At 39.2% G+C, this 210,332-nt stretch overlaps 1 protein-coding gene and 1 pseudogene across 1 annotated transcript; both read right to left on the bottom strand.

Annotated features, from left to right (window-relative positions):
* Positions 1–2,770: 2,770 nt before the first annotated feature.
* Positions 2,771–128,946, bottom strand: ARHGEF38 (Rho guanine nucleotide exchange factor 38). The gene is made up of 14 exons (XM_020974757.2): positions 128,560–128,946; positions 106,190–106,377; positions 84,156–84,279; positions 70,811–70,958; positions 59,301–59,318; positions 39,879–40,078; positions 38,082–38,215; positions 32,652–32,756; positions 30,895–31,017; positions 24,750–25,061; positions 18,132–18,275; positions 16,932–17,130; positions 16,382–16,641; positions 2,771–4,216 (listed from the first exon to the last, which is right to left on the bottom strand). The coding sequence occupies exons 1-14, from the start codon at positions 128,759–128,761 to the stop codon at positions 4,031–4,033; spliced, it is 2,343 nt and encodes a 780-aa protein (XP_020830416.1). The 5' UTR covers positions 128,762–128,946; the 3' UTR covers positions 2,771–4,030.
* On the bottom strand, positions 54,821–57,531 carry LOC144455311 (E3 SUMO-protein ligase KIAA1586 pseudogene; annotated as a pseudogene).
* Positions 128,947–210,332: the final 81,386 nt, after the last annotated feature.

The following is a 210,332-nucleotide window of genomic DNA, read 5'->3' as shown; positions in this document are numbered from 1 at the left end:
ACATTCTGTTTAATTTTTTAAACCCTCATGCAGGTGAATTAAAAAAAAAGTTTTTTTATTACTGGTATATTTTCCATTTGTTGAGAATGTTAATTGTGGAAATTTAATTTGAGATATATATGCAGTTTTAATTTGCAAGTTTGTAATTTTACCATGATAATCACTAAATATTAACATTAGATAGATCGCGTTACTTTTTTGGTTATTTGTTATGAAAAAGAGTTGTGTAACATCAATTTCAGAGGATCCTTTCTCAAGCATTGAAGTCATTTAAAGGAGATGTTTATTACAGAGTTTAAAAAGAAACATAAACCTTCATATTAGGATTATATAAGTCTTTTCCTAAATGTTGTCAGTTATAGTTTTAAGCCTCATGGAACTTTATTTAGAAAAAATATCTGTGTACCTTAAAAACATCAAAGGATCTTCTTCCCTTATCAGTCAAGCAAACCAATGACTGGCCTAGATTAAAATCAGAAGTAGAAGGACCACCCCCCTATCTCCTTCCTATCACCTCAGGTTACCTTACCTTTGTTTTATGTACGCTTTCTATATATCCGTATAGATGACTATTGTCTCCCCTATTTGAATGTGAGCTCTTTGATGGCAGGAGCTGTTTCCATTTTATTTTTCTGTCTACCTAGTGTAGTGCCTGGCCTTCATTAGCATGTAAGCTAACGTGCGAGCTAATGTTCCAGACCCTCACAACAACCCTGGAGGTAGATGCCTATTTATCCCCATTTTACAGATGAGAAAACTGAGGCAAACAGAGGTTAATCACACTGCTACTAAGTGTCTGAGGTCGAATTTGAACTCAGGACTTTCTGACTCCAGGACCAGTATTCTGTGCATTATGGCTCCACCTAGCTGCCTTATTTGCTGGTTGACTTTTAAGACTATGAAGAGAAAATTGGGGTATTCTTTGAAATACAACTAAAACTAGTTAACTATTGAAACCCAAATCTTGTAAAGACTTGTTTTTGTTTATATCAAGGATTCATGCTTCAAGTAAGAGTTGAATCACATGACCTCTAATCCTAGCATGCTAGGATTCTATCAATGGTTTAATAAATGTATGTGTTGGTGAGGATAGTGGAAAACGTGACATCCATGGCTTCATTCAAGTATTTGATCAGCCATACTCTGCCGCTTGGATGCTTTACCTGTGAGACTTCCAAGGGTCTGCAATAAGCTTCAATCCTTGGACCACGTGAATAGGCAAAGCTATTTTCTTATTCCAGACATTTGCAAAAATGCTCCTCCTCACACAACAATTCATTCATTTGTAGGTCTAAATTCACAACTAACTTTTAAAGGGATAGAACACAAGGAAACTCATATCTTACAAACATACACTCACACAACATATATATGTATGTGTACGTATATATGTATATGTATATACATTTACACATATATAGGTGAATATCTTCAGGATTTGCTTGGATATTAGGATCCTAACTCTGGAGCTCAAAGGGGACCCCAGATAACATCTAATCCAGTTCCCTCCCTTTACAGATGAGGAAACTGAGGCCTAGAGAGGTTAAGTGATTTGCCCAAGGTCACACAATTATTAACTGGCAGAATTGGGATTTGGAACTCGAGTCATCTGACTCCAAGTTCAGCACTTTCCCCACAGCACCATGCTGCACCCCAAGTTAGAATGAAGTGGCAATTACTGAAATGTTCACCATACCTTTTTTCTCAGGCATTCCCGAATTTAAATAACCTTGAAAGTCAAGGAGAAATCATATTTATTCAATCATGTGGTAGTGCAAAAGGCTTGCTTTCACTTCAAGAAGACTATCTCTTTTTGGTACTTAATCTCAATTTAAAAAAAAAATAGATACTATTATATAATATACAAGTGACCTCAAGCAAATAGCAAAATATTCTAATAATATAACCCTCTAAAATTGTATGAATATAAACATTAGATTGAGATGTTCAATGCACACCAAGAAATTCCAGGATTTTCATGATAACTAACTGTGGTTACAACTAATCTTGGAATAACAGCATTTTTCATTTTGCTTTGTGGATCTTTACGTTTGCACCTCAACCAAATTAGCCCACGATGCCTTATTGTGTCATGAATGTGACCCAGGCTTCTCAAAGGCCATGCTAATAGAGCATAAGTTCAGTCAAGTCCTACCAAGCTTGAAAGACTCCAGATGCAGTTGTCATCTGAAGGCCAATGTAACTGAGTTCAAAAAGACTCAGGGCTGGGCTGATTGCAAGAAGATGAGTTTTACGATCACAGCTGCTCTCAGAGGTCCATTTTGGGTCAATGGAATGAGGACCCATGTTGACAAAATTACAGACCCTTGAAACATGTTAGCATATATGTGATAAAGTAGATTTTGTGGTCCCAGTGAATCTCACTAAAAAATTTTGAGCTAGCATCATCCAAATCTTGAAAATTAACATTCACTTAGTAAATTTTTGGTGCCAATGCAACTTCTTATTGTATGTCAAATAAAGGCATTAAATAAATGGCCAAATTTAAATTGATTTTGAAATTGTGTATTTTCCAAAAGCCTACATTAGTACTTCTATGAAATACCTTGGTCAAATAGGGATGAAATCCCAAGGAACAGACCTATTTATCATATGATTATAGACCTAGAGTTGGAAGTGATCTGAGCCTATTTAGACTAACCTCTTCATTTTATACATGAGGAAACTGAGGCCTGGGAAAGTTGAGTGACCACCCCAAGGTCATACAGGTAGTAAGCAAGCTAGAGAGGTAATATTTGAACCCCCCTCCTCTAACTCCAGAGCTAATGTTCTTTCAACTGTACTGGATAAGATCCAATGACCAAGCGTATTGTTTATAGTAAAAACAATCTACAAAACCAACTATGTACAAGAACAAATGGGCAAATAATGATATTTAAGGCTTTGTTCAGACCAGTTAATACCAATTTTGTTTTCTTGCTCAATTAAGTTTTTTTCCAAATTCTCTAGTGCTTTTTACTGAGGTTTCATCAGTTAAGTTTAAAGTTTTAAAGCCATCATATTCTAAATAGTTATAGGAAAGAATATGATGAAAATGCTTTTACAAAGTAATTAGGAAAAAAATGTTCAATGAAACCAACTTAAGAACTATTACTTTCTCTCAGTTAATGTTATGAAAGGTTGGGTCCTAATAGTATTTTATTTTGAAAAAAAAAGTGTGTGTGTGTTTGTGTGTGTGTGTGTGCATATTTGTATATAGGTAATATATTTGTGTGTATATGTGTGTACATATAGAGTAAATGTTAGTTCTTTTTCACTAGGTATGGTAATTCACAAGACATCAAGCATCCTTTGACTACATTTGCTTTGTATGGGCAGTGTTTTAATGCTTCATCCTTTTCCCTCAAATCTTTTATACTAAGATGTTTTATTGATTGTTGACAGGTCTATTTTACCCTAATTTTTTTAATAGCCTAACTATGCCCAATAGCCCTGAGGAGATAAACGTGTTTTAGGTTTGATAAACAATATGGTACAGTGGACCAGGTCTCAAATCTTGACTGGAGTTTCGAACATCTGTGATTTTGAACAACTTACTTCTCTGGGTCTCAGTTTTCTCATCTGTCAAATGAGGCAGATTGGACTATGAGCTTTCTAGGCTCTTTTATAGCTAGAAATCTAGTTTGGGGAAAAGCTTACTTCATGTAGATTCAGCCTTTCAAAATTACAATAGGACATATTGATCCTTTCTTAAGATTATTCTATGAAGTCTGTTTGGTTAAAAAAAAAAGTTCCTGAAGAAGTTGAATACAAAGAGTTGGTGGGTCCATTCATTTTTTCCATTAAATTTTGGTTTAGAATTTGCTTTAACACAGATACACCTCCAGACACACTAATGAGCCAATCTTGCCTCCTTAGTAACTGGCAAGGCACCAGTCTTGGTAGCTGGGTGATTACTCCTTCGGTGTCGGCTGCACCTTCCTGGCCAGGTAACTTCATGTCCGATATGTAAGAGGTAGCTGGTCGATCACTTGACTTGACAGAAAACTGAAGCAGTTCTCTTGTCTTTTTAAGCATATGTCATCTTTCCCAGATAGTTGGCGGGCACATATCCCTTCTGCCCTTGAGCTTCGGCTAGCCACCACTCCTTATTGCCACTCAGATCACAAAATCGGAGAATGTGAACCCGCTGGTATTCCTGGAGGCTGAGCTCGTGTTCGCTTCGGGCTTGAAATGCATGAACTGCGTAGAATATCTAGACAGGAAAACAAAAGACATTTTGAAAAGCAGAATCTAAAAACCTCTCATGTGAAATAGGCAAAATGGGAAAACTTCCTAAGCTTTCGCAGTACCACTTCATACTGCCCATTTTTTCCTAAAAAATACATTTTACTGATGCCATTTAAATAACATCACTTAGTTTAACACCCCCCACCCCCGCCTTTACCACATTGAACTTTCTTTTGTGACAAAGAAAAAATAAATGGAACTTCATCTAACAATAATAGTAACTGGTTTTTATATAGCGCTTGTAAAGCACTACACGTTACCTCATTCAAGCTTGTGAAGTAAGTGCTATTATGATCCTTTTTTTTACCTATGAGAAAACTGAGGCAAGAGAAGAGGTTAAGTGACTTGCCCAGGGTCACACAGCTTGTAAATGTCTGATGTAGCATTTGAACTCAAGTCTTCCAGACTCCAAGCCCAATGCTCTTACCCACTGCACCACCTAGTCGCTAATGTGTACAAACGTTTATAACAGTAAGCCCCTTCCCCACCTCCAACCTGCAACCAAGACTTTCTGTTCTCTAGCACCTTGACTCATTTTTCAGGGGCTCAGTTTGGCTTCCCTTTAGAATGCTTTACATTTACACTCTTGTTGTCATTGTATTTATGTTACCTTTAATCTGCTTATTTTGCTCTGTATTAGGTCATACGGAATCTTCCCAAATTTCTCTGCTTTTCTCATTTTTTGTCACTTCTTACTGTATAATAGCATTTTATTACAGTTCTATACCACCAGTTCTTCAGTTACGTCCCCCTGGAAGGGTGCTGCCATTAACATTTTGGTAAGTTCTGGACCTTTGCTTTTGTCTTTGATTTTCTTGGGGTATATGCTCACGAACTGGACCTTTGATTCCTTCTCTGACCCTCTTGGGGTATATAAGCTCAAGAGCTGGATCAGTGATTCAAAGTATATAGACAGTCATTTCTTGTTTAGTTCTAAATTGACATCCAGAATTGCTGGACCTTTTCACAGCTCTAATCAGGTGCTTCCCACAGCCCCTCCAACGATGACTATTGTATATCTTTTCACAGCTCATTTCACATGATCGTTTTGTCATTTTATTTATTTTTTGCTAAAGATGAAACAAAAACTTACAACAAATTTCTATCAGAAGTACTTCTAGCCAGACTCCAAGAGAGAAAAGGTAACTAACTTGGTGGAGTGCTAGATAGAGCATTAGATCTGGAGTAGATCTGGGTTTGAATCTTACCCTCAGACATCTATAAGCTGTGTGACCATGGGAAATCACTCAACTGCTCTGTGCCTCAGTTTCCCCATCTATAAAATAGGGCTAATAATAGCACCTACTCCTAAGGATTCTTGTGAGGCTAAAATGAGATAGTGTTTGCTTTGCATATCTTAAGGCATTATTATAAATGCTAGCTATAACTTGATAATTTAAGCTACATAGGTGACATCCAGTCTTCATATCATGTTAAGACTCGTTGCCCTCTAACAAACATCATTTCCTTCTCCAGTGGATCCATCTTGTCAGGCAATCAGAGGTTAAGTGACTTGCCCAGGGTCACACAGCTAGGATGTGTGTGGGGCTTAATTTGAATTCAGATCTTCCTGACTCCTGGCCCAGTCCTCTATTTACTGAGCTATGTCCTGTGTTATTAATTTTACTTAATTGCTTTACTTTAGTATGAGACTTCTCATGAAGTCAAATAATATGTACAGGTATATAACATAAAAACAAAATACATCAATACAATGGAAAATGACCCAAAAAGAATCTACTACACTTTTTTCTAATTTAAAAGCTTTTTCTAATTCTTTGTTGACTCTATGAGGTGAAACTTGCATAAACACCAAAGAACATGGTATACTATATATAGTTGTTACGGACTGGGAGTTGTATTACCAAGTGTCTTCTCTGTATCAAAGACAATCTCTTCTGATAACAATTGGTCCCTGGCCCCCCTTGATATTTATTCTGTATATATTTTGCTTATACATTAGACTGTGAACTCCTGGAGGCCAGGGCCTGTTTCTGCCTTTCTTTGTATCCCTGGTGCTTGGCACATCTCAGGTGCTTAATAAATGTTTATTGACATCACTAGTGCAGATAAAACTTTTTGTTTTCTTCCATCAACAGTTCTACTTGGTCTCAACTCCAGGAACATCAAGGCTGCCCTAGGATAAGCTTATCACTTGAAATCTCATCATCACACTGAGTGACTCAGACAACATCTAAGAAAGGAACCCTTTAAATCTGATGGTTTCATATGTACAAATATACAAGATATAGGTAACAAGGGAGATGAATTATAAAGCCTAACCCAAAGAGACAAATTTCAGCTCATTAGTATCCCAGAGACTTGGTGGAATGAGACCTGTAGCTGAAATGTGATTCAGGAAGGGTTGTCTCTGGGCAGTTGTTACAGTTCTGTCTGACTTTGTGACCCCATTTGGGGTGTTCTTGGCAGTGATAATGAAGTAGTTTGCCATTTCCTTCTCCAGCTCATTTTACAGAAGAGGAAACTGAGGCAAACTTGACTTTAAGTGACTTGCTCAGGATCATACAGCTAGTAAGTGTCTGAGGTCAGATTTGAACTTAGGTCTTCCTGACTCCACACCTAGCATTCTATCCAATACCCCACCCAACTGCGCTCAAGAAAGGTATATCTTTTTTTAAAAAAAAATAGGAATGGTAAAGGAGAGGGATTTGCATTGCAGATTAAGAATATATATTCATGTCAAGAAATCTAGGAACCAAGTAAGTATGGTGGAGTACATGTAGGTGAATATCATTTGTGTCTCCCCTCCTCTCATTTTCCCCTACTCTTCTTTCTTTCTATCTTTCTTTTTTTCTTTCTGGCTAGGCAATAGGGTTAAGTGACTTGCCCAGGGTCACACAGCTAGTAAGTGTTATGTGTCTGAGGCCAAATTTGAACTCAGGTCCTCCAGAATCCAGGGCTGGTGCTCTATCCACTGTGCCACCTAACCCCTACTCCTAAAAGCAGAATAGCTAGTCAATTCTTGACTTGCTTTACTCATCCTTTCATCATTCAAAAGGTAGCTGTATCAACAAGGAGATATTCTATTCTAAATATGTTTCTTACCACCAAGGAGGAACTGACCGCTGGATGGAAGTGATGAGACTCTTGGGGAGATAGGGAGACCGTTTTATCTTGCAATTTGTGATAGAGAAAATAAAGACAAACATGCATCCTACCTTTGGGGAGAACAAATTTCAAGGGGGATCCCATGGACTAAAATCCATAGGGCAAGTCGACCCAGGAGAAGCTCTGAAGACACAAGGAGAAACAACTCCAGTGGAAAAAAAGGGGGGGGAGCTGCTTACAGAGACAAATTCCACAGGGAGCTCACAAAACAACTTAGGGTTTCTTTTTAAGAAAATAATTTTATAATTATGGGCTTAGCAGAGGATGAACTCAAAACTTTGCCATAGTTCAAAACAGAAGCAATTGAATAAGAATTGAAGGACGTTGTCTTTTTCCTGATGTCAGAAATAACATCCCATCCACTTTGAGCAATGGTCTCATTCCTTCAACCTTCTCCTTTCCCCAATGTAACTCTAAAAACTATTTGGGGTTGTCCTTTATTTTCTTTGCCAGCCTCAGTTCATTCTGAGGCTTAACACCCCTTATATGGGTCTTCCAGGACTCTATGAAGCTATTGTATTTATCCCTGTTACATGGCCTGGCTTCTGTCTTCTATACACGTATCTTTTAAAAATCTAAGCTGATGGATTAGTTTGCTGTGCATCCCCATCTTTAGGTAACTCCCCCCTTTTTTTGTCCTCAATGGAGTTGTTTCCTTGTACTAGAAAAGATAAATTTTTTTTAAAATGATGAATAGCAAGTTGTATCCAGGATAAGTGAGGACATAGAAAGAGAATATCTTGATGACTTTTGATGACTTCAAGTTACCAAGCTCAGATAAGTCATATCTTACATACTGAGGGAATTTACAATGGTGTTTGCTGAGCCTGGGTCAGTGATCTTTGAAAGATCATGAAAAATGAGAAAGGTGCTGCAGGAGTGCAGAAGGGCAAATGTCCTGATTTTCAGTAAGAGGAAGAAAATAGAGTTGACAAACTATAAGCCAGTGATCTCATTTTGATTCTTGACCAAATTCTAGAACATATTATTGAAGGGATGGTTAGTGACTATCTAGAAAGGAAAGCTGATCACAAAGAGCCAGCATGACTTCATAAAAGCCCATCATGCCATACTCACCTCATCTTTTTGACAGGGTTACCAGACTGGAAAATCAAGGATACCTACTACAGTTTACCTAGGTTTTAACAAAGTGCTTGACAAATCTCTCACACTGTTCTTGTGGAAAATATAGAAGTAAACTTAGCAAGCAAATTTGCAATTGGTTGCATACCCAGGTCCAAAGAATAGTCATTAATTAGTCAGTGTCAAGCAGAAAGGATGTCACCAATTTATTTTCACAGAATTCTGAACTTGCCCTGCACTATGTAACCTATTTAAAAGTGTATAGATTAGAGAAATGGATGGAGTGTTTATCTGATTGATAGAAGACACAAAGCTAAGAGGGATAGTTAATATGCAGAATGATGGTCAAGATTCAAAAAGATTTTGACAGGATGGAACATAGAACCATCTTGAACAAGATGGAACTTCATAGCGATAAGCACTTCTATTTGGGTTTTAAAAAGTCAAGTTCTGAAGTCTAAGATAGATGCATCTGAAAAGAATCATGGAGTTTTAGTGGGTGTTAAGCTCAGTATGTGTCAACAGTGACATGGTGACTGAGTGATATGGCAAAACGTGGTACAGCAACACAATACTACACTGGATTTGGTGAGACATGATACTCAGGACTAGGGAGTTAATACTCCCTCTGTCCTCTTTCAGATTCTACTTGGAGTTTTGTGTTCAATTCTAGAGGCCACATTTGGGAAGAACATTGATAAGCTGTAGAGCAGCCAGATGAGGGCAGTTGGGATGGTGACAGGCCTCAAACTTCTGCCAGATGAGGATCAGTGTAAAGAAATGAGACCCAGGGAAGAGAAGACTTAGGGAAAACATTATATCTCTCTGTGAGTTTTTGGAGGGCTGACACATGATAGGACTTGTTCTACTTGGCCCTAGCAGATAGAACTGGGAGAAATCAATGGAAGTTGCAAAGAAGCAGACTTAGGCTTAATGTAAATAAAATCTTCATTATTGTTGTTGGTGGTGGTGATGGTGGTAGTGGTCATGATCGTGGTGGTAGTGCCAAGTTTACAGAACAAATCCTTTTATTAAGGGGATTTGTTCTGCGAAGTTTGGATTTAGTCAAAGGGCCGCACTTGAGGACCTAAAGAGCCACATGTGGCCTCGAGGTCACAGGTTCCCCACCCCTGCTCTAGACTCTGAAAGGTTAGACTTGATACGTCCTTAGTATTCCCTCAGCTCAGAATGTATTTATCTGTTCACATATTATAAAACTCAATAAAATGTAAGTTCTAGCAGCAACTGATTCATTTCCATCTTTGTATTGCCAGCACCTAGAGCTTGGTCCTTAATATATATTGTCTGTTGCTGCTGAATTGAAGGATCCTAGAATAGACTGAAGCCTCGTGGCTTCTTGAGAGGGAATTTTACATTTTCGCTAACCTCCTCTTCCCAACTATCTCGTGTTCTGTTCTTCCATCTTCCTGGTGAGCATTTGTGTGCCTCCCCAGGTCTGGGAATGATGGTCCACAGGTGTGGTAAGTTGGCTCAGTTCTGTTCCTGAGACAAGGGTACCTTGATGTGAAACCTCATTTGTCTGTCTCATGGGTAATGGAGGAGGTAGAGGGCTGGGTAGGAATGACTTTAGAAGAACAACATCTTTCATTATCTCATTAGTGGAGCCAGTGAGGCAGGGAGACACTGTGGAAGGAACATTAGACTCAACTGGACTCTCAATTCCAACACTTATTAGCTGTGCAACAATGGACAATTGACTCAAGCTTCCCATCTTTCAAATGGGGGAGAATAATAGTTGTCTTCCCAATTTCCTAGGGTCCTTGTAAGAACGCCTTTTGGAAATTGCAAAGGAAGGTCCACAAAAATGCCGCTAGGTATAGGATACCAAACCTAAATTGGCCTTTTTGCTCTTTCCACCCATTTCTTGTGGCTCTAACCTCTGAAGCCAAGCAGAACAAGCTTAGTCCCTTTTGCACATGACAGCCCTTCAAATACTCAAAGACATCTTGTACACCCTGAAGGTACAAGTCCTTTTCTTTAGGCTAAGCATCCCAAGTTCCTTCAACCAATCTTCATGAAACATAGACTCTTTGAGTTTGGCCATTGAGCTGGTTGCTAATTTATCTAACCAGATTATCCACAAGAATAATATGAAATACCACATCAAAAGCATTATAAAAATCAAGGTAAAGTATATTGACAACATTTCCTTAACTTACTAATTTATTAACTCTATTTAAAAAAAAAAGGAAATAAAGTTACTCTAACATGCTCTGTGGGCAGCTAGGTGGCTCAGTGGATAAAGTGCTGGGCCTACAGTCAGGAATGAGTTCAAATCTGGCCTGAGACACTTGACACCTATGTGACCCTGGTCGAGTCACTTAACCCTCTTTGCCTCAGTTTCTTCATCTGTAAAATGAGCTGGAGAAGGAAATGACAAACTACTCCAGTATCTTTGCCGAGAAAGCTGCAAATGGAGTCACGAAGAGTTGGACATGACTGAAACAACTGAATAACCACAACTACAACAAATGTGATGTGACTTTTATGAAGCCATTCTGCCTCTCTAATTGCTGCTTCCTTTTACAGATGCTTATTGTCCATACAGTTTACGATCCATTCTAGAGTTTTTGCAGGAATCAAAGTCTAGCTCATTGGTTTGTGGTTCTTAGACTCTAGTCTCTTCCTTTTTTAATCTATTTTCTCTTTTTCTAATTTTTTTTTGTTTTTGTTTGTTTTTAGGCAATTGGGGTTAAGTGACTTGCCCAGGGTCACACAGCTAGTAAGTGTTATATGTCTGAGGCCAGATTTGAACTCAGGTCCTCCTGACTCCAAGGCCAGAGCTCTATCTAGTATGCCACCTAGCTGCCCCAAAAACATTTATCTTTCTTCAATCTCGAGGAACCTTCCCTATTTTACACAATCTTTAAAATATCACGGTCACTTGAGTAATTCAACCATCACATCTGTCAATCCCTGTTTCCTGAACATGTAGTTAATCTGAGTCAGATATCTTGAATTTATCAGCGGCAGCAAGGTGATCCCCTACTATCTGAGAATGACTGCCACATTAATAATGAGTTAATATGTCAAGTCATTAAGCATTTATTAAGCATTATTATATGATGTGCCCAGTATGGTTCTAAGCATTTGTGATAGAAAGGCAATAAAACCAGTCCTTGTTCTTAAGGGGCTTGTAGCCTAGTGAAATCAGTTCCTGTTAATTAAAATAAAATCAGTTTCATTTTTTGTTTTGTTATCTGTGCTCCCCAACTCTAGAATCTCTCAAATCTTTTAATGAATCAAATATTCATGATGCATTTTGCTATTGTTCAGTTTTTCCAGTTATCTTTGACTCTTCCTGACCCCATTTAGGATTTTCTTGGCAAACTACTAGAGTAGTTTGCCATTTCCTCCTCCAGCTCATTTTACAGATGAAAAAACTGAGGCAAACAGGGTGAGGTAACTTGCCCAGGGTCACACAGCTAGTAAGTGTCTGAGACCAAATTTGAGCTCATGTCCTCCTGACTCTAAGCCCTGCACTCTATCCATTGCACCACTAACTTCTCATTCACGAAACATAGACGGGGCTTTTCTAGACTTTGAACTCTTATTTTTTATTCTTGAACCACATCTTCCAGTGCATTCCCCCCCCCACCCCCATCTTCCTCTATATCTGCCATTGCGTTAAAGTCACAGAGTGGATTTAATTTGAAGAGCTTTTTTTCAGATTTCTCCATGGAATTTTCCTACCTCTTCATCCTCTCAACAAATGTGGATGCATGCATAGGCTATGATCATTTTCATGGGGACAGTTTTGCAAATAGCTATCACGAGCACTGAAATATAAGGTGAACAAATGTCCCATGAAATTATGTTTCTTTATTTCTTGGAATGCATGACCAAACCAATTCTACCACCTCCTTTTTTTTTTTTTTACTTTCCATAGAGAAACTGTGAGCTACACTTCCATTTAACTGTGACCTTCTTGGGTGCTATAGTTTTCTTTATAAAAAGAGTGTCAAGACCGATACGATTCAGTTCCTCCAGTAGGATACCTGTTTGTTGGCCCCTGGACAATTTAATCCCTGCCCTCTGAGGCTTCCTTTCATTTAGTCTCTCTCTCTCTCTCTCTCTCTCTCTCTCTCTCTCTCTCTCTCTCTCTCTCTCTTTCTCTCTCTCTCTCTCTCTCTCTCTCTATTTCTCTCTGTCTCTGTCTGTGTCTCTCCATATACACATATATATATATAAATACATACACACACACACATATATGTATATATATATATATGTATATATATGTATGTATATAGTGCTTTTGCAATTCTTGCTTTTCCTAGCACTTAGCATGTTTGAATAATCAATGCTTGTTGACTGACTGACCGAAATACTGATGGCGTTAGGACCTAGTTCTATTATTTCGTTGGTGTGGAAAACACTCAGATGAGAAAATTCCTACCAAAGCAAGTCAACTCCTCTGCAATACATAGTCTTAGGGAGTCTTCTAGAACATTGAGAAGTTGTGCCTCTTGCCCGTGGGTGATGTAGGCAGTATTTTTAAGTAATAGGATTTGCGGACTCAGGTGTTCCTGAGTCAAGGCTAGCTCCTCTCCACTGCACTGCACTACCTCTAAAGGACCAATGGCCAGGTTAATATTAATAGACAGTAAAAATTTGTGTGATTCTTTGCAGATTCTGCTCTTTTTCACTATGATGACATGCTGTCCCTTCAGAAGTGGAAAAGGGACATTTAGGACTGAGGGTCATCTTCTATTTTTCTTCATTTCATGGGTTTCATAGAAAAGGAATTCATCCTCTTCGAGTGGTCAGCCTATAATTGAATGAGCCTCTCCATACTTAGCTAGGCTAAGTAAATATAGTCTGTTTCCAGAACTATACTTGGAGCCTGCCAGATGTTTCCCACCAATGACCTTCAACAGCCTAGTTTCACATCTGTACTACAACTAGTACTTTGGGAAGATGATGCTTAATAAGTACTTTTTGATGTTACAACTGGGGGCAGCTAGGTGGCGCCACAGTGCATAGTCAGGAAGACTCATCTTCATGAGTTCAAATCTGGCCTCAGACATTTTCTAGCTGTGTGTCTAGCTAAGTTACTTAACCCTGTTTGTCAAGGTTTTCTCATCCATATAAGGAGCCAGAAAGGAAATGGCAAACCACTGCAATAGCTTTACCAAGAAAACCCCAAGTGGGGTCACAAAGAGTCGGACCCAACTGAAACAACTAAAGTATAACATAATGTTACAATTAGTCCAGATAAGGGGTGTACTAGACAGAATGCTGAACAGTCACAAAGACCTGAGTTCAAATCTTGCCCAAGATACTAACTACATGTCCCTGGACAACTTAATTAGCCTCTATCAGCTTTCCCATCTGCAAAATAAGCATAATATTAGCACCTACCACACAGGGTTGTTATGAGATCAAATGAGGTAACACATGTAATGCATGCTATAAACCTTAAAGTGCTATCTATTGCTTTCAATGATCATTATGGTCATAAAATAATTTTGAATGAATCAATGTGATACTATAGTAAACCTAGACAGGTGGTAGAGTGGCAGAAGTTCTAGACTTGGAGTCAAGAAGACCTGAGTTAAAATCCTTTCTCAAATATTTGCTAGCTATCTATGCCTCGGAAAATCTCTTAATTCCCTTAGCCGTAGTTTTTTCACCATAAAATGAGGTTAATAATCATGCCTACTTACTTCAAAGAGTTGTTGTTAGGATTAGATGAAAAAAATATATGGACAGTGCTTTACTAACTGTAAAGGGCTATATAAATGCTAATTGTTGTGATTGTAATCGTTGTTATTGTTTTGTCCACTTTCAAAATCTGAAATCTCATAGAATATCTATTTGCTAATAACGGTAAACTGTGCATTTCATGTTATGAACAAAGGAGAAAAAAAATTGTAACTTAATTCAAATGGTATATATGTGTGTGTATATATATATTTTATTTAATCTTCATTTTTAACTTTTTTTTTTTGGTGAGGCAGTTGGGGTTAAGTGACTTGCCCAGAGTCATACAGCTAGTAAGTGTTATATGTCTGAGGTTGCATTTGAACTCAGGTCCTCCTGATCAAATGGTATATATTGACAAGACTACTCAGGAGGGAACTATTTTCATTGCCCCAAAGATCTCAACATGAAAGAGTTTAGACATGTTCTTTGACCTGGGGGTACCATCCAGAACCAGATCTCTGTCTGGCTTTAACAGAAGCTCTGTAGAATGAACCCTGACCCCTCCATGGTCACGTCTGGAATTTCACAGTGGGGTTAAGTGAATGCATATTTGCATATTGTCTCAGAAATACGTGCCTCGTCTTTTAATAGCTGTAAAATTAGCTCACTCCATAATTCGACACTGCTTTCTAGTATCTCTGACCAAAACTAAGAGAGCAAAAGATGGTGTAAAAGAGACAGTCAGCTGAAGATCATGCATTTTAATCAGCCAGGCTGGTTAAGAAGCAAGCTTGATCAAACTTGAAAAGACTTGAGAACTCTGATCAATGCAATAACCAACCAATGTTTCCAGAGGACTCGTGATAAAGCATGCTGATAGAGAGCTGATGGACTCAGGGTGCAGAATAAGACATATATTTTTTTGGACCTGGTCAATGAGGGAATTTGTTTTGCCTGGCTATGCATATTTATCTCGTCTTTCTGGGATTGACTTCCATTTACCATATATATGTAACATATATGTTTTATATACATACATATGTAATATGTGTTTATATATCATATATAAAAACAAGGATTTTGTTTTTTATTTTTCTTCTTCAATAGGAGAAGGTAGGAATAAAAGAAAGTTGATTTTTCTTAATTGAAAAAAAACCATCCTTGATTTGTCAATAATCAGACAAGGTCATGTGGTACAGTCTCAGGACAGAGCAGAGAGACAGATCAGCCACTTGCTAGCTATGTGACTTTAACCTCTCTGTACTTCAAAGTTCATCTGACTATTGGCCAATCAAGGATGATTTCTGTGATCTAGAAGGAGAGTGTTAGACAGGTGGATCTCTCAGGCCTCTTCCAGATCTAAGATCTAAGTCTAATGTCCATCATCTGGACATCTGTCTTACATCCAGTTCTTTGCCAAGAGGTAACAGAAGGTCACAGCCTAAAGTCTGACTTGTTCTTCTGCACGGGGGTTTAGACCACAGTCTCTTTGCTGTCATGTCAGGGAGTTTCATTTTTACAGTAGGCTTCAAGACTGGCCGCTGCCAGTGACATTAACGAAGATGTTGTTCTTTTGGGAATTAGGTTATATTCCCTAGTGTCTGGGGGCAATCTGTTCAGAACTAGATCGCTTGTATCGGGTGGAGAGGACAGGACATGTGGTACTAAAAATGAAAAAAGCTAAGAACCAAAAGATGACAAAATCGTAGAAATGTTCGTGACTGTAGCCAGGTGGTGCAATGGGTGGATTGCTGTGTCAGGAAAACCTGAGTTCAAATCCAGCCTCAGACATTTATTAGCTATGTGACCCTGGGCAAGTCACTTAACCTCTGTCTGCCTCTGTTTCCTCAACTGCAGAATGAGGACAATAATAGCACCTACCTCACAGGGCTATTGTGAGGATAAAGTGAGATCATATTTGTAAAGTAGCTAGGGCTTCCTTCCTTGCTTTTGGAAGGCTGTATCACCCTGGATGGATTGTAGCAGAAGGTCAATGGAGGGCAATAGCTTTCATATTCCGAATAGCCTGCTGATGGTTTTGTTTGTTTGTTTTCTTTTTCGAGGCAATAGGGTGAAGTGACTCTCACAGGGTCACACAGCTAGTAAGTGTCAAGCGTCTGAGGCCAAATTTGAACTCAGGTCTTCCTGAATCCAGGGCCAGTGCTCTATCCCCTGCGCCATCCAGCTACACCCCACTACCACCCCCCCCCCCCCCCGCTGCCGGTGGTTTAAAGGGACAAATTCTTACCTGCTCATCTCCATCCTGGATAGAGTCAGTGTCAGCCTCATTGGCTTCAGGTTTTCCACATACGCCGTTGAGAGAGGAGCTGCTGTCACTCACGCTCTCTTCCCGGGTTTGTGGGATGCTGTGGCTGGCAGGCCACGAAGACACAAAAAGGCTGATGTTATCAAAGTCCTCCTCACAGAACCTGTGCTCCCCATCTGCCTGGTGCAGCTTGGCTGGATTGTAGGGCTTCAGGAAGGACGAGTAGACATAGCCTTTTGCGACTAGACAGAAAGGAAAGAAAAGAAAAAGGACATTTTGAAAGGGCTCCTCCTTCCCCAAACATATGCCCTGAGAAAGACCTCAGCTTTAAAGAATCCTGGATCAATAACTGGAAGCAGACCTCAGAAGCCGTCTAGTTCAATTCCCTCATTTCACAAATGAGGAAACTAAGGCTCACACAGGTTAAATGACTTGTTCAAGGTCGCTCAGAGAGTAAGCATCAGAGATAAGATTTACAACTTAGTTCTTTTTCCACTGTCCTTTTGGGGGGCATCTCCTGTATGATACTCACTTCCAGTGTCAACCAGCCACCTGCTTGTGCTGCCCAAGGGATCCTTCTGCTCAATGGCAGCCACCAGGTCGCCTTCCAGAAGGTCAATGTCATGTTCCTGTGTAGCATTACACCTGCGCTTTGCTTGGTAGAGAGCCTCCAGGCTGTAAGATGCTAGAAGCTGGGAGCGGTGGTTTTCCGTCTGACGGGGCATCTCCGACTGGGAAGAAGGGAGTAGAGAAATGCATCTTTGTGGGAAACCATGGAAATGGATGCTGGGTAGATGGTTTACACCTCTCATCCAATAGACTTTAGGTCTATAATAGGTCTATAGACTTTAGGTGTGAGATGTCCATGGTCAAGCATGGCTTTTATTTTGCTACTCCATACTTGGCTGTTGCAAAGGAAGGTTCTATTGGTTGGGATGGGGAGAGTCATTTGAAAGTGAAAGCAGTAGTTTTTGGAATGCATTAATAAAGCATTATCAAAAATAGTGCATGCTTCTTTCCCTCTTTTGTAGGTAGGGGGCCATACAGTCAGAGTAGGTTGATGTGTTATTTAGCTTTGTTAAATTGCTTTCCCCGCCTTTGTTTTTATCCTTTGTTGTAAAGGATGCCTTATGGGGCAGAAAGGAAGGATATAGTTTGGGGAAAAGGCGATAAGAAAATAAAATATATAGATAAATTTTTAAAAAGTCAAAATTTAAAAAAAACTAAATTATTGAATGGGATGTCTCACTGGAGATCTTCAAGCCAAGGATGGATAACGACTTGTCATATATAACAGAGGGAGAGTTTTTGTTCCGGTTTAGCTTGGATTAGATGATCTCTGAGATTCCTTACAACTCTGGACTTTTGATTCTGTAAATCTTTTTTGGAGATCTGGGAGAAGATGTAAACCATCATTCTCTGCCTGGAGGTGGGTTGGGGTAAGGTCGAGTGGTGTGGACACGTGATTTCTGAGGCCCCTTCCAGCCCTAAGATTTTATAGCATTCATTAAGCACCTACTATGTGCCAGGCATTGTGCCTAGTGCTAGGACCACACAAAGAGGCAAAAGACAGTTCCTGGCCTCAAGGAGCACACAAGCTACTGGGCTGGACAACATGCAAACACCTACATATGAACATGTATAAATACTGGCCCCAAAGCTTTGTGCTTCGAAGAAGACATGAATTCTGGGAAGTCCTGCCAGCAGTCATCACTGGCCATGCCAAACTCACCAGAGTGGGCACAGGTTTCTTCTTTTCAAAGCTTAGCTTCCGTTCGATAAAAGTCGCACTGTTGTCCTTCACAAAATTCAGGCTATGAACCTCTTCTATTACCCGATTTTGAGCTTCGCTGATGCTGGCTGGGAGCAATGATAACTGTAGAATAAAGCAAGAATCCCAGAGCCCTGGTAAGTGCAGATGACATAACACAGGCTATAAACAGTGGCATTGCCCATGCCGACTGAATCACTTGCAGCCAGGCTGTGATGAACAAATACTATGAGGATAACATTTTTAAACCCAAAGAAAGCAATGAAGAAATGCAGTTCCTGCAAAGCAGAAATTCTTTTTTTTTTAAATTTTTAAAGAAATTTTATTAATTTTTTTTGATTTATCAACAATCACTTCCATATGCTTTTAGGTTGAAAATTTTTCTCCCCCTTCCTCCCCCCCACCCTCCCCAAGGCAGCGCACAATCTGATATAGGCTTTACATTTACATACACATTAAACATATTTTCACATTAGTGAAGTTGTAGGTAAAAATTAAAACCAATAGGAGGAACCATCAGAAAGATGAAACAAAACTCAACAGAAGGTAAAAATAAGTGATAGCAATTCGACTTCCATAGTTCTTTCTTTGGATGTGGACAGCATTTTCCATCCCGAGACCTCTGGAGATGTCTTAGATCCTCGTAATGCTGAGAAGGGTTCAGTTTAACAATCTTAGTCATTGCATAACATGGCTGTTATTGTGTACAAAGTCCTCTTGGTTCTGCTCACTTCACTCAGCATCAGACCATATAAGTCTTTCCAGGTTTTTCTGAAGTCAGCCTGTTCATCATTTCTTATAGCACAATAGTATTCCATTACATTCATATACCACAACTTGCTCGGCCATTCCCCAATATGATGGGCATCCTCTCAATTTCCAATTCTTTTCCACCACACAAAAAGAGCTGCTATGAATATTTTTGTACATGTGGGTCCTTTTCCCATTTGTTTGGTCTCTTTGGGATATAGCCCTAGAAGTGCTATTGCTGGATCAAAGGGTATGCACATTTTTGTAGCCCTTTGGGCATAGTTCCAAATTTTTCTCCAAAACGGTTGGATCAGTTCACAACTCCACCAACAATGTATTGCTGTTCCAATTTTCCCACATCTTCTCCAACATTTATCATTTTCCTGTTTTGTCATGTTGGCCAATCTGATAGGTGTGATGTGGTACCTCAGAGTTGTTTTGATTTGCATTTCTCTAATCAATAACCATTTAGAGCATTTTTTCATATGACTATAGATGGCTTTAATTTCTTCATCTGAGAACTGTCTGTTCATATCCTTTGACCATTTATCAATTGGGGAATGGCTTGTGTTCTTATAAATTTGTCTTAATTCTCTATATATTTTAGAAATGAGGCCTTTATCAGAGAGACTGGTTGTAAAAATTCTTTCCCAATTTTCTACCTTCCTTCTAATCTTAGTTGCATTGGCTTTGTTTGTGCAAAAACTTTTCAATTTAATGTAATCAAAATTATCCATTTTGCTTTTCATAATGTTCTCTATCTCCTGTTTGGTCATGAATTCTTCTGTTCTCCATAGATCTGATAGGTAAACTATTCCTTGTTCTCCCAGTTTACTTATGGTATCAGCCTTTATATCTAAGTCATGAACCCATTTTGACTTTATTTTGGTATATGGTGTGAGATTTGGGTCTATGCCTAGTTTCTGCCATACTCTTTTCCAGTTTTCCCAGCAGTTTTTTTCAAAGAGTGGGTTCTTATCCCAGAAGCTGGGGTCTTTGGGTTTATCAAATAATAGATTACTATAGTCATTGACTACTGTGTCTTGCATATTTAACCTATTCCACTGATCCACCTCCCTATTTCTTAGCCAGTACCAAGCAGTTTTGATGATTGCTGCTTTATAATACAATTTAAGATCTGGAATTGCTAGGCCACCTTCCCCTGCATTTCTTTTCATTAGTTCCTTTGATATTCTGGACCTTTTGTTTTTCCAAATGAATCTTGTTATTATTTTTTCTAACTCTATAAAATAATTTTTGGTAGTTTGATTGGTATGGCACTGAATAAGTAAATTAGCTTAGGTAGGATTGTCATTTTTATTATATTAGCTCTGCGCCTACCCATGAGCAACTGATTTTTTCCAATTATTTAGATCTGATTTTATTTGTGTGAAAAGTGTTTTGTAATTGTGTTCATAGAGTTCCTGGGTTTTTTGGGAGGTAGACTCCTAAATATTTTATAATGTCTACAGTAAGTTTAAATGGGATTTCTCTTTCTATCTCTTGCTGTTGGGCTTTGTTGGTAATATATAGAAATGCTGATGATTTATGTGGGTTTATTTTATAGCCTGCAACTTTGCTAAAGTTGTTTATTATTTCAAGTAGTTTTTTACTTGATTCTCTAGGATTCTCTAAGTATATCATCATGTCATCTGCAAAGAGTGATAGCTTTGTTTCTTCTTTGCCTATTCTAATGCCTTCAATTTCTTTTTCTTCTCTTATTGCTAAAGCTAAGGTTTCCAGTACAATATTGAATAACAGTGGTGATAATGGACATCCTTGTTTCACCCCGATCTTATTGGAAATGCTTCTAGCCTGTCCCCATTACATATAATGCTTGCTGAAGGTTTTAGATAATGCTATTTATTATTTTAAGGAAGACTCCATTTATACCTATGCTTTCTAGTGTTTTTAATAGGAATGGGTGTTGTATTTTATCAAAAGCTTTTTCTGCATCTATTGAGATGATCATGTGGTTTCTGTTGGTTTTGTTGTTGATATGCTCAATGATGCTGATAGTTTTCCTAATATTGAACCAACCCTGCATTCCTGGTATAAATCCTACCTGGTCATAGTGTATTATTCTTGTGATAAGTTGCTGCAATCTACTTGCTAGTATTTTGTTTAAAATTTTTGCATCTATATTCATTAGAGAAATTGGTCTATAATTTTCTTTCTCTATTTTGACTCTTCCTGGTTTAGGTATCAACACCATATTTGTATCATAAAAAGAATTTGGTAAGACTCCTTCTTCACCTATTTTCCCAAATAGTCTATATAGTATTGGAATTAATTGTTCTTTAAATGTTTGATAGAATTCACATGTAAATCCATCTGGCCCTGGAGATTTTTTCCTAGGGAGTTCATCAATGGCTTGTTCAATTTTTTTTCTGAGATGGGGTTATTTAAGTATTTTACTTCCTCTTGTTAATCTGGGCAATTTATATTTTTGTAAATATGTATCCATTTCACTAAGATTGTCAAATTTGTTGGCATATAGTTGGGCAAAATAATTCCTAATTATTGTTTTAATTTCCTCTTCCTTGGTGGTAGCTTCGCCCTTTTCATTCTTGATACTAGTAATTTGGTTTTCTTCTTTCTTTTTTTAATTTAAATTAACCAAAGGCTTATCTATTTTATTGTTTTTTCATAAAACCAGCTCTTAGTTTTATTTATTAGTTCAATAGTTTTCTTAATTTCAATTTTATTAATTTTTCCTTTGGTTTTCAATATTTCTAATTTGGTGTTTAGTTGAGGATTTTTAATTTGTTCTTTTTCTAGTTTTTTTAGTTGTATGCCCAATTCATTAATCTCCTCTTTTTCTATTTTATTTATGTAAGCATTTAGAGATATAAAACTTCCCCTAAGAACTGCTTTCACTGCATCCCATAGGTTTTGGTATGTTGTCTCATTATTGTCATTCTCTTGAATGAAATTATTGATTGTTTCTATGATTTGTTGTTTGACCCAATCATTTTTTAGGATTAGATTATTTAGTTTCCAATTATTTTTTAGTCTATCTTTCCATGGCCCTTTATTACATATAATTTTTATTGCATCATGATCTGAAAAGGATGCGTTTAATATTTCTGCCTTTCTGCATTGGATTGTGAGGTTTTTATGCCCTAGTACATGGTCAATTTTTGTGTATGTGCCATGTACTGCTGAGAAAAAAGTATATTCCTTTCTATCCCCATTCAGTTTTCTCCTATCATACCTAACTTTTCTAATGTTCTATTCACCTCCTTAACTTCTTTCTTGTTTATTTTGTGGTTAGACTTATCTAGTGCCAAGAGGGGGAGGTTCAGGTCCCCCACTAGTATAGTTTTGCTGTCTATTTCTTACTATAACTCCCTGAACTTCTCCTGTAAGAATTTGGATGCTATACCATTTGGTGCATATATGTTTAGTAATGATATTACTTCATTGTCTGTGGTGCCTTTTAGCAGGATGTAGTTTCTTTCCTTATCTCTTTTAATTAGATCTATTTTTGCCTTTGCTTTGTCTGAGATCAGGAATGCTACCCCTGCTTTTTTCACTTCAGCTGACGCATAATATATTCTGCAAAGCAGAAATTCGTAACCTTTTCTGTGTGTCATGGACCCCTCTGAGAGGCTGGTGAAGCCTATAGACCCTGCACCGAATAATGGTTACGTACATCCTAATAGAAGGAAATGCTAGATTTCAGTTAGAAGCCAGTGAAAACAATGATCATCCACCCCCTATCACTGAAATCTCCAAGAAAATGGGTGGTGCATGGATGCCTTCCATTTCTCATCCGAAGGTTTAAGACCCTTGTCATAAAGCATTCAACTCACTCGTTTTGTCAAAACTGTGTCCTTGTTTTCTGTTTGACTTTGAATTGCTCAGCTGTGTAAGTTAGGGTAGGGACAGGATTTTCTGCATTTTCATTGATATAGGGAACTCCCAGAGAAGCAAACTCCCTTTACTAATAAAGTTAGCACCTCCTATACAACTTAGAGAGTTGCTTAGAGGTTAAAGAACTTGCACATTCACCCAGCCAGAATGTATTATAGGTGGGAAAGAATACGAAGTGAATTTTAAATATAAAATAAAGGAGTAGGTGTTAGGGAGATTTTAATCATAGACTGCCATGGTCTCCTGCTTCCTCTGTTTTTGGGGGTCAAGACCTGTGATGTCACTGATATAAGGAAGTGCCAGAAAGGAAACTCTGTGTGCCAATGTAAATTATCCACTATTCTGTAATGTATTGTCTTAGAGAATTGCCTGAGGCAGTGAAAAGTTAAGTGACCTGCACAGCCAGGATGCATGCAAAACAAAACTTGAACTCTCGTCTTCTGGTACATGCTACATCATACTGACTTTACTCCTGCCTTTACTTAACTTTCACTTGGCGTGCTGGGCCTGGAGTCAGGAAGACCTGAGTTCAAGTCCAGTCTTAGAAAATTGCTAGCTGTGTGACCAAGTCACTTAACCTCTGTTTGCCTCGATTTTCTCAACTGTAAAATGGGGATAATAATAGTGCCTATCTCAGAGTGTTATTCTGAGGATGAATTGAGATAACACTTGTAAAGTACTCAGCACAGTGTCAGGCACATGTTAGGTGCTTAATAAATGTCTGTTTCCTTCCTTCTTTCCTTTCTTCCTTCCTTCTTCTCCTCCTTCCTTCATTCTTTCCTTCTTTCCCTCCTTCCTTCTTTCCTTCCTCCCTCCCTCCGTTCCTATACCTGTCCCCTACATAGAAGGCAGCTAGCATACACCGATTCAGTTTTCCTAAAGTCCACAAATGTGATTATCTAAAAAAACAGAGTGAAATTAGTTTTAGGTAGGAAAAATTTCTAAGAAAAGCTCAAGTCAAAATAATGGATGTGAAGCTTTAGCCCCTTTCTGAATATTTTGGGTTCATTTCTAATCTGGGTCTTTTGCTTCCTGGTGGGGGGGGACCAGAAGTACAGCTGAGTGAGAAATGCTTGCCCCCGCCCCTGGAAAACATGGATTGATTTATAACGACCGAGATCATTAAGGAAAAGTGAGGTCTTACTCTCAGTCTTTTGGAAATAGATTCCAAGATCTTGTAATCGTGAAGATCTATCTAATGGACCACAGAGATCCTGTCCTCTTTAAGTTTTGTATCTCTCCCACCGCCCCCCACCAAGAGAGTAGGGCAATTATCCCTGTTTAATAGATAAGGAAATGAAGGCTCAGAGAGTTTGAGTTACTTGCCCCTAGTTACACAGCTAAGTGTCAGAGCCAGGGTTTGAACTCAGATCTCTCTTGACCCCACTCTCATATCTTTCTAATGGGATAAAGAACTGAGAATTAATTCCACCAAAGAGAAAAAAAACCACCCCAATATAGACTGTACCTTACCCCCACTTCCACCCCCCAATTTCAGGCTCTTCTCCTTGGGGGAAGGACAAAAGCCTAACAAAGAGTGGTTGGACATTCATCTGGCCTCTGTTATTGCACTGAGATAGTATTTTTGGATGTATAGCTTAATAGTTATGATTTAACATTTAGGCCTTGCCATGCATGAACAGAATACAAAAGATAAATTGAAAATACTGATCGCGTCAGGCAGTTAGGTAGGGTGTCTTTGTGGCTGGGTTGGGCAATGCCCTTGCTATCTGGAGAAAAGATTTACAAGGGAAATACTAATGGGAGTCACAGCAAATATGAACTAGGAAGCTCTCTTTTAGCTGCCTGTAGGGAAGGGAGATAAGGTTAAAAAAAAAACCCTTAGGCTCTTGGTAGGGGCGGGGATAAGGGAACAAACAGCCGGCTTTATTTCACAGGTGCATGCTTCCTAATCGCTGCTTCCAGCCCAAGCAGAAAGAATGTGCTTACTGGCATGCCTGTGGAATAAGGCTTCAGGCCCATGAGCATCAGATCCCTGAGGAGGGTGATGAAACAGCAGAGACAGTTCAGCAGCACCTGCCGACCAGCTTGGTTGAACACCTGGAGCTCCTCCACGAGCTGGGCGTTAAGAGCTTCGTAGTCCTTCCTGGCCAGGTCTGAGTCGTCACCCGCAGCCCGCTGCAGGTGGCCGTTGTAGTCCAGCAGCTTGTCAAAGCGCTTCTGGATGAGTTTCTGGGGTCCCGGGAATAAGGACTGCAGGGCCGACAGTGGGGTCAGGACCAGCCGGTGTAAGTGAGCCACCTGCCAAAGGGGAAATAGGCCCGTTACAGAGAGAATAAGAACCAGTTACTGTGCCCAGCTACGCTCTCAGTGGATTTGCCTGATCCCTAGAGGCTCCTAGGGAGTCAGCAAACACGAAAAAGGGGTGGGGTGGGACAGGATAGCACTGATAATGAGAAGATTGACAGCCTCTCATGTAGGGCTTGACGTGAGATGAGATGTGAGATAAAGGTAATTGGAACGATGAGTTCCCATACCAATACAAACCATTCCCAATACCCTAAACCCCTAGAAAAGGGGGGAAAGGGGGGAGTTGAAGGAAAAAATAGGAAGAGAGAGAAATGGGAGGAAATGCTACTCCATTGAACCTCACCCCTCTCCCTTCTTTCCTTCACCTCTTCTCAATTTCTTCATGAGCTGTGATTTTGGTCTTTGAAATTCTCTCTTCCCACACTTCCAATCTTCTCCTGCAGAGCTTTTCCTTTTTTCTTCCCCCTCCCCCTCACACAGCTATTTCTGCACCTGCAGCTTAATTTCTGCACCTTCCCAAACTCCTCTTCTCTTCCATACTGTTGCTCAGTCTCCATAAATACCACTTCCCTCTTTTGTCCTCTCAATGCTACTAGCTGAGGAGTAATGAGTGAGTCATAAAGTAAGCCTCTTGCTTCTTTCTCTATACCCTGGTGACACTGGGAAACACTTCAGAGTCATGAAACTGCCCATACATCCTCTCTCCCATAAGACTACAGCATCCCTGGGAAGATCTTGACATAGGTGTTTTCCTTTTTTTTTTTTTGTCATATCTGATAATGTTTGTAATAGAAACTGACCACAAAATAAGTGCCTATTAAGACCCTCCGGCTTTTCCTACTCCTTTTTGGCTCCATAGCAAGATCATGTTAATGTTAAGAGCATTTATCCTGAGGCCATTTTACATCACGTTCCATGATGCACAGTCAAACATTATTGCTGACTTGCTGCTCTAAGATTGGCTATATTCTCCCACCCCCTTTCTTCTACTTGTGTTCTGAAGGGCATCTGGGATTTGGCATGCTGCCTCCCTCACTCTGCTTTTATTCACTTTGGCTCTTTCATGGCAGAGGTTGCCCCCAAGTACATATGTATAAAGAGGCAATGTGATCTGATGGAAAGAAACTGGAGTTAGAGGTTCTCAGGTCAGATCTCACCTTCCTCTTTTACTGTCTGTGACATCTAGGCAAATCATTCAGTTCTCCTTGATCTGGCTGTCCTTATCAGTAAAATGAAAAGGTGAGACTTGATGGTGTCAGAGGTCCCTTCCACCTCTGAACTTTGAACCTAGGTTCATCACCATCTAATCATAACCTGTGACCTGGTATCTCTTTTTAATCCAGAAGACAACCCAGGGAAACAGCAGCTGCCACAGCTGGCCGCATTAATGATCTCTAATGGCTCCTGCTAGCTTTGTCTGATACTCTCAGAAAATCTGTGGGAAAGGGGGAAACCAATCTCTTATTGGCATCAAGCAACATGGGCAAGGTTGATTAAGATTTGATTACTAGCATGAGAAATAATCAATATGTATCTCCATGGAGTGGAATGCGTCCTTTGGCCAAGGGAAAATTTTATGTAATTTGTCTGAGATAAATTACTGTGTTCGTGTATCGTCTGGAGCTTACAGATAATGTAATTATAGTAGCATTTCTTATCTCTTCCAAGTGACCTATAGACATGAACATCTGATACACTAGGAAATAGGGAAATGGCCTACTGTTGGAACTAATTGGGATCAAATCAATGATGGTACCCTAGACACCTCCTTTGCTGCATTATAGTCATCACCTAATAATCACAGAGAGGCACCAGGGACAAAGAAAGAATCCGAAGGCCTTATCTGTAGGAAAGCAGAGTCCATACTATTTACTAGATGCACTTTCATTTCATCCATCTGTTCATCTACACACACATACATCCCTATATATAATATATAAAATTATTATTCTTATACAGTGAGGTAGTTGTATATTATTGGACTTTAGGTTCACTGATGACCATGCAGGGCAGGGAGAAAGCATCTAATCTTGCTGTTGGTAGCATGGATCTTTCCAGTGGACAGGTTTGAAGCCGTGCAGAAGAGAAGTGAAAACGTGAACCTGTGGGCAATTCTGCAGAATGTGATGGTGCCTATTGGCCTATGCATAAAAAGCCTTGTAGAGCTTTTGCTATTGAAGGTGTGACCAAAAATAGTGCCTCAAACATCCTTCAAGGAAGTGGTGTCAAACTCAAGTAAAAATGATCCCCACAGATCACAGGTTGACTTAGAAAACCACAAATTAACATTATCTGTTCTGTATTGTATTGTTACATATTTTGTTAAACATTTCCCAATTCTATTTTAATCTGGTTCAGAGGCCCTTGGGAGCTTTGCTGCTCTTTGCTTCTGCTTCACATTTTTGTTCTAAGATAATAAATTGTGTGCTTGTATATAGAGCATTACAATCCCAAATACTGATTATCTCATTCAATTCTTCCCCTATGTGGTAGGAAATAAAGCAAACATTGCTTTCCTCATTTATAGATGAAGAAATGGAGGTTTACAATTGAGGAAAGAGAAGAAAACTGAACGTCCAAGGTCACACAGCTAGGAAATGGAAGAGCAAACATATGAGCTCATGTTTTCCTGTGCCAAGCCTAGGGTTCTCTTTATTCTACATGGCAGCCTCCTGGCCCATCCTAGAGAATCTGAGCTCGAGAATGACAGTGACCTTTTCTTCCTACCTTCAAGCCCAAGACAGTGTGATCCTCATTTTTCCCCCAGTGGGGAGAATAGAGGATAAAATAATATTACTTTTTTAAAAATTACACACCTCCCACTAATATCTGATTCATAGGATCATAGATCCAAGCTGAAAGACACCTCAGATGCCATCTGGTCCAACCTTATTTTACAACTGAGGAAACTCAGGCAGTTAAAGTGTGATGCCCAAGTAGAGAGCATCAGAAACGGGATTTGAATCTATATCCTGTGACTCTGTAGCCAGTATTTTTTTCATGTTTTATCAAGGTGTATTGGGGACCTTGGGCTCTTGTAAGCTATGCCAGTGACACTATGGTAGGTCTTATCAAGCTGGTCAGGCTTCACATACAGGTTATTAATGAATTGTATGTTTGTCATATAAGGACCAATCTCAGGAGATTCAGAGGGACTCATTGCCAGGAGATTGGGCATAGGCTGATTAAATTTATTTGTGAAATATAAAAGGGGTACGATCTATGACAGAGAAGGAGATGTCCACATACACCAATGCAATTATGCTCTTTTAAAGTAGCAAGGTATATAATCTAAATACGAGACAGGAAGCATGGCAGAATGGATAGAAATCTGGTCTTCAAGTCAGAGCAAACTGCATTACTCAAGTCCTGCCTCTGACCTTGTCCTACCTGTGACCTGGAGAAAGTAACATGGCCTCTCAATTTCTCAAGCAATACTCTAAGGTTATTGGGGCAGCTAGGTAGCACAGTGGATAGAGCACCGGCCCTGGAGTCAGGAGGACCTGAGTTCAAATCTAGCCTCAGATACTTGGCACTTACTAGCTATGTGACCCATTACCTAGCAAAAAACAAAAACAATACTGTAAGGTTATTAACCTTCTTGTATGTTATGGACCCCCTTTGGAAATCTAGTAAAACCTATGGACTTTTTGTAAAAATAATGTCTTTTAAATGCATAAAATAAAATTCATAAAATTATGAAAGGAACCAATTATATTGAACTACAGTTATCAAAATAGTTTATTAAAAAACCAAGCACATAGATTCCCATGTTAAGAACTCCATATTCTTTTTTTTTCTTTTGGTTAGGCAATGGGGTTAAGTGACTTGCCCAGGGTCACACCGCTACTAAGTGTTATGTGTTGGAGGTCGGATTTGAACTCAGGTCCTCCTGAATCCAGGGCTGGTGCTCTATCCACCACACCACCTAACTGCCCCAAGAACTCCCTGTTCTAAGACTGTAAGTTTTAGAATAGTTGACTCTGGGGCAGCTAGGTGGTGCGGTACATAGAGCACTGGCCCTGAAATCAGAAGGACCTGAGTTCAAATGTGGCCTCAGACCAAACATGTGATACTTACTAGTTGTGTGACCCTGGGTAAGTCACTTAACCCCAATTGCCTAAAAATTAAAAAAAAAATTTAAAAAAAGAACAGTTGACTCCATCAAAAAAATAAATCCAACAAACAGTAAACAAAATTACTCACAGAACTACATGAAATTAAATCAAAATTAAATGTAGCTAAAACTTGGATTAAATTAAAATTATTATTTTATCTTAAATTAAAATATATATTCAGCATAAATTTAAAAAGTAAATTAAAATCTAAATTCAGTTCATGACCTAAATATTTTCTCAACTTAGCAAAATTGCTAAGGTATCCAAGGTAACACAGGTTTTTGTGTTGGGAAAGGCATCTGGACTTGAAGTCAGGAGATACTTGGGTTGGAATCACACCTCTGACTCTCACTAAATGTGTGAGCCAGGATAAGTCACTTCAGCTCTTTCAATCTCCACTTCCTCATCTGTAAAATGGGAGTAATTATAGCTCCTCCCTCACAATATTGTTGTGAGAATTGAATGAAATAATGCAAATAAATGTTTTGCAAACGTTAATATAATTTATGAATGTCAACTATTATGTACTGATTTCACCATCACCACCCCCCCACATCCCACTCAAACTAGTCTGTTTTATGTTCGCAATACTCCACATTCCATCTTCAGTTTCTGTTCCTTTGCATAGGTTATTCTCCCCTATTTTATCCCTCCTTACCTCTGTCTCTTGGTACATCCTCTTACAAGTGGCCTTTTCTGATTCCCCCAATTGCTGGGCTCTCATTCCCCCCACACACACACCCTCACCACCATGTTACTCCATTCTTGGTTTTTTAAGTATGTTTTGTCTTTTTTTATCTGTCTGTTATTCCCTCCCACCTCCAGCAGTCTGTATAACCTTCTCAAGGGCAAGGACAGCATTACTTTTCTCTTTGTTTTTATAATACCTGTCACAGAAGGTGCTTAATAATCCTTGAATCTAATTAAATTCATATATACTAATGTAAACAATTACCAACTTCTTTTTTTTAACTGGGTCTCTATTTTGCTCACGTTTGCCCATAGGTCCAATCCCATTGCTGTTAAGCATGGAAGCTCTGACCTGCTCTGTTTCTGACCTTTCTCAGGCAGCATGGTGGTGGTCCCCTGCTCCCAAGGGCTTTCCATATTGTGGTGGACTTAGTATGGACACCTAATCAGTTTCAGACCTACTGTAGCTCACTGGTCTTGAGCTTTAGTATTCTACTGGCCTCAGTGCCCCCCCAACCCCCCAGTAACAGGGATTATAGTCATATGTCACCATGACAGTCCACCATTAACCGCTGTTAAAAGAGTATACCATAAAAGATTATGTGATTTTCTTCTATTTTAATGTAAACTCAATGTGAGTACTATCTATAAACTCTTCTAGAAGAGTCATGGAAATAATAAATCCTTGTAAGGCTGCTTTGAAACAAATCTTTGCAAGATGGAGAAAAAAGCCAAATTTTGACTTAAGTCAGGAGACCTCTGCCAAGAACACAGTCTGGGTTTCTCCTGAATTCACATTACAGTTAAAAAAAAAACCTCACTAATCCACTTCTAAAACTTTGATGATTTAACTGGGTCCTTCAGAAAATCTCCTGATATCTTGACTTCTATATTTTCCCTAACCCACAGTTTTGATGTGAATTACAGTTGAAAGGTTCACGCTTAAGTAATAAAGAAATATACTCTTTTAACCTGACACCATAACTTTCATTTATCCATGGGTTTGAAGAACTTACAAAGTCTTCACAGGGGTTTGGGCCCTTGCTCAGGGTAGCTGAATAGTCACTGCCCTTAGCATCTTTGTCATATGAAATAACATGCAGCTCTGTCACAGTCTGGGCAGCTAAGGGCATGGCATCCTAAAACACAAAGAAGAAAAGCTGACAATGTGTTAAGTCCTCCAGTCATTATCATTCAATGTTTCACAAAGACAGATTTCATTGTAACCCAAGCAAAATGCCTCCATAACTACTGAGAACCAATTCTACCCACACCTATATTCCATATGCCAAATGTCTTATGGCTGTCATTTCTATGTTTTCTTAACTTCCTGTCCCCTCTCACTATCTTTCTTCCATCCAATATTTTCTCATTCATTTTTCCCAATCACAATTTCATATCAGCTTTGTACCAGCTGTCCCCAACACCTGGAATGCATTCCCTCCTCATCTTCACATCTAGGAATCTCTAGTTTCCTTTGACTCATCTCCAGAGGTATATAGAGAGAAACCCCCAGGGTTGTTGTGAGAATCAAATGAGATAATAATTGTAAATAAATTGTAAATTGTACCAGTGCCTGACATATATAAATGTTAAAAATTAACATGTGTGTGTATCATACATATATACACATATATGTTCAAAGCCCGTGGCTTAGTGAGAAAATAAAGGTGTCAGATAAACTTCATGCCAGGATGTCTGCAGTCACTGTTGGCCAGGAGACCCTTAAGGATTCTCAAGCCACACATGAAGCAGATGTGGCTGACTATTTCAGGCTGATGCATCCTTCATGATCTCCAGACAGTGTTAGAGGTGACGTTGAGCCCTTGCCAGTCTCAGCCTCTTCCAACACCGGCAACTAAAATCCCAGCAACCTCTCCTTTGATTTTCAGAGGGTGGCCAAGGTAGAGATGTTTATAGCAATATAGTATACAGTACAATGACCTCACACTGCCATCTGACACAGTGGGTGGTAAGATTCAGGTTAAAAAATGTTTTCATTTTAAGAATTTTATTTGCTATTCAGTATTTATGGTACTGTAGGTGGCCTGTGTTATAAAAGTGAATATTCTCTGAAATCAGTTTTGTTCATTTTTATCGAGATGTTAGCACAAAACAAAATTCTAAGGAATTGCCAGCAAGAAAAAATGTTTTGTATGTTACCAATGTTATTTTGTGTATTGCATTTTATGGGTTATTTCATGGTTACTATATTGGGAAAAGTGCTTATTATCAGAATTAATGCTTTGTTATAAAGAATTGTATGCAGAAAAGTGTATTTTCAGCAATCTGTAGCAAAAGATTGAAATTTTGGTGGTTGTGGTAACCTAACTCCCTATTTCCCATAGATTCAATGTATGAACATTGGTGTTTATGACTTTTGTGCCATTTTCTAGGAACATTGCCCCTGTGAAAGTTAAGGATTGACTCTATGTATGTATGACTATATATAAGGTATTATACAAATTTTTAATCAGCTTTTTACTGATTGATATCACTGAAATTATATGAATTTTCTATGTACATTCCTAATTACTCTCAGTGATATTGTAGATTTTCAGCATCCTTTAGAATGTCCACCATCATAAAAAAGGCATTTTTTTCAGACTGGCAATCCCATAGCTGAAAGTCTTAGATAATTAGTCTGTTCCTCAGATCTCACAGGGTCAATGGCATCACATAGGTGACCATACAGCCAACACTGTCATATGATGCCAACCAAAGGGGAAGGGCACCATCATGGAAACATTGGAAATAACTGTGAAGTACCCACCTGGATGTGTTGAAGGCAGAATGAAATGTTCTTCACACAATTCCTCACAGTCTTTTCTAAATGTCTAAACAGTTTTTCTTCTCTGTTAAAAGTGCTGTCTTTCACCTAAAATATATTTTCATTATTTTGACTTTTTCTGGCATAAAAGAAATCTCCTGGTGATGTTAACCAGTGTGGACAGAGTGATGACTGGGAATGTGGGTCCCCGGGGTAAGTTGAGTTGAACAGGAGCGAGGCAGGGCATAGAGACAGTTCACCCAGGACAGGTGCTATCATGACAAGAAACCCTCAGTATGAGGGTAGGGGTTAAGGGCTGTAGTGGCTGGGTGAGAAAAGGATGCCATGCAACATGGTTTGCGGAAGACTGCTATGTGTGGGATCAGAAGACTGAAAAGGACCACAAAAAGAAGCATATGCCACTCTTGCTAGTGGACTTTCAGATCTGTGGCAAGGTTCAAGGCACTCCACCATAGTCACAGCTCTGAGTGTCTAGAGACACTGCTATCACTGTCACCAAAATATGATTGATGTTCAATTACCATATGTGCAATTGCCCCAGTGGTAAAACATGTGCTGAACTAATCTTTAAATAGGCACATGCTATTCGTCACTTTTCTTATTTTCTGTTAATTTGGTCCAGAGCTGTCTAATAGTTTAGCCTGCCCTGCTCAAAAGTTTGCCAGTGGGCACATTATTGGTTGGGATTTATTGATCTGTCACTCTATTCTAGTAGAGCATGCAAAGGTTTTTTCCAGAACATCCCTGGGTTTGTACTTATAGAGCTAAGTGTTAATTCCTTTAGCAGCTCATTTTGCAGGACTGGTAGATCACCTAAGGAAAGTGAGTTTGGCTGTTGGCTCAACCCTATCATCATAGGCTCAGATATTTTGTTGCCATGTTTTAGATGTGCCTAGGAACAACTGTATTTTTCTTCATTATATATTTGTGATCTACTGATTCCAAATCCAGAATTGTTTCTCACTACACCATAGCTGCCTCTGTGAGGCCAGTAATGAACTATATTGGCCATCTGTCATCCGGGCAGCTGGGTAGAGCACCGGGCCTGGAGTCAGCAAGATAAATATTCAGATCCAGTCTCAGACACTTACTAATACATGACCTTGGGTAAGTCACTTAACCATTGTCTGTCTCAGTTTCCTCATGTGTAAAATGGAGATAATGACAGCATCTACCTTCCAGGGTTATTGTGAGGATAAAGTGAGAAATCTGTAAAGTGCTTTGCAAACTTTAACATATGAGTTTTTATTATTAATATTGTTCCAGAACCAGCCTAGCTAAGTCTGGAGGGGCTTATCTCTGGATTGGCCATAAGGTGATGAGTTTTTTGGCCACAGCAACTCACAAGGACTTTCTAAGTTATAAACAGGTTGTTTCGTGAGTTGACGGGGATAACACACACACTGATGATATCATGGATTCTTGGAGTCTGCAGGAACATAGGTTTAGAACTAGAAGGACTTTAAGAGTTATCTAGTTTAACATAGTAATTTTTAGTACCAATCATTTGTTATTATTATGAATAAAGAGAAGTATTTCTTGGGTACCTACAAAATGCTAAGGGTTTTTTTTGGGAGGGGGGAGGAAGGAGTAAATCAGGAGTTAAATTTGTATTTTCAGTGGTGTAGGGGATCTCCCAGTGTGAAAACTTCCTAAACTAATGTAGAGCAACAATTTGTCTATAACCTACAGTTTTAAGAAGGGTAGCCCGGGATACTAAGAGGCTAAGTAATTTCTTCCTGGTTGCATATCCAGTCTATGTCAGAGGGTAGGCTTTTTAGCTCTGAGGCTAACCCTTCACACAGAGTGGTTGCATAGATAAAGAATCTGCCTAAGAGGCAGGAAGTACTGAGTTCTAATCCCACCACTGTCACATTCTGGCTGGGGCATGGGCAGGTGAAATATAGCCCATGTTCTCACTGTAGGTGATGGCTTCGACTAATAGCCTTTTTGTGAGAGCTGCTGATTGGAGCCTCGTCTCCTTTCCTGATGTCTTGCCCACTTTGTGGGAGCAGCAAAATCTGGCCTCAGATACATACCAGCTGTGTGACCCTGAGCAAGTCACACTGTTTGCCTCAGTTTCCTCATTCATAAAATGAGTTAGAGAAGGAAATGGTAAACCACTCCAGTATCTTTGCCAAGAAAACCCCCAAATGGGGTCATAAAGAGTCGGACACGAAAGGATTGAACACCATACCAATGCTGCAAGGTTGGTGGTTCATACCAAAGAAAAGCAAATGGAATTATGTTATCTCCTTAATCATTGGTTAACTGAATAAACAGGGCTGCTCCCAGGAGAAACCACCCCAAGAGCCTCCCTTTTCTCCCTAAATCTTTTTATACTGATGAAATTGCTCTAAAATTGTGGCTTCACAGACTCAATGTTGGAAGGAACCCAAGAGTCCAGCCTATAACTAACAAGGGACCCCTTTATAACATCCCCAACAAGTAAGTGGTCGTCTAGACTTGGCTTGGAGACCTCTAATGCAGGTGAATCATCTCCTTATCAAGGAAACCCATTCCACCTAGGGGTATCTCTAATGGGAAAATTTTCTTTACCTCCTGTGAGAAACCTCTCCTGATTCCTCTAATGCTAGTGCCTTCCCTCTGAGATTGGCTCCAATTGAGCTAGTACCTATCTTGGATTTAGAAAGGTGTTTGCATGTTGCCTCCTCCCATTAGAACGTGAGCTTTTCCAGAGTAGGGACAATTTTTGCCTTGCTTTTCTTTGTATTTATAGCCAGTGTTGAGCAAAATGCCTGGCACATAGTTGGAGCTTAATAATTACTTGTCTACTTCTTGACTTGATTTGACCTAAATTTTTCACTTGACAGCTTTCAATGTCTTATTTCTTCTACCTTCTTGGCCAAAAACAACAAATGAAAATCTCTCCTGAATGAGACAACCTTTCAGCATAACTGAAGACCACTATCATGATCTGATGCCATCCCTTCTCTTTTGTAGACTAAAAATCTCCAGTTCCTTCAACTGATCTTTGCGGGACATGACCCTGAGGTCTTTCCCTGTCCTGGGCACTTCCTATGCACAATCTCCAGCTTATCAATGTTCCTCTTTAAATATGGCAACTAGAATACAGTGTCTTATTCTAGATCAGGAGTGGAGAACCTGCGGCCTTCTAGGTCTTTGGGTGCAGCCTTTTGACTGAGTCTATGTTTTACAGAGCAAATCCTTTTATTAAGGGGATTTGTTCTATGAGGTTTGGATTCAGTCAAAGGGCTGCACTTGAGGACCTAGAGGGTCACACCTCAAGGCCACAGGTTCCCCACTCCTATTCTAGATGGTCCCTGACCACAGCAGAACGCATGTGGACAATCTATCACCTCCCAAGTCCAGGACACCAAGACACTAGGTTTTTCTTAATGCAACTTAAAACACATTAGCTTTTTTTGTCTCCTACAAGAAAAATAACAGACTGATAGCCCGTGTGCTTTTTTTGCTCAAAGCCAAGAGAGCTAAAAGAAGGCCCTTAGTTCTTTGGGGACCCCATTCAGGATTTGTGGGAGGATGTAGATAAGTATCACACAGGATGGAATATCAAATATAGCTTTGAGCTGGGAAAAGAAGCCCCCACAGGGTAAACACATAGTCTGAGTAAGGAATATGGGAAGGAAAGGAGGATTCACTTTGGCAAAGAACAGATATATGGCAGCCACAAGTTCTATATTTGTTAGGATGGTCCCAGTTTCAAGAAAAACAGGAGAGAAGGGGCAGTATAAAGATTACTGAATTGGTAGCTAGAGGACCTGAATTCATTCAAATCCTCTGTCAGCCTCATATCTTCACTGACTGTGGGAAGGAAACAAGCATATATTAAGCACCTAATCTGTGTTAGGCATTTTACAAATATCTCATTTTATCCTTATAAAAAACCTGTGAAGTAGATGCTATTATTAACCCCATTTTATAGTTGAGAAAATTAAGGCAGACAGACCAAGGTTAAATGACTGGCTCAGGGTCACACAGCTAAGTGTCTGAGTCTGGATATGAACTCAGGTCTTCCTGACCTAACTGTCTGTGGGTTACTGTTTACATCTCTATAAAATGAGAGGATTGGACTAAATGACCCTAAGACTATTTCTAGCTCTAAATCTATGGGGGAATAAAGGAGTATCCTTTGTCAGATCACAAGTCCCAATTTTTTGGTTCAAGGAATGCATTAATGTGGACATCATCAACATGTGTACCTTGGGACATTTTTGCTACCAACTGGTAGAGTTACTGTCTTTTCTAGTTCTCATCCTTCATCCTCACCATTCCTTTATGGACTGAAAGTGGATAATTTTTCATTATTTAGAGCTAGAAGGGAACTTAGAAGTCATTTAGTCTAAACCCTTCATTTTACAGATGAGGAAACTGAGGCTTAGGTGACTCACCTAGTCTGAGACATACAATGCAATACAATAAACATTTATCAACTACTTACTGTATCCAGAGCACTCTGCTAAGTGTTGGGAGAGCTACAAAGTTTACATAAGGCAATTCCTAAAGAAAGTTACTATCTAGTAGAAAGATAAGATACCAATATAGATAGTAATAATCATAACACATATCAAATGAGATAAAATGTATAAAGCACATGGCCAATCTTGGAACACTATATAACTGTTACATTATCATCATCATCATCATCATCATCATTATTAATTTGATAGGCAGCATAACATAGTGGATGGAGAGTGGTCCTTGGAGGCCTTCTTGAAGGAAGACATGGATTTAAGTCCTGTCTCTGACACATACTGGCTATTGGAACCTTGGACAAGTCAATTAACCTCTTGGTCTAGGCTACTTTCTAAGACTCTAAGTTGCTGGGAAAGTGATGACCTACACTGGTACAGAAAGTTTACTCATCATTTAGCTCCCTTTACCAAAGACGTCCAGTCTCTACCCCATGCCTATTATTACTATGAATTATTATCGTATTTCTTTGGACACGCTTTCCTTACAATAATCATGTACATTAAGGCAGCAAGGTCAAATTCAAATACAAATGGGGACCATTAAACCATACATAAAGATCACCAGGGCCACATATTGACTTAGAAAACCATATATTAACATTGTCTATATTTTTTGTATTTTCATTTATTTTGTTAAACATTTTAATCTGCTTCCAGCAGCACTCAGGAGTGTTGGGGGCAGGCTGGGATTGTTGGACACCTCTGCATTAAAGGGTTACCAAATGAAATGCTAAGTGAGGTCTAAAAGGGAAGGTTATTACCAAATGGGGTGTATGTGGGTGTGTGCGTGCAATGCCAGCACTTTAGGGCCTCTGAAAATATGAGGCCGCTTGGGTAACATATCACATTCATTCCCAGTACGGTAGGGACGGATCTGATTAATAAGAACCAACTCAGGAAGGGAAAACTTCTCTAACATAAGAAAAATGACTACCTGAGATTCTCCTCTGGTCAAAATCTTCAGATGATTAGTCACCCTTTTGGATTTCTTGCTAATTGAATGGATATTCAGTTTGGAAAACTTGTCTTTGAGGGATTCGTCTTCATCATTCTTCTTGTATTTCAGAACTGCAAGAGAAGAACCCACTGAGATGTTCAGATGCACATAAGGAATGCGTGTGCCCACTCTCCATTGAGGTTTCAAAAGAGAATTAGGTAAAATAACATGAAAATAAAGGAATCACAGACTCTCTGAATTGAAAGGGACCTCAGAGGCCCTCTAGTTCAGGCTATACACATAGCCATGTGGTTCAAAGAAGGCCCAGACCTCAGCAAGATGGTAAACTGAGCTACTTACTGCTCCCCCATGAGACATTTCACCCCGCTGTCTCCTCTACTCTGCCCCCTCAAAATCCCTAGCTAACTTCAAGACTCAAGTGCCACCACCTCCAAGAGGCCTTTCCTGATTTCCCCAAGTTGTTAGCACTCTTGTGTCCCAACTGAAACCACTTTACATTTCCTTTGTGTGTATTCCTCATTTACTTGTCATGTACATGTTGTTTTCCCTAATGAAATATAAGCTTCTTGAGAGGAGGGACTATTTTGTTCTGCTCTGTATTCTGTATCATCTAGCCCAGTGCCTGGCAACATGAACGCTTGTTGAATCAATGCATGAGTGGTAACATGGGAAACCTTTCTCTTTTGAGTCTCTTCTCTTCCCAACTTTGTTCCTTGGAACCCATCCTAGTTCCTCACCCACCCATCCTTCCATGTGCCTCCATACTGGCCCCACCCAACCCAGGACTTTCCATCCTCTTGTGCCTTTCCTTTAAATTTCAAAACGCACTTCTTCAGTGCTGAAGATCAACTAGCAATTCTGGTCAACTAATTGATGTCAATGTTGAAAGGCCAAATAGAACTTTTGGCACCCCTCAAATCATACCAGGGAGGTGGTTACATATTGTGCCTATGCTTAAGGTTAGATATGATTCTTAGATGCTGTGATCTATGGAACTCATATAGAACTCTATGATTATTTCTCTTACTTTGTAGCCTGCACTATTATAGTTGATCCCTTCAATGTAATATTTCTTGTTTAAAAAAATTCAATCAGCTGTACTTGAGGGAGTCTCCCTTCCCCCATGATCCAGCTTCCTTTATTCTCCTGACTGTCCTGGGCTCCCACTGCTGCAAATGATCTGGCCATAACCATTCGTTTCTTTCACTTCCTCCCATTTCTCTACCCTCTATGCTTCTTTCATCCTTCTTCTTCCCCTCTCTTCCCCCTTCCCCCTTTTCCTTACTCTTTTTTCCCATATTTCCTCTTTCTCTCTTTTTGTTTCTCTGTTTCTGACTCTCTGTGTCTGTCTCTATCTCTCTGTTTTTCTCTGACTCTGTGTCTGTGTCTGTGTCTGTCTGTGTCTGTCTGTCTGTCTGTCTGTCTCTCTCTCTCTCTCTCTCACACACACACACACACACACACACACACACCCTCTACAAGTTTTTAGTGACATGGTCACCATGAGTTAATAGGCTTCATGATATCAAGGGAAAATTGTTTCATAGTGTGGCAGCACAGCCCAGGAAGAGGCCCTCACGGTGTCACTCACCTGGGTACCCCCTGCCCTTGCTGTCCATTGGTGAGCATGACAAAAACCATCCCTTCTCTCCGGTCCCACGACTTTACACTGGCTTCCAACAATGGTGCCCATAGGATTTGAGCCACAGAGCATGGTAGCCTAAGATAATAGCGACTGTGCTACAATCAAGAGAAAATAACTCTCTTTCCTACCCAAATCTTTCCTCCTCTTAAGTTCGTTGATGTTCACATTAATGTCTTTCACGGCAGCTAAGGCATCCTCTAGTTCTCTGTAATCTGGGTGTGAAGGAGGAGTGGCGTTCCGCAGTTCACAGAGCAGTAAAGGATACTTCATCACCCGCTGAACAGGCTTGATGAGCAGGGATCCCATATCCAGCAGATTGGGTTTGCCTCTGAAATAGAAACAGCTACCATAAGACAGCAGCCTCAAGAAGGGGTGATTTTACTTACTCATCCTGCCTTTCTTATTCCTGGCTGCAGAAAAATTAAAACCAGAATATGAGCAAAGAGAAGTAAAGAGATCAAGAGGAAATTGTTTCTGTTAAGTCACACCTTACTGATGGCAAAATTGAATAGTAACTTCCAACTCCACTTTACCATCTGTTCTTCACAACCCTGGTGTTATTCCTGTTAGGAAACGAAGGTCTAGAGGTATAAAGAGCCTTGCCCAAGGTCATAGGGTAGGAAAGAAGCATTTAGTAAGCACCTACTATGTGCCAGGTCCTTTACAAATAAATATTTACCACCTAGCTGCCCCCTGATTCAGTCACTCTTAGGACTAAGTTGGAAAAAAAAAAGGAAAAAAGAAAATAGGGGCAGCTACATGGTACAGTAGATAGAGCATTGGCCCTGGAGTCAGGAGGACCTGAGTTCAAATCCAGCCTCAGACACACGATACTCACTAGCTGTGTGACCCTGGGCAAGTCACTTAACCCTGATTGCCTCACACCCACACACAAAAAATGACTAAATTGAAAAAAAGGTGCTGAACCGTACTAGTAAAGGGAGGTGATTTACCAGAGGTCAAACAGGTATTAAGTAATAGAGTCAGTATTTAACTCAGATCCTTTAACTCCAAAGCTTTCCACTACACCACTTGGAAGAGCGAGGCTCTCGTCCAGCTTCGTGATCTTGGCCAAGTCAACCACTCCAAGTCTCTTTCCTAATTATAAAGTGAGGATAATAATATTCACACTATTTATCCAACATGGTTGCTATGAGAAAAACATTTTGCTAACCTTTAATTAACATATAAATGCTTGTTATTTAGTCTCTCCAACTTTGTTATAGATGGCAAAAGTTTCAAAATCTTCAGTCCAAATTAGGTTCATTGGTTAACTGTGGCTCTAAAACTAATAGCTTTTGCAACAGCCATTTCACAAAGTAATTTTCCTTAATAACTAAGGAAAAAAATCACATTTCACAAAAGTGCTTTTTGTGATTAGGCAAATTGGCATCACTTCTGAGAGAGAGAACAGGTGGTTTGTAAGGGTCAGTGAAAAATATGGTCACAGAAAAAAAGTCAAAGCAGGGGACATAATGTTTTAGAGGTTTAACTAGAGGCACCATGGGGCTTTACAATGAAAGTAACTCAATTCTTGAGTTAATATTATTATTATCACCACTATCACTGATCTTTGCCATTCTGACAGTGATTCAATGCCTTCCTGTCTCAGAGGGTGGCCTTCATCCAGCTCTCAGTTGACAGGCCTCCACATGGCTACAAAATAAAGCAAAGATTTCTTGAAGCAGACATTAATTCCAGACTCTTCCATCAAAAGCCCCTGCGAAGAGGCTGCAGTCCACACATGGTCTTCTTCCAAATGGAAGTCCAAGCAAATCAGGAGTGAAGGAAATTGACCATAGAACCTCACACCTGTGCAGTCCAAAAGGTTGTTGTTGTTTGTCCTTCGTTCTCAAAGAGGCCCATGACGTCAGGGAGGTGATGCCATGATGTGCAAACGAGTTGGATTTAAGTGAGGGAGGGCTGGGCAAAGTCACCAGCCTTACTTTCTCCAGAGTATCACAATACAGTCTCTACAGGAAGGCTAGCTCTGATATTATTTGTGTGGCCTAATCATCCTGGACTTAAAGGCCCTGATCCATAAAATAAGAAAAAATATCATTTTCAGGGCCCCTACCAACTCTGTATTGCCTTCTTCCTCCTTAAATATTCCCGGAACCCTTTGACTGATCTTTCCATCATCCCCATTCACTGCCCACCTTGCATTATACTTATTTGGGAACCCGCTGATCTCCCTAGGCCTCCGATTGGAATGCAATGTTTTTGAGGGTAGGTCTTTTGAAAAAAAAATTGTCTTTGTATCCCAAGCATCTCATACAGTGCCTGAAACAGAGTAAGCATTTTTAAATTGTTGAATTGAATTGGAATTGAGTTGACTAGGTAACCTCTAAGGTCCTTACAAGCTATAAAATTCTAAAAAGCAAGCAGGTGGGATTGGGACTCCAAATTGCTAAGAAAATTATCTTCATATATCAGAGAGCTCATATAAGAGAACAGTCAGATTTAAATTGTAGGCTGAGATCAGTTTATGAGAAGTCTTAAGCCAAGTTAAGGCTACTGGAATGAGGTATAATTTGGAACAAGACAAGCAATTGCTAACTAGGACTTCCCAGGCTGCCTCTTGGTAGCTTTAGAATCCAGAAATTCTAAAAGAAGAAGAAATATCCTGAAACTACACCTGAGTTCAGCACTTATCATAGTACCTAGAACTTAATAAGTACTTCTGGAATTGAGGAGTGAGCATAGTGATATAATGAGTAGAGGAATCACTGTATATGAATGACCACAATACAACTAAATTCATTGTTTCAGAAAGTGAGATTCAAACCAAAAGAAACACCACTAATTCATTCCTTCATTCAACAACTGCTTATTAGTCACCTACAATGTCTGAAGTTGTCATTGAAGCACTGGGAAAGAGAGATAATTGAGAGTTCCTGCTCTTTTGGCATATATAATCTTACAGAAATGATGTGATATACACAAATATGTAATATTTCATAATATGCAATAGAATGTAAGCTTCTTGAAGGCAAGAAGGGTTTCTTTCTTGTGTTTGCTTATTTGCAATTAACAGAGGACCAGAATACGGCTCAGAATAAGCTACAGTAACAGAGGTACAGATTGCTATGGGAAATCAGAGGGCCGTCAATTTAGAGGTACCTATTCCAACTCTCTATTTTTAAAAGTGAGGAAACAGAAGTCCAGAGAGCTTTGGTGACTTGAAGGTGACACAGGTAATTAGTGGCAGAGCTGGAATTGGAACCCTGATACTCTGACTCTACATTTAGCACAACCTGCCACTATGCCAGACCATCATGACAATTCAGAGGGAGGATGGATCATCATGGAGTTCCTTGATTTAAAAAAAAAAAAACCATAAGAAATGGAGGCATTAAAAAAGAGAGTGGTAAGGGGCAGCTAGGTGGTACAGTGGATAGAGCACTGGCCCTGGAACCAAGGGGACCTGGGTTCAAATCCGGCCTCAGACACTTGACATTTATTAGCTGTGTGACCCTGGGCAAGTCACTTAACCTCATTGCCTAGCCAAAAACAAAAAAGAGAGAGACCCTAAGGAAACTTGAAGATTGTTTTCAAACCACTTCTTGGAAGGCCAAGAAAAATGCAGACCACAGATTCAAAACCAAAACAAATACTTGAGAAGCGTATGTGTATATGAGGGAAGGGAAATCATCAAAATCCTTTCTAAGAAATTTATAGACTCGTAATATTGTGTTTAGATTTTTTTGTATTTAATATATTCTGATTTCTATTATTATTATTAATACCAGTGCTATCAATAATAATAACAGTAGCTAGCACTTATATAATGTTTTAAGGTTTGCAAAGTACTTTACAAACATTATTTCACTTGATTCTCACATCCTTGAGAGGTAGGTGCTATTATTATCCCCATTGTATAGATGAGGAAACTGAAGCAGACAGAGGCTGTGACTTGCCCTAAGTCTACAGCTATTAAGTATCAGAGGCAGGATTTGAACTCAGGTCTTCCTGACTACAGATCCAACCTTTACAGTTATTTGCATAGTTATACATGTGCATATATATGTGTACATACATTTGTATGTATCTCATACTAGACTGAGTTCCTTGAGATCAGGGATCGTTTCATTTTATTCTTGTACTCCTAACACCTAGTGTTGTACCGAGAAATCAGCGAGTGAAACCCAGACATAATTTAAGATGTGGATTTATTAGTGCTCGGCTGCCAGGGGTATGCACATCCAAATCAAGCAGCCCTGATCAGAGGTCGAGCTAGGGTTTATATGGAAAAGAACATGGGAAAGAGATGCCAGGAACACTGATGGTGCAGGTGTCTTTGGGGGCTATGGATGGGAAAGTACAGGGAGTATACCGGACAGGGAGGGGGATGGATCTTTGGAGTCTGGTAGGAGGAAGAGTCCTTGGGCTGGCCAAGGACACCCCTCTCCCTCTGTCTTGATGAAAGAATGCTCTGCAACAAGGGAAAGCTTTCTCACAACACAGGAACTTACTGAGGAATTGGGAGGCTTCCAGAGACATGATCTGAGGGCTGGGGCCTGAGCAGCCCAGCTCTGTGTAGCTGTACCAGGGAGAGAGATAAGAGTCATGCTGAGGCCCATGCATGAATAACTGCTAGGCACAGTGTCCTTGGGCTGGGGAGTGGTTGTTAGAGACAGTGTTTCTGAGACTAGGGAGAAATTGGGGCACAAGTACAAGTACAAGCACCCAAGCACCCCATTATTACGGGTCAGAGATCACACAAAGCAGACCAGGTGTCCTGGTCTCTGGTATAAACATAATTATCTAACGCAATTACATTGCAAGCTTTATTATCCATATGTGTTGGAGGTACAGGCTGTGCTGAGCTATGCAAGAGTACGTTTCACTATTGTTTAGATTTAGGAGGAAAGAGGTCTGGGGCAAGATGAAGCACCAACTTTTGCTTTCCATGGCTTAAAGGGCCCTACTACCTAAATGGCAAAATAATGTTCTGCATTACACTAGGACAGTTCCATGTAAGTTTGTTGACTAAATAAATTAGTAAACAATTAATAAATGTTTTTTAACAGCTCTTAAAAATTAAAAAATTGCCAAACCAAAGAGAATTAGGAAGTTTCCAAAATGTGGCAGGTGAGGCAAAAGCTAGAACTTCTGCTAAAAATTAATTTGTATAAGTCATCATATAAAACATCAAAACTGAATTTTGTATGTAAACTAAATGAGCAGATGCTTTAAGTGTCCAGATGATTTGGATCACTTCCAGTAAGTGTGGAATGACTGACGGTATATAGGTGGAAGACGCCATGCTAAAGAGAAAAGGATAAATTGTCTCTGATCTTACAGTGGGCATGCAAATGCACCCAAATAAGTACACATATGTAATTTAAGGAGGCAGAAAGCATTGAGGGTTCTCTGGGAATGACCAGAAGAGAGATGAAAAAAGGATTCCTGGAAAGTGTCATAGGAGAGGAGCCTTGAAGGCTGTGTAAGGAAATACATACATTAGAGTCGTTTGGAGTCCAGAAGGTGGAGTCAGATGACCTGGGTTTGAATAATGAAGTAAGAGGAGCTGATTTCAAATTCTGCCTCTGACACTACCTTTATGATCTTGGGTAAGTCACTTAACTTCTTTGGGCCTTTGTTTCCTCATCCATCAAATGAAGCACTTTGAGTAGATGGCTTTTGAGGTTCCTGCCAGCCCTCAATCTATGAGCCTGCTGTCCTATGCCTACTAGCGGTGGTACCTTAAAACAAGTGATTTAACCTCTTACAGCATTGGCTTCCTCATATTTAAAAAATGAAGTAGCTTGGAATAGATGACCCACCAAGGCTCCTTCCGGATCTAAATCTATGATCCTGAAAACCCTACAGTGGAGGGAACAGTGAGTGGGCCGGTTTCACTTTTATATCAGGAAAGGTTCCTTTAATAGGAGACAGATCAAGTACATGCTAGTCATTGACTTGAATCGGGAAAATCTGATTAGCGGAATGAGCGTGATTAGAATTTGAGTTCCTTCTTAACTCTGCTTTAACCACCGCGGAATGCTGGTTTATTTAGCCTTGGAGAATGTCCCTGAAAATACAACCGAGGAAAATAGTTCTGTTTCCATCCTGTTATATACAAGATTAGTATTCTCTACATGCACAAAACAAACAAAAACAGGTATGTGGAAGAATTCCTTTGCATCTTCTTTGAGGTCAACATCCCAAAGTCCTCTCTGTCAAGACTGACAATAAACTTATAATCTCTCAGTAGTTGCAGACCTTAATATTACTTCTTCTTCTCACCCCTTCTCTGCATCAAAGACATATTTTCTCTTTTTTCCGGTTCTCAAAGTAGAAAGGACAATTCTAAATTGTTATTGTTTCCCTTAAAAGCTTCACAAATGCAAATCTGTTCAAAAGCTCTCTCCTCCACAGAAAATCGCCTGAGTGACTTTTCTCCCTTGATTTGCACTTTGGCCAGCTGTGAAAGTGATAAGCAGCCCCTCTCTCCTAATATCTGCCTGACGCAGTATTGCAATCTGTCTAGAAAGATAGAGGATTTGTTATAAGATAATGACGCCCTAGGGCACTCTATGCCACAAAGTTCAACTCATCTAATTCCACTCCCTAAGATTAACTCCTGATAACCATGCCTCCCATATTAGTCCTGTTTCTCAGATGTCCCTGTCCCTCTTCAGAGGGAGCTGATGGACAATTGACAAATGTCTGGACCGTATAACACAAAAGGATGGGGAACAGTCCCCATCCCTGGCCAAGGCTGGGCTGCACATTGAGGTTGGTAATTAATATATCATTCTCTTCCCCTTTATCCACATCTTCCTGAGAATTTAGCAGGCATTTCATGGCCCCAAGTAGCTACAATAATCTTGTTACAAATCATTATTGACACTGCCAAGTCAAGTAAACACAGCTGGCTCCATTTTAGCACTATCCCCACCCCCACCCCCAGCTTACTGGAAAAGTGCTTCACACCAAATACAATGAAATAAATACACTCGCTGAAAAATAATAGCGTTTAAACAATGTGAAAATTAGGGTAGAAAGCATAGGGGGAGGAGAGGGAGGGAAAAAGAAAGAGGAGGAAAGGAGGGAGAGGAGAGAAGAAGTGTGAAAGAAAGGAAGAAGATGAAGAAGAAAAAGGAGGAAGAGGAGGAGGAGGAGGGGGAAGGAATTTGCTGCTTTTTTCTTTTTCTTTTCTTTTCTTTTTTTTTTTTTTGGTACTGCATAACTCCAGGAGAAAAAGAAACAAAGAAAACCTAGTGAGTCTGGATTATGTTAACTGATTTTCCTGGACTTTATTCTGACATGTGTCATAATTTTAATGTCACTGAAATCTTTTTTTTTTTTTAATGTGAGACATCTTTTCTAAGAGATATTTGAGGTGAAGGAACTGTACAATGTCAAGGAATGAGCACTTGGACTTGGTGTCAGATCTGGGTTCAAGTCTTGCCTCTGGTACTTTATTAGCCACATGACCGTGGCAAATCAATTTATTCCTCTGAGCCTCAGTCCCTTCATTTACAAAATGGAGTAATTTAAGTCAATAAGCATTATTGAATGCCTGTTATGTTCTAAGCACCATACTAGGCATTGTGCTAGGTAATGGAGTTGCAAAGTCAAATTAAACAATCCCTATCTTGGAAGAACATACATTCTATTGGGGGGGGGCGGGAAACAATATGTAACCATACAAAATAATTTCATTGTGGTAGAGGGGACACTGGGGAGGACACAGGTCTAACATGAAGGGCAATTTGTTAACAATAGAACAGGGATTCCAGAGGGCACAGTGAAAGGGTGGGACAGTGATGGGGATAAAACACTTGTGCTACTTCGCAAGGCTGTTGAGAAAAAAGTGTTTTCTAAACTTTGAAGTATTATCTAAATGTGACCTTTTTTTGTTGTTGTTCAATTGTTTTATTCATATCCAACTCTTTGTGATCCCATTTGGGATTTTCTTGGCAAAGATACTGGAGTGGTTTGCCATTTTCTTCTCTAGCTCATTTTACAGATGAGGAAATTGAGGCAAACAGGGTTTGTATAACCAGAGTCATATAGCTGGTAAGTATCTGAGGCCAGATTTGAACTTAGGAAGATGAGTTTTCTTGACTCCTGGCCCAGCACTCCATCTGCTGTTCCACCCAACTGCCCCTAAATGTGAATTATTACTATTACATTTTTTAACCTTACTGTGATTTCAGCTATATATAGATCTCCTAGTAAGAAAAACTACTTTACTAATTGTACCTTACACTTTTAATTTCAGCAGTTTCCCCAGTCACACAGCTCATATGCATACAACGTGGGATTCCTGTCTCCAAGGTTAGCTCTCTATCCAAATCTGCTACCACCAAGCTATCTATCCCATAAACTAAAGAAAGAAATAACAGCAGCTGCCACATGATAGAAAGAAAAGGTTTTTTGTTGTTGTTAGGCAATGAGGGTTAAGTGACTCGTCCAGGGTCACACAGCTAGCAAGTGTTATATGTTGTGTATCTGAGATCACATTTGAACTCAGGTCCTCCTGACTCGAAGGCTGGAGCGCTATCCACTGTGCAACCTAACCACCCCTCAAAAGAACATGGTTTATTCCAATTTACCATGACTATATTATGCTTTGGCTTGTTTTTATCCTAATCAACAACAAACAGCATGATTATTGACCCTTCACGAAGGTTCAGAAATGGAGGTACGGTAGAGGCATTTGGAGGGAGGATTTTAAAGTTTTCTCTGAAAAGAAATTATTCTGTTTGGGAGCAATGTGCTCTGAGGCACAAGCTGCTCTCGGTGCTTAGAATGGACTCCCTTCTCACCTCCGCCTCCTAGAATCCTGCAAGTTTTAGATCAAGTTTCATCTTCTACATGAAACTTTTCCTTACCCCACCAGCTCCCAGTGCCTACTTTCCCTTAAATATCTTGCGTTCATTTTTCATGTATTCTAGAGAAACACATCAAAGTACAAGTCATCTCCCTGGAAAGGAGGCAACCTTCTTAAGCACAGGAGCCATTTCATTTTTCTCTGGGTGTACCCAGTGCCCAGCACAGGACCTGGCACACAAGACAGGCTTGTTGCTTGACAGACCTAAGTACAACACACATTTAACCAGACCCCCCTGTCCTTTATAGAAGTCCATTCCCCCAGAAATGCCTGCTCAGAGACCAGAGTTTTAGTGATATCAGAATTAAATCCTATGAACGTAAGGAAAAAAACCCTCCTTTCTCCTGTTCTTCCCACCCCAGCATCCTTTTTCTCATCCCTGACACTGATGTGACTAGAGACACTTTGCTGAGGTTTTAGAAGGTTGAATGAGTGAATTATCTATATAATATGCAATATGTATAATTATATATAATATAATAATCTTCCATGGTGAAAAATCTAGATGTTTTACTGCTCTAGGTTATAGTTTGGGTTGGAAAATATTATTTCAGGGGGCTATTTTAAACTCTTTGCTCAAATCCTGGGAGGTAGGACACACTCAAATAACTGAATGGCTCTTAGAGCTGTTTAGGATTGCTTGTAATCCCAGTGCTATAGGGTAGAGTAATGAACTTTTCCCAAAGCCTCCCCTTATAGAAGGCTTTGAACTTTCAGAACTTCCCAGTTAACTATGTATTTATTTATTTAGTTTTAGTTTATGGAATAAACAAGCATTTCTATAGCATAGAATAATTTTTTAAAAAGATGATTGCACATGAAATTGAAAATCTATTATGCCTAACTTGCTATTACTTTTTAATATATAATAAAGTTATATAAATTTCTTTTTTTCCTTTTTTCTTTCCTCCCCCCCACATACACACACACACACACACACACACACACACACACACAATCATTCTGTACATACTTCTATTTATCAATTCTTTCTCTGAATGCAGATAGCATCTTCCTTCATATCTCCTTTGTAGTTAATTTGGGTATTTATAATTGTTCAAAGGACTTATTCACTCAAAGTCGTTCTTAAAACAATATTGATATTACTAGATACACCATTCTCTTGGTTCTGTTCATTTTGCTCTTCATTATTAAGTGCAAGTCTATCCATGTTTTTCTAAGACCACTGAGCTCATCATTTCTTATAGCACAGTAGTATTCCATCACAATCACATACCACAACTTGTTCAGCCATTCCCTAATTGAGGGACATCCTCACAATTTCCAGTTCTTTGCCACCACAAAGAGAGCTGCTATGAACATTTTAGAACATATAGGTTCTTTTTCTTTTCCCCTAATTATCTTTGGAAATAGACCTAGTAGTGGTATTGCTGGGTCAACTATCTATTTTTTTCATCAGCATCTCTGCTTGGTTTCATCTCCATGAACATCATACCCTCTGGTGGCCTCCTCCTTTTCAGCTTCCTTTCATGTGTTGTCTTCCCCTATTAGATTTTAAGCTCCTTGAGAGCAAGGATTATCTTTCTTTTTCTTATTTCTATCCCCAACACTTAGCACAGTGCCTGGCACATAGTAGGTGCTTAATAAATATTTACTGAAGTGAACTGAATAAAAATGGTGCCAGAGACCACTCAGGCCAGTCCTTCTTTAATTTATTATAGTATTGTCCATTTTGCTGGACTTTTAGATGGAATGAGCGAGCATGGTGAAGCTCTTTATAACCAGCAACTTTCATTTCTAACTAACTTCACCTGTAAGTGTGCTTAGGTAAGTCAAAGGCACAGTTAAGTAATCATTCATGGCTGGTAACTCCACTATGATTCTTTCCAAATGCCTCATGTTCTAGTGCAGGGCTTCTTAAACATTTTCCACTCAAAACACCTTTTCACTTTCAGCAGCGTTAGTTGTCATTGCATGGCCTGAGGCATGCACAGTGCAAAGTGCACGTGCTTTGTGTTTAGAACCAAGGCTACAGTGAAGTTGCACAATGCAACATGGGCAAGTGCTGCCAGAAACACCTCAGATTCATTGCAAGTTTAATTTTTAAGTAATTTTTGGTCATCGTGTTCAGAAACCTATTACTGTTGCCAAATTTTTTGTGGCCCTATAAGAAGCACTGTTCTAGTGGAGGTAGCTTGGATTCTTGGAGGCTACACCACACAAGTGTGAGATCTGGTAAGTCCTCCTGGTGTGGAGAGCCTTTGAATATAGAGCTGGTGATGGGCTCTATGTCTTTTGTTAGAGGATGTGTTAGTTAAGAACCAACTTGAAACCTGAAAGAGTTTTAGAAAGAATTTTAAGTCATCTGGCAAAGGAGAGAGCCAGAAAAAGGCATAACTCCCCTCTCAAATTTCCGTTATGTCTCACATTATATAGAGTCCAAGAAGGGCATAAGAACAAGCAGTGAGGTGGCCAACAATTAGGCAGTTTCCACAAAAGGACAACTTCCATTTAAGGTTGCTTGAGATGTGTATCAGCAGGTAAGTACAAACATTTAATAAAACTTGGGCAAAGTCAAAACACAAGTGTTTTGGGTGGACCTAGGACAAGAGCTAAGCGGGATATAAGTATTCCTTACATTGGTCTCCAGCTTACTTGGAAGGTTTCTGAGGTCAACATGACCTATGGTTTCAAGTTAGATAGTTTTCTAGCCACAGAAAGCTAGGTTCAAATGATATTAATAAATAATAAATAATCAAGTTTTTCCCTCACAGATGAGGCTGATTAAGTTGGAGAAGCTCAATAACAGCTTAGCAACAAAGCAATAACTTTTCTTTTTTTTTAAGCCACAGCAACTCCTTTTTAAAAAATTTTATTAATTTATTTTGATTTATCAACAATCACTTCCATGTGCTTTTGAGTTTAAAATTTTTCTCCCCCTTCCTCCCCACCCCCTCCCCAAGATGGTGCACAATCTGATATAGGTGATACATTTACATTCCTATTAAACATATTTTCACATTAGTGAAGTTGTAAGTAAAAATTAAAACCAATAGGAGGAACCATCAGAAAGAGGAAACAAAACTCAACAGAAGAGAAAAAAAATAGCAATTCAACTTTCATAGTTCTTTCTTTGGATGTGGATAGCATTTTCCATTATGAGGCCTCTGGAGATGTCTTAGATCCTTGTATTGCTGGGAAGGGTTAAGTTTATCAATATTAGTCATTGCACAGCATAAGCCACAGCAACTCTTAAAGCTCATTTGGTAGATTGTAGAAGTGTGGTGGGAATACCACAAAGAGAAGATTGTTAATCCTTTCAGTACTGAAGAGTAAAGTGGTAAAGTCTCACATCCTTATTTCAACTATTTATAATATGTAATGAATTTCTCCATTTTTTATTATTATGGAATCATAGAAAGTAGGGATTAGAAAAGTTATTAAGAGGGGCAGTTAGGTGTTGCAGTAAATAGAACTCTGGCCTTGGAACTAGGAGGACCTGAGTTCAAATCCAGCCTCAGACACTTAACATTTACTAGCAGTGTGACCCTGGGCAAGTCACTTTACCCCAACTGCCTCACCAAAAAGCAAAGAAAAAACCAGAAAAGTTCTTAAGGACCATTTAGTTTATTACCTCACCTAGGTTTGTTTCATGAATGTCTAATATACATGTCAAATAATAATGTACATTACAAAACAGAGCCTTGACTACGAATTTTTGTGTCTAGGAGAAAGGGAAGATTAGGTTGGAAGGAGCTCATCTGGGATTGTAACTGTGATAGAAGACAGAAGAGGAAGTGTGCTCCCATTCCTTGCTACTAGGACCCTCAAATTTCAGCAAAGTTCTGGTCACCCTGCCTTAGTTGAAACTCTAATTATAGCTCGTTACCTCTAAGTTCCATGATCATGTATTTTACCTAAACTTTCCTTTGCTCCTAGCACCTAGCACAATGCTCTGCACATAGTAAATGTTTGTTGAATCATTGTGGAATAAGCTAATAAACCATCATTATGAGAATGATGCCTTTTTTTCCTCAAAACCAGTTATTTTCCTCTAAGTAGGAAGTAATTGGCTAAAATTGCAGGGAACTAGAGTTAGACAATAATTTCTTTCTGTTTCTCAGTCTCTGTCTCTCCTTTTAGGATGACTGAACACTAGAATATATGATCAAAAAAAGTTTATAATCTTCACTACTGGAGCTTTTTAGCAATAGAGGAGACAGTTCGAGTGACTTAAGCATGACTTTTAAAAAAGGTACTGTACCAGATGCCCTCTCCAGGTCAATCAATCATTCAATAGACAGTTATTAAGCACCTACAATTCTCCAGGCACTATATTAGGTGCCAAGGATACAAAGACAAAAATGAAATAGTATGCGCCCTCAAGGAGCTTAAATTCTATTAGGCAAAATGATATGTATGTATGTATGTGCATATATTTAGCTGTATATATAACATATGTGTATATACACATGCACACATATATGTCGTGTGTGTACATATATGTATTGTATATATACGCACATAAACATATACACACACCAAATAAATGCAAGGTAACTGGTGGAGGGAGGTATTAGCAAGTAGGGAGATTGGGACAACCTAGATATAGAAAGGGAAGCTTTAGCTGAGTTTTGAAGGAAACAAGGAATTCTAAGGGAATGAATGAATGAATGAAGCATGTATTAAGCACTTAAGCAATGTACAAAGTGCTAAGTGCTAGGAATACGAATAGAAAAGTAAGACAGTTCCTGTTCTCAAGGAGCTCACATTCTAATCCGGGAGACTACAGATGTGGTGAACTATAAGACTTATGAAAAGAGCCCACAGTCCTTAGGGTGCATCAGCAAAGCAGAGAGTAATGCATCTTCTTCATTATCATTTCTAGTGAAAAAAATAGTATTTGTTTCTGATGTTAGACCATTTGGCAATGCCAAGGACTTTGGGGACCAGAACTTTCTTTTCTGGGTCTTCCATAGATGTGGCTGTTAACAGCTGTAGTGTCAATTGCCAGATTTCTTCCCAGGAGGATGACTGTAACCACTGGGCTGGAAGCTTTGCTATTCCCAAGGCTCTTGGGTTCAATCTAAGGGAAGATAGTGGTCAAACTAGTCATAGTGGTTTGTTTTGCCTGGTACATGCTACCTCCCATCTCTCCCTCAGGCAGCCCTGAGTGTTACTATTGTTTCGAAGTTGTGGGACTGGCTGGTCTCTTCTTTTCAGAAGCTACCTGACTCTGGACAAAGGCTGTGAGGGCCCGGCTACTGGTCTGGGGAATGATGCCACCACCAAGGCTCCTATTCCTATCTCCCTGTGGAGGTAGCTGGTCAGCATCTGGGGGGGTGATGGTGGTGATGAAGAAGATGGGTCCCTTCTCCACACAACCTATTCTCCTCAGTGTTAGCTGGAGGGCCAGTGCTGGAAGCAGGTCTTGAGGTTTGGGGAACACTGCTAATTTTCTTTTGAGAATATAGCTTTTGAGTTCGGGGTCCTGGATTATCTCCATCAAGGTCAGAGTGGACAGAGTAGTCAAGGTGGTGGTGGTGGTGGTTTGACTTGTCTGGCACTTGCTCTGTCCCATATCTCCCCAGAGGTGTCCCGTTGCTTCAGCTAGTTTGGCTTGCCTACTCTGTAACACCTAACACCCTGAGATAAACATTAAGTCCATTCCTTGTCATGCAAGAGCTGGCCTGGCATATTTGCACAGCATGAAAATGCTTAACAGGCATTTTGGAGTTGGGAACATTTCTAGAACTCTTTCCTCATCTGTTCTAAAAGGGAGAAAAACGTCCATTATCATCTGTGAGGGACTTTAGGAAAGACCTTTTTGCTTCTATGTTTGTCAAATGTGCCCCTGGTTGCTGCACTGAAGAGCCTCAGCTGCTAAAGAGCCTCACAGACACACAGTGCCTGGCATTTTTCATTCACCCTTTTCATAGATGAACAAGAGGCAATATAGCAGCATGTGTGCTGCTGACAAAGGAGTAGAGTAAAGGAGAAAAATAATGCCTAGGAAATGAAGCCAGGATTTCTCATATAGATACACACTGAAAGTTCTTTAATCCTCTTTCAATTCTTAGGGTATAGAAGAGGTACATACAAGCTTGTTGCTTACCACATCAGCTTCCCTCCCCTCCCCCCTCAACCTTCATAGCCTTTACCAGACTGCCAGAGGGATCCATGACACAAATAATGGTAAGAATCCCTGGGAATAGAGCATTGGGCCCAGAAATGATATTTAATAACCAACTCTCTGCCCCCCCAAAAAATGTGTGCATCTATATATATAGATGCATATGTGTACGTAAGTTTGTTTAAATTACTGACATAAAGGATGTGTAACCCACAACATACAAATAATAATAAAATATGCAATATTCTTTACTATAAATTCCATATAGCCAATTGATTCTCATAGAATGTTTTTGTTGATTTTTGTTGAACTCTTGTAGCCAATAGCCAACCTATGGTTGCAATTCAACCATGATTTGATAAATGGAGTTGCAGCCCAATCCTCCAACTCTTTTCCCAATAAACTGATTATCATTAAATTTGATATGTGATCTAATGTTAAATTATTTCTTAGCCTCATGAAAATTATATTTGTCATACTGAAAACTCAGCAATAGTGCTATCTTTTTTAGCTTTTTGAATAGTTGCAGGGGATTGGAACATTATTTAACTGTATATTATTATCTACAAAATCCTGAAAATTGCTCAAATCAATTTCTTGTTTTAAAATTTCACTTAAATAATGCATTTTTTTCCACCAGCTACCCATGGTGAAGTTAGTTCTTTATAGGGCCAAGAAGATAGTTCTAATAACTCAAGATTATTAAAAATGCTCTCATCCTTGTTTCTATACAATAAAAGATATAAGTTCATGTGTTGAATTAAATTTTCTAGCAACATATTCCTAGGCAGAGCATTATATTTATTATTTTCAATAAATGCAATATGTTTAAACTTATCTGACTTAATCAAATCTTCAACTTGAGATTCATGCTTTCCAGTACTAATCTTTAAATTTTCCGAAGCTCTTATGGTGAGTTTGATTAATTTTTGCTCTTTCTGAACGTTAGTAGATCTTGACTGCAATGCAGTTGAAAGTAATGAAAATTCTTCAAGAATGTCAATCTTTAAAGCAAGGTCTTGCAAGAAATTAATGTTAGCTAATCTCTTTGCGAGACTAGAATAGGAAGAATGAGAAAAATGTGTATGTAATACAGGATATATGTGTCACATAGCTGTAGCAGCTCATAAACTATATGCTACCCATCTTTGTTCTAGTACTCAACCAATTTTAGTCATTTCATCTTCATGTTCTTTAGCTACAATCTCTTACTTGGTTTGATTTTTATTAGATTCATGTTAAAGAGAATACACTCTATCTAGAAATACTTTAAAATAATTAATTTGTTTTATTTCTGATATTGAATCATTAAGTGATAATCATAATCAATCATTTAAATGGTGCTAACTGTGATTTTAGATTTTTCTAACAAATTTTTTTACACCTTCATAGCTACTCTAGACTTTCTTCCCAGCATTGCATTAGCATCATCAGAACAAAATGCAATTAATTTTGCTTTTCATATTCTTTATTAAAGCCACAATTCTTTAAAGTAGGCAACATATTGAAAATGCAGTGCTGTGGTTGAAAAAAAAATTCTTTTAAAGCAATAATATTACCAGTGAAGGAAATGATTAAACTGTGTCCTGCTATGCTTAATAACTGGCTTGCAAAATTCCTGAAAATTTAATAATTAACTGCTGAGAGCCAGTATGAGCTGGCTCTAGCACACCACTGATTAGGGTGAATCTAATAAGATGAAATGTAAAAGGAACCTTATACTTTGGTTCAAAAAATTAACTTCACAAGCCCAAAATGGAAGAAATATGGTTAAAAAGCAATTTGTCTTCTAAAGATCTGAGATTCAAGTCACCCTCTAAGCATGGCATTAGTACGTATTGGGAGTATAACAGCCAAAAAGAGATGATGTTATTTTAGGCTTCATTGAGAGGTATAATTCCCAGGAGCAAAGAGTTGATAATCCCACTGCACTCTGCCCTGGTCAGTACATATGAGGAGTATTGCGTTCCATTTAGGAATGGTGTTGTTAAGTTGGAAGGTGTCCAGGGAAGTGGACTTGCGCTGGGATGGTGAAGGACTTCTTATGAAGATCTGCTGAAGGAAGTAGGGCTGTTTAGCAGAGAAAGAGAGAATTAGGGGGCACAGAAAAGTATTTGAAGGGTTGTCACATGGAAGAGGAACTGGACTTTTTCTATTTGATTGCAGAGGGCAGAACTCGGAGCTAGGAGTGGAAGTTGGAAAGAGGCTAATTGAGGCTTGATATCAGGGGAGGAAATTTGCTGTGGATTAGAGCTATTGGAAAGCTGAACTGGTGGGTTCCCCTTCACTGGAGGTCTTCAAGCAGAAATTGGATGACCACTTGCTGGGTATATTATATGGGGAATACTTTTGGGGGACATGAGTAAGAGCACATGGCCACTGAAGTCTCTTCCAATTCTAGAATTCTATAATTCTGTATAGACCCTGAAGCCACTTACAAAACCTGAAATTCCACTGTTGATTATTTCACACTGCTTGTATTTGTTCAGATCTGCTTTGCTCCTGAGATAAACAGCCTAGAGTGGTGCTATATTTGTGAAGTGTGGAGAGAAGGGTGAAGGCAGGCTGTAGGAAGAACAATCAGGGATGCGAAAGGAAGAAATCATTTGGTTGAAGGAGAGTTTTGTCCTCCCAGCTTTTAATTTCTGACCCATGCTGACATCTTGGTTTTTAAATATTGTCCTATGATCCTGCACTTTTAAAAATGGGATTATATATAAGATTTGCAAAGCATCTTGCATTTATTATCTCCTTCCTCATTTGATAGGTACTATGAGAATTATTATCCCTATTTTATAAATAAGGAAACTGAGGCCCAAAGAGTTACCTGTGGTCCCATAGCAAGTAAGAGTCTGAAGTGGAACCTAGGTGTCCTCAAGCTTCAAGTCATGAACTTTTAGCACTTCTCACACATTATAATAACAATAACAACAACAATAAGCATTTTTACTTTTAGGTTTGTAAAGCACTATACAAATATTATCTTATTGGATCTTCACAGCAAAAAGTGGTGCTAATTTTATTTCCATTTGACAGATAATGAAACTGAGGCATACAAAAGTTTTAAACTGCTTGCCCAGGGACACAGCTAGTAAGTGTCTGAAGCCAGATTTCAATTCAGATCTCCCTTTGACTCCAGTACTCTATCCCGTGTGCCACCTGACCTCACAAAGGTAAGTCTTCCTGACTGCAGGCCTGGTACTCTGTCCACTGTGCCACTTAGCTTCCCTTTGGCATCAGAGGACTTGGGTTAAAATTCAGGCTCTGCTAATGTGGCTATGGACAAGTCACCTAAGAGCACAGATTTAGAACTTGATGGAATCCCTCAATCATTCAATAGACATTTATTAAATGTCTACTTCGTGACTTGCCCACAGTCACACAGCTGGTAAAGTATCTAAGGCAGAATTTGAATTCAGGTCTGCCTGACTCCAAACCTAGCCATCTATCTGCCTATTTTAAAATATCATACCCCCTAAAGGAAATAAAGGAAACCTCAGGTATTAAAAAATAGTACTAACAACAAAAATTTGACCCAGGGGTTAGAATTCCCACTTCAGATGTCAATAACTCTGTTAACCCAACTCATTAAAGGCCTGAAAATGATCAGTCAAACAATGTTTAAGACAGATTTTGTCATATTCATCCTTTCAGTGTCTTTTTCTGTCAAGAGAAAGCTAAGTGTGTGTCTTTGTGTAAGGTACCAGGGCTGCCTTTTTCACATTGACATTGTGTTCCAGTGTTAGCCTTAATTTTTGCCACTGTCATGAGCCATATCCAACTGAAGACATAGAAAAGCTGATAATTAAGGTAGCTCATAGGGAATTGTTTCTCCCATGCCTGGCATTAGAAAGTCTTCCAGAACACTGTACCACTGCCTGGAGATTTCTAAGACTAATATTATTTTTTGGAAGGTATGTTTTTGAACATGAAAGATCCCTAAATCTTTACAAAGTGAGCAAAGAGTAATCTCAGGAATTGTAAACTTGTGATTAAGCTCTTCAGAGAATAGGAAAATTCAAAAAATAGTAGCTTACATTCATATAACCCTTTAAGATTTAAAAAGTATTTTCCAGGTATTATTTCATCTGGTTCTCATAATAACCCTAGGACATAAGTGCTATTATTTATCCTCATTTTAGAAATGAAGAAACTGAGGCTAGGAGAGGTTAAGTGACCTGCCCAGGGTTATACAGCTAGTAAGTGGCTGAAGCAGAATTTGGACCCATATTTTACTGGCTCTAAGTCCAGCACTGTATCTGCTATATCACTAACAGCCTTTATTATTTATAACAAAGTGGTATACATTTATATTTTAAATATTATAAATATAAATTTAATATTATAAATTGGCTACATTAATTTTGAAATAAGTAATAATTTTTTAACATGGTAAGGCACTTCATTTCAGGCAAAAATAGAAACTAAATGACAGTGGAGATCATATACCAATGATATCCAGGAAAATAGGAATCCATACTTATTTATGAAAACAATGCTATGACTTCTAATATGTATAAATTCAGAAAATAAAAATGATAACCTTGCAAAATTTATTAATATATTTTCCTGTAAGACTAGATAATTAAAAATATCAAAAGTACTTACTCTTCCAGGTATATTTTCCTATAAAATAAAAGAAAAAAAACATTAGTTCACATAATATTAAGGGAAAGGGAAGTCACATACATTAGTCTGATAATATTCATTTTGAAAGGCATATAGTATAATGGCATATATAATGAAGCAGGATAAATAATAATCCTGATTTATTGGATAACATGTTATCTGTCTTAACACTTCAGCTTTGAAATAAATATAAAATAAAACTCATTAATTCATACTTTTTTTGTTTTATTTTTTGTTTTTGTTTTGCTTTTTGGTGAGGCAGTTGGGGTTAAGTGACTTGCCCGGTATCACACAGCTAGTAATTCACACTTTAATAAATTAATTTTTTGTTTGATTTTTAGGCAATTGGGATTAAGCGACTTGCCCAGGGTCACATAGCTAGTACGCGTCAAGCTTTTGGACTGGTGCTCTATCCACTGCACCACCTCGCTGCCCCAATAAATTGATTTTTTAAAAAATAAATTGAAGACAGGTTGAAATTTTCATCAGTACTATGAACATAGGGGATTTCTCAAAGAAAAAGATTGTGGTATAAAGATTGCAAAGACAATATTTAACTCCTTTCAGTGCTGAAACTTTAAGGGCTTTAGCAACTTTGCATTTACATTCAAATAACTCAAATGCTTTTTTAAATCAATGTTTTAAACTCATTAGAACATTTCCCCAAACCCTTTATTTGGTAATGCTTAGCTTAATATGAATTATATTTTTGACTTAAAATGAACAAAATAGCATATCTTTTAAAAACACACTATACCTTAGACTTTTCACTAATTAAACCAACAAGTCTGCTTTCCAGTTTGGGCCCATTGATGAGGTTCCACTTTCCTTTATTTTATTATGCAAAGTCCTTAATAGCAGCCCACAGCAGTGAAGATTGGGGCTAGATGGAAGGACTCAAAGGAACCAGTCTAGTAGGCTATCTCCTGAAGGCCATCTAAGCTTCTGGGAGCTACCCTCTTATAATTTTATCAATAACCATGATGAGACAATCTAGTTTTCAGGCACCTGGCATATCCAGTGCAGTCTACAGAATCATAGCACCTGGTTAAAGCAAATTCTGTCATTAACTGTTGCCCAACTTGGCTTCTGTTGAGATGATACTTTTTTCACGGAAAGAAAGAAACAGTAACAGCAGATCAGATTTGTTTCTGGTTTTTTTTTTTCCTTACTTGTTTCTTTCTTGTCTTTTCTTTCTTTCCTTTTTCTTTCTCCTTCCTTCTTTCCTTCCCTCCTTCCTTCTTTCTTTCATTCCTTCCTTCCTGTTCCATCCATTTCCTTCTTTCTCCTTCCTTCTCCTTCTTTCCTCCCTTTTCATTCCTTCCTTTTTTCTTCCCTTCCATTTCCTTCCTTCCTTTCTTCTCCTTCCTCCCTCCCTCTTATTTTTCTCCTTTCTCCTTCTGTTCTTCCCCTTCTTTCCTCCCTTTTCATTCCTTCTTTCTTTTTCTTTCCTTCCATTTCCTTTCTTCCTCTTCCTTCCTTCCTTTCCTAAAGGAATAAGGATGTCCTTGTTAATTGCACTAGTCCCTCTCTTTCATCCCCAGTTTTTTTACTCTTCCTTTCCATTTGCCAAAGACTCTTCATGGATTACAATTCAGCTGATTTATTTAGAAGGTAAACATGTTGTCGCCTATGGAACAAGGGGATGAATGGGGTATTCACTGAGAAACCAAGAACTAAACCCATTTCAGAGTGTGAATGAAAAGGCCATTCTTTTTACTCTCCAAAAAGAAATAAAAGTGTCTACCTATTTTGTACTTCAGGCATTTCACACAGGTATTGATGTAAAAATGAAACTTGATCATCAATAAAATATGTAAAAAATCTCACATGAGATACCAGAAGATTTCTCTGAAGCAGAGGCCACAGTTAATGTAATAATAGTGTTGGCGTAATGATGCCTTCTTTCCTCCTGATCTTATGTTTTAGAAAAAGTTACATTTAAAACTAAAACTTGTTCTAACAGCCAGAGCCAGGGGAAAATGTTGGAGGGAGGATAGGATTTGGACAAAGTTGTTCTATCCTTTTTTTTTTTTGCATTAAGGGATTAAATAAAACTTTTATCACTGTGGGCATTTAAAAAATCTTTAGCATGTCTCACAACTGACCAATGTTTTACGAGCAATTCCTTCTTGGGAATAATTACTTGCTCTTATTTGAGAATCTGGAAAGAGGAATGAAAACAGTACTGAACAAGGACTTTAAATATTGGTTGGTGCAGTAAAACCTTCTCTAGATTGTCAGCTGCATTAATGAATACAATACGGGAGAGGCGCAGTGAAATGTACTTACTTCCCAGCTCCTTATTATAAACTACCTTTCTACTGTGAGGGAAAAGATACGGTAAAATGTGACTGTAGCAAAAGTGCCTGGAAGACGGAGACAGGAAAAGCGTTTCCTCAGAAGAGCTGGTGATGGAGAATGCATGGGCAGTAATGTAGCTTTTGAAAAGGTAGGTAGGAGCCTACCCCACAATTTTAAAAAGAACCTCTAATTTTTAGAAGTTTCTTGAATGCAGAAGCAGCTTGGATGGTTTTTTTAAAACCCTACAACTCTAAGTAATGGGGATGGAGCCCCATTCCATCAAACTCTAGGCACCTTTTCTTCCCTCCTATAACTGTGCAGTCCCTTTTCTCATATCCTCTCAAAATTTTGTCCTGCCAAGCTTCAACCTTGGATTACTCCCACCTTCTTCTGTCTTCACTACTACTCAAATGCTGCTAAATGAAAACCATGAAACCATGCTGCCTGGGTCCAGAACAAATTTATACTTAATAATCTCAACTGGGCCCTCACTGTGGCAAGTTAATTCTTTCAGATCTCCCTAATTAATTCCTTCAAACCTGGCCTCACACACTTACTAGCTGTGTGACTCTGGGCAAGTCACTTAACCTGGTTTGCCTCACTTTCCTCATCTGTAAAATGAGCTGGAGAAGAAGATGGCAAACCACTCCAGTATCTTTGCCAAGAAAACCCAAAATGGGGTCATAAAGAGTCAGACACAACTAATACTACTCAACAACAATAACAACACATTAATTCCTTATCCCCTCCTCAGTGGTTTTTCCAATTTTTCATTGCTTAAACCTTCTGTGGTCTCCTCTCCCTCTACATTCTCAACTAAAAACCTTGTTTTATATTTCACTGAAGAAACATGAGACTATTTGCCTTTATATGCTCAAGTGTATTACATGACTTCTTAGCTTAGTATCCATGAATTACATACACACATACACACACACACACACACACACACACACACACACACACATACACACACACACACACAATTGGTTCCCTTTGTAAGCCTATGCATTTTATTTTATGCACTTAAGTAAAATATTCTGAAAAGGGGTCCAAAGGTTTCCTCAGATTGCCAAAGGGATTCACAGCACAAAAAAGGTTAAGAATGTCCTCTCTTGAGAAATTCCCCACTACATCCTTAAGCTCAATATGGCAAGAGAGAGCCTGAGCAAAGTAAAAGAAGATATCTGGTAGATTGTAATCATATTTAATTTCCTATGCCCTTTTCCATTATTACCTGGGAAACCACATTTGTATAAGACCAAGGACTAAGGGAATCACAGTGTAAGAAAAGACAAAAAAATAGAGCTGAGTTTTGAGAGGTAACACAGCCTGACAAAGACTATGGAAGTGAGCTGGTTCTTGGGTAATAATGGCCAGCTTCTGGAAGCTAAAGAAGATTGTAGAGACTGTACCTACAAGAATCACGGTAGAGAAGGGACAATGAAAAGGAACATTCAAGGTTGACAGAGACCATGCGTCAACTGCTTGGAGCTCAGAAAAGCTGCCAGAAGCATGAGCAGCCAAGCATGATGGTAAAGGAGGTTTGTTATGGGCATGTTTGCTGAAAACAAATTGAGTTGAGCATTGCAGGAAAAGTAGTGCACATAGAAAGCCAGGGGTAGCACTGATGTGGAGAAGCAACATCTACGTTCTAGAATCCCATTCAAATTAGTACTGTAAATGAAGGGCTGAGTGAAGAAAAGGGATGTGTGCTGGTAGGTACTGTTATTTTACTGGGTTTCCAATATTATTCCCATTTCTTTCCTGTAACCTCTAAATAAACATGTTCATGTTTGAACCTTGTGAGCCATTGTGCTTGTAAGGGGAATAGGTAAATACAGCCCTCTCCTATTCCCAAGGGTGTTGGATACTAAAATTCTAATATTATCTGCATGGGTAGGAAGCCAGAGAACTGAGAAATTTCCCCACAGTATACTTGGACCCTATATGGCAAGAAAGAGCTTGAACAAAATAAGGGAAGACATCTGGTAGAGACTCTAATAGTAGTTTAATTTCCTATGCCCTTTCTACTTTGCCCATAGAGAATAGAACCACGTAGGCAATTAACCCTTAAAAAGCTGACTAACTTGATCCACAGCAGGTAAAGTAACTTCTGTGAATTGCAAAGACATAGAATAGGGACATTCTTTATATTTGTTGAATTAAGCAAAGCTTTTAGTTATTTCAAATCTGGCCTCAGACACTTACTAGCTATGTGACCCTGGAGAAGTCACCTCTGCCTGTCTCAATTTCGTCATCTGTAAACTGAGCTGGAGAAGGAAATGGCAAACCACTCCAGTTTGCCAAGAAAACCCCCCAAATGAGGTCACGAAGAGTCATACGAGACAGAAAAATGACTGAACAAAACCCAGGGTTGCTGTGAGAGAAAAGTGAAAAACTGTTTGTAAAGAACTTAGCAGAGTGCCTCACAAATGCTTCATAAAGCCATGTTTCCTTCCCCTTCCATATAGCTGCATGTAGTACAATGACTGCTGGCTTGTTTTCTTGAGGATCTCTTCATCTTCCCATGCCTTAAAGGGGACAGCTTGGGAAATATCTAAATTTGTGAAAGGAATTTATTTTGCTTAGTATTGCGACTTAAATGTTTTGGAAAAGGAGTTGGTGAGAACTACATGCTTGCATTCTTCCCTAAAGTTTCAGGGTACTTTGAAGTTATTTTTCTAGGAGCATATATTTGGAGCTGGATGCATAGGCATGCACAGATTATGGGCTAGGTATGCCTGGGGATGTGTGTATACTCTAGTGTGAGCACTGTCCTTAGGCCTTTACCTTCCTTCAGGAGAATAGAAAATCTCAGTTTCTCTGAAGGGGGATAGTTAATTGTAACGCTCTTCCCAGGTTGTGCTGATCTGTCTAGGTTTTAGATACATTTATGACTGGAAGAGACCTTCCAGGTCAAGTCCAACCCCCTCATTTTATAGATGAGGAAATTGTGACCTAGGGAAATCAAATAACTTGTCCAGGGTCACATAGCAAGTATCTGAGAGAGGATTCAAACCCAGGTCTTTCTGATTTTAAATTCAGTGTTCTATTTATAACACCACACTTCCCCTGTTGAAAGTAGGAGATAGACATAGTGACTTTATAGGTTTTTGGGTTTGTTTGGGTTGTTTGGTTTTTTTTGAGACTGAGTCTCCTATCTTACCCGGGCCATAAGTCCAGTGGCCACTCACAATCTCATCCCAATATTGATCAGTATGGAAGTTTTAACTGACCTTGGCCAATTCACCCCTTCTTATGTAGCCTGGTGGTTCTTAGCTCCCCTGGACTCTGAATATTGGCACCAGACTTAATAACAAACATTTATGTAGTGCTTACCCAGTTACTGGGCTAAGTGTTTTACAAATTTTAGCTCATTTAATCCTCACAGCAACCCTGGGAAGTATGTGTTATTATTATCCCTATTTTGCAGATAAGGAAACTGAGGCAAATAGAGGCTAAGTGATTTGCCCAGGGACACAGAGTTAGTAAGTGTCTGAGGCTAGATTTGAACTCAAGTCTTCCTGACTCAAGGCCCAGTGTTCTATCCACTATGCCACCTGGTTGCCCCTAGTGGTCCACTTAGGTCAGAACTCCCAAACTCAAGTGGTCCACCACCTCTGCCTCTACCAGTAACAGGAGTAATAGGAGTGAGCCACCATACAAGTCAATAGCGACTCTTAAGATGGTACATTCCCTTCCTACCCCCTTATAACAATGCAGAGGACGATGAGATGAGAAATCACCAAGAGTAGGAGGAAAAGGCCAAACACAAGAAGTCCCAGCTATCTACGTTTTAGAATATGATCACAGGCTCATACATCAAGAGCTTGATGGGTCCTTAGAGGTCGCTGAGTCCAAACCTATCATTTTACAGAGGAGGAAACTACAGCCCAGAGAGTGATTTGCCTGAAGTTACACAGATCATAAGAGAGAGAGTAGGGATTCAAACCCAGCTCCTCTAACTCCAAATAAATATGCTTTCTAAGAAGTCTCCCAAAATTTCACAGACTGAATGAGGGCTACATTATGAGTCAGCTCCAAAGTCAAAGGAATTTCTACAGGTGGCACTGTGGATAGTGTGCAGGGCCTAGAGTCACAAGTCTCATCTTCCTGAGTTCAAATCTGGCCTCAGACGCTTACTGGCTGGGTGACCCTGGGCAAGTCTCTTAACATTACTGCCTCAGTTTCCTCATCTGTAAAATGAGCTGGAGAAGGGAATGGCAAACCCCTCCAGTATCTTTGCTAAGAAAACCACAAACAGGGTCACAAAAGGTCGGGCATGACTGAAAATAAATGAACAACAAAAAAATGCCACTCACTTATTAATTTAACACGATTCCTTAGTCAGTGTTTTTGAACTTTTCACCAGTTTGTGCTTGGTTTTCCCAAGCAGATTATCAGCTTATGTCTTATGTCTTCTCTATCTTCAAATTCCCATTGTTATTGGGCCTTACAGATAGGACATATTCAAGAAATATTTGATTGATGGGAACGGGCCTGGGTTTCTTGAAACTCCAGCACTAAACTCCTTCCTGCACATCACTTTAATTCACATTGTTTCACCTATCTTGGTGCAGTACTGAACACTAAGGCTGGACCTAACACTGATTAGCAATTGGCAATAGTGACCTCTGCTTTATTTAGCTGTTAGGAAAAGCCAGAAGGATGTAACAGCTGTGGCTGATTAGCTGGCATCCCCTTGGGCTACACCAGGCTTGTTGCTTCCCATAAACCTGTTTGTAAAACCAGTTTCTCAAAACTTAAGAGTTCAGCTTAATCAAGGTCAGTGTTTGTAATGACAAAAGGCACCTTGCACTCAGCCTTTAGACAGGCTAGTATCACTTATCAAGAGCTCTATTTTCATCTGAAGAATGCTTTGGGAAAAAAATATCTTTCATGCACATTGCTTTGTTTTGAAAGCATTTTCCTTCCCAATAAACTTTTTTGCTGATTTTGAAGATGTAGAATGGCCCTCTTCCCACATTAGAAATCATTGCTTGTAATCAGAAATGATGCTAGCTAGATATCTGAGATTCTTGGCAATCTCTAGAGCAATCATTTTTTTCATGCTCCCTGAAAATGACCTTAAAAGTCGTTAGGTCTGAATGTAATCTTCAGTGACATACAGACTCAAAGGGGTCTTATGGTCAACAAAAATGTAACTGCCACCAAGGTCAAGATATTGGACTGTATTGTCTAATGTTCTGGTCTAGCAGGATAGTCTCTTCAGAGTCAAAAATACTGGTTTATATACCCAATTGAGCTATTTTCTTTTTCTCTCCAAAAAATAGTCCATGAAGGCAGCTAGGTGTGTTACTCTTGGCAACTCACTTAATATCTATCTGTCTCAGTTTCCTCATCTGCAAAATGAGGGTAATAATGGCACCTACCTCCCAGGATTGTTGCAAGGGTAAAATGAAATATTTTTAAAGTATTTAGTGCAGTTTATGATACAGAGCAAGGGCTTAATAAATGTTTGTTCCCTTCCCCCATTTCTAAGTCAACCCTAGAAACACAAATAGAGCAGACTCACTATCCTACTTCTAGTCTAAAAATGGGGTAGGTAGTCTACTCTCTTAATTGTCCTGCCGCAATAATGATTAGCAGGGATGAGGTTGCAAGGTACTAGTCACCCTGTTCACTTTGTGAATTCCCTCTCTTAGAGTAGCTGATTAAAGAAAGGGTGGTAAAAAAGAATAATTATCTCATACAAATGAGGTGAGAGGAAGAACCGACACAGAAGAATTAGATGGAGGAGGCTGGTAGTTCTGGGACTCTACTCTCATCAGGAATGGGTGAAAGAGGGAATGATACATACATACATATATAGAAGGGTATAAAAGTCTTCTAAATTCAGAAAGAAAGAAAAGCTAAGGGGATGGGGAGGGGGCATGGATTGTTAGAGGGAACTCTACTCACATCAGATTTGGGTTAAAAAGAGAACAACATATACACTTAGAAAGAGAAAAATCTAAATTTATAAGGAAATAAGGGCGGGAGTGAATAGGATGATAGGAGATATAGAAGAATGTCTAAATTGATGGGAATGGGATGAAGAGGGAACAACACACACACAAACACACACACACACACATATATGTATATATATTTGGAAGGCTATAAAAGTCTTTTAAATTCAGATAGAAACTAGAGGATAAGGGCAAAGAGTAAGAGGGAGAAGATGAGGGAGGGATCATTGTGGGGGGGGTTAAGTAATATGAGAGCAAGGTAGTGGGTAGAAGTAAAGTTGAGGAGTCAGGAAGGATAGGAAATAAGAGATATACACAAACATAAAATAAAGACCAAGAGTAGAATTTATTAGGTGAAGAATTAGGAGTAGTAATCATGATCTGATACAAAGTTAAAGCTAAAATAGATTTGATCAAAAGAGGAAAATAGGGAAACTACACTATACATCAGCTGTATTAATCAATATTGTTTTAGACTGTTTAAATAAAAGTATAAGGTCGAAATATTGTTGTGGTGTAGGAAATGATGAGTTGGTGGATTTAGAAAAATGTTTTCACCTTCAGCGAAACAAAGCACCAACAAGTATAGTATGGTCTTACATAAATGCATGTGAACATTTATGTGTATGATTATAGATATGTATGTATATATATGTTATGTAAGTATATGTATGTATGTCTATATGTTTGTGTGTATATGTATGAATGTACATATATATGAATGTGTGAATGTGTGTATATACATGCACACTCACACACACACACACACACACACATATATATATATAGATAGATAGATAGATAGATAGATATCTATATATATCTGTGCTTAATTGTAGCCTTCTTAGGGGAGGGAGGAGGAAGGGGAAAAAAAGAACAAAGTAAAAAGTACACAGGGAGAACAAAATAAAACCTACATGGAAATAAAGAAAAGATGGATCGTTCTGAACACAATGTGTAGTATTTATTATATAGGCTTTCTCAAAATGGAAACTTATGTTCTGCTGTGCACATGGTAATGCTTTTTTTCTTTCTTTTCTTATTTTGTATTTGAGTTTTAGTATTTACGTTTGTTTCTTTTCTTTCTTTTTTTGTATTTAAGTTTAAAATTAAAAAAATACAAAAAAGGGTGGTGGTGGTGATAGGACTTAAAACCACGCCTTGTGAGTTGAAAGTACTGGGGTTATTTAGTCTGAAGAAGAGAACACTCAGGAAGGAAGTGGAAGGAAGAAAAGGCATAATAATGTCTTGATGTATTTGAGTGGAGGGGCTGTCATAACCTCTAGAGCCTGGGAGCTGATAATCCTACTGTATGATTCCCTGATTAGAACACCTTTAGTGAGGGGCGCTGTTTTTAGGAAAGATATTGACAAAACAGAAGCATGTTTAGAAAAAGATGACCAGAATAATGAGAACATTAAAAACCATCTGAGAACCAGCTGAAGGTACTGGGAATGTTTAACTTGGAGAAGATGTAAGACATGGAAGGGGTTCCTTCTTTCAGTATGGATTGGGCTACATGATCTCTGAATTCCCGTCCACAGACTTATCATTAGAATTTACAGCATTCTATGAATCTATATAAAAGAGGGCTGAGGTTTGTCCATTCAATTGCAAAGGACAAAACTAAGATCAATGGGTGAAAATTATAAGGAGGCAGGTTTCACAACAACAACAATAATAATCATAATAATAATAATATCTTATGCAGTACTTTAATATTTACCAACTTCTTTCCTCAAGAGTCTATGAGATAGGTAAAGTATTATTACCCCCATTTTACAGATGGAAATACTTGCTCATGGTCACAAATTTATATGTCAGAGGCAGGACTTGAACCTAGCAGGATCTTTTGAGCATAAATGTCTTCTTCTAAGTTCCACCTTAACAATTAGAGCTGTTTAAAAACAGATACCTTGCAAAGTTAGTGAATTAGCCTTTTCCAGCTCTGGATATTTCATCCTCTGATTCAGTAGTCCCATGAATTGTCTACCCCAAGGGCATTCAGGATGAAGCTGGATAACATGTCGGGGGGGGGAGAGGGGGTGATAGGGAGGCATTGGAGTTTGTTGAAAAGGGGGATGAAATAGTCAGTCCTATGCTCTAGGGTGATCAGTTTGACAGCTGAGCAGAAGATGGACTAGAGTAGAGAGGGACAGATAAATATAACTGCAGTAACAAATTAGTTGTGAGCATCAAGTGGAATTCTGGGTTTCTTAAGTGTTTTTTAATCCATTCTGATAGGGAACTGAAGAGATTAATAGATTGCAATGTTGTTTGATGGAAGAAATAACTCAATAAAATGATAACTAATGCTAAAAAAAATGACTATCATTGTTTGAGTGATAAGTAGGGGAAAATGTAAGCACTTAATGATCAAGAGGAGGAGCATTTGACGTCTGCTATATCTTGACCGGGAGGATCAGACTAGGTCTAGAAGAGAGCTTTTAAAAGTAGTTCATCAGTAGCGTAGGGGACAGCTAGATGGGGCAGTGGGTAGAGCACCAGGCTTGGAGTCAGGAACACCTAAGTTTAAATCTGGCCTCAGAAACCATACTGGGTGTGTGACCCTGGAGAAGTCATTTCACCCCTTTTGCTTCAGTTTCCTCATCCATAAAAATAAGCTGGAGAAGAAAATAGCAAACCACTCTAGTATCTTTGCCAAGAAAACCCCAAATGGGGCCACAAGGAGTCAGATGTGACTGAACCAAGTGAACAACAACAAGAACACTAGGGATAAATTCTGGCTGGTCTGTAGGAGATATTTCTCATACCAGCCATATGCTGGGATATTAAGTGTGATAAGCATGTAGAAAGAAGGGAGGTGTCCCAGCACCCAAGAGTTATCACATAGAAATAACGTGCTTTATACTAAAAAAAAAAAAAGTAAGAAGCAAAGGCTGTAAGGAAGGGAGTAGTTACTACATTTTGTTTTTTGATATCGCATTTTTTCCATCTCCACAGGACCCTGAAAACAAGAGAGGATCTTTTTTGTGTGTTATTTTTAGCTCCCCTTGAACCGAAAAAGAAAAAAAAAAGTAATCAGGGCCCCTGGCTTGTCAGCTTTTCATAAAAGGAACGCAAAGCAGAGCTCCCAGCAAGCTTCATAAAACACAGGATTTATGGGAAACCTTTCATCTACATCCATTTAAAATGTTCCCTGCCAGGCAACTGACGGTGGACGGAAATCACCATTTGAAAAGGACTTACTTTAAGGACTGGATACAGTGTCTCATATGCTGTTTCAGTTCTTCATCCTTTTCATAGGACTCGAGCATAGTGTGGGCTTCGTCATGGTGATAGCAGTAGATTTTATAGATGTCTTCAAGCGGACTCTTAATCTGCAAGAAGACTCCCCCTTTAAAGGCAAGACCAAACCAAAAGGATATTAGGCTAAATCCAAGCACCACATAACAGTTTTATTATTATTATTATTTCACAGTGTTAGAAAAGTGTGAAAAGGTTGCTTGCTCCCCATCTCGCTTCCAATAACAGAGAGAAAGTACTTTGAAAAAGGAAGGAGAAGGAAAGAAAAAGATAGGAAAGGGAGGAAAAAGAAGAAGAGGGGAGAGAAAGAGAAGAGACAGAAGGGAGCAGAAGAGAGGATAAAGAAGGGAAAGAAAGAGAAAAGGAGATGAGAAAAGGAGAGGCAAGAAAGAGAAAAGAGGAAAGGAAAAAAGAAAGGAGGAAGTAGAGAAAAAGAGGAGGAAGGGAGAGAAAAAGAAGAGGAAAGAGAAAGAAAGAACTATGTTTGGATTAATAATAAGGATTGGATAATGGAATTCTGGGTTTCCTAGCTGTGCCTGTATCTATTCTATAAGGAATAAAAGAGAAAGATGGGAGCAAAAATTGGGGGCTTGGTGGGCATATGATCATATCAGGGTTCATGCTCCTATCCATGCTACCTTAACTGCTTTGGAAGATGATCTTGTAATATCAATAAAACTCCTGACCACCTCTAATCTTATTTGGAAGTAGGAGAGTCTATGAATGCTAAATATTATTTTTAAAATGGATTTAGAAAATGTTCCCATACACAAGTGACAGTAAGGTTAAACCTGTGAAAACAAATTTGATTGAATGGATTGGCTTCATATAGCTCTCTTCTTAGACACCTGAGCACCTACTCAATCCTATTTTGCAATGTGATCATTGGATTTAAAATAGAAAAGGAACTTTAGAGATCATCTAATTCAATCCTCTCATTTCACAAGAGAGGAAACTGAGGTCCATAAAAACATTGACTTGCCCAGTTACAAAGGAAATAGCTAGTAAGCAGCAGTATTAGAATTCAAACATAAGTCATTGTCCTTTGGAAGAGGATCAGTGATGTCATGGGGTAATGTCTTGGTTCATATGTAAATTGGATTTAAATGAAGCAGAATTGCATAAATTCATTGGCTTTACTCTCTTCCAGAGTCAAAAGTCCAATGGCAAGACACAAATCAGGACAACTGGTGAAGGCCCAGGATGCAGTGGGTGGCCTTGATGTCTTTGATGTGTGACCAAGCTCTAGGCACTCTTCAGCTGCCTTCATGGACATTGGAACAAGTTGTCATCATATGCCCATTCTGCCAGGGGAAGTCATCACATGCTTGGGGTAAACATCCCCCTAACTCACCAATGTGGCCCACTGGTTACTCTCAACCTGGTTTAGCCCTATCTGCTGAGATGGTCTGACTAGAGTGTGGCTGCTGCACTGTGCATGCTACAGCTGTAGTTGTAGGTCTTCTACTACCTGTGTGATGGAGAGCAAGTCATTTCATCTGTGTGGGCCTAAGTTTCCTCATCTGTAAAACAAAAGTGTTGGACTAGAAGAATTCCGAGGTCACTGCCTGATCTTATTCAATAATCCTATAATTCCTGTACTCTTTTTAAAAATATTATTTTTCCTGGAAAAACTTGTATGGACTGATGCTGAGTGAAATGAGCAGAACCAGGAGAACATTGAACACAGTAACAACCACGTTGTGCAATGAGTAACGTTGACAGACTTAGCTCTTCTCAGCAATGCAAGGATGTAAGACATCTCCAAAGGTCTCATGATGGAAAATGCTGTCCACATGCAAAGAAAGAACTGTGGGGTTTGAATGCGGATCGAAGCATATTGTTTGCTATTTTTTTCTTCTGTTTTGTTTTGTTTCTTCTTTCTTGTGGTTCCTCCTATTGGTTCTAATTCTTCCTTACAACATCACTAATGTGAAAATGTGTTTAATAGGAATGTATATGTATAGCCTATATCAGATTGCAGGCTGTCTTGGGGAGGGAGGAGGGGAATGAGGGGGAGAAAAATTTTAAATTCAAAAGCTTATGAAAGTAATCGTTGATAAATCAAAATAAATTAATAAAAAAAGAAAAAAATAATTTTTTTAATACATTTTGGTTTTACATCATATTTTTAAAAAAATTATCCTTCCTCCCTCCCCTATCCAGCAAGCCATTGCTTGTAACAAATATCTTAAAAGAAAGAGAAAAAAGCAGTACAGGGAAGTGAATCAGCAATATTGAGCATTCACTTTTTCCTTTCCTCCCACCTCACCCACCCCCCCATTCAGTGGAGAAAAAAAAGATAGAAAGAAAGAATTCTAGAACTCCTTGATCACATAGGCAAAATAAATCTCTACATTGGTCATGTCTAAAAAGGCATTTCTCATTCTGAATATTAGTCCATTATCTATTTTTCAAGAGGGCAGCACCATTTTCTTCATCAGTCCTCTGAAATTATGGTTGATCATTGAGTAGATCGGAGTTTTTATAAGTTTTAAAGAACTGTTCATTTTTACAATACTGATGTTAAAATTATTCTGATTCTGTTCACTCTGCATCAATTCATTCAAATCTTTACATGACTCTGAAAACATGTCTTTCCTCATGTCTTAAAGCACAATAGAATTCCATCAAATTCAAACACACAATTCATTCATCCATTGCCCAGTTGAGAGGTACCCCTTTAGTTTCCAGGTCTTTACCACACACCCATACAAAAAAGCTGCTATTTTTGTATGTATAGAAACCTTTCCTCTTCTTTAATCTCTATACTTTTTCCACTTCATCATGTGACTGTGCCCATAGGTAGGGTGTAAACTGATCTTTTAAAAATGATGTGTGATTCAATCAACCATTCACTGAAACATTTGGTCAATCAAAGAGCACTGAAGGAGCTAAGGTGAATGCAAGGAAAGTATAGGAGATGATTTGTGCCCTTAGAATGCTTGCAATCCAATTGATTGATGCAAATTAAAACCACTTGAAGATTTCACTTCATTCCCATTAAATTGGCAAAGATAAGGGTTTCAATCTGCAATATAAAATACCTACATCAATGAGGATCCAATTAAATATTATTTAAGGTATAGATGGGACATTGATCTGGAAACATGCCCATTGTGGAAGAAACTCAGAGACTTGGGGACTCAGAGATCAAGGGAAGAGCACAAGAGGAAGAAAAATCCATAATGTCTTGCAATTTCCTCCCTGCAAAGTCATGATACATATATTCTAACTCAGATTCACCCTGGTCAGGACCTGTGATTTCATTGGTAAGGAACATCTACCAAAGAAGATTTCCAACTATTTTAGCATATGTAGTCTTAGAAAGTTGCCTTGTCCACTGCGAGATTAAGTGACTAGGTGAGGGTCACACAATCAGTTTATGTCAGAGCCAAGATTTCAGTCCTGGTTTTCCTGACTCAACAGTTCTCTAGCCATTCACCCATGATGCCACTGACCCCTGGCTCACCACTTTAGTAGTCTTGTCAAAAAAATAATATAAGATTAGTCTGTTATGATTTTTTTACACCTACACTTATGATGAGAAACATTAAAAATGGCAAAGATGCTTTAAAAACCCCCTAAAGCAGTCAGTATTGGAAGAAACATATTAACTACGTTAATAGCACAACAATTACTATTGGTAAACCTCTGAGTTGTTCCAACCACCCTGGAAAACAATTTTATTTGACTCAGAAATCCCATTACTGGACATATGCCCCAAGGAAGTAACTGACAGAAAATTCCCATCTATACCTAAGTATCAACAGCAGTACACTTTGTGATAACAAAGAAAGGGAAACCAAATGGATGTCCTTCAATTGGGGAATGTCGAAATAGAATATTTTTTGTACTATAAGAAATTATGATCATGAGAAATTAGAAGAAATATGGGAAGATTTCTAGAATGATTCAGAGTGAAGAAAGCAAAGTCAAAAGAACAATGTATACAATGACCACAATAATGCAAATGATAACAGTGGACAAAAAAAAAGTAATCTAACTGATGAATTGTAATGACATTGGCCTTGAAGAAATGATGGGGAAGCAGATTTTCTTCCTCCTTAGCAAGGTGAGGACTACAGATGTGGTTGGTTTGTTAGCTTTGCTCAAATCCACTTCTATGTTACAGGGAAAGGTTTAATCAGAGTGGGAGGTGGGGTGTGTTTTAGGGGATATGTTATAAAAACAAAAGGCAAATACTTTTTCAAAAAGAAAAAAATTAAAATCTTTTAAGATACGCTTGTAGTTATTTTTTTAAAGTCTTCATCAAAATCCTGACTTCTACAAATTCTGTGGCTAAACAGTGCACGATGATCTGAATAGAAGATGCCTGTGATGTGACTATTCCAGTATCTCAGTATCATCAGACTGCTTTATTCATATTGACTAATTAACATGTATAATATTTTTGAGATAAGGTATTATTACCATCTTTTCAACAATGGAACATTGAGGTGGATAATAATAATAACAGTAATAATGGCTAGCATTTATGTAGCAGTTTAAGATTTGCAAAGAGCTTAATATATTATCTTATTTGATCTTCTGCAAGAAGTAGAGGATGGAGTGCTGAACACAGTCAAAAAGTTGTTATTCAGTCACGTCTGATTCTTCATAAACCCATGGAGTATAATACACTAAAGCTGACCATGGAGTTTTCTTGGCAAAGATACTGGAGTGGTTTCCCATTTCCTTCTCCAGTGGGTTAAGGCAAACAGAGGTTAAATGACTTGCCCAGGGTCACACAGCTAGTAAGTGTCTAAGGCTGGATTTGAACTCAGGTCTTCCTGACTCCAGGCCCAGCTCTCTGTCCACTGAGCTACCTAGCTGGGTTCATATCCCGTCTGGAACAATTACTGTGTGATCCTGGGCAAATTCCTTAAGCTTTCTTGTTCTCAGTTACCTCCCTTGTAAAAGGAGGACGGATTGGACTTGATTTGATGATCTCCAAAGTCCCATGTAACTCACAAATCTATGATGCTATCACTCAAATTCACATCCCAAAGTGATACAGCCCAGAATAGCATCCCCATTTTCTTCTGAGCCTGTTAAAACTCAAGCTTTCACTCTTAGTGCATCATTCACCTCAATTAACATTCAAAATACTATGTTAATGTCACCAGAATTCAAACACTAACATTCTAAAAAGATTCCATGTCTTTTCTGCTTTCTATCTAGCCCAAATAGACAGCGATCTCACTTCCAACCCCCTCCCCGTGGTTATATTTGTTTGTTGTCCTGAAATATTAAAGAACTCACAAAATTTGCCTAGAATCCATAAAAGGGATCAGTGCTTGTGAGCCCCTTTGTGTGTGTGCCCCTGAGATATGCCTCTAAGTACGATGTACTAGTATACCATCTCTGCCACTCATTTAGGCAGCCATAGCACAAGAGACAGGAAGAACAGAGCCACTAAGGGAGGAAGACAAATGAGGGAGAATAATGACAGTGAGTATCACACAGAGGTCAGTGGAGAGATGCATGGTCGATGGGAGCAGGCTGCAATATGTAATGAATGAGAAACACTAAAGAACACAAGTAAAAGGTGCCATCAAAGAAATGCATGATAGAAAACAAAGATGGGTGAATGAGGTTGCATGATGACAAGGAGACAGCCTCAGGGCTCTGTTGACACCCTTTCAATGTCAGCAGAAACAGAGGAAGGCCTCCAGAACATTGAATGTTTGGACACCCTGTGGCAAACCTATGAGAGAGCCTGGACATGGTGGGCAGAAAGACATGCAGACAGGCAGCAATATATAACATTAGAGGGAACAAGTAAATCAGAGGTTCACAAACTTATTTGGCCTACTGCCCCCTTTTTAAAAAAATTACTCAGTGCTACCCAGAAAATCTATTCTCTTTAACCCTTTAATGTTTTTTTTTAAATTTGCAGCATTTAAAAAAATATATGATTTTTTAAAAAAATGATACATCTTAAACTTAATAATTTATTGCAAATGTGTGGGTTTTTCCCGCAATGAAATTTTGATGATACAATATTTCATCATGTGACCATATAGTGTTGTATTATAAACAAATCATTACACCCACATATCCCTGCCAATGCATGCTGGACTTCCTAACAATGTGCAATATGCTCACCTGCCAACACTTGTTTGTTAAGACCTGTTGGTGAACTTGACCACTGATTGGTTATAACTTGCATTTTGTGTGTTTATTTGGAAAATAATGTGATCACTATGATTTTAACTCTGTTACACAACAGATGAAACACGTACTAACAGTTTTTCAAAATTTTCTTCTTTTCTTTCCTTATGCATGCCTCCCAATAGCACCTGGGGCTACTATTGCCCCTTGGATCATTCCAGCACCCCCCAGGGATGGTATCACCCACTTTGGGAACTTATTAAAATTTGGGAACCTTTTAAATTTAAATCTATTGATTTAAATTAAATCAATGACATTATGTGAGTATTTGAGATTTCATGGGTTAGAGAGAAAAGTAGAGATAGAGTAAGAGCTAGACCTCTTGGGACGGAAGGGGTGGTGGTTGGGGGACATAAGGAGGGAGGATTTGGTCACATACCCTGCCTAGAGCCTTAAGTAGGGACAGGGCTAGGCAGAAAAGAGACAAATGGACCCATGTTCTAGGCAACCTAAATAGATAAAGGGTATAAAAGGACATGAAAATGCAGATAAGAACAGAAGGGGATTCAACTCAAGTCCCAATTTCTAATATGAAACCTTTCCTCGTTCCTTTTGTTGTTACTACTATCTTCCCATTCAAGGTTACATTATGTCTCTTTGCATATGTCTTCTTGTTGTTCAGTTTTTTTCCAGTAGTGTTTGACTCTTTGTGATTCCATTTGGGGTTTTCTTGGCAAAGATACTGGAGTGGTTTGCCATTTCCTTCTCCAGCTCATTTTACAGATAAGGAAACTGAGACAAATGGGGTTAAGTGACTTGCCCAGGGGCATACTTCTAGTAAGGCAGGCCACATTTCAATGTACATATTAGGGATGAGGACTGGACCTAGTATTTCATTGGTGTAAGGAACCCCTAAAATTCTCTACAAAGGCAGGTTGGTACCTTTTCTTCAATTTGTAGTCTTAAGTAGATTCCTGGGGGCACTGAGAAGTTGTGACTTGCCCAAGGTCTCAGAGCAAGAACATATCAGAGGTAAGACTCCAACCCAGGGCTTCTGGTATAGGTGATATATGAATAGAGTTTTAGACTTCAAGTCAGGAAGATTTAAGTTCAAATCTGCACTCAGACACTTATTAGCTCTGTGACCCTAGGCAAGCCATTTAACAACTGTCTGCCTCAGTTTCCTCAACCGTAAAATGGAGACATGAACAGCATGAATCTCCCAGTGCTGTTGTGAGGATAAAATGAGATATTTGTGGAGAGCTTCATAAAGCTTGAAGAGCTAAAATTGGTGATTTGTTTGCCCAGTGGTCAAGCACGACATTGTCAGGGAGGATATTTGACTCCTCTGCAAGACCTACCAATGTATTCAGCTTCAGAATATCATAGATGAACCAAAGCATCTTGCAATAAAAAGTGATTCCGTTTCCACGGTAACATAACTCCGGGCCTCTTTTCTTTAGTAGTGAAGGATGACTGCTCTGTCTGATACATGTTGGTTGGAAGGCAGGATTAGAGCAAGATACATGAATAAATCCAAGGCCAATCAGGTTAATTTCACTTGGGGCTGCCTGCATGTCAATATCATTGTAGGACACTTGCTAATTTCACCACCAGCAGTACTCATACACAGGCTTCTTCATCCCAGCCCCTAAACACTGTCCACCAAAGCAAGAAACTAGAAGGGGTCCTCTATTTTCTGAATTAGTGTGTGTGTGTGTGTGAATATATACATGTGTGTGTATATGTGTGTATACATGTATACATATAAAAGACTGAAATAATAGCAAGAAAAATACATCATGCTTTTTTCTATTTACAAATAAAAAACTCCAGTCCATCCTTAAAATTAAAATTTTTTTGACAATACAGAATCAAACTGAAATGCATTCATATTTCATTCTTATATTTCAATACTAAAATAGAAAAAATTATTAGTTCCTCTCTATTTTATTCCCCTAATTTATTATTTTATATATTATATTATATATAATTACATATTATATATAGTATAATTTATTATTTTATTTCCCTATTTATTCCCCTAATTCTTTATGTTCCCAAAGTGGGTGATACCGCCCCCTAGGGGAGTATCTTTTTCTTTTCTTTTCTTTTGTTTGTTTGTTTGTTTGTTTGTGTTTCTTTCTTTCTTTCTTTCTTTTCTTTCTTTCTTTCTTTGGCACTTGGGGTTAAGTGACTTGGCCAGGATCACACAGCTAGTAAGTGTCAAGTGTTTGGTCTCAAGTCACATTTGAATTCAGGTCCTCTTGACTTCAGGGCCGGTGCTCTATCCACTGTGCCACCTAGCTGCCACTCTTTTTTTTTTTTAAGAGGCAGTTGGGGGCAGCTAGGTGGGACAGTGGATAGAACACGGGCCCTGAAGTCAGGAGGACATGAGTTCAAATCCAGCCTCAGACACATAACACTCACTAGCCGTGTGATTCTGGGCAAGCCACTTAACCCCAATTGCCTCACAAAAAAAAAAGAGGTGGTATGCCAAATAAGTTTGGGAACCTCTGCTTGAACAGGGAGAAGCAAACTTAATTTGGATCTCAGTGTTCATGGCTAGTTAGAGAAGGGAATTAAAATACTAGCATTTAACAAATTGTGAATGAAAAGTTTGGATAGAAACTGAAAATTTAACAACTATTTTAAACCTGAAATCACAGACTAAAATTTAGAAACTAAACAGATAGATCATGAATGGAGAACAGCAAAAGGTTTGGGACGAATCTTCATTTCTCTAGCTGTTTCCCTGGTCACTCATCTCCAAGGAAAGTTTGACAGTGATTGGTTATTGCTACTTTAAAATGCTTTGAGGATTCCAAGTTTTATCCCCCACATTGTGGACAGAGAAATCAACTTTTCCTCCACTACTACAAACACTAGATGATTACAACTGATGGGGTTAATAGCTGCTGGCCTCTTCTGGCAATGACCCAAGTCCTGTCTTTCTACCAATATACTGATGGTCTCCCTAGTGATACCTTTGGCTTCCTGGATACCTTTGTTCTGGGTGGGAATTTTTATAACCAATAAAATGGTTTGGCAACAAGAGCTCTCTGCTGTTTGGCAACATGTGACTGGTGGAGGTGGGGTAGTTATAGTAACCTTTCCTTTCTTAAGTCTGTTCCTAAGGTGATAATTTCATCAGCACACTGTCTCTCTGAGAGGAAGAGTACATAGTAGATAGAGAAGCAGCCAAGAAGACAATAATAGCTGGGTTCAAGTCCCACCCCTGATACATACAAGCTGTGTGACCCTGAACAAGTCAGAGGCAACTTGGTGGTACAATGGACAGAGCCCTAGACTTGGAGTCATGAAGATTTGAGTTTGAATCCTGACTTAGGTACTAGCTGTATGATCCTGGACATCACTTAAAACTCTCTCATCCTCAGCTTCCTAATCTGTAAAATGGGGATGATAATAATAGCACCTGCCTCACAGGGATGTTTGAGAATCAGATGAATAGCATGTGTAAAGTACATTCCAAATATTAAGGAGCTATATAAATGCTACTTATTATTATTATTAGTTCTTAATGTCTCCATGCTCAAGGCAGCTAAGACTGTAAGTTGTAAAGCAACAACTTTCATTCTGCTGACAGAGATGAAAGTCACTGTGATGTGGTGGATAAAGAAGTAACCTCATAACCAGGAAGATCCAGGTTCAAATCATACCTCTGACATATCTTGGCAACGTGATCTTGGGCAAGTAACTCAAATGCCCCGGGTCCCAGGCAACTATCTAAGACTACAGGTTACAGAGCAAGTTCTGATCTGCATTGGTAGGAGGAGTTTTCACAAAGGGATTTCCTTATACTATTGAAATAAGAAAAAAAAATGGCTCATTAACCATGCCTTCTTTGGCCAATATATGCTAGAACTGCAGAATCTCACAGTTGGACCTTAGAAGCCTTTGAGCAAAACCATACTTTACCAAGAATCCCTCTCAGGTTGCTGATTGCTTTGAGTACTTAACTCCCCTCCTCCATAACAGTTACCATTCGCATAGAACTTTAAAGTTTGCAGAATCAACCATGCCACCTGGTTACCTTGGTCTTGAATCTCTCTGTGTTCTTGTCTGGCCTATCCTCTTTCCCTCAAGATCTGAAGGAGGTGGTGGCCTTCTTCCTTGCTAAAGCTAATCCACCTATACTCTCACTCCCATCTTTTCCCACCCCTCTGTGACCTTGTTCTATTACTCATCTCCTTTTTCTCTTTCAGCCTCTTTCTAGCAAGTAGGACTCTACAAAAATTGCATGGGCTTCCTTGACAGAGTGAATTCTTTCTAGTGATTTTTGAGTGAAAACTAGGGATCATTTATTGAGAATGTCCATTCTGGAGGATAACTAGTTCCCACCAAAAAAAACCAGACCACCCACAGCTGCTCAAAAGCCTAGAAAACTCTATCAAATTTTTATTATATTTTATTTTTATATTTTAAATTATATGGTTCCATGAATTCCCCAAGTATTAGGAACTTCAGGGGCAGCTAGATGGCACAGTGGATAGACTGCTAGGCCTAGAGTCAGGAAGATTTTTCATTTTGAGTTCAAATTCGGCCTCAGACACTTACTAGCTGTGTGACTCTAGGCAAGTCAGTTAACTCTGTTTTGCCCCAGTTTCCTCATCTGTAACATGAGCTGGAGAAGGAAATGGCACACTGCTCCAGGATTTTTGGCGAGAAAACTCCAGATGGAGTCACAAAGAGTTGGGCATGATTGAGACAACCAAACAACTCTTAGGAATTTCAGGTGATCTGCTGGAGAAATATGTCAGCGCCACATAGGCTTTTTACTCCTTTTAGCATCATTTAGAGCACACTACAAATTAGGTAGCCATCTATTCCATCTGCGAGGCCAGGCCTATGAAGCATATAACGAGAACTCGATAAATACTAAGTAAAATCTTGGTCATTTCATTCAGTTCAACAAGCTTTTATTAAGCCTCTGCTATATTCAAGGCCTTGCTCTCAGGGCCCAGGATAGAAAGACAAAACGAAAAATCAGCCCTCAGTCCTCCAGATGCTTACGTAGGGCTGGGGATGTAAACTTTTCTTAAGGAATAAGTGCACTGTAATTTGAGGCAGAAGGAAGTACTAACAAGTAGGGGGGCCAGAAAGCTTCCCATAGAGAGTGAGACCCAAGATGAGCTCTGAAGGAAGCTAAAGGATTTTATTTTTAATCTATGGAATAAAACAAGCATTTCATTAACATAGTACAATTAAAAAATGCTGATTTTACATGAAACTGCAAATCTGCTATGCACAACTTGCAACAAATACACAACAAAATTATCATGTAAATTTTTTTTCTTCCCCCCTCCCTCCACACCCTAGAGGTGGTTATCATTCGACACAAATATATATATGTATGTATGTATATGTTATGTGTGTATGTGTGTGTGTGTGTGTGTGTGTGTGTGTAAAATTATTCTACACATACTTCTATTTATCAATTCTTTCTCTGGATACAGACAATGTCTTTCTTCATATGTCCTTTATAGTTAATTTGGGTATTTATAATAGTCAAAAGGACTTGGTTGCTCAAAGTTGTTCTTAAAACAATGTTGATGGTGCTATATACAATGTTCTCTTGGTTCTGCTCATTTCACTCCTCATTATTTTGTGCAAGTCTTTCCATGTTTTTCTAAGATCACCGAGCTCATCATTTCTTATAGCACAGTGGTATTCCACCACAACCATACACTACAGCTTGTACAGCTGTTCCCCAATTGATGGGCATCCTTGAAATTTCCAGTCCTTTATCACCACAAAGAGAGCTGCTATAAGCATTTTAGAACATGTAGGTTCTTTTCTTGTTTTCCCTAATCATCTTTGCAAATAGACTAAATAGCGGTGTTGCTGGGTTAAAGGGTATAGGTAGTTTAATAACTCTTTGGATTATTGGAAAATTATTCAGTAATTCTTTGGAAGCTAAGGATTTTAAGAGTTGGGGATTAAGGAGAAGGGCATCCCAGACCTGGACACCCAGGATGGCCTATGCGAAACAAAGAGATGGCCGATTGAAGGATGATTTCAGGGAAAAGCAACTGAGCGAATTGGGCTGGATTGTAGAATAATCTGAAATGTCAGGAAAGGCAGGCTGGAGCCAGATGGGAAGGGCTCAGACCACCAACCTAGGATTGCTTAAAAAAAAAACAAACCGCTATGCTCTCTGTCTCCTGGTGCTATCAATAATCAAAGCTCATAGCCTCTTTGGCATTGTATAGAATATAAAATAGAGGTTACTGTCTTCAAGGGCTTTATGGCACTGAGCTATCTTTGTAGCAACATTGATGGACAGGACTTGCAAGGAATACAGAAAATAAGACTTGGTCTCAGTGTTTCTCACACAGCAATCTTTAGAATTATTTTTAACTCTGCTATTTTTAGGTGTAGTTTTAGTTTAGTTTAACTCTAGTTATTTTTAACATGAGTGGAGAAAAAAAATCTGAGACTGTCTGTGAGCATCAAATCACAGACAGAAAAAGGGAAATCAGGAAATAACCTAAAAGGAAGCATGAAAAGTTCTAGTGGCCAAAAATCTATAGTGTTAATAAAGATTTTAAGTGTAAATTTAGAAAAAAAATTGTGAGCTACAAAGTCATAGATATTTCCAGAGGCACATAACCTAAAAAGAGTTACCAAATTCAGTAAAGCTATTTGCTGATTTAAATTTTTAACTCTTGGCCATTAAAAAAGAGGGGAGAAGAAGGGAAAGAGAGAGACAGACAGACAGAGACAGACAGAGATAAAGATACAGAAAAAGAGACACAGAGAAAAGGGGAGTCGGAGGGGAAGAGAGACAGAGAGAGACAAAAGATAGAGAGGGAGGGATAAAGAGAGAGAGAGAGAGAGAGAGAGAGAGAGAGAGAGAGAGAGAGAGAGAGAGAGAGAGAGAGACTAGAAGGGAAAGAGTCTAGGTAGCAGCAAATTAGAAAGATGATGGAATGCTTAGTGCTACTGAGGGACTTTTGGAAACCCATTTGGAAACACAGATTTTATGTAATTACAGTGAGACTGGAGATGGACTTTGCAATTCTAGGTCTCCTGGGAAACTTGGGGAGTATGGAAGGAATGCAAAATTAAGGCTAATATGGGGAATGGGGCGGGTATTAAAATATTATTTCTTCCTGCTCTGGAGAACTCAAGAAGAGTATAAACATACCGATTACTTGCATGGCTGGTTCCACGTCTGTTGTGGCTTCTTCCAGCAATGACAGGAGCTTGGCTGATATCTGATGCACCGATTGGATGTTGCTAAACAAGCCATCCGCATCAAACCTATCAATCTGACGAAACACAAACACTGAGTTTGGGCTGACAGAAGGTGCAATGTATGTTTTTCGCTTTCTCTTGCTAAGCTGTAAACTGCTCACACACCAGCTCATGACACTTTAGCAACAGTTTGTGTAAACACCCCTATTTGTGATTTCCAGAGCACAGACACATTTTTCCACCAATCCCAAAACAAAGCTGGGTTGGTGCCCTGATTATCTGCCTTTATTTCGAAGTTGTGTCCGTGGGATAAATCAAGCCTCCCATCCCATAATCCCCACTGGCATCATCTTGAGAATAAAAGTAAAATGTCTGAAGAACACAGAATGTTTGCTTTTACCCATCTGCCCTTCTCAGGGGAAATAAATTCAGAACAAGTGAACTCAGAAGTCTTTACTGCTCAGTCAGCATAAATTGTAACTTGTCCTGGATAGATGCCTTTTTACAAAGTGCTGACAAGTCTATGTTCAAGGATTGTCGTAGTTTAATCCTATCCAAAGTCTCAAGTTAAAATCAAGATTAAGAATTAAGCATTGTTTTTACCTGTAAATTGAAATGTGACTTCATCTCATTGAATTTTCTAAAATGAGTCTAAAATAAAGTTTTAAAAGATTCTGAAAAGCCAGTCTTTGTGAGATGAATTGGCTTGCCTCAGGTGACCCAGTAGCCTAGCTGGCATGGGAGCAAAGGCCTTCTCGCTCTTCACTTGACTACTACCTTTCTGTTATACCATACTGGCTCTTAAGAAAGATTTCCATTAAAATGGTTACATTTTTCAATTTTACCCTTGAAGAGTTAAGTTTCAGTTATCTGGAAAATTAATTGTGTGAAACATAGAATCTCCTTGTAATGATGAGGCCCATGAAGCATTGCTATAGTTGTGGTACTATTTAACAATCACCTTTGGACTTTCCCCCACATGGCACAGGCAACGTACCAAGGCTTTCCTAATGAATTGAAGAGGAAATGCGACTCCTTTAAGCACTAACTTAATGACATTCAGATTGGCTGCCTTGGGTGGTTGTGGGTTCTTTTTTTATTCCCAGACTACAATTTGTGGCTTCTCAATAATTTTAACTTCTATAGTAGAAGTTAATAATGAGGAATTCTGGCCTTTGGAGCAAGCTCGTCTGGCAGAGATGAAAGCAGGCATGGACCACAGCTTGGGGACCCCTTCCAAGTTCCCTTCTCATGCCCAGATTGCCCAAAAGCTGTTGTCCCACTCTCAGGCTAAATGTGTCTCAGAGAAGTACACTCCCTGCCCCAGACCAGTATTACCCCTGGCACCTCAAGGTAGCCCCCATTCCTGGACAGAAAACACTGATGGGCCCATAAAAAGACCTCTCTTCCTAGGTAAAATATGGTCAAGCTAGTGTTTATACCAGGTTGCTTAAAAGGGCAGCATCTTTCCAAAAGCCCTATCCCATTGGATCTATCCTAGGATCAATCCACTAGAGTTGTGGAATATTCTCCTTTCATCCCCTACATGCAGAACCAAAAGCAGGAAGGAAGCATATGCTCCACCAGGGTAAGATCCTAGTCACCCCACCCTAGTTATAGCTCTGATTAAACTATTTGGTTTGCTGTACTACACAGTTCATAGAAGTGATGTGGCCCTTTTTATTTATGCTGATTGCAAACAGAGGTCCAGAGCTACATAACTGTGAATACCCTAAAAGAGAAATGAGTTGTCCACAATAGGGGTATATACTGCAATATCATCTGTTTTGTGTAATGGGCACATTCCAAAAAGATGTGTATGAATCAACTTTTTGTTATTTGAATTTATTTTAGATATAGTAGAGGCAATCTCCAACAAACTGTTTTGTCAAGCAAAAAGATTCTTTCAAAATATGTGTGCATGTGTGGAGGAGAAGCAAATTTTTTAATGTTTCTGTTTTTTTTTTTAATTCAGATTTTCATAAACATGAGGTGCCACTCATATTAGTATGAAGTATTTATCCAGTGATTTTATTCTGAAAAGCTTGGAGAGGTTTAGATGTATTATTGTATGTATCATAACAATGTTCTTGTTAATGGGTCAGCTGTATTTACCGTGTTGTAGGTAGTAAAGCAAGATGACATCTGATTGATTGTTCAAGGTCATACAATAAGTTAATGATAAAGCACAGACAGACAAAATCCTGTATCTTGGTCCTGTTCTTTACTCCCTAATGTTGAATAAATGAATGAATGAGGAAATAAGTGTAACTTTTATTAAGAGCTTACTATGCGTTAGGTACTGTGCTAAGGTCAAGGACATAGCTTCTGCCTTCAAGGCGCTCACATTCTAATGACTGGGAGATAGCACATAGAAGGGAGGTACGGTCAGGGAACAGTGTTTTGGTCTGGGAAGTCATAGGTATGACTAGCGGGAAAATAAGGCACTGCATTGACTTGCCCTTTCCATAGGCAATGTTAGTTGGTTTTTTTACCCCCCCATCTTTTTTTTTTTCTGGTGATGGGGGTTAAGCAACTTGCTTAAAGTCATACAGCTATTAAGTATCTGAGGCTGAATTTGAACTCAGGTCCTCTCAACTCCAGGGCTGGTGCTTTATCCACTGCACCACCTAGCTGCCCCAGCAGTATTAGTTTTGATGTGATTGCAGTAGTGAGGTTAGAGGGTGGGGTTGGGGGAGAAGGACAGGTTTAATACATACTTTATTGCTTGACAGAATATTGAATACAGTGCTCAGTGGCTTAGCTCATTCATTTAAATAAACATTTCTCAAGAACCTACTGTGTTCTAGGAACTGGGGAGAAAAATAAAAAAGCAAAACTCCTTTACCATAGAAGGGAAAATTTCTTACCTGAAATTTAAGGTTCTTCTTTGCATGGTCTTGAGTTTTACATCAAACACTTATTTCCCCCACTCTATTCCTTAGGTTGGGTTACCTGCCTGCCCAATTAAAAATGCAAATCAATTTAACAAAGGGACTATCTCATTCTGTATTCTGTCTATAATCTTGCCTCACTGCAAATGCTTAAAAATATTAAACCTACATCCCAGGGTTGTTGTGAGAATAAAATGAGATGACAATAGCCATATACATGCCAGACATCATTATTATTATTTTATGACTGTGTCACCTAGCTGCCCCTATTTCTTCCTTATCTATAAAACAAAGGATTTAGGGGCAGCTAGGTGGCACAGTGGATAAAGCTCTGGCCTTGGAGTTGGGAGGACCTGAGTTCAAATCTGAGCTCAGACACTTGACGCTTACTAGCTGTGTGACCCTGGGCAAGTCACTTAACCCCAATTGCCTCACCAAAAAAAAAGAAAAATGATTCGGACTATCAGGGATGGGGAGCCTGGCCTTCCAGGTCCTTGGGTGAGGCCTTTTGACTAAGTCCAAGTTTTACAGAACAAATCCTTTTATTAAGGTGATTTGTTCTGTGGAATGTGGATTCAGTCAAAGGGCTGCACTTGAGGATTTAGAGGGCCATATGTGGCTTCAAAGCCACCGGTTTCCTACCCCTGGATTTGGTACCTAAGATCTCTTCCAATTTTAGGGCTATGAGGCTATGAAATTTGTTCAGCAGTTTTAGCAGGTTTAGCAGTCACTGCAAATTCCATCAATGTCAGGAGATGGACTTGTTATGTTAGCAATGCAGATACATTACATGTAATTGGCTACATCGTTTCAGAGTACAGTTCCCTGGATGGAGCTTTTAGGGTCATGTGATTAGTGAGCAAGTGGGCATTTATGACTTATTTAACATGAGGTGCAGAGCTCTATCTTTTATGTTTAACATTAGAGAGAGAACCTCAGTGGCTTTAATGACAATGGCCTTCACTGCCAGAGAAGAACTACTCTGTCTGGTTTGCTTAACAAGGATATGTTCAATCCAGAGACAGCATTCACATAAGGCAAGTTTACCATGCAGAATAATCTGAGGGAGTCTGATATCTGAGTACACCAAAGACCTTGGTTCAAGTTGGTCTTATAGCCCCCAGACGTCTTATAGTGAGGCTGTAGTGTATTTTCCCCAAGTGGAGATCTGGGTCCTTAGTCAATGCTGAAATATTGTAGAACCTAAGAGTTAGATGAGAGAGCGGATAGAAGGTCAGGCCTGGAGTCAGGAAGATTCAGCTTTCTGAATTCAAGTCTGGCCTCAGCTGTGTGACCCTGGGCACTTATGTCACTTAACCCTGTTTGCCTCAGTTTCCTGATCTGTAAAATGAGCTGGAGAAGGAAATGGCAAACCCCTTCAGGATCTTTGCCAAGAAAACCCCAAATGGGGTCACAAAGAGTCGGACATGACTGAAAACGAGTAGGGAAGTAGTGGAAGGATGAATGACTGGGGCCTTAGTAGGGAGTTGGTAGTAAATGTTTAACAACCCCAAAAATGTACACACAATATACTTTTAAGTTTGATCTGCATGATTAATATTTTCTCCATCATTTGGGGTCAAACTCAAACAGAAATGGAGGTCAGTAAACTATAAGGATAGTGCACTTAGTGGACTTAGAAAACTACATCTTGACATTATGTGTGTTTTATTGTATCTTCATTTATTTTGTTGAACATTCCCAATCACATTCTAATCTAGTTCAGTCGCCCTGGGGAATGTTGTGGACTGTGCCCAGCAGGGGGCTCATGAGTTTGACATCTGTTGTCTAGATAATCAACAAAATAATAAGTCTTGGTCTGTAGCATTTGCCAATTTTCCAACATGTAAAGGCTCACATTAAATTTCACGTTGGATCTTGCGAGCTTTCTGAGCTTACCGCAGCACACTTCTGGTAGGGGACCATAAGGAAGAGAGACAGAGTAGAATGTGTTGAGAAGAAAAGGCCAAAGATTGCTTTTTTTTTTTCAGGCTTCTTAAAATTAAAATGGAAGGAAAAAAAGCAGAAAGAAAGGTGAAGGAAATAAAAACTGCTCATTGAGCGTGAAGAAAATTTAATGGCAGCAGGGGAGGTTGGCAAGAAACATTTGGCAACCAGTGGGCTAGGATAATTATCCAATTAATATGGCATTTATTTAGACAGTTGGCTTACAGATTACAAAGCTGTGCAGACTGAACTAGTGCTTATTCCACCAGGTTTCTTACAAGAGCTCATTTATATGTGTGAAATTCCTGCAGTGAAGCCGGAATCCATATTAGCTAATTGAGTCAGACTGCAGGTTGAATTTGGGTCCCTGCTAGCCAACGGTTCCTGTGAGTTAATCTTCCAGTTAAATGCACAAATTACTAGCTAATTGCCCTGATATATTCTAGGTCAGAAGCCATTAGTGTGGATAGACCAAAATCAGTGAAGATTTCAATTGAACCGAACCAGAGAGCTGAACTGTTTGGCTTCTGTGAGGCATTGACTCCACATGGAGGTCCATGAGATTGAAGCAGCCCAATGAAGCTGACTTGTGACCCAGGTTGAGTCAGCTCTAACTATACATCCATAGACCTTGAGTTCATGGGGGATGATTCTCGTGGTGATAGGGTTGATAAAGTCATCAAAAGATTTCATTTGTGCCTAATGTTGGAAATATCCTCCACTACAGAACTGCTCTGAAGCCTCATTGTGTGATGGCAGTCACTTTAAGTTCTTGAAGGTTGTGGTTTTAGAGTTTTTGACAGGTCACTGAATTGCAGAATCTCAGTGTTACAAGGGATCTCCAAGGCCATCAATCCAACCTATTCCTGATCAAGAATTCCTTCTACAACATAGTCAATGATTCTAGCCACTGCTTGAAAAGCACCAAATAGGCTCAAATTGTTAGGAAACTTTTCTTTATATCCATCTTAAATCTAAATTCCTGCATTTTCTAATCTACATCATTGTTCCCTGTGTTGGCCTGAACTGAAGCCAGCAAAAAACAAACCCAATCCCTAGTATATGTCCCTCACAAGACTTCCCTTTTTTTTTAGACTCAGCATCCCTAGTTCCTTAAACTGATCTTCATTTGTCATGGTTCCTAGTTCTTTCTCTATCCTGCTTCCCCACCAGCTTGTCAAGGCACTTTCTAAATATGGTGCCCAGAAGCAAACACAATTGTCCAGATGTGGTCTGACCAGAACAGAGCATAGTAGGGCTTATTACCTTTATCTGTTTGGACACTATCATTTCTTAATGAATATAGATTTTTTTGTAGGGGCAGGTGGTGATAGTACATAGCATAGTTGATTCATTTTGCTCTTAAAGTTACTAACTTCTCCAAAAAATCTTTGACAGTTTTTAACCCAAACTTTTGTCTATCCATGCCCTACCCCACCTCCATCCTGAATTTGTGATTTTGACTTTTGGACCCAAGTATAGAATTTTTAATTTATTCTTATTAAATTTCATTTTAAATAGGTTTAGTCCACTGTTCTAGTCTGCCAAGATCTTTTTGGATACTAACTGTGTTTGGCTATTACTCTCCGCTTTTGTATTTTTTGCCAATTTGATCAATGTCCCATCTACGCCTTCAGCCAAGCCATTTATTAAAATGTTGAAAAAACAAAGGGCCCAGGACAGATCCTTGGGCCAACTCAATAGAGACAATTCTTCGACTTGACATTGACTCAATCACGACCACTTTTTGAATCTGAGCATTCACTCCATTCCACCTAACTGTGCTATCATCTTTCATATCTTGGTCCTTCCACAAAGCTAGATGAATGATTTTGTTAAATGCTTTGCAAGCCACAAGGGCTTTGTTTGGGACCAGTGACAGACTGTAATCATCTGAGGACCAGACTAGCTAAATTTTAAAAAGCTCATTACTATAACCTGGGCCATCAGCAGATAGTTTTATTGTTGTTAGAGGAACACAGGAAGACCATCTACCAACAGGGGCTTGCAGTCTGCATCATCAGCGGAAGTATCCATAGCAATGAAAATCATGGATGCTTTAGACCTTATGAAGGGAAGTATCAGGAGATCAAGTCTGTAGCTTTGTGCCTGGGAGTGGAACGTTAGAGGCCAACTGTCTAATCACATCTATAATTGGACAAGAAGCCTTCACAATTTGCACCAGTGAGGGGCCAACAGGGTTGGGGGGCTCTTGAGGTAGCTCCTTCTATTTTTAGATGACTTTAATTATTAGGAAACCTAAACCTGCCTCTCTACAATTTCTGCCTATTGCTTCTAGATCTGTAGGACCAAAGAGAACAAATCATAATAATAGCTAGCATTTATACAATATTTTGTGGTTTGCAAAGTACTTTACAAATATTATTTCATTTTATCCTCACAACAGTCCTATAGGTGCTGTTATTATCCCCATTTTACAGATAAGGAAATGGAAGCAGAGGTTAAGTGACTTGCTCAGGGTCACATAGCTAGTAAGTGTTTGGGGCAGGATTTGAATTCAAGTCTTCTTGATTCTAGGTCCAGTGCTTGATCCACTGGGCCACTTGGGTGCCTCTATTCTTTCCCTCCCACGGTAGTCCTTCAAATTCTCAGACATTATGGCTGCCTTCTGCTAGACCCAATTCTGTTTGTCTGTGTCTTTTGCCAAATTTGGCATCCAAAAGTATTCAAAAGATGGCCTAGTCAAAGCACAGAACAATAGAACCCTTGTAGAATTACAGAATTTTGGTACTGAAAAGGACCTTGGTGTTCATCTCTTCCCATCCATACTCAACTAAGACTTTTTTACTACAATGTTCATCCTTCTTTTGCTTGAAGACTGCATTGGAGTGAACCCAAAGGTTCTGATTCACCTTACATCACTTTGGGGCAGCTCTAGTTGATAGGGATTGGTTTTCCTAACAAGGAGTTTAAATTTGCATCTTTTCAGTGTTCTCCCCTTGATCCTAATCCACTGGGTTCAAGAAGAAAAGATCAAACCCCTCTTCCATACTGACATTCCATCAAGTACTTGACGAAGCTGTCCCATCAAGACTGAGCCATTTCTTCTCCAGGCTAACATCCACAGCCCCTTCAGTGCTCCTCATATGCCATGGCCCTGAGGCCTCTCACCAAGATGGTCCTTCTTCTTGCACATCCTACAGCTTGTTAATATCCTTCCTGAACTATGGTGCCCCAAACCGAACCCAGCACTCCAGATGTAACCTCTTCTCTCCTGCTCTGCATCTCATACTACATCATCTAATGGGGGAGACACCATGCCTATAAAGAGCTACATGCAAGATACATACAGATGACAGAAATGATTATTAACAACCAATGATTTGGGGACATTCAGAGTTCTCCCTTTTTCTACAGTCCTCATTTGAAAGTTCAGTCTCTTGAAGGACATCACTGATAAAGAAATTGAATGAACTCCCCTCAATTTCCTCTGACTCAGCCTTCAAGAAATTTAATCAAAAGTGGGGAAGCCCATTGTGTTCTACTCAGGTGTGGGTGGGGATAAATTCTTTAATTAGATTACCCAAAGCTGGGGATGATTTGGATGTGGAGACAGTCTCTTTGTCCAAGAGTGACATAATATCACTCTCTCCACCCCTTATTGAAGTGAGCCTGCTTCTCATTGTAATATGCATTCTTTCATTAGTTGTTTACCAATTAGAGTCGACTGCCAACTTCAGAAACACCCACTCTTCCAAGGGCATATAAACTGTGAGCCCACTGCCATGATGGGTCGGTCTTTGGCATTCAAGAGTGCCACTGACCTCTTTTATTAATAAAATGGTAACATTATTAATAAAATGACTAATTACGCAGAAGTTATGCTTCTCAGACTTTTTAAACTTTATACAGGGAGACAGAATGTACATGTATGAGTGTATTTTGGCAGGCCAGCTATTTCCTCCATGATTTGCTGATTATTGCCTTTTGTTCAACCATTTCTTCTATTGACCCGTGTCTACCCTAGGCTGGAGAAGCATATAGTATCTATCCTATGTGTTAAAACTTGAGACCCTTCCACTCACCAGACCCTCCAACCATCTCCCTGCCCCTAGACTTTTCTTTTTTCGAATCCTCCCTTTTTTTCAAGGCCTAACTCAAATCTTACCTCTTCCCTAAAATCATTCCATAGCTGCTCACTCTGTGGTAAGCCCTGACTTCTTACTTGCTATCAGAATGAATTTCTGCCCAACAATTAATCATAGCATGCATTTCATCACCTCTTTCTTCTGTGGTCTTGAACTACCGTTTAAATCATTGATTGTCATTTGGTTTTTTATAAAGAACAGCAGAATCACCGCTGGAAGAAACCTTCTAATTCATCCACCCTAAGCCAACCCCACATTACACTAATAATAATATAATGATAGCTAATATTTACTTAGGATTTTATAGTGAAAAGCACTATACATACATACATACACACACAAATATATATGTGTATGCATATTCTCATTTGATTTTCATAATTGTGTGAGACAGGTACTATTATTACCCCTATTTTTCAAATTAAAACAACAACACAGAACAGATCCTTTCACATACGGTCAAACAGCATAGAAATGTTTGAGGGAGATTTGAACCTAGATCTCCCTGTCTACAAGTCCAGCACCCTAGCCAATATGCCACCCTAGCTATTTCAAATGAGGAAACTGAGTTTATCTTTTGAAGGCAAAGATGGTCCCTCTCATGTTATCCATATGACCTCAGGCAAGTTATTCAGCCTCAACAAGGCTGTTTCCTCAACAATACTACTACCTACCTCACAGGTAGGTAGTCAAGAAATCACGATGCAAACTATAAAGACGAGTTTCTATTATTATTATTATTATACAAGACATTCCAAGAATCTCAGTGCAATTTTAAGCTATGCAACTTAAAGTTAACCGCACTAAGACTTTTAGGACACCCCATATTTAATAAAAATAACACTAGCTAACATTTATATAGCACTTACTATGTGCCAGTCGCTGTGATAAGCACTTTATATATAATTGTCTCATTTGATCTTCACAACAGCCCTGAGAAGTAGGTGCTATTATCCCCATTTTACAGATGAGGAAGCTGAGGCAAACAGAAGTTGAGTGACTAACCCAGGCTCACACAGCAAGTAAGTATCCAAGAGGCCAAATTCAAACTCAGTACTTCTTGACTCCAGGCCCAGTGCTTTATCCACTGTGCCAGATTTATTTGTGTCTCTCATAGACCTTAACACAGTTCTTTGCTTCACAGATCCTTAGGTCGAACATAAATCTCAACTCTTTTCTCTCAGGATTCCAACTTTCCCTCTAATAGGAAATATTTGATACCAATATCCATGGCAAAACAGTTCAACCTCAGAAACTGATGCAATTTTATCAGTGGAAAGGACATTAGAAATGCATTAACATTTTCTTTGCCCCTGCACCCCAAGAACCATAAGACTTTTCCATCTGATTTGCAACTGAAACTTTCCATATGTCTTGTCTCCCTCATTAAAACATGAGAATACGGAGTATCTTCCTTTTCTATTCATATACCCAGCAATTAGCACAATGCTTTGTACTTAGTAAATGTTTCATAAATGTTTTTTTCATTCATTTCTCAAAACTCCAAGCTGATTGTATGTACTGTTCATCTGGCACTTAGCCTTTACTCCCTGCTAGTGTTGGTCATTGTATTATGTGTACAATATGCAAAGTCTTGTTCCCTTAATTAGCCTACAACTTGTTTCTGTTCATTCATTTCAGTCTTGTCTGACTCTTTGTGACACCATTTAGGGTTTTCTCGGCAAAAATACTGGAATGGTTTACCATTTCCTTTTCCAATGGATTAAAGTGAATAGAGGTTAAGTGACTTGCCCAGTAAGTGTCTGAGACAGAATTTGAACTTAGATCTTCCTAACTCCAAGTTTGGTGCTTGAGCCACTATGCCGCCTAGCTATCTGATAGACAGATTAATTAGTTTAGTTCTGACGACCCCAGTCTATGACTTCTTTCTAGGTTGGAATCATTTCTGTTGGGCCTGGAGTTTGCGTGCCTCAGCAAATCTGTGTTGATAACAATTGATGTTAGGCTTAACATGGCCCATGTCATGGAGTGAGGACATTAAACATGTTTATAGCCCTGGCATAATTGTTACAGGTATTCACACTGAGACATGGCACTTTCACGAGGAAAAAAAAAACAATAGCTCTCTTTTAAACCAGTAAGTCCTGAGAAAAGAGGTAAGGAGCAGGAGATACCCTTCCGCAGATGGAATGAATGCATTGTCTTAGATATTAAGACAGATCTGAATGGCATCTTACTCTCTTTAAATTCCAGGCAGTATAGTCCCCGCACTGAGATGGGAAATGCTTTCATTTTCCTCCTCCCTAGACCCAGTAGGTTTTGATTTGGACTATAGATTATCAGAATTAAAGGAAGTAGGAGACTTCTCACTGAAGGAAACCTTTCATGTGCTTGTAAATATATCAACAAGGGGGAAAGTTTCAATCACAAAACCGTAATATGAGGATTAAAAAAAAACCACCTCATCTTTCTTGATTTTGGGTTTACTGAGCAAGTTAGGAGAAGAGATTTCAATTCCATAAAAGGAGGTTTCACATACCAGAATACCAATGTATCATGGCTTCTATGCCCAACTCAATTTGAATCCAATACAAGAGCAAAGCATGTCTTTCCAGAGAGCCACACGCAGAGACAGAGTCTCTCCTAAGTAATGCTGGGAAGAACCGGCTCAGATCAATGGCTCTGTCAGTACTTGAGAGGCAAGTCTACTAACTCTCATATATGAACATCATACAGTCTCTTCTTCTGTGATAATATGTACATGGAAATGCTTATTAACTTAACTTTGTTAAGTTCGGAATTTACAAAATTAAAAATCAAATATATATGTATGTAGGTATGCACATATAGTATTATTAATAATAATAACTACATTCAGCATCTATATACCAAGCTAAGAGACAGCTAGGTGGATAGAGCACTGGGCCTGGAGTCAGGAAGACCTGAGTTCAAATTCAGCCCCAGACATTTACTAGCCATGTGACCCTGGGCAAGTCAATCAACCTCTGTTTGCTTTAATCCACTGCAGAAGGAAATGGCAAACCATTCCAGTATCTTTGATGGTCCAGTATGGTCCACTGGGTCACGAAGACAACACGTGTGCTAAGCACTTTTTAAGCACTTTACCAATCTTATCTCATTTGATCTTTAGAACAATCCTCGGAGACAGGTGCTATTATTATCCCCATTTTACAGATGAGGAAACTGAGACAAATAGGGGCTAAGTGACTTGTCCAGGGTCACATAGCTAGTAAGTGTCTGAGGGTAAAAATGAACTCAGATCTTCCTGACTCCAGGTCCAGTCCTCTAACCGCTGCGCCACCCAGCTGCCATTCTAGCTTTGTAGTTGGTGGTGCAATTTACTCCGGTATGGTTTGCTTTTTGGGCCGCTAGGTGCTGGCGTGCTAGGCCTTGAGTCAGCAAGATTCATCTTCCTGAATTCAAATCTGGCCTCAGACAATTACTAGCTGTGTGACCCTGGGCAAGTCACTTCACCGTGTTTGCCTCAGTTTTCTAATCTATAAAGTGAGCTGGAGGAGGAAATGGCAAACCACTCCAATATCTTTGCCAAGAAAACCCATAATGGGGCCACAAAGAATAGGACACAGCTGAACAGAAGCGATGGCTTACTTTTGACGTTTAACATTTCCCAATGGAATTCTTCTCCAACTTGTAGAGACTTCCTTGAGCTAACACAACTTTATGAAAATGAGAAGTTTGAGGTTTTTTGTTGGTTTATTAAAGACTATATTTCTACCTTGCTTAAGCTTGATGTACCAGGGCTACTTATAGGCCTTGTCTCACTCTAGTAAACATAGGTGTTTTGACCTTCTCTGTTTCTAGCCTGGGTGGATTCATTGCTCATTAAAGGCCTCCTTAGGTGAGCCCACATCCATTCCCCACCATAGTAATGAGATATGGCTTCATCCACTGCAGTCCGGTACTCCCAAACTCAAGCAATCTGCCCTCCTCTGCCTCCTTGGTAACTGGGATCACAGTCATCCATCAATATATTCAGCTTGAAAAGATTTTTTTAAGGTGGTAAAATGGATAAATTAATTTGAACTATAATTCATGAAAAGTTACTATAGCCTGCTTTCTCAGGTTAGAAGGTAGGAATAGGGAAGCAGGATTTCGGGAGCAGGTCAAGTAATACAAATGAAATTGGTGAGTTAAAGGTGAAGAAGATGTTTTAGGTACAGAGTCACAGAATCGCTGAGTATCAGAGGTGGAAGGAGCCTCATGAAGAGGAATATCCTCTACAACTCCCCAACTTAAGGTCATGGGCATCTTCTGGCAATGTGGTGGTCGTTTCCATTTAGGAAGGTTTAAATGGCATCCAGCTGAAATCTGCCTTGACAACGCCTACCCTCACTGATTGTAGTGCATCACGTGTACACTGAAGGTCTCTGCAGACGGAAAATCCCCTGCCCCCCAAATACAAACTCTACAAGTGGTAAGATTAGGAAGGATACAGCAAGACTGTCATCTCTTCCCTCTTTCTGGACCAGTGCAGTAGAAGAGCACAGTAACATTTTCATCGTCATGCCAGATTATAGTAACATTGTTGTTGTTCAGTCATTTCAGTCATGTCTGACTCTTTATGACCCCATTTGGGGTTTTCTTGGCAAAGATACTGAAATGATTTGCTATTTCTTTCTCCAGCTCATTTGACAGATGAGGAAACTGAGGAAAACAGAGTTAAATGACTTGCTCAGGGTCACACAGCTAGGAAGTGTCTGAGGCCAGATTTGAACCCGGGAAGACGAGCCTTCCTGACTCCAGGCCTGGACTCTATCAGCTATGCCACATAACTGACCCGTTAACGCTGTAGTCTTCTCCATTTTAGTGTGGGTGAATTGTTAGGTAGCTATGCAATCCCAGGTTTGATTAGAGCCTTACCAAAACCATTTTCCAGGCCTAGATAGTTAGCGTGTGAGTACCACGAGAACAGTACCATGAGTATCTTGAGTATTGTAGTGACAATACTCCTGTTCTGTCAGCCATCATGTTAGCTATTCCTCCCAGGGTTTTTCCCCTTTTAAATTTGGTGAATATGGCATTGATGCTTTTACCCACGCCATTAATAAAATCTTGTCTAGCAAGGGCTTTGTGCAATTCACAAAAGACTTCCTTCCAAAGTGGCATTGATCGTTGTTCTTTGGGTCTGGTCATTCACTCTTTTCCAAATCCAGCTAAATGTGACATAATCTAGTCTGTATCTCTTCACAGGGCCCGCAAGCATAGTGGCACACTGTGAAACAAATGCTTTGGTGTGGTATCCTCTCAGGAGAATGTAAACTGCTCGAGGGCAGGAATTGCTTCTCAGCACAGAACATAGGACACACCATAGCCACAAATATCGCTTGTCAATTGATCAATAAATGCACAACAAATTCTCCCTAGGAAAGGTAATCATCCTGCTGGGGACTGTAGAAGGCTTACCTGTAGCCCCTGAGTGTACATCGTTCACACCAGATTTATTTTCTAAGTAAATCATTCAGATGTGAGGTCCATGAGAACAGAATCAATACACTTAAATGTGCCTACCTCTTATTCTTCTATTACCCTGTAAGCTTCATCAAGGCAAGCACCATATTTTATGGAAATCTTTTAGCAACTCAGGTAGAGTTCTGCCCTTAGTTGACACTTAAGAAATATTTGTTGAATTAAATTGAATAATATTCAAGAAATATTTGTTGAGGGGAGCATCTAGGTGGCACAGTGGATTGAGCTCCGGCCTTGGAGTCAGGAGGACCTGAGTTCAAATCTGGCCTCAGACACTTGACACTAGCTGTGTGACCTTGGGCAAGTCACTTAACCCCAACTGCCTCACCAAAAAAAAAAAAGAAATATTTTTTGAATCAAAATAAATAATATTCAATTATCCAGAAGGACCATAAAATTATATTTCTCAGACACTTGCACACTCTGCCCATCAAGACCTGGGCCTATGAAAGTAATAAACAGAGAAATATAAATTTCATTTTTCATAACATTCTTCTATTTGTGATTGAAAATGACCATGAAGATGAAGAAATCGAAGCTATTTATGGTCATATGAAAAAGTGCTGTAAATCACTATTGATTAGAGAAATGCAAACTAAAAAAACTCTGAGGAACCCCTCACACTTATCAGATAGATTATCTAATGTGACAAAAAAGGAAAACGACAAATGTTGGAGAAGATGTAGGAAAATCGGGACCCTAATGCATTGTTGATGGAGTTGTGAACTGATCCAACCCTTCTGGAAAGGAATTTGAAACTATGCCCAAAGGGCAATCAAACTGTGCATACCCTTTGATCCAACAATACTACTACCAGGTCTGTATCTCAAAGAGATCATAAAAAAGGGGAAAGTATGCAAACGCACAAAAATATTTATAACAGCTCTTTTGTGGTAGCAAAGAATTGGAAATTGAGGGGATGTCCATCAATTGGGGAATGGCTGAAAAAGTTGTGGTATATGAATGTAATGGAGTATTATTGTACTACAAGAAATGATGAGCAGGTGGATTTCAGAAAAAAACCTAGAAAGACTTACATGAACTGATGCTGAGTAAAGTGAGCAGAACTAGGAGAACACTGTACACAGTAACAGCAACACTGTGCAATGATCAACTATGATTGACTTAGCTTTTCTCAGCAATACAGTGATCCAAGATAATTCCAAAAGAGTCATGATGGAAAATGCTATCAGCATCCAAAGAAAGAACTAATGGAATCTGAATGCATATTGAAACATACTATTTTTTTAAACTTTTTTTCCCTTTTGTTCTGTTTCTTCTTCCACAACATGACTAATGGGGAAATATTTTACATTATTGCACAAATATAACCTATATCAGGTTGCTTGCTGTCTTGGGGAGGGGAGAGGGAAGGGAGAAAAATTTGGAACTTAAAATCTTTCAAAAATGAATGTTGAAAATTTTCTATACGTATAATTATAAAAATAAAATACTATTAATTTTTTAAATAAGAAAATGACAATGCATAGTGATGCAAAATTACAAAGAATAGCATGGTCCCAAAGAAGAAGCATAAGAAGATACTTCCTTCCGTTCCTTTGAAGAGGTGGGAGGTCCCCAGATAAGGAGTAATGTACATATTTCCAGATTTTTAAGAAATAATTATTGGTTTTGATTATTTTGTTCTCTTCTTCATCTTTTCAGTTCTTACATGCCTGTACTTCTTATTACTGGGAAGAATGAGGGTGGTAGACCACTTGAGCTGGTTATGAGCTGCAGTAGGGCTCTGAGAGTGAGGAAAGGGAGGGATGCAGGGGGAAATTAGGCAATGTAAAAATAAAAGATATCATTGCAATTTATTTTTTAGAAAGAAATGTAAGAAGAAATGATAACGCATGTAGTTTTAGCACTTCATAGTGTTTCGATTTTTTTTTCAGTTACTAGATTCCGTATTTGAAAAGACAATTTTGAGGGGCAGCTAGGTGACGCAGTGAATAGAGCTCTGGCCTTGGAGTCAGGAGGACATGAGTTCAAATCCAGTCTCAGGCACATGACACTTACTAGCTGTGTGACCCTGGGCAAGTCACATAACCCTGATTGCCTCACACACACAAAAAAAGACAGTTTTGTTTTTACTCCCATCAATAAAAATTTGTCGATAACTTTTTTATCTTCGATTATAAGGACAATATCACAAACACAATAATATGTATATTGTTCTGAATATAAGGCATGAACTATTCAGCATTATTATACTCCACTTACATTGCACAGTTAAATATCTACTAAACGTACATGACAACACAGAGTATTACATTTTCTTTTTAAAAGAAAAAGCTTATGGTCAGGGTCTGGGACAATATCAGAGTCCACTTGAAAATTCCATCAGTCTCTTTTGTTGCCTTCCCCCTTGTATGTGTAATCACTTTCAAACACAATCCAGATAATCTGTGAAGATTTCCCTTTGTTCTCACTGTCAATGTCAGTAACACAGAGGATCTCCTTAGCTTTGTCTGAATCTCACTTATCCAGAACTTTGGAACACGGAAAAGAAGGTGCTAATTGAAAGAATCCACAGATCACCTCCACACAAAAACAAAACAAAACCTTATGCTGAAAACTCCAAGACACATGGTTGTGAAATTGAATAATTTCAGTAATAAACAATAAGCCTGCAAGAGACTAGGAGAAAAAACTTTGAAAGGAAAGGAAAGGAAATTTGAATGACACAAGACTATTCAATAACCAATCTCCACAGATAGGAATAGGTCTCACATGTCCAAAGTGTGCTGTCTCCAAGAAGGGCTCAACATTGAAAGTTGTGAATAGCTGTTGTTATCTTGCAATATGAAGCATAAATAACTGCTCTATTAGTGAAATACAGGTGCTACTTTTTGTAGCATTGACAAGGTATTTGTGGAAGGGGCAGGAAATTAAGGTCTGTGTGAAATCAAACACGTAGCATAACACAGTGATCCAATCATTTGTCACTCAATCATTTGCTCATTCAAATTTCACCTTCCTCCTCCTCCACTCAGGCTTTGTTCACACACATACACACAAGTGTTCATACTTTCCAAGGTGGTTTCACAAAGGATCCAAATTTGGGAGGGATACAGGAGCTCACTTAGTACAACCCATACTCAAGACATGAATCCCCACTACAACACCTACATAAAGCAGAATCTCTATTTGAAGACCTGCAGTGATAAGAAGCAAAACTGAGTATAATTCTTCAATGGGAAAAAAATGGATATTTAATGAAGCAGAGGATTTTCAACCATTCCTGATGAAAAGACCAGAGCTGGATTGAAATTTTGACTTTCAAATATAAGACTCAAGAGAAGCATAAAAAGGTAAACATGAAAGAGAAATCATAAGGGAACTTATAAGGTTAAACTATTTATATTTCTGTGTGGGAAGATGATACATGTAACTCGTAAGTATTTTATCATTATTAGGGCAGTTAGAAGGATTCTACATAGAGGGCATAGGAGTGAGTTGATTATGTCGGAACGATAAAAGAGGTGCCCAAGACAGAGTTTTTACAAAAAGTGGACCTAACTCTCACCTAAATTTTTTCAAAGAGGGGGAAATGTATGAGTATAGAAATCTATTTTACCCAACATGGAAGTAGAGGAGAAAGGGATAAGACAAGAGGGTTGAGGTTGATAAAAGGGAGGGCAGATAAAAAGAGGTATCAGTCAGATGCAAACAGACTTTAAAGAAGGGGTAGGATAAAAAGAGAGAGAGAAGAATGAATAGAAGAAAATAGGATGGAGAGAAATGCATGATTAGTAATCATAATTATGGATGTGAATGGGATAAATTCATCCATAAAATGGAAGTGGATAACAGAATGCATTAAAAACCAGAATTAAACAATATGTTGTTTACAAGAAACATACTTGGAACAGAGAGACACACACAGAGTTAAAATAAGGGGCTAGAACTAAATCTGTTGTGTTTCAGCTGAAATTAAAAAAAAAGGCAGGGATAGCAATCATGATCTCAGACGAAGCAAAATCAAAAATAGAAGTAATTAAAAGAGATAAGCATGGAAAATACATCTTGCTAAAAGGTACCATAGACAATGAAGTAATATCAGTACAAAACATATCCATGAAATGGCATAGTATCCAAATTCTTAAAGGAAATGTTAAATGAATGATAGGAGGAAATAGTAAAACTGTACTAGTGAAAGACCTCAACTTCACTCTCTCAAAAATAGATAAATATAACTATAAAATAAATGATAAAAAAAAGTTAAGGAGATGGTTAGATTATGATAGATATGATAGACTTCTAGAAAAAAATTTAATGGAAATTGTAAGGGATATATCTTTTTCTCAGTTGTACATGGCATCTTCACAAAGACCGACCATGTATTATGGCATATAATCTCACAACCAAATGCAGAAAAGCAGGAATATTAAATACACCTTTTTCACACCACAATACAATAAAAATTGCAGCCATAAAAGGACTGTGAAAGCACAGATTAAAAATTAATAGGAAACTAAATAACCTAGCCCTAAAGAATGAGTGGGTCAAAGAACAAATCATAAAAACAATAAATAATTTCATTAAAGAAAATGACAACAATGAGACAACACACCAAAATTTGTGGGATGTAAGCAAAGCAGTACTTAGTGGAAATTTTATCTCTATATATACTTATATCAATAAAACAGAGAAAGAACAGATCAATGAATTGGGCATGCAACTAAAAAAAACCAGATAAAGAACAAGTTAATAAAACTTCAATTAAACACCAAAATGGAAGCCTTGAAAATCAAAGGAGAGATTAATAAAATTAAAAGTAAGAAAATACAAACTATTAAATAAAACTGGGAACTGGTTTTATGAAAAAAAAAGTGGGAAGACTTATATGAACTGATGCAAAGTGAAGTGAGCAGAACCAGGAGAACATTGTACAAAGTAACAGCAACATTGGAAGGATAGTCAACTGTGAAAGACTTGAGCACTTGGACATAAACATTTGTTGAACTGAAATGAATTCCAGATGCCCTCTTCATCTGTATTACTTTCCTCTGGAGGCATTCCATCTCATCAATGTTCTTCTAAAATGTTCTTCCCAGAGCAAAATACACCAAATATGGTCTAGACTAGAGTAGCAGAAAGTAAGACTTTTATCTTGCTTCTATTAATAAAACTGAAAGTCTTAGATCTAGAGTTAGCAGGATTCTAGCTAATCTAACCCTTTCATAAGTGTCTTGCCAAACGGTGCCCAAGTTGGAAGAATCAGAGGTGGGATTGAACCCATATCTTCTGACTACAGCCATTGCTCTTTCCAAGATAACCTGCTACCATTTCATCTAGAAGTAGCGCTTTTTTTTTTATCTGCCTCACACTGCTCATTTGTAATCAGCTCACAACCCAGTACAATCTGCAGGGTCTTTTTCAAATGAACAGCTTTCTAGCCATATGCCTGTCATCCTGTATGTGGGCAGGTGATTTTTTTGAACCCCCATCCAAGATTTGACACTCCTTGCTAATTAAACTTCAGGCTATGAGCTTCAACCTTCTGAGATCTTCTGGCATCTTAAATCTTAAATCCAATATCTGTCCTAGTTTCACGTAATTTTAAAAATTAGGTACATGGTCTAGAGCAGTGGTGTCCAACTAAAAGAGAAAAGGAGGCTATTAAAACATATATAAGAATCCCTGGCTGCATATTGACTTATTTTTATAATGTAATATCATCTATGTTTTATTAGTTTTTAATTTATTTTGTTAAATATTTCCCAATTACATTTTAATCTGACTTGGACCACACTTGGGGGTCTGTACTTAATGCTTCTGTACTAGATGAAGCCTAAACTTTTAAAAGTCCCATTGGTTCCGTAATTATATCGGCAAAATAAAGAAAAACAAGGAATTTGTCTGTCACTTCCAGTTTCCAGGGACCTTTTATGCCTCCCCCCTCCTATACTCTAAGCAGGATTTGTTGAAAAATATCAAAGAGTAAAACTGAAATAAAATATGGGAAAGGGACCAAGAAAGTGATAGTGGGTTAGTGATAGATCTGTCTGTAACTCAAAATTAGCTTAGGGCCAGACAGAGAGAAAATCTTTATACTACATTCAGTCTAAAATTGTTATTGTTGGGGCAGCTAGGTGGTGCAGCGGATAGAGCACAAGCCCTGAAGTCAGGAGGACCTGAGTTCAAATGTGACCTCAGACCAAACACTTAACACTTATTAGCTGTGTGACCCTGGGCAAGTCACTTAACCCCAATTACCTAAAAAAAAAAGTTGTCATTGTTAGGGCAGCTAGGTGGTGCAGTGGATAGAGCTCTGACCTTGGAGTCAGGAGAACCTGAGTTCAAATCCAGCCTCAGACACTTGACATTTACTAGCTGTGTGACCCAGGGTAAGTCATTTAACTGTTTTTCAGCCTCATTTTCTTCATTTGTGAAACAGAGATAGTAATATCATCTACTTTTCGGAGTTGCGAAGACCAAATGAGACAGCACAAGTAGCTGTTCAGTTATGTCTGACTTTTTGTGACATCATTTGGGATTTTCTTGGCAGAGATATTGGAGTGGTTTGCCATTTCCTTCTCTGTCTCATTTTACAGTTGAGGAAACTGAGGCAAACAGTGTTAAGTGATTTGCCCAAGGTCACCCAATTAATATGTGTCTGAGGCCAGATTTGAACTCAGGAAGCCTGACTCAGGCCTGACATTCTATGTGCTGTGCCACCTGGCTGCCAGAGCACTTTGCAAACCTTAAAGCGCTACATAAAACACTATTACTTTTCAGGTTGGAGAAGGAAATGGCAAACCATTCCAGTGTCTTTGCCAAGAAATCCCTAAATGGAGTTACGAAGAGTTAGACACGACTGAAAATGAATGAACAACAAAAATCATTAAGCAGTTAGGTGGTACATGTATAGAGGACTGAACTTGGAATCTGGAAGAACTGAGTTCAAATCCAGCATCAGACACTGCTAGCTGTGTGACTCTGAGAGAGTTACTTAATCTGAATTCCCCATCTGTAAAATGAAGATGATAGTAATAGCACTTACCTTCCAGAGTTATTGTGAGAATAAAATAAGACATTTTGCAAAGTGCTTGGTGAAACTTAGGGTGCTATATAAATGCTGTTATTATTATTATTATTCATTATTGTTGTTGTTATTGTGTAAATGAGTCTTCTGCCCCAGTCTTAGGGGCCTCTCCAGAGATCATCATCAGACTGTACCATGTGCCCACAGGACCTCATGCTACAGACGACTGCCTTGCATGATCTTACCAGTTTCATCAGAATCCCAGAAGGGAAATATTAGAAAAGGCACAGGGGTTGAGGATGAAGTAAAATTTCCTTTTCAGTAGTCTTCAGAAGTTCAGATTGTCCAAATAAAGGCTCTTTGAAGAAAGGAAACTTGAGGTTTACACAGTCAGCATCTGTGCAAACAAACACTCTAGGGGAAGCCGAGAGAACCAGGGATGGGCATCCCTACCCCCACCTCCCCAGATGCAGGCTCTGATGCATTTGGGCTCTTCCTTTTCACTCAGGCAGAGATCCTATTTAGGATATGGAGGGGAAAAACACCGACAACAAAAGAAGAGACCTTTTACCTGCTTGTTTTTCAGGGGCTGAACTACCTCCCTAATGCATAGCTGCAGGTCATTGAGATAGTCCTTTTCCGTCTGTATCAGCTCCTTGATAATGTTCGACCTCTTTGCCATCATTCTCCTTATCTGCTGCTGTTCATCCTGGGCTGTGGGCCCAGGTGCCGAGGCCTCAGCTTGTGGTGTCATCTTTTCTGTTAAATTAAAAAATGTAGCAATAAGACCTTCTGCGGAGGGCTCCGATGCCTTTTATCTTTCCCATTCATTGCTAACAATACATCTCCTGGATTATTCATAGCAATGAAACAAGTTTGGGGCAGCTCACAGATGTGTTCCTAGGCACTGATTCACTGCCATTCTTGCCAGGCCCTGACATTGAGCGGCTATGAAGGAGGATGGGGGGTGGGGGAGGCTGGTGGTGACAATGGGGAGCTTCACAAAGAAGCAAGGAGTGAAGGCATTAGTACCTGCCGATGTTAAAAATAGTCCCTGGCTGTTTCTCTCTTTCTGAACACCCCACCCGTTCCCTAGCTAGGTCCACAATAAGTGAAAACTACGTTTTAGAAGCTCTTGCCGATCTGTTGGCTTTGGTTATCTTTAAATCAAGGGCAGCTTGCATTAGCAAAGCTGAAGATTCCAGATCATGTTTGTCTATGGTATTAAGGTGGATTGTTCCCTAGCTTTACTAGGAAATACCCCATTGAAAGAATGAAAAACCAGACTACATTCTTAAAGCTTCTTTAAGTTAATTTACACTTATTGAGGGCCCGTAGGTTGCTAGCCACTGGTCTGGGGTGGATTCCATCACTTTCCTAGTACAGAAACTAGACCCTTAACGCATCTGGCCTCAGACTCTGGGCAAGTCACTTACCCTCTGTCTGTAGAATGAGGATAACCATAGCATCTATCTTCTGGGGTTGTTGTGAGAATCGAATGAGGTAATATTTGTAAGGCCCTTGGTGGAGGGCCTGGCACATACTTGGTGTTTAATAAATGCATGTTTTCTTCCTACAGTAGAAAGTGCACTGGCTTTGAAGTTAGGGGACTTACCTTCCAAAGCTACCCATTTTACTTAATAGTTGTGTGACTTCAAGAACGTTCACTTAACCTCTCCAGGCCTCAGTTTCCACATATATTGAATGAAGTTGACCTCTGAGTTCTTTTCATAAAATAAGTCTATGACTCTTATGATCCTATGATCTTTGTATCATAATCTCCCAAATTTAGGAACAACAGTCAAACTTTGGAGGTTCAGAGAAATTGGAAAAAGCAACCTGATTTTTAACTGTAGAGGAAAGAAAGGAGAGATTTAAGGAACACTGAAGGTCAAGTGAGCTGCCCAATGTCACCTATGAGTGTCAGAGGTGGGATTTGAACCCAGACCCTCTGAGGTGAGCTAAGGCCGCCACACTGTTCTGGTAATGGGTTTATGTTGATCCCTCTCTTTTTTTTTCATTTAACTTTTTTTCCAACCTTGCTATTTCTGAGTTGCCTGGTCAAAGTCAAGAGTGAAATCTGCAGCCATGGGGGCAACTAGGTGGCATAGTGGATAGAGCTCCAGCCTTGGAGTCAGGAGGACCTGAGTTCAAATTTGACCTCAGACACTTGACAGTTATTAGCTGTGTGACCCTGAGCAAATCACTTAACTCTGATTGTCTCACCAAAAAGCAGAAAAAGAAAAAAAAAGAAATCTGCAGCTACCAAATATGACTGCTCTTGGGGCTTTTCAGATCTTTCTCCTTTTCTACCTGCAAACCCAGCCATTGTCTAAGACCTGTAAGTAGGAACCAGAGTTTTCCCAGATGGACACATATCGCTGTGGAAAGCGCTTTGGGAAGATAGTCACACTGCTTCTAGTTTCTCCCTTTCACTTTCTCCTCCAAGCCAACCTTCACAAAGCCACCAAAATAATCTTAAAACTCATCTCTGGACATTTCATTCCCCTGCTCAAAAATAATCAGTGGCTTCCTGTTGCCTCTGAGTTAAATACAGACACCTTATCCTGACATTCAAGGCGCTCCACATTATCTTCTTCTTCAAAAACTCTCTCCCAGCCTAACTAGTCTTGGGGCTGTGACCCCAGTTGCTTGGGGCCGTGTCTTCCTTCTGTGCTTTTCACAGACTGTGCTTGGAATTTATTCCCTCCCGCCTTCAGCCTCTTAAGATCTCTAGCTCCTTTCAAAGTTCAGCTCAGGTTTGATTTCTAACCAGAAGAATGAGGGTTTCTTACTCAGATCACAGTCTCTTTAATTCCTTGAGCACATGTGGTATACCCCCCAGTAGGAGGCAAGCTCCTTGAGGGCAGGGACTGTTTCGATTTTTGGCTTTGAATATCTGTTGCTTAGCATAGTATCCAGTAGGTGCATAATAAGTACTTTTTGATTATATATCTGTATACAATTTACATGTCCCAGCAGAATTTAAACTCCTCAAAGGCAGGGATTATATCATGTTTATCTTTTCATGCCTAGAGCTCAGCTCAAAGTCTTCTACATAGCAGGTGTTAAAGTGGAAGCTTTGCCTAATAGGGCAGGCCTGGGGAGGGGGAAAAGGGGCAATCATGGCAGTATTCCCTGAGCAGCTAGGGATAAAGTGTGAGAGCAGCAGACATCTAGGGGGAGAAGAGTTTACTCAGAGGGTGGGAGGTCAGTGGGAAGGCAACAACTTTGACCAGTTTTGCCAAGGATTGACCATGCTATTAGAAAATTAATTTGAAACAAGCTCCAATTAATCAGAGATTGACTTTTCCATACAGATCATTCAGCCTCTTTGATTTGTTTTCCTTCTTGCTTTACCTGCATGACTCTAGGTTTTTCATTCATTCATTCTTTTTTTTGTTTATTCATTTATTTTACTGTTCCTTTGCTTCAACTCTGCTACTGAGCAAATGACATTTGAGTAATTTTTGAGACTTTTGAATCATCTGTAGCTTTTAGCTCTCCCTGCTCTCTGTCTGCCCCATTATCATGAATAATTGAGCATATGTTGAATTCCTACAGATGGATCCAAGTCCCCAGGAGTACTGCCTGAGGAAGAGCTCTGGTCAATATTTACGCAGCACAAAACTGGTGACACATGGTGAGGGAAGTGCACTGTTCAAAATGGCTCTGTTCTGCAATGTTGAAAATAGATTTTAAATATTCAGTTGGAGAAAAAAAATAATTGGTCCCTTTAAGGGAAAAAAAGTGATTTACATAGATTGACTGTTGTTGTTGTGTTGATGGGGTGCTTGGGAGCTTGTGCTTGGACCCCAATTTCTCCCTAGTCTCAGACACACTGTGTCTGACAATCACTTCCCAGCCCAAGGACACTGTGCCTAGCAATTACTCATGTGTGGGCCCCAGCACGACCCTTATCTCTCCCTGGTACAGCTACACAAAGCTGGGTGAGACTGCTGGGCTGCTCAGGCCCCAGCCCTCAGATCATGTCTCTGGAAGTCTCCCAATTCCTTAGTAAGTTCCTGTCTTGTGAGAAAGCTTTCCCTTGTTGTAGAGCATTCTCTCATCAAGACAGAGGAAGAGGGGTGCTTTGCCCAGCCCAAGGAGTTTTGTCCTTGGCCAGCCAAAGGACTCTTCCTCCTGCCAGACTCCAAAGATCCATACTTCTGTCATCTCCCTCCCTGTTCGGTATACTCCCTGTACTTTCCCATCCATAGCTCCCAAAGATACCTGGACCTTTAGGTTACCTCATCAGTGTCCCTGGCATTCCTTTCCCGTGCCCTTTTCCATATAAACCCTAGCTCCATCCTCAGTCTCTCACAGGTTCTTTAAGAATCCTTGCCCGCTGAAAAAAGCATAACAATAAATCTTTGCCACCTTGACTTGAAGAATGCTTGAGTCTATGAATTCATTCTAGATGAACTAGCCTATACTCCAATCTTTGAGGGGTCTCAGTCTCTCAGACAAAAAACAGTGTGTCCTTCTTCTGGAAGAGGATCAAGACAACAGGGAGGTGATGTCGTGATTTGCAAGTGAATTGGATTTAAGCGAGGAAGGGCTACACAAGGTCACCAGCCTCACTTTCTCCTCCAGAGCCATCTGGGTCTAGAATTTGGAACTCAAAACTTTAAAAAATGAATTTGAAAAATTGTTTTTAGATGTAATTGAGGGGAAAAATAAAATATTATTAAAAGAAAGAAAGAAAGAAAGAAAGAAGAAAGAAAGAAAGAAAGAAAGAAAGAAAGAAAGAAAGAAAGAAAGAAAGAAAGAGAAAGAAAGAAAAGAAGGAAGGAAGGAGGGAAGGAAGGAAGAAAGAAAAAAACAAAGAAAGAAACAAAGAAAAAAGAAAGTCTCTGAAGCCAGAAGTCTCCTTGACTGGAACCAATTATAGAAAGTCTACACATACTTTGCTGTCTTTCCAAGGTACTTCTCTTAGACATCACCACAAAAAGGATTTCCCAGTTCCTTCACATGGGAAAATTGCACCTATGGAGCAAACTGATAGGGTCTGTGCATGCACTAGATTTGGGTTACATAAGAATAAACCTTATACTAGAGAAGCAGGGGGCATGTTGGATTTGTGGGCCAGTTTGATTCCGAGTTCAAATTGACATTGACTAGCTGTGGGACCCTGGGCAAATCACTTTAACTTCTTGGACTTTTTGTCTCTACATCATAAAGAAATGGCATAAAATAGTGATTATACAGAACGGATGGCACCATAGGGTATAGAATGCCAGGCCTGGAGTCAGGATAACTTCTTCCAGAGTTCAAATCCAGACTCAGACACTTACTAGCTATGTGACCCTGGGCAAGTCACTTCAGCCTATTTGCCTCAGTTTTCTCATCTATAAAATGAGTCAGAGAAAAAATTTGTTCTGTAAAATTTGGACTAAGTCAAAAGGCAGCACCCAAGGACCTAGAGGGCTACATGTGGTCTCGAGGCTGCAGGTTCCCCATCCCTGTATTCAAACTGTCAAGTTTTTTTGTGTCCTGTTGTATCACTACTCACCTTGTGTCATCTGCCAACGTGATAAGCATGCTCCAGGTACCTTTATTCATGTCACTGATAGAGGGAGGGATAGAGATGGGGTGGACTTGTGACTTCATTAGTCTAGGGAACTCCCAGGTGAGGAAGCTCCTTCTGCCAATGCAGGGTGGCCCCTGACCAGCGATTTGTAGTCTTAGAGAGGGGAGAATTCCCTACAGAAATACGAGGTGAAGTGACTTACCCAGGGTCATACAGCCACTAAATGTCAGAAGTGGGACTTGAACCCAGATTCCCCAGCTTTGAATCTTGCTCTCTATCTACTGTGCCAAGGTTGCCTCTTATACCATTAATAAAAATGTTCGTTAGCACATGGCCACACACAAATCCCTGGAGAATGCTACCAGACACTTCCTGCCAAGTTAAGCCTATCAGTGCGCAGAAATCTGGAACTCTCCCTAGTTTGAGAGTTTGTGCTCTAGGACCAGGAAAATAATGATCATTATTATCATAATGATGATTATTACGTGTAATAATAATAATGATAATAATTGCTACTAATAATAGCCTTTACATAGCACTTTAAAGTTTGCAAAGCACTTTAAAATATTAACTCACTTTATCCGTATAACAATCCTGGGAAGGAAGGGCTACTATTACCTCATTTTACAGATAAGGAAACTGAGCTTACTTGCTTAGGCTCACACAGCTAATGAGAGTCTGAGGCCAGACTGGAATTTAGATCTTCTTGACTCAAGGCCCAGCGTTGTAGCCACTATACCACCAATTCCCTCTAGGAAACAGATAGATAGGGATTTAACCTTTTCTCCCCTGGACTTGGGATCTAGGATCTCAATCTATGGCAATGAAGACACTGAAACCAGAGGGAGGATCTGGGTAAAGGCACAGTGGTCTCAGACAGGAACACCATAGCCTTCTTCTGAGTACAGTGTGGGATTGAGACAAGTAGCATTTCAGCCATCTCCACTAATGCCAGTTCCTTAAGCGACTTGCCTAGGGTCACACCGCTAGTAAGTGTCAAGTGTTGGTCTGAGGCTGGATTTGAACTCAGGTCCTCCTGACTTCAGGGCCGGTGCTCTATCCTCTATGCCTCTTAGCTGCCCCTAGGCCAGTTCATTCTTAAGCAAGTCACCTGCCTCTTCACAACATGGGCCATGAGTTCTGGTAGGCTCTAGAGAAAGTAATGACTTTGACTTCTACAGAGGTTCCATGGACCTGTCCGGATCCTTGTCCCTACTAGGGGCATTACATCTAATAACTAGCCATACTGGGTCACAGACTGTCATTGGCATGACAGTGTCATGTCTGACACAAGCTCCTGGGAAAGTCCCAACCCCTCAGTGCTCCCAGACAGTTAACTCTCAAATATTCTTAAGCTGTAGAACAGTGGGACAGGAGTTTTCTCCCACCAACTAAATTGCAGTTCTAGTAAAACCAAAAATTTTAAACATAAAAATATTTCAGTTTTGGGGGCAGCTAGGTGGTGCAGTGAATAGAGCTCTGGCTTTGGAGTCAGGAGAACCTGAGTTCAAATCCCGTCTCAGACACTTAACACTTACTAGCTGTGTGACCCCGAGCAAGTCACTTAACCCTAAATGCCTCACCAAAAAGCAAAACAAAAACAAATTTCAGTTTTGGTGAAGATTAGCAGGCATTGTTGGGGGGTGCAGTTGGGTAGTGCAGTGGATAGAACACTGGGTCTGGGAATCAGGAAGATCTGAGTTCAAATCCAGTTTCAGATACTCACTAGCTGTGTGACCCTGGGCATGGCCCTTAATTCCTATTTGCCTCAGTTCTTCATCTGTGAAAACGGGGACATGCTAGAGAAGGAAATGGCAAGCTATTCTAGTATCTTTGCCAAGAAGTCCCCACTGGCTTTTGTCTGTGAGGTCACATAGAATCCAACACAACTGAACACTGAACAACAAGAATGAGCAAGCATTGTAAGCATGATGTATATTTCCAATAGAAAAAAAAAGTTCTTATGGTACTTTTGAAAAATCATTTGGTAAAGAAAGGCTGAAAAAAACTGAGAAAAATGGGAGAAGGTACGAATACAGCACACAAAGAATGGAATACATCTTTGTGTTGAATTTGTATGCTTGCGATGGAATGACCTTCCTATTTAATTATATCCTTGTATCTCCCTCACAGGATATTTGACAATATATCAAACACAGCCCACATGACTAATACATTCTGGCTCTGTTTCTTTCTATTCCACCCCCACCACATAGATGCTACATCACATCTTCTGACAAAAATGTTATTTCAAGGTAACGCGTATAATAAAAATGTTCTCTTTGGTGTCACAACAATAGTATTTCTCTTCCCATAGTATTATCAGAATGATATCTACACTGATTAATGTTCACCTGACAACTTAAACAGGGACATGTCCCTGGGAAAAAGGATGGCCATGAATACCTTTTAGGGTCTTGTGAAATACAAGGAGGGGAGTCACTTCTTAGGGGAAATCGTGAAAAAAAAACCACAAAAACCAAATAGATTGCTAAGGAAAGAGGAAATGCTCTTGACAAGGAGACTCTCATCCCAGTAACATTAACTGAGGAGTGCTTTCCTGCTTCAGAAGGAAAGACAACCAGGCTGCAAGCATTTATTAGGTGCCAGGCACTGCTAAGCATTGTTGTTCAATCATGTTTGACTCTTTGTGACCCTATTTGGGGTATTCTTGGTAAAGACACTGGAGTGGTTTGCCATTTCCTTCTCTAGCTCTTTTTACAGATGAGGAAACTGAGGCAACCTGGGTTAAGTGACTTGCCCAGGGTCACACAGCTAGGAAATATCTGAGGCCAGATCTGAACTCCAGAAGATGAGTCTTGCTGACTCCAGGCCAGGTACTCTATCCACTATGCAACCTAGCTCCCTAAACACTGGGAATACAAATAAGAATCCCTGCCCTCAAGGCGCTTACATTCTAAGGAGGGAAGACACCACACAAAAGGGTCAGGGGGTGCAGAAATACAGCTGGGGTGGGGAGGAAGGTTGGCTGGTCTGAGTGAAAGAGGAGATGGTGGAGGATGATGTCAGAGGGATGTGCGAAGAGTAGAATAGGAGAAAATGGAACTCTTAGTAAATGGCCCCTCAGAGTATAAGGTAAGGAACCCTGATGACAGAATAGGAGGAAGCGTTGGCCTGGGTGGCTTGAGGAGAGAAGAGAAGGTGAATGGGGTAGTGCATGTGCCTAGCTGTGGTGAGGCCCAGGTGGGAGCAGATGACAACGATCTGGAGTAGACACATCAGTGTGATGTTGTGATCTCCTCAGCTCTGTTTGGCAGTGTGTGGGTAGGAGTGAGGAAGGTAGATTGGAAGGAAGAATCCAGGGTTTGAATCTGACCAGGAAGGACTACTGATATGACAAGGGGATGAGGGGTTTCCATAGCAGAGATTGTGTGGCTTTGAACCAGATCACCGGGGGGAAGCAGGAAGGGAGGAGAGGGGGGCCAGGCAAGGATGAAGGCCTGGGACAATCCTAAGGAATGTCTCAAGGGAAGATGAAGAGGAGGCGTAGGAGGAATGAGACCCAAACCTGCCAGACTTTTCCATCATTTCCTCACCACCCAGACCTCCAAACCCCCTTTCAGTTCCTTTTTTGGTATTGTTTTTCTCTCTTAAGTTATAAGCTCCTTGAGGGCAGGGACTTTGCTTTGCCTTTTTCTTCTTCTTCGTATTCTTTTTTTTTTTGTATCTCTAGTGCTTAGCACAGTGCCTGGTACATAGCAGGTGCTTAATAAATAATCTGTGGTACTGTCTTCTAAGTAATTGATCAGTAAGCATGTATTAAGCACCTACCATGTGTCAGGCACAAAAAGACAAAAGTAAAACAGTTTCTGGCCTCAAGGAGGTCATTTTGTCAGGGGAGATGATGTAAGTATTTATAAGATATACATACGTGTGTACATGTATATACAGAATATATATGTGTGTACAAGATATTATAAAGTATATATGATATCAAATAAGATAGGATATATATGTGATATATAATACAAGTTCTCAAAAGATATGTATAAATAAGATACACATCAATATAAGACAAGGTATTTGGGAATGAGGAGGTATTAAAAACTGGGGTGATCAAGAAATGCCTCATGATGGGGGCAGCTTGGTGGCACAGTGGATAGAGCACAGGCCCTGAAGTCGGGAGGACCTGAGTTCAAATCCAGTCTCAGATGAAACACTTGACACTTACTAGCTGTGTGGCCTGGGCAAGTCGCTTAACCCCAATTGCCTAAAAAAAAAAATGCCTCATGTAGGAGATAGCATTTGAGCCAAGTTTTAAAGGAAACTAGAGAATATTTTCTCTCTTTAGATCCAGGACAAAACAAAGGAGTGCAAGGTTGGTTTTCCTCTGATGCAGATAATTTGACTCTAATCAACTAGTTTGATCTACCTTTGTATACACAAAAAATATATATAATATTTGTGATTTTGTCATCATTTTGCACCCCCCATCTGGGAAGTCCCTCCACCAGAGAGGGCAACAAATATCAGTAGTTAACAAATACTTAGTAGTTGAGTCCTAGGGAGTTTCTTGAGATATATAGAGAAGATAAATTACTTGCCCAGAGTCATACAGCCACTATCAGAATCCAGATTTATACCCAGGTCTTCCTAGTCTGGTATTCCATCCACCACCCTGTGCTGCCTTCATATACAACTGCATATGTGATGTACTATAATTTATATATGGGCAGCTAGGTGGCACAGTGGATGGAGTTCTGGGCCTGGAGCCAGGAAGACTGATCTTTCCAAGTTCAAATCTGGCCTCAGACACTTCCTAGCTATGTGACTCTGGGCAGGTCACTTAGCTCTGTTTGCCTTAGTTTCCTCATCTGTAAAATGAGCTGGAGAAGGAAATGGCAAACCACTCTAATAGCTTTGCCAAGAAAACTCAAAGTGGGGTGACAAGGAGTTGGACATAACTGAAAACAATTGAACAATACAATTTATATATACAAACCAATGGAACGTTGGAAACATAAGTGATATGAGGACAGGCAAGGTTACCAGAATAGCAGAAGCACAGATACAATGTAATGCAGACACGTACACAAATGGTATTTTTAAAAAATAAAATGGACTTCCCAAGAAAAAGCTATGGTTTTAGCATAGATCTTTTTTCTGTTTTAATAGCATCCCACAAGTGAATAAAGCAGAAAGATTTCTAGCTCAAGCTTTTATGACAGGTTTGTCTTAACCAAAGTCCTTGCTTGATTTAATGACTCATTTAAAAGAAAATTTCCTACTGAAATACATCCTTTTTTTTTTTGTTTAGCTCACACACACTTAGATGGGGGGAGGAGAAGAAACTAGCCGCATTCTATAAGAACAGCACAATCAACCAAAGCTGACTTTTACTTTCCCAAGAAGCATTGCTTCTATGTTCAAAGGAATCCTTCATTTAAAATAATCTCATTTTCTATCTTAATTTAATATTTTTACTTTTCCAGAGAAAAGAATACTCAAAGAATAGTAGGCAAAAAAAAAAAGCATGATAGAAAAAATGATCATCACTGAATTTTTAAAATATTCAGTGTGTGTTTGAATATTTTAAGAATAGTAACAATATTGTTATAGCAGTATGAAAAGCCTGGATGCTGATTGTTGTAACAGAATTTTAAACGCATATTTTGCAAGCTGCTACTTCTGTCCCTGAATACATGGATCTGGTTTGGGTTTTTTGTTTTAATTGGGTGAAGGAGAAAACTAGTTCTTTCTAGGGATAGTTGCTCAATGGAGGATTATCATAATTGATTTGTCTTTGGCAGGGTCATGAAATATAATCGAGTGAGCTCATTAGAAAAGAGTCACACACAAAAAAGCACATTCTTCCACAGTGTGTACAGGTCCTGGTAGGAACCATGTGAATGACAAGCGAAATGTGCTGGACTCCTTAATCCAGAGAAAGCAGATGCCTCTTGGAGCAGGAAGTCTGTCTCTAATCAAAAAACTGATAAAGAAGAATGCTGCCCACCGATGACAGAGAGATGATGGGCTAGTAGGGAGAATAAAAAACACGTTTTTAAACATGATCAATTGGGATTTTGTTTGCTTGACTCTGCTTATATGAATGGGGGAAGGAAGGAGGAGAAAAAAATTAAAGTTTGATGATTGTTGGTTACTTTTCTTAGACTGCTTGCCTTCCCTTCTTTCTTTTAAAATATTTGTTACAAAGGATAGCTTGCTGGGTAGGGGAGGAAGAGGGCTATATTAAAAATGAATATGATATCAAAATAAAAGCTATCAATAAAAATAAAATAAATTTTTCATAAAAATAAATCGCTGGTATATTTTTCTCTTTTTTTTCTCCCTTTTCTCTCTTCTCTGTCTCTGCCTCTCTGTCTCTGTGTGTCTACCCCCCCTCCCCCACCTTGATTACAAGGCTTTCTAATGAGGATAAAGGTGAGAAAAGGGCCAGATTTTGCCGAGGAGTATTGGGAATGGCAGTCTAAAGTCCCGGAGGACCTCCCCAGCTCCCAGAAGCACTAACCCAGCTGCTGGCGTCCCAGCTGAGATGGGAATCCGGCCATAGGGAACAGCTATCTCGTGTTGCTACCTTGCTTTGTTAGAGTCAGGTCTCACTCATAAGACTAAGTGTCCTCGAAATAAGAAGCAGAAAAACAGGTTCTGCCCAACAGTAGATCCCTGCAAGCTCCTAAAGTCCAGGAAGGGAGCAGCACCTCTCTCCTCTCTGCTTCAGTCCTGGCCCCTGAAGCCATTGTCCGAGTACACAAGGGGCTAGTCATCCTCTTTCTAACCACTGACGGCTTGTCACCTTCTGGGCATGCAGAGTAGGCTAGGGGGAAGCGTGAAGGTGTCCCGAGGAATAGAAAGGGGGTGCCCTGTGGCAGGTGAGACAAACCACTACCACCAGTGACACCAGTGATGTCAAACTCAAATAGAAATAGGGACCACTCAACTGTACATGAAGATCTCCTACTGACTCAGAAAATCATAGTTAACATTATCTTTGTATTTTTTATTTATTTTGTTAAATGTTACCCAGTCGCATTTTAATCTGATTTGGGCAGCACTGCAGAGTATTATGGCCTTGTGTTTGACACCTCTGAGGTAGACCACCACCTCCCCTCAGACCCTGGTGGAGACAGCATGGGACCCTGAACCCAAAAACAATGGGAATATCTGCAGTTAGAGGGTGGATTATAGCCATGGAGAAGATATCCCGAGGGCTCAAGACCACTGACCCTTCCTCCGGTCCAGCCTCCACAGCAGTCAGGAAGGGAAAGAACCTTGAGGTGCCAAGACACATCTTGGCAACTTTCTCTGCCAGGCATTGTAGATCCCTCTTCCTTCCATCCTCTCCCTCAGCAACCAAAGACAGGGGAAAGAGAAAACCTTACCACCAAAGTTCTTGAAACTTTCACATGGCTCAACATCAGAAATGAAAATGGATGTATCAACGGAATTGACCCTAGCAAAGACGCATCACTATCTGCTTTCTGGCTGCACCTTAATGGATCATGAGTCATTTCCACCTACGTTGCAGAAGACCACCTCCAAGGTGGTGAAGCAGATAGATCACCAGGCCTGGAGTCATCTTCCCGAGTTCAAGTCTGACCTCAAACACTTACTAGTTGAGTGACCCTGGGTAAGCCACTTAACCCTATTTGCCTCAGTTATCTCATCTGTAAAATGAGCTGGAGAAAGAAATGGCAAACCACTCTAGTTATCTTTGCCCAAAAAATAAAAAAAAAATCCCAACGGGGTCAAGAAGAGTCAGATGCAACTGAATCACAACAAAAAAGCTCCCTGAGAACAGAATTGTCTTATTTTTCTATTTATATCTCCAGCAAACTTAGCACACAGTAGACACTTAACACATTTTCGTTCATTCATTCATTCATTGTCACAATCAGTTAATTCCTTCAAGGTATCCTGCAAATATCACTTGCCAAATACCTGTCAGCCAGGTTGACACATTGCTATTTTGTTCACTCACAGTAGCTTCCTTATCTTATTTCTTGATTTTAAAAAAAAAAAAGTAAATTGTTCCAAACATCTGTGATGAAGTCTTTCACTTGTAGCATTTTATTCCTAAGCTTCATTGGTAATTAGCAACTGCTTGGTTGTGATTTCTCTGGATTCTAATTACAGCAGCTCCTTAACAAAGAACTTTGGTTTCCCATCTGCAACACCATTCTTTTCTTCCGCAAATAAATTGTCACTCTTGCCCGGGAATAGGAATTTCAGGTGTTTGTCAATTTACATTAGGCTTCATTCAGATCAAAATGGCTGACAATAAATATGAGAAGACCAGTTTCTAGGAAGTCAAACAAGTGGGGAGCAAAGGGGAAAGTCATTATGGCAAGAGAACTGAGTCCATAACCTTAACCTAACGTTGACATATCCTTTTATTTCACAAGAATGGGTGGCGCGGTGGAGTCCGGGAGGACAATGTTTACTTTAAAATACAGTATGCTGATGCAGTCCTCTGATAGAAGAGTGCTGTAAATCATCACCCTGCTGACAGCAAAACACAGGATGTTGGCAACAAGGTGCTACGGAAATGGGCCTGGACTCAGACAACCTGGGTTTGAATCTTATTTCTGCTACTAACTTCATGACCTTGAGCAAATCATTTAATCTAAGTCTTTGTTTCCTTCTTCATAAAATGGGGTGTGGGAGGTTGGACTCTTCCAGATCTATGATCTATGATCCTGAGAAGATGAAGTCCAAAGCAAAAGCCTTAGAAAGGCAAACGTGTGAGAAGAGAAGAGTGTTATCACATTACAAATCTGGGGTTATTGTAAAAGTCAGGAGATCAAAGCAGGGAGAGCTTTTCTTCTTGTTTCCTGAGTGCCCAGGGCATAGGTGATTAGTAAATGTTTGTACAATGAATTAAATCAAAGACTGTAGAATCTTATATTTAAAATTGGAAAGGACTTCAGTCTTTCACTTTATAGATAAGGAAACAGGCCCCAAGAAAAGTGAAATGCCAAACGTCACAGAAGTAGGAAACTTCAGAGTCAGGATTGCTGATTCTAAATCCAACATTCTTTCCCTTGGGCTTCTTAATGTTAATAAATCGTGTCTATATGCCATCTGCTCATTTTTATGTCTCACATGCATTATTTCCCCATTTTACAGATGAGGAAATTGAGGGCCAGAGAGGTTGAGTTGCCCATTGTCATATGACTTGCTCACTTCAATCCAACCTACATGTATTTTATACATGTTTAATAAACAAAAATTCTTTCTCTGGTCCCTTTAAACCAGTTAGTATAGTATAGAAGGCACTTAATAAATATTTATTGATTGACATAAATAGGTCTCAGAGGAAGGCCTCTAACCATGATATTCTGACTCACAAGGACACTGCAAAATACAAAGAATCGGAGGCAGGTAGGTGGCACAGTGGATGGAGCCCCGGAGTCAGGAGGACCTGAGTTCAAATTTGACCTTGGACCAAACACTTGACACTTGCTAGCTGTGTGACCTTGGGCAAGTCACTTAACCCCAACTGCCTAAAAATTTTTTAAAAATACAAAGGATCACAAGTTCATAAATTTTGAGTTGGAAGAGACTTTAGGGCTCCTCTTGTGATAGCATCACAGATTTTGAGCTGGAATTAGACTTCCCAGACCACCTGGTTCAAATGAGGGCATTGCATGATATAAGATATGGTCAGTTCAAGGTATTGCCCTTTCCTATGGTGCATCTTGGTCCTAAAATGGGAAAATTTACTTTTGCATTAAAAATAATTAAATCAACTGGTAGAAGATGAAGGAATTTTCTCTTTCATAAGGGAGCAGGATGATGCCTGAAAAAAAAAGAGTGAAAGAAATTTTACAGACGAGGAAACTGAAACCTGAAGAAATTACGGGACTTACCATGGTTCTTTGGATAATGTCATTGGTGGGATCTGAAGTCTGGTCTGCTGATTCAAACTGGTGATTTTTCCATTCTGCTACATAGTGTGTGTGTGTGTGTGTGTGTGTGTGTGTGTGTGTGTGTGTGTGTGTGTGTGTGTGTGTGGTACGGCCACTGTAGTGACTTACATGTCTCACATGGGGCTTGTGGACATCTTCTCTCTGAGCTGGCTTGTTCACCTCAAGCCATTCTGTATTTCCTTATAGTTAATACATGTTTAATAAAAGTTCTTTCTCTTCTCCCTTTAAAATCATCATCCTGTTCAGATATGAATGAAGCATCATCCTGCTTCCCTAATAAAATGATTTAAATATTTATGTTTATGGCATAGGGCATTTCCTACCCCAAATTGCCATATCCCATCCAAAAAAAAAAGGGTTTTTTCACACATAGGTTTTAAGCAGTTTTTATTAAAATAAAGTTCTCTTCCTACTCTTTTCAGCATCCAGCTGTTTGCCTAAAAATGACAATACCAATGTTTTACCAGTTAAATTAATTTTTCTTTACGCAAAAGTAAATATTTTGCAATTTTCACCACCAAATTGTTCTATATGAAAGGGCAGTACTTTAAAGGGACAATAACTTTCATTATATACTCTCTTCAATTGACAGATGAGAAGCCAAAGGATTAGAGAGGACTTGCCTGAGATCACAGATAGAATTTGAACCCAGGTCCTTTGACTCTAAATACTGTGGTATGTTCGCCATACCAATACTATGGGTCTGATTGTCCAGCATTCTTTCCATTGGCTCTTAGAAATTCAAATATGACATAATCACTTTGTCCTCGGGTTCCTTTCATTATCACTGTCCCAATCAGCTGTTTGTTAGTTAAAACAAAGTCCAAAACGATAGTTCCTCTCACTGATGCTTTCCTTTATGAGTGAAGAAATTGCTGGGAAAGCAATGAATCAGACAACTGTTCTGTTTGGCAGAGGGAGACTTCCAGCATCTGTTTCTTCACCTAGTTCTTCTTTCAAGTCAAGGATCCTCAGCGTTATGTTGGTTTTTGGTTGACAGGTGTCCCCTCCCTTACCTTCTCTTCTCTCTTCACCTTGTCTACAAGGTCATTCTAGGTACTGACCTTGATATCTCCCTAACCTTGGAGAAACCACCTTATTTAACCAGAAACAACTAGAATCCAATTATAGCTTAAATGAGGGGGGGCCATGGGAGAGAAACAACAGGGGATAAAAAACTCCCCTGCCACAATTTTTTGATGGAGGAATAGCTCAATTCTAATTGGTCTTTTGACTCAAATCGGCTCAGAATAGAACTTTTTGGCTTTTGAATTGGCTCGCTTCTAAAAAGGAATCCTTAGAGGCAGAGAAAAGAAGTTCAGGCTTCGGGTTTGATTCTTCTCTGGAATTAATGAGTAGCCATGCAGAAAAGAAAGAAGTGGATTTGAATTAACCCCCTTGATTGTCACTTCCTCAAGCACAAAACAAACTTCATTTGCTTTGATTTCTACCCTACTGCTCTGGAATTTAAACCCTTTCCCTCGAAGAGAACTGAGACTTATTCCAAGGATATTCTGTAGGAGGAAAGGTTTGAACCACAGGGACAGAGATGTGTATCACAAAATCACGGATCATCAGAATAGAAGGAACCTCAGAAGTCATCCAGTCCAACCCCTGTGTGAAATGCCAATCCACATTGAAAGAAATCTGGACTGGTACTTGAGTCATGTAGGTTGTTCAAATCTCTCTCTCAAGCCTTGGCTTGAGGGTCACCTCTTCCATGGCTAGATCCTTGAAACTTTATATATCTATATGTCTCTTTAACATAGTTAATCATGTTCTAACATATCATACTTATTTTTGCACATATCTCATTTCCCCCCTCCCATTAGATTGTAAGCTCCTTGAGGGCAAGAGCCATATCAATTTTCATATTCAAACGAATAGCCCAATGCCTATCGCACAATAAAATGCCTATCACACAGTACAGTGCCTATCACATAATAGGCTCCCAATTAGTGATGGTTTAATGGGTTTAATATGGCATTTGTTGAATTGGAGAATTAGCACAGTATCTGGAACATACTAGGTGCTTAATAAATGACAGACCAGTAATACTTATCTACTGTGAACAAATTTTCAAGTTGATTTTCTGCTAGTGGTTATACATTTCACCTTCCCCTGGTTCCTTGCAATCTTCAATATGCATTGATTAGAAAAAAAATATGTATTGATTAGGCAATTGGCAGTAGCTGGGAAGGAGGAAATGGGGATGGGAGTAAGGGCAGCTTGTAACACAGAATGTGCCAATGGAACAGAGTTAAGAGATCACACAGGGACTGCTAGCATGAGAGCATAAAAATGGGATTTCCAGAAAGCATTGCCAAATGAATGAGCAAACTTCATCCGACTAGGACCCAAATACACAAGAGTCTTTCTCCTAGGATATACACATACTTTTTAGCTGTGTATATGAACATACAAATACATGCATATAAACACAAGAAGAGCAATGCAAATTGGTCTGAATGTATCATTCTAAATTCATATTCATGTGAAAAATCCTTCTCCAAAGACAATGACCTTAAGTAACTCAGCTGCCGTGGTTTCATTTTTAGACACTTCGTGGGGCAAACTTCAGGTGCTGAAATAAAATAGATACTGGGATAATGGGGATCAAGAGACAACTAGGGTAGAGTAGATGTTATAAGGCAGCTGGTGGTGCAGTGGATAGAGCTCTGGGCCTGAGGTCAGCAAGACCTGAGCTCAAATTCAGCCTCAGACACTTAATAGCTGTGTGACCTTGAACAAGTCAATTAATCTCTGCCTCAGTTTCCTTAACTATAAAATAGGGATAATAATAATAATCACATCTACTTCCCAAGAATGTTGTGAGGATCAACTGAAATCTTCATAAAACACTTAGCACAGTGCCTGGAACATAGTAAGTATGTATTATTAACATTTCTCCATCACTTTGTTAAGTCTGCATGATCAGCAAATCGTCCAAATGTGGCATGTCACATCTGCTAGGCCAGTCACATCTCCTCACTGGGCTTTTATTTCCTCATTTTCAAAGCAAAAGCGTTGGACTATTGCATTTCTAACGTTCCTTTTTGCTTCAACATGCTATGATTATAAGAAGCCAACCTAATTATGAAATATTTTAATGGAATCTACTCTTTACTTTATACTCTCAAATAGGTCCTTCTAAGAGCAAGTAAAGATGCTGGCAAAGATTAACCCCTCCCCAGCTGTTCCATTCTGCACTGAAGGCAGAATCTTGTAGAGATGTGGAAAAGCCCCATAGATCAAGGCTCCACATGGTCAAAGTAGGAAACTATCAGAAATTGTTTGTGGTTGGGAGGCTTCCTTTTATTTAAGTACTTTGTAGCAATACAAGAACCATATTAGTAATGGGTAGCAAATATAACGTTCAGTTTCTATTTGCTGGTGGACAGTCTGAAAGAGAGACATCCTTGATTTAACCAACAAGAAACTGATTCACAATTCAAGCACAGAAGGAAGAAATGTGGGCACTTGGGGTTATAGGGTGGCTTCAGAGGAATAGAGATTTGGAAGAGACCTTAGAGGTTGACTATAATCCAGCTGAGAGGATTTTACTAGAGAGAAAGTCTGAGAGATAGATTGCCTCAATAGAAAGAGGGTGGGTGAGCCAGAGGACCTGAGTCCAAGTCCTGCTGGTGCTGACTGTGTGATTTGGAACAAGTCCATAGTCTCAGCTTCTGCATCTCTAGCTTGAGGGGACTGCACTAAGGAACTTATGAGATATCTCTCAGTTCTAGTGGATTGCCCACAGTCACACAAGTAGCATGTCAATCAATAAGTATTTATTAAACTCCAACTGTGTGTCAGGCACTATGCTAAGCATTGGAGATACAAAGAAAGGTAAAAACAATCCTTCTCAAGGAGCATACATTCCAGTGAGGAAGACAACAGGCAAATAGCAAACATACAAACATGATCCAACCAGGAAAAATCAGAGATAATCAAAGAAGGAAGTCACTAGCATTAAGGCAAATCAGGGAAGGCTCCTTATAGACAGTGGGATTTTAGCAGGGATTTGGAGGAAGTCAGGAAATCCAGGAGATAGGGATGAAAAGGAGGAGCATTGCAGGCATGGGGGACAGCCAGAGACAATGCATGAAGATGGGAGATAGATTGTCTGGTGTGAGGAACAGCAAGGAATCTGGTGCCCCTGGATTGCAGAGTGCACGGATTAGAGCAAGGTAAAGACTGGAAAAGAGGCAGAAGCCAAGTTATGAAGAATTTTAAAAGCCAAATAGGAGATTTTCTATCTGATTCTGGAGATGATAGAAAGCCACTGGTGTTTATTAACTAAAGGGGATGATCAGACCTTAACTTTAAAAAGGTCGGTTTGACAATTGAGTGGAAGGTGGACTGAAGTGGGGAGAGATTTAAGGTAGGAAGATTAACTAGAAGGCCAGAAGAACCAGAAATAGATGGTCTTCTGTTCCCAAATCAAGCACAGTTTTCAATAAAATATAATATCTACAAATTTTAATAAATGACCCCTTTATCAAAAGGACAGTGGGCCTTAAATACTCTTTAAGGGGTCATATTTATGGCAATAATAGACAGAGTTTCAAACGTTTGGGATTAATAGATTGATCTGGATACCAGCATTCTTACTCTATAAAATACATTTCAGAAGAGAAAAACACAAAAACTTTGCTTCTTTTTTTGCAGATTTCAAATAAATTTTTTATTAATTTTAACAAAGAGAAATAAAGAGGGTAACCAGCATATTAAACAAAAAAAGTCAGTAATAATAACAATAATGATAAACTGGCTCATTTTGCATCTTTTCCTTAGGGATAAGACTCGACTTTTCTTTCTGAACACAATTCTGAGATGCCAGGAACACTTTCAGTAAATCTCTTTCCTTTGTATTTTCCCAGTTACTTAATTGCTTTTAAAGACACAATACTTCAATAGCACAGCAACTTCCAGAAAGCTCACCAAAGAAAGAGATATTGCCAATGCAAACATTCAAAAAGTGTCTTTCTGAACCAGAGGCTGAGTTCAGTGCAGGACAGATGACTCACTTTGGTTTTTGAGATGCTCAAACACATATTGTGTGAAACGCAGGAGAGGCAGGTTCTGCGACCACCATTTAACATTCTAGAAAACACTTAAAATTCTACCAAGTATGTACCAGATAAAAGACGCATGGCATAGAGAGCATGTCAGAAGGCCCAAACTTGACTCCTGACTCAGAAATTTACCATACAGGGCAGCTAGGTGGATAAAGTGCCAGGCCTAGAGTCAGGAAAACTCTTCTTGAGTTCAGATCTGGCTTCAGACACTTACTGGCTGTGTGACTGTGAGCAAGTCACTTTACTCTGTTTGCCTCTGTTTCCTTATCTGTCAAAATGAGATGGAGAAGGAAATGGCAAACCACTGCAGTATCTTTGCCAAAAAAATTCTAAATGGGGTCACAAAGAGTTGGACACAACTGAACAATCAAAGCAAGGCTAAGACTTTGTTTCCCCCTCTGTAGGAAAGGGACTGTACCTTTGATTTCATTGGTAGAGGCAATTCCCAGAGGAAGGAGCTCTATCTACTTCCTTGGTTCCTCTACCTTCTCTTAGTTCTTCTAATTTCTAGTCTTAGAAAGTTGCCTGGGCACTGAGAGATGGGCACCAACCTACACAATGTCACACAGTCAGTATGTCAGAGGTAAGACTTGAACCCAGATCTTCCTGGCTCCAAGGTCAGCTCTTTATGCACTACTCCATGATGCTTCTCATTTGTACAGGGGGGATAATGATATTTATGCTACCTACCTCCCCTGGCAAATATCTTGTAAATGGTAAAGCATGACTAGTAAGTGAGTGTTACTATGGAGTGAAGGTCATTGGACCTTCAGGCTCAGGCTGAAAAAAGAGACGGAGGCAGAGGAGAGAGAAATAATGACATCTTGACTGAGGAAGGCACATGCCACATTTGGACATTCTCGGTCACTATAAATGAATGACATTCTAGCTGGATTTTGCTGACCTGATGGTTAAAACATCCCACATTTTCCACAAGACTGGTGCTACTTTCCTGTATGGCATAATAAAGCAATCCTTTTTTGTCCAATTGCCTAAATGGATGTCACCAGCAAAGTTCTCACGCTTACCTATTTAGATAATAATAAAGAGGAGGAAACTGACATTTAAAAAGCACTTTAGAACTAGTGCAAATCTTATCAGACACTTACTGGCTATGTGATCCTAGGCAAGTCACTTACCCTTTATGTGCCTCAGTCTCCTCATCTGTCATGTTATTGACTAAAGGGGATTATCATCACCTAACATCAACACCTAACAACCTTCCTGGAGTTGTGAGGATAAAGTGAAATAATGTTTGTAAAGCAATAAAGCTCCATATAAGAGTTCTCATCATCACCATCCTCATCATCACATTTGATCCTCATCTCCTTGAGGGCAGAGACTGTTTTATTTTATCTTTTTATCATCCTTCCTTGTAGGGTGTCCAGAACATAGTAGGCACTTATTAACTGTTTCTTAATTGATCCATATCAAAATCCTGCGCTATAAATACTGAGTATTACTAGTCCCACTTTGCAGATGAGGAAAGTAAAGCTTAAAAAAGATGAGGTGAAAGCAATTTGTTTTGCTTCAACAGTTAGTAAGTTTCAGAGCCCGAAGTCAAACTTTGGTCTTTTTTTAATTCTAAATCCAGCATTCTAGCCACTATACTATGACCGCTGGATTTGGGGGTGAGATTTTTCATTTTAAAAATGAGATATACTGCTCATTTCACAAAGAGGAGAAAAGAGAAAAATCACATAAAAGTATCAGTAATAATAAAAAGATGCCAAATTGATTTATTAATTACCTAATAAGATGGAGACCATGACTTCACTTACCATTTACAAGCCACATTTATGTTTAAGTTTTTGAAGGTAGGCATGAAACATTTTATGGAAAGGTAGACATTGGAATTCTGACCAATCCTTGGTGCTTCTAATTAAATTCATAGGATCATAGATTTGGAATTGGAAGGGACATTCAAGGCCACATAGTCCAACCCTGTGATTTTACAGATCAGGAAACTGAGCCCTAGAGAGGTCAAATGGCTTATCTAAGGACACACAAGCAGATGAGAGAACAGGATTTGAACTCAGGTTCTCTGCTTCCAGAAGCAAAATATTTTGCTATGCTGCTTCTCCTGAGTCAATCCCTACTACTTTTAAGTTGTTGCCTTATTTGAAAATAGAAGCAAAGGAGAGACAAACTTGGAAACAGAACAAACTGATTCGGCCACAGAGACTCCTTTGCAGATTAGGAAGCTGATCCTCAGAATGACTTTCTTAAGGTCACCCTGGTAGACAACAGAGTAGGATTTGAACCCAGCTCCTCTGACCTCAGTGCTGTGTCTCTGGTTCAAACCTTACTAATAACAAGTCATTACCTATTTGAAAACAGAGGAGTAGCAAAGGCAGACTTGGAAATGAAACAAGCAGGTTTGGAGGCATCTACTCCTTTCCCAGGCACATACCTTGCAGTTTCTGGTTGTATTCAGTTCTGTCAGACTGGCTCCTTCTCAAGGGGCCCGAGTTACCATGGTCCACAGCAACACTACTCTCCACAACAGTGTCAGTCTTCCTCCTCTCCAACATGTAGAGTCTCTGTCTCAGAAAGGTCAAATTCTTTCTCTTGGTCCCCATGTTCTCTTTTCCAAAAGCTTCCTTGGTTTCCATCTGCACCAGATGTAGGTAAATCCCAGGAACTGGCCAAAGTAGATAGCTTGACAATTCACTGAGGGGGCGAAGGTTAAAGCTGCCAGTTTACCGGCCCCTTTTAATTAGACAACTTTGCTTCTGGATTACCTGGCTGTGACGGACACCTCTCCAGGATCCCGGCGCTCCACCCCGATGAAGTCATTCTTTTCTGTACCTAGAGGCTGACTGGGGATCCTGCCACCTGTTACCTGAGAGACCTGAGCTAGGCAAAGCAGGGGCTGCCCTGTCACATGCTCCAGAAGCAAACAAGAATCCCATTGTATGTGTGGGTGGGGGTGGGGGGCATGAAGGTGGGGCATGGGGGGCTGAGGGACCTATATCATGTCTGTGTTGCTCTATAATTGATATTTAAGCTTGCAATCTGTTGGGGCTTACAGTATGCATGCTTTTACTGTACAGGGGTGTATTGCTTGGGAGGCAAACTTGGACATGTGTCTGACTTTTAACTGGAATTCAATTCCTCGAGTGATACCTTTGGTGGGGAATCGGGCAAAAATTCACACCTGAATCATCCTTAGCTAAGGAGCCAGCTGGGCATGCCCAGAGAACAATGCTTTTTAGAAATGAAAATAGAACAAACAGGAAAACTATAGACATGATCACGACATAAATGGAAATTTATGTCACTACAGCAACAAATTGAAAGTGATTGGTGTGTAATTACAGTGACCAAGCTTGTCCCGAAGAATAGATATGAGAAGGCACTTCACTCCTTCCTTAAAGAGATGGGGAAGGGAAGTACTAGGAAGCAGAGAACTGCATATGCTGTTAGACTGTTGATATATTGTTAATTTTCCTGAACTATATTTTTTTCTTTTTTCTTCCTTATTCAAAAAAGCGGAGGGGAGATACGAAGAGGTTGAGGAAGAACATATTGAGAGATGAAGGCAAAGTAGAAACAAAAGATATTTTTAAAAATCCTTTTTTAAAAACAGACCATTTGCAGAAAACGAATGATTTACAAACTTTAACCTGGATTATTGTATGGAGGGAAAAAAACTCCCTCCTTGTCCCCTGGCTGTGTAAATTAAGGATCAGGTTGACTTGTCCCATTGGGAGGAGAGACTGGCATTTGAGAATTGCTCTGCACTGGGTCAGAGTGACCCCTGGCACATCACGTGCGTTGCTGGTGGGGGGAGGGGAAGGCAGAAAGACGGGGCTTCTCTTCAGGCTTCAGAAGTTAGTCTCCCATTCAGGACAGCAAGCAGTGTATTTGCTTGTGGTTAATCCTTTCACAGTTCTAATTCCTACCCTTCCGGGTCCAGGTCCTTAACAAAATAAGCCTTAGAATTGTGCAGAAGAGCTTTGATTTCATGGAGGTTTTTATTTAAAGACTGAGAAGCAGAAAGAGGCATGAGTTTACCTGGAGAAAAGTCAGAGCCAGGGTGGGAATTTGGAGTGGGACCACATCCACAGATTTCACTGCTTTAAATAATCTGGGACACCAAAGAGGAAGGGAGGGAGGGAAGGCATGTGCATGTAGGGGACACTGGACCTTTCATTTGAATATCTTTCATCCATCTTAATTTGAAGTTGTTTTTCTCAGTTGCATATGCTGAGATCTCTGGGGGGAATTCATCTAAACTCTGGGAATAATAGTCTAAGCGTTTGTGTGGGAAATCAGAGGCTCCAAAGGCTTTCTGAGATTTGTGCCTCCTATAGCAAAACCAAGCTTTGTTTACCATCACCACCTTTGTAAATTTGCCTAGATACAAGCTTTTTTGTTAAAAAAAAAAAAGAGTTATAATCAATAACTTTAGAGCTCAAGGAAGGAGTGAAGGCTGTTGGGTCATGAATTCTTTGGCCCAGGCAGCCCAGGAAACAAAGCAAAACATAAAATAGCTCTTGATCAGCAAGTAAACAAACATTTATTAGTGCCTACTATGTACCAGCTTTATATAGTTTTACACACACACACACACACACACACATCTGGGTAGTATGTTTCTGGAATCATGGTTGACCATTATGTTGATCACAATTATGCTGATCACAGTTGATCACAATTCCTAAATCTTTCAACCTTGTTTGTCTTTATGGTGTTGTCATTGTAAAAAATGTCACTTCACTCTGCACCAGTTCATGTAAGTTCATGCAAGAGTTCCTAGGTTTCTCTGAAACTATCCAATTCATAATTTCTTACAGAACAATAGTATTTCTTTACATTTATATATACCTAGTTCAGACATTCCCCCAATTGATGGGCATCTCAGATTCCCATTTTTTGCCATCTCAAAAGAGGTGTTGATATTTTTATATATGCTTAGAGTTTGTTTTGCTTAGGACTAATTCCCTCTTTACCCTTCTCCCCTTTCCCTCCTATTCCCCTGGAGAGTGAAAGGTATTACTGTACTTAACTCTCTTTGTGTATGTGTGTATATGTGTATTCTTCCTTCCTTTGACCAGTTCAGATGAAAGTGAGGTTCAAGTGTCAACTGCTACCTTCCTTATTGAGACTTCTACTTGCTCAACCCAATTATACGAGATAATTTCCTTTAATCTGCTTTTCTCTTTCCTCTCTAGCATATTACTCTTCCCCTCTCTTTTCCATTTTGCTTTTAAGATCTTCAAGACATAATGGATTCATTCCTTGCCCTTCTGTATAATTAGACTTCCTCTATAATCCCTGATATGTTAGGGTTCTGAAGGGACACATGTAACACCTCTTCATATATGAACATAAATTGTTTATCATTGCTTAATCCCTTATGATCATTCATTTATATTTACCTTTTTATGTTTCTCTTAACTCTTGTGTTTGAACTTCAAGTTTCTCCACAGTTCTGGTCTCTTTATCAAGAATCTTAGGAAGTTTTCTATTCCATCAAAGATCCATCCCACCCCTCACGCTCCCGTAGCATTAAACTCAACTTTGTTGGGTAACTTATTCTTGGCTGTGAGGCTATGTCCTTTGCCTTCTGAAATATTATATTCCAAGATCGCTACTCTTTTATAGATGGGGGGGATCCATACTATTTATTTTTATTAATAGGTATACATTTCAAAAAGGATTTGGAGACTGCTGGTATACTTAACACAGAGCTAGAAACAAGACATAAATGAAGAGCTTGAGAAACATCACAAAGCTGGCAAAGAGTGGTAATATGTTGATGAGGGACTATACTGTCCTGATATCTGCTGGAGCTTGCTGTTGGACAACAATAAAAATGTTGAATGAGTTGCCTTCATCAAAATTTCATACTTCAAAAAGTGGAGGAAATAATGAAGAAGATGGTTATTCTGATTCTCAACAGAGAAACTGCTGCTAACATAAAAATGATGGGAACTTGAGAAAGAAGGGAGCCCTTTGTCTCATGTAGCTGCTAAAGGGAATGAATAGGGCTTATCCAAATTAAAAAATAAGGCAGCTAGGTGGCACTGTGGATAGAGTGCCAGACCTGGAGTCAGGAAGACCTGAGTTCAAATGTGGCCTCAGACACATACTAGCTGTGTGACCCTGGGTAAGACACTTAACCCCTTTTGCCTCCATTTCCTCATCTGTAAAATGAGCTGGAGAAGAAATGGCAAACCACTAAAGCCAAGAAAACCCCAAATGGGATCATGAAGAGTCAGGCAGCACTGAAAACAACAACAAAAGGAAAAACATGCTCAGTGTATTTGCGTGATGGTCACGACATGAACTTTGAGAAATTCTTATTGAATTTTAAGTTGTCTTTTGTCTTTTTGATATCTATAGAATAAAGCCATAGAATCTATAGAATGAAGACTTTAAAGCTAGAGGGGACTTTAGACATCACTTGTGGATTCAGCATTTCACAGGCTGTATGAATGGAGAAGTTAAATGACTTGCATGAAGTCACACAGCTAAATTAGTGACTTAGGCAGGACTACAACTCGGCTCTCTCAAACTTCTAACCTAGGCCTGTACAACCTGCAGTTACCCTCTACATTTTGTTCTAATCGAATGTTCTTTTCATTGCAGTAGATTTGACTCTGAAAACTTATGCTTTGTTTTGCATAGTCTTGACTCTTGAATACACAATTTCTATTGCTATACTGGCTTGACAGGAATGTTAACATACAATGACAATATACAATGAATGATTAGGACAAAACGTCAAGAGGGATAGAAACTGTCTTTTTGTTACCTCGAAGGAGATAATCTTAGGAATGATGCTTTTTAACAGCTTTTAGGAATGATACTTTCATGATTTTCAAATTCAGTGGGAAGAATATTTTTTGGAAGTGGGAGGGGAGAAAATTTTTACGTGTCAAACTGTCTTTGATCAAGAGCAACTGAACAAAGAGGAAAGGGCTACAGTGTAAGACTCAGGAACCTTTGGGAGACAACGCAAGGGACCAAATCAGGCCAATAGATACACAGGAAGATGTTCAATCTCCTGGTAAGGGATGAACTACAATATCTGTAGGAGAGCAGCAACTTGATTCCAAACTATTGTTATGCAGGGCAGCATGGGGCCAGGGAATAATGTTTCATTTGAGGGAGGAAGGGTATACTGGGTCTTCCTAACTCACCTGGAAGAAGCTGCCACTCGAAGGCTCAATTCCAACCCCTGATCTGCATAGAAGCTTTGACCTTCTCTAAGGGGCTCACTATATTGGTGTCAGATTTGGTATAGACAACCTGATTCTCTTAGCCCACTGAAGCTCAGAGCTCCAGAGCTTCAGCTCCACCAGTCTCTTTTTCTTTTTTCTTTTTTTTTTTTTTTGGTTGGGCAATGGGGGTAAGTGACTTGCCCAGGGTCACACAGCTAGTAAGTGTTATGTGTCTGAATCCGGATTTGAACTCAGGTCCTCCTGAATCCAGGGCCGGTGCTTTATCCACTGGGCTACCTAGCTGCCCCAAACTCCACCAGCCTCAAGCACCCAAGTAATACAGACTACAGGTTGGTGCCATCATTCTCATTTACCAAAGAGAATCAGTGAAGATCATGTTGAGTATAAAACATACATTTTAATTTCATACATACATATGTATATGTATGTATATAATAGATACTGTGTATATATGTGCATGTATGCACTATATACACAACCATATATCTATAGACATATGCATGTGTGTATAGTGCATATATACATAATTGGAGGTAGGTGGAGGAAAATATAAAACTAACAAATTTAAATATTAAAATATTAAACAATCCAATAAAATGGGGTGGGGGGGCAGCTAATCATACCATCCTCAACACTTAATTAGTCTAGGAGAATAAACTCAAATTATTCTTATAGCTTCCTGTCACCTAGGTATAAAATTCAGGACAGAAGGAGGTGAGGGTTAGCCAGGCTTGAAGCACACATTTGATTATACACACAAATGTATGTAATATGTATGTATCTGTGTGTGTTTGTGTATGTATCTGTGTATGTAGGTGTATATCTGTATACACACATATACACACATGTATGCACACCTGCATATACATACATACATATAAAATATAAATCCTGGGCTTCTCTGGGCCTGCTCCATTCTAACATGGGAGGTTCCCTAGGGGGGCCTTTTGAGCATGCCCAGTTTGCCTTACCCTTACGTGGAGCCATTGTCCCCTACCAATTGGGTGATGGGGATGAATCTCCTTTGATCAGCTGTCTGTATCTTTTAAATCAGAAACTGAATTGTTCTCTCTTTCCACTGCTCTCTTATCTGCTTCATCCAGAAGATGAAGATCCTGGTTCATCCACAGTGAAGACACCATAAACAGAACTGGAGAGAGGGAAGTACTAGCCTTTACCTGTCCTGTCTCTTTACCCTGGCTCAGAGAAATGGGTCTCTGAGTTATTTGTCCTTCTCAGTTTCAGCTGCCTGAGGGGATCCCCACAGGACCTGGGAGTTCAAGCTATGATGACCTTAGAGCCACAATTGTAAGCCAGTTGGAGTAGAAGCCCAGAGAAGTTGGGGTGCTTGGGACTCAAGTCCAAGGTGGGATTTTAGACTGAATATCATTTGAGTTTGGATAATACAAAAATGGCTTTTGTATGATTTTATTCTTTATTTGGCATGCTTATTTAAGTATTCATTTTTGTTGATCTTTATTAAGTAGCATTGTAGTACAGTGGTTAATGTGTTGTTATTAGAGTCAGGAAGACAAGGGTTCAAGTTTTGTCCTTTCTAATTACTTCCTGTGAGACCCCAAGATGTCACATCATCTCTTTGAGTCTAGGACTTATCTGCTAAAGTATAGACAAGCTGTTATCTATATGGGTGGAGAGAATTCCTGCAGGAGAAAGAAATTCCTTCTTTGGACAAAATGATAGTTCCATTGTGCATGAAGTTCATAATTTAAAAGGTTACATCCAAGGGTGTGCTGGAGCTAATTTGTATGGGGTCCTAAGAGCTGATTGTTAAAGTTTCAGGGCACACAATATATATCTCAGAAACTGGCAAACATGACAAATCAGGACTGAGTTTATGGTTTTGTTGACTGTCTAGACTTAGCGCAGTATTGGGGAAAATGCTAATAATAATAAAGAAAAAGCTTTAAAATGTATCATCCATATTTTTTTCAAAGAACCAGTTATTAAACATTTATCAGGATATCCCAGGTCCCTCAGTCCCTTTTTCTCTTTTATTCTTCCCCAATCAAGTATTTCCCTTTAAATCTACCTTTCTTTCTTTCTTTCCTTCTCTCTCTCTCTCTCTGTCTCTCTGTCTGTCTTTCTGTCTGTGAGAGAACTCAGTATATTTGCTATAGATAGATCCTTGTGCCATTCTGACCTTGGTTCATGGCAAGAAAGGAAATTAGAAGGGGATGAAGAAGGAAAAAGGATGTTGCGGGTAATTAATAGCATTTTTATGAACTGAATGATTTTTCAAAAATTATTCACCATGTCAAAAATTGTAGTCTTATAAACAGCCTTTCCTCTCTGAGTCTATGTGATATAAAGCAAACAACTTAACCTCTCCCTGTTTTTTTATTTACATTTTTATGCAAATTTATTTTTTTCAATTAATAAGCATTTATTTTTTCTCCCTCATATCTCTCCCAATTGAAAAGAAAATAAAAATAAAACTGTTGTAACAAATATACATTGTCAAGCAAAATCTGCCTCAGTTTCCTCATTTCTCAGGGGTATAATCATCTCAATGATTATAAAGCATTTTGAGAAGGAGATCCTGCACCTCTAGGTGAGTTTTATTAAATTCAAAATTACAGTTTCCATGGCAACCGTAACTAGGCCAGGTTGTACTCAGAGTAAGACACAGATTGAACATATGACTGCGATGAGCATTCATCCCATTACAACCAGCTATGTTACAAGGGAATGCTCCTTAGGCTACTACTGAGCAGAAACTTTGCGAGAGAGGTGCCTAAAAGTGCCTTGAGAAGAGCCACCCTCTCATTCATTTCAACATTCACACTTTCATAAGAGTTGATGTACATTAAGTAATTTGGGAGCTGGTCTGTTCTTCCCTCCTAGAAACAAATATCTTCACATGGAATCTCAGGTCTAGAGCTAGAAAGGAGCTCACAGGCCATCTAGTCCAAGCTTTCCCTTTTTACAGAAGGGGAAACTAAGGACCAAGGAAATGAAAAGACTTGTCAAAGGTCACATAGATAGTAAGTGACAGACAGGATCAGCTTCAGAGTCAGGGCTCTTTTTGCTATGCACTGCCATACCAATGCTCCATCTCACTGACCATTTAACCAGGACTTAAGTCTAGTTAATTCTGTTATATTTTCTCCATTGATTAAGTTCTCCTTCCTTGGCACTCCTCCTTTCCTACAGTGTGATTAGCATCTCCCTAGCTACACTTTCTGGTTTCTCTTATCACTAGCAGCTAGGTGGTACAGTAGATAGAAAACCAGTCCTGAAGTCAAGAAGACCTGAGTTCGAATCTGACCTCAGAGACTTCCTAGCTGTGTGACACTGGGCAAGTTACTTAATCCTGTTTGCCTCAGTTTCCTCATCTGTAAAATGAGCTGGAGAAGGAAATGGCAAACCACTTCTGTATCTTCACCAAGAAAACCCCAAATGGAGTCACAAAGAGGTGGACATAACTGAACAACGATAATCACTTAGTATGACCACACTATCCATTAATCCCATTGAGGTACTATCCCATTCCCATTTAGCTCAACTCTTTTTCTCTCTGAGTTAGGGGTCAGTCTTCTATTTTCCCCTCCTGGTGCTCTAAAGTCCAGTCAACCTGACCTTATTATTCCTCTCACACAATATTCCACCTCTCTTTTCCTCATGCCTGGTACTGTTTCCCATACCTAGACACACTCCATCCTTGCCTTGAACTCTTAGAATCTTGAGTTTCCTTCAAAGCTCAGCTCAAATATCACCTCCTACATCAATAATCAGTCAATAAACATTTATTAAGGGCCTACTGTGTGCCAGGTTCTGTACTAAGTTCTGGGGATACAAAAAAAGGCAAAAGACAGAACCCTGCCCTCAAGGAACTTACAATCTAACAGGAGAAACAACATGGAATCAAATATATACAAAACAAACTATATACAGGATAAATAAGAAATAATTAACAGAGGGAAAACACCAGAATTAAGAGGGATTGGGAAAGGTTTCCAGTAAAAGATGGGACTTCAACTGGGACTTAAAGGAATTCAAAGAAATTAGTACATGGAGTGGAGAAAGGAGAACGTTTCAGGCATGGGGACAGCCAGAGAAAATGCCCAGTGCCAAGAGATGGAGAATCTTATTTGTAGATCAGCCAGGAGGCCAATGTCACTGTATTAAAGAGTACGTTTCAGAGAGTAGCATGTAGGAAGACTGGAAAGGAGTGGGGAGAGTTTGATCATGAAGGGCTTTGAATACCAAGCGGAGCATGTTGTATTTGATCCTGGAGGTAACAGAGAGCCACTAAGAGTTTATTGAGTGAGAGGTGACATGGTTGGACCTGGACTTTAGGAAAAGCACTTTAGTGGCTGAATGGAGGCTGGTGTCAAGTGGGGGAGAGACTTAACATAGGTAGACCTACACCAGTAGGCTATTGCAATAGACCAGGTATGAGGTGATGAAAGCCTGCACTAAAGTGGTGGCAGTGTCAGAGGAGAGAAAGGAGTGCATTAGAGAGATGTTGCAAAAGCAAAATTGACAGGCCTTGGCAAGAGGTTGGAAATGGATGGTGAGAAATGGTGAGGAGTCCGGGATGACTCCCAGGTTCTGAGCCTGAGGGACTGGGAGGATGATGTTACCCTCTACAGTGATCTAGAGAGCCTTTCTGATTCCCCAAGCTGTTCCCCAGAACTCCCTCCTCCCCCCTCAAAAAATGACCATCTGTTTATTTTATACATATTTCCTATATATTTATATTTGTCCATATGATATTCTCTAAAGGAATGTAAGCTTCTTGAGGGCAGGGGTTGTATCATTTCTATCTTTGTATCCCTAGAGTGTAGCACAGAGCCTGGCATATAGTAGGGGCTGAACAAATGCATGTCGATTGAATAATTCTATTCCTTTACACCACATCCTTTTGGACTCATCTTCTTTGCTTGCTATGTATTCTTGAATTTCTATTGGAGAATACAACTCTTCTTGCCATCATGATTTCTTTAAATTCACACCAGCTCATGGTGCCCAAGACAATCTCTCTTGCCCCCTCATTAGCATCCTCATGCCACTTTTCAGCTCCTTTTGACATGTCATATTCTCCTACTAAAATGTAACCTCTTTGAGGGCAAGAATTATCTTTCTTTTTGCTTGTATGTATATTTTGGCACAGTGCCTGGTCCAGAGTAAGTGCTTAATAAATGTTTATCTATTTATCTAGCCATCCATCTATCATCTATCTATAATTAAGCCTATATCTATCTATCTATTGATCTACTTATCTATCTAGCCATCTATTTCACTCAATTATAGTATCTCCTCTTTATCCCCATTGCCACTACCTACCAGACTCCAAGACAATTTTTCACTTTCCTCAATGATTTTTAACATCTGGTTCACAGTATCTTTTCCCACCCTAGCCATCAATATTATTCAGAATTTTTCTTCAGCACTGAAAGTTGCAGAATAATTTTATCTAAAACCCCCAAGATGTGATAATATGCTATGACAAAATCACCCTTCCTCTCATATCATATTGCAGGTTGAGAAGAGCTCTAGAGTAGGAAAAAATAAGAGGTGAAGTGTAATTGGGTTTTAATTGTGTCCATGTTTATGCTAAATGTGGGTAATCATAACCTCTGGTAGGCTCATGGTGCTGGGGCCTCAAGATATTGAAGATACTTGAGACCTAAGACTGTAGGTTTTAAACAGGTAGTAATGCTATAGAAGGGGAGGAGGAAAAGAGAGAGATTTAGGGTAATAGTGTGTTGAGTCCAAATCAAGCCTGTGGGTCTGGGATGGAGCTATGCACTAGCTAGCTTTGGTCAAGTGCTCTATCTAGGTGGCTTGAGGATTAATTCAGGGTAGGCAACAGCAGATGCAGAAATGCAAGTTAAATGGGCAGTTCAGTAGTTGGAAAGTTGGCACCAGAATCCTACTAAAGGGGCAACATGCACAATGAAAAGAGTTACTGAACTGAACACAACTGGCACTGGGGGGCAAGACAAGAGGAGCAAACAAAGCAACCAATGGATCAAGTGAGAATCCGAGATCTCAATCCCAGAAGAATCATAAGATCTGAGATCCAGAACTAGAAGGGACTTCCGAGATAAGCTAGCTCAAACTCCTTAATTTCACAAGGGAGGAAGCGGAGGAGAGGAGGAGGAGAGGAGGAGGAGGAGGAGGAGGAGGAGGAGGAGGAGGAGGAGGAGGAGGAGGAGGAGGTGGAGGAGGAGGAGGAAAAGGAGGAGGAGGAGGAGAAGATGATGTGGATGAAGAAGAAGAAAAAGATGATGATGAAGCAAAGAAGAAGGAGGAGGAGGAGGAGAACTAACATTTGTGTAGCACTTGTTCTGAGCCAGGCACTGTGCTAAACACTTTACAATTATTATCTCATTTTGCCATTTGAGCCTCACAACAACCCTAGAGAGAGGTACTATTATCATCCCAATTTTACAGATAATGAAATTTAGGCTGAGAGAGATTAAATTACTTGCCCTGAGTCACGTAGCTAATAAATGTGTGAGACAGGATTTGAACTCAGGTCTTCCTGACTCCTGGCCCAGGGCACTATCTGCTATACAACCTAGCTGCTAGGCTCAGTGTGCATAAACCTATGCCACAAGAAATGCATCGTCTGCAGCTATGTAGCTTTAACTTCAATTTCAGATAGTTTGTACCAAAAGATTTCTCCATATTGGAGGAACAACTGAATTTTAAATGTCTGACTGAACTTTACTACAGAGTACCCAAAGGAGGATGGGCAATGAAGAAGGGGAAGGGGAAAGGATCAGATCCCCCAAATTCTGATCCCCTCACAAGTGTTGGCCAATGTAATCACAAAGCCATGAGGGGAACTTTCCGCTTGGGAGTTGACCCAGGCTGTATTTTTATCATATAGAAGAGAGAAAAAAACTATACCAGCAATTTCATTGAGAGAAAGAATTCCCAGATGAGGAGACTCTTCTCTGCAATTTATATTCTTAGCTGCCCAGAACAGCAGGAGGACAGAAGACTTGTTCAGCATCACATAGTCAGGATATGTAAGGAGATTTGAACCCAGGTCTTGCTGGCTCTGAATCAGCTCTCTATTCATCAAGATGTGCTGTCTCTCAGAGAAGATTAAATTCCACTCTTCAATCTCAATGTTCACTAAACCCCACTTCATATGCAAGCACAGCTTCTAATTTTAGAAGCTCCTTTCCAAACAAAGGGACTACTGGGATACTTTTATTCATTAGAGAGTGAACTTACCAAGGTCTCATGTCTCACATTAATGATGGAGAGAAGAGCAGTGTTTTCTTGGTAAATACAAAGCTAACTAATTCCCTCTTGGCAACTGCCTCCCCTCACCTTAAAAGAATATTTTCCACACCCTTTACCTTATGCCCAGCGAATGAACAAACAGCCAACAGACCTTCAGAAAAGCAAAACAAAACTAAATCTAAAATCAGGTCTGATTTTGGTCCTAGTCAGAAGCAAAGACAGGCTGTTAGAATAATTATGAAAGCCTGAGGAAGGTTGAAATCAAAACTCTTTTTAAAAAATTCACACAGTTCAGGAATCCTATTTCATAGAGGTGGTAGGAGATTTAAAAAAAAAAAAGAAAACTTTCATCGGGAAAGCATTCATTCCAAAATCCTACTTCTCTTTGGGAGATTCCACATCTCAGAAAAAAAAGAAGGCAGGGCAACTCCTTCTTGGGATCAGGATCCCTAAGAAAACAATGGTCCCAGGGTTCCACAGAGCAGAAAATCTCAGAGGGGAAGGCTTTTATTTATTGGCCAACACAAGTTAGCTTCCTCTCTTCCCCTCCCCCTGCCTTCTATCCTGCTGGATGAGAGATTGTAGCTTTTAAACGTGAACTATATCAAAAAGATCCAAAGACCCAGATGGAAGTTACTGACGTGGCTCTCTAATATAAACAGATGAGCCAATTATAAAAAGACTCACTGCAATGGAGTAATCACAATAATCACGATCATAGATAGCATTTATATAACATTTTAAGTTTTGAAAAGCACTTGATAAATATCGTATTTTATCTTCATAACAACTCTGAGAGGTAGGTGCTATTATTATTTCCACTTAACAGATGAGGAAACTGAGGCTGAAAGAGGTTAAGTGACTTGTCCACAATCACCTAGTCAGTAGGTATCCGAGGCTGGATTTGAACTCAGGTCTTCCTGACTCCAGGACCACCTAGCAGAGGGTTTGGTGGGTGGGGATTGGATTTTTTGATTGGTTTGCTTTTTGATGGCAGCAAATCTCACAGGAAATTTTCTTCATTTGATCAGTTTACATTTCCTCCATCTCTTCTTCCTTTTTAGTACAGAGTGTCTCAAAAGTCTTAGTGAGGTTACTGAGCTATTAAAGCTTAAAACTGCACTAAGACTTTTGGGACACCCTATCTAAGGCCCATCAATTTATGGAGCTAGAGCTGGAAGGAATGAAACGTCATCTAGTTTAACCCCCTTACTTTACAAATGAGGAAACTCAAGCCCAGAGACGTTAAGTGATTTCCCCAAGGTTACACAGGTAGTAAATGGCAGAGCTGTGATTTGAACCTGAATTAATTCAGTTGGGCTCTCCACTGCACCTCTCCTCCTCCTTCCTTCCTCCTTTCCCTCTTCTCCCTCCACTGTCCTCTTTCTTCCCTCCCCTTCCTCTTTTCCCTTTCCATTTTCCCCCTCCCTCTATCCTTTACCCTTCTCTCTCCTCCCTTCCCCCCATTATCCTCTCTCTCCCCCTTTTCCCTTCTCTCTCCCCCCCCACTATCCTCTCTCTCCCCTTTTCCCTTCTCTCTCCTCCCTCCTCCTTCCCCCCACTATCCTCTCTTCCCTTTTCCCTTCTCTCTCCTCTCCCTCCCTTCTCTTCTGCCTTTCTTTTCTCTCCTCGTTTCATCTCCTCTCCCTCTCTCCTTTTCCTTCCTTTCTCTTCTTCCCCCTCCACTATCCTCTTTCCCCTCTCTTCTCTCTCTTTCTCCTTCCTCTCTGTCTCCCCTCCTCTCACTTCCCCCTCCATATTCTCCCCCACTAAACCTCCTTTTTATTATTAATTTGATTCTTCTCTAAACGTTAGAAGTTCATTGGTCTCCAAGATTCAACATCAGGGCCAAACATTTGTTGAGCACCTGATACAAATAGGGCACAATGCCAGGTGCTAATTAATAGAAGGAAAAAAAAACCCTTTATGACTCTGGGTGAGGCTCCAGTTCCCTCGTCAGTAAAATGTGGAAGTCAGACTAGATTACAATAATAATAACTATTTTATGTTTCACGTGATGTTTTGCAGTTACGGTGTGTTTTACCATTTATTATCTTATTTGGTTCTCATGACCCTGAGAAACAAGTAAGTGGTGAAATTATTGTTTTAGAGATGAAGAAACTGAAGCTTACTGAAGTATAGGGACCCTCCCAGATTTCCTTCAAAGGTCCCAGTCCCGGCCTGTTCTAAAATTCTGTGACTCTTTCTAGAGCCCTAACAAGCCGGAAAGGGAAGCAGTTGTCTGGACTTTGCTCGAGAACAAAAGAATTTGGAAGCTACTAAACACCAACACCCTAATACCACCACAAAGGAGGAAGAGCTAGCCTCCAAGACCATGCATGTGGTAATGTTTACACTGCTGGCTTTGAATGCATTCATTGTTAACTGGTGAGCCTTGCAAGCCATAGTCCCAACCTCTCCATTAGGGTCTGGAGAAGTCAAAGCCAGAATATTCTTTGTGCCTTGGATGGCCAGGCTTCAATACCCTGTGTGACAAGGCCCGAGTGCGGCAGGAGGATGGGATTGGTGGGCAGCCTCCAATCTTTAAACCTTTGAGAAAGGGATGGCTTGGGTACGTGGGAACAAGATTGAAGAGGACGTATGGAGGGGTGGAGGTAAGCAAGTACGAGGTGGCCCTATCCCCAAGATCCAGACTTCTTCCCTGGGACTGACCTCTCAGGGGAAAGGAGGTCCTGACTAGGCAGAGTCCAGGATCAGAAAACCCCTGCATTATCAGAATCCTGGCCATCTGGTCATTTGATTGAAATTGGTGATCATGACCAGAGACATCACTTGGGCAGTGTGAAGCATATCAGAGGTTGCCGTGGTGTGGCCGATGGTAATGCAGTGAACTGAATAAAAAGTAGAAGGGTAGGAGGCAGCCTTTAATAGCCCTCTTAAACAGGCAATGACTTGCTTTGACCTATGACTGTATGAGAGTTATCATGTAGTAATAATAATGCTCTTTAAAGTAGGCAAAGCACTTTACATACACTCTCACGTGAGGTAGATGGTATCTGGTATTATTCTGATCATTTTGCAGGCAAGGAAACTGTCTCTTAAGGAACCAAGGTGGAAAAATTGAACTTGAAGACACAGTGCCTTTTTTATTTCCTGCCTAAAGTCTGGCAGCCGAATTAATACTTGAAACCTATCAATATAGAATTATAGAATTTATTTTGCATTTTTCGTGTTTTAGTCAGCATCTCTTTTATATTTCACATTGCTCAGTTCAAATTCTGTCTCCTAATGGATACCTTTTCTGATCCATCAATGCTAGTGCCTTATCCCCCCCCCCAATTACCTTGTATTTATTTTATTAATACTTTATACATACAGGCTATTTCACCTGATAGAATGTAAGGCCCCTAGAGGTCTGGGACTGTTTTTTTTTTTAACTTCGTGTCCCCAGCCAGCACCTAACATAGTGTCTGCTACATAGTAGACACTTAATAAATGTTTAATTGATTGCTTGGTCAATTTTCATTTTAGCTTTGATTTTTTTTTACATCAGGATAAACTGAGGAAGAAATTCACACCCCTTCAACACTCAAAGGACCAATTTTGTAAATCCACTTAGCAGAAATATATTTATTTTCATTAATAATGAAAACCCACCATCATCCACACCATATTTTATGCTTATTTGGCCCACTCCATTCTGAGAATTCAAAATGGGGAACATTATTCTATTAATAACCACAAAATATATTAATTTATTATTAACATTAATAATTAGTAATAATAACAATAATCAGAGCTAACATTTACATAGCACTCAAAGTTTTAGAAAGCATTTAACAGTGTTGTTATTGTCCCCATTTTACAGTTAAGGAAACTGATCCTAGAGCTTGGGCAAATCATGCAGTGCGGTTGAAAAATGGCTCCGTATAAACTTAAGCTTCTGCTTGACAGCTATGTGAGGTAAGAGAGTGTCATGTGATCTGGTTTCTCTTTTAGATGGAATGATGAATGTCTCTGAAAATCTAAACTTCCCCAAATATGAACCTGCCTCCCCATCTGCTAGTGACATGGCCATTTTAGAAATGCTCTGCATGAAAACTGTGCTTTCCATGGACATTAGAACTCTTGCTTTTTAACCTGTGTTCTGCTACAAAGTGGAAAGATTTGGGAAAAGAGAAAAGGAGGGTTCAGGTCAGGGAAGACTAGGTGACCAGAAGGAGAAGGAAATTGGGAACCAAGTTCTCTTTGTTCAAATGGTAGCTGGAGTAGTTATGATGTATGGTTATATGATTATAATTATGATCACCAGTAGTTAGGATTAGAGAAGGGAGGTGAAGAAGGGTGAAGAGAACATACTTGTTGGCTTTTGTCTCCTGAACGGTTTTTACAGAAGAGGAGAGGCAGTTCTGTAAGCACAATGATAAAAGTAAACAATTGTCATTCTCAGATTTCATATTAAGGGAACTCAGGTACAACCTGCAAAATTACACCTATACAAAATCCCCAAACTTTCCAGGACTAATATTTTAAAGGAAGCAATCAAAATCATGTCAAAACACAGTTCTTCATCTCCTTTGGGGAGAGAAGTAGGGGTCTACAGGTAATCATAATAAGCTAACATTTAAATAGCCCTTGCTATGAGCCAGGCACTGTGCTAAGTGCTTTCAATTATGACCTCATATGATCTTCACAACAACCCTGAGAGGTAGGTCCTATTATTATCCCCATTTTACAGATGAGGTAACTGAGGCAAACAGGTTAAATGACTTGCCCAAGATCACACAACTGGTAAATGTTTGAGGTCACATTTGAACACAGGTCTTCCTGACTCCAGGCTGGACACTCTATCCATTGTATCACTTGGTTACCCAAAGATTTTGCATCTTGTCAGATGCATCAGTTGATTTTGCTTAAGTAGGGGAGTGCTGGTATGAGAATCTAGCTCATGCTGACTCCCCAAGAGTCAATTATTAAATTATCAGTATGAGAATTTACACATCAAAAATCAGTAAATGGGGGGCAGCTAGGTGGATACAGGACTGGCGCTGGAGTCAGGAGGAACTAAGTTCAAATCATGCCTCAAACACATAACACTCACTAGCTATATGACTCTGGGCAAGTCACTTAACCCCAATTACCAGACCAAAAAAATTTTTTTTAAAAATCAGTAAATACTACAAATCAGGACTTGATTTATTGTTTTGTTAATTGCCTAGACTTAAGAAAGCAATGGATAAAATGTTAATAATGAAGATTAAATGTAAAAGTGTGTAATATGTGCTCCTTTTTTTGAGTTTTTGAGTTTTTGGTTGTTAAATATTTATCAGCACACACACCTGCAGTTAACTTTTTCTTTTGTGACAAACGAATATTCTGTGAGGGAAGAGGCATATAGGAAAATGCAAATGATGTAAAAAGCAAAAATTATCAATGATGTTTTTAGCAAACAAAATGAAATGAGATAAAAATGACTGGTGTAGTATGCATCGTCTTCGGAAGGGGAATGTATTTCTTCTGGATCTTGTGATAATTTTTATTTTGCTTTTGTCAGGAGATTCAAAAAACAGGTATATCCTGGTTGTGTAAGATTGTATACATTTAGTCAAATATACTTGCTAACCTCTCAAACAAGTGGTCTTCTGGGAGCCTGAAAAACTTCTCATTGTGTGGTTTTTGTATTGAATGTTATTGAGGGGTCCATTAATGCTGTCTTGTAGAGGAGGCTCTATTAAAACTGATGTTGGCAAGTTAGATATAGTTGTACTTTCTGTAATGAATTTGCATTATGATGCAATTTATTCTCAAGAGTCAAACTAGTGGGATGGATCTGAGACAAAGGGCTACTGTTGCTCACAATTATGGAATCTCCAAGTTGGAAGGGACCTCAGGAGTCATCTAGTTCAACAAATACCTGAACAAGAATTCCATCTACAACCTGAGAAGTGGAATCCGACACTGGCTTGAAGACCTCTACTGCTTTTTGAGATAGCTCTAAATATTCAGAAGTTCTTTTCTTACATTAATACACCTGGATTTTTGCAATTTCTACCCATTACTCATTTTCCTATATCCTAGAGCAACCAAGCAGGTCAAATCCTTATTCCACCTATGATAGTATATAAAATGCGTGAAAACAGCAGTCATATCCTTTAAGGATATCTTGTCAACTTTTAAAGTATAAGATTTTTTCAAAAGCCTCAGTTCCTTTAATTAATCCCTAATGGCATGATTTCTGGTCTCCTTATCATCCTGGACACTCTTCTGCATAGGGCAGTCTTCATCTTAGCATTGTTCTCCCCAAAATGTAGTTTTCGTGACTGAATACAACACCACCTATATGGTCTAACTAGGGCACATTACAGTGGGACTATTATCTCTCTAATTCTGGGTGCTGTACTTCTCTTAGCTGTCATGTTACACTTGACTCATGTTGAACTTTCAATTACTAAAACCTCTGGATCATTTTTAGACAATCTTCTGCCTAACTATGCCTCTCCTATCTGGTATGTGTTAAGTTGATTTCTTGAGCCCAAGAATAAGACTTTACATTTATCCCTATTACATTTCATCTTATTAAATTTGGCCCATTATTCTAGCCTGTCAAGATCTTTTGGAATACTGACTCCATCATATTGTGCTATCCCAGCTTTGCGCCATTTTCAGATTTGATAATGCCTTTGTGCAAATCATTGCTTAAAATGTGAAACTTCACAGGGCTAGGCATGAGTTGCTACACTAGAAACCTCCCTTAAAGTTGGTGCTGGAACCTTTTCAACCATACAGGCTTTTAAAATCACCAGTATATTTCATATACTATATCTTGGAAGGCCTAGAAAAATGTTACATATGATTCATAAGATTTCTTAGGGTTGAAGGAACCTTGAAAGCTTATTTAATTCATCACATCACTTTTTTCTCTTCTTTAGATCATATCTTTCCCCTCTTTGAGTTAAAATACAGAATTGTAAAGCTGAGAGAGTTGTTAGCAGCCATATGGTCTGATCAATACTGAAAAGAATCCCTAATATAGCATACCCAAAAAGTATACAGCATCTACTTGAAGATCTCCAATGAAGAGGAACCCACCACTACCATCTAATAGAGTTGATTTGGGGTCTATTGAAACTCTATTCTACCTTTAGATGGTTCCAAATATTAGGAAGCTTTCCTGACTTCAGGCCTACATTGTCATCTTTACCACTTCTACACCTTGCTCCTGGTTCTGCATTTGGGAGGCAAAAAGAACAAGATTAATTTCTCTTTCATATGACATCCTTTCGTATACTTGAACACAGTCATCATGTTTCCCATGGAACTTCATTTCTCCAAACTAACCATCCCCCATTTTTTCAATAAATCCTTGTAGACTCAAGACCATGCACCATCTCGTTTTCCGTCTCTAGACACTCATCAATGTTCTTTTTAAGCTGGGATGCCCAGAAGTGAACAGGATCGTCCAGATGTGACCTGAACAGGGCAGAGTACAGAGGGACCATCACTTCCCTGCAGCCAGAGACTGCATTAGCTTTATTGATCCACACTTTGCATAGCTGACTCACATTGGGCATTGCAGTCTCCTAAAACCCTGAGATCTCATGCAGGCCAACTGTTATCTAACTCCCTCCCCTCTCGAATGTTTTGTGAAGTTGATACTTTGAACCCAAGTGTATTGATGTAAGTCATTTTACACAAATGACTCATAGAATGTTAGAACTAGAAGGGACCATAAAGATCATTGACATCAGCACCCTTATTTTACAGATGAGGAAACAGAGGACCCGAGAAATTGTGACTTGGCCAAAGTCACAAAAAAGATACAAGAATGATATATGGTGGTCACTAAGGTCAAAATGAGTTAACATTGTGATTGTTTAGTATGATGTGGCCATCAAAGAAGCCAATGCTCTACTAGAATACATGGATGGATGTAAGGTCCAGAATAAGTCCAGAAAACCATATTTAACTTTCCTCTGGTCAGGTGAAATTTGGACTAATGTGTTCAGTTTTAAATATCATTATTTAAGGAAAGACATTGACAAGCTAGAGTGTCAGAGTATATGGCCAGGAGACTGAGGTACCTAGAGACTATGAATTAAGAGAAATGGTTGAAGGAAAGAAAACACAGGCAGGTAGTAATGTGTCAACTGGCTGTGAGGAGGGGAGGGGAAGGATATACCAGTGACACAGTCCTAAGTTGAATCAGCATTATTAACATTTTCTCTGTTATTTCCTTAAGTCTAGGCAAGCAACAGAACACTAAATCAAGCCCTGATTTGTAACATTTCCTGGTTTCTGAGATATAAATGATGACACTGAAAAATTTAACAATCAGCTCTGTAGAGCTGGTTTGAGCACACTCTTTCCAGAGGCAAAATCTCTTTAGTATTTCTAAGGACTGTCAAAAGGAGGTGAACTTAGACTTAATCTACTCAGCAGAAAATAGGAACAAATGGATGTAAGTTACAGAGAAGCCACTTTCAGTTTGATGTAAAGAAAAACTTCTTGAAAAATGGAATTGACCAAAAGTGGAAAGGACTGCCTCCAGAAATTCCCTCTCATTAGAGGCTTTCAGGGGCTTGTCAGGGACACGGCAGAAGGACCTCTTGTTCTAGTCATGCTGAATTAGATGGCTTCTGTGGTTTGGGTCACCTCTGAGATTCTGTGATTGTCTGACAGGACAATCAAAGTGCAGAACCCAGACTCCTGATCATCAAGACATTATAGTTTTTACTACATAGTGAAAGTCAGTCATCTCATTCCAATTATTATAATTATAACTTTGAGTCATCAAAAAAAAGATAGAATTCAATTTACTCTCTAAGGAAGATTTCCATCGAAAATGTTTGAAATAAAAATACTTTAAAAGAAGTCTGCCCTATTTAAAAAATCTCTAGAGGAAAAGATTCAATAACCCCAACTAGTTATCAGGAATTTTGGTCTATTTAATGAAACAAAAGTAAAGTCTGATAAGCCTTCCTTTTGGAGGATTTTGAAAGAAAATGCCTCAGGAAATCTAGAGCCTGAAAATGCATCCTCTCAAATTTCCTAAGTTGAAATAAATGTGAGCATAGCACAACGTGCGTTTGTTACCTGCGTCATTTACCTCGAGGAAGTATACAATTCACTAAAAACCAAGCCCATTCTATTTCACTGAAAGATGAAGGATACAAATAAGAGGTCTCTTATGGAGACTTATCTAATTACCTGGTTTAATAAAAGGCTATTTGATGGTAGAGGGAATTCTTCCTTTGAAGCAATTGAGTAACAATGCTGTCATTGAATATGGAGCAACATTGAAACCTGAGAAAATCTCATTAGGAAAAAAGTTTATAATTTGATCTTTTTATAAAAAATAAAGAGTTAAGACATCTGTAGCTTCAGATTTTTAAAGAAATAAACATGAATTGTTTAGATAGCTGATAAGTGGCAACTGAAAGAAATGGTCATACCTTGCCCACATTTCTGCCTCTTTCTTTACCCAAAAAATCTTAATACCTTCAAAGGTGGTAGTAAGTTTTATTATCTGTTGTTTCAGGAATTCCTTATTCCTTAAAATTATATTCAACAAAATAAATAAATGAAGCCAAATTTTTTTTTAAAAATTAAAATAGAAAAAAATACATTCAACATTTGTCCACAGGGCAATATTTTAAGAATATTTAATGGTTTTACTGACGTCTTTAATTGCTATAACACCCTTATTTCCCTATATGTCTCCCTTCTTACATCCCATTGCTGAAGAGCTATTCCTATAACGCAAAAAAAAAAAAAAAAAAGGAAATCAGTTTGGTAAAATGAATCAGCTCACCAACCAAGTATATACAATGTTCCGCACCTATACAAAGAGGCAGGAAAATATGATGTAATATCTAGACAAGCACGTTATTATAATTACATGGCATTCATTTTTTTAGATTTTGTGGGTTTTTCCCATTTACATTGTCATAATGAGTGTGCATACTGTTTTCCTGGTTCTACTTCACTTTGCATCAGTTCATAGAAGTTTTCACATGCTTCTCTGATTTCTACGTATTCATATTTTCTTTTCATACTAATATTCCATTAAATCCATATACCATAACTCGCTTAGCCATTCCCAAATCAATAGGCAATTATTTTGTTTCAGTTCTTTGCTACTCTAAAAAGTGCTGCTAAAGATGATTTTATGAAAATAGAACCTTTCTTTCCATCTTTAATGTCTTTGGAGTTTATGCCTAGCAGTGGGATTTTGGGGTTAAAGGCTTTTTTCCCAGTCCAACTTTGTTATTGTTTAATCATTCAGTCATGTCTCACTCTTCATGACCCTATGTACCATACCAGGCCCTTCTATCCTCCAATATCTCCTGAAGTCTGTCCGTGGCTTCCATGACTATCTATCCATCTCATCCTCTGTCAATCCCCTTCTCCTTTTGCCTTCAATCTTTCCCAACATCAGGATCTTTTCCAATGAATCCTATCTTCTCATTCTGTGGCCAGAGTATTTAAGCTTCAGCATCAGTATTTGTCCTTCCAATGAAGAGTTTGAATTAATTTACTTAAGTATTAAAGTATTAAGTCAACTATTTTCCCTCTTATCTCTAAGACTACGATCTGCCACAATGGTGGGGAGGGCATTTCCAGAATGGGAGTTCCCTATATTCTCGAAATCACAAATCTAGACAAAAAATAAAATAAAATCATTGTTGTTATTTAATACAGTTTCAAAATCGCCTTCATTTCTCAGCATGGGTGTCTGTACTGCTTGCCCAAAATATATGTGCTGACAGACTAATTCAATGGACTCTCCATCAACTTCTACAAGAAACCTTTCCCAATCCCTCTTAATTCTAGTGCCTTCCCTCTAAGATTACCTCCAATCAATCCCATCCATATCTTATTTGTACATAGTTGCTTACATGTTGTTTCTCCCGTTAGACTGTGAGCTCCTTGACAGTGTGGAAAATCTTTTGCCTTTCTTTGGATCCCAAGTGCTTAGCACAATGCCTTAGGCACATAGTAGGCTCTTAATTAGTGCACATTGTTGTTGTTTGTCCTTCCTTCTCAAAGAGGGCCATGACATCAGGGAGGTGACAGCACGACATGCAAGTGAATGGGATTTAAGTGAGGCAGCAGGGTGCAAATTCGCCAACCTCACTTTCTCCTCTGGAGCCATCTGGGTCCAGTGACCAGATATAGAATGACTGGAGATGGCCCAGCAGTGAATGTTCACTGGCTGAATGACCTGCATGTTATGGTATGGAAGATGGATAGTCTTCATTCATCCAGTTTTTCCTAGGTGGATTGTTAGGTTAATCCCTTATAGGAAGAAGAAAGTGTGATAGATTGCACCTGAAAAATTGTACAGTGATTGCAATGGTCCCAGCATACTTCCTGACAGAAATACCCATCTTCTTCACATCACTATTTGCCACTGAAATAATATAAACATGAAACATGAAAAATCACAAGCTCTGACGAATCAAAATTGCAGGTGATTGCAATAGGCATCACACCAACAATGATGTATGTGAAAGAAGTACAGAGAGGAGTAAGGCAACTAAATGGCCCAACGGATAGAGCACTGGCCTGGAGTCAGGAAGAAGAGTTCAAATCCAGTCTTGGACACTTACGTGTCACTATATGACCCTGAGCAAGTCTTAACTTCTATTTGCCTCAGTTTTCTCATTTGCAAAATGGGGATAATAATAGTAACTGTCCCCCAAGGTCATTGTAAGAATCAATTGAGGGGGCAGCTAGGGCACTGTGGATAGAGCACTGGCCCTGAACTCAGGAAACCTGAGTTCAAACCCGACCTCAGACCAAACACTTGACACTTACTAGCTGTGTGACTCTGGTCAAGTCACTTAAGCTCAAGTGCCTAAAAAAAGAAAAAGAAAAAAAGAATCAATTGAGATAATATTTTTAAAGTGCTTAGTGTATTCTCTGACACATAGTAGGCACTATATAAATGCTAGCTTTTATTAGGCATAAAAGAGCATATAAAGGAGATGTGTGATGGAAAAATAAATGGGCTGTTAATACCACAAGAACAAGCTGTAACAGAAGGCTTGCCCTCATGATTTGCTGGGGCTTCTAGTGGGTTTAAAAGTCTATGTAGAAAGGCCCTCTAAGGTATTGGGTCTATCTTTAAAGATGATTTTTTGGAAAACATGGAAAAGAATCATGCAGGACGAGAAAGTATTGATGGATTGTGATTTGTACCATGGGAAGGATTATTCACATCAGTGAAATCATGGGTCCATTAGAATGCCATAATGATTTTCTTTCTTACTTCAAAGGCAAAGCAAGGTTATTTTTGAAAAAATGCTACTAATTGGTTTTTGAGCTAGTGTATTCAATTTCTCCTGATGGTGGGCAGATTGGATGTGGGATAGTTTCCAAAGTTTTCCCACTATCTTTGACCTGGGAAATCAACAGCTGTCTGATTCTTTTCTTACTGAAAACCCTTGATGAATGAACAAATGATCTGTTAATGTTTGCTAATGCTGTGATTTCAGCTGTATGGTTGGGAGAGAGCGGGCACACACCCACTTAGCAAATAAGCAATGTGAGTGTGAAAAGATGCTTATTTGCTATTGAGTACTCTGTTATTATACAAATTCAGTTTGTCCTAATATTAAAGCTGAGCAATTTGGGTTATGAAGATATTCTGGGCCTGAGACTTGGGGAAGATTAAAATATAAAATCATACATTACAGTCTCTCTGTGTCATATTATATCAATCTGTTCCATCATTTTCACTTGAATGATTAATATTCTGTTTCCTCATGCATACAATCTGCGGTTTTCAGTAATACCTCTTCCATAAGGTTCATTCCCAGCCAACAGTAAAATCATCATAGAGTGAATAATTCTCCACTAATAATTTTATAATGGCCCTTCCTAGGGTCCTTTTCATCTTCACATAATGTTGCAAACCTTAGATAACTAAACCCCAATAGTACTCTAGCAAAGTGCTTTTCGACAACTTTCTTAATCAGAGATGAATTTCATGAAAGTTTTTAAAGACCACTGTCTTGATTCCTTTTACTTTCTGAGGATGGGGCACCATTGTAGTTTGACTCTTTTATCTTCAGTCTACCATCTTTACCTATTGCACTGGGACCACAGAAGCAAGAAGGCCTATTTACTACTGTTGAAGATAAATTGAATGCTCCCAGGTTATAAACTGTTTCCAGCAGCTTCCATTGATATGCCACTACGGGCCAAAGCCACTTCCAGACCATGTGTCTATCACCTCTCCACTTCTAATCATTCAAGACATTTATTTACACATATCTCTCTAAATATTGCTGCCATATAGTACAAGCAGGACAGCTTTAAAAGTAACAAATTAATTATGTTTGTTTTAGTTAAAACAAGCTGAACATAATAGAAATTTGTAGTTTCACATATAACCTCTTTTTTCTTTGATTACGGATTTAGGGGTTCATTTTGTGTGTGAGAGTGTGTATGTGTGCGTGTTAAGTTTAGTATGAAATCAATAAAAATTTAAAAATAAACAGTATTGCTGTGTAACTGAAAGACTGGGCTAGCTAGATGGGACCAGGGCCAGGAATTTGGCTGACACTAGAGGTTTAGCAGGCAAGAAATTAGTTACTAGTTGTACAATATAGGAAGGACTGGGGCAGCTAGGTGGTGCAGAGGATAGAGGTCTGACCTTGGAGTCAGGAGGACCTGAGTTCAAATCCGGCCTCAGACACTTACTGGCTGTGACTCTGGGCAAGTCTCTTACCCCCTATTTGCCTCAGTTCCTCGTCTATAAAAATGGGGATGCTGTGGAGCAGGAAACAGCAAATCACTCCAGTATCTTTGCCAAAAAACAAAACAAAAAACAAAACAAAACTAGGGACAAAGTCCACGGCATCGGGTCGACCGTCACTGAATAACAACAGAAAGGTCTAAGAAAGTAAAATTCGATGGTAGGGAAATCAGGCCAAGACAGGAAAGATCAAACACCTAACTTAGGTCCAAGAAGGCACAGATTAAAGAGTTAGCAAGAACTCACATTTTCATAGTTTGCTGTTGTTCCAAAACACTTTACATAAACTACCTCATTTGATCTTCAAAATAACCCTGTGAAATAGAGAATAGGAATATTGTTACACCCATTTTACAGACTTGCCCAAGCTCAGCTAGCAAATGACAGAGATGGGGCTTGAAACTAGCTAATTTTTGTCTCCAAGTTCAGTACTTAATAATACAAGTGAAAAAGATACAAGAAGTGATTCTAATCCGGGGAAAAGGTTGTTTCTGTCTTTTAAAAAATACTCCCTGCTATTGTAAACATATACAGAGAGGTAGAAAGATTCACAATAGTTCAGTTTAGTCCTAATTAGGCTAATATAACATGGTTGTAAAATGTATAATGTTTAGTCTGGTATATTTGTTTGCATGGTATCTCCCCATTAAATTGTAAACTCCTTCAGGGCAGGGACTGTCTTTTGTCTCTTTTTGTGTCCTTAGGGCTTAGCAGGTCCCTGGCACTTAGTACATGTTTATTGATTGATTGATAAGGCAAGCAGAAGAGCCTAAGTTGTGACACAGTGAAGCACAAAAAACAAGGTCTCATCCTGAATTCCCCACATTCTTTTGAATTAAGGCATTGAAGGATGCTCTGAAGTGTAACTATCACTGAAAGGAAAACACATTAAGCACTCAAGTACAAGTTAATGACTGGAGTCAGTAACTACAATCAAAGATATTTGCACAGGCAGAGGCTTGAGCAAAGTCCTGGAGGGAGAAGAGCACAAAGCATGTTCAGGAGACCAGTTTTTCATTTTATAGATGAGAAGTGAAGTCCAGAAATATAATTTGCTTAACATGACACAGAAAGTTGCCCTGTTCCTAGTCAATTGTTTCCTTATAGATTTTTTCGTGATCCAAAAGGACTACAGAGATTTTTTTTAAGTCCCAGTTTTAAGGAAAGTGGATTGTTCTTTATGAGACAGCTATTTCATGAACTCTCCTGTGAGACAGGTAATAGGCAGGTTATTATCCTTACTTTAAAGATTAAAACACCATAAAAAAAACTGCCTCAGAGAGAAGTACTTTCCAAATCTGCTCATTACCTTCTTTATCAGTGAAGTTTGAGTGATGGATTGTACAAGGATGAGGTAAAGAGCTCTGTGTTGAGGTGAAGAACAAGAAACTTAAGTTGAATTTTGCATTTGTGTTAAGGGTGAGTTTTAAAGAAATCATCAAGGTAAAAAAATTCTCATTAAAGAATCAGAAACAGAGACAGAGACACAGAGGGATAAAGGCAGACCTACAGACAGAAACAGAAATACCAGAGAGAGAGAGAGAGAGAGAGACAGAGAGAGAGAGAGAGAGAGAGAGACAGAGAGAGAGAGACAGAGAGAGACAGAGAGACAGAGAGACAGAGAGAGAGAGACATGGGGCAGCTAGATGGCACAGTGGATAGAGCACTGGCCCTGGATTCAGGAGGACCTGAGTTCAAATCTGGCCTCAGACACATAACACTTACCAGCTGTGTGACCCTGGGCAAGTCACTTAACCCCATTGCCCCACCCCCTCAAAAAAAAAAAGAGAGAGGCAGACAGAGAAACAGAGAGAGAGAGAGAGAGAGAGAGAGAGAGAGAGAGAGAGAGAGAGAGAGAGAGAGAGAATACAGAGACAAAGAGGGAAGGGACAGGAGAGAAAGACAGAGATATAAAGGCACAGAGAGAGAGAGAGAGAGAGATGGAGGAGGGAGAGAAGGGATAGGAAAAAAAAGGAGGCAGACAGGGAGAAAGACATAGAAACAAAGCCAAGTATGGTATAAAAAGTACACCTGAGAGGGCAGGTCTGTTCGAGGACATGCTATCATTAGATTTGGTGACATAGTGATACCATTTTACGTCAATATTTTAAGGAGTTTCATAATATTTGATTGCTGAAAATAGTCTTAGTAAATCTTATATATTTTTTTTGATTAGGTAGCATGTTTGCACAATAACTACCAGTAGAAAATGCAATATAAAAAAAAATGAAAGAAAAAGTAATTGGAAGATTTAATAGGGCAAATTGCAAAAGCTGACATATTGAGACTAGACTGATTTGAGGACAGATGGAGATGTCAAAAGTTCCAGTTAAACTGAGGCAAACAGGGGTTAAGTGATTTGCCTAAAGTCAGGCAGCTAGTAAATGTTTGAGGCTAGATTTGAACTCAGGTCTTCCTGACCCCCGGTCCAGTGCTTAATCTCCTGCCTCCCCTCCAAATCCAGTGCCTTTTCCATTATACCAGACTATATTTTTGTAAGGCAAGAGACAAAATAAGGATAATTTTGAATGTCAGAAGTCTGGATATGATCTAATGAACAAATGGCAGACATTGTAGGTTCTTGAATAGAGAAAAAGATTTTTAAAAACTCAATATTTTAGACCAGCAGTTCTCAAACTTTTGGACCCAGGACACTTTCGTTGTTGTTCAATCATTTCAGTTGCGTCCCACTCTTTGTAACCCCATTTGGGGTTTTCTTGGCAAAGATGCTGGAGCAGTTTGCCATTTCCTTCTCCAGTTCATTTTACATATGTGGAAACTGAGGCAAAAGGGGTTAAGTGACTTGCCCAGGGTCACACAGTTAGTAAGTGTCTGAGGACAGTTTTGAACTCAAGTCTTCCTGACTCCAGGCCCTTACATTCTATTGACTATTCCACTTAGCCACCCAGGGACTCTTTTATGCTCCTAAATTACTGAAAACCTCAAAGAGTTTTGTTTATATAGATTATATGTATTAATGTTTACCGTATCAGAGATTTAAATGTCTCAGACTTATTATAAAAACAGTTTTAACCTTGTGGACCCCTGAGTGTGTCTCCAGACCCTCAGAGATCCCCAAACCACATTTTGAGAATTGTTGTTTTAGACTGAGTAGTCTGCTCGTGCTGTACAACAGAGCTATCTAACATTTACCCACATTGCTGTCCACAATACTCCTGAGTGTGGCCTAAATCAGATTAAAATGCAATTGAGAAATATTTAACAAAATTAACAAGAATACACTAGAATATAGATAACATTGATATGCGGTCTTCTGAGTCAACATACAGCCTTTGTCTCCTCTAAGACCTAGTGCAATGCTCTGTACACAATAAGCATTTTAAAAATGTTTATTGTACTGAGCCCCAATGAAAGTTTCTCATTTCCTGCTTAGTCACTTAGTCACTTTTTTCTCCCTTCTCATTTCTATTTTTTTCCCTTGTGTACTTATTTCCTTTTCTTCTCTGACCTTCCTTCCTTACTGCAATAATCCAGCCTGAAGTGTGGCCACTTGATTTCTCATTTTCTTCCTGCAAGAGATCAAATATCATGAGAAGCTTTATCCTTTTTGCTCGTTCTTGACATAGAGCAGGTTCTCTTGGGATATGCAGGAACATTTGTGGCATGAAAAGCAGAAGTTCCTGCTAATTGTAATTATTTTGTCAATCTTCCTCCCCTTCCCAGAGCCCTGGAACTTCTACAGCATGGTCTGATGCTCAACAACTCACAGATCAAGTTATCAAAAAAGTTGAACAATAATGATTCTCAAGCATTGACAATGACTTCGCAGAAGTACACATTTTTGAAGGGACTTTCTGTGGTAGAGGATTTACTCATGGGATTTCAGATAAGCCCCCAAAACATCAGGTATAAATGGAGTGATTCTATCCAACAGAGATTCCACCTAATACCCAGATGTGTCTAAAGCCCCACTGCTTTCTGGGTTTGGCTCCTTCCTCCAATTTGCTCTCGTACTAACGTGTTTAGCTTCCCAGAGATAGATGACCACCACGTAGTTACATTTCACTCTACTTTTGATTCAAACCTCAATCTAATGTGTTTTCTATGTATATAATCAGCCACTCACAATTATGATAGTTTTAGGTCTTAAATATGACCATTTGCTTCATTAGAAAAAAATAACAGATAATATAATAAAAGATAAATAATAAAATACAAGATATATGTATATATACATGTATATACATCTGCGTGTGTGTGTGTGTATCTCTGGATCACACACAAATCAATGCACTCAACAGCTGTGGTGAAGAGTCAGCACACACTTATAGAAACTTAGCAGGGAAACACATGGGGGAAGAGAACTCATGCCTAGAGTATCTAAGGTGTAGGCATCCACGCTATTGGTCCAGTCAGGAACATCTGCAACTCATACAGCTGCCTCTCTCTCATTATTTAACTACTGATTGGTCAGAGACAACAAATTTTGCTGGACGAGAGCTCATTTTTCATTAGTGTTTGTTGCTCTCTGCTGCCCCCTCTCAGGTTGCGAAGGAAATGCAGAAGGAGCTTTGCTGGTGCCTTCTAATCCTGGAGAGATGGCTTAAACAATCAGCTTGGAGTGGGTTACTCTGAGCTCCATTTCGATTGGACAGATCAGTGTCCGAGTGAAGGAGAGATTGACTGGACTGGTCTGTAGAGACCAGGGAAAGCGAGTTTGATGAGCTTGGAAGTCTCCTGTCTTAAAGAGAAGTGCTATTTCACACCAAGCCCTAACCCTTTCTAAATGCCAGTCTATGGATGATAGTGAATTAAAAGACCTAAAAAGCCTATGTTCCGGTGGAGAAGAGAGGCTATCTTGCAGGAGATCTCTTGCCTTTTTTTCCGAGCTGTAGTGGTTGTAGCTGAGTGGCTTAAAGAGGCTCACGTTTACTTAAAAAGTGACAACTCATCAAATTTCTCCTAGCAAGTTAACATTCCTATTTTCCATTAGATGTTAGTTTCCAAATGTTTGTGATTTCTTCCCCCTTTAGTCATAAAACATGTGAATGCAAATTAGGAGAGGAACTCTACAAGCTTCAGCTCTGAAGTCTCCAACAAGGCAACCTGTCTCTTTAGTTCCCTTAAAACTATTTCTTCAAACTTGGTATTTCTCTATTTAAAAAATAGATACATCTATATCTTTCTCTGTCTCTTTATAACATTAAACTGTTCCCATACAAATGAAGCTTCTCTCCACCTTGTGAACAAAGGGTTGCAAGTTCTCAGATCTATAGTATCAATCATTTTCTCTCCCAAACCGTCCAAAACCCTCCCTGAAAGCTGTATTTCTTCATATGTATATTAGCAGTGTATTTTCTGTACTTAATAGTATTTTATTTTTTCCAATTACATGTAAAGAAAGTTTTCTACATTCATTCCTGTAAGATTTTGTGTTGCAAATTTTTTTCCCTCTGAACCCTCCCCAAGAAGGCAAGCAATCTGACATAGGTTACACATGTACAATTATGTTAAACATATTTCCACATTAGTCATGTTGCGAAAGAAGAATCAGAACAAAAGGGGAAAACCTCAGGAAAGAAAAACCCCGAAAAAGTGAAAATAGTATGCTTTTATCTGCAATTAGACTCCATAGTTCTTTGTCTGGATGTGGATGGCATTTTCTATTATGAGTCTTTTGGAATTGTCTTGGATCATTGTATTGCTGAAAAGAGCTAAGTCCATCATAGTTGATTATCACATAATGTTGTTGTTACTGTATACAATGTTCTCTTGGTTCTGCTCACTTTACTCAACATTAATTCATGTAAGAGTTTCCAGGTTTTTCTGAAATCCACCTGCTCAGCATTTCTCATAGCACAATAGTATTCCATTAAATTCATATACTGCAACTTGTTCAGCCATTCCCCAACTGATGGGCATCCTCTCAATTTCCAATTCTTGGCCACCACAGAAAGAGCTGCTATAAATATTTTTGTACGTGTGGGTCCTTTCTCCTTTTTTATGATCTCTTTGGTATACGGACCTAGTAGTGGTATTGCTGGATCAATACACACAGTTTCATAGCCCTTTGGGCATAGTTCCAAATTGCTCTCCAGAATGATTAGGTTAGTTCACAATTCCACCAACAATGCATTAGTGTTCCATTTTTCCCACATCTCCAATGTTTATCATTTTCCTCGTGTCATACTAGCCAATCTGATAAGTGTGAGGTGGTATTTCAGCATTGTTTTAATTTACATTTCTCTAATCAATAGTGATTTAGAGCATTTTTATATGACCATAGATAGCTTTGATTTCTTCATCTGAAAACTGCCTGTTCATATCCTTTGATGATTTATCAATCGGGGAATGACTTATATTCTTATAAATTTGACTGACTTCTTTATATATTTGAGAAATGAAGCCTTTATCAGAGACAATGGCTACAAAATTTATTTCCCATCTTTCCTTCTAATCTTGGTTGCATTGGCTTTGTTTATGCAAAACCTTTTCAATTTAATGTAATCAAAGTCATCCATTTTGCGTTTCATAATGTTCTCTATCTCTTCTTTGGTCATAATTTCTTCATTTATAGAAAGATCTGTCAAGCAAACTATTCCTTGCTCTCCTAATTTGCTTATTGTTATCACCCTTTATGTCTAAATCATATACCCATTTTGACCTTATCTTGGTATACTGTGTAAGATGTTGGTCTATGCCTAGTTTCTGCCATGCTGTTTTCCCAGCAGTTTTTGTCAAATAGTGAGTTCTTTATCCTAGAAACTGGAGTCTTTGGGTTTATCAAACAGTAGATTACTATAGTCATTGACTACTGTATCTTGCGCACCTAACCTATTCCACTGATCTACCACCCTATTTCTTAGCCAGTATCAAATGATTTTGGTGGTTGCTGCTTTGTAATATAGTTTCAGATCTGGTAATGGCCAGGCCACCTTTCTTTCTTTATTTTTTTTCCCACTAATTTCCTTGATATTCTTGACCTGTTGTTCTTCCAGATGAATTTTCTTATTATTTTTTCTAGCTCTATAAAACAATATTTTGGTAGTTTGGTTGGTATGGCACTGAATAAGTAAACTAATTTAGGTAGGATTGTCATTTTTATCATATTAGCTCAGCTATGAACAATTAATATTTTTCCAGTTGTTTAGATCTGACTTTATTTGTGCAAAAAATATTCTGTAGTTGTGTTTATATAGTTCTTGGACTTGTCTTGGTAGGTAGATTCCCAAATATTTTATATTGTCTACAGTTATTTTAAATGGAATTTCTCTATCTCTTGCTGTTGGGCTTTGTTGTAATATATAGAAATGCTGATGATTTCTGTGGATTTATTTTATATCATGCAACTTTGCTAAAATATTTCAAGTAGTTGACTCTCTGTGATTCTCTAAGTATACCATCATGTCACCTGCCTATTCTAATTCTTTCAGTTTCTTTTTCTTTTCTTGTTGTTAAAGCTAGCATTTCTAGTACAATATGGAATAGTAGTAATGATAATGGGCATCTTTGCTTCAGCCCTGATCTTATTGGGAAGGCTTCTAGCATATGCCCTTTACAGATAATACTTGCTGATGGTTTTAGATAGATACTACTTACCATTTTAAGGAAAGCTCCATTTATTCCTATGCTCTATTTTTTTTTTAATAGGAATGGGTGTTGCATTTCATCAAAAGCTTTTTCTGAATCTATTGAGATAATCATATGCTTTCTGTTGGGTTTGTCATTGATGTGGTCAATTACGCTTATAGTTTTCCTAATATTGAAACAGTCCTGCATTCCTGATATAAATCCCACCAGATTATAGTGTATTACATTGATGATAAATTGATGTAATCTCTTTGCTAATAATTTATTTAAAATTTTTGCACCAATATTCATTAGGTAAATTGGTCTATAATTTTCTTTCATTGTTTTGACTTCCTGATTTAGGCATCAGTACTATGTTTGTGGCATAATTTTCTTTTTTTTAATATAAATTTATTTATTTTCAGTTTTCAACATTTACTTCCACAAGATTTTGAGTTCCAAATTTTTACCCCATCTCACACTCCCCCCACCCCAAGATGGCATGCATTCTGAATATCCCTTCCCCTAGTCTGTCCTCTATCTCTTCCCACCTTCTCTTATCCCCTTCCCCTTCTATCTTACTGTAGGGCAGGATACACTTCTGTACCCCATTTCCTGTATTTCTTATTTCCCAGTAGCATGTGAAAACATTTTTTAAACATATGTTTTTAAAACTTTAGGTTTCAAATCTCCCTTCCTCCCTCCCAGCCACCCTCATTGAAAAGGCAAGCACTCAATATAGGTTATACATGTGCAGTTATGCAAAACACTTCCATAGTAGACATGTTGTGAAAAACTAACTCTATTTCCCTTAATCCTATCCCGCCCTCTCATTTATTCTATTCCTTCTTTTGACCCTGTCCCTCCTCAGAAGTATTTGTTTCTGATTACCCCCTTTCCCAGTCTGCCCTCCTCTCTATCATACCCCTGATCTCTTGTCCCATTCTCCCCCTATTTTCCCACAGGGTAAGACAGATTTCCTTACCCAATTGAATGTGTATGTTATTCTCTCCATAAGCCAAATCCTATGAGAATAAGATTCACTCATTCCCTCTCACCTTCCCCCATTTCCCCTCCACTGTAAGAGTATTTTCTTTTCTGTTTTTTTTTGTGAGATAATTTACCCCATTCTACCTCTCCCTTTCTTCTTCTCTGAATATAATCCTCTCTCATCCCTTAATTTTATTCTCCAGATATGACCCCTTAATCTTCAACTCACCCTGTGCCCTCTATCTATCTATCTATCTATCTATCTATCTATCCATCTATCTATCTATCTATATATACATATAATTTTTTTCCTCCAACTACCTTACTACTGACAAAGGTCTCATGAGTTATAAATCTCATCTTTCTTCTTTCTTTCTTTCTCTTTTTTTTGGCAATTGGGGTTAAGTGACTTGCCCAGAGTCACACAGCTAGTACGTGTCAAGTGTTTGGTCTGAGGTCGGATTTGAACTCAGGTTCTCCTGACTTCAGAGCCGGTGCTCAATCTACTGCACCACCTAGCTGCCCCCAAAATCTCATCTTTCCATGTAGGAATGTAAACAGTTCAACCTTAATAAGTCTCTTAAGATTTCTCTTTCCTGTTTACCTCTTCATGTTCCACTTCAGTCTCGTATTTGAAAGTTAAATTTTCTATTCAGCTCTGGTCTTTTCATCAAGAATGCTTGAAAGCCCTGTATTTCACTGAATGACCACTTTTTCCCCTGAAGGATTATACTCAGTTTTGCTGGGTAGGTGATTCTTGGTTGTAATCCTATCTCCTTTGCCCTCTGGAATATTATATTCCATGCCCTGTGGTCCTTTAATGTAGAAGCTGCTAAATCTTGTGTTATCCTGATTGTGTTTCCACAGTACTTGAATTGTTTCTTTCTGGCAGCTTGTAATATTTTCTCCTTGACCTGGGAACTCTGGAATTTGGCTACAATATTCCTAGGAGTTTTCTTTTGGGGATCTCTCTCAGGGTGAGATCGGTGGATTCTTTCAATTTCTATTTTGCCCTCTGGTTCTACTATATCAGGGCAGTTTTCCTTGATAATTTCTTGAAAGATGGTCTAGGCTCTTTTTTTGATCATGGCTTTCAGATAGTCCAATAATTTTTAAATTCTCTCTCCTGGATCTATTTTCCAGGTCAGTTGTTTTTCCAATGAGATATTTCACATTGTTTTATTTTTCATTCTTTTGGATTTGTTTTACAGTGTCTTGATTTCTCATAAAGTCACTAGCTTCCAATTGCTCTATTCTAATTTTTAAGGAAGTATTTTCTTCAGTAATCTTTTGGACTTCCTTTTCCATTTGGCCAATTTTGCTTTTTAGGGCATTCTTCTCCTCATTGGCTTTTTGGACCTCTTTTGCCATTTGGGTTAGGCTATTTTTTAAGGTGTTATTTTCTTCAGTATTTTTTGGGGGTCTCCTTTAGCAAGCTGTTGACTTGTTTTCATGATTTTCTTGCATCACTCTCATTTCTCTTCCCAGTTTTTCCTCTACTTCTTACTTGCTTCTCAAAATCCCTTTTGAGCTCTTCCAAGGCCTGGGACTGATTCATATTTTTCTTGGAGGCTTTGGATGTAGGAGCTTTGACTTTGTTGTCTTCTTCTGGTTGTATATTTTGATCTTCTTTGTCACCAAAGTAAGATAATATAGTCTGACTGTTTTTGCGCTGCTTGCTCATGATCCGGACCAATTACTTGAGTTTTAAACTCTTTGTTAAGGTAAGAGTCTGCTTCCAATGTGGAGAATGTACTGTCCCAAGCTTCAGGGGTTTATATAGCTGTTTTCAGAGATACTTGTAGGGACCTGTAAATTTTCAGTTCTTGCAAGGTGGTATGATAAGGGGTGAGGTGTTTACTCCTTTCCTGGCCTGTGCTGTGGTCTATTAGTGACCACAAGCACTCCTTTCTGTCCTTGAACTGTGAGGAAGGTTTCCTGTCCACAGCCACTATAAGCTCCAATGTGCCAGTGCTCCTCCTCACCCCAGGACCCCTGTCCAGAACTGTGACCCAGATCCATGCATGGGCAAAGCAAGAGATTCCTGCCTCAGCACCAGCAAAGAGATCCCTGCAATCCCCCTCTGATCAGCCACTCCATTCCCCCTCAGTCTGTGAGCCAGAAGCTCAGGAAGCAGCTGCCCACCCCAGGGCAGTGAACTCTTGGGGAACTGGATCTGAGACCCCGCCTTCCTCTCTCAGCACCGCAGAAACAGACTTTTCCCACTGACCTTCTAATTTGTCTTTGGCATTCCTGGATTGAGGAGTCTGGAAACCACCACAGCTGCCCACGATTCAGTCCTCTGAGGCCTGCTCCAGGTTTGCTGAGGCCTGCGTGCCCAAGCCACGCTGCGCTCTACTTTCATACCAGCACGATATACCTTTCTGATTAATCATCCAGGTTGTCTTGGGCTGGAAATTTGATTCACTCTGTCTTTTGTGGATTCTGCTGCCTTAGAATTTGTTTAGAGCCATTTTTATAGGTATCTGGAGGGGTTTGCTGCTTTCACTCCGCCATCTTGGCTGCACCGCCCCCCCCCCCCCGTCATAATTTTCAAATAGCTTATATGCTATTGGAATTAATTGTTCTTTAAATGTTTGGTAGAATTCACTTGTAAATCCATCTGGTCCTGGAGATTTTTTCTTAAAGAGTTAATTAATGGCTTGTTCAATGTCTTTTTTTTAAAAAATGGGATTATTTAAGTATTCTATTTCCTCTTCTGTTAATCTGGGCAATTTATATTTTTGTAAATATTCATCCATTTCAATTAGATTGTCAGATTAATTGGCATACAGCTGAGCAAAATAGCTCCTAATTATTGCTTTAATTTCCTCTTCATTGGTATTGAATTTACTCTCTTCAGTTTTTATATTGGTAATTTGGTTTTCTTCTTTTTTTAATCAAATTAACCAGAGGTTTATTTATTTTATCACTTTTTTTCATAAAATCACTCTTAGTTTTATTTATTAGTTCAATTGTTTTCTTAGTTTCAATTTTATTAATATCTCCTTTGATTTTCAGAATTTCTAATTTGGTATTTAATTGGGGATTTTCAATTTTTTCTTTTCTAGCTCTTTTAGTTGCATGCCCAATTCATTGATCAGCTCTTTCTCTATTTTATTCATGTAAACATTTAAAGATATAAAATTTTCCTTAAGTACTGCTTTGGCTGCATACTATAAATTTTGTTATGTTGTCTCATTATTGTCATTCTCTTGGATGGAGTTGTTGATTGTTTCTATGATTTACTGTTTGACCCACTCATTCTTTAGGATAGATTATTTAGTTTCCAATTAATTTTTCATCTGTCTTCCCATGGCTCTTTATTACACATAATTTTATTGCATCGCAATCTGAAAAGGATGAATGTAATAGTTCTACCTTTCTGCATTGGGTTGTGAGGTTTTTATGCCCTAATATATAGTCAGTTTTTGTGTAAGTGACATGTACCACTGAGAAAAAGGTATATTCCTTTTTTCCCTATTCAATTTTCTCCAGAGGTCTAACATAACTAATTTTTCTAAAATTCTATTCACCTTCTTAACTTCTTTCTTGTTTGTTTTGTGGTTAGATTTATCTAGTTTTGAAGGGGATGGGGTTTGAGGTCCCCTACTGGTATAATTTTGCTGTCTATTTCTTCCTGTAACTCATTTAACTTCTCCACTAAGACTTTGGATATGTTTAGTATTGATATTACTTGATTGTCTATGGTACCTTTTAGCAAGACATACTTTCCTTCCTTATCTCTTTTAGTTAGATCTATTTTTGCTTTCGCATTGTCTGAGATCAGTATTGCTACCCCCGCTTCTTTTTTTTAAACTTCAGCTGAAGTATAATATATTCTGCTCTGGCCGTTTACCTTTACTCTGTGTGTGTCTCTGTGCTTCAGATGTGTGGTTTTTAATCCACTCGGCTATCTGCTTCCATTTTGCGGGGGAGTTCATCCTATTCACATTCACAGTTATAATTACTAACTGCATATTTCCCTCTATCCTATTTTCCCCTTGTTTGTACTTCCCTCTCTTTTCACCCTGTCCCTCCTCACCAGTGTTTTGCTTCTGACTATCGCCTCCCTCAGTCTGCCCTCCTTTCTATCAGTCCCCCCTCCCTTGTCTTTCCCCTTTCCTCTCCTACTTCCTTCTCTTTTTTTTATTTGTTAAGTATTTACTATGTGCAAAACACTGGGGATACAAATAGAAAAGTAAGAAAATCCATGCTTTCAAGGAGCTTACCTCAGGAAAAATAAAGTAAAATAAAGAATACTTCAATCTGTATTCAGACACCATCAGTTCCTTCTCTGGGAATGGATAGCATTTTTCATCATAAGTCCTTCAGAGCTGTCTTGGATTGCTGAGAATAGCTAAGTCATTCACAGGTGATCACCTTACAATATTGCTGTTATTTTATACACAGTGCATTTCATTTTGCATCAGCTCATGTAAGTCTTTCCAGGTTTTCTGAAAGCATCCTGCTCATCATTTCTTATAGCACAATAGTATTCCATCATAATTACATACCACAGTTTGTTTAGCCATTCCCCAATTGATGGGCATCCCCTCAATTTCCAGTTCTTTGCCACCAGAAAAGAGCTGTTATAAATATTTTTGTGCATATATGCCCTTTTCTTCTTTGTTTTTTTATCTCTTTTGGGATGTAGACCTAATAGTGGGATTACTAGGTCAAAGGGTATGCATGGTTTTATAGCCTTTTGGGCATAGTTCCAAATTGCTCTACAATTCACAACTCCACCAAGAGTACATTAATGTCTCATTTTTCCCACATCTCCTTTGACATTTCTCATTTTCTTTTTCTGTCCTATTAACCAGTCTGATAGGCATGAAGTAGTACCTCAGAATTGTTTTAATTTACATTTCTCTAATCAACAGTGAGTTAGAGCATTTTTTCATATGGCTATAGATAGCTTTGATTACTTCATCTGAAAAGTGTTCATACCTTTTGAGCATGTATCATTTGGGGAATGCTTCTTATTTTTATAAATTTGATTCAATTCTCTATATGTTTGAGAAATGAAGCCTTTGTCAGAGAAACTTGCTTCAAAATTTATTTCATAGTTTTGCTTCTGAATACCCTCTCCCCCAATTTGCCCTCTCTTATATTGCCACCTTCCCCTTCTCTTATCCCCTTCCCCTCCTACTTTCCTGTAGGGTGAGATAGATTTCTATACCTGATTGACTGTGTATGTTATTCCCTCTTTGAGCCAATTCTGATGAGAGTAAGATTCATTCACTCCCCCTCACCTCCCTTCTCTTCCTCTCCACTGTATGAGCTTTTTCTTACCTCTTTTATGTGAGATAACTTACCCCATTCTACCTCTCCCTTTCTCCTAATACGTTCCTCTCTCATTCCTTAATTTTATTTTATTTTTTAAGATATGATCCCTTCATATTCAACTCGTACCTGTGCCTTCTGTCTATATATACTCCTTCTAACTGCCCTAATAATAAGAAAGTTCTTATGAGTTACAAGTATCATCTTCCCATGTAGGAATGTAAACAGTTTAACCTTATTAAGTCCCTTATGATTTCCCTTGCTTGCTTACCTTTTTATGCTTCTCTTTAGTCTTGTATTTGAAAGTAAAATTTTCTATTCAGCTCTGGTCTTTTCATCAGGAAAATTTGAAAGTCCCCTATATCATCAAATATTTATCTTTTCCCCTGAAAGGGTATGCTCCATTTTGCTGAGTAGTTAGTTGGTTCGTGGTTGTAATCCAAGCTCCTTTGCCTTCCAGAATATCATATTTCACACCCTCTGATCCTTTAATGTAGGAACTGCTAAATCTTGTGTTGTCTTGACTAGGGCTCCTTAATATTTGAATTGTTTCTTTCTGGCTGCTTGCATTATTTTCTCCTTGACCTGATAAATTCTGGAATTTGACTACAATATTCCTTGGAGTTTTCATTCTGGAATCTCTTTCAGGAGGTAATTGGTATATTCTTTCAATTACTATTTTACCCTCTGGTTCTAGAAAATCAGGGCAGTTTTCCTTGATAATTTCTTGAAAGACGATGTTTAGGCTCTTTTTTTGATCACGGCCTTCAGGTAGTCCAATAATTCTTAAATTACCTCCCCTGGATCTATTTTCCTAGTCGGTTGTTTTTTCCAATGAGATATTTTACATTTTTCTTCTATTTTGTTCATCCTTTTGATTTTGTTCAACTGATTCTTGATGTCTCATAGAGTCATTAGCTTCCACTTGCTTAATTCTAATTTTTAAGGAACTATTTTCTTCAATTAGTTTTTGTACCTTCTTTTCCATTGGTCAACTCTACTTTTTAAGGAGTTGTTTTCTTCAGTGGATTTTTTTTCCCATTTGGTCAATTGTATGTTTTAAGGAATTCCTTTCTTCGGTCCGTTTTTGTCTTTCCTTTTCCAAGTGGTCAGCTTTCTCTTGCATAACTCTCATTTCTTTCCCCAATTTTTCTTCTACCTCTCTTATTTGATCTATGAGATTTTTTTTGAGCTCTTCCAATTTCGGGTTTGAGAGCAATTTATATTCCCCTTTGAGGCTTCACATATAGGCATTTTGATACTGTTGTCCTCTTCTGAGCACTGGGGCTAGATGACTCACAGCTGACCTGAGCCAGAACAGAGGCGCTTCGGTTACTGATCTGTGCTGGGGCTCAGAGTCTCCTGCTGGTTTGCCCACACACCACCTGCACTGGGCTGCATTCCCCTTTTACCCAAGTGAGACAGACCTTTCCTAAAGTCCTCCTGAGTTATCTTAAGCTAGAAAAGTGTTTCACTCCATCTTTTTGTAGGTTCTGTCACTCCAGAATCTGTTTAGAGGCTTGGTTTAATGTTGTTCCTGAGGGAAACTTGGGAGAGCTCAGGCAACTTCCTGGCTTTTCTCCACCATCTATTAGCAGTGTATATTAAAACAAAGTTCTTTTTCTATTCCTACTAAACATAAAAATGTTTATCTATAACAGTACCAATGTCTTAGATCCTCTGACAATAAATGCAGATCTCTTCTTTTACACAAAACCACTTTTTCACCCTTTTCAACTACTAACTATACCTCATGAAAAGAGTCATAAAGGGGCAGCTAGGTGGCTCAGTGTATAGAACTCTGGCCTTGAGGTCAGGAGACCTGAGTTCAAATCCATACTCAGACACTTGACACTTACTAGCTGTGTGACCCTGGGCAAGTTACTTAACCCTGATTGCCTCACCAAAACAACAACAAAAAAACCATTTGAAAAGACTCTTAAAGAGACAGTATACCTGAATGAAGAAGTACTTCATTTCTTCTATTCCTATAACAATCCCCACAGAGCCCGATACATTACAAAGGGCTGATTCCACATGCTGATTGATCAATTTAAATGTATGCAGGTAGGTTGCCTTCATCTTGCCCGTGCGCGCACACACACACACACACACCCCCCCAAAACAATAACAATGACAACAACAACAGTAACAAATACCTCCAAAATCCCCCTTTTCCACCATATTCCTCAAACGACTGATCTACATAGCTGCCTTGACTTTACTCAAACTGCTCTATGCAAAGTCACCAATGACCTCCAAGCCAAATCAATAGCTTCCTTTTCTTTCTAAAACTAAGTTGTTAATGTCTTTGCTTTTTTACGTCACTGTTATTTCCTAATGCTATACTCCCAGTGGGAACAGAGAAGTATAGTGTAGCAAAATAAACCAACTCATTGACTGTGTTTGACAGCACATGTCTTGTCTGTAGTCTACCACCTGCTACCAGCCCTCTGGAATCAAGATTGATCATTGCACTGATCTGACTTCTGATATATTTTAGTGGTGATTTCCTTTATTATTGTGGTGTATATTGGGCTCTCTGTTTTTATTACTTTATGTTGAATCAGTTCATTGACATCTTCCTAAATGTTTCTGAATTCTTCATATTCAACATATCCTTCACTACCCCAGCTTCACTCTTGGCTCTCTGAACTTTTCCATCTCTGCACCAACAGCCTTCTCACCCTTCCCTACTTGTGGTCTCCTTGTTCACAAATCCCAGGCCATTCCTGCTCACTCCTTTCCTCACTTTCTAGCTCCCTTTTACATATTGTCTTCTCCCATTAGAATGTAAACTCCTTGAAGGTAAGCATCAACTTATTTGCTTAAATCTGTATTCCCAGTTTCACATAATATATGCCATGTAAGAACTTAATAAATGTTCTACCTATCATTTATTTTTCACTATTTCTTATGGTCAAATAGTAATTTATTGTATTCATATGCCACAATTTGTTCAACCATTTCCCACTTTCCAGTATTTGTCTTTTTTTTTTTTTTGCTACTACAGGAAGTACTGTTTTGAGTATTTCATTATTATGTGACCTTTCTCTCTATGTTTGACCTTCTTTGGGTAAATGCCCAGTTGTGGGTATGAATATTATGTTGTTTTTCTATCCTAGGTGCAAATAATTTTCCAGAATGGTTGGGCCAATTCATAGCTCCACAAACAGTGTACTAGTGTGCCTACTTTCCCCCCAAACCCTGCAATATTGACTATTTTTGTCTTTCATCATCTTTTCTAAACTCCTCCCACAAATCTCAGAGTTATTTGAATTTGTATTTCTTTTGGTTTCTGTGATCTAAATCATTTTATATAGTTACTGATTATTTGCTCTTAATATGAAAATTATTTGCTCATATCCTTCGAACACTTACTTGTTGAGGACCAGTCAGTCAATGAAGGTGTATTTACTATGCACCGAGTCTGTGTTAGTCATTGTGCTAAGTGATGGGTAGCTTTTTTTTTCTCAGTTCTCATCTATTTAAGTAAAATTTTTGCTTGCAATAATATACCCATAACAATGAGTAAAAACCTGAGAATAACCATAACAATCTTCTATCAAGCTTTCCAATCATCACTTAACCAGTAACCCAGAATGAATTAAAGTTTATTCTAAAAGAAAGCTAAGTGAAAAAAAAAAGGAGAGTTTTATTTATTTCATTCCTTAGGGTAAAAAGAAATAGTCTTTTAAAAAAATTTATAGGCTGATACAGATTTGGATACCTACTTCTTAGGCTGCTTTAGGGATTTCATAGTGCTTCAGGGTCACGAAATCATTTATCTTTGCAGTCTCCTGAGGGAGGTTACTCCTGTTCCCATTTAACAAGGCCACAATAGCAATTCATCAGTTAGTTTAAGGTTGAAAGGTACTGCCTTTCTGCTGGAAGCAACTGACTTCAACTCCTCTGGTGCCTTAGAGTCATAAGATCGAGGCTTCTATAAACCTGTTAGTCTAACAAGGCCCAGAGGGAGGCAAGATATTTGATCTCTCATCTCTCATTTGAATTTGGATATTCTTTGTATGGCCCCAAATGGCTTTACCATGATTTTTGAAAGAATATTAGTAAAAGGCTTCATGCTTTCCCAGCACATTCTTCTGCTGTGGTTCCTATGGCCTCCAGAAAACTTGCTTAGAGTTCTTTCTTGAGCATAATAGTCACTGAAAATCTCTGGAGTTAAATTATTTTGTTTTTTCTTAGAAGAGTCCTGTAATAAGTACAAAAAAGTTTTTAGAAGAGTCCTGTAATAAGTACAAAAAAGTTAACATTCCAGCATATTTTAACCAGTTCACTCTTTCTTAAGAAGAAAAAAAAACACATTGTTTTCTCTTCATTGGGAATTAAGTTTTACTCAGCTTGTCTAAGTTCCCACAGGTTCATTTTTTTCTACCAGCCAACCAGAAGACACAGTAATTCAAAACAAAAGATATTTAGTTAAATAGCACAGAAAGACAAGTTACAAAATTTTCAAAAATGAACAGGATTACACTCTCCCACAGGGTACCACACCACAACTGGGACAGGGGCTGCATGCTATGAAGGCACATGGAAGATCATATGTGGAGAGAAGACATAAAACCAGCCAATTCTCACTTCAGAGGTATTAATATCCTCTCATTACAGTTCCACTGTCAGCTATTAGTATTCTACTACTGTGAAGCTTCTTCCTCCCTTATGGGGAGGAATCTCTTTCTTTCTCTTTTCCTTCTCTCCTCCCTCCCTCCCTCTCACTCTTTCTCTCTTCTTCCTTTCCTTCCATCCATCCTTTCTTTCTTTCTTCCTTCCTTCCATTCTTTCTTTCTTTCTTTCTTTCTTTCTTTCTTTCTTTCTTTCTTTCTTTCTTTCTTTCTTTCTTTCTTTCTTTCTTTCTTTCTTTCTTCCTTTCTCTCTTTCTCTGTCTTTTTCTTCTTCATTCCTTCCTCACTCCTTTCTCTTTCTTTCTTTTCATCTATCTTCCATCTGTCATCTATTTACCTATTATCTACCTACTTATCTATCTATCTATCTATCTATCTATCTAAGTATTTATCTGTCGATTTGTAATGGTACAGAGGGTTTTATGGTGCTTTGGAGAAAACATATTTTGGAGGGACAAGAGGTACCCACAGATTTACAGAATCTTAAAAAAAGGGGAGAAGTAACAGCAGTGAGAAATCAGCAGTTATTGTCATTGAGTTGAGTCCAGGGCTGGCTGATGCAAAAGTGAAGTGGCATCACAATAGGGAAGTTCTGGGAGAGCTAATGGTGGCCTTTACATCCCATGGCAGGGCCTTATAGCACCCCAAAATAAAATGAACATTGATTCACATAGAAGAGATAGGGGATCTTAGGGAAACAAAGGAGTTGGGATCATGTGTTTGTTATAATAATAAATGTGATGGTTGATTGTTTGACACCTTCAGCCTCCCACTGTCTTCAAAGCATTTCTCCTCCTTTTGCTTAGTTCTACATCATCCGTAGGTCCTACTTCCTGAGATTGTGGAATTTAGCAATTTATCCGTGAGGGTGGGGAGGAGAGAACAGGGAATGGAAGTGCTGGCAGATAGGAGCTCAATGCTTGGATCATGCACAGTGTACTTTGCCTGGTGCATATTCCTGTGGAGTCTTGGTGAGCCCTCTTTTTTAAATCAGGGATACATAATCAAAGTGCCTTGCTCCCAATTCAAAGCATGCACAGGCATTCTATGACTTTATTATCTGATTACCACATTGTCAAGAAAAATCTTTTAATTAACTGCTGAACTAGAACTGAGTGTGCATACAAAAAGCACAAACAAGTGAAATCTCTCTCTTTCTCCCTCTCTCTGTCTCTCCTCTTCCCTACCCCCATACAAATTGATCAAGGAAAAAGCAGTACTATAAGCCCCTGGGTGAAGAGGAAGGTATGTAGCCTGCTGCCGTCAGTTGACTATCTCCCTGCCTGGACTGCCACGTGATCATGGACACATTAACACACGGTGCCAATATTTCTGGAAGCAGCTAGATGACAGTAGATTGAGCACTGGGCTTGGACTCGAAAAGACCTGAGTTCAAATCTGGCCTTGTTGTGCACAACTGCTTCACTTGGCTATAGAGCCTACCTCGGGCCTAGGATTTCCCAATCACCTGATGAATCAAGACCAGCTTGATTTTCTATCTCGAATGCGCATTGATGAGACGGGAGGCAGGATGGAAGCAACTCCGTTTATTTTTAGCAAAGCACTTACTTATATAGTAAAATAACAGGAACTCTTTCTCAAGATACAATGACGTATAGCCCATGCTGTGCTCAAGGACAGTGCATGCACGTCCTGTGCGCTTATCTGACTCCAATCCCAGAATAGACTGCTAATGACCATACAATAACTAGGGGAGTTAAAGATTATTAAAGATCCATACAACTGAGCACCGAACCAGGCGACTTTTGCTCAGAGATCAGCACCCGAGAGGAGCCTCTGCCTGTCAGTGAGACCTCATGAACAGCCTGTGGCCCTCTACATCCTTACAGATCCCCAACATGGACTCAGACACTTAGTATCTGTGTGACTCTGGACAAGTTACTTAACCTCTGTTTGCCTTAATCTACTGGAAAAGGAAACGGTAAACCAGTATCTTTGCCAAGAAAACCCCACGGACAATATTGGCCCACAAGGTCTTGAAAAATCAGACACAACTGAATGACTCAACCAATGTTTCTGTCTCTATTGTATTTGTCCTTCCTTGATCCTAGGTGGGTGGGCATCAGTTTTTTTTCTTTCAGTCATTCAGATGGCTCTGGTGGAGAAAGTGAGGCTGGTGGCCTTGCCCAGCCCTCCCTCCCTCAAATCAAAGTCGACTGCAAGTCATGTCCTCATCTCCCTGATGTCACGGTCCTCTTCGAGAATGAAGGACAAACACAACAACAACAATGAGTATTAGAGACAGAATAACTGTATGAGCTTTGAAAGGTTACAAGGGTCACCAGGGATCCAGTCACAGGAGTTCGTAACAGAGTAGGCCACAGTCACAGTAGAATAGTAAGCCAGCAGAGCCCTGAAAACCGACTTGCTGGACTCAGGCAGCTATTGATTGACTAGGCAGTGAAGACACCATGATCAGTAAGCAAGAGAATGACTTTTCCATCAGCTATGCTGCACTCAGAAGCGAACTTGGTGGGAAGAATACATTGTAGCTACCACTTCAAGTGGGAACCCATTATTCCCAAGGACCAAGTTGGAAGAGAAGAGTGTCTTCATGGTTTCAGAGGGTTTTTAGTACTTTGGGTCTTGCTAGATCTTCTCAGTAAATATTCTTTTGTAAAAGCAGGTTGATGTGAAATATATGATACCAAGGAGGTATCAACCGATCATTGATATTGGGGAGATATCAACTGGGTGAATGATTTTGTTGGGGGGGGGGGGAAGATTACATTGGATAGGGGCTCATGAGTATTACGGAATAACTACACAACCCCATGAAGTTTCCCCTATGGCTCTGAGGTGCTCTGAGGACCCGACCATCAGTGGTAGTACATGTTGGGAAAGTAAATCCAGAGTTTTGATGTGCTATATGAGGCAGCTAGGTGGAGAAGTAGATAGAGCACCGGGCCTAGAATCAGCAAGAACTGAGTTCAAATCCAGCCTCAGATATTTACTAGAAGTGTGACCCTGGACAAGTCACTTGACTTCTGTTTGCTTCAGTTTCCTCAGTTATAAAACATGGATAATACTGGTACCTATGTCATAGGATTAGGGCAGCTGGGTGGCACAGTGGATAGAGTGCTGGGCCTGGAATCTGAAAGACCCATCCTCTTGAGTTCAAATCATTTACTAGCTGTGTGACCCTGGGCAAGTCATTCAACTCTGCTTGTCTCAGTTTCCTAATTTGTAAAATGGGCTGGAGAAGGAAATGGCAAACCATTCCAACATCTTTGCCAAGAAAGCCCTAAATGGGGCCACAAAGAGTCGGACACAACTGAAAATGACTGAACAAGAACAAAATGTCACAGGATTATTGTGAGGATCAAATGAAATAATGTTTGTAAAGCATTTAGCACTGACATATGGTATATTCCCTTCGCCTACATCCGTTTAAGAAAATTCTATTACAACAAAGTAATTTGGAGTCCTTTGGTAGTTTTTTTAAAAATAGTATTCTGTACAACCTCCCTAAGCAGACCATATGGTCTTTTTTATCCCCTTTCTTTGAAATATCTGATAATCTCACTAAATCCTTTCTCTAAATAATTAAGCATTTATCTAAGTTGCTAAAATAAAAAAAAATTCCTTGGTGAGTGTCTCTGACAGACTTTGTGTAGAAAATAACATTAAGCAAAAAGATATGCTCTGTCAATAAATCTGAAGAATCTTAGCCAAAAAATACATGGAAAAAGACAATTTCCATTGGAATTGCTTTGGTAATGTTAAGCAATTCCCGGGTCATGTAAAATGACCTAACCACAAGTTTTCCATTGGCTTAAATAAACTTCAGAAAACAGGGCAATCTTGGTTCACGTAGTAGCATTGGATTTGTCACCAGAGTCCCTTTCATCAATATACTACAGGGTCACAAAAGGCCAAGTTCTAGGAGACTCACAAAAAAGTTTACAAACTTCATTGCCAAGAGGCTTTAATACAGATATACTGAAGGGCTAAACCTGTGAAAAGGAGCCTCCTGTATGAAACTGAATACTTTGAAAACAGGTCTCTACTGAATTCAATCTCCAGATTTGAAAATAACATGGCAAGATTTTCCAAGACCTTATTTTTATGGTTCCTTTGCAAGACACTGAAATACATCATTTCCTCTCCATGTGTTCCTTATCCTCTCTGAGGCTGAAAACTGTGTCTTTGCCTTGTGTGAGTTTAATGATGCTTATACATTCTTGTGGCATTTTTCTGTTGAAAGTTTAAATCACTCTGGTTGTTTGGATGCCAAACAAAGTAACAGTACTTGGTGCTGTGACTTACAAAACGAAAGAGAAATGCACACCTTTGAATGTACTGTGGGTGGGTTTAGGGTCTTTTTTCACCCTAGGTAAAATCAACTATTTTCAGGCATTTATTTTTCTGTCCCAGAATTTCAAAATAAGAAACTATCTTAGAAGTTTGAACCTCAAAGATGCTCACATTCTACAGGTCTAGACGAAAGACAGCCAGCCAATGAACTTTCTATCTAGAGCATCTATCAAGGTAGTGGGTAAAGGGCTTTTTGGCTAATGAGAGAAATGGTCATTCCTGCTCAGCAGCCCAAGTACTGGACTGGGGATTAGGAATCCCAACTCCTAGTTGTGAAATGATTCAACCATTTTGGAGAACAATTTGGAACTATGCCCAAAGGGCTATAAAAATGTGCATACCCTTTGACCCAGTGATAGCACTTCTAGGGCTATATCCCAAAGAGATCATACAAATAGGAAAAGGACCCACATGTACAAAAATATTCATAGCAGCTCTTTTTGTGGTGGTAAAGAATTGGAAAGTGAGAGCATGCCCATCAATTGGGGAATGGCTGAGCAAGTTGTGGTATATGAATATAATGGAATACTATTGTGCTATAAGAAATGATGAACAGGCTGACTTCAGAAAAACCTGGAAAGACTTGTATGGACTGATGCTGAGTGAAATGAGCAGAACCAAGAGAACGTTGTATACAATAACAGCCACATTGTGTGATGACTAATATTGATAAACTTAACCCTTCCCAGCAATACAAGGATCTAAGACATCTTCAGAGGCCTCGTGATGGAAAATGCTATCCACATCTAAAGAAAGAACTACGGAAGTTGAATTGCTATTTTTTTTCTCTTGTGTTGAGTTTTGTTTCCTCTTTCTGATGGTTCCTCCTATTGGTTTTAATTTTTACTTACAATACCACTAATGTGAAAATATGTTTAATAGGAATGTAAATGTATTGCCTATATCAGATTATGTGCCATCTTGCGGAGAGTGGTGGGGAGGAAGGGGGAGAAAAATTTTAAACTCAAAAGAATATGGAAGTGATTGTTGATAAATCAAAAAAATTAATAAAATTTTTTTTAAAAAGGAATTCCAACTCCTATTCCTCAACCCATTCCTACCAAGTGACTTTTCTGTTCCTTGATGTATATTATCATCTCCAATACAAATTGCCTGAATATGGAGGACAAGGGATTGGACCTTTGAGTTTTCTTAATTCAGGGAATTCCCAGGTGAGTGAATTCCCTCTACATATACATCCCTTCTCCGCAAGTTAATCTTATAGAATTGAGTAGAATACTGAGAAGTTAAGCGACTTGCTCAGGATTGCACAACCGGGATGTGTCAGAAGCAGGATTTGAACTTTGGTCTTCCTGGCTTTGAGGCCAATTCTTTATTTACTACACATGCTACTTCTTATGTGCATATGTTATTAATTCTATGGATTATATGTATATATAGCACTCCTTCATAAATGGGTTGCCTTTTACTTTGTATTACACAGTTTTGTTGCCTTTCTCTAATACCAGGATATCAGTACAATACTTGGGTCAAAGGGGGCGATCCCACGGAGTGGGAGTCCTGGTTCCATGGAGATGGGGATGAACTTCCTGGTAAAGAACAAACATGACCTATCAGTTCTGATTGGTCCCTTGCTTCCCTTGACTGGTATTACATCAAATGGGATTGGCTACTGAGCCAGAAGGAGCTTGATAAATTTAAAAGGAACTGATGTGAAAAGCTCTGGCTTCCTCTCTTTTCAAGCTTGTCACTTGGGACTTTGCCAGCTTTCCTTTGGACTTCCAGAAAATGGAGTAGATGAGTGAATTTTTCCCCTTTCCTCACCAGTGGCCATGGCAGATACAAGCATATCACAGTGACAATATGGGCTTGCCCATGAGAGCCCGACATTTAGTCTTTGACTGCTTCTTTTGTTTGGGCTCCTTCCCCATGTTGAGAACGGTAACCCTGAGGAAAAGATGGTTTTGGCCCCATTGATAACTTTGGGAGTTGGAGAGGATGAGAGTCCTGAGGTGGGGCTGCCTGCCCAGAGGAAAGGTACTTCCTACAACCATACTGCTGCTCTGGGTAAGATCCCACACTGCCCAGAGAAACTTCCAGGAAAATCCTGTAAATGCAAGGACTGAAACAGCCCAAGCCATGGCTTAGCTTACCAGAAATTGCATATCCATGAGTTACCCAGATGATTCGTTAATACACAATGACAAGTTCTTGTGTTGTAGTCATTTCTTTGGATGTAGAAGAAATAGTTTTCTTATATGTCGGCACTTAGTAAATGCTTGTTGACTGATGTTTAATAGTAAGGCATTTAATAAAAATGTTTGTTGACTGCTGAAGTAAAATCTGATACCAACTCTATGGCTTACTGTCATTTCCATTAAATAATATTGTACCTTTGTGTATAGAGAAGTCCAAAGTGGGAGCTGGCCTGGGGAAAAAGATGATAATTTCAGTTTTATACATTTTCTGTTTGAGGTAATGATAAGACATCTGACTAGAGATATTTCTAGTATTAACTGCCAGGATGCAGTTAAACACGTGGGACAGAAAATAAAAGCTAGAGATATAGATTTGCGAGGGCTGTGCTATGTGGTCACTGAGATCACTTGTAAATCTGAAATTCTGTGATTTGGGCATGATCCACATAGAAGCTTGATGTAATGATACAGCCATTTGATGGAGAATGAAAAGACATGGCTCTAAATTATAACTCTCCCATTTTTTGGCCACACAAAAGTCACTTAACTTGTTAGGATCTTGGTTTCCTCATCAGAATGATAAGGGGATTGGACTGATGAATTCTAAGGTCCCTTCCATCTCTGACATTCTGGAATTCTATGAGGAATCTCTACTAATGGTGAAATCATAATAAAGACACCAAATTTTGTGGGTTGGAGGATGCCTTAGCAGTGCTATAATATAGGGAAATGCAGCCTAAACTTTGCTTTGTGGTGCTGGCATCTGGGGGGGGCACACTTCCTCTCCATGGTCCATGAGTCCTATGCCATGTGACACCATTCCTAAAATTCCCTCCCCTTCAAGAGCACTTTCTTCCCATACTCTCATTCCCTTATTTGCCAACACTTGTCCCAACCTTATCCTTTGTCTCCTTTTGAAGTATGAGGAATCAAAAGCTGTGTGTAGTTCCATGTCCTTTGTCTTCTTCTGAAGTATGAGAAATCGAGTTGTGTGAGGTGCTGGGACTCATATCTGTGGACGATGAGATGTCACTTCCTCAGAGTGCCTGAAACCACCCATGGCAGATTATCTTCAGTGTGTCCCCCTACATTCCTTTGCCTTTTAGTGCTCAACTGACTTATCCTGGACAGCAGAATTCCTAGTTACAGCTCTGTCCCTTAGGTTGAGTTTTCAGAATGCAAGAGATAGTAAAAGGAATGCAAAGTTTCAAGGAAGTGTCAAAATCCATTATGGCCAGAGAGAGCCTTTGTAAGGTGATCCCTGGAGCTCCAAGTCAAATATAATGTGTGGGGGGGTTGGGGGGGGAAAGGGAGCTAAAGACAGGGCGTACTAGTACCCTCAAAATTTCTGATGGATAGCTAGAGAATATGTTCTGGTGAAGGCACTGGAAGGACCAACTGTTGAATTTTGAACAGGCTAAGAAGGTGAATTTTCCTCTAGTTTCTTATCATGATTGGGAGGTCTTGCTGGGTTCCCAAAATCCTATGCCAGGGGATCACAAGTTGGAATGGCTTCAAGTATGGACCCCCATTGGACTGTGTACAGGCCATCATCTGAGGGCCAACCTAGTTATGATCTCAAAGGCTCCTTCCCAGGCTCTCCACAGCCATCACAGCAGTTCACAAAGACTGACTGTTAGGAATAGAACAGCTTGTAATCTGCATCTGTGAAGCAAGGGCCACACCAGAGAATTCACAATTCCTTAGAATATTGAAGTGTTGAAGTAGGAAGGTAAGAAGATCCAGCAAGAACCAGGCCCAGAGAGGATAAAGTTTATGACATTAATAAATTAATGGGAATGATTTTGAGCAAATATATCAGAATTTAAACATCAGCCAAATGACAGATAAGCATTTATTGAGTACCTACTATGTGCCAGGCACTTTGCTCTGGGGACACAGAGGCAAAAGTGAAATGATCCCTACCTTCAAGAAGCTTACACTCTACCTGGGAGAGACATGTCTAGATCATTAATCTAGAACTGAAAGGGAACTTAGAGGACGTCTAGTCCAATGCCTCCATTTCACAGATGAGGAAACTGATATCCAGGGGAGTTGTGACTTGGCCAAGGTCACACAGGTAGTAAATGTCATAAGGAAGGTACAAGCCCATGTCGCTACAGGAAACTAGGTGGCAAAGTAGTTAGAATGCCAGGCCTGGGGTCAGGAAGACCTGAATTCAAATCAGGCCTCAAACACTTACTAGTTCTGTGACCCTAGGCATGTCATGTTACCTCTGTTCACCTCAGTTTTCTCATTTGTAAAATGGGAATAATAAATAATAGCACCTATCTTACAGGGTTATTGTTGGGATCAAATGAGATCATTGTAAAATATTTAGCACAGTTCCTTGCACATCATAAATGTACATAAATATACTTATGTGTAATATTTATTTTTTATTATTATTATTTCCTTTGACTCTAAATCTTTCTACTAACTATGTAGATCGAGGCATGGTGTTCGTTACTCCTCACTAACCTCCATCTCTATGCAAGTTGTGACCCTGATCCAGTCACTGCCTTGACTTGTACCCTCAAGCGTGTCTATGTCTGCTGGCAAGGCAGGCCAAGGATAGGCTCCTCCTATTGTCCATGGCATCCTCTCTGCGAAGTGGTGTAGAAACTACTCAGGGCAATAAGTAAGGGACCCAGGAGCTCAATAGCTACCCCCAGAAGTCTATCTCTCAGGATCATTGGTTGGGCACATATACTCAGAGAAAGAAACAAAAAGGAGAAGAAGAAGCCAGAGGCTTGAGGCCCAGTAAGCACATATGTTTGACATCTCCATAATTCACAGGAAGTTACATGCCACATTTTCCAGAGAAAGTAAAGGAGAGAGCAAGAGAGGTCAGAACCACTTATTTTCAGGTGTGATGGGTAGACAGCTCTAGTAAACTCAGTAGCCAATTGGCTATGACAGAGCTTTGACACTGTGCTGCCCTATCTGGGGAAAGGAAGGAAAGAGGCACATGGAACCCAACCAGAAGTCCTTTGGAAAGGACGATAGCAAATATGTCACTGGAAGGGGTCCAGCTTCAAGGGCAGCCTATATGGCTCTGAAAATAACCCAGCTCCAGTCATGCTTCAGGAGGTAAAGGGGTGGCAGTAGGGGTGGCGGTAAGAGTGGAGTCCCTTGATTATATCCTTTACATAGGTACAAACAAAATAGATAATAGGTCACAGTGATGGAATAGAGACAGCACTAGCAGCTAGGAGTGGGGAGTGACCAAGAAAAACTTCATGTAGAAGGTAGTACTCGGTCTGCACTTTGAAGAGAACCAGAGAGGGACTCTGACAGAAGGAAATGAGGAGGGAGTATATTCCAGGCGTGCAGGACAGCCAGAGCAAAGGCATGGAGGGGAGAGATAATATGCTGCATGTGAGACATAACGCAAGTGAATGTTGCCCACAATAAGCAGTCATCCTCGGAGACTTAACATAAAATTGTCACTGATCCAAACATTTCGGGAATTGTTTTCAAAGCCAACAGCACTTCTTCTTGAAGTAGGCAGAACGACGGAGTGGCGAGATTACTGGTTGGTCTATGGAACCTCTAAGGTTCTTTCCAGCTCAAGATCTGTGACACTATTGATTTAATACTGGCCTGCCATTTACCAGCCACAGCTACTGGGCAAGCCATTTTACTTTTGGGTCGTCAATTTCCCTTTCTGTAAAATAAGGGCAGTGGACTTGATATCTCTAATTCTTTCTGGCTATCACAAACTACAGAACACATTTCCCTAGGTTGGATTTTGGGGTCAGCAAATGAGAGTAGTGATTTCACTGGTTAAGTATCATGATTATTACCAATAGTAGTAAAACTTTGGTTTTTGTAAGTAGATTTGATTTTCAGAAACAGTCAAAAGTTATTTAAAGTCACATGTGGTAAAGAAGGTTGGTAATAATCTCACCAATGTTATTTTTAATAAAACAACAACTCTCCCCCCCAAAAAAAACTCATGAGGCTTGACTATAAAAACAATGATGTTGCTCTTTCTGCATGTCTCTTAAAAGGATTATTCTCTTCCCCTCTATCTCAGTTTCCTCATCTGTAAATAATAGCACCTACCTCCCAAGGTTGTTGTAAGGATCAAATGAAATAAAAACTGTAAGGTGCTTAGCGCAGTGCCTGGAACATAGACATCCCTATATAAATGCCAGCTACTGTTATTATTATCTTGATTACTCTCAAGATAATTTTCAAAGGAGTGGCCTAAATGTATTTTGAAAAATTATCAGAATCACTAGAATAAGTATATAATCGCCCAAAGCTACTACTTTGAATAGGATAACATTTACAAACACAACACACACACACACACACACACACACACACACTCACACACTTATTTCCATTCTAGCACATTTCTTATAGAAAATTCAGCGTTTCAGTAAATGAACAGGTTCTTTATTCAGAATGTTTATTAAGCACCTACTGTGTTCCAGGTATTGTGCTAGTTGCTAGTGAAACAAAGCCAAAAATAAAACATTCCTTTCCCTCAAGGAGCTTACATTCTGGAGTCAATGGGTGAGTGTATATTATCCTTGACAACAGTAAAAGGCCACCAGAGAACTAAGACCTTCCTCACCAACCAACTCTTCCTAATATTTTAATGATCTTTAGAATGGATGGCAGAGAGGATAGAAAGAGTTCTGGATTTGGAGTCAAGGGACCTGGTTTCAAATCTTACCTCTGATGTGGTAGTCTGTGTGACCTTGGGCAAGTCACTTCAGTCCTTTGGGTTTGTTTCCTCCACTGTAAAAGGAGGGCGTTGGAGTAGGTGATCTCAAGGTTCCTTCCATTTCTCAACTGTACAGATTTTCAAAAGATACAATAGCAATACGTTAGCTCAGTCTCCTCTCTTTTTGTTGCCTAAAGGACAACTTTGCCTGTTTCATTCATTTTCAGTGTCCTCTTATTATTTTAATATTGGTGGCAATTTAAGGCAGTTTGTGTTTTTAAAAACAGAACTTCCGAGGTTATCACTGCTTGCACAAAATCAGTCCTGTCAGTAGGTTGGTTTGTGCTCATTTCTAGTTATTTGTTTCAACTAATAAGAAGGAAAAGCCATTTCAGTAAATGGAGATGATCTGTATTTTCTTTGTTAAGGGGTTATGGCAACAGCTGGCTTTCTCCAGGGAAATACCATGCCTCTGTTGATCAAGTAGATGGCACTGTGACATCAAAGCCTGCCAAAAAGAGAAACGACTCAGTAATTTGCAGTTGGAGGGAAGGAAACCTGAGAGGAGAAAAATAAAAACCAGAGGAAAATGTAAAAGATAAAAGGTATTTTTTGAAGAATTTTTAATAGGCACCAAATTTCAGTGGAGCATTGAAAATCTCATTAATTTTTAACAGGGGAGATGTCTTCTGGAACTACAGATGCCAGCTCTGTGCCTGAGCTGGCTTGCACTGGATTTAGCAGAGTCGGTTGGGAATTCCAGCTGGGTGTTTAGTGTCCTACAAAGATCACGAAAGGCTATCTCATACCTTTCAACTTTCAAATACTTCCAAAGCTCTAGTCCCACCCCATCTCTAAGCCCCCTTCCCCATGAGTCTTAGATTTCTAAAGACCTGCCTTCTAACCAAGGCTTCCTAATATGTTAAAGATTTTGTTGCCACTCTTTTTTCTTTGGACATTTCAGCTCTTTTTCTAATCTCAGTGTTGGTCTCTTTTCAATTCTCACTTCAGGATTCCCACCTCTATCCACCCTCAAACATGACTTCCAATCCCCTGACCCATTTCCACTGTGCTTTTTTGCTAGGTATTCTGTTTCTATGCCTTTTACCTAACCTTGTCATTTTTCTCCATCTCCTTAAAATTTCCTCTCCAACCTACAATAGTTCTCTTATTGTCCTGCAGAAATAATATTTTTATACCATTGGATCATAGATTGAGAACTGGAAGGGACCTTAGAGGTTGTCTCATCCAAAATCCTCATTTTGTAGATGAAGAAACTAAGACCCAGAAAAATTAGGTGACTTGCCCAAGGTCACACAATTAGTAAGAAACAGAGCCCAGATTAGAATCCAGGTTCTGTAACTGCAAGTTCTATGTTCTTTCTACAGCACTATGTACTGATTTTCTCCATAGTTTCTCACAATTATTTCTCTAATAGCAGCGACCTAATGTTCTTATTCTTCCATCCATAATCATGAAGTGGTAAATAAGACAGGGATGTGGGGACACATTCAGGGCCATGGCAAGAAGACCATGATGCTGGCTTGATATCATGCATCAGGACAGCATGGGTTGAGGCGGAAGTTCCAAAGCTGGATGGATGAGGTCCTCCAGGGCATGGTCCCTGGAAGTCTAGTTCACAGAGTGTGGCAGCAGTGGCATTCACAAAGTGGCATGGCAGAAAGATGACCTAGGGGAAGCATGGTTAGTGATAGACACAGCAGGTTCTTACCAACCAGAACAGCATATCCCTAGAGTAAGAGTTGCAGAACTGAGAGGCTTAGCTTTTCCTCATCTTTTTCACATGACAATAGCCATGTTTCCCATGTTTTGTACTTGTATAAGTAATTAAAAAACAAAAACCAACTAAGTATAATATTTAACATTTCTGCCTATGGAATTTTGTCTTCTTGGCTTCTGTGTACCAAGAACTTTTTAAGTCCAGATGATGTTATGCAGTGTATTAGCTATCTCTGCCAGCTTTATATCAGTTTGCTGATCTGATAAGCAAGCTAAGCCATTGTGGGGTGGGATGGGGAGCAGTGAATAAAAATAAAATCAAGGACAAATCTTGGCTATAATTCTCTAGAACCTCCCTAATCCCAAATGGCCATCCCTTGATCTAATCACTCAACCAGTTCTGAATTTGTTCTTGGTAGGGAGGAAAGGGTTTGAACCTGTGTGTCTCTTCTGTTATGGAAATTCCCCCCCCCCATACAAATCAGCAATTCATCTGTGACTTATTGTCTTAGAGAATTGCCTGGAGCACTAAGGTTAATTGTCCATAATCCCAAAGCCAGTATTTGACTGAGGCAAGCTTAGAAGAAGTAGGTCTTCCTAACTTCAAGGCTACCTCTTCATTCACCATCGTGCCCTCTTGCCTATAGCTGGGCTAAAATTCAGTTTAAGTGATTTGCCCATAGTCACAAAGCTTCTAGGTAAGACAGCCAGAACTCAAACACAGGTCTTCTGACTCCAAGACCAAAGTTCTTTTCATTTCAGGTTAAAGAGTTCCTATAGACTTAAAGGAAGAATCCACCTTAACAATGATATAGTTCATTCTCCTCATTTTAAAGGGGTTTATAATATGCTATTTGGAGCTTAAATTCCTTCTGCTTGTTTTAGTCCAGGGGTAGTAAAAATATTACATGAAGCCTCACTTTAGAGTTTTTTCAGCCTGTTTAACAATATGCAGTTAAATCATACGCGATCCTTACATGGAAGGTAAATTTCGTTATTCACTCAGTATACAGCAAAATGGAAAACTTTATGTTAATTCATTATGCAAGTCAGGGTAGATATCTTTAAGAACAATTAGATTATTTCCATTTCCCCCTTCTTCATTTTGAAAGGCTGTTTCCTTGGGCCTCACTCATTCATAGAAGTAGGACTTATAATGTGGCTATACTTACAGCACTACCACCCCCAGCCCTGTTCATTACAATTTCTACAAAACTGAACTGACAAACCTTTGAAAATAGAAGAGAATCACAAGAGTTTTTGATTGTTAGCCCCATTGTATATCTTCCTGTCAAGTATCTTTGTTACTTGGAATTTCTGCTTGGCTGAAACTTAGTTTAAATTCTCTTCATTGGTGTGTAACACATTTAGAATCCTTACAAAAAAAGCTAGTTTTCACTAGTAAAGAAAATGGTCTCATGCTTTTCCCATCTATTTTTCTACCATGTGCATCTTAAACTCTCCAATTCTCTAATTCTGCTTCAGTTTTTCATCTTGATAAATCAGACGTTCAGTCATGTCCAACTCTTCATGACCTCGTAGGAGATTTTCTTGGCAAAGATACTGGAGTGGTTTGCCATCTCCTTCTTTAGCTCATTTTACAGATGAGGAAACTGAGGCAAACAGGATTAAGTGACTTTCCCAGGTTCACATAGCTAGTAAGTGTCTGAAGCTAAATTTGAACTCAAGAAGATAAGTCTTCCTGACTTCAAACCTGGCACTCTATCCACTGTACCACCTACGTGCCCCTATCAATGAAAATAGCATGTGTTTAATGCTTAGTTTAATGCCAGGCATTGTGCTAAGTGTTGGAAATATAAATGCAAAAACCTGTTCTCAAGGAACATATACTTTAATAAAGGAAAACAAAAGCCCTAGGAAGTATTATTGTGTGTCTCCCTGATTGTAGACATGGCACTTTATCCACTGCACCACCTAACTGCCCCCAATAAATGACATAGCAAGTCTCATTTCCACAACCCAACTCACAAGGTTGTTGAGAGATAGTATCATTGACCCAAATGTATCTTTCTAGGCTTTTCCTGCTACTGATATCTATTGGGGGCATTTAACGAAGAAGGCCCAGTCCTTAAAAAAAAAATATTGGTGGAATCTCAATAAAGCTGCCCCCAGCCCCAATATTCTAACTTCCTTATGGGCCCCACTGATCAGTAGGCATGTCCTGATTTAACCACACAATCTGGCTTTAACCACAGCTCAGGCCCCCAGACTCAGTACAGCCACGGCCACTAGCTAGCCACCGCCCCCAGATCCAATTCACATATTTGAACAGGTATGTTCTTGTATTCAAACATAATCACATCATCCATTTAGCGTAAGATAGGACCACAACACCTAACTAACCACCTTGACCAGAAAGGACCACAATAGCTAGCCAATCAGAAAGCAGCGTGACTATGATGTTTGACCACTGAACTGTGGATGGGACCCTCCCCATTACCTAATCCCTCCTTTTTAATATTCATAATTTCTGTTGGGTAATCAGCATCATTACACTATAAATTTGCTTGTGTTGCCTTACTAAGTTGCGGGTTCCTCTTGGAACCTAGTCCGCTTCTGAGGGGAGTCAATCCTCAATAAATGCCTATACTTGGATTACAGGTGGTCTGACTCTGAATTCTTTGAGACAGTGCTGCCACAACACACACCATGAAACCATAACAACATGCTCTACAATATGTACCAATCCAAGTGGAGGCTTGGTGAGCCTTCTTGGTATGTATATTTGATGGACCCTTCCTGGATCCACAGCAGACACAGGTATACTGACCATTTTCTGCCATTTTGTGGAGAAGAGCCTTTTAATTTACTGATGAGCAAGAATTGAGTGAACATACAAAGACTTGAGCAGATAAAATTAATTTTTCTTTTCTGATGGCTTTCCTACTGTGGGCCTCTATGTGAGGAGAGATGTGGGATCAGACATCAGGCACTGCTTTGGCTACCTTCTCTCTTCCTTCTCCTGCAAACTTTGTATCTTCTGGCCCTGTGGTGTCTATTTTTTTCCCTGTTCTTAGGTGAATATTGTAGCTAAATGGACCCAATTTACAACCTATCGAGCTTCTCAATAGCAGAGCTTTCCAGTCATAACAGTAATGAATCAATCTAGCAGCTAAGACATCATTTCTTGCAAGTATGGGAATGTCCCCTGCTAGTGAACTTGGCACAGGGAAATGTTGGTATTCACCAACTTAAGCATGAATCTTCAGAGAATGAAGTGGTAGAAGAGAGCCAGCTTTCTGTTTTGGAAAAGATTTACTTCATTCCTTGGTATTCTCAGAATTTGGAAATGCTAATTGATGTTAATTGGGTAATCGATACTAGAGGGTTTTTAGATTAATGATATTGAAGGGATTACCGGTCAAAATGATAAATGGGGAGACTATTGAGAAGCTGGTACCTGGTTGATTGATATTGGAGGGAATATACTGAATGGAGATATATGAATAATGGTAATATAAAAAGATACAAACCCTCTGAGGAGAAGTACCTGTGCTCTGGGAACCCAGCTCACCAGTGTGAGTTGCGATGGGAGAAGAGCTCCACAGTCTTTGTGTGTTACATAAAATATCACAGAATCTCAGTGGGAAGAGACTTCTGAGTTCATCAGCTGGATAGTTAGACGGAAGAGATTATCTAGTCCAATCCCCTCATATTATAGATGAAGAAACTAATATCCAGGGAAGTTAAATAACTTCCCAAAGTCCACTTAAATGGCTAGTTGATGAAAGAATGGAGATTTGAACTGAAATCCTCTGGACACTGCACAAGAATCCTCTCTACAACATCTTAAGTAAGCAGTAATCAGCTTCTCCTTAAAGACCTCCCGAGATGAGAAAATCACTATTTTCTGAGGCTGTACATTGTTTTGGACATAATGTTGTTTTTCCTTATATAATTTGAGCATAAATAAATAAATAAATATTTTTTAAAAAATACCTCTGAAATTTCTACCAGTTACTCATAGCTCTACCCTCTAAGAGAAAGCGAAAGGAAAGAGTCTAATCTGTCTGCCACAGGACAGCCTAAGGGACATGATAATAGTCTTTAAGTATTTACTTGAGTATTTATTAAGTATTTACTTACAGACTGTTATCATGGCCCTCAGGGAGCTAGATGCCTCAGTGGATAGAGGGCTGGGCCTAGAGTCAGGAAGACCTGGGTTCAAATGTGGCCTCAAATACTTACTAGCTGTGTGACCCTGGACAAGTCACTTAACCTCTGTTTGCCTTAATCCACTGGAAAAGGAAATGGCAAACCGCCCCAGCATCTTTGTCAAGAAAACCCCATGGACTATGGGGTCCATGGGGTCATGAAGAGTTGGACTCAACTGAATGACTGAATGACAATAATCACATTTCTCTAAACCTTCTCATTTCAAGACTAAATATCCTTCATTCTTTCAATTCCTCCTGCTATCATGTGAGTTTCTAGTCCTCCCAAAATCCTGGTAGATCTCCATGTCCATATTCCAGTTTGTCTTCACTGAATGCAAGGCAGAGCACAGAGGGACTGTCACTTGTGGGACACTGAGTTTCTATTACCCTTATCTAAGTTAATTTTTTTTGGCTGACATGTTCCATTGTTGACATATTGAATCTGAGGATCACTAAACTAGATAGTTGGGGTATTTGGATTAGCTGACTCTAGGTCTGCTGCTGGATTATTATAACATATTTTGGAGATCCTCGTGACCATGCCAGCCTGGCATCTTGCTTTCATCACCACTCCTTTCTTCTTTGTTCTTGTTCTCACTTCTTAGACTCCATATCCTGTCTTCTTACTCAAACTCGTGTTATTCTGGAATCATTTCCTATTGCAGCCAAATCCCTGGAAAAGGCCACTCCTCTGGCCCTTACAATTCTTATTTTCTCTCAGACTGTTACTGCCCAAGCCTGTGTTCTGACATCCCAGTATAACTGCTAGATACCTAATCAGCATTTGCTAAATGAATGAAAGAATTTGCCCCTTATAGAATTTGTTATCATAGGTAATTAGCATTTCTTAAAAGCCAGTAAGTAGTCAATAAGCAAGCATTTATCAAGCTACATAGTGCATAGAGCACTGAATTTGGAGTCAAGAAGCCTGAGTTTGAATCCTGCCTCCGACATTTACTAGTCATGTGACTCTGGGAAATTCACTTAACCATCTTCAGCCTTAGTATCCCCCTGTATAAAATTGGGATAAAAATAGCTCCTACCTTTCAGGGTTGTTTGAGGATCAAAGGGATCACATACACATATATCACATATATTTATGTATATATTTGTGTGCATATATAGTGTTTTGCGAATCTTTTAAAAAGTATATATAAATGCTAGTTGTTATTGTTATTTTCATTGTTATGAGCCAGGTATAGCCACTGGACATACAATGGTAGAATGAAACTCCCTGACTTCAAGTAGCAACATGTACCCATACAAGTAAATACAAAATGCAGTGCAAAGTAAATAATAAGCTAATTTTTTTTTATTGGAAAGAGAGTGAGAATAATGAGATTACATGGTACTTAAACTGAACTTTGAAGGAGAGTATGATTGGGGGGAGGAGGCAAGGTGTTACACTGAAGCCTGCACATGAGAAGGGAGATGAAATATAGTATAAGATAAATAGCAAATAATGGAGTTTGGCTAGAGGAGTGGTTCTTAACCTGGGATCTCTGAGCTTTTTTTTTTTAATTTTTAATAACTATTTCAATATAAGGACAGCTAGGTGGCTCAGTGGATAGAGTACTGGACCTGGCATTAGGAAAACTCATCTTCCTGAGTTCAAATCTCACCTCAGACATCTACTAGCTTTGTGACCCTGGGCAAGTCACTTAACCCTGTTTGCCACAGTTTTTTCATCTGTAAAATGAGCAGAAGGAAATGGCAAACCATTCCAGTTTCTTTGCTAAGAAAACCCCAAATGAGGTCACAAAACGTTAGTCATGACTGAAAAACTACTGAACAACAACATTTTGGTATTATTGTTTTTTTTTTTAATAATCCCATATGTTTTATTTTATTCACATAAACACATGATTCTTAGAAAGGATCATGACACAACAAAGGTTAAGAAGCCCTGGCCTAGAACAAGGAATGTACGAAGGCAAATGATGCTTAAAAAGTCTGGAAAAGTAAGTTGGAAACAGATCTCGAAAGGAGGCAGATTTTAAACCTAAAGAAAAGTCAGACCTGTACTTTCAGAATCTCACTTTGGCAACTATGTAGTGAATAGTTAAGAACAGGGAGATGCCTGAGGCAGGAAGCTATTACAAGAGTTTAAGAGCTCTGGAAAGCAAATCAAATTTCCTGGGGTTCCACTGAATCATTACGACCTGAGTTTAGGGCAATGGCTCTCTCTATCTGTAAGTGTCTGAGATGGTAATTAGACTCATGTTTTTCTGATTTCAAGTTTAGGGCTGTTTATAGACTGAGGTCATCCTGAAAAACTGGGGTCTATCAGAAAACATAGAAAACTTTAAGGATTGTACATCTTTAAATGTGAGGTGATGTTTCGCTTTCGATGCTTAAGTGCATCAAAATAGAGGAATTCCTTTTTCCTTTCCAATGCAATGATATAGTCCCCCTCATCTGGGAGTTGCTATGTGCTAACTAGCCTATGGACTTAGGAATCTTGTTTTGAAACTCTTCCACATCTGCCTTCTGTCAGAAAGCACGGAGCCAAGTTGTCACTCAGGTAAGGACCTAGTAGATATATATTAACTGTGCTAAAAAAAAAAATAAGACAAGTGAATTACCACCTCATTTAGAAAAAGTAAAAATAAAAAACATACCTTTTATATTAAGAAGTCCTGTGAGTGTGAACTGAAAATAGGTGGTGCTTAACAGCTGCATGAGTTATAAAAAACACTTAGTTTAAATCAGATATTCATAAAAAGCCCTTTGGAAAAATAATGATTTTCCTTCTGAGAAATTAAGCTTAGCTCATTATGGGAGGGGGGAAGGGGGAGAGGAGGGGAGATATTCTGAAATGAAAATTACATGAGAAATTGCTTAAAAATAAATAAAATAGAACAAAATTGTCTCAGTGAAGAGTAAGATGCTAGAGTCTGTGGAAGCAGTAAAATTGTCCATGGGATAACCACAAGGGAGAATATAGAAAATCAACCTAATACTATTTAACTCGAAATGATTAATGAGCCTGCAGATTGGATGGCTGAAAGTAGCAAGGCTATATCTGCTGACGACAGTACAATGTGAGTTAAGAGCAAATGCATATTCTAAATGTAGCATGCAAAGGTACTAATGATGCTCTGAAAATCACTGTTCGTTAGGAAGGTAAACTCAAACAATGATTTCCATCAGATGGGAAAGGAAAATAAGATTAACAAGGAGGGAGGAGGCTGGGCTAGAATGCTTGCTGAATTTAAATTACCAGACTGATATTGGATCATAAGCTCTGGAGAACTAAGCTTCCTGGCATGGCCTTAATACAAAGAAAAATAGACTCCCAGAAATATTTAACAAGGATCAATATGTTGAAGAGTTAAGGTTAGAAGAAAAAGCTGATGACTTTTTGTTGCACTCTGGTAATAACTATTTAGTTTAGTGATAGAACAATGCCAAGTATTTAGGAGAAAAAATATCTTGGGTAGCAAGTATGGAATGAAAGTTGACTTTGGAAAAATGCAATGCATTCAGTAATGGTTTTCATATTTTCAAGAAATTTACTTGATAACATGAAGAGTATAAAGGCTTCTTCCTTCCCTACCCTCCCTGGATAAAGGCGTCCAAAATTTAATGAGATGTGGAGGTCTATACACCCCAGATAAATTTATCTGAGTTTAGTTTCAGGAATAATATGTGATAATCCAATAATCCTAATGTTAGCAGCAGAGTCAGAAAATGAGTAAGAAAATAATAGAGAAGGCTAATCATTTTAGTTGACTGTTGCTAAGTTTATCTGTATAAATTAATGTGTTGTGGCCAGAGACCAAATGTTAGCTAGTGCCTTGAAGAAAAGAACATAGAACAGGCTTCTTAATTTTCCTGTTTACCCATCTAATGTTAAGAATAAAATTTTTTCAGATATCACTTCCCCATAGAAGCCATTAGTGTCTATAACTTAGTAGTATCTATTTCAAACTTTGTAAGTGTATTATATTTGAAATTCACATGCACTAATTTTTGCCTTTGTTAGGTCTTGAGAACTTCTTCACTAAGACAATTAATCAGAATTAAGTGTTGAATGGGATGTCCCAGTGAAGACTTACAGTGTAATTAAGGTAATGAGTTCAGAAGGTAGTGTGAGAAATGAACTCTTAGAAGTGAAGTCTCCTCAAAGGGTCAAATAATTCTTGATTACTACTTTCAAAATCCCCCCCACCCTGTTTTTAAGCACTTAACAGAAAGAATAAGCCCTGTCCCACCCCCAACCTGAGACGTTTGTCCTTGGCTTCAAGCCTCTTTTCTTGTCTTTGAATTTGGCCCCTGGAATGTAAGCCCCACCTCCGGGTTAAGGGGATAGGAAGAAACTTTCAAGTTTAGAATGTAAGTCCCACCTCCCAGTTAGAATGTAAGCTCACCCCCAGTTAAGGGAGTAAGGAATAGTGGTGGGTGGAGATTTGTTTGCGTGGTAGGCAGAGATTTGCTTTTATAAGGCAGCCCCTGTTAGGTGGTCTTTCTCTTATTGGAGGAGCAGACAGCCATCTCTGGAGATTGTAATAAAGTTAACCTTTGCTTCCACCTTGAGAAATCTCTGAGTTTAATTTGGGTTGGGGTCGCTGTCCCACACAGTGTGAATAGAACCTGTACACCTCCTTTAATAAGTCCAGGCCATTCCATGAAAGACTTGATCATGCCTTAAGGAATCTGTATAAAAGGGAGAAGCTATCTCAGAAAAACAGAAAATCTGAGGATCTGGAAGTAGAGAAGAAGCATGTGGGTGATACAGAACTGAAACAAGGACCAGCATCCATGGGGCAACCAGTGAAAGGAGGCCAAGTAGAACTGAACAATGGCAGAGAAAGGACATACAGAGGAGAGCCATCCTGTAGGCATTTTGGAGCAGAACACCTGGTCATGAGTATATCCATCCATTTATTCAAGGACTGGGGAAAAGTCCTGATCTCTCTACCCTGTCTGTTGACTATTATTCATGGACATAATAATATAATCTGTTGTTTCATTTCCCAACTGTTTTCAGTAACTTGGATTTTTGCCTCAATTATAAGGATGCCAGATGTTAACTAAAAATAGATATCAATGTAAATTTAATCAGAGAGCCTAACCTCTGCCTAAATATCAGGACTTTTCCTAACTAGGTGTTGTGAATGATTGTTTTTGAATTCATAACGTTTTGTTCAAAATAAAATTCTAAAGGCCTTAGAAGAGGGAACCACTTGGATCTTAGTGACCCTTAATTAAGGGCTTTAGTGGCCCCTAAGGGTAAGTCAAGCTAAAGTTGTAAGAGGATATTATACATTTTTGCATACTTTAGAGTTTTTTTTTAATGAGTGTGAGGAACCAATAAAAAGGTTTAATAATTGAGAATAAAGCTGGAAAGGTAGATTGTGGTTATGATGGGGTTGGGATCTAGACCCCAGAAAGGAAAAACCCTGGACTTTCCCACTTGGCCAAATCTCTGGCATTTGCCTGAGGCCATAATCCTATCAACTTGCCTTTTATGGTGGCTACACCCAATCTCCCAATTACCTCCCTATGTATGGCCCCTGGCCATTTCCCACCCTTAATCCTAGCTAGGCTCCATTCTCCCTTGGCAGTGAGGTCCAGATTCCAGGAGTTCTGTTTACTCCAGTTTACTGGCCACTCCTAGGTCCCTCCCACAGTCTTTCTGTATATAAGGTCCATCTTGTCTCCATTAAGATGCTTAGATTCTTATAATCTAGCCACTGCTTACCCATGTTCAGACTCCTTAAGAGTCTGCCCAATATGACGGATGTTCTAATAAACCTTGTCTTTGGCTGGAAGAAGGCTTGGGTTGAATTCTTTCAGGCAGGACCCACATGTTGTGATTTTGGGGTCCCAGGACCCCTGAACCCCTAAAGCACATCAGTTAGATTGTCAAGGGGGTTTAAATGCCTAATGGAAGGGTTTATATTTGATCCTAAAGTAGAGAACCACTGGAGTTTATTAAGTTGTGGGATGATATGATCAAATTTGCATTGGAAGAAAATAATTTTGGTAGCTGAAAGAAGGATGAGCTAGAGTTGAAGGGTCTTGAGTCAGGAAGACTCAATTAGGAGGACACTGCAACAGCCCAGAAGAAATATGAAGAGGGTTTGAACTAGGCTGATGGCTGTGTGAGTAGAGAGAAGGGGACAGATGTGAGAGATCTAGAAGCAGAGCAACAGCTTCAATGTGTGGTCCTCCTAATTGATCAATCCATCCTCTAAAGAACTGCCAAACTAATGTTTCTAATGTGCTGGTCTGACCATGGTACTCCTTTGTCCAAGAAGATTCAGGGGTCCCATCTTGCCTCTCAATTAAAATGCAAACTTCTCTAGGCTCCAATTTATCTTTCTAGACTAATTTCTTATTACTTTCCATTATATACCATTATGTTCTCAGCAAAATCTGTTATTTACTTTTCTCCATACATGATATTCTATCTCTGTCTTATGACAAATGAAAAGCCCTTAGAGACATAGTTTCTGTGAAATTAATAACCAATTTATTAATTAGGCTAGCAAATAATCAATAAATTGAGGTCAGTAGGAGGTGCCTGAATGTTTTCCCAGATCATTCAGCCTCTAGCGATCTATGCAAAAGAAATTATTCTCTACCCAGTCCTAACCTGAGTTGAACAATGGACTGGAATTCACCTAAATTAGATTCTCTTTACCCTTTAATCAGAAATAAGCTCTCCCAGTTGGATGAGGTCCTGTCCAAGGTTGTGGAGGTTGTCTAGTTTATTCTCCCTGTCCAGCTCAAGGCCTGGGCTTTCACTGAGGAAGTAAAAGGAGAAAAAAAACCACCATACTAATAACTAACCTACTAATAATTGGTTATTAATAATCAAAAAGAGGATCTTTGAGTCCCATATATAAAATTGTTTATTAATATAAAAAGAAAATAATTATTTTTCTCAGTTTTCTGTTTCTTTTCACAGCTCATCCTCCCATGCTTATCACACTCTCTTCCCTCCTCCATCCCTTTAGATTCATTATCTTCGTCAATGCTCAACTTTAGGTGCATCCCTTTTATGAGGTTTTCCTGCCTCCTCTGCCTCCATTCTATTCTCTCTTGTTTCACATTGCCATCTTATTAATCTTCCCTAAAGCACCAATTTCATTGTGTCCTCTCACTTAAAGATTTAGACTGATAAAAATATAGCATTAAAAAAATGATTTACAATGGCTCCCAATGCCATTTTCTATCTTCTAGTTTGTATTGTTACCCAATTGTTTTATTTGAAGCTTGTCTTTTCTTCCCAAATAGATCTATAAGTATTTGGAGCAAAGGATTGTACCTTGTATTTCTTTTGTATTCTGCCTCAGAGCTCAGCACTATGCTTTGTACATAATAAACCCGCAATGAATACTTCTATATGAATGAAGATGGTAAGAAATATAAGCAAAAGGCCAGAAAGTAACAACCTGAGTTCTTAAATTTAGAGTAATTTTTATGTACCTTAAAGAAAATCAGTCTAAGAAGTATACATAAGATTTACATTAAACTGAAAGACAGATACTAAACTACTTTGCCTATTGTTAATTTGTTTTTATTGGCTTATAATCTCATAAATTTGACACTTCTGAGATAAATTCTTGGAAATATTTCACTAAATTACAGAAAGTGAATTTTGCTGATTTGAATGACCGTGGATTCATTTAGCCTTGTAATATTTCCCCTTTTATATGAAAAATAGTTTGAAGACATCTAAATTATTCTCTAAAAGAATAAAGCCCATTCTTGTTTTGTGTGCTTCCACTGTGGCTTTCAGTAAACATTTACTTTTCTAAGCCCTTACATTTTTCCATGATTTTTTTTTCCTACTCAGAGGACACATGAGATTTGTACATTAATTATCACTATTGAAAGTTAACTACATTGACAAGGCTAAGAGGGGCTGACAAGAGTAGCCTATGAGCTATTTATTCAAAATGTATCAGATTATCTACTGGATACCTCAGACTGATAGGAAACAGAAGTATAGCTAATTTGAGACATTTTTCAGAGAGAAATTTTTCATCATTCCACCAGCCCCTTAAGAAATCTACCATTTAAAAAAAATCTACCATTTTATAAATGCAACAGAGCGATAATGCATCTAGAACCAGACATCTGGAATATTCGATCCTATTTGAAGAATCTATAGATATCAGAAATTAGCCTACGACTTAGTCTCAGAGGGGATCTGTCTTCTTGAAACATCTGATCTTGAAATGTTAATGGAACAATTAAACTTCCTTTCCTACTATGAGGAAACAAAGCACCATATCACCACTGTGATATGTGAACAAAAAGGGACTTATTTTCCTACATGAGTGGATACAAGTGCCTCCATTTGACCATCATCAGTCTTGTTTGGACTTTAAAACCTAGGTAATACAGAGAAAACTAATAATCTCTCCTTGTTAGAAGTTTATAGCCCAGCCAACCTAGAGTAGAATGGCTAACAAGGAAGTCTATTTCAAATTATGGCCCTCTTCAGAAGGACTTTAGTTTATGTTGAATTATAAAAGGGTACTCTATAGAGCAGGGGCTCTTAACCTGGGGTTTGTGGATAGATTTCACTAACTTGGATTGGAAAAAATTATATCTTTATTTTCTCTAACTTCTACCTGAAATTTAGGATTTTCTTCAATTGTGACTTTAAAAAAATATCACCATACTGAAAAAGGATTCAGAGGCTTTATCAGACTTCCAGAAAGAATCCATGACCCAAAAAAAGTTAAGAACTCATGCTGTGGGGTGTTTATGCAATAGACAGAAAGAATTTAAAGCTCTCTCTAATATATGACTTGTACCTTTATGAAAATCTCAAAATCACAGATCATGGGTCTGGAATGAGCTCTCTTTATATTTTAAATCAGAAGTGAATTTAGATTAGCCATGTAAATTATATATGTATATATATATATATATATATATATATATATATATGATTCTATATATATATATATATGATTTCTATATAAATTTGTTTATAAATTTATAATTTGCTATAAACAAAATTGGTAATAAAATGGAATAGATTCAATATTTCCTTTTATTAGCTATGGGGGACAAAGGGATTTGCAGGAATACTTCTGAGAGAGGTGGGGGGGCTTATGCCCCTCCCTCCAGTGTTTCTAGGATCTTCTTGAAGTTTCAAGGCTTGCATGACTTGAGGGTTAGCTGACAGGGGCTTGATGGAAACCAAAGTGAAAAATACAAAGGGTGGCCACTGTACTTATCCATAGTCTCAGAGAGGCTGATAAAGAAGTATGAATGGGTGTAGAACATACAGTGTGCACGCTGGACCAAGGAAGAGGTGATGGACATTCATTCACATTGGTCCAGCTAGGAATTAGGGCTGTTGAGAAGATGAGGGTGACAAACGCTAAATCTAGTGAACGTGTCTTCAGACCTCTTCTCGTTCAGCCCCTGAGTATGAGGATGCTTCCCAAAGGAGAAAAGCAACAATAGCCATCATTGCAGAAAGCAGTAGCAGAAAGTGACGCTACAATAGATAGAGAGAAATAAGATAGAAAGCCAGGACATATGGCAGCAGTCATGGGAGTGGATAAGGGGTGGAGTTGAGAAGCAGGGGATTCTGTGGAAGATTCCAAGGAGCTTTGGAAGTTAAAGTTGCATGGCCTCAGGCAGGAGGAATCCGACATAAAGTAGATGGCTTCTCAAAACCTTTCCTCCAGAGATGATTGGTTTTCCAGGAACTTGTTCCCTTTTCCACTGGCTTATGAATCTGTAGCAGTTTGTGCCCATTTGTGTATTGGAGGAGAGCAACAGGATGATTGCTTTACTTTAGTTCACTATTATTTACTTGCTATTCTAGCCCAATTAAATACTTTGTTACTCTAGTGTCCTGGTAAAGAATATGGGGGCAAAAGCTGAATATTAGTCCCAACTTTGAACCAAAGTAACTGTGACTTCCTATAGTTGAATAAAATCCTCATGAAATTATAGCAGAAAGAATAAATTTAGAGAGAGAGAGAGATCTTGGCTTGGAATCTTGTCCCAGTTATTTCCTATCTATGTTCCTATCGGAGTTCTTTTAGGGAATTGCATCTAGAGTGGATCATTGAGGTGGTTGGTGAGGAGGATATGGAAATGAGTAGAGAGATAGTTTAAATGTACTACTTTAGAGTACATTTGCATTTGAGTCTAACACCCTCTGCAGAATCAGGATTGTTATACAGGGTTCTGAGCAGTTTTAAGCTAATGGAAGATATCTGAAGTAATGTTGCTCTGGGGGTGGAAGAAAGAAGCCCACAAAGATCTCCAGATGTAAGAGTTTTGATAACAAAGTGAAAAAATCAAGAGTAAGGAATATGGGGGGATACCATAGAATTTTAGAGCTGGGTGGGATCATAGAGATTAATTATCCCAAACCACTCAAATTACAGATAAGAAAGCTAACTTTCAGAAACTTCTAAAAACAGATTACATGCTAACCTCTGGTCTTCTGGAACAAAGACTTAGAGCCATGGTTTGAATTCAGCTCGGCTACCATATTGTTAGTTTCCATAATGCTAGTTTTGTAGTACAGGATGTAAGGCATCCCCCATCTAATAAAGAGGAACCCATATAACAAGCTACCCAGATTTAAGGTACTCTGTAGATCTGCAGACACTCCAGACAAAGCTCATGTACCTCCAATATGCTTATTTGTACAAGTCAGCCGGGGAGCAAAACTAATCCAAGCAAAAATATTTAATAAGATAGCCTGGTTAAAAAAATATCAACAAGCATTTTATTGTGTCTATGATGGGATAAAGACAAAAGTAAAACAGTCCCTGTCCTCTAGGATTTACATTTCATTTCATTTAAGGAAACAGATGTAGATAGACACAAAGCACATATATTTGGGAAGGCACTTGGAGCTAGGGGAGAGGGATCAGAAAAGGTTTCCTGTAGAAGGTGGGACCTGAGCTGAATTTTGAAGGAATCTAGGGACTCTAAGGAGTGTAAGTGGGGAAGGAATACATTACCAGGCATGAGCTACAGTTGCTTCAAATCAAGGAAATAGGAAATTGAGGAAAGTAGCAATAAAGTATCTTCCTCATATATCCAGAGAATACTTTCTCACAAATAGACTCAACAGGGGAAGAAGACAATCATTTATTTACTTATTATATGTCAGGCGCTATGCTGAACGCTATATGAAAAACTTATTTAATCCTCACAACATCTCTGGGAGGTAGGTGCCATTACTATCCCCATTTTACAGATGAAGAAACAGAGGCAAACAGCTGTGAAGAGACCTTCTAGGGTCACCCATCTAGGAAGTGTCTGAGGCTGGGTTTAAACTCGGATCTTTCTGACTCTAAGCCCAGCACTCTAACCATTAGTGGAAACAGTGGCCCCACATATAGGGAACTTGTATGTAGGGCAGGTATTTAAAGGGACAATTCATATTTGTGTTGGAACAGGGCCTCCCATGTCTTCTGTTGATATCATTTCAGTGACATCAGTGGGCCTCCCATTCCTCCTCCCCGCCCCAGTCCCCCACTAGTCTCCCGTAGTATGGAGTATTTGCTCAGGAGAGGGACATGGCAGGGAGTCTTTGCTGTAGGCTGCTTTCTTTTGGTCTCAAGCAGCTGTTGCTTGGTGGTGTTTTACTGATCCCATGATCACTGCTGATCAGGGGCAGTCATGGCTCCACAGGACATGAGACTGAAGAGTTTCTCTTGACTTCGAGTCTCCAGCTTCAGCTGAAACCTTCAGCATACTTTTCCTCAGAAAAGTGTATTAGGAAGAGAAGGTCCTTACATAGGCAGGGATCAAACCAGTAAACAAACAAACAAACAAACAAACAACCCCATAAAATGGGTTAGATTTTTCTCCTGTATGAGGGGAGTGTCTCAGTTGTCAGAGCTTAGCTATAATGGGCATTTTCTCTCAAAAGAGGAGATTCCTTGCCCCAGGAGACAACTTCAAAGAACACAAAACAGTCAGACATCTAAGTTGCTCCCCATAGGCTTTAAATTTATTTTTTAACCTTAATTTCCTGCTCACCAAGGGTTGTATCTCTGTCTCTAGCTGCTATGGTTAGAAAGTCTTTGCAACTTCCATATACTGTCTGTTCAATCAACTGCACCCATTCAGCTTCGTCTTAGAGGCTGCCCTTCCAACAAACTTGTCACAAGGGTGAGGTCAGAGGTCCCACAGTTTTTTTCCCCCCTCAATCTCAATATTCTTTTTTTCTTCTTTAACAGGAACACTTTTATTTGAACTGCTCTTAAGGGAATGTACAGGTAAAGTTCCTCCCTTCCCCCATACTGGCACTAATCTCACTGAACTCCCCAGGAGACTATAAAAAGTCTACATTAATATCTATTTTGGAGGATTGGGAGAGAAAAGAGGTAGCCATTATGGCTCTTGCAATTTGAAAAAAGAACAGGTATTAAGGCAGAAAATACAAAAAGTTTTTTTAAAGGATTATGTAATTTACATGTAAACAATACTACTACCTCCCCCACTCGGCTTCTCCTCCCTTGCCTGGATGTATGCAATCGGCTTCTTTTTATAAAGCAGAGCAGTCTTCGTAGAGGAAAGTAATTCCTTGTAATATGGTAAATAACATTTGGTATGATTGTTTTAAGTATAATAAGTGTCTTGACAATGCATTGTAGAACTTTGGGGATGTTTGTCTCCAACAAACTTAAACTGCCATTCATTATCTTAACTATTCCAATCTTTAAATACTAATTCAAGTGCCCCCCAAAAATGAAAGGAAGAAAGGAAGAAAGGAGGATAGACAAAGGAAGAAAGGAAAAAAGGAATAAAAGGAAGGGAGGAAGAAAGAAAGAAAGACATGCCAATCTCATCTCTTTTGGGGTAATTATCATGTCATACTCTTTGACAAGAAAACCCCCCCCCCCAAAACCCCAGCAAAAACAATAGATTATTTAGAAGCATTTGGCTCCAAGAAACTGTAACATGAGCATCGGTCACACCACCCCAGTAAAACTTTCTCAGCAAAAGGGCTAAACCAGGTTAGGGGTAACCAACAGGTCTGAAACCCATCTGTGACTTAGGGGAATATCTTCCCCAAGCTTGGGAAGACTTCCCCCAGCAGAATGGGTACATAAGAACAATTTGTTCCAGTGGTCTGTGAAGATGGCTAAAGCAGGGGCTGTGGAGTGCTTTGAGCTTGGTTAGCCATCAAAGATGCCAATATCATCCGATACACCCCAGGCTATCACCAGCCATCCTGACTTTCATCTTGCTACTGGATATTGATGGCTCTGGAAGAGAGAATGAGGCTAATTACTTTGCACAACTCTGCCTCACTTAAATCCAATTCATTGGCAAGTCAAGACATCACCCTGTTACATCATTGGTCCTCTTTGAATATGAAAGATGAACAATAGTGAATAATGGAGACTCAGGATTCATTATAATTCCTGCTTGCTGATATATAATCTTCTGGAAAGTGGACAGGGAGGCCAAGATGGAGCCTCCAAAACAGAACACTTGCTCGTAAATGGGAGCAATGACCTTGATTTTCATTGTGTGAGGGGCTAGGGCTTAATCTCCTTCTACATCCTGTTAGCAATGCCTGGAGACATGGTGGTACTACCAATAAGAAAAAAAACCCAAAAAACAAAACTATGGAACCTTGGGCAGCTTCTAATATGAAATAGTATTGGTATACACAGATCTTTATGATTATCAACATCACACTTAACGTTTGAGTTAAATGTAGTTTCATGGATACCACAGGACTCTATACTTTCTAAGAAAGGCAGTTGGAAGAAAGCTTCTGGGCATCTTAATCTGTCCTTGCCACTGGTGATAAACTAGAGGAGCAGTAGCCAACTCCTGCTCAAAGTCTAGGGCAACACAACACAGCTTCTCTATGATGTTTTGCACAATTTCCTTTCAATGGTTGTTTGGAAGTCATAGCTTCTCTGGGATGATATCTGTTAGATCTAACAGTCATCCAGATCTAGATGGAAGATGGCTTGGCATTGGGAAGGGTACACCTTCACAGATGGGCACAGTATGGGTTACACTATCACCAGAATCCATCACAATACCAGTGATATGACCAGGAGCATAAAGGAATAGCAAAACTTGGAAGGCAATATATAGGGCTGGGTCTTAAACATGACCTGCCATTTCTCTGGCTTTAGGGTGTAGGCTGATTTTTGTGAGCAGCACACTCTTCAGGGGCCACATACCATGAAAGTATGGTGCCAGATCATCTCAATATCATCTCAGTTGGTGACAATACCATGATCAGAGGGGTTCTCCAGGGTCTGAATAAGTCTCTTGTGGTGATACTCTTTCCCTCCATTTCCCAACTGTCTTTCTGGCCCTTACCTGCTTTCATACCTTCATGTCTAGGGCATCCAATAATGAAGGAGAAAAAAAAAACCGCTTGAGGGTCATGGTCTCCTGCAAAACCAGTTGGGCATGTTCTAAAGCTACTAACAACCATGAGGGCAACAATATCAGCATTCATGGAGAACTTCAAAATGGCAAGTTTGAACCCTTAAGGCAGAGAGGAGGTGGTACCAAACTTGGGTGAGAGTGTGGGGAAGATAATTCATTCTGAGTAGAAGAGCTCACAGATACCTCAAGCCCAATGTTCTTATTGGTTTCCCATACAAATCAATGAGAGGGATGAAAGGCAAAGAATAAAACTCCTCAGTTATAGCTACTTCAAGCATTGTTTTCTGCCTCATCTCTTGTTTTAAAAACCTGCCTTTATTATCTATATGTAGCCAGCTTTAAAACTTTCTTAAGATTTGAGGCCCATCATATGTAAGTATAGCTGTCTTCTCTGTCTTGATATATTTAACCTAAGTAAGAAGTGGATAAAAATCATATCTCTCAAGGATCCAATCTGTTCATTTAGAGCTTTTGATTATGAACTCAATCATGATAGAGAATGCAACATTATAAATAAATACATAAAATGATGACATAAGTATCATTATACTTATTCTACAGACAAGAAAACATGCTCAGAAAGGTTCAGGTACCTTGTTAAGTGTGAGAGCAGGGGGGTTCTAAGTTTTTAAGTCTCCTGACTTCAAGTTCAGGTCTCTTTCTTTAATGCCACCTCACATCTCTTAAATTTACAGACATATAAAGTGGTAACTTTTCTACTTTCTCCTCTCTTGGTTAAATATCCCAGGTTTTCTTTATGTGTTTTATTGATCTCAATTGTTCTCAAATCTCAATCTATAAGTTATCATATATTTTATAATAAATAATACAGTACGTAAAATGAAATACTATTAGCGCCACACCAGATTACTTTGGGCCAGGACCTGAGCTAGATGCTGAGGAAACAAAGACCAAAAAAATTATGAAGAGCTATAACTAGTATTGTAGAACCTGTCTTGGGGCAAACAGTGTAGAAGATATCCTCAATTCAACATTTTAAGACAAGTTTAGTAGTTGATCCCAGATACGGAAGACGTTGGTTGGGGGAGAGGGAGAAGGATCTTGGCTTTCAGGACATAGGGCCCCATGGAAAATGGAGACCTTGAAACATTAAACTTTAGACTAATGACCTAGAGTCAGCTGCCTGGGACAAAGGGTGTTGGGGGAGGGAGTAGAATTGGCCTAGCTGGGGAAGTGCTCACATGAGGTGTAGGTAAGAATGGTGGACAGGAGAAATAGACCATATGATAGCTTTCTATTTTAACTAATTATTCTTTTTAAAGTGATGCTAAACTCAGGTGTTTCTACCTGCTGAAAGAACAACCCCTAAATTTGGTCATTATGGGGCAAAGTTCTGTTCAGTCTGCTCTAGTCATGACTCTTGTCCCTGCTGTTAAGAAGTTTATAGTCTCTGTGAACCTGGGCAACGTTGATCTCAGTTTTTCTAAAAACTTTCTAGAGAACTATCACAATGCAAGTGAGTCAGGACACTCTGTGAGATAATGTGCCTTTCATCATTTTCATCTCAAGTTTGATACTTGAGACATTCATATAGACCTGTTTCACACAGCTAAAAAAATACATGGCTTGAAATGACCTTGCAAAGAAGAAAACAGAACAATAAAATGGCGATCAGAGCAAAAGGGTTGGAAGGAACAAGGTTCGCTGTAACTTCAGTGGATAGATTTGTGAGTAAGGATAGGAGGTAAGTGGGACTGAAGAGAATGGACCAATAACCCCAGAAAATAATGACTTTTATTACTAGTTCTAAGTAAGGCACAATTTTATCTACTGCAACATTCCTACTCCCCTCCCCCAGGGGACTCAACCAGTACAAAGATAAGTAAAAAAAAGTTAACTTGAGAAGAAAAAGAACTTTAAGCAATAGGATATCAAGGAAGTCCTCACAGAGGAGGTGATTTTGAATAAAGAGAAAGATTCTGAGAGGTAGGAGGAGATATTCCAGATATGGAGCACATAAATATTGGAGGCAGGACTTGGAGCATGGAGTTCAGGGGAACGGTAGCAATCTCATTTTGGCAGAATGTAGTGTGTTTATTCAACAGCTAATTTATTCCATGATATCATGTTTGGAATAGTATGGCCTGTTTTCCTGGGCTTCCAAGGATGTGTTGAGAGATGTGACCAAAAAATGGACATGAAACGACACATAAAAAGCCTCTACAATTCACCATGGTTCATTTGTAGGCTAATTGCAAGAGGGGAGTGGGAGGGTGGGGCCAGGAATAGTATAAAGATTTCTGGATTTGTCAGAGGGCCTGTGTTCAAAATCCCAGTTCTGCTATTTAATACCTCTTAATCCCTAATCCTTGACCTTGGCCAAATCATTTAATTTTTCTGGATCTCCATTTCCTAAAGGTGGGGCATACTTTGTTGTATGACACTAAGTGTAAGGCACTGTGCAACAAAGACAAAAGTGAAACAGTCTACTCTGGAGGAGTTTAAATTTTATTGGGAGAACTTACTTATTGAAATATTTTACCTTATAGATGAAACTTTCTAAAGTACAGAAAGAAAGCAAGATTTTGACTCTAAAAAAGAATCAAATGGAGGTAAATGGACTTTAAAAAGTGCTTCTGAGTAAAGGCAGTGAGATAAAAAAATAATGTGTGACAAGACATTAGATATCACTCTTGTTATTTGAAATTTTAAAATTTCAGTTTCCATTTATTCACTTCCTTTTAGGAGCATTGATCCAAACCTGGAATGAACCTTATTATCTATTGGGGAGTGGCTCAGAGGTCATTTCAACCAGCCTTTTCATTTCTCATATGAGAAAACAAATGCACAATTTAAATGATTCACTCAAGGTCACCCAGGTAGTAAGTGACAGAGCCAGGATTCCAACTGAGAGCCTCTAACTACAAATCCATCCCTCTTTTTGTCTGCTTTCGTGCATTTTTAAAAATATATATCTCTGACACTTTTTACACCTCCATCTCCATCAAATGTTCTCTTAGGAAACAAAAACAGGTAAGTAAAACCGTGACTGTGGACTCTCACTGATAAAATATGCAACAGTTTGCACCTCTAGTCCAGCACTTCTCTTCCAAGAGTGTAGCTTATCCATGAGTTTTCTGGAACCCAATCAAGGGTGTGCTGGTAAATGTTTAACAACCAGCTCTTGGGGGGGGAAGGGGATGGTCAAAAGGCATACTTTTAAGTTTAATCTGCATCATTAACATTTTCTCTATCTCTTCCTTAAATCTAGATGGGAAACCTGAGGCCTTGAGGCCACATGTGGCCCTCTAGGTCCTCAAGTGCAGCTCTCTGACTGAATCCAAACTTCACAGAACAAATCCCCTTAATAAAAGGATTTGTTCTGTAAAACTTGGACTCAGTCAAAAGGCCACATTCAAGGACCTAGAAGACCACATGTGACCTGCAGGCCACAGGTTCCCTACCCTTGGTCTAGATAATTTTTAAAAAAATGCTAATCAAGCCCTGATTTATAGCCTTTGCCAATTTGGGAATTATAAATGCTCATACTGAAAATTTAACAATCGATTTGAATTGGTTCCAGGACCCTGCCCCCCAAACACACACCCTCATTAGATAGTGTGTATAGCCTGTATTCTGATGTCCTTTAGTGTTGTTTTCATTTGATTTGTTAATTTCTTTAAAAACCTGAAGCTGCAGATTAGATATGCTGCTAACATTTGACTAGATCACTAAGGTAAAATCTGACCAAGGGGCCACAGGCTTTAATTGTCTTTGGCTGACCTTAAGGTCAAACAGAATATTATTTTGTGTTCAGGTTCATCAGAATTACACATCAATTTTCCTTTAAAAAAATTGAAATTCCCATTTCTTTATTAAAAGCTTAGCCAATAAGACAGATCATTCTTTGAAACAACTTTTAAAAAACATGCTCAGGTTCTTTTTTGTGTGTTTGGCCAATCTAATACTTATATGCTAACTTGTATTGTTCAGTCCTGTCCAACTCTTTGTGACCCAGTGGACCATACTGTCCATGGGGTTTCCTTGGCAAAGATACCAGAGTGGTTGGCCATTTCCTTCTCCAATGGATTAAGGCAAACAAAAGTTAAGTGACTTTCCCAGGGTCACATGGCTATTAAGTGTCTGAGGCTGGATTTGAATTCCAGTCTTCCTGACTCTAGACCCACCAATCTATCCACTGAACTGTGTTCCTGCTTCAAACTTGTATTACTCACTCCAAATCTTAGTGATGAGGGTGGGGCCCAAGCCAAGATCTTTGCCCTTTGCCCCAAAGGGAATCTGACTCACAGGCCCCAGACCCTCATCTCCCTTGAAAGCCCTAGCTTACCTTTAGATCTTATTCAGATGCACCTTCAACCCTTGCCCTGAATAGAATCTGGCTCCTATTTGTCTACAGGACCCGGAAAACCCTTAAACCTTCAAATTTCCTAATCGACTCCCCTCATCTCCCTTTGAAAGCCTTAGGCTCCCTCTTATCTATAGGCCCCAGAAAGGCCTTCCTTTGTCTCCTTTTGAAAGTCCTAGCCCCACCTTGATTTTGTGCAGATGCCTTTCAAACTTCTGCCTTCCTGTTCCTCCACTATCTATTCCCATTGTCTATTCAATCTCGGCCCCCCCCCACCTCCCCAGTTAGAATTGTTACCTACACCCTTTACCCAACCCCCTTCTCTGGCCACCCAAAGTTACTTTAGTATTTAAGATCCACCTTGGCCCTCATTCAGATGCTGAGAATCTCAGGCCCACAAGGCTGAGAACCTCTCATGCCTGCTCATCCTTATGGGCGTCACCTGGCCTCTGTGATTTATCACCAATAAACTTTTCTTCTGGCTGAAGAAGATTTGAGTTGAATTCTTTCAGGCAGGGCCCGGTACCACGGTCTTGGGGTCCCAGCACCCCAAAACCCCTAGACCTCTTCACTGCCAGCACTACTAGTGCTGATGAGGTTTAGAGGTTGGGGAACCACTTCCATGCTCTTGGTAAGCTCTCATTCCTGGTTTGAAACCCTTTCTTTATGTCTTCCTAAACTGCCTCAAGCTGGAAAAATGACTCATTGTGATTTTTAATTGGCTTTCCTGCCCAAAATTTGGTTTGGTGTGCTTTTTAGGTTGTTTTGGGAGATCTCCACAGATTCTGGCTCCAATCTGCCATCTCAACTCCACCTGCCCTAAAATCTTTCAAAGTTGTCTTCCTCTATAATGTTATCACCACATAAATTGTTCTAGTAATATCCACTTCACTCTCAAGTCAGTTCATATGGATATTACTAGAACAATTTATGTGGTGATAACATTGTCCATTTCAACATTTCTTATGGTATAAGAATATTCCATTGTATTCATTTACACAATTTGTTTAGCCATTCCTCAATAGTTTTACCCCCTTTGTTTTAAATGTTTGGCTACCACAAAAAATGCAGCTATCAGTATTTTTGTACATATAGATCCTTTTCCTCTCTCTTTGCTTTCTTCTGGGTATAGTACTAACGGCGGCAAAGCTGGGTCAAAGAGTACCCACAGTTTAGTAATTTTCTGGGCACAGTTCCAAATCGCTTCTCAGTTGATTGGACCAATTCATTGCCTCACAGAACTTGCAATTGGTGTATCTCTTCTGTTCTCCAACATTTGTCATTTTTCTCTTTCGTCATCTTTGCTGGTCTGACGATATGTGGTGGAATCTCAGAGTAGTTTTAATTTGCATTTCCCTCATTTTTAGTGATCTAGGGCACCCCCACCCCCATATATGATTATTAATAACTTGGATTACTTTGAAAACTGCCTGTTTATATACATTGACCATTTATCTAGTAGAAAACACCTCTTAATTTTATAAATTTGAATCAGCTCTCTATCAAATATATATATCTATATATCTATATATATAGATATATATATCTATATATATCTATATATATCTATCTTGCTCTAAACACACATATATATTATGTTTATACAGTGAAAGCCCAGTCCTTAGAAGCAGGTTCAGTTAGCCTTGCTGGGCTTTCATTGACCAATCTCTACGATGTAAGCATGTAGCAAATAAATATGCAGATTATATACATATATACATAACTATAAATAAAATACATGTATATATGCATATAGACCTTTATCAGAAAAAACATTTTA

This window comes from Phascolarctos cinereus, unplaced genomic scaffold, assembly GCF_003287225.1.
Source record: "Phascolarctos cinereus isolate Bilbo 61053 unplaced genomic scaffold, phaCin_HiC Scaffold_9;HRSCAF=440, whole genome shotgun sequence".
Classification (NCBI taxonomy): Eukaryota; Metazoa; Chordata; class Mammalia; order Diprotodontia; family Phascolarctidae; genus Phascolarctos; species Phascolarctos cinereus.
The sequence above is the reverse complement of the archived record's forward strand: the minus strand, read 5'-3'. Positions and strand labels throughout refer to the sequence as shown.

Excerpts from the sequence above, each read along its gene's own strand:
- ARHGEF38 (XM_020974757.2), bottom strand. The coding sequence starts at position 128,761 with ATGGAAACCAAGGAAGCTTTTGGAAAAGAGAACATGGGGACCAAGAGA. Across the intron at positions 70,959-84,155 it reads ACCAGCCATGCAAGTAATCG|GGGGAGTCTTCTTGCAGATT; the intron begins GTATGTTTATAC and ends TTGCCTTTAAAG. Across the intron at positions 18,276-24,749 it reads CTTATTCCACAGGCATGCCA|TTATCATTGCTCCCAGCCAG; the intron begins GTAAGCACATTC and ends TTTATTCTACAG.